Source organism: Trachurus japonicus, chromosome 15, assembly GCF_045865225.1.
Source record: "Trachurus japonicus isolate A0001 chromosome 15, Traja_1.0".
Taxonomy (NCBI): Eukaryota; Metazoa; Chordata; class Actinopteri; order Carangiformes; family Carangidae; genus Trachurus; species Trachurus japonicus.
Window position 1 is genome coordinate 14,055,267 of NC_140921.1, and position 245,006 is coordinate 14,300,272.

At 41.8% G+C, this 245,006-nt stretch overlaps 9 protein-coding genes across 18 annotated transcripts; 2 read left to right on the forward strand and 7 right to left on the reverse strand.

The window, feature by feature from the left end:
* Nucleotides 1-2,140: 2,140 nt before the first annotated feature.
* On the forward strand, nucleotides 2,141-22,306 carry zranb1b (zinc finger, RAN-binding domain containing 1b). Of its 2 annotated transcripts, none has more exons than XM_085799806.1 (10): nucleotides 2,141-2,699; nucleotides 4,587-5,644; nucleotides 12,049-12,236; nucleotides 13,276-13,429; nucleotides 14,298-14,369; nucleotides 15,989-16,187; nucleotides 16,955-17,075; nucleotides 17,490-17,619; nucleotides 19,387-19,616; nucleotides 20,378-22,306. In XM_085799806.1, exons 2-10 carry the CDS (start codon nucleotides 4,681-4,683, stop codon nucleotides 20,594-20,596), a joined length of 2,277 nt encoding a protein of 758 aa, XP_085655932.1. In that variant the 5' UTR covers nucleotides 2,141-2,699; nucleotides 4,587-4,680; the 3' UTR covers nucleotides 20,597-22,306. The 2 variants fall into 2 exon arrangements, with proteins under 2 accessions (XP_085655932.1, XP_085655933.1); XM_085799807.1 differs by having other exon boundaries at nucleotides 2,154-2,176.
* A 2,196-nt stretch (nucleotides 22,307-24,502) lies between these two features.
* LOC146973343 (C-terminal-binding protein 2) lies at nucleotides 24,503-92,476 on the reverse strand. 8 transcript variants are annotated; one of them, XR_015037750.1, is made up of 11 exons: nucleotides 90,647-90,983; nucleotides 67,203-67,368; nucleotides 36,667-36,821; nucleotides 32,737-32,881; nucleotides 31,846-32,052; nucleotides 30,486-30,700; nucleotides 28,516-28,646; nucleotides 28,284-28,411; nucleotides 28,045-28,168; nucleotides 27,678-27,778; nucleotides 24,503-26,347 (listed from the first exon to the last, which is right to left on the reverse strand). XR_015037750.1 is itself a non-coding variant. In XM_085799811.1 (11 exons), exons 3-11 carry the CDS (start codon nucleotides 67,258-67,260, stop codon nucleotides 26,164-26,166), a joined length of 1,347 nt encoding a protein of 448 aa, XP_085655937.1. In that variant the 5' UTR covers nucleotides 67,261-67,368; nucleotides 90,647-90,760; nucleotides 92,375-92,392; the 3' UTR covers nucleotides 24,503-26,163. The 8 variants fall into 8 exon arrangements, 7 of the variants coding, with proteins under 7 accessions (XP_085655937.1, XP_085655941.1, XP_085655936.1 ...); XM_085799811.1 differs by lacking the exon at nucleotides 27,678-27,778 and adding an exon at nucleotides 92,375-92,392 and having other exon boundaries at nucleotides 90,647-90,760; XM_085799815.1 differs by having other exon boundaries at nucleotides 27,678-27,755; nucleotides 90,647-91,028.
* LOC146973344 (uncharacterized) lies at nucleotides 55,948-59,340 on the reverse strand. The gene has a single exon (XM_085799809.1). It carries the CDS (start codon nucleotides 58,605-58,607, stop codon nucleotides 56,244-56,246), a length of 2,364 nt encoding a protein of 787 aa, XP_085655935.1. The 5' UTR covers nucleotides 58,608-59,340; the 3' UTR covers nucleotides 55,948-56,243.
* Nucleotides 92,477-101,508: 9,032 nt separating the features above from the next.
* tex36 (testis expressed 36) lies at nucleotides 101,509-102,691 on the reverse strand. The gene is made up of 4 exons (XM_085798998.1): nucleotides 102,511-102,691; nucleotides 102,266-102,406; nucleotides 102,062-102,136; nucleotides 101,509-101,950 (listed from the first exon to the last, which is right to left on the reverse strand). The coding sequence occupies exons 1-4, from the start codon at nucleotides 102,559-102,561 to the stop codon at nucleotides 101,630-101,632; spliced, it is 588 nt and encodes a 195-aa protein (XP_085655124.1). The 5' UTR covers nucleotides 102,562-102,691; the 3' UTR covers nucleotides 101,509-101,629.
* Nucleotides 102,692-102,917: 226 nt separating this feature from the next.
* On the reverse strand, nucleotides 102,918-106,512 carry LOC146973346 (autophagy-related protein 16-1). Its single transcript, XM_085798999.1, has 7 exons — nucleotides 106,249-106,512; nucleotides 106,103-106,166; nucleotides 105,908-105,992; nucleotides 105,511-105,584; nucleotides 104,691-104,942; nucleotides 104,517-104,599; nucleotides 102,918-103,512 (listed from the first exon to the last, which is right to left on the reverse strand). The coding sequence occupies exons 1-7, from the start codon at nucleotides 106,334-106,336 to the stop codon at nucleotides 103,439-103,441; spliced, it is 720 nt and encodes a 239-aa protein (XP_085655125.1). The 5' UTR covers nucleotides 106,337-106,512; the 3' UTR covers nucleotides 102,918-103,438.
* A 586-nt stretch (nucleotides 106,513-107,098) lies between these two features.
* edrf1 (erythroid differentiation regulatory factor 1) lies at nucleotides 107,099-118,154 on the forward strand. Of its 2 annotated transcripts, XM_085799818.1 has the most exons (26): nucleotides 107,307-107,437; nucleotides 107,687-107,786; nucleotides 108,585-108,793; nucleotides 109,564-109,630; nucleotides 109,727-109,852; nucleotides 110,024-110,148; nucleotides 110,241-110,388; nucleotides 110,956-111,051; nucleotides 111,133-111,254; nucleotides 111,344-111,455; nucleotides 111,630-111,777; nucleotides 111,864-111,975; nucleotides 112,260-112,371; nucleotides 112,733-113,023; nucleotides 113,136-113,207; nucleotides 113,307-113,454; nucleotides 113,569-113,760; nucleotides 114,006-114,206; nucleotides 114,377-114,595; nucleotides 115,142-115,368; nucleotides 115,460-115,618; nucleotides 115,794-115,943; nucleotides 116,192-116,345; nucleotides 116,760-116,875; nucleotides 116,998-117,170; nucleotides 117,253-118,154. In XM_085799818.1, exons 2-26 carry the CDS (start codon nucleotides 107,688-107,690, stop codon nucleotides 117,413-117,415), a joined length of 3,741 nt encoding a protein of 1,246 aa, XP_085655944.1. In that variant the 5' UTR covers nucleotides 107,307-107,437; nucleotide 107,687; the 3' UTR covers nucleotides 117,416-118,154. The 2 variants fall into 2 exon arrangements, with proteins under 2 accessions (XP_085655943.1, XP_085655944.1); XM_085799817.1 differs by having other exon boundaries at nucleotides 107,099-107,786.
* On the reverse strand, nucleotides 118,147-126,713 carry dhx32b (DEAH (Asp-Glu-Ala-His) box polypeptide 32b). The gene is made up of 11 exons (XM_085799819.1): nucleotides 126,284-126,713; nucleotides 125,965-126,158; nucleotides 124,965-125,340; nucleotides 124,020-124,259; nucleotides 123,143-123,239; nucleotides 122,908-123,057; nucleotides 121,966-122,157; nucleotides 121,399-121,539; nucleotides 121,097-121,287; nucleotides 119,781-119,971; nucleotides 118,147-119,122 (listed from the first exon to the last, which is right to left on the reverse strand). The coding sequence occupies exons 1-11, from the start codon at nucleotides 126,563-126,565 to the stop codon at nucleotides 118,948-118,950; spliced, it is 2,229 nt and encodes a 742-aa protein (XP_085655945.1). The 5' UTR covers nucleotides 126,566-126,713; the 3' UTR covers nucleotides 118,147-118,947.
* Nucleotides 126,714-128,509: 1,796 nt separating this feature from the next.
* adam12b (ADAM metallopeptidase domain 12b) lies at nucleotides 128,510-204,384 on the reverse strand. Its single transcript, XM_085799820.1, has 23 exons — nucleotides 203,733-204,384; nucleotides 189,154-189,275; nucleotides 186,636-186,709; nucleotides 168,593-168,671; nucleotides 166,243-166,319; nucleotides 165,312-165,501; nucleotides 163,446-163,511; nucleotides 162,556-162,627; nucleotides 161,990-162,159; nucleotides 161,141-161,225; nucleotides 158,311-158,459; nucleotides 148,944-149,121; nucleotides 146,258-146,347; nucleotides 144,289-144,484; nucleotides 144,049-144,157; nucleotides 143,376-143,574; nucleotides 141,588-141,665; nucleotides 139,688-139,796; nucleotides 139,148-139,286; nucleotides 138,232-138,340; nucleotides 136,419-136,670; nucleotides 131,393-131,568; nucleotides 128,510-130,489 (listed from the first exon to the last, which is right to left on the reverse strand). Exons 1-23 carry the CDS (start codon nucleotides 203,845-203,847, stop codon nucleotides 130,438-130,440), a joined length of 2,886 nt encoding a protein of 961 aa, XP_085655946.1. The 5' UTR covers nucleotides 203,848-204,384; the 3' UTR covers nucleotides 128,510-130,437.
* A 3,009-nt stretch (nucleotides 204,385-207,393) lies between these two features.
* On the reverse strand, nucleotides 207,394-222,159 carry LOC146973350 (uncharacterized). The gene is made up of 8 exons (XM_085799822.1): nucleotides 221,962-222,159; nucleotides 221,618-221,862; nucleotides 216,491-217,552; nucleotides 214,313-214,485; nucleotides 213,011-213,191; nucleotides 211,079-211,142; nucleotides 210,407-210,506; nucleotides 207,394-208,416 (listed from the first exon to the last, which is right to left on the reverse strand). Exons 3-8 carry the CDS (start codon nucleotides 217,278-217,280, stop codon nucleotides 208,387-208,389), a joined length of 1,338 nt encoding a protein of 445 aa, XP_085655948.1. The 5' UTR covers nucleotides 217,281-217,552; nucleotides 221,618-221,862; nucleotides 221,962-222,159; the 3' UTR covers nucleotides 207,394-208,386.
* Nucleotides 222,160-245,006: the final 22,847 nt, after the last annotated feature.

A 245,006-nucleotide genomic window follows, 5' to 3' on the forward strand; every position in this document is an offset into this window, starting at 1 on the left:
ATCTCTCTTGAGGGGTGAAATTATAACTAACTGTGTTTTGTTTGCAATAATCGACTTCCAGCTTTTTCCTTTTTTTTTTTTTTTAATCAATCCTTATTGTATATGCCTTCCTCCCTTTCCCTTTGAATGATGTGTTTTGTCTACCTGAAACAATCATCACTGCTTCCAAAGCTGTTTCCCCTTTTTAATTTTCATGATGCTTCAAATTGGACCTGTATCTCCTGGTTGCAGCTTTGATTTTTTGCTCGCGTCATCATTTAAAACTGGAATTATAACTGTCAAGTCAGGAGGAATCTGTTTGGTGACTGAACACCCTGCTGGGCAAAGTTGTATGACGAGCATAACTGACATGCAGATGATTTGTTTTTTTTTTGAAGTCCAACTGAGGTGTGGATTGATTGGGTGCTGGATGAAGAACACCCTCCCTGCATGAACTGGTTAGTTCTAGGCACCATTATTATATTCAGCATGGACAGACGTTTGCACTGCACATGGAGGGCGTCCAACATCGTGATCAGCAGGTTGCACCCAGTTTGGAAATTAAGACGTTTTTGTGGTGGGAGAGGCTTTGCCTTGTGAACAAGCTCTGCTTTATTTACACAGCCTGTTTGTACATCATGTTTTTTGCCTTAGGGTCATTCATTTGCTCTGGTGTGCAATGCTAATGCATCACTGATCGGGAACTGGCACTCAAAATCTTACTTATTAATCACCCAGATCAACACAATCACACAATGTTTAAAAAAACGATAAAATCAATTTGTTAGGAGTGTGGTTTCCTTTGAGTACTGGAATATAATAAGGAAATAAATAATGAATGTATAGTAGACAAGGGAGGGTAGGGGGGTAGCATTTCAACAGCACTTACTGTATAAGCTTGTTTCAGTTGAGTGTTGTGGTATAGAGCAGCAATTTTCAGTGTTGGTCCTCACTCTAAATCCTGGTCCTCTGGCCCTAGATGTTTGCTTTTTAAGTCTTACTTTCTGGCATCTGCAGGTGTAACCCTGACCTCAGGGCCAGAATACAACCCAGCAGGGCTCTGGGGCTGAGGACCGCGTTGTGTAACGTGTGAGAGGACTACCATTGTTAGGATCCTGTACCTATCAAGTTCCAACATAATACAAATATACACTCATGTACTCTTACTGTATGGAGTGACCCTTCCCTTCCTTCCCTGTGTGGGCCGTTGCAACATCAACACCTCCCTGAAGCACAAAGTCCAGTGCACAGCTTAGATCTTCTCAGCTTTTATCTGGATTTGTGTACTTGACGAAAGTAGACAAAGGACTTGGTTGGACGAGCACAGAGTATGGTTCTTAAACTGGGGGATAATAAATAAGACATGCATATGTGATATGATGCGTCTTGATTTTCTTATTACCTGTAATTTTAGCACTATTTTCAGTGAGAAAATGATTTCTGCATGCTCCAAAAAACACATGATCACAATAATGCTGTTATTTATTTATTTTTTCAAAAATATTATTATTTAGCATTTTCCTAGATTTGTTCCATTCACTGGTAAGTACTTGCAAAAACCACATTCATTTTGGTCGTGTGTATCTATGCGCAAGACCTACTGGTGCTTGTGTCGATGACATCACACTGAAATGGGACGGCCCTTCCGTAAACAAGAGATGCATACATCCATAAATTGTCGCTCCTGAAGAAATTGCTTCGTAAAACATTAATTTTCCGTGCAAATAAAATTTAAGCGTCGGAGTGTATGGAGTCTCCCGTCAACAAGGACGATAATAACGTGCATAACAATTCATCGCTGAGCAGTGTTGCTCCAGCTGTCATGCATTACTGCAGATTGCTTGCTGCAGTATTTTAACGATGACATCATCCCCTTATTCCCTTTGAGGGTAGAATACCACGTGGTTTCTTGAGAGACATGTAACACTGCGATGCTCGAATCAAAAACAAACATGTTTTTATTGTAACTAAAGTGGCCGCATCGACTTAAAAAAAAAGAAAAAGTATCTTCAAACGAAAAACGCTGGTTACTAATGTTGACAGTCGAGCCTGTTTTGATTCCACGGAGCCTTTTAACGGCTTGGAATGGATGAGAGACGTGGAATCTGATTGGTCAACGTGAAGGGGGATACACAAAAATCAGCCAATCAGCGTGGCTGGCAGATTCAGGTGGTAAATCCTGATCCTGCCTCCCTCTGTGAGTGAAACACGGCCCCGAGAGCTCCCTACTCTCTCTACTCTCTCTCGTAGTGTATTTTTTTCAGCCTTTTCCTCGGCTACTCACTTCTCTTCCCCTTGTGCCGCCGCCATTAAAGCCCCCTCGGCTTTGGTGTTTGGTTTGGAAGTCGGGGAAAAAAAGGATTTTTAAAAAATGAGTTAAAGCGCGGACGGACGGACCAGACCGAGGGATGGGACTAGGGGTTGTTGGTGTTGTTGGTGGTGATGATGGTGGCGGCGGAGGGGGGGAGGGTTTTTCCAGCTCCGAGGTTACGTATGGAAGTAAACGGCGAAGTAAATATGCGGCGGGCGACGGTCAAGTGAGTGAAGCCTGAGCTCGGATTGGAGTGGGTTTATCTGGGGGAAGGAGACGGAGAGGAGCAGCAGCAGGACTCAGGAGGAGAAGGAGGAGGAGAAGGGGGGCTCCGGTGGTGGAAGCTCCATTTGTTTTGGGTGCAGTGTGTGAAAACTACGGAGTGTAAACACGGCGAAGCAAAGCAAAGGTAAGGCGGCTAAAAAAAACAGAGTTGACGAGCGACCGAGGGGCCTCTCCAACGGTTACATTAACGGTCACCGTGACATTAACGTTATCCCCCCTAACGTTAACGTTAGCGAACCGCCAGCTAGCTTGGCTTGGCTAACAGATAACTTACAGCTAGCTCGCTACATGGCTCTGTTTACACGCGATAATGGGGTTAGTAGCTAGTTTAGTTTGTGAGTTAAGTAATGATAACGGCCAGTGCACACGTGACATTAAAAGTTAGCTTGTTGCTTTTTTCTTTTTAGCTGAATTCTGCATAGTGTACGAAGCTGTTGTTGTTGTTTGTTTTTTCACAAGTATAAATTGATTGAATGTGACTGTCGTAGCTGTCAAAAGCATGGGTTAGGTTAGATCATAATGTGCCATTGGCTTTGACTGCACAACCTGCATCTCTCTCTATCTCTCTCTCGCACCCTCGCAAATGTGTTGAATTTCTCACGGTGTGTGTGTTCAGGGCTCCCAGACTGCCCCTAAATGGGAGCATTTTGCCCCTACAATTTGAGACAGTGCAAGTATTTTTTTTTCATCTACTTGCGCATGTGCAACCAGTAAATTTAAAAACCCTAAAACCGATTTTTCTTTTCTTTTAACACTGGTGAAACATAGAAGGGACGGCTCAGAGTATCTGGTATCGGTCATTACAGGTGGCAGGCCAAGGTGTATGAGGATCATGAATGAAAAGGAAATGTGAATATTTGCTTTGCAAGTCGATTTATGGTGTGACCCCCTGAAATGTTCTGCTTGCGCTCCTAAAATTTGAAGTTGGTGCTCCTGGTTAAAAAAAAAAAGTTAGTCTGGAGCCCTGCATACATAGTGTACGAAGCTTTTTTCCACAAGTATAAATTGATTGAATGTGACTGTCGTAGCTGTCAAGCATGGGTTAGGTTAAATCAAAGTGTGTCATTGACTTTGACTACACAACCTGCAGCTCTCTCGCAAATGTGTTGAATTTCTCACGGTGTACGTGTGTGTGTGTGTGTGTGTGTGTTGGTAAACTTGGAGGCGTGGTGATGTAAACCCACAGCACAACCGACTCCTCTCTGAGCTGCTTTACCGGGCTGTAACAATGACTTTGTCTCATTATCTCTCATCTCACTAATAATAATAATAATAGTGTTCAGAATGCAACTGGGGCACATGACATGTGGTTTGGATTATTCAGTTTCATATGCAGGTAATAATAGGCTTTGGGGCGAATTCAATTTCAGTGCATCAGTAAGTGTCTTAACCAGTCACGCGCCTCCTTGCTGGGTGTCTGGTTTCATCTGCCCTTGTCTCTTGTTACCCAGCTCGGCTGTAGGGCACAGTCGCCTGGTGTATGTAACTTGCTGTGTGTGTGTGTGTGTGTGTGTGTGTGTGTGTTTTTTTAAAGCCAGTGTCAGGTTTTAACAGTACTGTAGAAGTTCAGTGTTGCACTCCTCTGACCTAGCACTTTTAGTACTTTTGTGTGTCTCTAAACATTGCTGCCACAGATCGCTGCTAGATCAAGAGCAGACAGCACTGTAAACATTGTGAAGTGTCTGGCAGTGTGGGACCAAATGGCAGAGTGGCACAGATGGCTGTGTTAAAGAATGCTTTGCTTGAGTTTTGTGTAATTGTGCATTATTGGAGAGATGTGCCACTAAGACATTGCCATTTTGAGCACCATATTTTGCCTTTTTGAGTGCACATGCATTCCTCTGAAATGTCTTATTAATCTTTTCACCTTTCCAAAATGTTTGCCTGCAAGTTCGGGGATACTTTGGCTTGTCTTCTTAAATCATGCAGTGTAGTCAAGTTCAAAATGCTTGCATTTACATAAAATGCTTTTGCTAAAATGCCCTGTGTTTTTCCCCCCTTTGTAACCCAGTGTACTGCTTGCTGTGTGATCTCCGCAAGAGTGGGTCTGCCGAACTGAGAGCCCCTCTGTACGGCAGGAAGTCTCCCTCAGCGGCGGTGCGACGATGACCGAGCTGGTTGCCAAGTGGGCCTGTGAATACTGCACATACGAGAACTGGCCGTCAGCCATCAAGTGCACCATGTGCCGCGCTCAGAGGCCCAGTGGGGGTGCCATCATTACTGAGGAGCCCTTCAAGAGCAGCCCCGCTCTGGATGCCAGTCTGCACCAGTGGGACCCTGCAGGCCTGAGCAACAGCCCACCCCAAGGAGGCTCCAGTTTACTTATCTGTCCAGATTCCAGTGCCCGACCGCGTGTCCGCATTGCTGATGTACCTGAGACTAGCAGCAAGTGGTCATGCCACATGTGCACCTACCTGAACTGGCCGCGGGCCATCCGCTGCACTCAGTGTCTGTGCCAGAGGCAGCATGCTCAACAACAACAACAGCATGGGCAGCATGCAACCCATCAAGGACTTCATACCCAGCAGCCACGCAGCCCCACAGAGTCACCTCAGACCTCAGGCTCTGGGTGCCGTCCGTCTCCCTTGGCCACCACTACAGACCCCTGTGAGGAATATAACGACCGAAACAGGCTCAACACTCATGCACAGCACTGGACTTGCACTGCCTGCACTTACGAGAACTGGGCCAAGGCACAAAAGTGTGTGGTATGTGACCACCCTAGGCCAAACAGTCTACTAACTGAACCCATTGAACTGGCTTCGGAGCCCGAGAGCCAACAACCTTCCTCCAAACTTAACGAACAGGACAGGGACAACAGGAGGGGTGTTGTTGGACAGGGAATGGGGGGTGTGGTGGGTGGGGTGGGGGGTTGCAGCACCAGCCAAAGAAGGTCTCCCCCAACATCAAAGCGGGAGTCAGACGTGAACATGGACTTTCAGAGGATTGAATTGGCGTCAGGGGCTGGTATCGGGAGCAAAGAGGAGCTGGAGGTGGATTTCAAAAAACTGAAGCAGATCAAGAACAGGATGAGAAGGACTGATTGGCTGTTCCTCAATGCCTGTGTTGGTGAGTTTCAAGTATAGGATTTACTCTAGCATATTTCACTTGCTTTCCTTGTATATTGTTGTGCTGTTAGTTGGGCGATGAGTCAACTAAATGATGTAAGGCAGGCCAACACAGTGAAATGGGATTTCCCAGAACTCTCGGGAATGAGTAATATAGTTTTACCATCAACATGTTGCAATGCAGTTTTTACAGAGTATCCCGGTCATTTTCTAAGTAACGCTCTACAGCTCTAGGTCCCCGAGTGCGACCATAGGAAAAAATCTGAAAAAACTATGTGCAAACCGGACCTAGCTCTCCTGCTAGCTGCGCTGCACTGCAGTTAAACAGCGAAGTAATGGGGGCAGTTCTTCTAACCATGACTTTGGCCCCTGTATAATGCTCAAAATATCACTACAAATGCTTTGCAACATTCACCAGTTCCTTACCAGGAAGGAGGGAAAAAAGATTTTGGATGGGGGAAAAAACAGTTACATTCATATTGATAATTTTTTCCCCATCCAAAATCATTTTTTTCCTCCTAAATCCATGTTTTCCTCGCGTTTTTGTCTTTGTTGATATGGAAACAGTCCTGAGCTTGACAGTCGACTAGTAAGGTCTACCCAGGAAGCTAGACTAAACAGAGGTATGTGATAAAACACACGTTAACACTGCTCTCTCATATTAATGGAGTTATGCACACTGTAGTGATATTTTGAGCATTACATAGAGGCCAAAGTCACGGTTAGAAGAACTGCCCCCATTACTTCGCTGTTTAACTGCAGTGTAGCGCAGCTAGCAGGAGGAGAGCTAGGTCCCGGCTGCACATATTTTTGACGGATTTTTTCCCATGGTCGCACTTGGGGACCTAGAGCTGTAGAGCGTTACTTAGAAAATGACTGGAGTTCTCCTTTAAGATGACCCCAATTGGTTTCCTACTAAAGTTGGTGTTCAATATATACAGAGAAATCCTATGAGCTAGTGTAAAACTTCTCTGCACAAGCAGCAAGTGTCCGGCCACCCACACTGTAGACTGGTGAATGTGAAGTGGGAGGGAGGATGAACATTTTAAGAACAACTGCCTTTTTTTTCCCTCACTCACACCGCTATCTCACTGTTTCTCCTACGTTCGCCATGCCTATGTAGGGTTTGTTCTGTGCACCCACTCAACAGTCAGTCCTTTTTCCCTATCTATCTCCATGACAGTTGATTTTTCAGTATCACGCTGACAGCACAAATGTGACGGCCACACGTGCATTTGATCCCAGTGACACCTTTGTCGTGATTAATAAGTTTTATGGGTTTTCATGCTCCTACCGTCTTCAGAGCAAAGGAGTCACTCGATACGAAAGTCAAAGAAATATCACTGCAGTTAGTTTTCTTCTGGTCCTACACAGGCTGTCTTACTGCATGTGACATGGTGAATTCACTTATGTCTGCGCTGCTTGTCCCTTCGAGGCCATGTCTCATCTGCTCAGAGTGCCTGATGTGAGTGGCTGTGATTTCTTTTAGCGTATTTAAGTGTCCACCCTCCTTATCTGATTGGAAGTGCCCCTTTTATTTCTCTGCTGTCCCTTGAAGGAAATTAAATCCAAACCACGTCTGAAATCACTCTCTCTTTGCCACCAAGTTCATTACATCTGCTTTGGAAGATTTGAGATCTTCAGCTATCATTATTTTCACGATCATTATCTGGCATTTATTTGCTGAATTAATCACTTGGGAACAGTGGCTCTTATAATTTCCCAAAGCCCAAGTAGACATACTGTATGACTCAAGTATTTTTTTTGTCGGATAAACAGTCCAAACCTCAGAAATATTCAATTTACTGTCTTGGAAAAGAAAAGGCATAAAATATTCACATTGGAGGAGCATGTTTGGTTCATCAATGACTGGAATGATTGAATGATAATTACAACGGTTGCCTGGTGATTAGCAGATGGGTTGTCTGATTGTCTCAGCTCCAGATATTGTGAGTGGCTGATATTTTGTCCTCAAATGTTTCCTCGATGGAAAGAAAACTGTAGTGTCCATATTTTACACACTTGAAATTTGCCAATAAACCCACAATGCAAAGTTTCGCCTTCACTCCAGACATCATGACAGACATGCAACTTACTAATGTTGCACTACATCTGTCAGCAGTGACACAAGATGACTCACAATTGACAGCTCGGTTTTATACTAAACTTAGAGTAAATTAAATTACCAAGTGTTATTTACGTAGGGAATATTGAGAGAGTGGAAGAGGTTTGACCCAGCTGCGGTCTTACAGGACATAGAGGGAGTTCATAGCTCAGTTGTGATGAGGACAGGCTTCTGGATGGGTTCCCTGTCACTGACGTATAGACCTCAGTGTTTGTAAACAGTGGCCAAAAAAGTTCTGACAGAGTAGACACCCTAGTTTTCCGGAGGGGCCTGCTACGCCAAAAATAGCACAAACCCATGAAACAGACGTCCAAAATAAAGAAGTCTGGGGCAATAGCGATGACCTTCGCCCCTCTGCTGTGTGGATGACCGTAAGCCAGCTCAACTGATGTCGCTTACACATGTGGTGTCTGTGTGGGCACTTCTCGTTTCCACCCAGTCACAGAGCATTACACGCTTATCCTGTTTATGATGCTATAAACAGGATTGTGATTGTTCATCTGTTTTCAGACGAGTGACTTTCATGATGTTGCTTTTCGAGGTCAAATGCTGACATTGCAGGCTGGCTGCCTCAGCTGCTCTGCAAAGATTTCCTTCAGACGTGGGGAATGGCATTGACAGTGGGCAGTTTGATGCTGATGCATTATGCCTGGGACTTTTCCGATGAATTTGATGAGCTACAAGTAGCTTTCTTTTACATATCACTTGGATCACTCTAAGTTTGTGTAGTGTTACTTGTGTAGTGTTACTGGCCAACTATAAACTATTACTAAAATATAATAGAACAACAAACAAGTATACTCAAAAATAGGTTAGATTAGGCCCTTGTTTACAGTGTAAACTTCGATCATGTGTTCTTCTCTGTGTGCACAGGGGTCTGGGGCCTCACTTATCATATGAGGGTGATGAATTGGGAAATATCCCAGATAGGGTGTCAGTCCGTTACAGTGATAACATGATGGACTCACCGTCACAGACTCATGAATACCTTCATGCAGTTCAAAGTCTCCAGTGCTCCTGGCCTGAGAGTGTGAAAGGAAACAGGAGCACCGTCAAAGGAAGCCAAAGTGAACACAGGGGGAATGTGCAAACACTAAACAAACGCGTGTCCTACTTTCAGTGAGGTGACAGTAGTAACAAGGGGAGAGTGATACGGGACAAAACTCGTACCTCAGGACTTTAGGCTTTGTGTAGCCTGGTACACATTCTCTGTGAAGAAAGTCTGTGTATCAGGTGTGCACAGGGAACAAAAACAAAATTGGTTAATGACTGATTTACCACCGTTCACTGGTAAAATACAAAAAATACCATCAACTGTGTGCATGAAAAAGACATTAATCAAAAGTTCTTTCCATAAAATAGATAAAACATGAATACAATAGAAATTCTTTTATCCCACAAGAATGAAATGTTCGCATTCGAGACTGATATATTATAGACATTTGACAATACATGACATGTTCTTTAATGTCTGATTTCCCAAAATAGAAAGCAATGTGGATTTCTAGCAAATCTCATCATATTGAAAAACTAAGAAAATGTATTTGTGAATGACCCCTTTTCTTCTCTAGTTTAATACCCAGCCCAGCATAATCTCTGGCTACTTTGAAGACAGACATTTTTACATGTTATTGCAAGAAAAGCATGGGTGTAACTAATGGTATTAATAATGGCTCCAATCTGTTTGGGTGTCTCAGTAAGATATGTCTGTGAGCCAACACACACAATACCAAGAAACTTGCATGTCAATGTGGTGTTACAGCTGTTAACTGTGAACTGAAAAAGTCTATATATTGAGAGAGATGTGAGGGTTGTTTGTCTTGTGAGAGCTCATGTAAAAGCCATCATACTGGGACTGGGTTTACAATAAACAACACCCATCATCTATCTTCACAGCTAATAATGTGTCAGACTCGGCACTCAGCACTTACCGTTCTGCCACTGGGCTGAGATTGTTGAAATGCAACAAAAGGAGGCAGACTGCTGCGTTATGATGAATAATGTTATCTTGCAAAACATTCAATCATTCATGGAAACTCGTGAAATGAACTGCACTTTATTTGCTTGTTTTAAGAAATTCAAGAAAATTCAGGCAAAGATGGTGGACATGCTTAGTTTTTCTTTTTAGGGCTGCAACTGGACTATTTATCATTATTGACTTCCCAATTCCCCAATTCATGGTTTGTCTCCAATTGCCAGAAAATGAGGAAAAATGAATGTGCAGGTCACAACTTGTCCACAAGAGTGTTTTGGAGTTGTTGGATTGTGTATTTGATGAGTTTGATGAGGGGAAACCAAGAAATCCCATAAGCCTCCGTAGCGTAGCTCTGAGCAGCTCGCGGCTCTGCTTCGCTGTTCTAAAAATAGCTTGCACCGACAATTAAAGGTAACGAACCAACTGCTAAAACTATAGGGATTATGGCAATGGGCCAGTTTGCCAAAATGTTGAACTATCCCTTTAACTTGGTAGTCAGTTACCCTCTGAAGTGGCTGGTTGAGCAGGTTGTTGCTCGTATCGCCATGATACAGGTGACCACTCTCCACATAACGGAAAGGAAAAGAACATTTACGGTGTGGAGGGAAAAGACCAGCACCACTTAGCCTCGTCCGTTCTCTTTCATCAGTCTTGTCTTAAAGTGAACGCCTGTTTGCATATTTTGTGCCTTTTGTGTTGTCTAAAGGATCTGAGAGTACTGAGAGCACAGTACTGACTGCGGGGCTGCAGACACGCCCACACTAATGGAGTGTTTTGTGCAAAGTGGTTGTGATCCCTCTCTCTCTATCGCACTGCGCTGCCATTGTGTACTTTCTCTCTTCATCTCTCACACTGCTGGCCGGCTCCACATGGCACAGCGTGTCCTTCCACCCACTCCACATGTCTCTCTCGCTCTCTGTCTCACTCTCGCGCAGATATGCAGCTGAGCATTGTGTGTGGTCCTTTGACATGAGAACAAAAGCTCAACAGTGTTTCATGCTGTCAAATGTGCGAGAGAATGCTACATGGGCATTTACTGTATATGCTGGAAATGCAGAGAGAAATTTTGCGTTGCTGTGTCGCATTGAAGTTTGTGCACACTCAAAGGTTTTGCTTTATTTTATTCTAATTCTTGTCAAACTGTTCATTCTCTTTCAAAAGCGAAATAAGTTTGGCTTCATCTCACTGTGGTGCTGGATTGATCACAGTAACAAAGGCTTGAAACAGACATTTTTCTGATCATACAACCATCCACATTTGATGAGTTGACTATTATCATTGTAGCTTTACTATTGCACACTCACCCAGAGACACCCTTTTCTTCACTTCATTGAAATACAAAATACAAAAAAAATGCTGACATTTTTTGAGCGCCAAATGTGTAACAGATGACAGATGGAAAAAGTTCACATCCAAACATCAGTGTGTTTTTAAGCAAATGGTTTTAGTGCTGGATTACTGTAATAACTTATTTAGCATAATAACCTCAAGGCAAGAGGGTGTACACTGTAGTAACCCTCCTTCTGCAGACAGTTACGTAAATAATTTTCAATAGTTTGGCTGCCATGGTGAGTTGGTCAGAGAGTCATTTTGTACTCTACGTAGTGTTTGACACCTGTCTGTATGTAGTTTTTCAGTATTTGATGTTTGCACCAGCACAGAAAGGACACCTGCACGTATCTGATCCAGCACCTCCTTCCACCCACACGCTAAGATCTAAGCCTGCAGATTAAGAGTGCAAAAAATAACTGGCAGATCACAAAGTGGCCCCCCATTGTCTTTTCCCCTTGACTTCAAAGTCGGTGAAGCTGTTTCAGCTGTGACGGAGATAAAGCACATTTTGATCTCCAATATTTCATACTTTTTTGGCCGAGCACAAAATGTCCTCTGCACAAGGTTGTTCTGAAGATAAGTCAATTTTTTATCCATCATGCCAGCTCATTCTAGCCTCACTGATCAACTGATGTTTGTTCGGTGTCCTCTTTGATTTGTCTGCAAAGCACAATCATAAAGCTACATGATGCAAACAAAAAAGTAAACTGATGAACACCTTTTGATTTATTTATCAGGTTGTTTGATTCAAAGTCGTTCTGAAGTTGTTAAATCAATCGCTGAAGGTCTTTGTAACACACTCTAAAATGCGAACTTGTGTTGGAGCAAAAAAATATTTTTGGTCACTTTGTACACCACATAATTTGGTTCTTTTATGTTAAATGATTTAAAAGTACCAAAAGAAAATAGTTTCCAGTTTGAACTGTTGTTTATTAATGTGACCTTTTCCTCTTTCTCTCTCTTTCTCCGACAGGTGTGGTGGAAGGCGACCTGGCGGCTGTGGAGGCCTACAAGTCATCAGGAGGCGACATAGCGCGACAGCTGACGTCAGACGAGGTGCGCCTATTAAATCGCCCCTCGGCGTTCGATGACGGCTTCACGCTGGTTCACCTGGCCATCCGCTTCCAGAGACAGGACATGCTGGCTGTGTTACTCACAGAGGTCAGTGGAGACAACCTGCTACTGCTGCACAGGGATCCACTATGGATTAGTTGTGTGCAGCAGATACAGATTTTAAGCCTTTTCCCAGTCATTAGTCATATTACATAACTCACATTTGTTTCTCCTACTCCCTCTCCACTTGTATTCAAAATAAGGTTCAACCAAAACCAAAAACTATTGGGCTCTATCCATAAAAAAGGTAAAGTCTCATCTAGTAGCAACAGACTTGAATCATAGTCATTTTTATCACTGGTGGGAAATAGACCCTTTTATTATGGGATGTTGTTTATGAGTCAGAGTTGACGCAGCTTTTTCCTGTGAAGTCTGTTAATCTCAACATCCAATGAGATCAGGCAAGAGAAATTACAAGGGCAATGGGTTTGCAGAGAGGAATGAGGCTGGAAGTCGGCTCTACACTCGCCTCCTCGTCCATCTCAGCTCAGCACAGAACCAGACTGGGATGTGATGGTCTTATCCCCAGTAGTTATTCTATGTTGTCAGTGACGTTTACATCCAGTCCTCTGTTAGAAAAACATTAGTTCCCTTTTGTGCCGATGAGAACTGAAGCCTCGTTGAGTGAACAGTGTGAACAGTGTGTACCAAGGTTGATAGCAGCTTGCTTGCTGTCAGCACTGTGATCCTGGATTGCCTCTCCTCCCACACTCAGTCAGACTTTTTTTTTTTCTAAGAGGAGGAGGAGGAGGGGGGGGTCAGTGAGCAACCGCTGGATCATGCTCGGAAAATGCTTCAAAGCTGACAACGGCTCGAACACCGAACACAGAGACATCTCTTTTCATCCTCTTGTCCTAGAGGCGACTTGGATTAGATTAGAGAAAGTAAAATTAGCTCACATCACTGTCACCTACCCAAACACACGAAACAGTAATGGCTTTTGTTAAGTATTCAGGCTTGTAGACAACAACATCACTTTAGCATGATAAATTCTCACTTTTGAATCATCCAAAACTTGTTGTAGATTTGCTGCGAGATGTTCTTCATCTCTGCATACTCCTCACACATCCTTGTGTCCTTTCTGCAGGTGTCTCAACAGGCAGCCAAGTGTATTCCAGCGATGGTTTGTCCTGAGTTAACGGAGCAGATCCGTCGTGAGGTGGCGGCCTCCCTCCACCAGCGCAAGGGAGACTTCACCTGCTATTTCCTCACAGACTTGGTGACCTTTACCCTGCCTGCAGGTCAGCACCTCATCAGCAGACAAATAAACAAATATGACCACGACGACGACAACAACACAGCGCTCTCTCACACAAATTGACAGAAGTCATGACATGATTTCCAGAAGCTGTCAAAGTGTATTTTCACTAGTTTTTGTGGAAAGGGGAATTTAAAACTCTGTAGCTGAAGAAACCCAGTCCAGTCGTCCCCTCTGGCCTTCCAAGTGTGTGATAGAGTTCTTGTTTGTTTACTTGTGCCGTATGAAATTGCCTGTTGTTCAGATGCTGAAGGGACATAATGCCACAGTTGTCTGTTTCCAACTGCCAGAAGACGGAGGCCACTTCTGGCTCACTGTCTGTGCATTGTTCTTGAATACCGAGTACACCGACTGCCAACGGTGCATATCTCTCGTCTCTATAACAAAGCTATATTTAGCATTTTTGCCAATGTCTCTGTGTAAAATTGCATGTATTCAGTGCCATTTCTGTTGAATTTCATTGTTAGGGAATAGCTATTATGGTCCTGCCTGTTGCTGGTAGCTAAGCTAAGGATTTTTGTTAGGCCGAGTGTTCAGGACAATGCAGAACTTGGCTTCTGGCCACTATAGAAAGCCATTCTGTTCAGTTCCACACAAGTCAATGCATTCATTTATTTTAGTGAAAGAATGAGCCACTGTGTTAACGAGAGCTTGGAGCACACAGTGAAAGCCAGTGGCTATTGTGGAAAGAACAAAACATGGTGGCTTGAGTTGAAATGAGCCACAGCAGAAAACATTTCTAGTTGGGCCTTTTCACTCGTTTCAGTTAAGTGGTGAAGTTAGTTTAGATAGAGATGAATGTGTTCTTCACAATAACCTGGGTGTCTGATACCACGCTTCTTTTGTTTCAGACATTGAGGACTTGCCCCAAGCAGTTCAGGAAAAGCTGTTTGATGAGGTGCTGGACCGAGACGTACAAAAAGGTGAAATGTTTTCTCTATCAGCCTAGCAGTAACACCTCTCACACGCTGTGCTTACATATTCATGCAATTGCTTTGAAAGAGAGGGAGAGAGAAACCAGATCCAAGTTGACAACGGTGCTGTGGCAGCTTGGCAAACACAGGAGCCCCCTCGCAAACTGTATACTATAACGGGAAGGCTGCCGAGCACTGGCAGTGTTTTATTACTTGTATCCTCTCTCTTGCCAACGCAGTGTTTTGCCCGCCTGTTTGTCAGCCCTGCCAGGAGGTCTGCCTTTATCGTGTGTACCAGTTGCGTCGACCCTAATCAGCCTAATTGAGTTTTAGGGATTTCTCTGATCCCCGCTGAATGATTGTACTTCCTCTCGGCCCACACACACACACACACACACACATGCACACATATAAACACACTTTTAAAGGGCACAATATTCCAGCAACTGTTTTCTTTCTGTAGTGCATCTTTGTGTGTGTAATCAGCCCAGTGTGTCAAACCAAACATCGGGGACTGCAGGTAAAGAGTAAAAGGGAGACACAAATCCTTCTTTCACCTTCAAGATCCTCTACACGCGTTTGTACTTAAGAGTTTTGGCAGAAACATGAAATGCCCGAGTCAACAGAAAAACCTTGTATCCTTGTTAAGGGATTAAGACAAGACCAGCTAACACTACTTTAAACCTGATTACTGGGACATGTAAACCCTTCCACCTTTCTTAAGCGTGCACGATGTGAATGTATTTGCTGTGAAAAACAGCAGTGAGATCATTACGAGAGGTTTTGTGTCCAGAATGATTCAGGACTTCATGGTCTGATTTGAATTGAACTTAACCGTATTGACCTTGTTTTGTTGTTGCTCTTACAAACTAAAAAGCTAAACTGCTAAATAAATCACGTTCTACAGCGAAACAGAAGGTCATTTGTAAATTTCAAACACATGGTCACAGTAGGAAAAGAGTGTGTGCTCTTCCACTACACAGCTCATTTGTCTCAGCGCTCTGCCAATTCAAAAGCTGCACCCTCCCAAAAGAGTCTGTTAAAACGGCTGAGTAAGATCCTTCTATGGAGTAAAATACGTTAAATGCACCAGCACTGGTAGTAAATATCGTGGAAGGTTTGGTCAGAAATCTGAGTACTGACAACGCACGCTCACTGAAACTCAGAGCATTCAACCATCACTGACTTCACTTTGCATTTTAAAAGACAATGTGCCGTTTTGTGTTGAGCCAGTTGCGTCGCAATAACACGAAACAGAAGAAGAGATCACAGTGTTCTGTCTGCTCGGCTGCGAGCAGAGACCAGTCGTCACAGGGCAACAGATGACGCTTTTCCCTGGCTCTCTCTCCTATAAATATTAGCATGTTGTACGGTCTATATACTCTGAGTTGTGGCAGTCAGCGGGTTTTGTGGTGTGGATGCAGATCTATTTAGACACTGTTATGTCACTTCTATTTTGACAGGTGTTAGAAGCCATTAACACACTTCACTCTTTCGCCATCATGTGTCTTGCTGCCTTGAAAAAAACAAAAACACTTTGGCTTCTATGTAAACCTAGACCGCTCTAATTGCCCCAGAGGTTTTTGCAGAGATACACCACTCACCTTTTCCTCACCTCTTGTGTTTAGAGCTTGAAGAGGAGTCTCCCATCATCAACTGGTCCCTGGAGCTCGGGACCAGGTTGGACAGTCGACTGTACGCCCTGTGGAACCGCACGGCCGGCGACTGCCTGCTCGACTCGGTGCTGCAGGCCACGTGGGGCATCTACGACAAGGACTCTGTGCTCCGCAAGACGCTCCACGACAGCCTGCACGACTGCTCTCACTGGTGAGGCCTGCAGACCACGTTACGGCGTGTTCAAGACTTCCATCTAGTCTCAGTTCTGTGTTTAGTGATGCACCGCACATCAATAATAGAAAAGTGTTGACTCAGTGAGTGCTGGTGAGTTGGTGTTTGCTGCTTTTCCGGCACAAAGGTGGATGCACTGCTTCTTTAATATATATATAAATGTACATGTACTGCAGACTGAGTAAATGTGTATTTCTCTACTGAATCTCCAGCTTCTGAACCATCAGGTTTCAATAACAACACAGCCAGGTCTCCTCCATGTTTACCCTTACACTCTAAGCACTTAGCTGAGCTTTTCTCAGAGAAATGTTTAGAAGAAGTGAGCAGGTTGCGTTGTCGTGTCTCCCTCGAGGACACCAAAACTGCGGAAACATGATATTCAACATTCTCAGGTTACATTTGTTTTTCTTGTGCTTCGCGTGACTCTGTCACATATTGGGACATTTCTGGTTTCTCCAAAGTTTTGACTGGCAGCTTGTTCAGCGAGGTCTAAAGTCTCATGTGAGACTCGCTCCACATGAACAAAACAGCCCAGTGTGACTCATGTCTAAGCAGCTGTGGGTTTTTTTGTTTTGTTTTTTTACTGAGAAAATTACGGCTTTGTTATGATGAGTAATTGCCATCCAACCTCACCTGCAACAAAGTTGGGTGGGATTTAGTGAAGAGTTGTAGCACACCTTTGCACAGAGAGCTCAAATATCATAAACGTAACAGTATTTGTCTGTGTGTGTGTGTGTGGTCTGTAGGTTTTACACGCGTTGGAAGGAGTGGGAGTCGTGGTATTCCCAGAGCTTCGGCCTCCACTTTTCACTCCGGGAGGAGCAGTGGCAGGAAGACTGGGCTTTTATTCTTTCTTTGGCCAGTCAGGTATGTGCACATGAGAGCAAACACATTAACATGGAGGACAGGAGCTCGATGTGCTTAAAAATGTGACACACTAATGATGTATGAATTATGCAAAAGGCTTTACTGCTCCCACCACACTGTAGTTAATCTGCAATGCCTTCTGAAAGTGCATCCTGGCTGTCATCAGCACTTCTCTGCTTCTCTCCGCTCTGTGTGACCTCACAGACCAAGTATTTGGGCGGGTTGTTATTATATCTGGGCGTGAAAGAGTAGTAATTGTGTGCTTTTTGTGTTTTAACATTTGGGAGCGTGCTGCCGAGGGAACTTGGCAGAGGCGACGTGCAGAAATCAACAGTCGTCGTAGCTGTAATTTCACCAAACATGGCCTTTTAACTGTTACTCCCTTTCTTGTGTTGTGTTTTCTCCTCCTCACAGCCAGGATCCAGCTTGGAGCAGACCCACATTTTCGTTCTTGCACACATACTTCGCAGGCCCATTATCGTCTACGGAGTGAAGTATTATAAAAGTTTCCGTGGCGAAACGCTCGGGTACACCCGTTTTCAAGGTGAGCGGCTGGTCGACGGCGTGGGCCGATGTTGTTTTGGTCAAATATCGTCAGATGTGAACGCAGCTCTGCTCTGGTGGGAGTAGGACTAGACTTCCTTTGTGAAATAGCTCCAGCCTACATGTGTCTGCATAGCTGACATAGCTGACATAACTGCCCCTCTGATCTGTCAGTAATTGCTATTTACAACATGCATCAGTCCAGTGTCGTTCATTTAAGGGGTTATTTTAGTAGCGTGGGACTCGAAATAACATAAACAACAAAACAAACACCCCCTCCGTCATCACCAGAGCACATTTAGAAGCGTGTTGCAGGGAAATGTTCCACACACACACGTCCAAACACATGCGAACATATGTGAATCATCAGGACCCCGAGTCGAACAGTCCTATGGTCCACCTTTACTGCCAGCAGTAAAAACAGTCTGGATTCAATTTGAGTGACGCTGCAGCGGGGATGATGAAAGCGCTCGGTAAAGGGCCAAGTGTTTGTGGTAAAGCCTGTGATTTACTGTTGCCATGAGCCGATGTTGAACACACAGCGCCTATAGGCTGCAGAGGGAGCTCCGTTAAAGTGGCGACCGAGAGAACCCAGTAAAAACACAGTTGTTACTGGGAGAGGAGAGGAGCGTTACACAGGCTTCTCAGTTTCACAGGTATCCATGAAAGAATCAAAAGTTCATTATGCCGCCTTCAAAATAAGTATTGTACTGTAGTGAACTGAGAGCAAATATTTTTGTTCTGCTTTTAATTTGTTGTACAACACCTGCATATAAATCACAGAGGGTCCTTGACTCTTTTTCAAATCCTGATTAACACTTAACTTGTTTTAATCATGACTCTTCAAGATGAATGAACCAAGCCAAATGAATTATTAATTATTCGGAAACATTCATGCTCTCCTCCAGCACTACAATAAGTCTATTTGTCAGAAAACTGTGAGTAAAATTATGTTCCTGAACCAACACAGTGGCGTGTCTCTCTGAAGTGTGTCTATGGAGCTACAGTTTCCTCCTCCGTCTGGATCCTGTTGTATCCTGTATCCACTGACTCCTGGACCCTGGTTCACAGCTCCACCTGTGTAACACGTTTTAGGTCCAAGTTTTGAGTCAGTTGCTCTGTGAGATTAAGCCGTCAGTTCCCCACAGTCACAAGTCGTCTCAAAGTAACATCGGACACCTGCGGATACTTCTCCAGATCCTTTATCAGCAAAATTGACACCGTAGCTGTCGGACATCACCACACCCTACCTACCCAAATGTCCCTTTAGAGATTGATAGTTCCCTCTCCTCCACTTTAGAAAATGCTGCACACTGTTGGGCTCAGTATTTGGTCAATAATTAATAGCTCCTTGGTCAGTGGCTCTGTCATTCACCCTCTGATTAAAACAAAAAGAAAAACAAAAGAAATTTGAGATCTGTCTGTTCCTAGTAACTGTTGACCAACCTCAAAGCTCATTGTTTTAACACTTCATCAAATTGTTCAAGAATGTTGATTTTTTTTTCTCAAATTATGTTTTATTCAGACCAATTCAATGCACTGAACAAATGTTTCATTTGTCAACATGAAGACATAACTCATCACATTTTGGCTTTTTATTTGTTTGTATTTAATCTTTTCTCTGTGCAGTGCTTGTTATATCATTTTGTTTTGGACACGTTCTCTGTAGCGAAACTGGCTCAGCCTGACTGTGTAATAACGCCTGTAAAACTGGTTTCAGAAAACAATTAAAACACTCGTCTCACTCTCCATCCTCCTTCTCCTCCAGGTGTGTACTTGCCCCTTTTATGGGAGCAGAGTTTCTGCTGGAAGAGCCCCATCGCTCTGGGCTACACGCGGGGTCACTTCTCAGCACTGGTGGCCATGGAGAACGACGGATTCGACAATCGCGGCGCGGGCGCCAACCTCAACACGGACGATGACGTGACGGTCACGTTCCTGCCGCTGGTGGACAGCGAGAGGAAGCTGCTCCACATTCACTTCCTCTCAGCGCAGGAGGTATTAAAGCACCTCGCACTTTGTCTTCGGAAAAGTTATGTTTTTTGGGGTTTTTTTTGATCAAATTTTTATTTTCTTTTAATTCAGACACAGTTTTTTGAAGAAGCTCCCGCACACTGTCTCACTCTCAATTATTTTATTATTTTTACCTTCATCATTATGCCTGATGATTGAGAGTGAGACAGTGTGCGGGAGCTTCTTCAAAAAACTTTGCATTTTGGGTTATGCCCCCCTGCTACGCACCTGCATCTTCAGGTGTGCTGAGACCTTCTTCTCTTTTAATTCAGACACAAAACAAATGATCATGTACATCCACTGAACATACAGTTACATCAACCACCCCACCCTCCCCCCAAATACTAAAAAAAACAAAAAAAATACATATGAAAATATCCTGAAAGAAGGAAAGGGGGAAAAAAGAAAAAAAAAGGAGAGAATTAAGACAACGCGGCTAAAACAAACAACAATAATCAAAAGAGAAAGACTTGTGGAATTGTGGGATAGCTAATACAGATGTGCAGATTAATACAAGATGTCAAGTGAGGTAAGCCGTAATGAACCACATATTGACATTCACCACTTTAGCCCCATTTATTCGGGCTGTCCACAACTCCATATAAATAACATCAAGAAAATGTATGTTTTTTTGTTGCAAGTGTGAAATTTGTTGACTTGAAAACTCCTCGGTGTCAACCCCGAGTACGATGTTCTGTCGCATCACTCACTCTGATTGTTCCATGTCTCTCCATCGTGTGTCTCAGATGGGAAACGAGGAGCAGCAGGAGAAGCTGCTGCGGGAGTGGCTGGACTGCTGCGTGACCGAGGGCGGGGTCCTGGTGGCGCTTCAGAAAAGCTCCCGCCGCCGCAACCACCCGCTCGTCACCCAGATGGTGGAGAAGTGGCTGGACGGCTACCGACAGATCCGACCCTGCGCCTCTCTGTCCGACGGCGAGGAGGAGGAAGACGACGAGGACGAGTGACAAAACTGAAGTGGAGGGACCGGGGAGGGGGGGACGGGGCAGGACTCCTCCCCCCTCCTCTCTCTTACAATTTTACTTTATAATTTTTTTTTTCCTTCTTTTATTTTCTTTTCCTCTTTTCCTGACACGGACAAACTGTGAAGCCTTCAGGAGAAGACAGGGAACTACACGCCCCCCGCCCACCTCCCACCTGACAGAGAAAGAAACACTGCGACTACTACACACAGGCACCGGGACATGAAACACGTTCAACACTTTAACCCAGACCAACCTGAGACTGACAAACGCCTCTGTGCTGCAACACACAGATGTGGAGAGAGAATAAAGGTTTACGAATTCAGATGACCTTTTGATTTGTGTTGAGTTTAACAATGTAAAGGAAAAAAGGAATCTTTATCTATAGATGTAAAATGCATGTGGTTGTTTAAAAAAAAGAGTAAGGAAATATACCAGCATTGATTCAAAACAAAACTTTATATCCGATCAGTATGGGCACTGACAAAAGCACACTTCCAAATTGATTTTATGACGTTTTTTCCAGTTGTAACACAGTTGGCTTGTTTAGCATTTTGTTTTTGAACAGGCAGGGACAAAGCCAATAATAAATATCATTATCTTTAGAGAACCAGAGATTGTGTAATAATTAAATGACTTTAATCCTTATTACTAAGCACTGCACATTTATTAAGACATTTATATATAAATACAGTATCATGGCTTGAATTAAGGTCATTATATGAAGCTCTTGAAAAGGGAGATTTTTCCTTTACAAGTCAAATCTACACTCACTAAGGTTTAGCACACGAACATTCATGTTGGATCTTTGGTTTACTACTTTTTTCTTTTTTTTTTTCAGACTGAACTGAAAAGTTGTGCATGTGTGTGTGAGCGCGTATGTGTGTGCGTGGGTGTGTGGTTTTTCTTCTATGAACTATGAACTACATATTTATTGTTTGGAAACTTATTTGAGCTAATAAGAGCTTTCTGTATATTTTTTCTCGTTTTTGTGGTTTTTGTTAATTATTTTCAATCTTGATGAAGACATGTTGCACAGAAACACTGTTGCTGTGAGGAAAGAACCAACCATGACCATCGGTGAAAAGTTTACTTATATTGTTGCGTGCGATTTAGTACCTCATTTGGATGCCTAAAATCTGGTGCTTTTGATTTTCCTCTTTTTAGGGAGGGGGGGGCAGGCAAGTGAGGGATCGAGACACATTCAACGTCTTGTCTCATCGTTCAGTCTCCGACTTCCTTCTTTGTCCCTCTTTCCTTACAGCATCCGTTGTCACAGTCACCCTCACAGTACACGTCAGTTCACCTCCTCTGTAACTTACGCCTGTTTGTTGTCATTATGTGAAGACATCTTTAAGTTTTTGATTAAGGTTGTTGTGAAAGACTGCAACATATAAAACCAAAGCTGACAAAAAAGAAAAAAAAAAACACGAGTTTTCGTTACCTTTTTTTGCTGTGAATGTTTGCATTTTGTTTTTCCTTGCCATTGCGTACTGTAACCTCTTTCGTGTTTCATTCGAGTCATACACGTTTTGAGCATCACCTGTATGTTGCTTTGTATTTATGCAATAGTTGCAGTTGTGACTATGATGGTTTGTGGATTTAGGCCTGACTTCACTATACAGAGTGTAACGCAAAGAACAAGTAAAATAAGGAAAAAAAAAATAAAGGAAAACCGTTTTGAATGTCCAACTACACTGTTTCCTGTCTGATCTTCTTGGGTCCATGTTTTCAGTTCAGAAACACAACACAAGCTGCTCTATGTGGGTTAAGGTTCATAGCCCCCTCTAGTGGAGGGAAACCTCTCACTTGACAACTAAAGATCAATAACAAACACTTAACCCCCCAATTAGTATTTTTAAAAAAATTAATAAATGGTTTACACCATACACACTGTAATATAGTTGTATACTGTATACTATATAAGAACATTTATTACAAATTATTAATTTATTATTATTAATTATTTTATAAAAAAAATACATCTGTTACTGTTGTATAAGCAGTTAATGAATTTTAAATAATGATTTTGTGATTTTGCACATGGAAAAAAATAGATTACAGTCTGTCAAGTATTCACAGATTTCATAAAGAGATGATGACCTTGAAAGTCCATTCCTGACCTTGGAAATGGGCGTAAGGTTTATAGGAGTTGCAGCTGACAGTTGTTGTCTGATTAATCTGTGGGTGGTATTTATTTTCAATGATCTGATCCATAAAATGTGAAAAAAAAAACTGGAGGAAAAAAACCAAAAACATTCAGTTCATTATCATAATGGATGAAGGAAACCGACAAATAATTACATTGGACGGTCTGGCAGCAGTGACCTTTTGACAGTTCTTGATTAAAAATGACAGAAATTATCAGTTACCGAGCTAATTGCTTATTAATTTCTAATTAATCAACTCATCATTTCAGCTCAAGTAGTTAGAAAAAAATAAATAAATTCAAGGCCAACATGCTCAATTTATTTTCTCCTCGAGGTCTCCCCACTAGTCTAGTATAAACATATTAACTTATTGAGTAAGACGGATATTATTACAAAAACAAATGCTTCATATTTCATGGTAAGTATGAAGTTATATTTTCTATAACCATGTTGGATTGTCAGTCATTAACTATACATCAGGCACAGATGCATCACAGCAGAGCTTGAAACACATTAACAATTTAATTGGTTTTATATCTGTTACAATATTATAGAAGTGCACTGTATTCATAAAATAGGAGTCTCATAGTTGTGACTTACTATATTATTTAATTCAGTTTAATAAGTATTCAGAATGTAAACAAATGAAGGCAAAAAAAACAAGACACTTAATTATTTATTTCTAATCATCTTTATTTGTAATTATGAGATGCTATTCTAATTAATTATGAAATATGAAATCATAACTGTGAGATAAAGAAGTTATGAGATAAGGTCTCAAAAAGGTTTTTTTTTGTGTCTGAATGCATTGTGATTATGTTGAGTACGTCAGCTGCCTGCAATGAATGATTTTTATTTGGCAGCAGCAGAAACAAGATGTAAACAAAACATCTGAAACGTGATCTTTTATAATGTAGGTTATGCTTGGGAATGAATGTTGGAAAACTGCTTCTCGTATGCACACATTTAGCGATGACATCTGACTTCCTGTCTGTGGCTACTTGTTGAATATAAAGTCTCGTTTTGGCTCAGTTTTGGTCTCCTCCACTAATCCTTGAGGGAAATATCTCTTCTCATGAAAACAACACAATGAACCAAGGCAGCAAAAGAAACTGTAAAGATCTGTGGTCGATGATGATAGGACGTGATCATTAAAAATGTTGAAATACTGGTAGCCAGTTGATCGACTATTAATCATTAGATCACTTTTATACTTTTTATTGTTCCTAAATGCTAAGCGTATAAGAGTTGATAACTTCAGATCATGATGATCTAACGTTATGCTGATGATACACACATTTCTAGATTCTGTGACTTGCACTTTCCCAGGATATCAATGTTTCTGAAGTCCAGCTTGAATAACTGGCCATAAATCTGCCTGTAGATCTTAAATTTGCCCGAGAAGCCCTTTTTTTTAAAGCATAAATGTAATCCGGTGACAGTCGTCTGTGCGTCCATGGAGACCCTGCAAACAGGAACCAATGATAGCTAATTTGGCATTGTTTTAATGAGGTCAAAATGTAAACAAATATCAGCTAGAGATCACATCAAGGTTCATGTAGCTCACAGAATAACTCAAGGAATCCATCAAACAGAAATAATGGAAACTGTATTTCCTAACTCTTGGAACATGGAGCGTGACTATCAAATTTCTTTCTTCATGGGATAAAAACAAGTTTCTTTTAAATAACCGTAAACACAGAAGAGCAAAAATCCCACAAACGCTCCACGGAGCCGATCATCAATCAGAACAGCAAGTTTTATTTATTGTTTCCAGCTGCACTGTATACTATATGTTCACCTTGTACAAGAAACAAATACAAATACTCACACTAAAAACCAAACAATCTGCTAGCAGCTGTCTCTTGCTATTATCATGGAGCTAAAGGGATGGATGTGGCTGCTGCTGTTCTCTGAGGGCACGGTGCCTCCGGGAGCCACAGCTGGCTTTCATTAGAGCAGAAAAACAAAAAAAGAAGAAGAAACTATAAGGAGGAGGAGAAAGGGAGGGAGGGAGGAGTCGGTCACATAAGACTATGATTATAATAACATTTAACAAGGCAATACAAATCTAACAGGACTGAAAACCTTGAACATCAAAAAACATACATTTGATATATAAAAAAAAATACCACAATGGAGAATAGAGGTGGAGACATGAAAAGCCATAATCCAGACTTGTTTTTCTTTTCAGTTCAGATTTGGACAGATTTGAAGGTTAATTATTTGTTTTTTTTTTGTTTTTCCTGAGTCAGAAAGAAATGTACTGTTTTTTTTCCTACCTGGTCCGAGCTGGTGCTGCGACGTACTGCAGGTCCTTTGGATGACAACAGATCATATCTGGGACACAATAACCAAATATCGTAGGTACCTCAGTTCAGCAGAGTTGGAAATGTTACAACAGCACAATTTTTAACCAAGGTGACACACTTTGACGTATAATATCTAACCCCGACTGGAAGTCTGTTTTCTCCTTTTTCTTTCCTTCTTTTTAATTCATTTTTTTGGTTTTTTATCTCATAAGCCAAAATGTCCTTCCTGGGACTGCCCCGCGTCCCGTCTCTACATTCAGGGGCCACAAGCCACAACAATCAGGAAAGAGCAAAGATGCCAAGAGTCCAGATTATAACTGATGCTGCTGTTGTCGTGAGCTGACTTTTCTTGTCTTGCTATAACATATGTGTAGCTGTAAATCCATTCATTTTCACACATTGAAGAACAGAACAACAGATATTCATTTGCAACAGAAACACAATATAGGATAAACAGAAGTAAAAAAACAAAACAAAACGAACAAAACAAAAAAACAAAATAACACAAGACATGTTTGCGCTGAAATGGGTGAAACTGTGGAGGGAGGAGGGGAAATGAAGGAGGCTCGACCAAGTCACTGTCCTGTCATGCTCTTCCTTGAAAGCAGGGAGGTCAGATTTCCGTCCTGTACGCTGCAGCGTCAACGTGTCCCAGGCGTCAGGAGGAATCTCCCTGGAATATACTCGAAAGTAAAGATAAAAACAAAAGGACGACTTAAATCGATGGGAGGAACAAGAACAAGATATGAAGGGAGGAGAAGTTTCAGATCTTCGGCGCATGAGTTCGATGGTCAGTCCCATCTTAGTGTGGCAGCACTGTCTGTCTGTGTGTGTGTGTGTGTGTGTTAACGTCCACTGACTGTCCTCCACTTGGGCCTAGTGGTTTCATTACAAAAAAGAAAAAGAGTGAAACGTTTGCCCGGCAGGCAGTCTGCTGGTAGGTTCAGATGGCTGAAGTCAAGCGTACAGTTGGATGGTTGAATTGGTAGGTCGCTGAGGTTTTTCTTTTTTTTTTTAAAGCCCCCTCCCCTGCTCAGTCGCAGCAGCAGCGGCGGCGGCGGCGGCGGCAGCAGCAGCAGCAGCAGCAGTCCTACGGCTCAGTCATGTGCTCTCTCATGGGGTCGCCATGTTTGGAGGGTTGGTTGGGGGAGGTGGCCTGTGACGGATGGGTACCAGGGGGCAAGGTGTGGGTGATGGGAACACCCCCGGGCACCAACCCCTCCATAGGTCCAGGAATCCCACCGGGGGCGACGCCCACCACACCAGGAGGGAATCTGGAAAACGGACAGGAGGTGATCAACGGACATGACGAAGAAGAAGAGCAGAGCAGCAGCAAGGGAAAACTGTTCAACTGAAAGTAACGTTATCTATGAACGACAAGTCCAGCTGCTCGGAGCAGGATCACCACTATAAACCTTCAACTAACATTTGTTAAACTGAGCTTAAGATAGAAAGACTGAACACATGAAATCAGAACAAATGTGTATTAAACTGATCTCATATATCGATACACTGTTGGAGTATACACTCAAACATTAAAGGGCATTTCCAGTCGTAATCAATGTTTACCTCAGATATCAGGTCACCTATAATCAGTTAATTTCATACCATCCATACTCCTAACTGCAGCGTGTGGACGTTTATATTTGTTTTTGTTCAAGAAGAAGCCGCGGTAAGTCCGAATTTTGATTTAATTTAATTGTAAAGCGAATTTTAAAATATAAATGATGGTCAAAAGGACGTTACTTGCAATCACAGAACAATTTTAAAATTAGTCCTGAGCCCATTAATGAACATTGAAAAATGAAATAGATTCTTAAACAAAAATGAATATAAACATCCACACGCTGCAGTTGGGAGTATGAATGGTATGAAATGAACTGGTGACCTGATATCTGTATGAAATGAACTGGTGACCTGATATCTGAGGTAAACACTGATTACGACTGGAAATGCCCTTTTACAGTCAACAGATCTAAGCAACGTTACCTCTGTGAAACACAAATATACAGTACTGTAGGTACAAGGTTAAAGTGCATGGAGGCAATCAATGAGAATGTTAGGGCTCCTAATGTGGTGTAAATCAGGATCTAAAGGCTCATTCACCCAGATTATATGTACAGTATATATTGATTATTTGCTCAAATTGCCAATTTTTGGTTGTTTCATGGTGTCAAGAAATACAATTAAACAGCAACATCTTGTGTTCAGTAATCTGGGTGAACTGATCCTTTACTACAGGGAGCTACGGTGAAAGTGTGGAGGGAAACTCTCATTGTAAATGAAACAACTGATAATCTCCCAGGTTTGTTGACAGGGGGTTTTACAACAACAACAAAAAAAAAAACAGTCATTGCACCATTTATATCTTTACACAATCTGTAAAACTGTAGTCAGGTTTCTTCTGCAGCTCTGTTTCAGGGTGGCTGTGGGGCAGGGGAGCTGGGGGCATTGATGGGATGCTGGGTAGTGTGGGTACAGTTACAGGACATGAGTGTGAAGTAGGAAGAGGCTACAGATTTGAATGGGATTTGTTTGTTTTTTTATTAATGATGTTTTTCGTTAGCCCTGGCCTGTGGGCCAGCTGTGGGAGGATTCATTTACCTGGTTGAGAATTAGGTATATAATTTGTCCTGCATTCCCCCCGTTGCTATGGCCTGTACCATGGTTTGGTTCACTCGGCTGTGTGAGAGAAGCAGTTCAGTCTGGTTGAGACACTATAGAGACTGAGAAACCAAGGGATAAATTCATTTGGGGCCACGTTCTGTGTATAAATACGCCACAAAAACTAGGACCCGTCCTAATAATATTCAGGAAAAGAAAGTCAGAATTGTGACAAACATACACATGAACATCTAGACTAGACTAGACCCCCCCCCCCCTCTGTGTGAAGCCTCAGGTGTTGATCTGTCACAGGTGGTCTCTGCGTGATGTGAGTTGCCTGCTGGATTCACATAAACCCGCCTCCTACCTGTAGGCAGCGCCGTTGATCTCAGGGTGAACTTGAGGCTGCTGCTGCTCCATCATCCCCCAGGGCGCCGAGGTGACAAAGAACTCTTTGTTGACGCAGTTTCGGAGGCTGTCGGGGATCCGGCCTGTGTCGCGCGGGGTGGGGGGTGGGGTGGGGGGGCAAGACGGAAGATCAGTGAGAACAGGGGGGTAAACGTTAATAAAAAACAACAAAGCGTGCGTTCAAAGACGTCACCATACCAGTGATTGCTCTGCGTATTTCCGTGGCGGCGGCCTCTCTCATCTCCAGTGACGCCTGCTCGCTGTACCAGGCGGTGTGGGGCGTGCAGATCAGGTTGGGGGCGTCTTTCAGAGGACCTTGTGAAAAACTACAACAGCAAAAGACGGAAACAAAGTGAGACATGTACATATAGAAGGGAAAGAGCATTTTTAAAACAGTGAACTGAGTCCATGAATGCATCATCATAAACACCTGAAAGGCTCTGACTCGTGGACGTCCAAGGCGGCCCCCCGTATCCTGCCTTCTTTCAGGGCCTGAGCCAAAGCTTTCTCATCCACCAGACCTCCCCGTGCAGAGTTGACCAGGAAAGCACCTTGACGCATCTATACACACACACACACACACACACATATATATATATAGCAGATACATTTTTATCCTCTCAATGAAAAAAAATCTGCAATAAACACATAATTGCTCTGGGATGGGTTCACCCAGAGGTGCTGTCACTAGCTCGGTGCTGCATGGGGGATATTTTGTAAAAAACCCAATACAAGGAAAGACAAAATGCTTTTAAATAAAGAACGACAAGATAACAATTAACTCTTAACCTTTCATCTTCACACAAACTCTTATTTGGGGTCTAATAGAAACTAACACAAGATGAACGTGGCAGATTGAAGAGTGATGAAAACACTCGGGTCTGTCAGTTTCAGCTGCTGTGCATTAGGGTTAATCGGCACCCAGAGGTGTCAGTGTGAGTGCGTGGGGTTGTTTGTCTCTGTGATGGACTGACAGCCTGACAGCCCCCCCCCCCCCTCGCCTGATGTCATCTAAGGTATAGCTAATGGACGGATGAAGTTATAAAAACACCGTCTGCACTTCAGTCGACCTCCTCCAGGTGGCAGCAGTGATCAGAAGAGGAGAATGTGCAGTTAGATTTTGCACAAAGTGTCTCTTGCATTTATCAAATCTGCTCATATAGATTTATCATTGACCCACCTCCAATCCAGAAACAAACAAAAAAACACCTTAATAGTTAAAGGTATGCTGTTAACTGTTAACTTAGCTGCTGATTCACTACAGGCCTGGTTAACTTGTTTGCCTGGACATGCAGCTCGTTCATCTGCCAACTGTGACTTGGCCCGGCGGTGGCATTCTTTGGTTTGTCGCTTTCCTGGCAGCTCACAATAGGTGTGGTGTGCACAAGTATGTCAAAATACAGATTGTATTGCAGGATAAATGTCCTGACTCCATGTGGAGGAAATGTTCAAAGGTTTATTGTGTAAGAATGTCAAATTACTGTGCACAATTTGAGTTTTGTTTTTACTTAAACCCTGAGATCATCAAGTAAAGGTCTACTAGCTATCCCAAGAATACATTCAAAGTCAGCTCATGGTGCTTTCAGCCATTATGGTCCTACTCTCTGAAATTCCCTACCACACAAAATCAGGTTTGCTACAACAGTATCTTGTTTTAAAAGCAGACTAAAAACATTTGTTTTCTCACAAGCTTTTAGTTTTTAATTGTTTTTAATTTGCAACCTTTTTGTCTTTTTGTGCTTTTATATGTATTTTACGTGTATTCCTTGTTGTGTTGGTTTTGTTTCTGTGAAGCACATTGAGCGCTTGTCACATGAAATGTGCTATATAAATACAATTTTTGTTGTTGTTGTTAAACATAAAAATATATGTACTGCTCTAACACACACACACAAACACGTTGGCATTGTTTTGGGTAACATTAACAGAAACATAAGATGTATCGACAACAATATGAAAAGATGCACCTCCCCCAAATCTCTACATCTCTCTTATTCTGGATCCTTTTTTTTCTTTGTATTTCCTTGCATGGACTTACTCCGAGTGTCTCACCACTCATTAAAAGATTGTTTAAACAGCCTATAATTGGAAGTTGCTAACAAAGGAGCGCTGGCAGCCAAAGAATGCCGTTGGCCGGCCAAGTCAGCTGGCAGTTTGCTGGGTTAAAGCCGCTCTACCAACTTCGGAGAACCATTAGCTTGGTAAGGAGAGTGTACAGGCTGCTCTGGAGGATAATGAGGGAGAGCCTCTGACAAATCAAGGCTTATTGGTGTTTGATAAGCTGCAGACTCTGTCAGCCTCTCACACCGTGTCATGTGTTTAATGTAAATTCAGTTTCCTTTACTCTCCATCACCTGAGGCTTATCTAAGAATAAAGATAAACTATTCATTTTCCCCGACCTGTTTGATGGTGAAGTCGTTGATGAGGTGGTGGTTGTGTTCGTTCAGGTTGCAGTGCAGGGAGACGCAGTCGCTCTGGTAGAGCAGGTCCTGGAGCGTGTAGACCCGCTGAACGCCCAGCGAACGCTCCAAGCCGTCCTGGAGGTAGGGGTCGTAGAAGATCACGTTGAAGCCGAACGCCTTGGCCCGCATTGCCACCGCCTGGCCTGAGCGACCTGAGGAGCAAGAAAGAAAGAAAGAAAGAGAGAAAGAGATGATTCAAACTCCAGTTGAATAGCTTGGCCTTTGGAAAATACATTCATCACTTTCACACTGAAAAGATTGACTCTTATAACTTGTTTGACAGATAATTAATCACAACAGTTGTGACCAGTGATTGATCAGGATGTTTTTACTTACTGTATTCTATAAAAGATCTCAGCTTCTGGAAAACGCTCTTGTTTTCCAGACAATGTATCCGAATGATTTTGCTGAACTCTGACTTTTCCTTCGGCCCACCATGAGGCTGACATTTTTATTTTTGAGTGAAAAGTTTCCACAATTATCGACTGGATTTCCATGAAATTCAGTTTTTAAGGTTGTGTCCCCTTCGGGATGAATAATATTCCCTGAGCTGATCCCATAGCATCACCATCATCATTAAAATTGTAATGTATCTAATCCTCTAGTTTACAGCCACAGCTATAATTTTTGTCTACTGCTAATGAGGCTAACTTTTCAACAAGTCCATGTTGTCATTGCTGTGCTAGCCTCACAGTATGGTGATAGACTCTTTGTCTTGCTCACACCTTTTTGACATTTAACAATTATGAAAATTACACAGACGGATTAGTCAATAACTGAAATAATATTTTTTACAGCCTTAATGAGTAGCAACAAACATGTTAAGCAATAAAAACACAACAAAGGGATTAGCACATTAGCACTTCTGTCTGAAAAAAAAAACCCAAAACATTTTAATGATCCAACCTCAAATAAAACAGCTGCCTTGAAAAAATGAAACAGGGAAAAACAGTCGCTCTCACAATATGAAAATGGGCAGATAAAATAAAATACATTTCAATATCTGACGTCTGAGGATTTTTCTAGTGTCTGAGTAAGACCCTGCTGGACACAGTCGTAGTCATAAAGTTACTGACCACACAGGTCCTGTCAAAGGAAAAAAAAGAAGAACAATCCTCTGCTTGAGGATGGCCGCACACTCACCCACGCTCCTCTGAGAGCAAATGGTTCTGAAGATCTGCTGCGAGCGCAAACACTCCCACATACGTTGTCACAAGAGCATCACCGAGTCGACCTGTTGTAACTTTACATGGTGTCACGTCGGTGCAGTAAAACCTCCAAGGGGGGACACACTCACCAAAGCCGATGAGGCCGAGCGTCTCTCCTCGGATCCTGGCTGCCCCCGACGCCACCTCCCGGATCTGCTCCACGCTCTGGACCCGCGTGCCCTCCCGGAGGGCCTGGTACAACCAGGTGTTTCGTCGATACAGGTTGAGGACGTGACAGAGCGTAGAGTCTGCTGTTTCTTCTACAGCCGCTGAGGGAATATTACACACCGCGATGCCTGGGAAAGACAATGGCAATGACCCACACCTCAAATTAGTACTTACTTAAATACCTGTCAGATCTAATAGTTATAATTACTGCAGGTGTTTTGAGGAGAGATTTGTCTGTAGGTTTTTATTTCACAAAATAATTGGCAGGAAATTTCTCTCTTTTTTTTGACCTTGTACAATATAAAAAAATAAAACTGAAACTAAACTGAGACGGATAAGAGCATAACAGCTAATTATGTTCATGAAAAGAACTCAAAAACAAAAACTGAAATGTATTAGCAGCACAAATGACAATAATTAGGATATCACAGTGAATCCTGCTCTCATACAAACATATGCCGAAGGGGCCAAATGGGAATCTGGGGGAGAGTTTCATACCAGTTGGAGCATCTGCTCTGAATATGCAATCAGTAGCATTACATATTCTGTTTACAGTATGTAATAATTCTTGTTACATATGTTGTTTATATTAAGTCGGTAATACAACCACAGTTTGGTTTGGCCCTGGTCCAGAGGTGTACTATCCTTATTCATAATGCATCATTTCTCTTTTTGTTGATGTTTTCTTTAGTTCGTCTCATGTGCTACTGAATAAATGAGCCATATGTGCAGACAGGACTCTCCTCGTTCTTTATTCTCAGCACGCGACGACCTCACTTATTTATATCTATCTCCCTCCTCCGTTGTCTCACCGAGCTCCCCGGCCGCCTTGATGTCAATGTTGTCGTAGCCACTGCCGATGCGGATGATGATGCGCAGCGCCTTGAACTTCTCCAGGTCCTCTCTGGTCAGGGTGATGGTGTGGTACATCATGGCTCCTACTGCCTCATTCAGCACCTGCGGGGGGGTTTACAGCTGGTCATCACTGTCATATTGCAATCAGTATTTCCTAAACAATCATTTCCTGTGTTGGAGACGGGAAGGAAAACGGAGCATTTCCATCTGCATGTTTATTACGATCACAATGTCATTATTGTTCGTAATCATTATCATCCCCACATTGATATTCAGATGGTTTTCCCACAACGGTGTATGTATGAGCAACTTGTTGCGACTAACATGAATAAGAGTGCTTTCACCACCTCCCATTTTCCTGGACCTAAGTTTATGTCTGCTATTCTTCATCTAAATGCAAATGGATTGTTTATGTGCGCTCTAAAATATGAGTGGTTGTCTGTGTGTTTATTATGAGTGCTTGCCAAAGCTGGTTTTTGTCACAATCCATTCATTCAGCCTGTATGCAAACAAGCTTAGAGTGGATGCAGGCAGCCCCATAAAGTAAACTGACAGCTGCTGAGGAACCCAGAAAGCATAAGCAAGTAGCTGCTGCTGCTGTTGCTGCTGCTGCTGCTGCTGCTGCTGCTGCTCCACGGCTGCTAAATAACAGGTTTAAATTCACAACCCACTAACTGAATTAACCTAACCAAGCCGGATTACCATAGCCATGAATTTTCATACAGCATTTTTATTGAAGCTAGCCTTAGCAGGAACTGGATGCTAAAGTCAAGGTTAAAGCTGCCCTCGTGCATTAATCCTATTACTTTTAGAGAAGAAGGCCGTTATAGCAGGCTTGGCTGGAGGCGATGCTGGAAAATGACGAAGGAGAAGAATCACAGCGGTATCTTCAGCAACAGGAATTTAAGCTGAGAGGGAGTTGACATGAAGTGGAAAAAATGAGCAAATGGGTTTTGTATTGTGCTAATTAGTTGAAGGAGGAATCATGAATTTTACAAAGAAAGCCCATGCATCAATTAACAATGGCAACTCTCTACAGCAGGCCTGAAATATTAACATATTTACAGCCTGTGAGAAATAACTGAGTATGGATATTCAGTTTTTAATAGGAAGTTAATAGAACTGTAACTTTATAGATATATTTTTGAGTTTAGGAGTGAGTCTATGCTATGCTATGCTAATCGCTGAGGTTTAGCTTTCAAAGTTAGTCATCTCAGTTAATAATTTTTGCTTAATTTGCCTGGTCAGCCTCTTTGTTTCAAAGTTGGCCAGGTTAACTCATTCTGAGCTTTAAAATTAGCCAGATCACACATTTCCCCACTATGTTCCTTACGCTACGCTAATCACCACCTGGCTCTGGCTTCCCTATTAGCATGCAGACATATACTGTCCTCTCATCAATGGCTGTGCTCCAATTTTGACCCACATAACTACTTGAATAAATCATTTGATTTTTTTTTTTCTCTCCAAAACCTTTGTTAGCACCGTCTCTTCATCTGTGTATTTTGAACCTTCCTTTGTGATCGTAGGCTAATGGGCTTCAGTGAAAGGAAAGAGTCTGACAGAAGGTTTTGGTGATTCACCAGAGGACAACAATGCAGGAAGCTAAGATATGCCAAGTCCTGATCCTTCGTTTTTATACATGAATATTTTCTATTACTCAAAAATGTGAGATTATTCAAAACACAGAGCGTCTAAGTATTGTGAAGGCGCTTACTAAATAACCGCAACGTCCCTGATCGCTACAAGGTCAAGTATCAAATAAATGACTAGAAAAAAAACACAAAATAAATCAATTCAGAGCGCAGTCATTCTTGTATTCATGACATGCTTCATCTCTCTTCAAATGTTCTTTTTGTCCTGACTTCTGTGGCGTTTTCTGCACGAACAAGATACATAAAAGAAATGTTCTGAGTTAGTCCACGTCCTCAGCTGTGGTTCAAGTGTTGAGTGGTTTCACTTTGCACTAAAACAGCAGCAATTCATTACTTCAGCTGTGATTACAGTCACAGTGATACCAAAGACACTTGAAAAACAGGCCGTTTCAAGGGCAGCACTGTATCACAGTAGTTAACGGGCCGTGATTGCTTTCCAATAAATTGATTTTTAACGTGGCCACTAAATTTCCACAGCTCAGCACTAGCTACAGTTTCCACAGATTCCCTGAGTGACAGACTCCTTAATCGATGCATCTGTTCGCTCTCAGGCAGCACCTGCAAAAAAGACAGCAGCGTCCTGTTGTTTGCTCACTTGCTGTGTGAGTTTGTTTATGTAGTTGTGTGTGAACAGTACTTCACTACTGAGACTGGCACTGAGGTTATTAGTCAGTGTGTGTTTGTGTGTGTGTGTGTATGAGTGTGTGTGTGTGTGTGTGAGTGCCCCATCTGTACCCTCTGCTGTGCAGTTATAGTCGTGGGACTGCTGCCAACAACTATACTCCCAGATGGGTCCTCTGTGTGTATAATGTATTCACTATGAGAACATCTTACTGGGCAGAGATTGCTTGTTTGTGTGCATGTGTGTGTGTGTGTGTGTGTGTGTGTGTGTGTGAGACGGTGTGTGAGCTAAGAAAATACCCAAGTAATGTGAAGGAAAAGACAAAAAATCCAGTTTCTATTTTGCATTTCTTTCATTGCACCTTTTAAATTCCTGTTATTAAGTTGGCACTAAAATAAAACTGACTCCTTTTTCATGGTGAGAAACACTGGAGCTTTCGATAATTTAGTGCGCTGATTTACCATCAAGTGAAACTCTGCCTATTCTCTTTCTGAGTGTAAAGACACAAATCCTCCAGCTTGGATTGTAAAATTGCTCCAGTGCTTTGACAGTAAAATAAGACAAATGTTTCACCCACTCTGGCTCAGAACAATTATACTGCATTTCTATTACCGGCCTCCTCCTCCTCCTCCTCCTCCTTATTTAACAAAGCAGCACTTCAGCACCCAGTGGGATTAGAGTCAGTGATGAAACCATTATGGCTGAACTGGGAGAGTGGAACAAGCCAGTGGGCTGAAATATTATTAAAACATTACAGAGGAGGGGACACGGAGAGAGAGGAAAGGGATGATTCTTCTGAGCTCATCTGACGGCAAATTATTCAAGAATCCCATTCAAAGTTCATATGTGAGAATCACAGCATGTGCCTGCCTCTGCCTCTGAGTTGCGACAGATATCACCACCACTAATGGTGTTACAGAGAACAGCACAGTTTGATGGTTTCAGATTTTTTTCATAGATATAATGCGTGTTACTGTGTGTGAAACTATGCATCTTCTACATGTAAAGACAGTGGAAGAAACAAAAAATAAGTCTTGTATATAATTCATATTGGCAAATAACAATATTTTGACATTGCATCTTATTTTCTAATTTTGTCTGTTTTACTTCGTTTTTGATTATTTTCTCTACAGTTTTTTGTGACATTTGTTTTTGATATCTAACTGAAATGTAAAAAATAAACCACTAGAAGCACCAGAAACAGACCTGCAAATAAACTTTGAGTGCAAAAGATTTGTTTCATAGAATTTCAACATGGAGACAAAAATGACAAGAATATGATCTGAAGAAAAACAGTAAAATAATTAAATTTTTAGGGCTGTCCAAGTATAACAATGGCTTATTGCAAAGTCCTTTTTAATGCTAAAACAAAAAAAAACAAAAACAAAAAAAACAAAACAACAGGCAGAAATTAAAATAAGCAAAAAGCTTCTAAAATTAGAGTATAAATAAGGAGCCTTCATAACAAACCCTCAAGGTTTTGGATAAGCGACCATCTTACAGGTTAGTGCTACAGGTTTGTGCTCATGCAAATGACAACTGGACTAATCCAAGCCTATAGAATAAAATGAGACTGATGATGATGATGACTGTGCTGATGACTTTTGTACCTTTTCATGTATCTCCTGTGTGGACTGGGCGTCGCAGAAAGCCACAGTGGCCAGGTCTTTGAGGATGGGCATCTCCACGGTGCAGTCGCGGCCATCCAGCAGCGCCACCAGAGGGCGCGGGTGCATAGGCCCATTCATAATCTGGGGCCGAATACCTGCAGAGAGCCAGGGAGACAGAGGAGCGAGGGAGTTAATTATTTATGTCTGGCACACACAGGGAGCTGCAGAAAGAATCAGTAAAATGCAGAAAATGCATCCCACAGCAGAAAGTGTTTATACGGGCGAGGACTGTGTGTTTTGCTTGTGTGATGGACTGAATCAGTGGCACACACACACACACACACACAGATACAAACACTCACTCACACATACACACACACACACACACACACACACACACACACACACACACACACACACACACACACACACACACACAAACACACACACCAAAGTGGGATCGATACTTTTGAACCGGACTCAGCTGCTCTCTACTTTAAACCACTATCATCATCTCCCTTACCTGGCAACACACACTCACGCACACACACACGCACACACACACACACACAATGCTGGTGATATGACTACCCCTCTCTTTTGCTGTTAACAACACTGTTACCAGGCAACAGGTCCTTTCACCCCATGAGGTCATCACCTCCATTATCCTATCACCGTACAGAAGCCGGCAGGCCTACAGTGTGTCCTCTGTGTGTGTGTGTGCAAGTGTGTGTGTGTGTGTGGGTCTACACCCATCGCACACATAACACTTTAAACTAGCCTCGTTCCGACACTGAAGAATATCAGCTGATCCCCAGTAATTAAATCTAAACTCAGGGTGTTCTCAGCAGCCGAATGATAAGATGTAGATTATAAACTCAAATGATGAAGATGATTTGTCTTCTCTGAGAGAGTTTGTGGTGAGTTGTGTGGCTCTACAGAACAAGAACTGTAAATGTGAGTATCTGACATGACTGACTAAAAGATGGAGTGATGCAGCCGGCTGTGACACTGTGCGCCGCTTTCCTCTTCCTCTCCCTAAAATCACTGTGACGTTTACTTTAGGAAAACAGAGCAACGCTGGAGAAGAAATCTGACAGCATGGACCCACATTCTGCTAAAAAAAAAGAGGGAAAAAGGAGGGGAAAGAAAAAGGAGAAAAAGAGGAGGAAGGAAGGAAGGGAGGGGAGGGAGGGAGGGGGTCCATACATCACCACACTCTGGCTCCCTGCTGCCTGTTGTCATGGTGATTAGAGGATTTGGGCAGGATTATGAAATATTTTATTTAGTGGCATCTGCGCTGCTGGAGAGGACGTCCAGGCCTGCCTGCTCCCTCCCTGTCTGTCGCCCTAACTCCTCTGGTTTTTTTTGGGGAAGCGAGGACGCTGTTTTGTGACCTACACAGCTGCAGCACGCCAACATGCGCCGCTTTCAACACGCCAGATGCATGTAACGTAAAGGCAAGAGGTGATTTTGGGAACAGCTTTGGCTATTTGACATGAGAGATGCGGTGTTTTTTTGGGTGTTTTTTTTTTTTTGAGGGTGCTTCTCCCTGCTGTGAAATGGGTGGAGTTCATTTGTGAAAGAAAAAAAAAAGATGTTGTAAATTTCCATGCATCCGACAGAATTTAGCAGCAGCTGAGTCTAAATTTGACAGTGGGTTTTTTGGGCAGTTGGCTGATGTTAGCAGGCTGCTGTCAAAAAAAAAAAAAATCTCATCACACAAACACACTATGAGGGAGATTAGTGGAGATTTGCAGCGTTAAACTCTTTATAATAATAACCAATTATGTTCGTTTTCCACACATCGACTGTGATTGTTGCTTATTTAGTCCAAAATATAGAGAATCCGCATCAGAGAAAGTTTGGCTTAATTCAGTAAAACACACTGTTACACATTTTATTAGTGTGTTTATTAAAAATAATCATATCACACACCCCTGTAGTGTCATATCCTCTGAAGGTTTGCAGTGCTACAGTGATACTGAAAACCAAAGGCTGTAAATTATGCAGTTTGATGCGTTTGCACACAAACACACACACGTACACGCACACACACGTACACAGACAACACAGAGAATAACAGACTACCTGCACTACAGAGAAATGGAAATGGGAATAATTTAAAAAAGAGCTTAGCAGTGTGTCATTAATCCCAGCTTTGATAAACTGACACACAGCCTGCATTTTTTCTCCTTTACTGTTAATTCATCTCAGCGCTGCTTGTTTTCTCTCTGTCTGTTTCTCTCCCTGTTTCTATCAAACCACAGGGGAAGGTGCAACACGCTCAGACGTCTCTGGGCCGAGAAAACCAAACCGAGGTGTGTAGAGGCGCAAAATCCCGACAAGCAGAGAAGACGAGCCGGAGAGGAGTTCACCAGTCAGGGAATTAAAGATGAAGAACCGGGAGAGGGAGAGCAGCAGGGAAGGAGGAAAGTCTGGTGATGGCTCGAAAGAAAAAAAAAAAAAAAACATGAGAAGGAAAACTAGAGTGTGATCCTATCATCGTTATCTCCTAAACTTCACATTTCCAGCTGGCTGCATGATCGCTTATAAAAATATGGACGGGCCTTTTAAAAAGGGCTGTGCCACCCATTTCTTCAACACAAAATCTGAGTTACAAACCGAAGTTGTGGGTCATTTAGGAGGCGGAGAGGGTCTGAGAAACGGAGCCACAGAGCTGCTTTGTGTGAAACAGATGGGAGAAAGATGTCGGTGCCTCTGCTGCTTTGATTTGGATCATTATTTCACGTATAAACATGTTTCTTCACAGTGCAACAGTGAATTACACATTCACACTTTTGGATAAAATCCTCCTTTTGAGGAAATTGAAACTCTCTTTTATGGGCTTCTTTTTTTATTTTTACTAAATGATATTCTGTTGGTTATTACTGACCTTGTTCTGCAGTTGATTTTATATTATTGCTTTGCTTTTATGTTTTATGTCTTGCTTACATCGCTCTAGATTTTATGAGCTGAAGGCTTTTATAACTGCTGTGTGAGCCACTTTATAACTGCGCTTTATAAAATGCTTTGGAGACGAAGAAAATTATTATTTCTTTTATTATATTCTATTATACTGCAGCCATTAACAATGTTATTATTGTGCAGTGCTCCTAATGAAAGCAGGACTTCATAAAAGCTTAAATGGCAAATCAAAGGAGAAGAATGATGAGAGAAGAAGAAAGAAAAGGTTAAACACAATAACGTGGACGAGCCGAAGCGACCTCAATCTCACTAGGAGCTGAAAGCATGTTTTATTCTCACCAGAGGGACCCATATAGCGTGTGTGTGTGTGTGTGTGTGTGTCCGTATGTGTATGTGTGTGTGGTTAGTGTGTGTTACAGCGAGGCAGAAGCCTGTTCGCCAAACACACCTGTGGCTCCACAGCTCTCCCTGCGCCTCCTCATCACACTCCCGCCGAGTTCATTATCACAGCTCCGACCGGCTGAGGAATCAGATGCCTCTGTCATCCAACAGTCGCACAACGAGGAAACGCACCGCTACTCACAACACACACACAGACAGACAGACAGACACACACTGTAGGGACTAAAACTGCGAACACAGACCGAGTTGCACAAAAAGCAGCTGGTGGAAAGAAATTTTAAAAAAAAAATCTAAAAAAGCAGCGTCACTTGCAGGAAGTAGGTCAGAAACGTTGTTGATTAATTATTTCCTGGTGGCTAAGAGCTTTTCTCCAGCCTAATAAGGCAGAACGTGGCACCGCATTTAACATATTATGAATCTGTGGATAATTAACAGCTAACAAGTCCGTTAATGAGGGTCTTAATGACTGGGATACCTGGCCGGTGATTTGAAGCTCACAGAGAGAAAGAACACGAGACACTGTGTGTTTTGGAGACTTCATTGTAAAAAAGAACGAAGATACAGAAACCAAAAGAAAAATGAAAAAAAAATCCTCCCTGCTCAGACACCTGTGTGTTCACAAAGGAATAAACAGACTCTCAGTTGAAAAGGTGTTGTTGACTGTTGACTCAGGAGCAGCCTCTTGTCACTCATCCCTCTGGGGATCGTCTGTCACGTCACAGTTAATGAGTTTTGGTCTCTTGTCTCACGCTGAAGAACAGAGGTACACTATATAGACTCTACACCACATGGCATTTTCCCCCAGAATCCATCATCAGTGACACACTTCAACTGCACTACAAGCATCAGGGAAGGTGGGGGGGGGTTGTTGTTCAGAAATAGGACCGCGCTGACGACACGGAGGGTGACATTCATTTTAAATTAGCCCCAAACAGCTCACATCTCTATAGTGTTTTTTTTCTCACCCCTCCAAAATCAACTGCAGTTGTCATTAAACGTGAGCGAAGCCAAAACTAAACACAAGCAGACAAGCAGAGCTGCTGAGATGAAAGGAAGCTGCCTCACTAGCAGATTTTCTTTAGCATGAGAAGGAAACATCTCACCTTCAATATAAGAAAATGTGCCACACTGTGTGAGGTTAAAAGGTCAGACGAGTGAGTTTTTCTGCCGTCCTCACAGAGCTTTTGTGTTTATTTACTTAGTTTTTATTATTACAACACAAACACATTTTAATTACAATTAAATGACTGTTCTGGTTTATTCAGTTTGTTAGCAGGAGGAAAGAACATTTGTTTTTTAGTGTGCGGGACCAGAAGAAGAGGAGGGTCCGGATGTATTGTTGGTTTGTGTTGAAGAACAGAACATGGCCTGCCATCTTGAGGACATCAAAACTGTGGTTTTAATCCCGGGTCGGAAACCAACACAGAGATTGTTAAAAAGAAAAGGAGAGGCATGGTTGAAATTAGGGCTGCGAGATATGTAAAAACATCATATAGCAGCAATATGGGAAGATATATTGATGTGTGACATGCCTTTTCATTTTCATTTTCACATCCCGAAAATGTCCCTTTACATCTTGAGAACAAGCTTCGCTGTAGAAACACAACACTTACGGTGCTACAATGTACATCTCCTGCAATTTACATACTGCCATATAGCAATTTCGATTATAGTGCTATTTCTTGTGCAGCTCTAGTTGAAAGTATTATCACGATATATAAAATGCAGGTTGCACAAGATACATCTTTTCCTTATATAAATATGCAAAACAAAACTTTAAATTATTCATTTTGTTATTTTCTAATTGCAAAAATGTGTGGAGCAGTTCATCTGGACAGAAAAATTATCTCATTACAATAATATTGAAAAAATACTGTTAATTCCCAGTTCTAACACATTTTGTACATGTACGAGCAGCCACAGGCCAAAACACCTCTTTTGTATGTTACACCATTAAGGCCACTGGTTTAATATTATAGGAATATTATACGCTGCCTTACTGTATGACCTTTTTGGTCACTGCAGGCTTCTGTAAACTCAACGCTCATTACCATAGGGGCATTATTGGTCCTTGTGGAGTATTACAGAGGTTTACAGAATTAGCTTGCAGCTGCAGACGGCTGTAATAACAGTCATCTGTTGATGTTAAACTCGAGCGGTAAAATAACTGGGAATGGTTACCGTATGTCTGTTGATTTTAGATGATTAATGTGAGAATAGACGGTTATGAGAAGACAATCTGAGTTAGAGTTGAGATGATGGATTACTTATTTGCAATCATGACAAAACACAGCCTGTTGTGTTGAGAGATCACATAGTCATTTATTTCCCAATCACAGAAACTCACAAACCATCTCAGCCTACACCTTCCTCTCCCTCGGACGGCGACTTTGAAGTCGACTTATTCAAAGGGGAGACTGTGAGTGAGTTTTATTCCAATAATTTACATTTGTTGTGTCACCCTTGTTTGGCTCGTACCCCCCTCCACCCTCCCCACTGACCACACAGGAGCTGGTCTCAAGCCAGAACTCACAGCCCAGAGGCCCAGCTATTAATGAAGGAAAAACTAAACTTCATTAAACTCCTGTTCTACCTCTTTCTCTCTCTCCCCTGGGCCTGTACCCAGCCTGCATGGGGAGTGTGGAGGCAGCTCTCCAGCCGTGCCCCACCCGGCAGCCAGACCCAGAACCTGGACTCTTTGGGAAAACTAAAAGGAAAGCCAGACCTCTCCCTGTCCAACACAGAGTCCCACCCAACATCACACAGAACACCACACTCACATTAAAGCCGGACCAAAAAAAAAAAAGCAAAAAAAAAAAAGCTGCACCACAGAGAGGTTTTTCAAGAGCCCTATTTGCTATTACGTAAACTTGTGTGAGTGGCAGAAACAACACGACTGAAAGATGGTTTACATTAAGCGGTAGGATATCTTGGCTGGATAAAAATGCAAATTGCCTGTGCCAATTTCCTGTTATTGTACCCAAAGTATTTATCATAGCACAACAGCCAGCATTGTCTGTAGGCCAGCAAGTAATAAAGAAACAAAGCCAACAGCTTGACTAAGTAAATCTAAACCGTGTTCGGTGTGACAGCCGATAGCCTCGCTCAGTGGAGGTCATGTGCCGTTACATCCCTCAAGGGAAGCTGTTATGTACTGAGGTTGATATCATCCTTTAGCCAAAGCTAATCACAAACTGGATGATTCTTCCAGGCTCTGTGAAAACTTTCTGGCAGAGCTGGCAAGAGCGTACTCTCAACCACAAATGGATTGCAGATGTTCCACACTAAAAAGCCTTTTTGGATTATGACAACAGAAATAGAAGTCATCTTTTCAAACATTAGAGAGAGAGAGAGAAAAAAATAAAAAAAAATCATCAGAACTCGTAGAAATATGTCTCTCCTCAGTGAATACGATCTGGTGTCTAATTCTCTCATTTGGACGGGCTGATCTTGGAAAAGCAGCTCAGAAAAAGCTCTGCTGCCAGACGCTGTGAGTCAGAGTTTTCAGAGGGAGAAGGATCATTTCTTAAATAGAGCGCAAACAATCAATGAAAGAAAATAAACCGTCGCTCAACCCCGGTGCTTCTCTTCCCCCACTCCACCCCACCCCCCCTCGGGTTTTGGAAACCAATCTTGAAATTGGCATTTAATAACAGTGAACAACATCGGTTATCTTTACTTCTCAAGCTCTATTTTCTGACAGATCATGCGCTCTGGTTTTTGTGGTTTCATGGATCTCAAACACGCCTCGCTTGGTTTACAAAGACGATTCCATTTGCAAGTTAATGCGCTCCCCTCAGATTTACTTGCGGCTTGTTTGCGAGGTATACACACACACACACACACACACACTCACTCACTCACTCACACTGAAAGGTAAATGGTCCACTTTGGGACTGCAGAGTGGTATTATCTTACCTGCACTATTGTGATTTCCTGAATAAATTACACTGTGTACTCTACCATCTCAAATCTCTGTTAATAGTGTTCAGAGACTGTTCAGTATCTTCTCCTACAAAGGAGTGACACACTTTAGAGACTCTCTTTTATACCTGGATGTCATTTTCAACTGACTCTAAATTACATGTGACTTCTTCTGGCAACCCCCTCCCCCTCGCCCTCCCCCTCGCCACCCACCAGCCTGGGGTTTTTCACTCTCCTCCTGCCCCCTCCTGCCCCCTCTTCACTGTGTGTGTGATGAAAGGTGATGAAATGCTCCTAAATTACTCAGACTGGTGTGATACGCGCCGTGGACGCTCTCACATCGGCGGAACAATAAAAACTGGAAAAACAAAAGGAAGCCAGGCAAGATTTTTTTTTTAACTTTCTTTCCATGGCACGATGATGTCAGGGCCACAGCGGCGGTCACCGAGTTCACAGCGAGCTTTAGGAGAAAAATACTCGGTGGTTGACGCCGAGCCAAGACGGGCTCAAACGGGGCTTAGGACCAACAGCTGGTTCTGGTTACCTAGCAACTCCCAAGCTGAGGAGGGAGGAAGAGGGTGGGTGGGTGGGTGGGGGCTTCAGTGATGGGATAGTCCAAGAGGGAAGGAGGGGGTTGTGTGTGTGTGTGAGGGGTGGGGGGACAAGCTGATAACCCAGCAGGCTTTCTTGTTCTTTGTGGCAAGTGCAGCAACATCAGAGAGGAAAAAGCTGGATGCCATGATATGAAAAATCACCCAACCTGGCAACCCAAATTTGTAGGAGGTTTGCAGAGCAGCATCCGAGCAAACACACGAGTGTTTCTCTACTGCATTTCCCAACAGACATCGGGAGGCTAACAACATGCTTCAGCGCTGCACACAAGCACCGACAATGCACACAGAGAGACACACACACAGAGAGTTTGGCTGCACTTATCTTCGCACACACCCACAGATGATAGCCGTTAATGACCGGCGATTATCAGCGGTGTCACGGATTTTGTTAAATAAAATGTTCAAGGGCATTCACAGCTCTCGGTGCCAATTCTCCCAGCGACTCTGCTGCTTCCTGTTGGTTTGGTGTCCACCTGCACTCTTACAGTACTTACTATAAAGCAGCAATGTTACACTCCACAACTGTGCATACATGTTGACAAGAATCCGGCGCCTGTGTTCTTGGGGAGTGTCTGCTTTCTCGAGTGTGTTTACGATCCCCTGGCATCTGTAGAAAGGAGGGGAGGTGAAATCCTTTTTTTTTTCTTTAATTTTGGCAGACTTGCCTCCTCCAGGCCCCCACATCGGACCCTATCAGCGCCCGGCTGCAACGTCGCCACCCCAGCCTGTCTCTTGTTCCACTATGTGCACACACAAAGACCTTGTTTGTCCTCCCTCTGCCTGCCCTCCTCCAAAACTTATCACCACCCGAACACCCAGCCAAGAGGGGGCGAAGGGAGGAGGAGGGGGAGGAGGAGGAGGAGGAGGATGACAGGAAGCCGGTGTGAAACTACGAAGAAAAAAAATGTACAACGCAGGGGAAGAAGAAAGGAGGAAAACACACGCTGACATTAAGATATCACAGGTGATGTCAGTGTGATACTGACAACACAAAGAGAGAAGACGAGCACCATCCATCCATCACCATCTCTTTAAATGTTGTCTTTTGTGCTTCGCGGACAAGGCCTACAAACAATCGTGGGCCCTGAGACAAAAGCAGCTGTCAGAGCAAATGAATGGTGGACAGTGCACGTCGAGCCTTCTTGGCACACACGCACGCACACACACACACACACACAAGTGGGTGTGTGCAGGTCAGGAACGTGCAGTAGAAGTTGTGTTTAGCGCTGCCTGAGGACGCGACTCTGAGTTTACTGTAAATAAGGCTTCTCAGGGACGTGTCTGCTTCTGCTAATTGAAAGTAAAGACAAACAGAAAGTGTTAATTTAGCTGCTGATTATGCGCCGCAGTCCCAATACAATTAAAGCTGTTTGTTTTGCGCTTCAAATCCTATCTTTGCTCAGTTTTCACCCCCATATTGTTGATTGTTTTCATTTTATAAAGCAGCACTGAGAAATCCACAGAGTATTTTTTTTTTTAATCCAAAATAACGAGCCCCAAATCCGTCTTTACTTCCACAGTTCATGCCTGAATTCACACTCTGAGACAGACGGCGTTCACACGCAGGAAACCGCCGTTAACGCGCTCACACAGGCGACGACTCGTATGCCCATTCTTCTGTGACCTTTGACCCCCCAAATGGCAACCAACCAGTCTAATCACACGCTGCTCTCGCTGCTGCGCCGAGCTCTGCAGTTACAAACCAAGGAAACACTGACACACTCATATGGGTCCTTGCCCTCACACACACACACACACACACACACACACACACAGTTTTCATGACACACTTCATTGCAAAAACATAAGAGGCTCATTAGCCTTAAAGCCAAACCCGACCCCTCCCACCCCCTCACCTCTCGCCATCACACACACACCACAGCTTTTTATTATTACCCTTCACACACTACACACACATGCATGCACACACACACACACACATTACACACTACACACACACTAACACATGTACAAGAGAACGTGAAACATGCTCCTTGCCTGGGAAATGCTGTCTCCACATTCTTCAAATCAGGAGCTGCACATGGCAGAGGAAATGTAGTGGAGAGGGACAAAAAATAAAAAATAAAAAAAAAGACAAGAAGAAGTGGGTGTTGGGGGGATTCTCACACAGTATGCCCCGGGGTTATCCTCTTGTCTCCTCTCAACCTCCTCCTCCAGCCTCCCCCCCTCCCTCTCTCTCTCTCTCTCTCTGTCTTCCTTCCTTCCTTCGCTGTCTTCACTTGTTCTCCCGCTGCTTGTTTCCAAATCCGTCCTCCTTCGTCACCTCACCCCCAGAAGCTCCATTTCTTTTTCTCAGACGACTGGTACTCTTCAGAGTTGGGGGGTGGGGGTGGAGGGGTGTGGGAAGGTGGCACACAGGAGGGCAGCAGCGGGAGGGAGGAGAAGGAAGAGGAAGAGGAGGAGGAGGAGGGGAAGGGGGGGGAAGAGAGAAGAACTACGATCGTCACCAGCCTGTGCGGTTTAAAGCGGTGCCTCCAACTCCTTTAATCTCCACGAGAAGGGGAGGAAAAAAGAAGAAAAAAAAAAAAGATGGGATCTCTATTTGTCTTTAGCCAGCAATCACCACTTCTCTGCGCTCTCCTCTTTTCCGCCTCTTCAGCCAGATCACTTGTATCTTTTCTCTCGTCAGCCTCCCCCCCTTTTTTTTTCCTGCTCCGTCTCCCTCTTCTGTCCCTTCACGGCAGGTTTGGGCTATTCATTCAGACGTCAGGCTCACTCCGTCAGCCTTTTGTTGCAAGTCACAGAAAGACAGAGAGAGGGAGAGGGAGAGAGAGAGGGAGAGAGAGAGAGAGAGAGAGAGAGAGAGAGAGAGAGAGGGGAAGGGGTGGTTTTGCGGGGGGGAGGAATGGAAAAGAGGAAAAAAGACAGAGAAAACAAGCCGGTGCCACAGCTATGCAGGAGAAAATAACAGAGGGAGGTAAATAAAAGAGACGAAAGGGAGGAGGAGGACGAGGAAGAGGAGGAGGGGGATAAAATCCTTGAAGAGCACTAGTCACAGCGAGAGGTGCAGCGCTCCTGGCACACGAACGACTCCCTCTTCCATTCTCTCCGACCTTCCCCTCCGCTCAACATATTTTCCTTCGCTCTTTTTTTTCTCCCTCTCCTCCCCTCCCTCCTTTCCTACCCCCCTCCCTCGCTCCCTCCCTCCCTCCCCGTCTTTCTGTTTTATTATTTGTGATCTGGCCTTCACGGTCCTTTAAGAGTGCCAGCCCCTTCCCCCCACCCGCTCTCTCAGTCTCACTCCCACTTGCTTCACAAAACTCCTGCTTTACACAATCCCACTCTGCTGCTCTTTAACACGAGCACAGGCAGAAGCCGATCGGTTTGGCCGCTCAACGAGCCATCAAGTGGATCGTTTTCCGAGGCTCCGGTGCGAGAACGTTACTCAATGTTCGCGTCAATACTTGTCACGCCCGCACAAAGGGCTCAGACGTGCACACAAACACAAGACACACAGGTGATGGTGGTGACGGCTGAGGCGAGACGGACATGTACGGTGCAACCACCCGAGAAGACTGGAAATCCTTCACTTGCTAAATTGTTTCCCATATGTAAAAAAAAAAAAAATCTACAAATCACTCACACTTCAGGGTGGTGTGTGTGTGTGTGTGTGTGTGTGTGTGTGCAGCCGTTTCCTACATGTGAACTTGTGGCTCCTCTTAGGGGAAAATCCTTCCAAGGAGTCGAGTTGATTTGGAGATTTAAACACCAGCACGGTGACAGATTAGCGTGTTCACAGCCACGCTACAGCGCCGAGCAGCACCAACGCTTTGCAGGGATTTCAATAATGAAGGTTAAGAAGTGTTTGCCCCCAGGTCAACATACGCAGACACAACACGGCTCGTGCTGAGGGAAAACACACCTCTGAGGCGACGGTGAGCCATCTGAGACTGAGCCATCTCGTTTTATTTGTCAGAGCTATTAGAGCAAATTAGCAGATCAACAAAGTTATAAGATAATCAACTAATTGTCAAGTGTAAAAGCTGTAAAAGCAAAAAGAGCTCATTCTTATTTTTCCTCGATTTGCATGGAAGTAATGAAAATATTTGTTTTCAGGAACATTTTTCACAAGTTTTAGATTTTAAAAACCAAATTAATCAATCAAATCAGCTTAACATGATACATGTACTGACAGATACTGTAAGTTTAAGTGTTCAGGTGCATTTTTTTATAGACAGAGTCAAGTGTCATTTTTCTCCTTTCAGCTTTAAAGATCCCCTCCAGACGTGCACTAAAACTTCTGAGAATACTTATAATAATATTAATATGAAGAGTTATAACACTGAACAGTGGCCAGATGAGTTTTTGCAGAACATTATGATGTCACAGCAGGATGATGTCACTATTAGCTGAGCGATAATATTAAACAAAGCTAAGCAGTTGCATAAGTGCAAGTGGCTGGGGCTCAGTGTGCAGACCATAAACCAGCCTATCATCTCCAGTCAATATGTGTCAGCTGATTCTGAATCATCTAAATCAAGACTGTTGATGTTGCTAAAAAATGACTATGATATAAACATCAGCAGCATGCACCTGGAAATCCAGCATCAGTTCGGCTGCAACTTAATGAGATCATCAACAGGAATTAATCAACTACTATTTTGATCACCTGTCAAAAGCAGAAATGTCAAAAACGTCTCAGATGTGACGTCATGATCATAAGTTCCACTTTTTTTTTTTTTTAACATTTTATAGACTCTGTGTTAGTTGAAGTGAATGAATGAATGAGTTTCTGAGCAAAAAATAAACACACTCCATCTATTGTAGTGCGCTGTTCAATTGTGTTAAAAGTACTGTGTGTACTCAATAGCGGTGTAGTGAGTTTAAAGAGCTCCATTGAAGAGGTTTGGTTACAACATGTAACCAGAGCACACGACACAAACCAGGGCCTGGAGTTAAAAAAGAAAAGAAAAAAAAAGCCTCATTCATGGAAGGAGTGCGCTGGAGGGAGAAAGGCCTACTGTATAATTTGACCTCTAAAATTCACCATCCCATCTGCCTCCTGTGATCTACATGTCGCATCGCTGCCAAATGATTGAAGCACAAACGAGATCCAGGGTGAGAGGAGAAGCGGGGAGGAGGAGAAAAAAAAAAAAGAGGGAGAAGGAGGGATGGCACAGCTGCAGGTGGACAACAGATGTTTGGTTTTTTATTTCTTTATTTTAGGTAGGCGGCGGTTTCTCTCATTCAAATAGAGGGAAAGAGATGTAAAGAGGATGTGAGTGTGTGTGAGAAAGACGATCAGGAATGAATGGGCGAAGGCGTTGCTTGTTTCATGGCTCCTGTGCTGCCGGTTTAGACAAACAGAGTGTGAACAGACAGCCACGAAACATGGCTGACATGCCTACTGAGAAATGTATAATGTTTTCCTAGGGTGCAAATGAAATTCATCTGCACCTCTAAACATATCTACCCGTCGCATAAGTTAACGCGACGCCTCGCCACACACGCACGCACATACAGACACTGTATACAGAGAACATGGTCAGCCCTGCCTCTTCTTCGCTCTGGTTTAACACCCGTGAAGATTTCATTTTCTCAAAATGAATAATTCAGGGTGACTCCCTGGTTGGCACTGAGAGAAGAGGAAATGAGAAGAGAGGGGGAAAGCGAAAGGGAGGAAAAGAAGAAGAGGAGACAAGAGGAGAGGAGAGGAGTTAGAAGGTAGTATGACTTTTGATGAGAAAAAATAGGAGTCAGGGGGCTTTCAGCTTCTCATTCCATTGCTTTCTTCTTTCTTCTTTGCTTTTTCGTTACCTTTTGAGCTGCAAATGTTTGAGTGTGTGACCTCCTCTGTCCTTCCTTCGCCTCTGCTCCCACCAGCAGCAGTTAATCACTTCAAGTCTCTGTGAAAGGTGCAGCAAACTAGCCAGAAAGAGCTTTTTGCCTCTCTATAAGACTTTGCCTCTCAAGGTCCAACTTCCTTTCATGACACCTGTACTGTATATTATCTATAGCCTCCGTGTACTAGTGTGTCTACACACATACACACGGGGATGCAAATAGATCCAGTGTCTCTGTGGTATCCACTCTCAGAGGTTATTGGTGTGGATGTGTGTTTCTTTTTAAATTACTGGTACATTTCTAAAGGAAAAGGCAGAGCAGCAGGTTGAGACTTGATTGAACTGAAACAAGACTCAATAGTTACAGAAAATAAACAATTTGCTGATTTATTGAATACGTATGTCATTGATACTAAACATCTTCTGATATGTGAGAATCTGCTGCTTTTCTCGTCACTGAAAATTTTTGTTTTCTGACTGTTGCTTGGACAAAATAACTTTCGTACATTTTTATATTAAACATATCTAAAAAAGTGAAAAGGATCAGATGACGACAGGTTTTTTTTTTTTTTTTTTACTCATTCACATTTCATCTGTAATTTGCAAGAAAACCATAATGTTCAATCTTCTTCTTCTTCTGTCAATGAATCAACACGTCTCTCCCATTCGACCAATATGAGAATGTCATGAAATACTGCACCTACAGCGCCACAGGTAATGGACCTCAGTTATCATTGTTATGATAATAACCACAACGACTGTACCAGTGTACTGATTGTCACCATGGTTACTAAAATAACGGTTGTGGCTTCATTAGGTTTAGGCAATAAAAGTATTTGGTTCGGGTAAGAAAAATATCATGATTTCTGTTTACACACACACACACACACACACACACACACACACACACACACACACCGCATTAACAGGAGATTCAAACCCCCAATCTCTTAGTTGAAATTCTTATGTTTGATCCTTTGATCTATCCATCCATCCATCCATCATACCTTTGGCTCTTTATACTACATCGCTTCCTCTGCTCCTGTCATACTTACAGCCACTAGATGTTGCTTTACAAAGAATGGTAACTATGGCTCATAATTAGCCGCTGAACAAACGACCTCTGGGCTCATGTTTAACTGAAGGACAGTCTCGTATAAGTATCTGTACAGATCACTGCGCAGTGTGGAGGTGTCCTCGCACTGCTCTCCTCCCCTCCCTCACTCGCTCCATGTTGGCATGACAGAGTTTCCATTTAGATAATCTCCCATTTTCTCCTCCACCCATTTTTTAAACTCACTGGCCCTAAAGCTGCCGATCCTTCGCTATCTAATCTAAAGCAGTCCTCTATACGCAACAAACTCCTCTTCCCTGTGTTTTTCACTCAGTCTCTGTGATGTCTCTCTGGTCGGGTTCAATCACCTCTCATCTTCATTTCCCTCCTTCCCCCTCATTTTCCCGCAGACGGGCTCTTTAACCCACAACCCACAGTCATGAATGAATCTGCTGAGCTGGGTATGACGTTTGTTTAGAAACATATTTCTTCTATTACCTCTAACTTCTTTCCCCTCCCCAGCTCACTCAGTCGAGTTCGGGGAATGTCATTTCCTACAAAGATTCATTTTCTGCAACGAGACAGTGACAGAGGAAAGACAGACCAGGAGGGAAACGAAGAGACAATGGCAGAGGAAAAGAGAAACTGGGGTCAATTTGAACAGAGAAAAAAAATTAAGGGAGTAAATGATGAATAGAAAATGAGCAGTGAAGATGATTTATATGAATGTAACTCCTGGCAGGGTGACAGAAACCAGAGACTTTATTTACTCATAAAGGAAAAGGAAATCACTGATATTAGGAGGAACATCTGGCAGGGAGAGCAGCCCTGCACTGTGCCTTAACAGACATCACCACTGACACCTGCTGCACATGCATCATCCACACAAGCTATGTGCTATTTTCTAACTTTTCTGTTAATGTTATCCCAAAACACTGAACAATCACAAAATGATAATGTTATGCTCATCAACTTCAGTTATTTTTGCTTCATTTTTAAGAAAATCACTTGTTTACCACTAAATTGGTTTTGGCAGATGGTGCTGAATACTTTGATGCCCATGAAACTCAGCTGGAAATGCAAACAAGTAGGAGCCAGTCAAGCTCAAATATGAACAATAAAACAAATGCTTCATTGTTGCAACTATGAACAAAGTCCCACCTCATAGTTTCTAAATCCATCTAAATTTAACCTAGAATCGGAAAATGGGTTGATTTAAAGTCCTGAATTCACCATTGCATTTCTAAAACAAAAATCCCTCAGATGAAGGGTCAAATGTTTCTACACAAAATTACTATACTGTACTATTAATTTATATGCACACAACCTTATATTACAAATACGCCAGAGTATAGGTGAATAAGTCAGCAGCAGAGGCTTTAGATGTTTAAAGCCATAATCATGATAATGTGTGGATATAATATATCCCTAGCTGCAATTTCATCCAGTGGTTACACTATTCAAGGTCGTGTGCGAGCGACCAGCAGCATGACGACCCTTTGACTGTCAGCCAAGATTGAGGCCAAAGTTTGACCCTCACTGAAGTCTAGATGCAACATTTGACAGCTAACCTCATCTCCACAGAGCGTCCGCAGTTGACTGACAGCTGTCAGCGCCCTCCCCCCACCCTGCGCTCGGCAATAATCATCTATCAGTAGCAGTATGTGTACGTCTCCCTTCCTCTCTCCCTTCCCCCGTTTCCTTAATCCCTCACTCAGTGTAACAACTGTCTGTAGCTTTGACCTGGACCCCGTTAATACATAATCTGCCATCTCCAGAACTAATATGCCACAACCCTCCCCCATCATCACGCTAGGCCCGAGCGAGGACAAGAATCGCGGCTAGTGTGTCATCCAGAGCAGAAGTGACCGCTGGCCGGTCCACGCAGCGCACGCACGGTGGGCCGACCGACACACTCCGCAGGATGGAAGTAAAGAACTGGAAGTGTCAAATGCAGTGATTACGCTGGTGTGGGGGATGGGGAGTGAGTCCCAGTTAGTCATATAAAAGGCGGGGTCTTGCTCAAGGGTATTCTGCAAAGCATTGCACGCTGAGGTGGGCGGTGGCGTGCCATCTGTATTTACACAGGGGCTATTGGTTCAGAGGGAATTTCTTTCTGGTTGTGGGTGACAATTGAGTGCTGTAACGAATGAATTGTGTGAGGTTGTCAGAATATGAGGCGGTATCATAAACTCAGAGCTAATTGGATTTTGAGGAATACAAATTATGTTATTGCTGCCATTACAATGTAATTTGTCTACCTGACAAATTATTAATATGAAATTTTGTTGTGTCTAAAATGCATATAATATCTCCCAAGCCAAGCCTCCTAATTTATCCCACTTGAGAAGAAGTGAGCGAACATGATTTATTAATACCTTCTTCTTGATGCATTAGCTCAGCCAGTCATTTTGTAAAAGAAAAAAAAGAAAAAAGAAAAAGTAACGAGTAAATTTGCAGTGTTTTCTGACAATGGGCCGACCCTTTAACCAGAAGCAAATCTGCCACCAAAACCCATGTTGCCTAGCAACATACAATTTAGGAATATGCTTTCAGAGCAGCTTTGTGGCCGCGTCCATTAACAGATGAAATTACCAAAGCAACAAATGTCAGCCACATGCAAATGAGGTCTACTCCGCTGACTGTGTGTGTACTAACAATGTGATTTACGTGTATGTGGCAGACTTGAAGAAATCCTTTCCCAAGCTACAACAGCCTGTTTTTGACAGACAATCAATGGGGATTATTTAATATGTGTTCTCCTGGGCCTAAAGATCACAACAACTCCAACAAAACCACCTCAGTTAAATCACTCACTCTCGCTCTGCTCCAGCCTCCATTAATGTCCATTTCAGTCCACAGGCTGTGTGTACAGTAGTTCTCACAGGAAGCCTGAAGGCTGCTCTGAACCGAATTAGAGAATGTGTGGATTAGTGCAGCAGTGGAAATGGAGGATCTGAAGGATTAACACCCCCTCACCCCCCTTCTCATTACAACTTGCACAGAGAAAATGACACAATCACACACCGGCCATCAGCACCGTAATTCGATTTTATCTGTCCAGTGATGCTGCTATTCAGCCTCTGGTGAGCAGGTGCTGACGGAGGAAATCAGCCCTCACTGCCCAAAATTTACTTTTATCATCAGGTCAGATAATCAGATAATAATTTCATGGAGCATCTTTTATGCTGCTGAACCAAAGCTGGATGTATCCACATTCAGTTGGTTACACAGTACGGATATACTGAATGTATTTAACAGCTTTGTACACGTATGTGCATTATATGTATTGAAGAAGAAGTAGATGAAGCTAATTACTATTCCATGCAGGTCAGTGGACTACCTTGACAGCAGCAGGACAGAGGGAAGGCTGTGTAGTCCAAGTGGCTATAAAGCCTTCCCAGGCTACATTGATGCACCCTGATTATCATAATGCACTAAGACATCCGTGTTTACAACACCAGGGGCTTGGGGGGCTGTTGGGAGATGGTGTGTGGCAAAGCAGAAAGGGCTCCATCAAAAACAGTGGCTGTTACAACTATACCAACGTTACAGAGCTGTTATCGCCTTTATGCAACTTTCTGAATGTTGTGTGGTGGGAGATTATGTGATTTTAACAAGTGGCTTGCTCTTTTGCTTTTGCTCCAATTACTCACCAAGGACATTACATCCAGCTGATAAAAGCACTGAAAGAAATGAAGAAATCAGAAGAACAAAAAAAAAACCTCTGCAAGGAGACTGTGTGCAAAACACAATCACACATATTGTGCAAAGATGCACACCACTGCAAGCCACTGCACATGCCTGCCTGGACAACTCATTTTCCAAGACAGCTAACACCATACTGCACACAATATCTGTTTTTTTTCTGGTCAGAGGAGTCTTAATGTGAACTGCTCACACATGAATGCAATGACTGATAGACTGTAACATGAGGACCGTGCACAGTTGTTAAAATTTAAAAGGTATCAGAAAGGGCGCTGACAGCTGTTCCTCCCAAATCCTCTGTATTGCGCCTCGTCAGTGCCATTTTGTGTTGTATTTAATGGGCTGATATGTCATCCTGACAAAGAAACTGCATGCGATTACTGAAATAATAAAGGTCTTCACACAAAGTATGAGGAATTCTGACAAATCTGGCTCTCACGGAGATAAGCAGACAAGAAACGAGATGTAAGTATCAGTTTAGGATCATGGCAAAGTAGGACAGGGGATGGATTGTTGGAATGGCAAAAGTTATCCTTTTACGGTATTAATTCATAATCCTGACAACAGTTTTGGAAAAGAGATAAGCAGCAACATTTAGATTTCGCCCCGCTGGCCTAGATAAGAAAAGACCCACGATTTATCTATTGTTGATGTAATGAGAACAAACACAGAACAGCAAACAAATGACAGCATTGACCATGATGATAAAATGATTCAAAAATGTTCAGTAAACATTCTCTTTGTGCTTGAACTTTCTTAAGTTCAAGCCCCAAGCATCACACACCACAAACTGCATTCTGAGAGGCAATGTCACAAACAGAATACAAAAAAACAAACAAAACAGAAACTTAATTGACAGCGATTCATCACAACACTGAAATGCCTGGAACCTAATGCTGAGGTTGTTGCTGTCAATCCACTGAGTGGCTCTTACAAATATCAACCAAATTGTGAAAACATGATATGATTCTCAACAATGCAGCAGCTCTGCTTCATGGAGCTATTCAAAACAATCAGAGGAATGGAATATGCTGTCATAACATAAACCATGCAAAAAAAAAAGAAGAGCAGCTCTAGCATGAATAGATTTTCTTATCTTTTAAAAACATGGGAAACAGCCAAGAGAAAACAAGACCAAATGTATCAAGAAATCAGACAAAAAACAGAAGCAAAGGATGAAAGGCAGAAAAAAAAAATTAAAATGTATTTACTTGTATCTGGAGACGCCATAGTGGACACGATGACTGGTGGACCTGTGCGTCGACTTAGCTTTTGGTTCGCAGCCAGGGCACCCTGGCCTTGAACGGGTGCTCCCACAGGGACGAGGACATTGTCTGATGCCGACCCCCCACCCTTACGCATCATCTGAGGACTAGGGTGAGGGCTGTGCATGGGTGACAACGGCAGTATGTTCCTATCCCTCTTCATCAGTTCCATGGGCACTGTGTAATTGGTGTTGTATGCTTTTGGTACTTGCTGCGGTGGCTGCGGTAAAGCCGGCATTGACACGGGCATCTGCTGTGGCATGCCCTGCATAGAGTGCATAGACCCTGGTATGGCAGGCATTGACCCAGTCAGATGCTGTGGCATCATCTGCATACCGTGCATGGACATCCCCGGCACTGACACGCCAGAAGAGTAGGCGGACATGGGTCTCGACTGAACGGGCATTAGGGCTCCAGAATACGGCCCCGGCGAGCGAGGTGGTTGGCCTGGGTAGCCTCCGGAGGCTTCCAGCAGGTGCTGAGAGGGGGCACTGTTGGGCCTCCTTCCCATTACTTCTCCCATTCTTGGGGAGATGGTGTGCATGCCCCCAGGAGTCGGTGGGGGCATCATCTGGGGGTCCACAGTTAAAGTCTGCGGAGGGTGCTGTGGGTGGTGGTGCTGTTGCGGATGGTAGACATCTGAGCGATGGCTGAAGCTATTGGAGCGGCCTCGCATGGGTGTTTGAGGTTGGGAGGGGGCTGGAGGAGCCTCAGCGGGACGCTTACAGTTGTGGAGCAGGCGAGAAAGTACACGAGCCTGGCCCAGGTTGGGGGCGACAGTGCGGACATCGTTCTCCTCCATCACAGCCAGCATGCTGGTGGAGTCGAAGCCCTGCTGGATGAGGGAGGAGATGGTGCTCTCTGAGATGCCCTCGTTTCGCAACAGGGCGAGGAATTCAGGATCGACTGATTTCTTGGGGTCCATGGGCAAAGGTGTTTGAGGGGCAGTGGGTGGAAGAGCAGGAAGAGGGGCAGGAAGTGGTGTTACAGGGGGAGGTGGGAGTGCTGCTTGGACAGCCTCCACGGGAGCAGGTGCAACTGGGACAACTGCAGTGGTCTGCACTGGGGCAGGTGGAGCAGCAAGTGGAGCAGTCATAGAAAGGCTCGGGTCGGAGATGGGCATGGCAGGTGGAGGTGGCAGGGCTTGTTGCTGCTGTTGCAGATGTTGCTGCAGCTGCTCTTGCTGAAGCTGCTGCTGCTGCAACTGTTGCTGCTGAAGCTGCTGCTGTTGCATTTGCTGTTGCTGTAACTGCTGCTGTTGGAGTTGCTGCTGTTGTAGTTGTTGCTGCTGAAGTTGCTGTTGTTGTAACTGTTGCTGCTGAAGTTGCTGCTGCTGGATTTGTTGTTGCTGTTGTAACTGCTGCTGTTGTTGGATGGTGTAGGGAGAGGCCGTCTCTTGCCTCATAATCATACCTTGACTGGCAGGATCCACAACTAGACAGGTGGCACCCTGCTGCTGTGGATCCACTGGGCGCCCATTGACATCAGTATAAACCGACTGACCGGCCAGAGGTGGAGGCTCACTGGCATACCGAGGAGACATGTGCTCCAAACCATAGTGAGCAGGAGATGGTTCTCGGGAGGGAATGCGCTGTTGCGCATCTGGCAACATCTTGGCAGCTGTTATAGCACCAGGTTCCCTGTAACCCCGATTCAACTCATGAGCAGTTGGAGGCGGGGGAGGAGGAGGTAGAGGCGATGCAGGGGCTTGTGGTCCTGCTCTCCCTCCCTGACCTTGATCCCATGCAGCACGAGCCACAGGAGATATCCCAAAATGAGAGCTCGACCTACTGAGTGGATGAGGGTGAGGCGGCGGAGGCTGGTGCTCTGGCCGGTAGAAACCCTCGGGAGGTCGAGGAGTCATGGCCGGGTCATGTGAGTAGTAATCCTGATGTGGGATGGATCCTCGATGAGCCATGGGCGGTCGTTCGTAGTGGTTTAGATCCGGCACAGAGCCCTTTCTCAGCCCCCGCGGGTCGTGCCGATCGGCGTAACCCTGTCCGTAGAGAGAGTCTTGGTAGGAATACGGGTCACGTTTCAAATCCAGGTCAGGGGGACGCACCCCTGGTGGAGGCTCGTACCAGCCCCCTCCCTCTCCGTAGGACAGAGAGCTCCGTCGGCCTGCTACTCTTGCCTGATGCTCGTAGACGCTGTCAGCTCTGTCCCACTGACCCTCATTCCCCCCTAATGTGTCCCAACTGTGGGAGCGACCAAGGCTCAACTGTTTGTTAGGGACAAGCATTGGCAAAAAACAAAAAAAGAGAAAGCTGAGAAAGTCTTAACGGAGAAAAAATAAACAAGACAAAACTGAAAAAAAAAAAGTTTAGTTTGAAGCAGCGTTCAAGAAAAGTTATCTTTCAAACCGTCAAGCACCGCAGCATCATGACAAGGAACGGAGAGTGACAGGATGAGCGAGTGGATGCCGTAAAAGAAAACGAAGCAGGATCTACCTCTTCACCTGATATCAGGTTGTAATATTGTAAGTCCGTGCTATCAGGTTACTCTCCCTTTGGCTTGCAGTCCTTGAATAATTAATCTCTGGTCATGCCGGCTTGTTGTGCACAAGGAAAGAGGACACCACGCACAAACACATCCCACCAAATCATACAAACACCAGCACACTGCAGAGGTACAACAGCTACTCCATGGAAAACACTGTAATGGGATGCGTGGGTGAGATGGCCACCAAACGCTCATAAAAAAAGAGAGAAAAAAAGAGAGACACGAAAAGAGGGGATAGGTTGGGTTATAGGTTGGGGTGGGCAGGGGCTTGTACTAATCCAGTGGGGTTTATCTCTCTCTTCTCCTGGACATTTTACTCGCTCTGCCGATTGCTCTGAGGGATTACATCTAAATAAAGCCTGTTTAATTCCACTTCCCACTGTGACGTCATGTGAACCAGATACAAGCATATCTGGTGATAGTGGTGGTGATGATGATGATGATGGTTATGATGATGCCCAGTGATTCAGAGTCTACCCACACCTCCCACCCCCATCATTCCTCCTCCCCTCCTCCTGCAGAGTCACCTACCTGAGGTTGTTGTTGATGCGCTGTCCTCAACAGGTCCCTGGTTTTTGGTTTGTAACAGTGCAGGGAGGGGAGGCCGGGCAGGGCACACAGCTTCATTGAATACAAATGAAATACAGTTCTCTCAGCTAAGTCCCATGTGCTGTCAGTAAACATCAAATCCACTCTGATTGGACACTAATCCTCCGGGCCCTATGCTTGCGGCAGAGGCACCACGCAACTGCTGTCCAACTCACTCTGAAATGTCCTTGATGCCTCTGTGGTCGCTCGCTGTCACTGCCCAACTCTCACTCAGACCTGCAACTCTGGATGTCAACTGGAGGACACTGAAAATTACATCACACCGGACCGAACAGCACGACAAACCCCACCTGCAGTGTTTGTCCAAAAGGCACTGATTCCCGCACGATCTGCTTGATAATCAATACTGCTGCTACTTTTGTTTGGGGAAATAAAATGCTGGATGTAAATGTTGGATTTCAACACTGTGTAATTTGTCAGTTTATGTAACCACACAAACTCAAACCACATCATCTTACTGTTATAGCAAAACACAGCACCTGCCCCCTCTTTCCCAAAGCTCCTCTGATCTCCTTCACTGAGAGAGACTCCGTAATCTGGATTTGCCCCTTTGCACAGAAAAGTAAAACACTGGGGGAGTGCGGTGTGTGTCTCTGTGTGTGTGTGTGTGTGTGTGTGTGTGTGTGTGTGTGTGTGTGTGTGTGCGTGCGTGTATTATGAGTGTGAAAGGGGGAAGGGTTCTTTTTGTAACAGCAGTTAATCCAAAGCACCTACAACCTTTGCTATGCAAAAACACGATGCTTGAGCTGCCACACAACAGGAGCTCATTCCACTCCATTCAAATATGCCATAGTGGAAAAAAAAAAAAACTACTTGCTATAAAGCTAAAGATTTGGCCATGAGCCACACATGAAGATGTAATTAATGGAATACATTCATCGTTTTATTCAACCAAGGTGATGTTGAGTTATGTAGTGTAATACTCCAAGGGACACAGTCTACCAACCTACATAGCTGCCTGCACACACTTCATGTCATTGTGGCTGAAACCTGATCCTTTCTGCAGATGATCCCTGTTTATTAATGCATGAAAACAGATGTAAGGTGAGGAAGTGTCTATTCGCATCCAAATCTAATCTTAGATCTAACCGTAGTGCGGCAGGAAAACATATTTCAGAGCGCAAGGAGCACCTCCGTTAAAATCAGCACGTTGAGAAAAGTTCCTGAATATCTCACAGAGGGCACGTGGAAACTGTGCAGGCATGTCTGTCATCAGCGCTAATATCTTGTTTAATCACGGCTGTGTAATTAAGGAGGAAGAGATCAGAGAGGGAGCGGAGAAGTCTGCTGTTTGCTCAAGATGACAGGAAAACGCTGATGACAGTGGCTCCAAAACCAATTGTGCAGATGACTGAGAACGTTTTTTTTTTTTTTTGTAAGGTCAGAGGAAGGAACATTAGTCAGCTTGATGTAAAAAGGAAATTAAAAAGGGAAGGAGTGGAGATCTAAAACCAACTTTAAAGATGAATTATTAAATCAAAGCTGAGGGTTGGAGGGGGGGAAAGATCACTTTTGAGGACCATTTTGATTTTATTTAACAATCAAGAGTTTTGATTTTTCTTTTCTTTTTCTTTATACATGTAGTCAATCAAGTTTTATAGTCATTCAATTTCAATAGTGTCCATTCATCACCTAAAGGCTCAAAGTCACTCCTGTGCTTTTATTCAGAGCTTATGTTCACACAGATTAGGGTCAGAAAGATTTTGAGGTTATAAAACGATGTTTGGAAATAATTTCAAAAAGTTTGTAGTTATAAATCTGCCTTTATGAAATATAAAACAGGGGTCATAGAAGCCAACATACATCCCTACTTCCATAGATGTCAAAAAGCATCATTGCTTATTTCAAGCCAACTGTCTCTTTTTGTGATTTGAAGGACGATTTCTACCTTTCTGCAAATTCAAGAGCAACAGCCTATGCAGTATGATCCCTTGGCTTCTCTCTCCAGCCTCATCCACTCCTCTCATTACTCACTCTCAGGAGACTCTGGCGCTCAGCAGCGCCGAGTAGATCACACATCCCCATAAAGTCAACCTCAAACAGAGGGACGGGGGCAGAGGTGTGTACTCAGGGTTTGCAGATCTAATCCTGACAGGAAAGTAAATCACAGTGTTCTGTTTGTCTCAAACTAAACAATGTTTGACTTTCAAATTCTAATGTTCCTCCATTTGCCATACTTGCCAGACTGTGCACACAACGCCAGATTCACTGTAACAGAGGGATTTAGGAATTAAGCTGGGGATTTTAGAACAAATATAATACCACCCCAGCAGAAGCTTATAAAGACCTTACATTGAATAAGACTTGACGGAGGAAAAATTTGAAACGACTAAAACATACAGAAACCTCGGGTAAATGAACCTTGTGTAAGAATGTAGTTATATAGTTCAGAGTTCTTCGCTGCTAATAGATTTCAGAAAACCTTTGACTGCAGCCTTGTATAGAGTGTTTACATTGTGTTCTCTGATAGGACCACACTTCTCCCAGTGTTTGAGACATCTGCATTAAGCAGCAAGGACGTGATGCAACACAACAGTCAGATTCGTAGTTAAACACAAGACATTTGCATTTGTTTGATGAAGATTCAGCATCTCGGTGTCTCTCTCAGTGCTCATTAACGCTGCAGGAGAAACAGAGGTGGACTTACTTTCCTGTGCATGTGCTGCTGAGCATTTTGACCATGTAAAATGTTTGCATGCTTTACCAAATGTTGGAATGACAGAGTTCACATGCAACAGGCCCATTCACCCCTCCACCTTTTCATCCTCTCGCACACACGTATGGCTTGCACAATCCTGTAACCCCCCCTCCTCCCCTCCCACTCTCTTTCTCATCCTATTGAGCCCGTTCTGCTCGTTTTCTGACGTGCAGCAGAGACAGCAGCGGCCACGGCGCTTCGTTAATGTCCCTTTTCATTCACGCACGCAAGCCGCCGCTAAAGCCTTGGCCTTGGCCTGACGTGCATACATGAATAAGAATCACACGCTAACTCAAAGTGAATGCTGCGCTGCAACAGAAATAAAAACAACTGTCTCCTATGGTGTGACACGTCACATACTCGTGGCATGATGTGAATGTTAAACGCACATTGACTTATGCATGAGCATGGGGCAGGAGGCACTAACTGGAAATGGGATTACAATGCCAGTACGGCTGCAAAGAATAATGCTGTCAGATAAATTGCAATGCACACTTGACATACATTATATACATGGCTGCCTTGTATGTGATTCCAGTGGGATTATTTGTCTCTGAAAGCATCTCCATAGGGACCGCTAGATGGACTGTTAAATGGATGTTGATGGCAGTGAAGCTAGCACTTATCTAAATGACAATCGTATACTTGCTTTGTGTAACATTTTCAAAAAAGCACACTGTTTTTTTTCCCATTCTGATACTATACATGCACTGCACACACACACAGCCCACAAACTCTCCAGAATTTCCTCTATATCAGCGATGTTATGGAGAGATCTCTCGATCCATAATCCATCTCCTTAGGGTGCATCCCGTCATCCATCTCTCCCTCCCTCCCTCCCTCGCTCATCATTCTTCCACTCTCCAGGCGGATCCAGAAAAGCCACAGGTCATTATAATGCTTAGTGTTGTAGCTGGAGAGTTCATTTTGAAATTAAGATATTTTCCAGGAACTCATTTCCAACTTTCAACAACCGCTAAGATACACGCCAGCTCTACAAAGACGAGTGCAGACAGTTGACTTCAATAAAAAAAAGAAAGAAAACACTTATAAGTCAGTCACACCATTAATAATAACACAATCACACGTGCCACTTTCCTATAAGTGATTATAACACCCCTCCCCTAAAAGAAAAACAGCACTTTTTTTCATCCACTCTTTTCCTCCTCCTCCTCCCTCCCCAGCGCTCCATGCCCCTCCCCGCCTCTCCACAAAGCCTATAAAGGGGTCGCGGGTTTTGGTGAGGAGCCTGGAACGAGCCCGAAGGGGGGGTCAAACCCAGACACCGCACCGATGACTTCATACCAGAGCTGGATGCCAGTGAAGGGGGCGAGGGAGGGTGTTGAAAGCAAAGAGGTGGATGCACTAGAGTGAGTCCTGAGTCTGAATCTCCCCCTCCTCCCCGACATCAGGACACCCCATTTCGTTTTCCTCCCTAGTCTCCCTGGTTGTTCTTTCTATTTGATATGAGGCATTTTGTTAAATATATAAAAATATAACTTGAATGAATAATTCACAGGCTAAATTTTAAAGTATTTTATCCTGACTGACCACATTATTTACTACTCACTGTTTAAACACTTCCTCCTGCTGTACACATGACAAAACAAGACGCATTATCAAGCATTAACATGTTTATTTAACTGCCAACTACAACACTTGGACCCAGCACCATGACAAATTCCACTACCCCACCTTGTGGTGTTTGCATCCAAGCACAGATTCACAACTTGTAAATCAACATTCAGGAACATGCTGTCGCGGCGACCTAGTTCACGTCGCCGGCGCCGCTCACATCCCCGTCCCTGCCCAGATCAGTCAGCCCGCTCTGGCTAAACGGCGATGGCAACGACTTGCACTGCTTGCCCAAGCCAATGCATGCTGGGTACGCAGATGGAGCGGACAGAAGGAGACGTAGAGAGAGTTAGGAAGTGAGAGAGAGAGAGAGGGAGAGAGAGAGAGAGAGAGAGAAAAGGGGGAGAATGAGAGAGAGGGAGTATGGGAACTGATGCTCACAACAGATGTTTGCCACAGTTCCCTTATTGCAGTTACACTCCTCTTGGCTTTTTATCAAACCCACAACAGAAGGAGCAGTTGCACAATATACATCTTGAAAACTGACATCTAAACTAAACAATGCTGGGAGGCTTAATAGAGAAATAGATTGAGCAATTTGTATCATCTATTAAAAGTGACTTTACTGATACTAACTAAACAAAGTCTTGTAGTGTTCGTTGATAGGAAATAAGCCTTTTTTTATTGGATTTCTATGGAGAACAAGAGAGAGAGAGAGAGAGAGACGGCCCTGGTTTTGACCTTGCGTGTCCAATTTGAAAACCACAAAAATCAAACATGAAAGCAAAGGACAGTGAATCAAATTAGAAATCCTCAACGGTGAAACATCCACTGTTCCGGTAAAAAAAAAAACGCATCACATTCCTGCGACTGTGACTACTTCTGATGGGAGTAAACAGCCACACTTGATCAGCCATTTCGAATTCGATTTAGGGCCACAGGCTCGGCTCAGTTAGCCACTCATCACAATGAGTAAAGATGTAATCAATGCGCTCCGCTGTGAGACAAGTATTGGATTGACACAGTTACCCTCCCGAGATAAATGGAGATTAGGAAGGCTTCTCTTGGCCGTCTCGCCAGGCGCAAACCCACGGCGGCGACGCAATCACAATCACTCCGTAACGTTCTTGTTTTTGTCAATACACATAATATGAACTTTGATTTCTATTTCACGCCTCAGTCCCGACACTCTGTTTATAGATAATAGTGGGTGGCTTTGACATTATGGTGCAGAAAAAGCCCCATGCCTCTGGTTTCGAAATGCCCTTTTTTTTATATGGCTGAACAGATTTAACGCTACTGTGAGAACAGCGTGATTCACCAACCTCTGATCTTTTAACTTCCTCGATGTGAATCACCCTCTTCTACACATTTTTTTAAGAGCAGCTGTGGTGACTAACTGCTCCAGACGCACACAAAAAAAAGAAAGAAAGAAAGAAAGAGAAAAGCAAAGAAAAATCCCCCGTCTTCTTTGGCAGAATGATTTCATTGTTGATAAGGAGAGGAGACGCAGCTTAAGATGTCTGCGGGACAAATGGTGCACATCAGAAAATACTGGTATGTGATGTTCCCCACATTGCCCCCTGAGAGAGTACAGAGTCATTCTTCTCGGGTAAAAAAAAAAAAAAAAAAAGGAGGGAAAAAGTGTTTCCAAGCGAGCCAGGGTCGGTGGTTTGGAGAGGTTGGAGATGCCAACATGTGGCTCTCATTCTGAGGGTGGAAACAGAGAGCATCACTGCTTCATTTAGGAATCTATTATATTTTGTTTCCCAATCTCAATGGAACAAATAGGAGGCTTTTAATGTGAAGTCGACGGTGGCAGCGAACAGAAACCTATGGTTTCACTTCTACAGACATGCAGCGTCTGTGTTCTTTTTACATGACTGAGAAGAAATCACACTGACATTTGAGATAATGCAAATGACTAAACATACAGCCATGTAACATAACCTTTCTCTCGCTCACTCCATTAGGAATGTGAAAGTGAATTTCTTTTGAATGTCATTTCATAGTTTTGCAGTCGCAGTCGGACTGAGACAGCGATTGGAAAAGTTTGCATTAGAAGAGAGTCTGGCTATTGATATTACGGACACAGAGGAAACAGTTACGGGACAGGGAATGCTTGAAGCGAACTACTTTATACAACATGTCATCCAGCAACGTCCAAAAAGCTGTCTGCTGTGTTTATGGCAGCTCCGAGCAGTGGTGAAAAGGCAGCAGCCGGAGAGAAGGGTAAGATGCTATAATGGAGAATAATGGCGCACACTTTTGAACAGTGTGTCCTTGAAGGACTCAGTGTGTTGCACTCATTTGTACAAGGAAAAAACTGACAGAAGGGGTTGTGTGTACACCTACATCCCTCTTGATACAGAAAATGAACGTACAAGGTTTCAAACACTGTCTGACCATCAGGTGAGTGAGTTTAAGGAGCAAGAACTAACCCTTTATATAAAAAAACATTATGGCAGGTTATAACCTTCTGAAAGCCAACAGATTAATCGATGTTGAGTCTCACTTATCTTGAAACATACAACAAACAGAAGGAAAACACTTGACTATTCCACCTAGACAGATGAAAGAAACCCTCAGCGAGAGGCTGCAGTGAGGTAGCTGCTTTATCTCATTACAGAAAGGAGACAATACTATCTATAGTGTCTGTATCACTAGAGCATGAACATGAGCTCAGTGTGTGTGGACACATACACACACACACACACGCCAAGGGAACATTCGGAAATTTAGAGGCTCCGGTTGGTGGTTAAGTAAAGAATAAGTAATCCAAAACGAAAGGAAAATCTTTTTCTCAAAGCATGAACACACACACACACACACACACAGATATAAAATGCACATCTGCACGCAAATCAATCCCACTACCCCCTACCCAGGGCTCTGAGGAGCGCTTCAATTTATTACAAACTCACTACTTCATCTCGCTAGCAATCTGGAAACATCGAACTCAAGTCTCATTCAGCCATCAACCGAACCTCCTCTCAACCACACACACACACAAACACACACACACACACACACACATACTCGCTCTCTCTTCTCGACAGGCTTCAAAGCTGAAGTTTGGAGCCTCGGCTGGTCCCAGGGCTCCCTTTTGACACACACAAACACACTTATGCAAACGATCCCTCTGGCTTTTCACTGAATTTGTAGCAGCAGGCTTGAAGAAGCTTGAATGCTGCTGGAAACTTGTTTTCCATACAACAGAGGAGGGCAAATCTTTTTTTTCATGGCTACAACATCAACCTGTGGAGTCAATACATTCAAGCATGTACACACACACACACACACACACACACACACACACACATACAGACAAAGAAACGTATTCCACAATCTATAATAACCAACTTCTGATGACCAACGAATGTGAAGCCAGCACCTCAGAAGAACAGAGAGTGAGAGAGAGGGGGAGTAAAAGGGTAAAAGAGTTCATCTTACCCTCGCAGATCCTGTCCAGCCGCTGGCGTTTGACTTTATGTTTGTCGACCAGTGCCATCCTGTCACAGCTTGAACCGCTCCCTCGTCTCTTGGTTTTCTATCCAGCTCCCCTCCAGTCCTCCGAAGTCTCAGATCCTCCAGATGTTAATGACCTGATGATTTATACCTGAAAAGGACAAATGATCATATCAGAATAGACAAGTGGACATTTCACAACTTAATTTTGATGGTTTTCATTCCCATTCTAATCTAATTATCTTTTTTTTTTAACCGACTGATTAGTTGAATGGTTCAAGAGGGGCCAGGGAAAATATCTAACACAGTTGTGTCATATCTGAGATGTCTTGAAATTTAGAAGTACAGTCACATTGCAGGTCACACATAAAACACACTGTATACACATCCATTATAAATGCAGTGTCAGAGAGAAAGAGAGAGTTGTGGCTTTAACAGCTCTTTGACCGCGTTGCATGACTTTAAATCATCATAATCTGATATAACCGGACAAATAAATAGGAGGCATCACAACATGTTGAGGATTCATCATGTGACAGTCAGAGGTCCTGCACGGTTGTTGCCGTCTCACAGTCTTGGGCAGAATCACTGAATTTGCTAAAATCTGAGATTTGCCCTGCGGGGTCCACTCTCCACTAGAGGGAGCTTCATCTCACAGAGCCGCCACCACCACCATTCATTTAACGTAATGATGAAATGTCACCTCTGCAATCAGGAGCCCCATCACCGATGAATGCAGAGCGAGTGATTAAATGAGGCGTTTTACCAAACATTTATGTTCAGTCACTGAGGGTCCTGTAAAGAGCAGCAGCCTCCCCCTCACTGATTCATTCCTGAAGCCTGAGGGACACGGCACAGTTTTTTTTTGGTTTTTTTTTGGAGACAGACACAGACAGGGGTAGGTACAAGAACATGTGCACATGGGTAACTATGTGCACATACGCACAAAAAGACAGGGAAGATGACACGCAGAAATGTAGTCTCACACACACAGACACAGTCTAAGGGCAGCGAGTCACACGGAGGAATGTGGGTCAGTTAGTCAGCAGACGGGAGGAGGTTGTATCAGCAGAATAAAGACATGAAAAGGGGGTTGGTGGGAGGGAGAGGAAAGTACTAGAAAAACATCATCTAACGGGATGAGTACAGTGTGACGCCATCCTCCTCCTACATTTTCACTGTATCTCTTTCACTGCTTTTGCATTCGCCTCCGTTTCTTTCCATACTGGCCTCTGGGTCCAATCCTAGAGCGCTACATTTTGAGAATGGCTCTCACTTGACTATTTATGTGATGATGTATTGATATTTGCGCTACGACTGCAATTATAGCTGTTACGTTCTGCTGGGGTGGAGGGCAGAATAAGCAATATGGCTGAATGATGAATTGATGCATAGCCTTTTTATTTGGCCAGCTGTTGGGGGCATTTTCCCAGCTGTGGGAGACTACAGGAGGGGGAGAGGAGGAGGAGGAGGAGGAGCGGGAGGAGGCTGTGTGCACTGCAGTTAAGTAAATTTAAAAGACACGTTACTGTAGGTGCTGTATTTCTGCTGCATTCAACACACTCTGAGCTACTATATTTCTGCCTGCTTTTCACAAGTCAGCTGCGGCTGCCGCTTCCCTCCTCCACAAGGTAAGCCTCCCTGCCAAAGAGCCCAAGACCCACATGTGGGAGTCAGAAGAGAAGTAATTGAGCAAGAGGGAAAGCAGGAAACAGTCAGTCAGAGGCGGGGGAGTCACGCCGCCTTGTCTATGAATAGACCGGAGGAGACATGCACGGGCATCAGACTCTGTGCTGCAGAGCACCAACACTATAGGTCATGAGAGCATCTGGCCATTTAGACACTATAAACTCTCCTGATGTAGACTTTTCACAGCCAACTGCCTCAGTGGACAAACTCATATGATAACATATGGGAATGAAATGCATCACAATATGATACAAGATTTTTTTTATTTCATCTTTATTTTACGTTGAAACTGCAACTTAGAGTTAATATTCTGAAGTAGTTTCAACATGGAGCAATACTTTGAATTAGATTATAAACTGAGCCAATGTTATAATATTCAGATTTGGTTTTATGATGATAGGATCATAACATGCCATCTGTTGTCTACTTTTAAGTTTTTAGTCTTCATTGTGTGATAATTAACACAATTAATTCCACTGCCCATTAATTGGATCACTTATTGATATACCTATCACATTTGTTTTAGGACTGTGATCACCGAGTCCTGAAATGAGGTGTTGTCCACTTCATATAGTTTAGACTCCACATTTATTATCAATAGATTCACTGAATATTTGAAAAATAAAATCCCCTCAATGCATTATTTAAAAAAAGGCATCCTGCTTTTCAATAAACAGAACCTGAGCTGTTGTATTATTTATCACATCTATGTTATGTAACTTGGGGCATGTAGCCTAACCCCCACACCCCCTCTCCTAGTCACTCAGAATAATAACTATCATCTACACCTGGAATCATTTCAAACACGGCACATTTCAATACTTCTCACCGGTGGTCTCTCCACTGATGGGATGGCAAAGTCCCGCCAGCTCAGAGGAACGGCCTCCTCAGTCAGCACTTTGAGAGCTACATTTTACCAAAAGCCCAAAGCTGTGGTATCTATGACTTCATTTCCATAAATTAATTCCAGAGATTTGACTCATGTAAGAAGGAGATTCACTCCACTTCCAGAGGAAAAGGGAAAAAAAAGAAATAAATAAAAGTCGACTCCACTAAGCGGGTTGAAAAGTCAACAACAACTTTGAGCAGAGCTCTTCGCCAGATGAGTGCCAGAGAGGAAGTACAGTTATCCTGCAGCCCTTAGCCCCATCGCTGCTGGATTGTTACTTGACTAAGTGCTGTTATGTAACTTAACAATAAGGGGATTGACCTGAGAGAAAATACGTGCTCCGTGCCGGAGAAGAGGAAGAGAAACACAGGAGAAAGTCACACACACACACACACACACACATGAGAACGACAGAAATACACAACTCCAGGGATTGTCTGGCTCACACACACACACACACACACACACACACACACACACACACACACACACACTCACGCGTCATTGTGTTACTTGTGGCTTGTAGTCGTGTTCACAGGTTCTCTGACAACTCTGCGAATGTTACCAAGTCAGATCGTGAGCAATGTAACTGTTGTCAGATCTGACGAGTGATGCAAACCTCACAATATTCTTGGTAATACAAGATTTTTTTTTATTTTTTTTTTTCCATGCCAGGATTTTTACTAAGAAAAAAAACAAACAAAATATGGATTTTATAACAATACATAAAATTCTGTCATTTATGAGGCAGAGTTATGACTTGATCCCAACGCACCGTTTCTGCAGTGTGGCCAATCTGCAGATGTGATTTTTGTAATCACATTTTGCCTTTCTACTCGGATGCATTTTACGCACTGTTGGACTCACCACTGTGACTGTGACCTGCAGTACGCCATAATGCCTGATGTAAACCATTTTCAAGGTATGTACATTATATACATACTATACCATGTACTGTATCTGCTAGAGTACTGTCAGTTTCTCCTGCAGTGAATCCTGTTGATGTCTGTATCTTTAACCTGAGATTTCTTATGCATCGGCGTCACTTAAAGGAATTCCTTTTCCTGAGAGTAAACGTTTTAATATACTAGCCTATACGTTTTATATTATCAGCTTGAGCACCACCTGAGGGAGATCCTCCTGTACACTTAGTCGATACTGTTTGCTCAAATTGATCTCTAGTGTTTATAGCTGAAAGAATTTGTTGATTAATCTTTTATTCATGCTACCTGCAACTATTTTGATACTTAATTAATTTTCACTGACTTATGTCAAATATATATCGACTGAAGCTTCAGTGATCTGAGGATTGCGAAGCTTGTCTCAATTTCATATAATTGCAAACTGAACATCAGTGATATTTTGACATTTAACAGACTAAAATGAATCAATCCACTGATTAAATTAAACTAATCATTGCTGTTGATGCAGTACAACTTATGTCATTTCGTATATTTCCATGGCATGCAGATGCAAAAATAAAATGTGTCTTCACTAGCAGTGAAAAGACAAAGCTCAACTCCCCAGTGATGGTTAAAACCGCCACCAAAACATTTTCCCTACTACTAACACGGCAAGCCACTACAGAGAAAATCATTCACATCCGATGACTGTGACAGTTTCTCATGTCATACGAAGCCCTTTACACTGCACAGAAAGGCTGTTACATGTTTGGGCTGCAGAAGTGTGAAGTCACCCTGAGAAGCATCGACATAGGTGATAATTTCTACAAATAATTTAAATGCCACACACGGGATGGACGTCACAAATAAATCTCTCTTAACAGTGGATAAATTAATGGCACAGAGCTGAGTGGTGTTCAAAGATAAGAGCTCTGTAACACTTGAATGAAATGTGGCAGATGTAGACCACAGATGCCACCACAGCCTCTCTGTCTCACAGAAGAAACAAACAGAAGTAAAAAAAAAAAAGAAAAAAACTTCTGAAAAGAAAAAGAAAATCAAGCGCACCAGGCATTACACTACATTGTTGCAGCTGTTGCATCACTCAGAGAGGTTATGATTTCACACAGTGCTTTTCCATCTGACGCCCTGTACATCGGGAAATTTCACAAGCATAAAGAGAGACAGTTTTACACTTCAGAAACACATCTCTGTTTTCAGCTCTGTACGTTAGGCTACATCTTTTTACCTCGCACTCATTCTTTTCTGCTCCTTTTGTGCAGAAAAATACATAAAAAGCCAGGGCGCCTTGTTTAGCTTGGTACAGTAATAGCACTGAAGACAGAGTGAGAGGGAAGAGAAAGAGAAAGGTCTTTTTCTCACTAAAGCCATATCTCAGAGGAGCCCTCACATCAGATTAAGAAACCTGTGGCTTTGGCTGAAGGTGAAAAGGCACACGATGAAGAAAATCTCCGGCTTTGACTTTCTCATAACGCCCGTTTGACTGAAATATCTGTGCAGGTGTTTACTAAAAGGGGGCTTTCAGAAAAGAACATCTTACTCTTTCTCTTACTCTTTTTTTTAGATCATCAACCGAGCATCCAGCCCTCGACCTCAGTGAACTTTTTTTTTTGAATGCAATGACCACCAGCCTATAAACACACAAAAAGCTTTGAGCTACAAGAGTGTGGATTTGTAGGTGAAGGATCGAGCAGAGAGAAAACCTGGTGCCCTTCAGATAAACTGAAAATATCTTTCTTTATTTGTTACTTGTGCAGTGATCAGAAAAAAAAGTCAATTTGCTGTCTTTTTTAAAAAAATCTTTTTTGTTCTCTTTATGTGACAGCCTTCAAAACATGACACACCTTTATGCTTTTTCATGTCATTATCGTTAAGGTCGGATAATAACCACCTAAAATCAGCAGCAAGTTAGCTTAGCTCAGCATGAAGACGGTCAAGCAGTGGGCTAAAGTGTTCAAAAGTAACAATATTGGTCTTAATTTATGTAGACTGACTAAATAAATCAGATATAATATGTTCAGTGGGTTTTAAAAGTTTTAATTAACACATTTAAAAAACTTTTTCTTTTTTTTTTACTTGGAACAGAGTTGTATTCCCATTTCCAGTTTTAATGCAAACCTAGGCTAACTAGGCTAACTAGCTACTTGCCTGAGCTTTGTAGTCACTATAGAGACGTGACAGTGATATTTATATCCTCATTTAACTCTTGGCAAGAAAGTAAATTAATCAGATTTCACATAATACTGACTTATACTCTAACAACTGGAGTGAACGTGGTTTAGAAACCAGGGGATGCCGTTTTTGATGGTCACTAGCTGCAGTGAAATCTCATTAGCGCAGCACATAATCGGACAGGGATATTTTAGTCAACATTTTGAGGAAGAGTTGTGTAGCAGCTACCTAAAGTGACTGCTTAAGAGTCTGTGATTTATGTTCCTGAAAGTGCAAGATAGCAGAAAAGGAAGCGGCGGAGAAGAGAAGGTGGTTAAGGTTTCTCTTCTCTCATTAATCTGATAGTTGGGGCTCCAAGGGGCACGTAAAGCTGTCGCTCAGACCGTTGATTTACACTTCCCTTCTCCTTGCCAGCCTCTTTCTTCCTCCAGCCCTCCTTGTCTAAATACACCAGTTACTGATAATTACAGCTCTCCTCTTTCTACCTCTCCATCATCATCACGATCCCACAAGTCTGTCGGTCCATCTGTGCCTCTCCGTGTATCCTTTAACCTTCTTTTGAATGTCCTGTCAGCCTCTAGCAGATAGCGTCCTCTTCACTCCCTGTTTCTCCTTTACATCGCCTTTTTCTCTGAACCATTTCCCTGTCCCTCTCCCTCCCTCCCTGCTGCCACACTCTCTCCATCTTTCTCTCCTCTCAACTCTAAACGAAATGAGACTGCAGCAGTACTAACTGCTGACTTGGGCTAATGCACAATTTTGTAATAATGCCTATTCGTTTAAGTCACCCAGGAAACGCATAATGGTGACATTATTGTGCACGGCAGCCTGTTAGCCTAACCCGTCGAGGCTTTCGGCGTGGCCTGCATTCCTCCTCTCTTCAGCTCCTTACATCTAATGAACTAAAACAAAGTCTGGCATAAAATCTCCACTGGTATAATTGGCAATTTATTTTTCCACAACACCACTACACAACGCAGACCACTGAAGTCTCTGAGCGATACAGACTCCACGTTTGAATTAAATTTAAAAAAGGACCGTAAACTTGTCTCTAAATATTCTCTTGGTATTTTTTTTTCTGCCTTTTACCTGACAGGCCAGATACTGAAAACATACAGTATTTACTAATCTCAACACACAGAGCACACAAACAAGCAATCACAGCAAAACCAGTAGCACTTAAGCTGACAGGTAAAATGCTGTGTCTAAGATGCTTTTATTGTGGTAATAAATCTGTCTTTTCCACTTTCCTGTTGACATTCAACATCAGATCTTTTTCTCTGAGGAACAAAGACCAACACTGAGAACTCAACTGCGCACACACATACTAACCTTCATATATGGACAATACACTTGAGAGAACTGGATCAACTTCTTTTCAAGGTTTCTCTGGGACTCTGAGACCAATCTCACTGGTGATAGTTACATCAAGATAATTAATGCAAATAAGGGACGACTAATGATGCTTGATACTGTGTGTACATGAAGTGGGATACACACAAACCTTACTGACACAAGGTCACACACGAGTCTGCTTTTCCCCTGAGCTGATGAACTGTGGGGCCAGTTTGATTTTAGATTTTTTTGTTTTTAAATTAAGACAGATGTTTGTACATTTGCCTTCACTTGTAGGTTGTTTGGTTCCATTTAAACAAACTACACTTTTGATATTTTAGTGAAAATTCAAAAGCTTAATGATATTTTAACTGATTTTAATCTGTTTTTAGAAAATTTATGTCAACTATTTGAATATTAATACACACAAACGTACTGTTTTTAAAAGGGGCTATATAAACATAAGTTGTCTCAAACTTGGTTCTGAATGAATGGTGGTGATTATTGCTTGAAAAAGGCTGCAGACATCATTGAGACAAGAGGATACCCCCTCAGAGCAGAAGGCGGAAGGTGCCGGAGGAGATATCGCTATCGGAAAGTGATGAGATGGGGCAGTGCTAGCAAATTAGCATGCTAATTTCAGTAGAGAAAATTTGGATAAAAACGAGTTAACAGTGGTGCTCTGCTTTCCACCACTTGCCAAAAGCTCCTGGCAAGTAAAGAAATGAAGTTTGATGCTGAACTTGCAACATTTCTTTGGACTGGTAGGTAAACAGCTGCTCATGCAAACGCAATAATGTAGCCCACATAGAGACCAGACCCTTAAAGCAGAAAATGCCAAATATTTTGCATTCTCTATTTTCACTGTTCAATAAAATTCGAAGCCGAATACCACCGGACAAAATGAGACATTTTACACTCTAAACAATTCAACTTGTCAACAATTAATAATTAAAATCAATTTTGTGGCCATGAGCTGTCTGGAAAGCAATTTCATTAAGTGAACTGTAGGAACAAATGTATACAAATATATCACATTAAAACTGCAGTAATAAAAAACGGATCACAATTAAAAAGAGAGTGGGCACTATTTGCGTCTCTTGCGGCAGCTCCTTATTCATTTGTCATTCATTTGTCATTATTCATGAATTGAAGCCGAGCTGCAGTTGCAACAGAAAATCTTAACCAGTTATTTCTTGTTAAACACACTGTGACACAGGCGAAGATAAATAAACACATAGGGCGCAGTTAAGTGCTGCATGACTTCATGCGTACAGCAAGGTTCATTTGTAAAAACCAGTGTGAACATGAAACTGATTAAAACAAGGGCAACAAGATGTTTCTTGTACTTCGCTACAGTCGCCTTTATCTCTCTAAACTTGAAAGGAGCTGAAATATGCAGGTGCAACTGACCTAGTGAGCAACACCTGGTAACTGTGACTTCAACCGAAGGGTAAACAACATCACAGGCTGCACAAACCAAAGATCTGGCATGTCCCGTCTTTTGTTCATCCTGTAAGATAAGGAAAGGAGTCTTGCCATTGCTCCAGTGTCTTCAGACTGTGTGAAACTGCAATTGGATGCTGTCTTCGCCATCTCACCTTGACTTTCTCAGCTCTTTAGTACCTTTCCATTCCTCAGCTAACAGCTCATTAACACAAGGCCAGAGCAAAAACACAGGCACAATGTCTGTTATCGTTTAGCTCAAGTCTAAACAATTTAGCTCCATTTACTCAAAATATCTAACCTCATGCTCACTGATTTCTTACACCTCTCCAGAGTAAAATATTTAAAACCATTTAACTGTAACGTGATAGAAACCCAGAGGAAAGAGCAAAGATGAGCGACAAAAAAGCAATTATATTTTAGGGCTGTGAAATAATTATGCATCAGGGAGATGGCCCTTGAAATTCTTACCCAAAAAAAAATTAAATGAAAAACGAATGCATTGGAAAAGAGCCAATCTTTTAAAAACCTGGAAATATGTGATTGCAGGATGAAGATGCCACAATCCCACACTGTTAGCCTTTTTCCTGCTGTTTTACAATAACATACTGGCAGCACCGTTGCCTGCTTATTATTGTAAACGACTGTTACAGTAGTTACTGTAAACGGCTAATACAGTATAAAGCAGGCAACGGTGCTGCCAGTATGTTACTGTAAACAAAAACTACAGTATGAAGCAGGCAACGGTGCTGCCAATATGTTACTGTAAATAAAAACTACAGTATGAAGCAGGCAACGGTGCTGCCAATATGTTACTGTAAATAAAAACTACAGTATGAAGCAGGCAACGGTGCTGCCAATATGTTACTGTAAATAAAAACTACAGTATGAAGCAGGCAACGGTGCTGCCAATATGTTACTGTAAATAAAAACTACAGTATGAAGCAGGCAACGGTGCTGCCAATATGTTACTGTAAATGAAAACTACAGTATGAAGCAGGCAACGGTGCTGCCAATATGTTACTGTAAATGAAAACTACAGTATAAAGCAGGCAACAGTGCTGCCAGTAAATTATCCTTACTGTTATACCGTTTTACAGTAAGAAATGTATTACTGAAAATATTGATGTATATTATTGAACTGCAGTGGCCTGTAGATTACTGTAAAATAAAAAATATTTACAGTGATATGCAGTAAATTCAAATTCTTTATTTAAAAACATACATCACACAAAAACAGTACAAATTTTGCAATACATAAACTTTTTTAAAAATCAAAACAGTATCAAATTCAAGTATGAAATTCATAGTTTCACTAACAACAGTTGTAGTATTTCAGTACAATTAATTCAATATAACAATACAATTCATACAATATATGAAAGTACAAAGTGCTTACAAATGTTTGAAACATAAACACTTTTCAAAGAGTTAAAGACTGAATCAAATTTTATGCCATGTACTAACTTAAAGGGACAATTAGGAGTTTTGGAAAGCAAAGTGTTTTCAGACTACATTTCCCATGAGCTTACGCGCGCACGGTGAAATTCTTGAACCGGCACAAGATGGAAAAAAGCGAAAACATTTGCTAAGAATGTTTTAATTGATCAAGAATAAAATTCGGAGGTTCAAAGACGATCAGATACCGTCGTAGTTTCGACCATAAGCGGTGATTCGACAGCGTTATTCCCATGACCCAGCAGGCAGTGTTTGCGAAACCGAAAGTAGGAAATGCTGGGCGAGCCGACCACTAAATAATATCAAAATTACTATAAAGACAAAACAACATATTTATTGAAAATTGACCCATTAACAAGTGGTAACGTAGATCCATCCACATTAATATGAGACTCCTCGTTGTCCCTTTAAAAAAAAAAAAAAAAATTCCCAGGAAAGGTTGAACAATACCTCTAACGATGGGGCAAGGGGCCAGGGGAGGCCACAGACCACAGAGCTTCGTTTGGTGATGGGTGTGTCGATCAGTGGGATGTTGGAAGGACTTCAGTGGAGAGTATCTTTCTGAAGTAAATGAAGGAGATAGTTAGATGGAGAAGATGTGTTTAAAGATCACCTGCCAAGGGCTGGTAAAGTACACCACACTAAACACACAAATGCCACACTATCTATGTCTGAACATTTCAGGCTAACTAACATCATGCTAAGCAAATGTTAATTCAGGTCAAGTTTAATCAAGATGTTTAATTTGTACAATACAACTTACCAGAATCTGACGCTCTGATTAGACAGCCCAGTGCCAGAGGCCCCTGGCCAGTCTAAAGGTTCCTCTCTCCTGTCTGGATTTTTCTGGAGCCTGGTATTCACCTGCTTCTCTGGAAGGTCACTTCCTGCCTCCTGATGATACAACCAACACAAACAAACAGACACACACATTAAGCACATACACAATTGGCTGCGCCACTTATCAATAGCATTTCCAATTTATATTTTTCCTTACATAAAAACTTACAAATCTCTGGTTAGACAGCCCAGCACTGGAGTTGCATGGCCAGCCTCAAGGTTCCTCTCTCTTGCCTGGACTCTCTTGGAGCCTGGTACACACCCCCTTCCTTGGAATGTCGCTTCCTAATGCTACAAACAACAAATTAAACAGATGTATAAAGCAATGTATAGATTCAGCTGCACCACTTAATTTATATTCACAAACTACCATACAAAAATTCGATCACTTTCCCATATCTTTATATTTAAAAAAAAAAAAAAAAAAAAAACTTTCAATACTTTGATACTTTTGCCACAAATTCTATCAAACTTTTAAGAATTTCAAAGACCTGAGGGAACCCTGGGAGTGTAGTGATCTTTTAGCTTTTAGGTGCTTTGTCCCACCTAATCCAAACTACGGTACATTACTAGAAAATACACAAACTGTTGTTTACTGTAAATTATCTATAACAACTGTTATCAACAACGGTACCTTACTTGAAAAATGTATTAGTGTAGTTAACTGTAAATAATCCAGTAGGTAACCATTTTTGCTTTGTGGGCCCATGATGCATTGTATAAGAGACCAGTATCATACCGTATTTTTGAAATTATACAGTTTTGTACTGTTTTCAATGTTTCTAAGATTTTTACTGGGCATTTTAGTTGACATATAACTTAGTCAAGGCTATCACAATGGTACTGAATCAAATTAATATTACAGACGCACACACAAGATTATAAATCATAATCTTCTCGACAAGAAACGTGACTGGGCTGGCTGCCTTGGCTCCTCTCTGAACAGAATGAGCGCAAGGGACGACAATAGCAAGCAGGCTAAGGCTATCCTAGCATGCTATAAAGCTAGGACATTAGGGACAAAAATAAAAATAAATATTTTAACGGACTCAAGTCTGCAGGACTCACACAGGAGGGCTTGGGTGTTACACCGAGCAGCATACAGCAGTTTGGCCGCATTCAAATGATCATATTGTATGAACATTTATCACCAGAGAGCACATAGCCTAACTAGCTACTTAACGTTACCTCCTGCCATGAAACACAGGCACGCACGCACTCACACACGCACGCACATAGACCCAGGCGAATTAATAATGTTTTGGTGAAATTCACAAGTGGTGTCTATCTAGATATTAATCTTCTACATGACTTTTAGCAGTTAGACATAATGTTAGCTAACCTTGGTCGGTAAGTAGCTATGTGTTTGTGACTGTCTGAACATCTCAGGCTAATAACATAATTCAGAGTAATGTTAGCATTATGCTAAGCAAAGGCTAAATCAGGTCAGGTTTAATCAAGACGTTTAATTTCTACATTTAAACTTACCGCAACGGAGTAGCCTCTCTCCACCAAGGTTGATGAATGGACTTTACTTGTCCACCGTCTTCTTCGTCCTCTTCTTTTGTTTAACGTATCTGGCAACTGGTGAATGGCTTTTAGATGCATTCCCGCCTAATCCAAACTACAGTACCTTACTAGAAAATACAAAAGTGTAGTTTACTGTAAGTAATCTAGTAAATAACTGTTTTTGTTTTGTGGACCCATGCTACAACAGTATACTACTGCATTTTTGAAATTATACAGTAATATACTCTAGTTCATAATAAAACTCCCATGATGCAATGCATGTTACAGTTTTATACTGATCAATGTTTTTAAGTTATTTTACTGGACATTTTAAAGTAATTAACTGTAGGTTTTACAGCAAAGGCTAACAGTGCATTTCAGGAGTAAATTTAAGATTTTCAGAGAAACACAGAGCATGACTAATGAAGAGTGACTCTCAAAACAACTGCTTCTGGGTCTTAAGAGCAAAGTGAGCGTTTGTGAAAGCACACATACCGTAAATACCATCTTCTCCATGTCAGAAAATATAGTCTCTACATAATACCCAATTGTAAACCATTTCTGCGAAATCCCCTCGGAATAGTTTTAGTCAAATTAGATACACTTTCATGTGCTGAGGTTGGCAAGTGCCTGTTTTAATTGTTGAACCTGATGATCTGTCTCTTCCTACCAATTAACGACTGAGCACCTGATGCATATGCAACAACTGTAAAAGCAATTAGACTGCAAATTAACTGTAGAGATGAGTTCACGACGTGAGTGCAAATGCTCATATTTTCAATGAGCTTTGGTTCACAGTTTCACACTTCCAAAGGAGCTAAATCTTGATACGAAAATGTCACAATGAGAGAGCTTCCTGAACCCGTGTCTGCATTGCATAGCCCTGAATGCACAAATTGTCAAGAAATGGATCTGCATGAGAAATTCAAGGTTGTAAATTGAATTGTATTTGTAAAACTATATACAAGGTTACACAAAAACAGACCAGACTGGACAATTCATGTCCAATCACAAAGCACAGTCCAGTCATTTTAGACAGTTTTATGCTTTCTATCTGTGCACACACACATTCAAAATCTTTTTCCACGCAAATCTTTTTCCACACATACACAAACTTGAATGATTTCCTAACATCACATTATGAGCCTAAAATCTTTTTGACCTTAATTTGAGCAGATACTGTAGACACGCAGCCAAAGAAAGCTGATTCAATATCAACAAAATTTATGATTCTCATCAGAAAATATCTTGCTCAAAGACTAAGTAAACAGAACAAAAACAATCTTGAAGAGCATTTCATGCGAACCCTAATGACATGACAGCTGTTAGTACTCAGGATTTTGAGGTTGTACTCCCATCCCTACTGGCGCTGTGTTACCTAAAGCCATGCTAGTCACGTTAACCCGGCTCAGCAAAGCTTTTCACTCACTAGGCTGTGAGCTGAACATCTTGGAGTGCATTATCAAAGGTCCAGGGGCCTCAATGGTACAAGCCATCTGGAGTTGCAAGGAAAAGCCACTGTGCTTTGATTTGCAAAAGGACTTAGTTAAGCCAGGTACAGTAGGAATCTGCCAGCCATCGCACAACATCGTGTTACAGTAGGTTCTTTAACAGCAAACTAAGTACAAGGTGAGCAGAATGTAAGGTAGCTGAGTAAATGGGGTTAAGTAAAGGCCAAGTTTGCCCCAGAGGCCGACTCGCTGTGAGCTGAACGCCACTGACCTAGATTAATACCAACCACAGCAGCGCCAGGACTATTAAAAACACCCAGGTTTCCTGTATCCTGCCTTTCTGTCGGTGTGTGAAATGATTCCATCTGTCAGTCTCAGCTGGGTTGTGAGAACACCACTGAATGCTGCTGCCCACACACACACACACACACACACGCACACACACATATATAAGAAGGACACCCAAAAACACAGACGTGTTTGCTGGGAACTGGGGCCAAGGTGGGTGTCTGGCTGCATCCAGCCTCCAGGGAGGGGGCTCTGAGAAAGTCTGCCCAGCATGAAAGGCTGGAGGAAAGGGGAGCGAGACATTAGATAGCGACTGTAGTCATGATGGCGCACTGCGAACCATCACAGGAAGCAGGGTTCGTTTACAGGGGTTTATAATTTCAGCTATGAACAGTGCAACCTGACAAGACTTCTTTTCAATGACAGTCGGTTTTGTCTCTTCAGCCCACCTCTGATGAGCGCTGTGCTTGTGGTAGTCTCTTTTCAGCCTCCTTGTTGAATTAATAGCCTGCTTATAATAAAGCTCATTTATCACCGTGTGTATGTGCGTGTGTGTTTCTGTCGTTGTGCGCAAGTATGTGCGTCTTTTCCTGCTTTTATGTATATCATGTACAAGTGTAGCAGGCAGGTTTATTACAGTGGCATGCTTCCCTGATCAAGGACAGCAGCTGGTATTTAATAGATAGCAAACAGAAGAAACACAGGCAGCCAGCAAAGAGGAGCCAGCACATCCCTCAGCCACCTGTGAGCAAGAGCACACACTGATGAAGCTAAGAAAAAAAAAATAAAGACAAGACAAGGGCACAGATGGATTAGGAGGAACAACTGATATTCAGAGGAAAATCAGAGAAGGACAGCTTAGTGGTAGAGAGGAGAAAAAAAAAGGTCAGGGATGAGGTTTATCCATAGGAGGAGAGACTTGACCAAGCGGGTGAAAAAAGTGGAACAAAAAGCTATGTGCTGTTAAGTTGAAATATTTCAGCAGTTCAAACTTCCCCTGAGGCTGAAAAGACCAAAACACATATAACCTCTCTTCAAGTTCATCATCATTTCAGTTTGCTGGGTACATTGAAATGAAAACTACTTTTCTAGTGGTACATTGTGGACAAGATTGCACAAAACACAAACCCCATAACAAGAGAAGAAATGGTTTAAAAACTAATAAAAATGCACAGTATTAATAATATCGGCATAAAGTGACTGGTGCGTGGAATTTAAACTGTATTTTCCCTGGTACATTACTACTGCACAGGACTTCTCACTTTCCTCATATTCACGTTCAGTGTGCTTAGTTTGGCTGTAGGTAAATCATGGGCCTCATGCATCAGAAAAATCCCTGACGTGACAGTACCTATGAACTGTAGCTCTGTTATCATACTAATGCACTCCCCTATCTCCTGATGGCACAAAACTTCATACTGCAAAAATGTTCACCTTAGGTCAAAAGATGTTGGAAGACAGATAAATAAATAAAAAGCAGCATGCACTTTCAGTGTGGGAACAAAATGCTGCTCAGCAAATGTGATATATTATATAGAGACTGTCTGTTGCTTGATATGTCAGATGTGTCGTATAAAGAATAAAACGATGGTGAAATATTGCAACACATGTATGCCTTAAAATAGATGTCTGAAAACCCCAGGGATACCTTCTTCTAACCTCACACAGAGTCCCGAGGGTAGTATTCACAGAAGAGTGAGTAGGAGGGACTGTGAGTCTGTGGCTTCTCTGTAGCTCAATGAAACATTAACCCACAGTAAATCCTTTTTGTTCAGGATCAGGAATCAAACATCTCCATACGGGTGAAAATCAAACATGTCTTTGTGCGAACAAGCTGACGAGTTAAAAAGCCAACCATCCCACTGAGCTTCTCAGCAGCCCAGAATCAAAGAATTAGCCCCGGGCTCGCCAAACATTGGTAATATCCATATTCATAATGGAGATAGCTAAGGTGATAAGACTCCCCCTCTCCCCCACTCACTTTTTCAACACTTCCATGACTGTTAGCAACAAGTAGATAATATGCCACTTTTCGTCACAGATGAGTGATGAGAAGCACAGTGACAGTTCACCCTGTTTAGCTCTCATACTGCAACAAGTAGATAACTGCTTTCGTGTTACATTGCGTAGGCGTGAGGTGTGTGTGTGTGTGTGTGTGAGCACTGATGCTCTGTAACAGCAACCATACTGATGTCCACTGCTCATTTAAATCAAAGAGAAGTGCAGCCTCTCCCTTAACAGTGTGGTTTAGGAGTCAAATGGCTTCATGGATCTCCGCCAGATCTCCCTCTTTGGACTCCTGCCAGTATTTATGCAAGCAAAGAGGCGGCTAGATGCATGAAAGCCAGGAATGTAGACAGTTTTAACTTGTAAGGCCAGGATAAACTGACAGCACTCAAAAAATAAAAGCTGGGTTATCCTCTTGGTCTTAAGGGGCATTGCCAACCCAGATATAGAAATAGTGACATTAAACTAATATTGATATCGCTGTAGCCACTGGCTACGTCCAAATGTGCATTTGACAATAGCAAGTTACAACTACGCTTATCAGGTCGGCTCTTACTCCCCTTTAAATTAGGTATTTGTACGTTTTGCTATTCCCACATTCCCAGCATTAGCAATACCAGCTGTTTAGTTAGAAATGTTGGTGGTTCAACATAAAATATCATTGATTTGTTTATGCACCAAGACCGGTCTCCAGCTGTGGAGAGCAACAACAATGGTAGCTGTTGTCTCTATCTTTTATTTTCATCTGCTAAAATTAGCATGCTAACCAGTTAGCCCTGGCTAGTTTATAAATAGCCTTTTTAAAGAGCTTAACCCTAACCCTTTGATGAATGAAACTACATACTGTACATAGTAGCTACTGAGAACAAAATTGTAAGTGAGAGTAAACAGCCTAAAGGAAATTAGAAAGAAGTTCAAAGAGCTATTCTAAACGCGGTTAGTTTGCCAAAACCTGTTTCCAAACTAGCATGTCAAGTTGCCACAATGTCACTGCGTCTTCGTAAGTATTAGGAATCAACAAGGGACGTTGACAGATGTCAAACCCATGATTCCTTTATCAATCAAGAGTTGAACTGGCGTAAATAAGAATAGTTTTCCACAAACGTAAGTCACAAATAGTTTTAAAAAGTCTTAGCGAATGGCATCATCAGTTTCCCAAAGAGTAAGCAGGACTATGCCACCAAAGACTCCATGAGCAGGTCAAAGTCCAGGGAGATAGATGGCACCTGCTGTCTCCTGTTAACAAAACAGCTCATAATAAACCAAGGGCCCGACGCCTCACTACAGGGCTGCCCATCCAGAAGCCCTGGGGCCCGGTCTAAGACTAGCAGTCCTACACAGCCACACAGAATCAGCAAGCTTGTAAAACAAGCTGTTAAACTTTATCTGCATCATAACCATTGCAATAATACACCACAGATGCCAGAATTTCAAAAACAGATTTCCCACAGGGTTTTTTTTTTCTGGATATAAGCCCATTCTTCATGCTTATGTGTTTAGATAATCTGTCTGCTGCCATAAAGAAAGAATGTGATCATTTATAAAGAAAAAAACATCAGACTGCACACAATCAGTTAATAAAATGAGCTGATGTACCTTCCACAGTTATTAGAAGTAGCACTCAGACAGTGTGCCTGCATCGTGAAAGTGTACATACTGCACTACATCCTATTAGCCCGCACATTCACAGAGCCATTAGCATTTAAATATGCAGGAGCTGTGCTCCTTTCAAAATGCCATTTTTACTCTGCTGCAAGGAGAGTTCTCCAGTTGTCATAAACAACTTTTTTTTTTTTAATTCAAGGACCTTTTCAAATGTCAGGGCCAATCAAACACAACACGACAGGTCTCTGGGTGGAAAAAAAAAATACAGCTCAGGGGGCAGAGAAGAAAAGCGGACTTATCATGCATATTCATGTGGTTGGAAGGTTCAATGACTGCTGTCGCTGAGAATTGTGAGCAGTGGCAAAACAATTTGTGTGGTAAGAGACAGCTGAAAAAAAAGTACGCTTTTAACTCTTTTCTCTCCCTCACCATGTCCAAATGTCAATGTCACAGACCCACAATGGCCAAAGCTCTGTGTGCCCACGAGTGACTCCCAAAACCCCAACTCCGACTGTTTTTCTCCCCCCTTCTCTCCGTCAGCAGATTTGGGCAGAAAAGTTTTCTCTGCGAAGTGGTGCTCAGCAGAATGGCAAACAAACAGAGCCATCTCTCCACTGGCAAGGGCTCACTTCAGCACTTTAGACATCTCTTTCAGTTTACAACTTGCCTAACATCAGCAGGATGGATCCTCCTGACACAAGTCTATGTCAGCTGGACTGGAATAGGGGGCTCTGCCGAGACACAATGGAAACCTTCCTCCTCCTCCTCCTCCTTATGCCACCTCCCTCCCGAGACACCGAGACAGGAGAGAGGGTAGGAAGGAAGGAACAAAAAAAAAAGAGAGGAAATAAAACACAATACATGTGCCTGTACTTTCTGTGTGTATGTGTGTGTGTGTGTGTGTGTGTGTGTGTGTGTGTGTGTGTGTGTGTGTGTGTGTGTGTGTGTGTGCATAATCCTCTCCAGGAAACTTCACCAGCTTGGACAGAGAGAGCTGCACGCCTCACTGCTATCTCCCTCTCTATCTGTTTCTGTCTTTCTCATTGCTTCACTTCCTGCCTCTCTTCATTAGTCTCTGTCTCTTCTCTCTGGCTCCAGCAAGGCACAGTCATCTACGAGGACATTATTAGCTGTCAGCATTAACAACCAGCGTAGCAGCAGCGGCGGCGGCAGCGGCAGCAGCAGCAGCAGTCGGTTTCATAACAATGCTCACAGAAAGCCTCTTCTCTGCCCCAGCGAGAGGAACAGGCAGTCAGGACAGCCTGCTGCGTGCAGATGGTGCTTTGTCTCTGCTAGTTCCTGCAAAAGTGATACGCAGACACAAACGCCAGCACACATGTACATGCACACATAGTTGGAAGACGTTGCCACTATTCATTCCTAATCCTCTGTGGTTTGCTTGAAAGTTAATGGCAGGTGTTTAAAGCTGTGGCTATGCCAAGTGAAGGAGGGGAGGTGAGTGGGAGAAGATCAACTCTCTTTTTTTTTCTTTTTTTTTTTTACTGCTGGCAAACACACACATACTTTTCCATGTTGGAAAGACAGTGTATTACATCGGTATTAGATCTCCAAACTACACCCTTTCATCCATCCTCATCCCCCTCCTCACTCTATCTATCTATGGCATAATGTCCGTGCATGCAGTTGAGAGCAATTAGGACTTCTTTGGGGGAAAATGGCCAGTCATTAAGGAGGAGCAGGGACTCCACAGTGTGATGGTTTACACCAGGTGGGAGGCTATTAGACAGTCAAGTGATGTGAGCAAACTCTCATGCTCATAAATACAGGGAACAGTAAACATCCTCCACTGTCCCCCCCCTGCTGCCGCCGAGAGCTTTGCTCCAATCATATAATGAATTAATTATTAAGAGAAAATGCTCATTTATGCATCCTCAACATAACATATGCACACTCCCTAAAGAGTCATTTTAATGGCCTTTTTCACACCAGACATCTTAGCACATGTGTTAGTACTAACATTAAAAGTGGCTCTGTCTATTATTAGTATGACCATGAGGATGAGACAGGCAGAGCAAGCCAACATCAGGACCCTGAAACTGAAGCAGCCAAATGACATTCAGCCGCCATTCATTTCATTATTTAAACCTTTGCTTCTCCAACTGTGACATGTTCAAATGTCCTCAGTGAAAAAAAACGTGCAGTCCCATTAAATATTAATAAACCAAATAACTTTTACTGTATTTTTTTGTCTATCATGATGAGGATTTTTGACTGTTTTCTGTCAAAAGACTAAGTGATCACCAGATCAGTTATGAAAATAATCAGCGTTTCCATGTTTTGAAATACATGTCACAAAAATGTAAGCTCTGGCGCAAAGAGAAAAATCTGCAAAGCCCCTGAAGAATAAAGTTGCAAGGCTATCAGCAAGTCTCCCAGCAATTTAACATTTAACTTGTAAACACTCAGAGAAACAATGAGCAGGGAAATGAAGCAACAGTGGTGATAAACAATACACAGAAGAATGAAAATCTAATGCGAGCAATAGTGCAATTTGTTCAGTTAATCACTTTGGATTTGATATGTAAGATTTGGCAACAATGAGTGAATATGATTCGGCAATTTTATGTTTGATTGTCTCAATTAAGAACCTTAATGCTTTCAAATACAGCAGTGGACTGTAATTTGCTTGTTTTCTAGCCACATGCGCCAGCTGAACTGGGAGTGACTATTAAACACATTATTTTGAATTGGCAAAGCCTATGAACAAGCTTGTAAGATGCCAATGTGGCAGGAGCAAAGCAGCTGTGAGAGCATGAAATATGACTTTGGCTGCACTTGAGAGCAAACAACTGATGTATCCGTTTCCCCATATACAGATACTGTATATATAAATATATAAGTGGCAGACAAGTGTGCATGCACCCTGACACACAAACACAGGGCAAACATTATCTTTAAAACAGGCCTTATCAGTGAAGAGAATCAGACACCTGCTTCTGTCTGGTGCAGACCACTCTCCCAAAACTATCCTTTACAACCACAAACACAAACCACAGAGACACAACAGAGCGTGTTACAACAAACAAGAAACAGGTGCTGAAAAACTGGGAGAGTGCACCACCAGTTACCCTACACACACACACGCAGCAGATTTTAAAAACGGCTGTTCTCTGAGACTAAACTGTTACCAGCCAGCATGTGACACGCTACAGCAGTTGCTCAAGGAATAATTGAAGTACACCTGTTCCTTAATCAGCGTAAATGCCTCTGAGGTGCACAGGTCTCAATTTGCAAAGTGCAAAGTCTTTGCTTTCAAAATTTCTATCATGAAATCCTTAGCTTCACCCGCTAATTAGTGATTGTTGAATGAATGCCTTCTTTTTTTTCTTTTTCTTTGTAAACAAATGTCTCAAAGAAAAGCAAAGAAAAAAACTGAATCTTTCAACAAGAGAAAATTGCCACTGTGTCAAAAGACCTGCAGTATAAATCTCTAATCCTCCATGCTGTGTGATTCTGCATGAGGGTGACTGACATGAGGCTGTACATTTTAGGCCTCTTGCAGATGGCACAGTGTAATTTCACACCCATTACCTCCTCTCCACAATGCATAGCACAATCACATGACAGTAAAATCCTCTCAAACCAACTCCTATGGGAACTTTTAGAAGCCGTTAGTGGCCCGGCCATTATGGGAATTCTCAGAAGACTTCACAAGAGCTATTTCAGCAGCGTCCAAATTACTGTGTTAAATGGAGTATTAGGCTCTGAGAATATGATTAACCAATTGTAATTTCTTTGCTTCTGTGACTTCATAACAGGCAGTCAATGCATGATTCGGATTTGTTTTCCCGTCGCCGTGCTTCTAGCTCTTTCCTTTTTTTATGAAGCAATCGTGTCAACAACAATAACAACAACAACAAAAAAATGCAAGAAAAGTCATCTCATAGAATAAAACATAACATGCATCCTCTGTCCAAGCAAAATCATGTGCCAAATAAGCAGGTGGTGATGAGCAAAGTGAGAGACAGCACCTGTGCTTTCAAAAACCATCATCTCTGCACTGCTTCAGTGCACGTGTGCTCCCCGGCTTTGCCTCTCCGCTATCCGGAGGTATAATACAGCAGAAACACACAAATGAGTCCCTACACAAGCATGTTGTACAGCAGATCAGCCGTGTACATCAGTGCTCACTACAAGCACAAATCATGTTCGTAATCACAGCACACCGACTCCACCAGTCACCAGGGAATATCTGTTGAGGCAAATGAGACTCCTGATTTCCAATACAAACACATGCCCCCACACACACACACTCACACACACATATACACATCAACAACACTGATAGTCACCATCAAGCGCAGGCAGAATGCATGATATCATAAATATTAAAGCGTTGGTTTCGCATTTTCTTGGCATTTTCCTCCTCAGTGATAAATCAAAAGGCCTGATAGGAGCTGCCATGTGCATTGTGATGCTGCCTGTGATGTGTTTGCCTTGGGAGGCCAGCTTTCATATCTGAACACATGCAGGCCACAAAGACGTGAGAGGAAGTTCAACCCCCAGCAGAGTTGAAGGCGGCAGATGAGGGGAGGGATATGGAGAGGTGAACAGGGAGGGTGTTGTAGCAGGTGCGACTGAAGGAGCTGGGGAAAAAAAGGAAATCCCAGTAAGCAGAGATAAACTAAGAAGTGCTGTATCTGTTGCACCACCAGTAACTGATATATTGTTTTGGAGGGACGGGAGGGGGTATACACTCCCCCAATGATTTCTGATTAAAAGCAGATCAGATGCTCTAATAAACGAGGTGTTTCAGATGCAAACGTTCGCCTCTGGAAGGGTGCGGGCTATACGGCCTGCATGTCATTAACAAAGGCCTTTTTCTCTGCGCCCAGGCTCCACTCTAAGTTCCCCTGCCTGTTGTGACAATGCCCAGGGTGTGTGTGTGTGTGTAAGAGAGGGTGAGTGTGTGTGAGGGGGGTGAGAGCAGATGTCCGTTGCCAGCAGCACATCTGCATACAGCCTCAATCCCCACCCCTTCACTGGCCAGACAATGGAGCCACCCTCCTCCTCCTCCCCCTCCTCCTCCTCCTCCACTTGAAGCTTTCTTCCACTGGAGCCTCCAAATGCAGTAAAAACACACACACACACACACACACACACACACACACACACACACACAGAGCGAGAGAGAGAGAGAGAGAAGAGGGAGAGTGGAGAGAGTTGCCTTTCAAGAACCAGTGCCCACTTTGCCTGTCAAAACTCTGAAACGGAGGGATTATCCCAGTGTTTCAAAAATGTGCAGGTGCTCATATGGATGCCTGATTGGTTCACTAATTAAGATCTCATTAATTAGTGGGCTTTACTGATGACAAGTTCAAACTGGATTTGTTTGCTTGGTTATTCATGTGCCAACAAGAGAGGCTGCAACTGCACAAAACACACACACACATACACATACACACTTGCACCAAACTTTTCATCCAACTCTTGTCACCATCCTTTTATGATTACAAGTGTATATATCATATTTTAATTAAATATATTTACAAAAACATCACTCATAATTAATCTTAATTGGATCTCTACTATGCTCTCCATTGCTTCATAACTAGCCAGCTCATTAGGAACTTAATAACGCCTATTCCCACATCTCTATGAAGTGGAGTATCGGATAATAATGTCTACTCCCACCCTCCCTTGGCTTGTCCCTCCTTGCTGATGATGGCGCAGGGACACATGGACAGCGATGCGAGTATAGCTTTTCAAAAAAAAAAAAAAACTACACCCCCGGTGGCGGACACACAACTGAAACATTTTTTACACCACCTTTACAATAATCGTGAATCCTCCTACCTCGACTGGATGTTTACTGAGAGTTCAAACGTCGGCTTTGGGGGCTCCAGGAATAGCATCGCAGGCTACGCATTTCAAATTCGCTTGTTATCTCGGATTTAGATAATGATCCACCTTTGGATGACATAAAAAAAATAAAAAAAAACTTAATCCTGAACGCAACGGGACAATCTCCGGCGCTGTGTAAACGGCTTGGTGTCGTGTGTTTTAGTGGGGAAGTAGCCTCGGCTCTCGGTGTGCCTGGTTATCCTGCTGTTTACTTATACGCTTCATAAACACTCCTATTCTTTTCCTCCTGCCAGAATTGAGAGGTGTGTATCAGTTTGCTTTTCCTTTTTTTCTCTCGCTTTTTGAGTGAGGCGGAGCCTTTGCCCACTTCTCCCTCACTCACACACAGGCACACACACACACACACACACACGCACTAGTGCTGTGGTACTCGTTTTGAGACCACATTTTCAAGGTCTTGGTCTTGTCTCGGAATCGACTACATTTTTTACTCGGTCCCGTCTTGGTCTCGGTCGCGCTGGACTCGGGATTTTTTCTCGAGACTAGTTAAGACCACAGCTGCAAGGACATCGTTTTTTTTTTTAAATCGCAGATGTCTCTCTCTGTGTGTCACTCGCTCACTTTGGTTTATGTAATGTAAATCAATAACTTTAGGATAATCTACAAAAGTAGGCTATAGCCTATATGCTTGTGTGTAACCATCAGAAAAACTTGGTTGCACCAATGTCATCTTCAGCAGGTTCTGCTGTGTTCTTCTGTTCAATCCAAACTTTGTTTCAATTGAAAATATAGCCTATACATTTTATACAAAATCATCTTTTCTTTTTAGCTGAGGAATAATGTAAGTCATATGATTATTCTGAGTACTGGCACTGAATACAGTCGCCTAATGGTCTCGCATTGGTTTGGTCTTGACTCGGTCTCGGGTTAGGTAGTCTACAACGTTAAAGTCTATGGGGCTTGACCATAGGTCTTGACCACCACAACACTAAAAACACACACAGACGAGAGACACTTCTAGCAGTTGATGATGTTGATGGAGATGGGAGTGTGAATTAATTTTCCAGAAACACTATCAGTTAAAAAAAAAAAAAAAAATGTGATACCTGTCTTTTGTGTTGCGTCGTTCCCCTCTGTGATCAAAACTCAAGTCTTGTCCAATAAGTGTCAGCAAAACAATAAAAGGATCAATCTAGGTTTTACGATTTTACGTCTGGTTTACAATGCCAAAACACATGCGAACTGAATCTTGTTAACGTTAGTTTCTTGTATCGTAAACTGAATTCATGTCTTGTGTGTTTTGTTATTTATTTTAAGGAGACGGGTTTGTGTAAAAGTGTTTTAACGTTAACGTTACTGAATTAAAACGTGTGGACTGTTTCTTGCTAGTTTGGATTTTGGCTAATTTGCTCATTTTGTGTAGCAAATCAGTCAAAAAAAAAACATAGCCTATTAAACTTATGATAAACTCCTCACATTTGAGCTGTTGGCTTTTCTTCAGTAAAAAGTAACGTTAATGTTACAAGCAATTTATCAACCAGGATCAAAATGGTTTTGGATTAATTTTCTGTTGGATGACCAAATTGATTAACTGAAAATAGCCTAAATTAGCATCTTCTTTCCAAATAAAAGCAGACAACTAACTTAGCTAGACAGTTTCAGGGGACAAACATATCAAGTATTTATATTAATATTCAATAATAGTAACATTGAACTCACCATCAATGCTTCGTGCCTTTGGCAGACAGTGATGAGGCTTTGGTTGTGCCCCACAGCTAGAAATGTTGCTAGGTAACACTTATGTTAGCTAAATTAAGCTAACAGTCAGTTGGCTGCTAATGCTATTAGCATGACATTTTGTAATGTAGGATAAAGTGTGAGGATATGTTATCATTAAAGTGTAATTTAAAAAGTAAACTTATGAAACAATAATTGGATTTCAATCTTATCACTTCTCCATAGCTTTGGCCCAGAGAAGCTAACATGTGTCATTTAGCTATTATCCAGCAGCTATGGGTACAAATGTCTCTATGTGAAAACTGGTTTGTGTGTAGTCACCCACTGAAATGATTTCCTCTCAAAAACTAGATTTTTTTTTTTTTTTTGGGGGGGGGGGTTAACCTTTAACCAGGCTGCAGCCATGACATCTCAGTCTCTGTTTAGCTGCGGTAACTTGATGCAATCTTTTATTCATTTTGCTTCATCAGTCTTTCTGAGGAAATGAAACATCTGTTCAGGGTCTCGCTTTCCGTATCTCATGACTGATATGCACCCACCACGTCAGTCTTCAGAGACCGAAACTTTCATGACTTGATGAACACAAAGTTAAGATTACTCATTGAAGAAAACTACACCTCCCAAAAATACTGTCAGGAGGAGTGGCAGTGCAGGTACTTTCCTCATTGTGACTTGGTTTCAACCATATCCACAAAAGCTTTTAGCTGTAATAACAGCTGTCCCCTTTCCCAGCATTTGCTTCCCTCTGTCTAGACACGTCAGATTCAACCACAATTCTTTGATTTCAACTATGGACTTGTCTTTTACTAAGCCCTTGTGCAGGACTAGGTTAAAGGCTGTTAAAACATAGGCTGAATAATGAATAATGAATTAGGCCTACTTCAGTAATTTAAAAAAAACAATAGGCTACTGTCCATTGCTGGACATAAGTGAAAGACATAAAACACTCAAGAAAGGTGGTGTTGCACAGCTGGAATTTGGTCACAAGCATCATTAAAAATGTCAATGGGATTTTAAATGAGTTTTTCTTACTTGCAGCAGGACGGTTTCACTTAATGGTTCTCTACTTGAACCTGTACACATGGTGCAACCATCTCAAGGGGGGATTTATAGGCTATGACTGAAAATTACATGTGCCGTCTATTTTACTGTATTTGTATAAGGCTAGCCTACTAATTAAATTAATAAATTGTTAAATAAATGATAGATTTAGTTCATTTCTCACTTATATTTTTTTTCTATATCCTTTGTTGAATTAGAATACATTATTAATAGGCCTACCTGTGGTAAATTGCTATGGAGCAATTGGTTGAATGAATGTCATATGAAAAATACTAACATATCTTTTTTTTGGGGGGGGGTTTTTTTTGGTTTTGTCTTTTTGGTGTCTTTGGGAGTTGACAACCGACTTCTGTGTGTGTTAAGTTCTGTCTACAGCTCGTAACACACTCAACATTGTGTCATCAGAGTTATTCCTCATGCTAGGCTACAGGTGCAGATAGAAACGACTGCAGCTGTGCATCGATGTCATACCTAAAACATGCAATCTACTGTACACTGTATACTGTATACTCTCCCTTGTTTTCAGTCCATGTCTCAGCAGCAGACTGATTGTGGACCGTCCATTCATTCATACAGTAGTGTCAGCCATATAACACAGCACAGATGGCAGCGCATCTTTGGATTTCCCATCATTTCACTCACTGCATAGTTTCTCAACACTTCCAGTGTTCCACTATTTGAATGGAGCTTTTCACAAAGACAAAGAAAATCAGCACATGCAATAGATAAATCATTTACATACCCTCTATTCTGTGTCTCACTGTAGCTTCTGTACCATCAATGCGGAGTGTGTGGTCCCAGGCCTGGGGGGCTCTTGGCCCTGTCCTGAGCCCATCTTTCCCTGTGGTCATTTTGTCTCCAGCACAATGTAGCTACTGGGCATGAACCCAAACACTCCAAAGACCAAGACCAACACCAGCCAACAGGGGACACCAACAGAAGCATATGTTTGCAATGGCAGGACAGCGGATGGATGACAGGCACAGGAAAAGACAGAGAGAGAAAAGAGTTATTGCTGTGAGATTGTATCTGCAAATCAAAACTTGTTTCAGATGAATGCTTTTGTTGTCTTCCAAATAAGTCAACAAATACAAAGGCATTTCAAGTACAACCGAACTAGCTGTCAAACTAATGATAACTGTATTCCATAATAAAGTATATGAAACGCATTATGTTGTGTCATATTTTCAATCACTGTATGTGGCAGCATTATCTCTTATTTCCCTCTTTGTCTTATTTTCAATATTAGGGTTATGTGGAATCTGCTTTATTGTTATAATCCAACAAAATGCTGTGTTTGCTAATTATGAGTTTACCTTCTGCTGTGTTTACTGTAGGTCACTTAGGAAACCACCTCTCTTTATTTGCCTCTGCACATTGTAAAAGCAAAACAGATTAGAGCAGAAATCACGCAGTATGATTTACACTGCGTCCCACTTTTTTTCATTACACTCTGCTGATGGTAGCACAAGAATCTGGTTCTACAAATCCAATACGGTGCTGCAGATTATTAAAATGTTCACAACGTTAGGGTTTGATATTATGATTTGCCTTTGTTTATACAGTAGTTGTTAAAGGATGACAGTCAACACACACATACACACCACACACATAAACACACACCTTTAATCTGTTCACTGTACAGTGGGTATTTGAGAGGATCAGTAGTGTGCAACTGCATATTTCTGCAGAGAGACATTATTTCTTCCCTCAATTCCTTCTGGCAGAGATCTGAGTGTTTGACCTTTTTAAAATGCAAAGCGATTCTTCTACTCCAGAGAGTGAACGGGAGGCTCATGATTGTGCTACTAAATTTGAGGGACTTAATGCAGTAACTCACAGAGAGGGAGAGCTGTTCTGCACCTGCTGAAGTCTTGACTTGGTTACGGGGATACAATAACACCTCCAAGGGTTATGTTAATCTTTAAAGACGGGTTATTCTTATGCTGCTCCACTCTTTACCTCATTTGAATGAATATTTCACTGCAACCTTGAATCAGTCTCTCATGCTTAAATCACTCCATTGCATATCATTTCCTTTTACTTGGTCTTACATGCGTACTATAACACACAGGTCTTTTGCTTTGCTCTCTCTAATATGAAAATAAACTGTGAAGATCTTTATTCATGCAGTCGATCCATTCATCCATCTTTTATTTCGTCAAATAATATGTTGCCATTCAGACAGACTTGTTTAAATCACCATGGATAACCAAGCGGCCCTTGTAGTGACCCAACCTGTGAGTTTCACTTCAGTTCACATCTTTCATCCTCCTTGTGAAAGAGAAGTGCGGACGATTTAACATCGACATTTCCACCAGAACACTTATCATTATCAACGGCTAAAAAGTAAAGATCATGTTAATTTAGAATAGAACAATTTACAGCGCTCTCATAGGCCTACATGTGGGATATTGTAATGAGCAGCTCATGGGAGTGTAATTTACATTCAGTAATAATGTCAGATTGTTAAGAGTGTGCCATTGTACAGTACCTCCTCCACTAAGTTAGCATACAGTTCAGCAGCACATTGCCTTTTCACATACATAGCTTTTTAGATGGCACAATATGATTCCAACAAAGCCACACAATAGCACTCTGACCGCACTCACATCTAATTATATTCCGCTACATTAAGGCTTCTGCCACAGTCATGGCAGCCTTTAAAAGACACTGGTATGCCTTCGGTGTTGTATATTTATGCCTCCAATAGAATGCAAATGAGACAGATTTACCCCCTTTGACTGTAGAATAAGTGTGAAAACAGTTAATTAGACTTGTTGTGAGGTCTCAGGATGTTTTTGCTTCCTCCTACAGCATGAAATAGAATAGTGTGAATGTTGATGTGAGAGGTTCAAGCAGTTTCCAAGGATGACTATATACGCTGGAGATATGGTATGTGGAGCAGAATTTAAGATAAATTGTCTGGAGCGTCTCTTTATTTCATTTGCACTTGTCTCTTCCAATTAGTGTAGCGCCTCAGAAGTGACTACCTTGACTTGTTGGCATACTTTTCATCAGGTTCCCGAAATAACAACCTCCTTTCGGTCAAGTATGAGAGACAGCATAAAGAAGCAGATCCTGAAGGGTGTGTGTGTGTGTGTGTGTGTGTGTGTGTGTGGTCCAGCTCCTGATCCGCAAATTGGAATAGATTTATCCATTTTGCCTAATGAGATTAAATTGCTGTGATGGCGAGGTTATGAAGGAGCAGGCCAGAAGAAACTAAGAGGTGGAGCTTCTAAAGTAGTGATGAAATACTTGGTAATCTTGTACAAATGTGGAAAGCCAACGTGAGCCACTGCTTGTGCTAAGACCTGTAGTTCTGAGTGGAGGATAGAAGTGTCCATGTTTGTCGTTTCAACGTTGCCTGTTTATTGTTACTCCTTAATCTTGAAATATAACAAAACACCAAGAGACTGATTCTACTAGAAAAACATGCCATTTTGGAAATATGAGAAAGGGCATAAGTGAATCCAATCAACTTTTGTTTTTTTTGTTTTCTACTCTTATTTAGTACAATAACACCTTTTCTCACAAACTGACACAGTGTGGAATACAGTTTTCTTCTTATAACGTATGCATGATAAATTCATCCAGCCTTCTATAAACTATTTTCTTGTATTCTCTCTCGGGAGGGATACTCGAACAGACGGCTGCTTGTAGGTCTTTGTTTACAACCAGCCTAATGTAATTATACTCACCACCTACACACAAATTAGCATGCAAACTGTGTCGGAGGTTTGAAGAATACATGGAGGAATGTGATTTAGTGCAAGGATAGGTCTGATCTTCTGAGGCAATGTTTCAGCGGTGCTGCTCAATGCCACAATGCCATGCTGGTGGACTGCACAACAGCGGCAATAGCAGCAACATGGGAGGCAGGCCAGAGCAGGACTGCAGCTAACAAGCTCCAAAGTACTCCATTTAAACACACACATGTGCAGTGCGAAAGCGCTTTAGCAGGGGAGCTCTTATCTGTGCTGAACAAACTCCTCGAGTGATGGGAATGTTCTCAGGATGTTATCATGTCCTCTGTGGAAATGAGATAGCCAGCCACCTTTATCGCCACCCTCAGACTCTGATGGGCCCCTGACCATTACAGGAACAAGGACCACTCGGCTGCCAGGGGACACTGACCAACTGGCTGCCGAAAAAAGAAAAAAAAGAGAGAGAGAGAGACTGCCAGGGAATTGGAAGTATTGCAAGTCGAATGTCTGACAGAAGATTGGATGGAGACTTACTGTCAGCTAGTTTAACCCAGCCAGGGGAGTTAACTCTATGTCTTGAAGGCTGTTTTGGACTTTGGCAGTTGTTATTTGGACAGAATACTGAACGTCTAGAAAAAAAAAAAATACTGAATGTCTAGAAAAAAAGAAAAAAAAGAAATGTTACACATGAGGAAAAGTCATACTGTGGACACTGACACCTTATTAAAAATGATATGAAAGATTTTTGTTTAAGAAATCAGGAATAGTAGATATATTGGATTATAATTGGCAAAGGGTTCAACAAAATAAAATAAAAAAATCTTTGTGATATGTGATTTAACCGCAGCATCTCCATGGCAACTCTCTTTTCAAGTCACGTCTTTAATGAATAGGTAATGGACAAAATGCACAACTTCATAACGTCAGAGCACATGCCAAAAATGACGTGAGACAAATAAAGGTAGATTTTGTTTGACATGAAGTGATTTTGCTGTGCACACAACGGAGTATGTCAAAACAGCACAACAGCCTTTTTAAAAGAGAACACACACACACACACACAATGTGCCATAGCAACACAAATCTTCTCTCTGTTGCTGTTATTTTGACTGTCTGGCAAATCCACCTCTTGTTTTCAAAGCTTTTTTTTCTCTAACAGGTGCAAAACCTCTCAACTCAACACATCAAAGAGACACGTGCACCTGCGAATAAATCACAGCAAATGGTAAGAATCCAGGCTAGGGCCTCCCAACACCAAAGAGGTAGGATTCAAAGTGTCTGATTTAATATTCATGAGGTGCAAGGCTTTGGTGGTTGAATGCTTGTTTACTGAGATGTGTCTTTTGTCCTTGGGAGAAGGTTTGATATTCCACCAAGAAACTGTATTTACATTTACTGGGTTTACCTCTACATGATATAACCAGAAACATCTCACCTAACGTGGCATATACGTATTGTATGCATTACCGCTGCCGCAACCACCACCACCACTCTCTGACTTATGATTGACGCACCGCTGCTCTATGCTCTCCTTAAGAGTTCTCACTCCCCTGTGATGCATTAAAAGCCTTCTTGCTACTCTGACAGGGCTAATGAGAGTTTCTGATTATGAAGTGTTGGTGGCTTCTGTGCGGAGGAGTTGTTCCAAGTTGTGGCAAGTCTGAAGTAACTTCAAGCCTGCAAACTGCACCCACAGGGAGAGAGAGGTGGCAGACAACCAGCCAACACCAGACAGAACTGTCAAACCCAGGGACAGGTGTTTTTCCCCATGCACTTCCCCCTTTCTCTTCAACACCACTGTCCATATTTAAAGTGTTTTACATTAATTCAGGTAAAGGCCATTAAACATGTGCAACAGCTGGTATTTGTTTCAGTGACACGGCAAGGAAAGGGTTAAATCAGAGCCTTCTTTTTTTCATATGCACACCTGTTCTGTCTGTTGTTTCAAAGATACGGTCATTGTAAAACCCATCGCTCTGTAGCTTGATGTCAGTGGTGCACCTGCATCCGAGGATCAGTTCTGTTTTTTTTTTTTTCGTTGTTGTTGTTTTTGGCAGTGATGTGTGAGATAATCTCAAAGTAAAATCACAAAGGGCGGCTGTTCCAGATGGATGTCTTGCAGCATTTCTCATCCTGCTTAATAAAAACCGTGAGATCTGCTTCACCTTTTTAAAGTGAAACAACACTGACAAGGTCGGCGCTGTATGTGGATTAGCTAATTACTACAGCTGAGAGAAAGCTTGTGAGAAAAAACCCTCATCTCCCCCATGAGTGCTTAAAGAAAGAAAGCAGCTGGTCAGAACACACTCTGGAGAAAACATCAGCTATTGGAGAGAGCGGTTGGGGATACTTTTCTCTTAAGTGCTTTTCTCTGAGCAGTCTTCTCCATCATTTGCTCCCACGCTTCCTCCTCTCTTGCATGGGTGGCACACACACATACACACACACATATCCATCCCTTTCATCCCCAAAGAGTGAAACAAACCCATGCATTATGACTCAAATCAAGCTTAATTTATTTCACATGCTCTAATTTAATGTCATCATGTTGATATGCATTGAATAAAAATAGCTGGATTCTTTTTTCCCTAATTATTTCCCCCCTCCACATTTTCTCTCTCCCAGAGCTTTACACAGGGGTTTTGGTTATTACATTTCTCACACAATTTGGCTGTTGAACAACAGTGGATGAAGAGGCCAACTGATTACTCATGCAGACCTGCTGCCCTCTGCTGGAGAAAACCATGAACTCCCAGCAGTCATCATATACTAGTGATGGGAATTCCGGCTCTTTTTGGAGAGCCAGTTCTTTTGGCTCGGCTCACTAAAAAGAGCCGTCTCTTTCGGCTCCCAAGTGGCTCCTCAGATTTTCTGTTGCTTAAAGTATATTTATTACCAAAATAATGCAAAACTATGTGTAAAATGAATTACTACTGTAAAAAACAAACACTAAATCAAATATTTATCATTTATATGGCTTTATTTACTGAACACACTCAACCTTGAACAGAGTGCTACAAAAATAAATTATAAAGTAGGCCTATAAAAAACAAAGACCCATCCAGGGCTCCAGACAAACTTTTCTTTTGCACTTGTGAAGTTCGCCTATGCAGGTTGTTTGTGGAGCCTGCTCCATATGAGATTTTCAGCTTGCACAATCTACACTCTGCCTTTGAACTGCTTATTTAAATCCCCCCCCCCCCCGTCGGACAGTCAGACTGTCAGATGGGGGGAGGATAGCATTTTGAACGCATTAGCGCGATTTAGCGCATTTGTTTATTACTGTCACTACCCTACCTGTCCATGTGCCTGCGTGAGTGCCGCACCAGCTAGAGAGAGAGAGAGAGAGAGAGAGAGAGGCGTGCTGCCACAGGCTCGTGCTGGATGCGCTGGTTGATTAGTTTCGTTTTTACCCCCTTCCCCCAGCGACCTGTGGCTTTCACTACAACAAGCAGAGGAAAAAAAAACCTGAAACGGCTCCCAATGAGGAGCCGGCTCCCGTCGTTCACTTCAAAGAGCCGGCTCTTAGAGCCGGATCGTTCGCGACCGACACATCACTATCATATACTGTGGCTTTTGATATAAAGAAAAATTATACAAAATGATTTGTGATGCAAGTAGGCCTACTTAATGTACAATTTTTACAGACTAATTTGAGAAACTGTACATACGATTATAAAAGCTTAACATTAACTTTGAAACATGAACTGCAACTTCAGAATTGAAGCCTATTCTTCATCTCCAGCATAACAAACCCAAACCCCTGATTATGCTGCCGCTATTCAAGTTGCATCGTGGGTAATGTAGGCATCAACTGAGTGATGAAGCAGTGGTTAAGTGTTTTGCTTTTTTGTGCTAATGCTAAACCTTTTAAATAATTTTTCCCAGGCTGGTACAACCAGGCCATCAGACAACTGAACAGTTGCACCCAAGGGACTGTTAGATCCTAAGGATTATTCCTTTTTTTTTTGATTGTTTATGAATTTATTAATTTTTTTTTTCAATTGTTAAATGCAAATTTAAATTGTATACTTTAAACGGTGAGTGACAGCCAGGGCAAAATTAGTTCCATTGCCTTGACTGTACACTCTATTATAATTAACATACAGAAACAAGCTTAATGTGAGTTTTAATTGTATATAGTATGCACATAAAAATATATATTTGAATTTAATTAAACTTAATGATGGCTCAAGTTGCAAATGTCAAGTGTGATAAGATTCACTATTAATATATGTACATTATGTGGCTTGTAATTAGTTCACTTTCCAGTCTAATTAAAGTTGGTGTGGAATAAAACCTTGTATGCAAAGTTCAGCTGTCAGCTCAACAGGAGACAATGTTACCTTATGTTTCTAATTCATTTCTTTATTTGACAGGTGGACTCACCAGAAGGTTCACCTGACTCTCTCTATAATGTGTCCTCTGAAAGATGCCATCTAGTTTCTTAAATGTAGGAGTAGCTATCTTAGGGCTTGGAAGGTTCAGAGGAGTGGGTAGCTGCCAGCACTTGCGGGGCCTGTGAGATGTCGGAGTCATGTCGTCCAAACCACATGAAATGCTCCCCTGCCTGCGCTGAAGCCGCCTCTTCAGACTTCTGCTTGTGGTTGCGGGGGAACCGTCTGTTGCTCGTTGGAACATTAACAGCCTGCTTCACCATAAAGTCGATCTGGTAGGCTGTGAGGTTCCCCCCAGCCTCTGCAGTGCCATCGTCAGCTCCATCATGGCACAGGCAGAAGTGGGAGTTGTGCTGTCTGCGATCATCAAGACATTTCCTGCGTCCCACACCCTGAAGTACAGTATACCAACACGGTGCTGTTGAAGACTTTATGGTTTCCTTTTTCGGAGCAGTGATCAATCTGAACATTTCATTTCACCCAGAAGTTTTCCTCATACTCACGTAACTGAAGACAGAGATGTCGTCTTTCAAGGCCTGCCTGTTGTCATGGTCCGAGACTGGATACTCTCTGGATTTCTGAGAGGAAACCAATGACAAAAGGAGTCAAACAACTGAAAGAAAATTAAAGCCTTGGTCTATAACAATACAATGAAAAAAAAAAAAGAACAGTTACGCCAAACACTATGATCTACTTCAGATACACACCTGCTGAATTTTCCATTTAGGATATCGCTCTGAGTTGAAAACCTGAGGCAGCGGCGACTTGACCTGACTCAACATGATCCCAGTGCTTGTACAAGTCCCACGATTCCTTGGCTGATCTTGAGGTAAAACTGGATGAGCAAACTGAGAAGACAGAAAACAAAAAGAAAAGTTAATTACATGTCCAGGTTTGAATGATGATGAGTTGTAATGATCTGTTCTAAGTATGTGATAAATTTAGTTCTCACCCATTTGCCATCATTGCTCATTGAAGAGTATCGCTTTCCACCTTTTACCATTTTAACACAATTTGAGATAATGTTGAGTCCACTGAGGGCTTTCACCAACACACCACCACACACACACACACACACGCTCAGTCCAACTTAACAACTAGGTTAACACAAACACTGGTGCCTATGGCAACGTGCTATAAACAAGTGACCTGAAATCTGAGCTCAATTTGCCATGGAGATGTGGAACTGGAATTGTGACAAAAACACATTTGAAATATTTGAGACACAAACAATCAAAAAAATAATAATAATCTCAAAAGCATGATTATTGAATATTAGATTATGGATTTCCTCAAATGTGGGGAAATTATTTATCCGGCAGCTCAGCAACTGAGAACAAAGCTACAGAGACAATTCAGTTAAAAACAAGACATAACTGACTTTATTTTTCATAACAATGTTCATGCAATAATACATAGGCTTAATAAAGAATACAGTTTGGTTTCTCCATTTTTAATAAGAGATTGTATTTAAAATATAAGACATAACATCAACTTTAAAATACCCAATGCTATTCAGTTATTTTCAAATACATTTTTTGATACAAGTAAAAATTATTCACATTGTTTTTTGTGTAGATCAACAGAGTTAAAAGTGGGAACACAACAGGTAGACTAATCTGTTAACTGTTAATCAGAACAGTCCTAACTTAACAAAATGGGGAACTTTAGTTAGGGTGAAGGTCAGTGTAAAAGGAACAATATCTTAGATCTTTAAAACAAGCTTTGGGAAAAAAAGGACACTAATAAGAAGTTGTGTCACCTCACACTTCTGGTTGCAAAGAGGTAGCCCCTGGTATCAGTTCACATCCTGTGTGGAAAATTTGTTTTTCCAACAACAAGCACTGAGGAAATCTTGTCTGCAGGATCCCATGGGAATTTCAGACATTTGCCACAGCAGAGATTTTGTTGTGGCCCGAGTGCCCCTGGTGTGTATCTGTTGTGCTATTGTTCCCTGAGGACAAGATGAGCATGAAAAAAAAAGCTGAATAACATGTTTCAGGCTGCATTCAGTACACAGATGAGATTAACATACAACCCTTCTGTGCACGATCCTGACAAGGGTCAACTGTTCCACTTTATTACTTTATTTCCCCAAGTTGAAGTTATAAATAACAAAGCCTTGTTGTAACTGGATTACTATTATGACTGAAATTGGTTATTGGGAATGATTATTAAATTCACTGGGTTATTATGGGGATTGGGTTTGAGCTGACTTCTAGTATTGTTCTGTTAATGTTGGAATATTTCTAAGTACATTACTAAAGTAATGTATTTAAGTATAAATTTGCAGTACTGTGCTTGAGGATTTTCTTTCTTTATATATGACACTTTGTTGTAATTTCAACTGCCTTACTACAACAATAACAACAACAAGCCGACAGAAAGCAGATTGTTAGATAACTGTTTTAAGCCACTTTGCACAAATAGATACTTGTTATTATTTTAACAACTGCAAATGTTTGACAGATCCAGATGTCTGTAGGTGTATTGTGCTCTGGAAGATGTGTCATGTGCTTTCCCTGTTATTTTCTTGAATTTTAAAAATCTGTCAGTCAATTGATTAATCAGGAATTAGCGTTTTAATCCATTATAAAAACTAGTCATTATTTGCAGCTTCATATAAAATAATTACAAACTCAACGAGCTGCAACAAGTAACAATGAGCCAAGGATGTACTCTTACTTTTGACATTTTCTCTTGTATGGTATGGTTATAGTAGAGGGATTTAATGAAAGCTTAATGGTTCTTCATCAGTGCTATTAGTGCTTTGTTGGTCATGTTATCAATTTACTGTTAAAAGGACATTTTTCTCTTGACCTCATCAACTACACCCTCTTTATCTAAAAAGGTTGATTGATGAAGGATCCATGTGAGGTGAAGTAATGTCATTAAATTAAAAGACAGCCATTTACTTGGATTAAGCATTAATATTTCAAAGAGAAAGTTGAGCCTTACTCCAGGAGTCCGTTATGTGAGCACACTGTTTTCCCGTCTCCCTATGAAGGTGCTTCTTCAGCTGTTTGGCCAGACGTTGCCACCTGATGAAAAGCAGTAACATCACAAACTCTTAAAATTGTGCTTATTTGGCGTTAAAAATGAGCAAGTTGTTATTCATCTCATTTTTCTTACCTTTCCTGTGCGTCGTTGTACTTATTTAACCTATCTGCCTCCTCCCTCTTCTCCTCCATCCATCGCTGCAGGAGTTCCTCCTTCTCTGTCCAGGCCTGTGCCAACGCTTCCTTCAGCTGCTTCTGCTCTGTTCGCAGGGCTCCCAGCTCTTTGGACTGACACTCTACGGTAAACTCAAACTCTGAAAGGGTCGTCTTTAGGGTTTTACTCCCTTTAGCCAGAGTGAGCGCCTCTTGACGGTACCGGGACACACTGAAATTGCCAAGTAATGAAATGGTAATTTAGTTTAGCTTGATCACCCTGTGGTATTGTCACTTCACAGTTTCCAGTGTTCATACAGCAAACTGATTTATTCCTGTCCATCAATGTGTTGCACTGGTACCATTGTACAACTTGTGCAGGAATGGACTTGAATGCAACACTAGATGGTAGTTTCATATGTTGTTTCTGAACATAATACCCAAAGTAACCATTTTAACAATCATATTTAGCCCACTTGATAACTTATAAAGTGATAATGGGAAGGTTTTCTTTCAAATTGGTCATTTAGATATATGTAAATTGGGCATTTCTTCAGCATGATTTGTGTCTAGAAGGTAAGGGACAGTATAAAAATGACTGGGTTAGAGAAGGAGGCTGAATATTATATTTCATTGTTCCCATATAGAGGACAAACCTAATTATACGATGACAGCTGCTTTTCTTACATTTGTTTCTGAGGAGGATCTTTGAGAATAGAAGACAATTTTTTACTTGGGATAATCAGGACCCACTTCTACTTGGTAAAAAGCAGAGAATACATCTGAAAACCTGAAATTACCGTGACTCCCAGTGCTGCAGTTCAGCCTCTTTCAGATACAGGACGGTGGTCAGGTCAGAAACAGTCTGAGAAAGCTGTGGGGACAAGAAATGGGGGGATTGCATAAAGGTCAAAGGTCGACACCTGTTCACAAATTAAAGAAGGATCAATCTAGGCCAGTTTGTTCCTGCTTGTGATCTAACTTCTTGACTTCCATAGTCTGATGATTATTTTACAAGGTTAAAGCACCCACAGCTATCTATTAATGCATTTTCTAATGAACAGATGTATGCCTGAGGTTTATATAAAATATATTTCCCAACATGGTGCTGCTTATATTTAAATAATGGTTGAAACTTATTTGCTATCGCTGGAGGCTGATGTTATGGTGTCTCATTATTATTCTCAATTAACCCACCTTTTCTGCCAGGTGTTCACTCTCTCTCAGCTGGAGTTGAATAAGTCTGGTGTTTTTTCCAAATTCAACCCCGCCTCTTTCCAAACTGACAATGAAAACCAGTGTAGGGATTTCAAATAAACAAGTCAGGCATTATAAATTCAGACAGACACAAAGGTCAAATGTGGGTTAAATTAAATCCAGTGTATTTCTGACCTCTTAGTCTGAACATCCTCCAAGAATTGTTTGCGAACTTCAAAACGTTCCTCCAGCTGAGACACTGAAAAGAAAACAGACAAAAGTCCTTAGAGTTGGAAAACATCATCACTCCAAAAGCTGAGACAGTAAAATAATCATCTTACAGCTTGTAAAGACGCCAACATAGGGAAGTTTCTCCGTTTGGTCTCTCTGCTGCAGTCCAGCACGCACGTGATTCTTCCAGCTTCCCATTGTAGTAAACACTAAACTTTTAGGGGTTTAGGGTCCTCAAAACGCAGCAGGTAGCAGCTTTTGTTGTTTTCAGCTCTCACTTCACAACAGATATCACACTGACGAGGTCAGAGGCGAATTGATTGTTTCCACGAAGCCATCAGCTGAGGAATGAGTGGCCTGCAGCGAAGTTTCACAGCCCCTCCTCCATGATTGGTCAGCAGGCAGCTGACAGACCCCTGCTACAACCTGTGCTTACCTCATGATCGTACTCCTGTCTCATTATGTAATAATTAAAATAAAATGTAGCCTATTGATTTACTTTTTACTTAAAACAGCAACACCACAGTGAAAGCCCAATATAAGTAGCTTAAACATAATAAATAACATAAAGTACTAACTTCAACTTCTAATTAAATATATCAGAACTTCTAATCGGACAATATTTCAAGATTGTAGCGATTATTGCATTCGACTTTTGTGTGTAACCATCCATTGCAATGAGGCTAACTTTAATTAGTTTCTATATGAATCTGCACAGTAATAAAGGTTGCCAAATAAGTGTAGTAGGGTTAAAAAAAAATCTTGAAAACAGAAAGTAATAGAAAAAAAGGGAGAACAACAGAAATATGAACCATTTATTATGATATTAACGCTAAACCGTCTATGCCTTTTTTTTTTTACAGTCTATGGTCTATGCGCTATATACATTTCAAAATAAAATACACCAGTGCAGAATGTGCTCAATTCTTCTAGAAAGAGCAGTTGACAGCTCTAAAAAGTACTTCCGGTTCATACTTATTTTCTCAATAAGTCGCTCTAACATAAAAACCTGCTTTCACAAACGCTAAGGAAATACGCTCATATCACCACTTTACCGATCAAAGTTTTTTAAGTAGTTTATAATTTTTTTTTTTCTGAAATACGGCGTTTTTACGATGGTTGAAATAAGAGAGAGCGGCTGGTTTTGGAGTGGGAACCGGAAGTTGTTGCTGTCTCATCGCTGGCACTAAACGTGTGCTCTGACAACACACTGATGGAAAGAGGAGCTACAGAGTTATTAACTGAGTAAACTAAAGGCTTAACATAACCGAAACTAACAGAGAAACGACGACTTCTTGTGTGAGTGTTTGGCGTTAATTTGACAGCGGTGTCGCGTCTCTAACACTTTAATTTGCAGCTCTGTTGTGAGTCAGCTGGAGGAGCTAGCCTTTAAAGCTAACGCAGCTAACCAGAGACATCTCAAACTTTACCGATCTAACAGACATATCTCGGGCTGTTATCTGGCTAATGTCTATACGTTGTCCAGGCCCAATGGCTGGGTGGTTTAGTCGTTGAGACGTCGCCAATATTTGCTGGTCCTGTGTCCAGTATGAGCGCATCAGCTGGGGACAGAGAGCCTGGGAACCCCTTGGACAATGTGAAGGAAGAGATCAGTGGCCCTACCTGCACAGGTGACAACAGCAAGCATGTAAGTAACGAGGCCGAGCAGATGTAAAAAGGATGTAAACATTGGTTTTGTTTTATTATCTAAACAGGAATAACTAAACTAAACTAAACTGCCTCTCTGTAGACACCAGTAAACTACAGTGGTGGATGTTGTCATACCTATATTTACATGATAGCAGTCACGTCACTGCCACCTGCAGTAACTTATCTGTTTATCAAGTGAAGGCTTAATACAGAAATAGAGCTGCATTCACTTTTTGACCACTCTATATGTGACAGTTTCATTATGAAAGATTTCTATAGAGATATCTAACTATCCACTAAGTAAACTATTCAGATTTATCATTGAAGTGATTTTTTATTGGAAAAAATGTCAGAATTTTATTGGTACTTTCATCTCAATACGTGAATGCACATATTAGTTTCTGTGATAAACAGTTTAGGGTTTTTGTATTTACTTTTTAAATAAACAATCAGTTATCATACAATCCTATACATCTTATATTACTTTACTGGGACAGGTGCTACACCTCAGTCAGTGTCCTCTGGTCTAGGGGTAATAGTGTGGGATGTTATTTACCTGGATGTTATATTTTGTACATCTGAAAATGAATAAATAAAGTAAAAAAAAAGATAGTTTATATTTCCTTACAAGGGCAGTGCCATGTTTTTAAAAAATGTCTTTCTCATGTTTTGTAGACAGGAGATTGGACGTGGCTAAAAGAGTTTTACCACTGGCTAATTTACACCTCAGTCATTGTCCTCTGATCATCCTCACTAACTTATGAAGTAATCAATGCTTTTGTTTGTTATTTTGTAGGACTCAACCGTATGCTCGGGCAACACTGAAATTAAGAGCCGTGCTGTGGTCAAGTATTCGGCCGCCCCGCCTCCTCCCAGCTATGCCTTACTGCAGGAGAAGACGGACCTGAAGCTGCCTCCTGCTAACTGGCTGAGAGAAAACTCCCAGCTGGGCAGTGCAGGCACCACAATCTTAGGGTCCAGCAGCAAGAGCAAACCTTTCTCCAGGTATAATGTCATGAGCAATAGTATTACTACAGCCACACATTAGACATTGAGTGCTGCAGCTACCAATAGATTTTATTTATTTACCAATCATATTCAATTTGGACTTTGAGAAAAACTACAGTATGTCTCCAGTGTTGCTGGCTTAATTGGTCTTTAATTTAACCACATTTCTCTACCTGTGTCCTGCAATCTAAGGTACTTTGATTCAAAGCACTGTCATTGTTGACAGCTTATTAGATACACCCAACTAAAACTGTTGCAGTCTAATGCACCAGCCACACAATATACCAAAATATAATGATTCTTATTTAGTTTTTAGTGAAACAGTTTGAGAGATGAGCAGAGAGAGATTCAACCGTATGGTAATTTTCGATCGTGACATTTTGTCCATCCCATTTATTTCAATAAGCATTAAATTAAATATTTGGTTAGATTTTTTTCAAATGTGATTTACTGTTGACGCCTGTTGAGTACAAGTCACAGTTTGTATTGGAGGCTGAAAGCGTCACGCACTGTGCTCTGCTTAATTGTGGAAACCTGCTGGCAGATGGCCCCTGTTGGTCGGAATGTACTCAACATAATAATGCGGTGTAGACACTGACGAGACGCACTGGATAACTTCTGGCTGCATAAAGTGTTGATAATCCTCAATTGAGTGGATTAATATTGTGCTTATCAGTGGGTAAATAATGAATACGGACACTACTAAATCTTTAATCAGCCTGACACTAATCCACCGATGTGATTAACTTCCTGTCCGTCTTTTGTAGTTTTGGGATGGCCTATGACTTCATTGATTGCATCGGGGATGATGTTGACGTGGTGTCAGACTCAGAGGTTTGTGGAGCTGTTGCAACAAGGCAAACATTTCTTTCTTTGGTGCCCAAACAAGCTCACACAGCTGAACTTAATATTGTTTTCTGTCCAATTCAGAACATCAAGAAGCTTTTGAAAATTCCCTACAGCAAGTCCCACGTCAGTATGGCTGTTCACCGCGTAGGGAGGACCTTACTTCTGGATGAGCTGGATATTCAAGAGCTCTTCATGAGGTCTTCTCAGGTATTTTTACTTTTAAAGTCAAAGACAGTTTCTAGGGGTAATAGTGCAGGGTGTTATTTACCTTGATGTTCTGTTTTGTACATCTGAAAATGAATAAATGAAGTATTTAAAAAGAAGACAGTTTCCTAACAAGCGCCATGTTTTTAAAAATGTCATTCTCATGTTTTGTAGACAGGAGATTGGACATGGCTGAAAGAGTTTTACCAGCGGCTAATTGATCAGAAATGGCAGAGGAAAAAGAAGAGTAAAGAGCACTGGTATCAGAAAGCAATCCTGTCAAAGTTCCTCTACTACAGGTGAGTTAACTGCTGTTAATTGAGTAGTGGAGAGGAACGAGTGGAGTTTACCATCTGTCACCACTTTAGCTCCATCTCTTTGTTTCCTGCAGTATAAATGGTGATGGGGCTGCAGAGCCTGTACCAGACAACCGTCCTGAAGGGGAGGAGGAGAACGGGGCAGAGGAGTTCAGTTCTTCATGGCCCACGACCTTCACCAGCACACCGTCTGACACCGAAGAATCAGATGCTCCCAAGCAGGTACAAAAACAACAATAATGATAAAATTAAAAAATGTCAGAAAAATGTCCCACACTTCAAACATTATTACTGTATCTACAGTATGTAGGTATAGTAATTATATTAATATGATGACTGAAATAGATGATTAAGAAAATCTCAGAAAACACATTTAAATGTCAGATGATCAATAAAATGTCAGATAAATATCAATAAACAGCAGAAAAATCTCCAAGAGAATAAGTAAAATGTCCAAAGTGTCCAGAAAATGTCAATAAAATGAGCAAAAAATAAAGAAACTTATAAAAAGGAAATGGGCCATATGTTTGCCCTAGGGCACTTATCTACTTTTTTTTATGAAACAGACCGATTTGCATTGAAATGGAGAGATGAGAGCTCATCCTTAGAAATTAGGTGATTGTAATCTTTATTAGGAACGATCCCTTCATATTCACAAAATGTTACAGTAACTTTATAACCAGCATTTCTAGATTGAAAGTATCTCTTCGTGGCTGCAGGACTTACAGTATGTAGAGGCCTTAGTTTGCACTGCTTACGCTGACTGTATTGCTCCTTAAAAATATATAGGAAAGTATGGACAGTACGTTTGCCCTGGGTCAGGTGACGTCCGTCCCCAAAGAGCAGAACCTCCCTACACTGTTCAACGAAGGGGAGAACAGCCAGGTAATGCAACTTTTTACTTTCTTCCAATGATAGGCCTATACTGTATATGACACCTGTTTCTAATATATACTTGCTCATCAGGGTTTAAGAAACGACTTTTTGCGAAACATCATGTGGACGTTCGAGGATATCCACATGCTGGTCGGGTCCAACATGCCTATTTTTGGAGGTGGTCGCTATCCTGCCGTCAGTCTGAGACTCAGGTTAGAAGAATCCATCTGCTCTCACCCCGGATCTTGAATTAATGCTGATTTACCGTCTCTTATACCTGCCCTTCCTCTGTGTTTTTCAGGGACAATAATAAACCAATCAACATTCTGACAGGTATCGACTACTGGCTCGACAATCTCATGTGCAATGTCCCAGAACTGGTCATGTGCTTTCACGTTAATGGCATAGTTCAGGTGAATTGCCTCTGGCTTTTGTCCAGTATCATTATCGTCCATGTGATTATCGCCATAGTTCATTTTCATAGTATAAAATGTCATTTATAATGGCAGTGAAAATGTTTTACTGTCACAGATTTTCAGCCTTCACCTTTTAAAATGAGGTGATACATTTTGTGGTTTTTCCTGCAGAAATATGAGATGATAAAGACAGAGGACATTCCTCATCTGGAGAACTCCACTTTCTCCACAAGGGTAGTGAAAGACATTGCCCAAAACATCCTTTCCTTCCTGAAGTCCAACTGCACCAAAGAGGGTCACACCTACTGGCTTTTCAAAGGTGGGAGATGGCTTATTCGTTCTTTGTGCTGTATGCTAATCTGAATGCCTGTCTCCATGGTTTCTAATTGTTTCTTGACCCTGCAGCGAGTGGGAGCGACATTGTGAAGCTTTATGATCTAACTACTCTGTGTGAGGAGGCTGAAGAAGAGAAATGTCAGAATCCCTTCACTCTTCCTGTAGCAGTATTACTCTACAAGTAAGTATCTGAAGATTTGTACTATCGTTTAGTCATTCATTTCAGGATGATCAACTTCTGACTTAATACACAGTATTATACTATAGTATGTATTTTTATGAACTTGCAGACTTTGATTAAGGCTCTTAAAGGGTTTGTAAAATCTGAACACCTAGCATTTTAAATAATTTAAATTTTGAAATATTAATATAAACATTTAAAGAGGTCGTTTCCAGCTCAGCACCTTCCTCAGTTTTTATAAAGTTTGCTTAAATTTGACAAGTGTTTTCTATTTTGTGATACAGAGTGGCCAGCAACCTGATGCTGAAGGCGAGGCAGAACAGAAAACACTACGGCACAATCAGAACTCTGCTCTTGAACTGTGTCAAACTTCTGGATCAGGAGAGACATCCGCAGGTAACGAGAAGTACTGAGCCAGTCTAGACTGGATTTAAACACAGACGCTGCTTCTAGGTAAAATGATAGATGCTAAAAAGGGGAGAGAATAGTTCTTTCCCGTACAAAATTTAACATCATAAACCACAATGAGTGTAGTCTAATTAAAATATGGTTCAATAATATAATATTACAGTAATATTATACGATTATACTCTTACTTTACAACTTATCGTAAAATAAGAGTGATATTTTTGATTTATGTTTGGACACCGGAGAAAGTACAAAAGTGATATCACTCTACTAAATCTGAGAAAGTTGCAGTTGAGATGTGATTGAACCCGACTGCGCTCCTGATCCCTTCTATCTCGTGTCTCTTCAGATCATCGCCTCGGCCCACTACATGCTGTCAGAGCTGTTCCAGCTCGACGAGCCCCCTGAAGAAGATGGAGGGGAGTCGCTCCGCGCCGGTGGCTCAGAGGACAGCTACAGCGACGAGGACCGGGTGGAGGATGAGGAGGAGGAGGAGGAGGAGCTGACGGAGGACAGCGACGACAGCAGCTCCTACAGTAACTGCTCCAGCCCGCAGGACGACAGCAAAGCCGTGGCCGTGATCCGCTCCGTAGGGGAGCTGTCGGTGCCAGAGAAATACAAATCCACTTACCAGATCAGAGTGAGTGCGTCTCCTCCACAGAGACCTAATAGGAGAGAGTGGAGTGTGTTAAACGATACAATAAAGACTATCTTCCCTTCTTCTTTCTTCTTTCTTTTTCAAATCTCTGCAGCCAAGTTGTGCTTTCCCTGTTTCTCAAGACAAAGAGGAGAGATGCAGACACGTCCTGTGCTACGCCCTGAAAGTGAGTCTCGACATGACGTCTGTGCTTAGCGTACATTCACTGCTAATGATGCGAAGTTTGTCACCTAACAGTTAATAATTGTAATTATACACAACACAGGGCCTGAAAGCGGTGGATGGCAGCGTAAAGAAGGAGAGTGATCTCCCGGCTGCAGACCCCAACACACCCATACCTCTCAAATATGAGGACAGAAGTGCTATCGGAGGCTGCACGGCCGAGAAAGGCCTCTCTCTTCTTCTGGAAAGAGGTCAGTCTGCAGTCCTTCTTACAAAGGATAACTGACATAACGAAGTGAGATCTGTTTTTCTAATGAGCAGGGACTTACATCATTTTACAACCATATATGTGCGTGTGTCACTAGCGGGCCCCTTGCAAGCCGACCAGAAGCACCCGACACGTTCAGGGATGATCCCCGGGTCGTGGCAGCACCATATGAAGCTGCAGCTCTTCCTCAAAGCCTCCAAGGCCTACTACGTCCTGTCTGATGCAGCCACTAACTTGCTGAAGTATGGGCGAGCCCTGCGCTACATCAAGCTGTCTCTGCAGTGCTACGGTAACATCGTCAATTAACTCTAAACTTTGCAAAAGTTATGTTATTGTAACACTTCATTTTGATATATTTCTTTATTCATTCACTTTTTATTATAATACTTATGAATGCTCTAAAAATCCTGTATTATATGGCTGCTACTATTATAACATTTAAACTTAATGCCCATTGCAGTTTTGTGAAGCACTATAATAACTTAACATTTGTTTGTCTTTCTCCTTCCCCTCCTTTCCTGCTGTTTCCTCCAGATGCCTATTGCTCAGTGAGCGGTACACTGCACCCACAGGTGTTGCACTTTCACAGCCAGTGCCTGTCTCTCTGTGGGGACATCCAGCTGATGTTGGCCCAGAATGCCAACAACAGAGCAGCTTACCTGGAGGAATACAGCTACCAGACCAAAGAGGACCAGGAGATCCTGCACAGCCTGCACAGAGAGAGCAGCTGCCAGGGTCAGTCACCGAACACACACAGTCATGCAAAATCTGAAGGCGCACGGTGGCCCAGTGGCGTTGGCCAACATTTTAAAGGCCTGGTCTGATATCTGATGTATTATTTTTTTTCTTTTCAAGTTGTATTCACTTATTGATCATTCACAATCCTTTTACTCTGCATCCACCAGCCTTTAATATGGCAACAGACCTGGCAATGGACCCAGAGTACCAGCTGTTTGTTAGCAGTAAGTGCTACGAGGCAGCGTTCGAGCTGCTCGAATCTGAGGCTTTGAAAGACCAGGCCTCGGATCAGCTGGCTCAGGTGCTCAAACGACTGGGAAACATCCGCAACGAGATGGGAGTGTACTACATGAACCAGGCCGCGGCCGTGCAGACTGAGAAGGAAGGTAATGATGGATAACAGCTGCAACTCTAACAGCTGTACTGACCAATATCATTTAAAGAGGAACTATGCAGGATTTTAAAACTTAACTATGCTACATTTTTACCTTAATTAAACGGCTTTGGAGTGTGGTTGGTTTACAGTACTAAATGACATGTAACTTGTTACAGGGAGAACGGAGGCTCTGTGCCGTCCACCTAGCGTCTTGTGGCTGAAAAACAACTGTGCAAGATCAGTGCCGCTGCCCCGGCGTCCCAGCTCTCGAACTGTGCACCACGACACAAATGCGCTCCGTAACCCATAATCTCTTGTTTATGACAGATAATACTCCACAAATATACACATGGTAACATCGTGTATGATATATAACATTATGTACCGCTCTATTCATTGATTTCTTGTCGGCTTTGTTGTAAACGAATGCACATGGCCAGGAGGAGGGTTAGCAAACAAGAGGAAAAGCGACCAGACTTGCATAGTTCCCTTTTTAAAAACTGGTTTGATCTCTCACCTGTGTCTCACTGAGCTTTTCCTCCTCCTCCTCCTGCAGTAAAGAAGTCCGTATCTGTAGCAGAGCAGGAGATGTGGAAAAAGAGTTTTGCCTTCTTTGAGAAGGGCATGAAGGACTTTGAAGCCATCGAGGACAGCACCAACACAGCTCTGCTGCTGTGCAACACCGGCAGGCTGATGAGAATCTGCGCTCAGGCCCACTGCGCCATCTCAGCCGACCACAGCAGAGGGGAGTTCTCACCTGAGGAAGCTCTCTACTACAACAAGGTGCCGTGTCAAAAACCTTTTACATCTTAAATCCACACTGATCTCTCTATAGTTAGATGCTCTTAATGATTTCCAACTAACTCCAACCCAGGCTATCGACTACTACCTGCGGGCGATGAAGTCACTGGCGAGCAGAGGGAGCCACCCAGCAGTGTGGGACAGTGTAAACTGGGAGCTGTCCACGACCTATTTCACCCTGGCTACACTCCTGCAGGACTACGCCCCGCTGTCCAGGAAGGCCCAGGAGCAGGTGCTTTAGTTCGACACATTTAAATGATGACAATGATCTTAACCTTTGCCCCTCTCCAAATGGCTCATTTCAAAGAGCTGTAAAAACATTTACATCTTCAAAAGGTCCCTGTTTCACAGATGAATATGACTCATGGTCAAACATATAATCATTGGTCTTGTGGGTGTTTTTTCAGATTGAGAGGGAGGTGACGGAGGCGATGATGAAGTCCCTGAAGTACTGTGACCTCACGACTGAGTCGGCTCGTCAGCCGCTCTACCAGTACAGAGCTGCCACCATCCACCACCGCCTGGCCTCCATGTATCACAGCTGCTTCCGCAACCAGGTGGGAAGTCATGTCAAATTCTCCATTAATAGAAAATCTTTCTTTTTTTCCTATAATTTTTGCTTTTAGAGCTAATAAGAGTTAATAGAGTTGTTGTTTTGTTTATGCTCAAAGAAAAATGTGTTACTTTCTGTGAGGAAAAGAAAGCACAGACTAACTGGAACAGGATCAGAGTCTGTGTTTTATACTTACCACAGTATAATACACACTGAATGATGTCTGTGCCTCTGGCTCTAATCGTGTGACAGGTGGGGGATGAACACTTGAGGAAGCAGCATCGGAGCCTGGCAGAGCTTCACTACAGCAAAGCTGTTTGTTTATTCCTCAGCCTCAAAGATGCGCCCTGTGAGCTGCTCCGCACGCTGCTGGAGAGGGTGGCCTTCGCTGAGTTCACTATGGCAGGTGAGAAACTTGTTTGTTTTTTTCTTTTTTTATTAACAAAACCAACACCAAACAAACACACAACATGAAGTATTTCATTCAGTCCAGCAACCTCAAAACGTAACAAAACATTTTAAGATATAAAGCAGGAAATCCTAGATTCTGTATACAAATAGTTTTAATTACAAAAAGCAAATATATTAAATCATGTTTCACACAATCCTCTTTCAGTCGGGTACAGACTTTTTTACAAATCTCAACCTTCAATAAACTTCAATAAACAGAAGCTTCAGCAATTTTTTTTTTTTTGTCTCTGTAGCATCACCAGTTCCACAGAGAAGAAAATATGAGCCTCCATCCTGTAGGCAGTCAGCAGTGTTTAGAGTTGGCACTAGAGAAAGACTGAATTTAATGTTTCCTCCTGTCTCTCCACAGGTCAGAGCAGCAGCGCAGCTAAGCTGAAGAGCCTGACCGGTGCTCTGGAGATCATGACAGAGACTCGCCACGCTTTCACGCTGATTCACAAGGAGCTGCAGGAGGAGCAGACAGAGGTCGGTTTCAGAGCAGCCGGTGGGAAATACTCTCCCTGGCTCGTTCATCTTCATAGAGCTTTTGTCCTCGATCACACACCATCACCTACAACATCGTCTCCTTTCATTTTCTCCTGCTATAGCCGAGTGAACCGAACCCTGCGGGACCTGCAGAGGCTCCTGATGTGACCGGCGGTCCCGCCTCAGGACCGAACCTCCAGGAAGTGATGAAGTTAATTGGCGTGTTTGAGCCAAGTTTCTCTTTCCTGCTGCTGCAGCTCATCAAACTGATGACGACCATGAAACGGAAACCAAGGTGAGCAAGAGTCTCTTAAACCTGCAGTGTTCATCTGATCGTGAATGTCTCTCTAATAGTTTTTTTTTTTTTTTTTTTGCAGCAATAAGGACGAGGAGCTGCTGAAAACCTACAAGAACGTCTACTCCAAGCTGCTGCGAGCCGAGAAGAACGCGCCGCTCCTCAGCCGCGTCACGCTCTACGTCGAGCTCCTGCAGCAGCTCACCCCGCAAACAGGAAGTGACGACACAGGTGCTCATTCATGATATTGACATTAAACACAACAAGACTTTTGACTCCGCTCTCTGCGCCTCCGCACGGACATCGAAGCTGCATCATTCTGGGGGAAGACTTGACAACTGTTTTCTCAAAGATGCCGTGACAGAAAACAGAGACTTTACAGACATCATTATTAACAGGCACATCCTCAGGCGACACTTGTCTCACTCTGAATTACAACGTCGAAGCTACTATTCACCTCCTGCGCCTTGAAAACAAACCCATCTTTTTCTAACATTTGCAACACAGGTTTTGAATTGTACATTTTTGTTGTAAATTCAAAAAGATTTTATTTAATTTTCTTATCGTTTGAGCACTTATGGGTCATAAGATAAAGCTCCTCTGTGTGGGATTTGTTGTTGTGCAAAAACACACCATAATAAGAACAATTTCACAATCACAATGAACGTCTACACAGAGGAAGGCTTGAAAAGTGATGAATCGTTTAGCACGGGCTCAGAAAACTTTAATATAATTGGTATTTTTGACTTTTGATTCACTAATACCAATGATGCTGTGAATAGAACAGATTTGAAGTGTGACTGAAGACGAGTTGAAATAAGCTCAAATGCGTTATTTGCTTTCCAAAACAACATTGTGCAATAGTTTGGCAACATTCAATGCAAACTCAAAGGCTAGTTTGTCCACATTGCTGTATCTATAAATGTGAGTTTCTATCAGCATGGTTTGCTGTGACATGAAAATAAAAGCTTTTTCAATTTTAAACACTGTTTCTGTAGATATTCTGTCTCATCACCATCACCTTGGGCTAATAGGACGCATCAGATTAACCTTTAGTGGAGGTTTGAGCTAAAATAGTGTATTTATCCACACCTTTTAATGATGCACTGTGCACAGCTGCTTCACCTTCAACAAGGTAATTCAGAGTGACTGATTTTTAGCGGCGCAGGCGACACCGTCCCCTCTGGCACTGACTCGAGCTGCACCGTTCAGCCCCAGTCGCTGAAGAGGCGACATGATGTTTTTAATGCAGTGTCAGTGAACTGGGTCACCCGGCTGTTACTGAGCTGTATCCACACCAGATGGAGCAGCAGGGGAGAGGGTGGGAGGGAGGGAAGGAGGGAGGAGGAGGGGGGGCAAACTGTCCCTGCACCTCATTAATCAGGCTGGACCCTCGGTGCTGAGCGTGACTGGCTGTCGGACAGTGACTGAGGTGAAAAGGAGGAGCAGGGAGGCGAAGCCGCAGAATTATTACATCGTAAATCTCACTGTAGTCGGATAAAGAATTTAATTAGACTCTTTAAAATCTGGGAAAAATTATTCTTAGCAATTAAGTTACCAGATTGTTCTGTTGAATAAGAGGATGAAGTACAAATATAAATAATACCACATTGAAAGTGTTGTGTAACTAACTATCAAAGAAAAAGCCAGAACTCGATGTGATAGAAATAAGGAACGACTATGCAACAACAACAACTACCCAAACAATATGATTCTGTACAATATAGTGCAATAACAAGTCCTTACTGGTTATACTGCTTATTTCACTGTCAATCAGTCACTGTATGACACAGCGGTCATTGGTCTGATCCTCTTGAGGTTCCACATGGGAGGCGGCAGGCGTCTCCTCTTGGTAATGAGACGCTCTGTGGTTCAAAATGTTTTGGAGGATGTCTTTGCTCTCACTTGGTGGTAGGTTGTAGAAGAAATACTGTGGCGCCATCTGAGTGAACCTGAACAAGAAAACAGTGTTAGGAAAACCACTGAAGTGATCAAGTGTTCATTCAGTCTCATTTTGGTTCAATTTCTGTTTAATATAACTGATGCACATTATATTACGATTCGCAAAAACTTGTCCTCAGTCAAAGTTAGTTGTGCATGGCACCCACTAATGCTGGAGAGGAGTCTCACAGTACATGTGGTCCTCACATAATTTGAGCTGCAATGAACTGATGCACACATTTGATTTCAGGATGTGAAGGCTAAGGGAGCATGACAAAGGCTGCAGGGTTTCTCTTTTCCTGTGCAGCTCCACATTCCCAGGCATCTGCTCAATCCATAATCCCCTCTGAAACCAGCAAATACTAGAGAACAGGATTATGATACCCCCCTCCCTCCTCCCTCACAACCAGCGCTGCTGCTAGTCTAATGCTGAACTGGAGCTTTACATCTGGTCCACAAGAGGAAGGGAATGTGTTTGATTAGTTTTAAGCCTCTCAGACACGAAGACATGAGGGTGGTCTACTTGGTGGTGGTTCTTCAACAAAAAAAAACAAGACAATGCAGCCTAGTTTATGATTAACAGATTTACGATTGACAGATTCAGTGATGTGGATGCAAGACAAGAGCACACATTGAAATGAATATAATGTTAACAAGGCTGAGACTCACTCCTCGGGCGTTACGTGGGTGACGGTGCGGAGACAGTTGTCCTCGGAGAAGGAGTGCTCATGGAACAGCACCCACTCTGGCAGGCCCAGCTTAGGGCTCTTGGCTCCGTAGCCAGACAGAGGATGGATCTGTGCCACATGCTTATGGGTCAAAATGAAGTAGTTCCCTGATCCATCCACATCCCGAGCCACCTGAGCCGAAAAACAGCCAGACACAGTCAGGTGGATTTCAACAAAGGAAAAGCAGTCACTGCCTAAGGAGACATTTTAAATGAACAGGAGCAGACATGACGAGCATCAAAAATGCATCTGTCAAGTCATACTTAAGATTTTTGCCTCAGGAAACAAAGGAGATTAAACAATAAAGGGCTGTGGAAATATAAATACTGAAGGAAGCTGAAGTGCTGAAAGATGTGCTGATTTAAAGTGTCGTGAACTTTAAGTGTCTGCTTAAGTGCTGTAAAGAGTGTCAGAGGATTCAGCAAAACATCAAGCAGTTGAAGTGTTAATTGAAATGTACAATTTACAAAACTGAACAGGAAGTTTCAGGTGAAATAAGAGAGGCCCTAAAAGGAATTAGAGGTGATTCATCTGTATTAACTAAAATGAGTGTTTGCCGAAATGTAAAAACAGAAAACTGTGAATTTTAACCGTGAAAGTTGTGAGAAAATCAGAAGACATTTTTGTTTATTTGTGTGCTGCTGTGTGAAGGTCTGACACAAGGGTCCTGATAGATAGTCAGTTGGTGTGCAAACATAAAAAGGAGCTGAAATCTCTGCTGTATAGAAAGAGGTTAATTGAGTTTAAGTGTTAGTTCAAGAACAACAGATAAAAGCAAGATGAAAAGTCTGCTAAAGAGTAAGATATGGAAGCAGCTGAACTGTGAGTTAAAGTGGAAGTGGAACAGGTGAAATGTCAGTTGCAGGATAAAAAAGCAAAAGGGAGTTCAAGTGTGTATTGTGAACAACTGAAATGTCATTTGTTTCCATAAGCACTGAAAAGAGTTGAACTGACAGAATAAGAGTAAATATCAGTATCAGTAAATATCACAATCATGGCTAAGTGATAAATCTAAGTATTAAGCTGTGTAACTTTCCCAATATTCATTATTAATATTAGTAATAACACAAACTGATTGTTGTTGATTCTACATATTTTAATCATCTCTAATACATTCATATTTAATCAAGATCATGGCTCATTTCTGCTGCGTGTGTTTGATGTAAACTGACGATGTTAAGCTGATAATCTCTCCTGCTGATCTAGTGTGTTTTTGTCGTGCGGTGTTTTGCTGCGTGTCAAGTCGTGTTATCCGACCTGCATGAAGAAACCTGCCAGCAGGGCTCTCCTGATGTTCAAGGTGTTGCTTCGGGACCCGAAGGCCGGCACCGAGACGGGAAGCTCGATCCTCTTCAGGGTGTCGGTGAGCTCCGTGTGAAGAGCGTCAGCCATCAGCAGAGAAGTGTGGTTCAGGTAGAAATCCTTACACCACTTCTCTACCACACAGTCTAATGTTGAAGACAGGTATTAGATTATAGATATTTCTATTAAAAGAAACTGTTTGCTATAAATACACATTTTAGGGTCAATAAGCCTGTTTTTATTCTCTCTGAACTCACATGGGTCCTGCTGACACTGTTTAAAAGCCTTGTAGATATTGATGAGGGTGAAGTGGTCTCCCTCTGGGTGCTGGAACTTCATGTAGCACTGGGTGGCCTCCAGCTTCAGGTCCACAGGGGGAACCACGAAGCACGTTGGTGCTGAAATAAATATTACACAGGACAAATGTAATGATAAGAATTTACCGTTTTCCTTTTTTTGGATAACGTGTTTATTTATTTATTTGATTAGGACATTGCATATTAACCAACATGTCAGCCAGAGCATCAATGTAAATATGCTGGAGTTAGCATAGTTGCTAATTCACATCCGTTGTCCTAAGGCAAGTCATAACATACAAACAATATACCAGTATACAAATAGATAAAACACAGTTTTACACAAAAGTAAGTCCCAATTCACATTAATTCACATTAAGAGTCCATATAGGAAAATAGAAAGACAAAAAGTTATGTATGAGAGCAGGTCTGGCTTGCTACTAACCACTGTTTGAGGGTCTTTTTGAAAGTGGTGTAAGTGGCTGTGGGTCTAAGTGTACGGTATGTTATGTTTCCAGTGTGTGTTACCTGTTAGCATGGCAGCGATGATGACCACCTCGCTGACACAGTCGAATTCACAGGAGGCGAGCAGAGTCTTGGCCATCTGCGGCTCCAAGGGGAACTCGGACATGATGATGCCCATCTCAGACAGGTTGCCGTCATTATCCAGAGCTGCCAAGTAGTCCAGCTCCTCCAACGCCTGCATCAGTCCTCCAGGGTCTGGGGTAGAGAGGGGTTTTTTGGATTATACACCAAAACAAACTGAGGTAAAAACCAGAAAACCAACATGTCCTTTTTGATTTCCCACTATCTAAACTGAGATTATTAATTACATCCAGAAACTGTTGTGGATTATTTGTGTGCTGTAATCCAAAGTGCTGATCCACTGGGACAATCCATATAGAGTATACTGGCACCCTGCTGGGCAGCGAAAAGACTCAGCAGATTAGGATGTTATAATCCTCACCAATATCTGCTGCCATGCATCACTATGCACCATGAAGTCTGTGGGAGCTGCACAGGAGATTTTGTGCTCCGTCTTTGCCACAAACATGTTTTTGATGAACATCACGGTGGATGAAAAGAGACACAGAGCAGGAGGAAATAATAGATGCTCTCTATTATCACACAGCAGCTACTAGTTTGTCTGCGCTCTAATCAACTAATGGGAGGCTCAGTGTGTTTGTGTGTTTGTTGTTGGAGTGGTGGTGAATAAATCCGGAGGAACAAAAGCCACACGGAAGCAGGTCAGCTCTGAAAGGATGCTCGCAGAACAGGAGCTGTCAGTTCAGCTGAGGCATGGATCACTGCCCCCCAATAAAAAAAAAAAAGTTCCTGTCTGCTGGAACAAAAGGGGAACGGGACTGAACCAGCTCAACCCAAAATTCATATTATCATCACCACAGAGGACGTGAGGCTCAGGGAACAAACGAGGCTCAACACCATTTCTCTCATTAATGTAAATCTCACCTGGCCTGTCGATGAAGTCGCAGTGTCCCAGCCCGGCGATCTCCATCCTCTTCAGGAAGAGCACAGTGGAAGTGATGTCAGACTCCACGATGTGCGGCCGCAACTCGGCAGGAAGCTGTCTGTCCTCCGGGTACAGACAGAAACACTTGCCTGCAGCAGAGAAAAAGCCTTTTTTATTTTATTTTTATTGTTCATTTTAGGACAAGATGGCAGCCAGAGATTCACAGCTTCTCACCTGTTGCACCTGTCGCCAGCCGTCGACGACTCTCCGCCTGAACTGAGCTGATTGGCTGAATGATGATGGAGTTAGTCCTGATCCTGGGGTTGTAAACCTGCAACACAATCACAGTGTGTTGACTATGAATAAACAACTGTTCAGAAGCTAAATGTAAACACATATCATTAATCACTTCATTATATTTCAGAGAATCAATAAAGGAAACAATAACTCTTCCTCCACTGGCTAAATGAAAACACACTTGCATATTACTTACAATACATAGCATTTTCTGCAGGATAAGTACTTTAACTTTCAGTAACTTTACATTGTTAAACTTCTTTTTACTTTTTTGTTCATTTTTATCATCATGTGGGACTTCCTGGTATTGGTACTGGCTCTTACTCAAGTTTCTCATTTAACTATCTGGCTACTTCTTCCATCATTGATCATCTACCATCTCAATATTATCTTTACTGAACGTATACACAAATCTACTCAGGGCCGTAATTTAACACATTTTCAAATTAGAAGGCACCTAAAACTTGATTTATACGTAGATGTTTAATGGTGTATGGCACAGAAACATTTCAGACTGTAGAGTGAAACTTTGAAGAACATTTTGGTTTCCAGGCAGCAGTTTATGAGGTAAGCTGAATTATTTACCCTTGACACTACACTGCTATGTGATTCTTGTTATAGACAACAAAATACATAAAACATAACCAATTCATACCATTGTGATGGTTAAAGTGACAACATATGAATCCTCTACATCCTCGAGGGATGCTAAAGGCACCTACTTCTGCTGCTATAGCAGTATGATATATAACCCTGGAGCCCTACTTTAAAAAGTTTATGAGGTCTTTAAGTAATTACTCGAAGTCTTACTCACATATCTCCTCTCAAGGCCGGCATCAATGACAAAGCTGATGGAGCGAACAGCCCAGAAGAAGTCCTCGTTGGGGCTGGATGTGAGGAATACTCTGCGGGTCCTGCTTGTCTCCTCTTCTCCTGGAGAGACGGGGAGATTCCCGGTCTGACCAGGGTGCACAGCAACAGGCAGGAGCTCACCCAGAGCAGCGGGCAAGCTGTGAGCCTCATGCTGCAGGATGTCATGGGCCAGATCTATCTCCTGGTGGAGAGAGGAGAAGAGGAAGAAGAAGAAGAATTGATTGATTGATTTGGATCCCCATTAGCTATAGAGAAAGAGAAAAAGATAGATGTTTTGTTTGTTTTCTTGTCACAACTATGTTTCATCTGTAATATTTTGAAATAGGGTATAATATTGGTGTTGAAGTAAGCCAATGTAATTAGAACAACAGAGAGGGGCAGGTACTATAAGTTTTCTTCATCCTGCTCCTTTTCATTCATGGTGACAATGTGTACATTATGTAATTTTGTGCAACCTTGTGAAGAATGTATACCATGAATGGAATAAACCAAAAAAAGAAAGAAAGAAATGCCAAAACTATTCTTCCTGGGGTCCATACAACATATTTACAATGTATCAATGCAATTTATGTCCCATACAATACAATCCATGTTCAAATACTACATAAAACACAAAGAAATACAAACAGATACACAACACAACAATATAAGACAGCTCCCTAGGTCAGCAGTGGTGCGTAGTATTTACATATCATGATGTCAACGTGTCACATATTATATATACTGGTCACACAATTAGAACTCAAGTTTCTATAGCCCATTGATGTTACATCCAGTGCCATCGAAACTCAGTTCCAAAAGCAGATTTGACAGTATCCGAAGAAGATTCACAGACTGTTATTTCCAGCAGTTGTGTGGTGTGTGTGTGTGTTGTGCTGCTTTATACCTGTGTCGTCACAAGGAACACAACCACATCTCCTTCCTCCTCGGAGTGGTGGATCTCCAGCACCAGACGGAGAGCCGAGCAGAAGTAGCCCTCTCCCGTGCTGCTGTGCACCGCCTCCCTGGCCCCGGGGCTCTCCAGGTGAATCAGAGGTAGGGGCGACCCGGTGAAGTGAGTCAGCTGCTTGGCGCCGGGCTGGGCCGAGCTGAGGAGAACCACGCGGAGCTCCGGCCTCTGCAGGGCGATGTCCTTCAGCAGGCCCTGCAGGACGTCGGTGGCCACGGTCCTCTGGTGGACCTGGTCCACCACCACCACGCTGTAGCGCTCCAGCAGAGGGTCCGACATCATCTCTCTCAGCAGCATGTCATCGGTGCAGTACCTGTGGCCAAGAGAGAAAAGCGATAGGAAGGAGCCTGCAGATTGTTTCCTGACAGACACTGCATTCAAATTCATAAAACCCTGAAATAAATCATCAGGTTTATTTAATTCTAAGCCTCTAGGCTGCAGCAGTGGATCCTGGAAATCCTTTCAGCATACCTCAGAATGGCATCTTAATGAAAGCCACTTTGTCTACACTTCAGCTTTGCCCCCATTAGTGTAATTTACTCTGGTAATTAGTCTGGGGAGTGGATGCTTTCCTACTCACCGGCTGCCTGTTTATCTTGTCCCCCTCCCCTCAATGTGCTGACTTTCTCTTTTTTTCCCCCAGCTGACTTACAAGGGACCCACATGAGGGAGTGTGACATATGGGCACATGGAGAAGCCAGGCAGCTGTGGAGCCCCTGAAAAGAGCCCCCCCCCCCCCCTCCCTCCCTCTCCTCTCCATCCCTCAGGTCTTTTGTTCACTGCTCTCTTGGGGGTGAGAAAAGGCGGGGTGATTTAGCGGTGCATGTCGTCATGTGCATTGTTGTAACTCAGCAAGAAGGGGGGAAAGTATCAGAAAGAAAGGGTACACTTTTATATTTGAAGGTATAGTCGTGGAGCTGTTGCTGCTCTAACGTACCGTAGGACTGTGTCTCCGGTGCAGCAGGTGTCCAGGGGGATGCTGTACCCAACCTCATGGCCGATGTTGACATCCATCTCATCTGCAACCCTCAGGGCGAGATCAACAGCCTGCTGGGCGTGGATCTGAGTACAAACCACCATGCCGTGCTGAAACTGGACTGACAGGCAGAACTCAGCACACCACTGAGGGATCTGTTTCAAAATAAGAGCAAGGGAAAGTGGGCAGTGAGAGAGAGGAGGCTTGGATATAAGTTCACTTTGCTGTTGCATGAATGAAAATGTGCAATCTCAGAGCATCAGATGGCCACAGTACTCACTTGAGAACTTCTCCCAGTTTTAGCAGAGCCACTGACTACAACAAACTGTCCTTTAGCCAAAGAGTCCATGAATTCACACTTAGCTTTCCACACTGGCAGCTCTTTTCTCTCCTTCAGCAGCTTGTAAAACCTGGAGGAATAAGGCAGTCCATCAAACTGATTAAGCTCCAGAATGTCATCATACTCTTTGTCCCCGTGACTCAAAGCTTCTGCGTCTGAACAAAGGGCAGATTTCCCCTCAAAACAGTCCTCTCCAGCTGAACTACTCATGTCCTGCGCCATTACAGCTGAGCTCCCGGTCTGTCCCGTTCAGACTTCATTTACAGATCCACAGGAATGAAGTTTGGAAACCTCCAGCTCTCAGCAAACTGTTGGACGGCACACAGACCGCCTCTGCAAGTGAAGCCAAATGAAAGGCTCACTAGGCGGCCAGCCCAGTGTTGTCATGTGGCCATTAATCCCATAGAAGAGCGGTCATCACCAGATGACACACACACACACACACACACACACACACACAATGGTGTGAGAACAAAGATGGATGGGCATGGACTCAGAGGAGTCTGGTGTTTACAAAGAGAACTGGCTCACATGCAAAGAACACAAGCTGTACATAGTGTAAAATGCATTTATTTATCAACTGTGGTTTAATTTAGTCATTTAGAAAATTAATTATCTCAGTGGTCGACAAAGAGGAGCAATTCATGTCCCCATCCAAAACAGGAGTGAGCCAGAAGCCCAGAACATGGAGACCTATAGAGGTTGGGGGTGGATGTAAAATCATATTAACTTTGGTAATCGTATTAAAACTATATTTGAAATGTGTGCCTGTGATCTGTTGTTATTCTTTCTTTTAATGGCTTATACTGTAGCTTCTATGTGTTTATACCTGACAAGAGCTGGACATTTGTGGCTTATAAATGCTAAATTCCTTTACATCATGAACTGAACAGAGGAATATACTTCCTCATATCTGATCTGAGCAGCTTTTTTTTTTTTTTTTTTACTCGACATGCTTACACGTTTACAATTTAAACTACAACTTCTTAATTTTTAGGGCCAATTAACAGATAATTAAGGGGCAGATAATTAATTTTTTTTAAAAAGTAAGTCGAACATTTCAAGTTTTCAGATTTTAATGAATTCTAAATAATCTTAAGCATTGTTTAAATAATGAATAAGATTGTGAAGGTGTCACTGGATAATTATGATGAGGGTATAAATCATTGCCCTTTTAATCCTTACAAACCAGGCAATCCATTGATTAAAGAAGAAAATTGCAAATTTATTCAATTAAAATTGTTGAACAATTAGTTCCACATTGGTCAGCTACAGCAGTAATGATATACTGACATAATAATGGAGTCACAGCCATTTTCCAGCTTCATACTTACACTTGATATACTATGATTACAATTACATACTGTACATTTACCGATGATTTTAACTTGAGGGCTTTTACTTTTTACAGTGTGGTATTACTACATGACTTAAAATATATTCTTCTTTCAGCTTGTTGAAATGTTTTCTTTACACACTTTAGTATTTTTTATTCATTTATTGATATAGACTTTTGGTTTGATTGTGTTCTTCAGTTTATAGGTCAGGGCCTTTTTTTTTCTGTTTTCACATTCCTTCACAGTAATAGTCTAAATTGGGGAGCTGATCCTTAATCAGGACTCTGGCTTGAGAAATCCATGAAGCAAACATAACAGTGAAACAGGAGGGAGGGGATTCAGTATTTTAGTGTTTGTAATGACCAGTGTTGTTTGGCAGGTGGCAGTGTTGAACAGCCAGGACTCTGCTCCGGCAGAGCAGACCTGCAGTGATGAGCGAGGCAGCAGACTGCTGGGACTCTGTCACACAGGAAGTCACTGAAGTGTTTTTTCTTGACACAGAGAACCACTGTTTATTGGCTGCTGCGTGTCAGAAGTCATTTTTCCAATTACCTTCATAAGTGTTGGGTTATTGCTCTTTGTTCCTCTGCAGGCTTGTGATACATGTTCATGTTACCGAAATGTTCAGACTCAGACAGGTTCATCACAGTTTCTTCTTGTTGGCTCTGTAATGAGGACGGCTGACTGACACTGACTGAGCTTTAAACAACAGTAAACTAGGTTATAAAGACATCTTTTCATTACTCACTTATCTGTCATTGTGTTATGTTATCTAACAGGTCAAAGCTTCGAAGCTCAGCAGAGTGAGAATAAAAATTAAAACAACATGTTATAAACAGTCATAAAGGCAGTTTTATTTGGCTCCAATTTCATCAACCAAACTTCTCAGTTTAAATCCTGAAACATTTGTCTCTGGCCTACGAGTTACAGGTTCAAATATTCAAAATCACGTTTTCATCACTGCGTGTTGAGTGGGGAACGGCCTCAAAGCAGTTCTTCAATTACTGTGCTTGTAAAAAAACAACATAAAAAGAGGAGAAATGATTACTGACGTACAATATTTACACTTTACAATGGTTTTTAAACATGTTACAGTTATGCAAATAAACACAGTACATTTAGGATTTACAAATGGCATAAACATTTAACGACTAACTGACACAACAGCACTAACAAATATTTCCCAACAGAGAGCAGAGCTGCTCTGACCGTTGAACAACGTGTGAACACTTCCAAAACAAAGAAGAAAGCATTACTTGCACACTTCTGTACACGAATGCATCAACGCAGGTACGCAGGGCTTCACTGACTTCAATTGCTCTGCAGTGGTGAGACGACCAGCACTGCCGAGTGGACACACTGCAAATTCAAAATGCATTATCCAAAGTGAACACTGTCACAGGGAAAAGAACAGAACTGCACTGTGAGGATTTTAACAGCTGAACAAACCTCCTCTTATACCAGCAAGTCAACAACAAATAACATCAAGGAAAGTGCCAAACTCAAAGTGCAACAGCATGCTCTGAATCTAATGAACGACGCATGAATAATCAGAGTTCAAGAATAACGCAGCCATACAAAATCAAAATGTAATGGGGTGGAACAAAAAAAAAAAAAAAAAAAACACGGGACAGATATGGTAAAACATCATGTTGGACACGGTGGGGGAGGAGCTTGGAAAGCTCACAGCGCTGAAGTCATCCAACTTGGCTCGCACACTCAAGGACAAAGTGAGCGTAAATGTTAAACACACAAACACCGGAGTTAATGTTGAGTTATTTGGTGTTGGTGTAATTCTCTGGAACACAATCAGTCTGTCAGATCTGTTGAGGCTGTGCAGCGTCTGCCAGTATCGAAGAGAACGCGCCGGAGCGTCCAACACATGCCGCGAGCAGTGTGTCAGAGCCTGTGTGAAATGTGTGAAAAGAGCGTTTCCTGTTTGCACTTCACCGTGAGAGTGAACTTATAAGGAAATGAAGGAGACTGACTGTGAGACTGTAAAATGAGCTGATCTGATTGATCCCTCAATAAAACCAGAGTCTGAGGCTTTAATATGAGTTCAACTAGCAATTAGATGATGCATCTAGAAAACTGCTGGAACTGCTGTTTTATTTTCATTGTGTTCAAGAAAACAAAGGGTTTTATTAATGTCTATTTTTAGCACCATGACCGCATGGATATAAAAGATGTATTTGATATTGAATACATCATAAAAATATGAAAAACTGAATAAATAACACTGCTCTATGGGCCACAAGCTACACTGACAACTTGCTGAGTTGTGCTCCATTTCCCTTTATCTGCATTTAAGTCCAAAAACCAACCTTTTTGCACTTCTATTATTCAAGCAACTTGACTGGTTATAAAAAACTTCATATATTTCAGCATTTTGTTTGAGAAAAAAGTATAAAAATCACCAAAGAATGCAAAAGAAATATCCTACATGACACCATGTTTCTTTCTTTTCTCAACATCTCCGTGGGGAAAGTCGCTCTTCATCAGAGCGCTCTGTGCACAAACTGGTGATACTGAAGTTAAATAGTTAAATAGATAAATAGTTCATTGGTACCTGAGCGAGGACAACAAAGCACCTTTTAGAGGCGTTAACACTGAGGTGTGATGTTAGCCCCCTTTCACTAGAAACTCTGCGACGCTTCCAACTGTCCGCAGCGTCTGACAGACGTCCCAGTGTTTAGTGCAAATTAATAAAGTATCTATCCGTTGACGGGAGATCAACTCGTCCACGACGTCAAGAGCTCAGCAGTCCTTAGGAGTCTTTGGTGGTCTGTAGGGCAACACCGGCACAGGTCTGAAACATGAGCAGAGGCACAAACAAACAACGTCATTACAACAGGACAGACACAATTTTAAAACTGAACTTTCAACAAACGTGTTCTTGTTCTTCAGGTTGTCTGAAGATGATACAACATGCTACAGTAAGCTTTTCACAATCTGAGTAAACATGTGGGTCTCCTGTCTAAACAAGCCTGAGGCATTTCTACTTGCCATCTACTTTTATATCTTTGTTACTTTTTCAGCACAGCACAAACCTAAACTGATTCATGTGACTGTTTTACCATAACTAGATTACATACGGTAAAGAGAGACATGAAAGGCAACAAATGTCTCATTCACCTTGTTAGGAGCAGTGTAATAACCCTAAAGGCATCACTAACACCAAAATAAAAAGTGGTTTCATAAACCAGGAATCACAGCAATGAGCCAATGTGGAGGTTTTTCTAAGATCAGCCTGACAGACGGTTTTTCATCTCTCCGTGCGGTCGGGCGCAGGAGGTTATAAGAAAAAAAGAAAAAATTACAACAACTCTTGTACAACTACAATAATAATCAGACCAGCATTGCACACATGCACAACAGCATGGGAGCAAATGGGAGTTTAACGAGTCACGAGAGTCTAAAAAAAGTGATGAAACTGATGAGAAAGTCTATTAGAGAGAGAGAGGGGCTCGATGGTCATTAGTGAGTTATTAGTTGTTGGAAAAAATAAGAACAGAGAGCAGTGCTTTTCTTCCTCGATATCACTGCTTCCCTGCAGAGCTGCTGTTTCTTCTGAAGCCAAACATCACGCAACGTTGTGCCTGATTCTACTCAGTCTGCACTAAACCACGGATGGAAGTCTAAAGGCGTCACTTTAACAGGCAGCGATGTAACTTGGACATGTGACATGTGATTGGAGTCATGTTGCTCTGACCTGCTGGGTAGAGGGATGGTGGGTGGAGGTCTGGGCACGGTGGGAATAGGTATGGGAAGAGGTCCAGAGACGGGGATGTGGACCCCCACTGCTGCGGCGCTGTGACCCAGCCGAGAGCCCCTCCCTAGCGGGTCCGCAGGAAGGGGTTTCTGTGGTGGACTGGGCTTATCGAAGTCCTGAAAACAACAGAAGTCAACTTAAGTTACAAAGCACATTAATCTTCTCTTTCGACAAACGCGTAGCGACCTGAATAAATAGCACGTCACCATCTATCTGCCTTCCTGTGTAAATCAGCTGCATGGACGTTTACGTGTAGACAGAAGCACGTTTCACTAGAGGGCACTGTGTTATCAGCATCTTCTCTGAACTCCCACCACTAACATGAGACGGATCCCAGTCCGCCGCCTCCTCCTCCTCCTCCTCCTCCTCCTCCTCCGTCTCCACCACGTCTGTGGCGGTGCTGTGTGAGTGCAGAAGGTTATCTGAATGAGGTGCCATCATGTGTTACTAATCTACAGCGAGGAGGCGAGGCAGTGATAAACATCTGCTACCAGGAATCTGGCTACCGTCAACACACAAAACCCCCACTCTGACCACGCCACAAAACACCCCACACACACACACACAGAGGAGTACGTGGACAAACTGAAAGTAATATGCACACACAGAGGAGGGGGAAAAAAAAAAAGTTTTCCACATCATGCATGGATAAGACTTAGAGATGTGGAAGGTTTAAAAGATTCATGAGTGCAGCCAAGATGGGACTGAGTTTGTCACATCAACATACAGAGTCATAAACCTGTGAGTGTTCGGTGCCGTGTGACCCAGAGGACGCAAACTCAGCCACGTTTGCACAGAGGTCATTTTTAACAGGAATGCCTGGGGAACCAAATAACCTGTGAAAAGATTGGCTGCTACAGCGAATGTGCTTTCCAGGTCTTCACTGAATGGGCAAAAGTATGTAGACACCCCGGAATAAACACTTGTTTCAATACAAGGCCTAAAAAAATGAAAGAAATGGTGTCAGAGTTTGATGTGGGGGAACTTTATTGATCGGCACAGGGCACAAACCAAAACCTGTGTGTGGGTCTTCACCTTATCTGTTCAGGTGTCCACATGCTTTTTGGTCATGGAGTGTATTTTTGTGTCTTGTTGCAGGTTATTAGGAGTTTAACCGACAATTTGTTTAATTAAATTCCCACAACACGCACGGCGACCACATTGTTGTGTTTGATTAACAGTCCAGAACCAAAGATATAAAATCAATTGGATGTAAAATTAATTACCATTAAGTGCTAAGAAAACCAGTTAATATTCACATTTGAACAGTCGGAACATGAGCATACGCCTTAAATATTTAATTGATCATCAAATTAGTTGCCTGTAGCAAATTAAGCAACCACACCGCCACAAGTCGCACTCTACAATCATCTTATATGCTGCCAAGAAATCACCAAAAAAAAAAGAAAAAAAAAAAAGGCAGCAATTCATTCATGTCATATAATATTTTTTTCTTTACATAGAAAAAGTTGTTTTTACAAACACAACATTTGCCCAAAGCTTTTCAGATGCAGTCAAAAACACAAGATACCCCCTCAGAGGTTGAAATGTTGTGCTGCTTTCATCAGACGCAGCTCCGTTAAAGCCACAGCAGGTTTGTTTCACTTAGAATCTGCTTCACAGTCCCATGTGGATGCTGCTCTGCCTCTTACTTGTTGAGATATTTTTTTTTTTTTTTGGGAGGGTTGGGTGGGGTGGGGGGTGATAAAACGTACACAGCGAGATCCCATTAGAGGGATCTGTGTGAATATTAATTGAAACTAGCACAGACTTCCACGCACAGTGTACCACACACTGGGATCATCAAGTACACATCACACCAGTCCTGTGGACCGTTCACAGTTTGTGTAGTTTGAGTGAAGAGCGACTCCCTCTCCAGAAATACACACTAAATCAGCCTGTTTTTTTGTGTGTTTTTTTTCTTTCAACTGAGGGGAGAAAACAAAGATGTAAATGGACAGATGCATCCACTCAAATGCAAGAATAATCCAGGACCCATGTGCATTCTAATGCTGCTCTTGGCAGAAAACCTCACACTGTAACTGGAGTCTTGGTGGTGTTCACATGTCTTAATTCAAAATGAAGGATTGCACTGTCCTCTGGCTTGAGAAAGATCTATGAGCCTGGGGCTTACAAGCACCTTTCAAAAACCCTCCGGAGGAGCTAAAAAATGCGCGGTCGTCTGGCCAAAAAACAAAGCTATTTTTCTAAGTTCCTGAAAAGATGACATTTTGGAAAGGCACGACTTTCACTCCTCGGCCGTGTGATGCCGCAGTCTGCTCTTGCGGTGCACCTGAACCTGGTTGCAGTTTATTTTGCCTCACATTTGTTTGACTCTACAGGTATCTGATATGTTTTTTCTTCCTTCAGCTGAACAAGATAATAACAATGTGGTTGTTTGTGACAAGTCCTTGCGCCCACACTGGCTCCTATTCATACACCGCCTCATTGGAATAAATGTAGGCTTCATTCTCCTGGAAACCCCTCCACATTAATGTGGTGCTGTCGGCATGCAGGCAGAAGACAGCCTCGTGGAAGAAGTCTTAAAATAAGACATATTGGCACAGACAGCAGGGGAGGTTGTGTCAAGTATTAGAATAAGCTCGTAATACACTTTCTCTTTAAGGATTGATGTCCTCTATGTCCTTGCTGGCCTGTTATTAAACCTCTACAGAATCCCTTCTTCTGTTTCTGACCTACATGCGTCGTCTCTACTCGCTCCATCTGTTTCATTACAGCGAAATGAGCTAGTAGATATTAGCAGGTAGCAGGGCTTCATTGTTTTGGCAGCCCAGTGAGCAGCCTATTTATGAAGCAAACAGCGGCCTTTCAGCTAAAGTGCATCTTTAGTTGGCACACATCCATAACAATCAAGGGTGATATGCTGGACACCACAAAACCATCTGAACCTGGGTGTGATGCCAGGTGTTTCTGCTGAGCAAATACTCACATCATTTAAAGTAAAAGTACCAACACAGTCATGGAAAAATACTCTATTACAAGCAAAAGCCCAGCACTAAAAACCCTACAGTACATTCATAAAGAAGCCAGTTCATATAGATTCACGAGTGTGTGCATTACATATTACTGCTCTTTCCCATCAGGGTGTACTGTAGGTCATTTTAAAGGCAGTTTAAACTGCTTTATATACAGTTGGAGGTTGCGCCCCTCCAGTGGGTCACCAGATCAATCTTTGGTGGTCATAAGATGATTATTGGGAAAGTTTATTTTGCTACAAATTGCTGCAGTTAAGTTTTGGGACTTCAGTATTTGCTTTCTGTAAAATATTTTACTGCGCTCACCTTCACATCACTAATTTACATGAAACTATTTCACGACCTTCAAGGGGAAATGTCTCTACACGCTACTTTCATGTAAAGGCTCATTGGCCAAAGCCTTTTGGGAAACACTCCTTCAATCTTTAATAATGAAGGGCCTATTTTATAAGCTCATGTTTTTTTAATGTTCAATATTATACTGAAAAGTAACTGGTAACTGTAGATGTAAAATTCATGCTTGCAAACTCTAGTAGAGTGTAAGTATAAAGTAGCAGAAAATGGAAATAGTGAAGCACCCACTCCCTGATCCACCTGTAGTTAGTTATGTTCCAGCACTGCTGCTAATCTGACGACTGACTGATTAATGTAATGAGGTATTAAAACGACACGCTCCCTCCTGAGTTGTTCATGCTCTGGGATTATGTTTTACTCTTTATCCAACAGACAAAGTGTCATATCACAAAGCCAATGTCTTTCTCTTTTTTCCCCCCTTTTAAAACAGCATGTATCTGCCAATTTCCCGTGCACCCCGCTGCAGCTCACAGAGAGCCAACATCCAGCACAACTCTCCTCGTTGTGCTGGTACACGAACGGATCAGGATTTGGATCCACCACCGGAGCAGACAGATGGATTTACTATCTCCACTGCATCCGATAGTGCTGGCTCAGCAGAAAGCTGTGCCTTACTCAGGAGCTGGGTCACAGCGAGGGAGGGAGATGGATTGAATTTTGCTGTCGATATGTGAGCGAGCGAGCCGCCCGCAGTGCAGAAGTGCAGCGAGTTGTGGTATCCAGCATCTTTGCTACAACCTTTAAAGATGAGCATACAGGTGGCCGTGCAAGTTTTAGACCATTAACTACAATTTGCATATATTTTACATTAGCACAGAACATTTTTTAAGAGTAGCAGAGTTCTCAGATGGATTTCCTTCCATCCCACTGCTTTCTGTTAATTCCTGTATGGCTATGAAAATCATAGACCTAAAATTAGTTTGACATAGGTAATCCATTACTGTCAGCACTATTTATTCTTAATATTAATACATTAATACATGATATGGCTCTGCAGCATGAGCATGGACCCATTTTAAAGCTCCTCATCTGAGTCCAAGACGGTGACATCAGAGAGACAAAATCCATGTATGTTTGTTGTCGACAAAATTACAACTTGTGTCCAAGATCATAAACGAACTTTGAGCTCACTTGTTAAGCCGACATGGAGAAGTACTAAATGGAAATTTGAACATCAACAATTCATTAATCACTGGGCAAACGTCATCTGCTGAGGAGGATTATGTGATATGACTGAAAGCTTCAGAACACCAAAATTGTTTTGGCAACAACATAGCCCGTGATTGCAATGCTTTTTCAGCAGCTGATTTAAATGTCTGATGTCAGAGCGTCCTTAAATGCACCACCAGGGATTCATCAAGATCTAGCTAGAGCGTAAAAAAGAAAAAATGCAAACGAAATGTTCAGTGTGACCTATTTTGAGCAAGTTTCAAGTCTCAGCTTTTGAACGAAAAATGAAATGAAATTGATATAGAGCAGAAAATCATTGTAGAAACCTACAGTATGGTTCACCAAATGGTCAGGAGTAATGCACTTTAAAATATTGATGGGCTTTGCCATACAGTATACATGGGCCGTTAAAGCTGTTAAAAAACAGTTTAAACAAGCGCACAAACCTGGTCTGTTCTGTATGCCGGCTGCTGGCGAGGCAGACTGAGAAAAGGTGGCACTCGAGGTGGCGAGAGAGACGTGTGGGCAGGCAGGACCCTGTGGTGGGCCGGGAGAGGAGGCAGGGTGGGCTGGCCCACGCTCAGAGACACCGGCATGGGCTGACTGATGTGCAGGGGCTGGTACAGGGGCAGTCGGCGCAGGCTGTGGGAGTGGAAGTTGTGTGGAGGCAGAAGAGGCTCCGCGCTCAGGAGAGACGGCTGGAGAGAGGATGAGAGGAAGTTATCTTCAGCAGTTTTCTGGTACGGCAGTAATGTGGCGGTTTTTGACTTGTCATAAAAAGGGAAGACATTAATGAGAGCTGTATCCTATTCAGGTGTCCCAGTAAGACAATAAACAGACAGTTAAGTGAGGCAGCTAAATGGAGTTCAGCCATCTTTGATATTATTATTCACACCAGAGCTTTTACTGCAACCTATCAAAATGTCTTTCTATGACTCTTCTCTTTCATCATATATACATGATGTATAGATGATACATATATGATGATATATACATAATGCATCATCATCATTCCTGGGAAATGATTTAATCATTAACAGAAAATTTATGGAAAACCATTATTTGTCATAATGTCAAGCCTGTGAAGGTTCTGGGAGATTATGAAGGTTATTTTTCACTCTCTCTTGACATCTTGTACACTAAATGGTAAGATAGATTACTTATAAAATAATCATCACTTTAAACGATCATAAAAACAATAATTAGCTGCAGCTCCAGTCTTGTGTAATGATTCCCGAGAAGCTTCAGCCCGAGACGCTGAGGTGTACCGCAGGCATGAAACGTAAAAATTCCACTTCAGTCATAAACCTCCTCCTTAGTGTGAACCTGCTGATGTCAGAGTCGGTCATAAAACTGCAAAACAACACTATTATTAATATGACGTGCTGAAAATGTAAAAGCCAGAGTCTGACCACATGGCCTGACCAGCTGTTAGCCCTCCACTGCAGGAGAAACCAATAACACCTAAAATGGCCAGAGAGGATTTGGCTGCTGGACAGGACGCATGCACACATGCACACGCACACACAATATACAGTTAATGTATTCAACGAGAGCCACTTTGATGCTCACTGACATGTGGACACCAGCGAGTGGCTCAAGTGGTCCTTGTCATGGACAGTGTGCTGCTAAAAATACAGATGAGAAGGATGTCAGCACCCAACCTTCATGTTAGACATAACTTTTATGCGTAGCTGCTGCAGATAGAGGTCAGTGCAAACAAAAGGCAGCTGCACACACACACTCATGTATATATGCATGTGTCTTTAGTTCGTCATACACATGCAAATGACAGGTAATCTCCCCGTGTGCTTATCATTTCCACCAAACAAATCAAAACCAATTTTCTTCCTCTGCCTGAATCAATCAACTCTGCTCCCTCCTCATAAAAAAAATCGTTTTATCATAAATATTAAAGAGGCTAAAAAAAACAAAACACAACAACATCCTGAGTCTCATTTAAAAGAGCAATCTCTCAATTAAAGTTTCTCTTCCTCCTGTCGACAAAAGCGACATAATTAATATTTCTTTGATGGAGATATAGTGAGGCTGAATCAATCACCCGGTTTTACCGTCATCTGGCTTTGTCAACAAGCCTGGAAGCGTGACAAGTTTAGCTAAAGTGTTATTACAAAAGAAATCAAATCAAATGGACTGTGACAGAAAAGAGCACACAAACACACAGGCTCATATACAGTTAATATACGATATGTACTGACTCACATATACACTGGTTAGAGGATGTACAGAGTTACTCACTTTGTAAATGTTGGCTGTGGAGGGTTTGGGTGGAGGTTTCCGCTGAGGTGTGGGTCTGTACATGGACTGAGTCCTGATGGGGCTGGTTGGTCTGCTGGCCTGCACAGACCTGTAAACACAACAACAGAGCTTAAAGCCTCTCAATCAGCTTCTTACCGTGAGTGATGTGGTTCGACATGATCGCAGACTTTTCTGCCAAAGTTTTGAGGATTTCACATGATCGACGTTGTGTGTTTGTGTTTTTGTCTTTGTTTTTCTCTCTGTTTTGGACCCGTGGGCTCTCTTGGAAAAAAAGGTGACATCACAGTGTTTCTCTGTGCCAATCGGCATCAGTTGAGCAACAAACGAGTCAAAATGTGACATGAATCAAGTGTAAGCAAACCAGAGCAACATGGTGCAGATAACAGCTCAAGTTTTAAGTCGTATCCTCTAATTCTTCTTTTGTTTATAAACATAGATACTACTCATATATACACAAGACCTCTCACTGGTTACATTCACGGTTCATTCAAAATTAATTAACCTGGTTTACCAGTCTCCATTTCCCCCAGCATTACTGTTCTCTCCAGGAAACGTCTTGGAAATTATTAGGGGGATATTTCAAGAAGTTATGGAGATAAAAAAAATGGAAATAAAAGTTTTACCAGCTCTAAAAATGTTTGTGTAATGACGATGCTGCCATTTACATAAATTACATCTTTAAAATAAGGGGCACAGTCTGATTGGCTGCTGTGAATTGATGGATTTAAACTACTTGGTTTAAACTTCACTCGATAAAAGTGACGTACAGCCACACAGTAGAACAACAAAGTCAGAAATTGATATAAAAAGTATTAATAGGGCAACTGTAAGGTGTTACTTCAGAATAATGAGTGAACAGTTAGCAGGAACAAGCTCATTGGTTTTCTTTGGTCACCTGAGTTTCTCCAAAGTGCTCTTCTTATTGGTGAAGAGCAGTCGCAGCAGAGTCTTCCTCTTCACAAAGATGATGACGGTGGCCACCAGAAGGCTGACCAGGGTAACCAGGATTGCCACAGTAATGACCACGCTGTCGGCTGATGCCATATATGACAACACGCACATTAATACACACACACGCACATCTACAGCACAGAACGATGACAGGACATGACGCAAAGACCGTTACCGCTAGGCCACCGTCAGTGGCACAGTTTCACAATCACACTTTCCTGTTCATTTATCTGTCTCACTTTAAAAATCCATTTTCTTTCACAGACTCTGAAGTATTATGAATTTCTGTGTGGTGGAGAAGTTGCAATGTTCTAGGAAAGTTATTCTCCAGTCCAAACAAACACATCAATCCAATCCTGACTGCACAATAAAGTGATGTACAAGGTGCAAGCGGTGCAGCTCTGTGTTATTGCTTATTTCTGAGATAGTGCTGTTGTCTTTCTGACTGGGTGAGTGAGGATAGAAATGAAATCGTCCTCAATACCTGCAAGTCTCATCGGTCCGCTGTCAATGCTGCCACCGAAACCGCCTTTCTCACAGAAGGGAGGGGCCCAGTGCGCTTCACAGTGGCAGTTCTTCTTGTTGTTGCACACCTGCAAACATTTCACAGTTCATTACATGCAACACTGATATTTCCCTTGCTCTGCATCAAACGCTATCAAAAGGCATTTGTATTCCTTCCAGCTCAACTCCACATATAAATGATGCACCGCCCTCTACAAAAGGCTCCATCCCCACAACTGAAATAGTTGATTTTTTTTCATAAATAACAACCGCTCTTATTTAGTTAGTCTAAGTGACTTTCAGAATAAAAAGGACACCGTGTAGTGTGTGCGTGTGTACAAGTGCGAGTGCGTGTCATAATAGATAAAACATGTGCAATGGGAGAGTCCATCCTGTAAAAGCCTCAGGTTTCCATTGCAAGGGTTTGATCCAGGAGGATTCCCTGGCGGGGTAACACAGTCCAGCTGTCAGTCGGAGGGAGGAGGGAGGTAGGGAGGTGTACAGCTGTGAGGGATTTACATTAAGTACAGACGTACAGTCAAGTGCCTTCCCTGCCTCCAGGCCATGGACACTATTTGACTGGGTTAAGAGGCACTCGGGGGCTCTGAGGGAGGTATGATTTGGGGGAGTTTTATGTGCATGAAGGGAAAAAGAATTTGTTTCTCGAACAGAAAATGGACAAACAGCGGTGCAGACACAGTCTGTTAATTTCATCAGAGGGAGAAGGTAACCTTATCTTCCTCATCTCTCTAGTAGAACAAGAATAAGATACACAAAATGTGAAATGTGACATGTAAGGCGGCACCTATTTGTTTAAAATATGGGCTGCTAACAAAGAAAAAGAACAAGAGAAATGATTTACTATACATAGAGACATCTCATATATCAACCAGTGAATGTTATAATGGGTGCACACCCACGCTTCAGCTCCTCACACCAATATGCTTGATATACCAGGGAAGCTATAGCTGTAAACACCTACTTTGTAAGCAACAAAAACAGACACCAATGTACCTGAATATAGTGGAAAGATGCTTCCAAAAAAAAAAAAGATGAAGTGAGTTAACTTGCAGGCAAACAGCGGTCTTTTAAGTCCCACAGTGAATTCAGTGAATCCCTCTTTACCAGTCAGGTCTCGTATTGTGTGAGGTGTTTGAGGAAATGTCAGACAAATTGATTTGGTAGATATTTGTGTAAAAGAGAGACTGCAACTCAGGTCCACCCTCTTAGTGACAAAGATTGCTCAAGTTTTCTTGTAGAGTCTTTTTTCTGTGATTGTTTTATCCACAACTCTTTCAGTTGTTTGTCTTTTTTTTTTTGATGGGCAAGGTGATTGGTCAGTCGCAGGTTTGAGGAATGTACAGTTTAAGTTGTTTAGCTTTGATTTCTCATCATATACCACCTCTATTCCGTGAATATCTGTAATTGACAGTGAAGATCAGAGGTTGCTGCAAACTAATGTAGCCTCAGGTGAGTGTTGTTAAACAAAGTAAATAAAACATAAACTCAGTGCCTGAATCATTGATAGGAGAGAAAGGTGAACATTTCTTGGCAGGAAGTGTTGATTTTACACTGCAATAGAGCTGCAGCTGTGGTCTGCCCCCCCTGCACTGTTGCACTGTATCTCCTTTCTCTGTGGAGTAAAAAGATGATGGACAACAAAGTAAGTAGACCCTAAATGATGCTGTTAAGCGGGATTGATTTAACCTCAGTTGGACAATGAAGATTGATCACACAGCAGAGGAGCAGCTGCCATAACTCACTGTGCTGCACTGTAAATACACTGTTGCTCTGCTTTTGTGTTCAATTATGGACAAATACACAATCCTCATAGGCTTGTGTATAAATGAACACTAAATATTGAGCTAATATGTACTCACCCCACGTCCGTTGCACTTCCCAGAGCACTCGTGCACACCAAACACACTGACGTTCTGGCACTGTCGGTTCTGACACACCTGTAAAAGAAACAGCATCACTGATGAACACAGGATAAAGAGCAAAACGAAGACAAGGCAAGAAGATGTTTGCACAGGTTTAGTAACTGAACCAGAAAATATCCTGCATGATTGATGCCAGCAGCATGTACAGGCAGAGCACAGTTGCAATATGCCTATTTAAATCTGAAGTAACCATTTCAATCGAAAATACATGAATTATTGAGATTTAATACAGAAATATTGACACAGAGTTTTAATATCCCCTGAGGTGATATTTGGTGGATATCTACAGCAAACTGGGCGGTGGCTGCACCTCACATCACAACCTGAGATGCAGTTCAGGAGGTGAAAATGCAGGAGGCAGGATATGCTGCGTGTTGTCCAGAACAAAGACAAACATCAGACTGGAAGAAGCCAGCTGTTGCTTTCATGTAGAAAATAAGGCCTGCATTAGGCAGAGCAGTTTGGAGCTCTCAACTTCCTCAAACTGCCACTATTATACAGGCTGCCAACTTAATGCCCCGATTGGCATGGAAAGCAGAAAACCTTTTTGAGAAGAACAAAAGCCCATGACAAAGACCCACCTTCAGGCCATCAACATTTCCAGATAATGTGTGGCTCTAACTCATAATTTAGGAGACTGTAGCCAGGAGACAAGCTTACATGGCAGACAGCCATTTTGTGCTCAAAGCTCAAAGGCCTTTTAAGCGCTGAGGGTAAGTCCTGTGGGGTGAGTGAAAGAGCTTCTGGGGACTTGTAGAACTGTGAGACATCACCGTGTTGTTTTCTAACATGTTCATCCAAATTTTCAACCACACAGGCAGAACTCTGGCCTTTGACAAGTCATAGCTGCAGCGCGTTTGGCAAATGCAACCATCCATACATCTACTGAGGAGCAAGCAAAACACTGTAAAACACTGTGACTTGGCCACATCTGGGCCATTTGTCAAACTCTATAATTAATCAACAGAATGGCAGTGAATGGTGTGAAAGTAGAGTGTGTGCCCACAAGTGGATATTTGTTTTTCATTTTCTCAGGGAGAACTAGAGGTTGAAAGGATCCCCGGGTACATGACGAAATATTAACCGCCTCATATGGTACTACACTATAAGCAGGGGCCAACACCCAAAGGTTTGCTAGTGCTACAGAGGTGCTTTAAAAATGAATTTTCACCCACTTGTTGATACAAAACAGGAGAGGTTGTTAGTGAAACTGCCCATATGCGCCCCAGGTCATCTTGCTCTCACAACCACTTTGCCATTAATGCAAGACTGAGTACAGGCCTGGTAACCTCACCCACAGAGACAGTTCAGGAGGGAAGTGCTCCAGAAACCAAAAACTAGAGGCCTCTAACTTTTGGCAGGAAGAGGCCCTGATGGCACCGTTGCGGTGAGAGGTTGTTAGGCAGGCATATAGGAGGAGAAAAGTTGAGAGGCACACCTAATAAAATAACTGGTTGCCATGAGGGTCTTTCCAGCCCTGCGCGTGATGTGTAGTGCACATCTGGATCACTGGATTCACTCAGGAGTTAATTTCATTAGTGCTGTTTCTTAAGGAGAGTCTGCCTTGGCTTCTCACTGCCAGTGCCCAGAGGAGCACTACTCTAGACTCATACACTTGTCAGTGTTTTGGTTCTTTAGAGAAGGGATAATATAACTGCAGGGAAATAAACAGCAAGCTAAGAGCTACAGTACTTTAAAACCAACAGAAACAACACCATCCCTCACCATGCCATCTCCACACTTTGTACCAGCCAAAACGAGTCCGGGGTCGGGCATGTCATCACCGAGGTAGACGTGTGTTCCTCGACACAGGATGCGCCCTCCTTCCTGCAGCGGGATGTTGGTTTCAATGGAAACTGCGTTGGTTCCGATCACTGGCCGGTTGGCTCCTCCCTGGCACTGGATTTTGCCACACTTTGCATCCCTGTATTCGACACACGCGCAAACACACATGAGCGTTCACAGGAAGATTATACAGATCATTAAAAAAAAAAGCCTAAAACATAAAGGCCTGTCCATGACAGACGGAGATAAGTAACTGTAGAAAAAGATGAAAGACCGCTGAAAAGAGCTGCAGCGCTTCAGTCCTCGGGTCATTAAAGCAATTACATCAATTAACAAAGGGCTTGATTACAGAATTCACCCAAAGGGAGATTCGTGGAACAATTAGCTGACAAGAATAGCATGAAATGATTCATGAATACTTTCTCAAACCGTAATTAGCTACTATCATACCCAAATTACATTTTTCATCCGTGTAAACTTTTGTTTGAAGACCACATGTCAGATTCCACAACTCAGTGATGATTGCTAATGACACCACTTAAGTTAATCAGTTATGTTTTGCACAGACGTTCCTCTGTACCTCTGCCGCACCGGTGCAGCTGCTGCGTCTTACCTCGCATCGCATTTGGCAAAAGAGCCTTTGGAATCTTTCCCACAATTCCCGTAAGGATCCCCCGCAGAGTTGACTCGCTCAAAGCAGATCCCCGGGGCGGGCTTGGCTCCTGCACGCACACACAACCGATAAAAATACAAAATTCAATTGTCAATATGAAGTAGAGGATGTCAAAATTAGGACATGAAGATTATATACTGTATGCATGGGTTGAATCACTAGTGGCTGTTGTTGATTTACCTGGCCCCCACAGGGTGATGCATTGTTGCTCGTGAGTCTGACAGATGCCGTTGTAACAGTAACCATCGACGCTGTGACACGCGTGCCCATCATGCAGATAAACGTTCGCTGGGCAGTGAGGGTTGGCGCCGGTGCAGAACTCTGGCAGGTCACAGGAGTTACTGGACTCTCGACACAAGGTGCCAGCTGGCTTGAGCTGTGAACACAAATATAGTAAAGTACAGTGAACCATGCAGCAGTGTCGTGGTACTCGAGACCGGTCTTGAGGCCACTGCCATGTTTTCAAGGTCATGGTCTCGTCTCAGAATCCACTACATTTTTACTCTGCCTCGGTCGAGCTGGACTCAGGATTTTTTCTCAAGACCTGCCAAGACCACAGCTGCAGGGACATCTTTTTTTTAAACCACAGATGTCTCTCACTGTCACTAGCTCACTTTGGTTTATGCAATGTAAATCAATAACTTTAAGATAATTAAAAATGTATCTGCTTGTGTAACCATGTGAAAAATATGGTTGCACCAGAGTCAAGAGTAGGAGACTTGACCAGTGCTAGAGCCATTTTGTATATTACACATAAGGTGATACATAATTTAGATTTGTTGGATTTATCCTTTATATACCGTATTTGAGGTTATAAGAATGCCTATTAGTTAATAACAACTGCTCTCTTCTTATTGGCTGAGACGTGCGTAACATGATGTGTGCGTAATTTGGTTCAGTTATGATTATGGAAGCGAGGAGAGCACACTAGTTTTTGACCGTGCTAATCGTGCTAATGATTATTGCCTGATTTTGGATTGCTACACAGTTTTATTTTTTGTTGTAACTTGAAGAAAGGTTTCAATAAACCCTCGTGAGAAAGAAGAACTGTGGAGTTTTGTGGCCAAAGACACGCGTCAACTACATGCTCGCTCCATAATTTTAGTGTGTGTTTAAAAAAGTAAAAAGAGACGGAGCCACACTTACAAGCAGGTTCTGTGCTGTGTTCCTCTGTTCAATCCAAACTTTGAATCCATTAAATATGGTCTAGATTTTTTAAAATAAAATTATCTTTTCTTTTTAGCTGAGGATTAATATAAATATCAAGTCAGATGATTATTATGAGTACTGGTTCTGGATACGGTAATGGTCTTGAAAATGGTCTCGCATTTCATCAACCATTCGTTTGGGCTTGGTCTTGACTTCGTCTTGACCCCCTGAAAGTCTTTTTCTTGTCTTTGTCTTGACTGCAATTACAATTGTGAAGACACACAAGAAGCCCATGTACAGTTTTCAGAGGTGATTTTCTTTTGTATCTTTGTATGTAAAGACGGGGACACCCACTTGTGAAGGCCGTCTTCCTACACTTTTGTTGTGCAGCACATGTTCTACCCTGCGAGAAATTGTACGGATGCTACATGCCACAAGGTCAAAGACACTTTTGTGTAACGTCAAGGGAGGAAGCTAAAGTCTTGCCTTGAAATGAAGAAGAAGAAGTATTTCTAAGGACACAATGGGTATATATAAGATGTATGATATATGAAATGACTCACATCTGAGAAAGAAAAAGATTTCCACGTCAAAGCAAAACCAACTGGTAACAAGCTGAAAGCAAACTTTATGCAATCCAACTGAAGAACTTCCCTTCAATTGAAACCTGTCTATTGAGATAACATATACTAAGTTGGAATGAACTGACCTGAGATATTAAATTATACAGGAAGACACACTATTGTGAATCTCTTAATAACCTGCCAGAGAGAATTAAGAGAGTTTTAGAAAGTTCCTGCCTTTGTACTTGAGTTTAGAAATGAAAAATGTCCATCTTTGCTGAATAAGGCTTTGAAAATACAGTTTTATAATAAAGGTTTCCGAAGGTTTTTCAGCTAATGGAAAATGTGTACGTGCATTTAAATTGGGTAAGACTGGAAGATCTTAAGTGGAAAGAGAAGGTAGGTGACTGACCCCTTGCCTGCATGAAAAGCCTTACCCTGCAGTCTTCACAGCACTGTCCATGGGCGCACACGGCGTCTCCCTTGAGGGTGCATGTGGTGGCGTTGCAGCATGGGTTCATACATTCCTGAGGACGAGGGAGAGAAAACAAAATAGTTAACAACATGTGGATCTGATCACTGCTCTGAAGTCAGTTTGCTCCTGTCAGATCAAGACTTCCAGGTCAAGGGAGCACACTTCCTGTCCAGGGAGTCTCGTTTTACATAACCTGACCTGGAGGACCTTTGGATGAAGACATAATAACTGAAGCTCATGTCATCTGGATTTTGGGAATTCTGGAGACCCCTGAGTTTAGTGCGCTGACCCATGAGGGGTGAAAAAAGGTGGGAGCTGTTAGGCAGAAGAGCAAACGATAGGAATCAGATGTAGCAGCTGGACGATTCTGCGTTAGGATCATCAACGGAGATTGGATGTGAAAAGGTGTGTGTGTATGTGTGATGTCTATCAGGGTGCCACAGAAAGGAGCGGGAGAGAGAACTCAAAGCCCTTATTAGGAGGCGAAGATTGGTGGCCACTTTGCCACAATGACAGGGATCAGTTGGCTGCTGGCAGAACACGACAAAAGGAGAAGAGGATACATGAGGAGAAGTTGAACTGCTATAAAAGACTTCAGGGAGGTGTTGAGGTGTTTATCCTTTATTGGATGCCAAAACACATCAGCTTTGTTTTCCAAGGAGTGCCATGCATTGTTCTACCACTAAAATAACTCTCTCTATCCTTTATCTTCGCTCACTGTGGCTGTTAACTTACGTGCAGGGCCCTTTGGTCATAGCGAGATGTGTTGTAGGGCGCGAACTGGAGACAGCTGGTTTGGTGGATGTCTAGTTTTGAGTTGACGTGAGGTTTTATATGAGGCTGGTTGTTTACCTCTTGGCCCTGACGACGTACACGTATTGTTTGGGGAGAAAAGAGAGGGTTGCTTTCATCTCTCAGTCTAAGAGGCCTGGCAGATCAAACAAGCAGACCCTTTGTGGCAACATTATGGAGGTTATGGAGGGGCAAGCTGGCAGAAAATACTAGCTGGAGCTACCACTAAAGTATGGAGAACACAGTCATAATAGCACTTAAGTAAATGATAAAAGATAGTGTTGAGCCAGTCAGGTTTAAAGAGTTACTGGGCCATAATTACACATTATAACACGAAAAAATACTTTGTTTTTCGAAACAAGTGAACAGACTTTCTGGTCTGGTAATAAAATGGGATTAGTTAAACCCTGATAACAAATAAATCTCTTACCAAAACTTCTTGCATTCAGTTTGATAAAGTTATCAGACTCATTCAAGACAAAGTAGTTCTATGTGCCTACCAATTTATTTCCACCTACTTTCCACCCACCTAAATTTGGAGGGGTTTTTTGACCAGGAGAATCATAACAAACGAGAATAAACAGCACGATTTCATTAGGGTCCTCGCACCCTCTGGGCTCTAATTAACAGTTCATATCTGGTGCTCGTCTCATTTTCAGGTTGAAGCTACAGGTTGTGAATATTAATTAAGCTGCCACTTAAATCTATAGTGTTCCTGCCTTCTCAGCCAGCAGAAGCTAATTACTAATATGAATCTTTAAGCTCTAGTTATCTGGAGTATAACTGAAGTTAGAAATGTCGAAAGCTAAATTGTGACATACAGCAAAAGGAAGAAAATCAAATGGGGCAAATGATAGAACTAAAAAAAGGTAGTTCAAGTATGATGATATATGACAACAACCAGCTGTTTTCAATGTATGAGTCATTGTTGTTCAAGCAAAAAACAAAAACTGATTTAACGGGTTTTGGATGTTGGTTGGTTGTGCACTTTTCACTTTTTTCTCCACCCTAACATTCTCCATGAACTCTATCTCCCTTGAGAGATTTACAATGATATATTCAACAGCAAATCTCTTTTGGTTTTAGTGTCCTTAAGACAAGCAGCTGCCCTGCCGGCATCCGAGTGATACCTGCTCCACACATGTGAGTCACGTTTTAAAGCACCCTGCAGTGAGAGTTTGTGTGTTTGTGAGAGTGAAAGACACAGGATTCTTTGCGTGAGTGGATGCGTGCACCAGAGAATACCCTGTTGTTTGGGTGGCAGAGCCAAAGAAAGCTTAGTTCAGCTTCAACCCGATTACACTTGTGTTTGTTTCCTTTGTCACAAAGTTGGACAGTGGTTTGATTAATGGGCTTTCAACGAGGATGACATCACCATGGCAGGCTGTCAGAGCGCTGCTCAGCACATGTGGAAGACAGAGAGAAGGTGTGATGCAAAAAAAAAGGACTTATATTGTGTCTCAGGTGGTTTTATGGGCTTTTAGGTTTTTTCCTTTTTCTTTTTGCACAGCAGGTCTTTGAAGCGGATAACAACATCGGTGTCAAGAGAAAGTTTAACGTAAAAGTTTCTCTGCTTTGTGTAGGGAGGGGAGTTCTGAGTGACCTGCTGATGCTTCATCACTGGGAATCGTCTCAGTTTCAGTAAATGTTGACTTAGAATTAATTTTCTTTTTCACATTTTGTTGCATTTTAACTTCTGTTTATCTGTCAAATCATTTTCTTTTTTTTTTTAGCCTTGTTTCAACTTCACATGGTTAATAATGAGCTGCTGAGTGCAACCACAATGTTGGATAGAGACTGATCCACTCCACTGGAGCAGGTGAGGATGACAGTCATGGCTCTAGTCTTGAATTTACCTCTGGCTCTCCGCAGTCGCACTCCTCTCCCTCCTCCACGTAGCCATTGCCGCACTTCTGTCCACCGTAGAGCACCTTGACCTCAGGCATGTTGTACAAACACATTCCCACACCTTTCTCCAGACTGGCGGCCAGGTCCTTCTTACTACACGTGCTGAACACGGTTGGGAATGGATACCTACGGGAAGAATAGGAGAAAAAGGGTTGACTAAAATGAAGGCGTGCAGATTATGATATGAAAAAAGTTTGCATGAGATTCCGAAAAGAAATTCTGCTTCATGTGTGCTTTTACTGTTTAAAAGCCAAAAATGAGTGGTCTCAACCATTCTGCTGAAGCAGAATGCAGACAGAGCTTTCACTCAAAATCTTTCAACAATCTGCTCATTCAAGAGGCCTTTTCACACACATTTAATGGTCTGCTGACACCGTATGAGCGCTGGTTCAAGAGATTTTCAGTGCTACTCAATACATGAACGGGCCATCGAATGTCCAGAGAAACATTTTCTCTGGCAACCACCTTTTCAAGAGGCATATCCTGGATGGAGCAGGACAATTTAAGCAACTGGCTGGAGGGAAGAGAATGAGGAGGTGTATGTTTGATGTGGATGACTCGTGTGTGTGTGTGTGTGTGTGTGTGTGTGTGAGCATGTGTGTATGTGAAACCTTGATAAAATAGCGAGCCCCAAACCACATAATTTCTACTGCATTAATTTCACTCCCTGGTATGACTTACCTGAAGTGCTGACTAATGTCTAATTTAGTGAGGAAAGAAATTGGATTTCGTATTGAAAACGAGGAAATGTTAAAGATGAAACTGTGCGATGTGCCAATAACAGCTGTGAAGCCCGAGGGAACAGTCGTCCTGCTCGAGCGAGTTTCTGTGAGTCGAAGAACCAAGGACCAGAAATAAATAGACAGAGAGGGAGACATGAAGAGTGAAAAACAAAAATAATGTTGAGACATGAAGAGAAGCGAGCGAGAGAAAACAGGATTATGCACAGTGGTGATAGAAACAAGACATGATGTGTAGACAAAGGGACATTTACGGAGAGTAACAGAAAGCATGAAAATTATGGAGGACAGAGAAAAATGACAGAAATCAAGCTATTTAACCACAGGCAGCGGTGGGGGGTGGGGGACGGTGGGGCAAAAATGATGACCCCATCAAGTTCCACTGCAAATAGGCACAAAACATCCATTAAGAGGTGCAAAATAACTATAAAGAGACACAAAACAACTACATAGAAGCACAGAATGACTACAAAGAGGCAAAAATGACTAAAAAGAGGAACAAAATGACTACGGACTGGAGATACGAAACACAACTTCAGGGATGCAAAAATGACAACGGAGATAAGATGAAAACAAAAACACACCAAGCGACAACAAAGAGATGCAAAATGACTTCAAATAGACAAAGATGACCACAACAAAGTCACAAAAACATTTACCACAAAATCACAGAGGGATGGACAGGGATAAGCGGCGCCACACAGACAAATGGCAGGAAGCTCGCTGCTCGACCAGCAGCAGGTCTAGAGGGATGGCACAGAGGAGGGTTGGGACACATAGTCTCATAATGTCCATCACTATGGGTTATTTACTTGGCATGTATCTACTATGCTGAATAAATAAAAAAGTTGCCATTAATGATGTTGCCATCATGTATTTTTAGTCATTTTACAGAGGTTCTGCAGTCTGGTCACTTCACTTCAAATGTTTCTCTATTGACCTCAGTGTTTCACCTCCTCTGTAAAACTTGTGTCCTGCCTCAACCTCTCTAAACACAGTGGCAGCATGAAACACGAGCCACAGGACAGAACTAAAACACAGCGTATGACAGCAACATAGCCAAGCCTCGACCCCGTGCTCCGTGCCAGCTAACAGACAAAAACAGAATCACAGAGGGACTGACACAGAAAAGCAGGCTTTGGGGCGTAAAATGAATATCTCACACACAGTCATGGTGGGACACAGTCTAGCTTCAAAAAGAGGATGTGGAAGGATATAGGGTAACAAGGAGCAACGGCGAGCAGAGAGGATTGGCAGACGTGGCATACAGAGAAGCAGCAGCTGGCATCGGGAGCTTGAAAAGCTTGACTTCAGACAGAAACATGTCATACACGTACTTATGCAGTGATAGACTGACTGGGGTCTTCAAATGCAACGGGGCGTGGAGACTGTCTGCAGAGCTCGGGGCTTGACAGGGCAGATTTGTGGAAATTCAACATTACACAGAATATGTTTGTGGAGCCTGGCGTTGGACAGAGGTGGAGGGGAAGGGAGGGGGAAGGGGGGGGAGGGGGTATGTGATGCTTTGCCTTTGCCTAAGGGGGATTTGGCTGCTGCAACTGCATGGATATTTCACTGCTGTTAGTTGACTATAGAGAAGCTCCTCCTGAGGGGATGAGAGATAACGGTGGAGGCATTCAATGGGAAAGAAATCTGTGTTTTTTTGTTGTTGTTTTTTTTCCCCTCTCTCCAAAAGAATACAGATTTCCCAAGAACATAGAACACTGAAAAACATTGTCTTCTAACAGGCGCCCATGGATGAAAGAGCTCCGTCCACTTCACAAACTGTCCACCTTTGAGTGTCGGGCGCTTTCATCTCTCACTGACCAAAAAGGCAATCGACCTGTCTCTGTCCGCCCTCGTCTGCCCCCATAATCCACTTGTTAGAGTCTTTTTAGTCAGAGAGAGAGAGCTTTTCTGCCCTGTCTATGGGGACCCTTCACCAAATCAAGGATAGAGAGACACTACGCAGATCACACAATGGCACGGAGCAGACCGGCCCCCTTGTAAATATACCATGGGCTGCCGCTGATAACAGAACGCAGGCATGTTTCGGGATCTGCATGAGTGGATGGAATGTGTATGAGTAAGTAAACAGTGTCTGTTCTTAATAAACCGGCCTTAATAGTAAATGTTGGGACGGTTGTCAGTTAGAGATTTTTTTTTTTTCACTGAGGGAAAATCAGGTTTCTTGAGACTAAATTGGACCCACATGGTAAGTATTAGAAGCATCTAGTAGATTCATGTAGGCTATACTAAAATCAAAATGAGTTCAGCAGAACGAACACAGCCAGAGCTCTGAGGCAGAAGCAGCAGAGCTCATATGTTTTGAAGAGTTAGCCTCCTTTTTCCAGACTATTGACTGATTTATCTACTAAAACAGTGACAGTCTGAACCAAAAACACATTTACTCATCTGGGCTAAGCTATCCAAGCATCTGTCCACTATGTCCACCGTTATATACTGTGCAACCCTGCCATTGGTCTTATGGTATATAACTACAGCTACAGTACTGTGAACTTTAACTGTTGTGGTGCTTTTCAAGTGTTTCCATACAGGCTGAATGTCAAACTGAACAGGGGTTTATTGGTGGACTGTAATATTTAAATAGTTTAAAATGCAAATGGTTTCTCATTTTACATTAAATATCCATGAAGAAATAAGTGAAAATCAGAGATGAAACGGGGGGAAAACATCCTCAGTTATTATCTGTTAAGAATTGAATGTGAACAGATGCTGCAAATTTCCCACATCAGGAGTGAGTGGTTGATCAAATTTGAGTCCGCCCATTGAAAACAAGTGAGAAGAATTCACTGAAAATACATGTGAATTAATTAAACTGTTGATTGAAACATGTGTTTCATGAATTATATATATATTATACATATTTTCATTCATTTTGCTTAATGCTTTCATTTCAACTACAGATATATCTTAGGAAATGCCATGTTTGAAGATAATTCAGACAGTCATAAGAAATGAGGAGGATGAAAGTCAACAAATATGTTCACAGCACCAGGAGTTTTCAATAAACCCATAAAAAAAGACATGCTATAAATCAGCATTAAATAACGTAGGAACAGCTCCAATGTACAGATCCCCGTCTGCACTAGACCCATGTTGAGGGTGTGTATTATCACAGCTGAGACCACATGGCTGCTCTGCTGTCCAGGAAATTAGCTGAGAAGCGCGTGTAGGTTTCCCTGGATAATATTAGCTTAAAGCCCTGCACCGTCTCCAGGTGTAGTCAGCTGGGGTGGAACTGTTATGGCTGCACACAAAAGTTACACAAAATCTAATTAGGCAGTCTATTTTTTTCAGTCCTGTTGTTACTGTCTGAAAGGCAAATATGTTATTCACCTTGAGAGAAACACATTGTTAAGACGCTACACTGCATCAGTGTCATCCAGCCTCATTCATTTGTGTAGTGACTGAAGAAAACGTGTGGCCCCATGCATCTCAGTTAGTGAAGCTGCCATGACAGAAGGGAAAAAAAATCTAATTATCTAATGTTGTCTGTTCGCTTTTGTTGTCTTTTCCTAACGTATGTGAAATCTGTCATGGAAATTGTAAAAATGGGAGAGAAGAACAGATATTTACCCCTCCCATATTGACTTTCTCTCTGAAAAGTCAACAGTGCATGCTTCACTAGGTTTCACCATCTGCTGTCTGAGCTGCCTATACGCCACAATGATGACTGGAGTCCTGCTTTCTCATACAATGGACAGTCAGTGTGCTTTGGCATCCGAGAACTTTAAAGGGGAAGTTGAATAAAGCAGAGCCGTGAGCAAAAATGCAAAAATAATAATTAAAAAAACAAAAAAAGCAACTTAAAAGGAAGCGAAGAAGGCTCTCTCAGCAGGATGCCACTGTCTCTCCTATATACCAGTGAGTTGCCTTTCACCTTCTGTTGAAACAAACCATCTGCTCAGGTATGAAGAGGAAGAGTAAGACTGAAACAAAGCTTTCCAAGAATACACAATATCAAACTAAGAAATACAAATTCTTCAGCTGCTCCTGACTGTAACGATTTATCTGTGAGCAAATGTGCAACATGAGTGAAACAATATCTATTTCAAAACAGTTTTCCCAAATTGACAGTTAGTCAGTGCATCTGAAAAAAACAGCCATGAGATCATAAAATTTAATAGCTTAAACACAGACTTCAAATAAATGATTTAAAGGTGCATTTCAGCAGCGCAGCGCTGCATCCGTACAGCTGGGGACACTCATCAAATTGAAGAATGTGAGATTTTATCCATTGTATGGCAAGAAAACACTGACTGACTGGGATCCACGGCTCTATAGCTTTATATAGTTGTTTTCACAGGTGGAGTAGTGGCTCCTTGTGACAAATAAGCTGAACTCTGTGTGCAAAAATTGGAGGAATCCACCTTAAGACTCACTGAAATAGCACGGCAGAGCCCGGTGAATGGAAGGGGAATAAAGCAGGCAGACTTTTTCGTAGTAACTTACAAAATGATCTTGTAGCATTCAGCTGAGCTCTTATTGACTGTGTAGTGAGATGCGAAGATACAGTCTCTTGTGCACCGAGCAGCTTTTCCTGGATCTGAAGCCATATGTGCAGCGCAGATGATTCCTGTCAGTTTAATCATCTCAGCATGTGAGGCCGGTGGGTTCAGAAAGAGGAGGAAACGTCAGTCTGGATGGGGAGTGAAATGGGTCTGTAAACAGTGGAGGCACCGGCCACACGAGGGGCTCTTCCTTTTTTTTGCCGGCTCTCGGATCGACATCGAGCTGTCTAGGGCGCTGTCTGTGCTGCACCACAGACTGACATGCATTTAGGTCGAGCTAAGCAGGAGCGACATGTCTGACCTTTCAGCAAATGTTAGGCTGCAACGCTGGCAGGAGCCTATGGTGATTAAATACCAAGAGGAAAAGCAAAACACGAGCTAAATTTACTGCAAACATTTACCCACTGGCAGCCTAACTAGCTTCCTCCCTCCTCTCCACAGCAGATAATGACATTTTGTACCTTCTCACCTCACTTGCACTCTTGTCACTTCGACGAGAAAACAACAAGAGTCACAGGCTCCCTCCTATTGTCTTGACAAAGTGTTCACCTCTTGGCCTCGCAGTCGAGCCACCACTCCCCGCTGGGCTTCACCTCTCTTCTCAGTCACACTTACAGACATGGGAAAGCACTTTTGAGCTTTCTCCCCACGTTCATGTGATGCAACTCTTAGCTCAACTTCTAAAAGACATCTCCACTTCAAAATGTCCATGTAAACTCTGTTCCCTTCCTCTATACTTCAAATTTCCACTCATTGTTATGACACAAATCTCCTGTGGCCAGTCTCATATGCCTGTCATAGTTGTCCATGTGTACCTAAATAATTCCTTCACTGTCATCTCTCTCCTGTTTGTCTCTCACTCTCACCTTTACCTCTCTTGTGTTTCCCCTCCCGCTTTACCACTGAGGGAGATAAAAGGCAAATAAAGCCGCTGCTTCCTCACTCTGCCTGTCTATCCAGGCATAAAGCACCTCTCTGCGGATCTCTCTTTGTGCCCTGGCCCTGATTGCAGCTGGCAGCGTCACTGATAATCATGTCATTTAGATGCAGCCTGTCCTCTCCTCCATTAGCAAGTCTAAGCTAAGAGTATCCCAAACACACAGTCAAATGAGCTGCACTGCTTTACAACGATGTGTTTGACATTCTGAAGGCATCTGGGCTGAGGGTCAAGGGAGGCTGCTAATATAAAAAGAAAAAAAAAGAAAAAATAGAATAAAATAAAACTTGGGTAAGGAGATAATTTTTCTCTTTTAACCTGCCTAGGAAACTCTGGAAAACACGTGACAAACTTCAGACTCTGTGGCTTAAAGTCTAACGCAGCTTCGGCTGATATCATCTAAATAACAACACTGTCTAGACAACACAGTTGGTCTCTTACCCTTAATATAAAAACATTTTTAAAAAAAAAAGCTATGTAAGAAGAACATAAGTATGAGTGTAAAGTTCTGTAGTCTGATTTGTTTGGCCTCTTGGAAGCAGCTGTAAATAAGCTGTTACCACACCATGATGGGGAACGTCTCAACAACAACACCAAAAAAATAAATAAAAAGCTTGTTCACAAATCCCGTAGACAGAGTGACATTAACATAAACCCAGAACCTTCTTGCTGTGAGGCGATAGTGCTAAGCTCTGCACCACAGTGGTGCCAGCGTATGAAAAAGTCAATGAACTCCACTAAATATGGTACTAGTCATCTTCACTAAACACAAACATACAGACTGCAATGACTGGTGGTCAATGCATGATTAAAATATGAATAATTAGACAGGGAAATATTGATAGTTGGAGTCATTGTATCAACACATAATTGGCAGACGACACATCAGCAGTGTATGGATTTAGCCTGCTCTCTTTACTTTGCAAACAGAGGAGCGAGTTTTAAATGAAAGGTCACTGATCACCTCTCTCAACTGTTAATGTGTCTAATCTCATAATTATGTAGCAGGCGGTGCTGAGTGGGAGCGGCTGTGCTTCATTAACCTATTCTGTTACCGAGAATTCGATAGTGCCGTGACCCGTTCTAACTCATTTAGATCAGATCGTCATTTTTTCTCAACTCCCTGCATGACAACATTAGATATCTTTGGCCGCTGACGCACTACAGCAAAGTCATCACATCAGTACACTGCGTGCATATCTAAGAGCCACGCTGCATGAATCCAGCGGTGCTCTGTGTGCATTATGCATTTTCTCTTTCTCTGGAATAAATGTTGGAGAATGAGAACAGCAGGATGAGCTCACCGTTACCAGTGGCTGTACAAACAAACACAGTTTCTGAGCCCCCACCACTCGCCCTCCCCCCACATGCCCTCCCCTCTTTTCTATTTGTACAGTAAAAGGTCATTCAAGTTTTTCTGGGACAGTTCTGGAGCATAGGAAAGTTATAGATTCATGTGTTTTTCAGCAGATTTTGTAGCATTTTGAAGGATGTGCTCAGAAAACCATCTGTGGTTTTCCGTCACTGCTTATTTTATCTGCCTTTAATGTGTGTTTTTTAATGACAGTAGCCACAACTAGGGCCTGGAAAATCCTTTCACAGGTGCTTCAGATCTGAGCACATCACTGTAGTTAATGTAATTTTAATTCAGGTGCTGTAGTGCAAACAGCTGCATTTACTCTTTTCAGCATTTCTCTGAACTCTTCTGTGTTTGTTTGTCCTTTTATCTCCCAGTTTTCTTCCTCTGTCTTTGACTAATGCAGCTGCTTCACACTGTCTTTGCAATTAGGAACTGGTCTGGTTCTGGCTTTACCCTGACTGATGTAATTACAGATGTTTGGATGTTTGAAAAAAATCTTTAACTCTTTATTGGCTGATAGTTCCATTTTACAAGGATGCATAACATACACTAAAAATATTTTTGTCCTGGCTGCCTCTCTGATCAAAACCTTCTCACAGCTGACCAAACTACACTTGCTACAGCTCTTTACACCGTTTCCTCCACTATCACCTTGGAAACACTGGGTGCACACGTCAAACTCCGACATACTACAAACATACAACTCTTGGCTCAGCCAGAAAATTTTACGAAAAGATTAGGAAAACATTCCTGTGGCATTATCAAAACTGCACAAATCCCCATTGACATGCATTGATATGTAGGACAGGCTTTGGCTACAGTTGTTGTTTGTATGGCAGTATGAACTGTTTTTTGTTGTTGTTGTTTGTATGTATTAAGGGAACTCAACATAATCTTTCAAGAACAATAGTATCTGTGTCTTTCAGCCTTTTTTCTCTGTCTTCTTCAGAACGCTGTGGAGTTTATCCATCAGACAAACCAGACTGGCACCAGACCAAGGGTGAAATCTGGTATTGCGCTCTGGGTTCGCCTTATCTGCTCGCTGTTTACTAACAGTCACAGAGTCCATCACTTGCAGCAGCGCCGTTATCTCAGCGACCCAGGCAACACGGGCAGAATGCTAGTGCAGCTGCTTTAGTCGCAGGCCAGTGTGTGCCTGTGTGCGTCTGTGTGTGTGTTTGAGCCCTCTCTCATGCATCAACGTATAAACAATGGAGCATCATGTTGAGATGGAATGATCCTACGTGTGTGCAACTAGTGCAGCTTCATTTATCTCATGCGACTGTTTAGGTGCTGAAGAAGTCGCTAATTTATTCAGAGAAGTTAAGCCGATAAACACTTTAAATCCTGTAGCTGTGTTTAACAAGGCTTTTAAAGGGTAATTGTTTAATGACTCTAAATGAACGCTCACAACAGAGAGAAAACAGCCTATAGTCACAATTTTAAGCTTCTGTGTGTGCTAATGTCAGGCCACTTTTACTAACTTTGTTCCCTGCTAGATTTTCCTGGAATAGACCAGAAATGGAAAAATGTAACTATGGAAAAACGTTTATCATGTTGTCCTATAATTCTAATCTAAATACAGATCATATAGTGATATAATGAAATGGCAATGTGGTGCAGAGGGCACTAAATTATTTTTTTTCTACCAGTCTTGCTTCTGAAACATGTGTCACACTCTTCTTGAGCTTCAATCATGAATCATAAAGTTGTTTCCTGGAGAGAAGAACAAATGAATCTCACCCTGTGGAAGGAGTCATGATGCAGCCTCCACGATCGACGGTCATCCTGCAGCCACAGCCGCGCTCTGGGGTGTCGTGGTTCATGCCAAAATTGTGTCCCAGTTCGTGCGCCAAAGTCACGGCTGCACCCAGTGGGTTCTCGGAGTGATCCTGCAACAGGGGGGAGAGGGAAGGGAAACCCACGAGACGACATGAGAACATGCTAACCGCGTGTAATCCTATATATTGTAAGTTCAATCACAGTTCCTGGAGCAAGCTTTGCGTAAGAACCTAACCAAAGTGAAGAGCACAGAAAAGGAGACAGAAAACGCAAAAGTTCAAAGACGACACTTCCAAAGGTGCAGATTCCTGAAACTGTTCGGTAACTGTCTGAACTGGCCCCCTCCTCATCCTTCTTCTATTACTCATTCTCCTCATGGAGGCCTGAATTCATCTGCTGTTCCATTACCCCCGCAGACCCAATCATACCCGCAGTCAGGGGAAACAGCCACTGCGGGAAGCTCCGTGAAGCTACCGCCGTATGACTCGCTAGCACATTGATAAGCGAGACAACTGCCCTGCAACAAGGCAACAGGGATGGAGAATGACGCGGAGAGGTGAAGTTTCAGTCTCACCTAGTTTTGCAGACAGACGTGCTGAGAGGGAGACAGACATGGGGAGGGAGTGGGTGACTGGGAAATTAAGTCAGTGTTGTTTATATGAAAGTGGAACTGGAAAAGAGACAGAGAGGGATGAATTACACGATGGCAGCAGTCTCTTATCTATTGTCATTTCCCATGTTAAGAAGGAAATATGGGAGACATTCACTTTCTAACCAAAACCGATTCTGTGTGTGTATTGTGCATATACACCAGCAGCTTAGTATTAGCATGAAGAACAGAAGAAAAGGAAGTTTGGTTCTGTCCATATATAACAACATTCACCTATCAGCAACTTCTCCAGCAGATTGCCATAACTACAGATAAATAAATTGTATTAATTCCACATTCACTGCACCTCTGAGTGGATGAGTTACTTATGCTGGAGTTATGGGTCTCTAAAGATGTGTGTTAACATCTCTGCATGTCTAAACTGAGAATAGAGTCACATGTAACCCATACAGTAGGTTGTAGAAGCACACAGAGGAGAATAAACATAACAAAAAAAGCAAAAGAAAACAGTCAGAGAAAACCTCTGCAAATAATCCCCAGAGAAGCATCTTGCAGCCTTGAGATAGATAAGTGCTGCAAAACTGGGGGCAGTTTGGGTACATGTTGGATAAGGTTGAAAAAAAAAGAAGAAGCTTGTCTGAAAAACCTTAATAATGTGCATGTTTTAGTATTTCAAATCTCACAACCCCCTGAGAAAGTGGCCCCCCACTTGGCTACTGTTTATCTTACTGTGGTCCTTGAATGCTCATGTACATGAGACAATGACATGCTTCCTTTGAGGGCGAGGTCATATGTCAAAGTTGGAGGCAAGTTGAGCCACTTTCTTCTCTGATTACAGAGCAGCATCATGGGTAACTGCACCCCGCCTTGTAAAGAGAAGGCTGGGAAAACTTTCATCTGCTTCTGTCATATTTTATCAGTGTGTGTGTCTCTGTCTGCGTGCGTGTTTGTGTGTGTGTGTGTGTGTGTGTGTCTGTGTGTGTGTGTGTAATTCATAGCCGAGTGCCTCCTCACAAAAAAGTGCAATATCAGAGTCAGCAGAAATGGATGAAACTCTAAGAAGCCACAGTCATTACTTTGAAGCCGCTATAAGCCATTGTTGTGATGGTGAGATTTTGATAGTGTTGGCTCCAACCAAGAAATGCTCTGATAGTCTCTCTGATATCACTTCCAGCCATGTGAGAAAATAACTCACAGACAAGAATGCCATATAAAAAAGTGGATATTGTCAGCCGTCACAGTTTAAAACCAAGCATTCACATGGAAAGACCAATAAGAGCTTAGCTGAGAAAATAAATAACATCATGATGTATAAACGCAAAGAACATACAGGCTTCGTGAAGGCTTTGAGGATGATTAACACATGGCAGTGTAGGGTCTGAGAAAAGGCTCATCTCATCTCATCTCATCTGGCTGCCCCTTTAACTGGTTAAATTTTCCTTTAATCTCGATCCAAATCTTCTGCCGTCCGTAAGTAATGGGGACAAACATCTGGAGAAGCCTCACCACAGCCACAGCCAGCAAAACATATCTATTAATGGGGGGATACACATCTGGGCTGGGATGTAATAGCAATGGGCAGATAACCACTTTCCAATTTGGCATGGATGTCAAGTGCTACAGCAGGCGGAGGAGCCCAACAGGCAGCTAATTTACTATGTGCAATAATTTAATGTACCAAGGGGCGATGCGCAGTTGTGTGTAAAAAATGCATTTTGATTCAAATGTGTGCTCTGTGAGAGCTTGCTTAAACAATTCATCACATCTCATAAAAATGTTTTGTTTAAACACTGCGGCCTTTTATTCAGCCCAACCCTTTTAGAGATGTCACCGGAAAGCCTGATTGAATGACTTCAAATGATCTTACAAGGGTGTGTGTATCTGCACTACAAACCAGCTGAGGGTATATTTTTACATAATACTTTGAGCACTTAGCTTCGGTACGACTGTTGAGGGAGCTCAAGTACAAATATCATTAACCTTAAAAGCATGACATCCTCCTGGACCTGTCTGAAATGCCCCTCCCGGTGAAAAAAACAAACACCTTTTTTCTGTGTAAATCGTGTCTGGATTGTGTTAGATTGTTGAATCTGAACAATGTCCACACTGATACAATCGGGATGCATGGAGGAAGAGGAGGGCGGAGGCGTGGTGGGAGCAGCAAAGGGGTTTTATACTCACCATGACAATGCCTCCAGATTGCTCTACCGTGCACATGCTCATGATGGGCGCCATGCCAATAGTGGTGCCCTGGAAGTAAACCCCGCTGCAGAGCACAGAGGACAGAAGGAGGGTGGAGAGGGGATTAAAATGTCATATTGAATTTTTTTTAGTCTGTTGGTTTTAGATTAAATCTTAGATGAATTTCCAACCATGTTATTATGTGGTATTGATTTGTTGGGAAATGTTTAAAAATACAGTTTTTAAAGTGTTTTTCAAAATTGTTCTTATCAGGAAGTATCCACTGCTGTTTACAAGGCGGGTGAGGAGAAGTCACCTCAACCAAGGAACAGCACGAGGAAGTACTTATCTAAATCCTATTTCTGAGGCAGGGCTACAACATAAATATAAGCAAAATAAGCTTAAACTTAATTTTCATTATGAATGTGATGTTTTATTGTTTTGATATAATGGAGAAATGGTGATAATGCAACTGTTTGTATCAATTATATGTGGCAAGTACCGGTAAAGATACTCTATACAGTATATAAGATCCCAGGAAAAGGAGTTGTTGCCAAGGTGACAAATAAATGGGATCCAAATAAATAAATAACCCAACAAAAGTATATTTGTAAGGTAATTTCAGTATCCTATGAAAATAAATTTACAGAAACAAGATGTTCAAATCTCTGTGGGCTTATTAATGGAAAATGAGAAAACAGTTTGCACAAATGTAAAGTATAAGCAAATGAGCTGAGACATGTCTAACAACTTCTACAGCCCTGCAAGGATCTGTTTTCTTGTACGGGTATGAACATTTCATTTTTCACTTCTGGGCTCCATTTATATTCTGTTAAATTAAATTTCCACCTTATGAGCTGAGCATTGTCGTGCGGCTTCTGAGGCAGCAGCTTGACTTTCCTCCAGTCGAGGAACTCGTGCAAAGTGGTGAAGGGATCCTGGGTGACGGGACATTTATCAGAGTCACTCCAAACCTCGAGACCCACCAGGGCCACCCGGATGTTCAGAGCCCTGTAGAACTGAAGGGAAGCACATTCGCAGGGTTTTATAAAGCTTAAACTACATGACATTTTTACCTTTGGTCACTCAATTCATTGAACTGCATTACGTTTTATTATGGCAGCCCTGAATCTTACCCTTTGATCAGTGACATTTTTTTTTGTCATGTTTTTCAAATGATCTGAACATATCTCCATGTCTCTATCCATGCTTCCTTCAAGTAAATCCATCTGCCTACTCTATCTTCTAGCTACAGATCCACAGCTCTGGCAGAGGTTTTAGACAGACTCAAAGCAGCTGTTTTAGTAGGACATTAATATATCACACAGTCATCCCATTAATCTCTGCTGCCAGCAATATTTCTATTTTAAAAATGTGATTTATCCCTTCTGTGCAAAGGGGAGAGAATGTTTTACCTTGTCCACATAATTGGCTATCTCTGCCAGTCTCTGTTTCACCTTGTCCACGTCCTTCCCCTGTTTCTGAAACTGCAAACAAAATGACATGTAATCAGTGGTAGAAATTGTAACATTTACACGCACAGCATTTGTTTTGCAAGACGACATAAATGACACAGTGTTGCTGTGTTTACAGTCATTTGCGGAGCTAAAAAGGCATGAAAACAACACAGAACACCCGCAAAGGCATTATTTCGTATGAATCAGACGCTCACAGTATTCACAGGCAATACGTTTTACTGTGTGCTAGGCAGGCTGTCAAGCTGTGACCATCTGGATGTAGAAAAATCTCCCAGTGTTGGAGAGACGAATGGCACGGCCACAGGGAGCAGGTATATTGGCAGATCTGACAGCCTGTGAAACCGTGGATCCAAATTGCAGCAAAGTCAGGCCTTCTATTTCCATCCAACAGAGCATTCACCTGCGCAGGTGCTGGACTTCAAAATCTGAGGGCTGACAAAACACTTGATCCCTTATTCCTTTCCTTTTGTTTTCATTTCCTTTCTCTCCATTCAGGTCAGTGGCATTAGTGGCCAGGAGGAAACCTCACAATGAGCTTGTCGTTGCTTACGGGAGAGACTCCTCTCTATCCACACGGCTTTTTCCTGTTTCCTGTCTGCGCCGCTGGGGAATCATTCAGCACTTCCCCTCAAAACGGAGCTGCTGCCACCAGACCACACTGCTTGCTGCACACTGACCTAATTCTGCAGCTCCTGTGGGACTTGCTCTACTGTTACTACGGCTTACCCTGCTTTTTGTGGTGTATGAAGAGGAGCTGTGTTTGCACTGTGTTGTTTTGGGTTGTTGAAAAACAGCCTTTGTGAATGGAAGCAAGGCTGGTGTATTACCTCTCTGTTGTCAGCAACAATGATCAGCTCGACGTATTTGGTTGTCTTCTGAGCGTGCCTTTTATGCTGAAATGAAAAACAGAGATGCTGCATGTTAGAAAATACACTGTGACTTATTTACTTGATGTTACTTGATGTCTACTCTAAATTTTAAACACCGGCAAATATGAACAAACAACTGATACACAATCGAAACATTAAAATGAAGCATTTTAATACACTAATACGTAACAGGAATAGATCAACATTTTAAGAACTACACTTATTCTCCTTTTTGCTGAACTGGATATATGAAAAAAAATTGGTTCCCACACTTTCTTATACATCAAATTCAAGGACTTAATGACTTTCCAGGCCCAATTCCCTCGAATTCAGAATACAACACGGCATAGTTTGAGCTATGGATCAAGGTTAATTACTGTTACGACCCAGAGATTTTCTATAATGAGAACTAGCAGGATTTACAGAAGCTCACAGACAATTAAATTAAAGAGAGAGAGGCTAAATGTTTTGAACACATCTCAGTTGTGCTACAATGTTGGAGTGGTGCAATGTATGTCACTGTCTTGCGTTCTCTAACACTGAAGAACAATGTGTTTGTGTTCACAAACAATATATATACAGTAAAGAACCAAAAAATTTACTTGGATTTCCATTTAAGCACTAAATATATAAATCCAAGCACTTTCAATAACCCATGTTAACTATGATCTATTTTCAAAACCTTTTAAAGCCTTGATTTTACTTCCATTCAACTTTAAAGGATTTCAAAGACCTGTGGAAAACGCAGAACACACGAAGCTACGCCCTGCAGCTGGTTAGCTTAACTTGGCACAGGGGGAAAAAAAAATCTAGCCTTGCTCTGCATAAAGATCCATCCAAGTCCATCTAACACGGTTGGGGTTAACCCTAACCACTAAAGGTAATTAGCATGTTGCATCCTCTTTATGTAATCCACACAAAACAACTTAGTTACTGGTCTATTTTACAGGTTGGGCATAATGACTTCCTTCAGCCACTGTGGCTTGCCATTTTTACACTTAGATTAAAAAGGATTTAACAGGCTAAATAGTGAGCTTTGAACCTAACTTTGTAATGAACCCAAGCTATCTTTTTTTTTCAGCCTTTTAAGCAAATATAACCAACTGGTAGGTAGCTGCAGCTTCATACTTGGCATACACATATGGAGGGTTGTCAATCATCCAATCTGACTACTGAAGAAAGAGTACAGTAAACAAGCAAGTTTCCAAAAATGTCAAAACTTTTTTTTTCTGAAATCTGCACCTACATAAACCACCAGATATTTTCTTTCATGCTACTTGGTGTATTGAATTCATTAGAAAAGCCAGGGCCCCACACAAAATCACACAAAGATATTCAGTGATCTTTTTAATGAATTTGTCCCTTCTGTTAAGGTAGAACTGCTCTTGTAAAATCCCAAAGGCTTTTTATTGCTCAGGGGTCATTAAGTACTGTATGTCGGTAAGTTTCACATCCTCACTCTAATGGAGTTTTTAATGCTTGGGAATCGGGGCAGATGGATCCTGCACCTGCTCCGCGCAAATAAGCAGCCAACTCTTCTGCATGGACCCTCAACGTTGGGCTCTGAGTGCAGATAAAATGAGTGTCAAGCCCAAGGCAACACCCTCAGGGAACTTATCCAAACTGGTCTGGCTGCCAGTTTGCTGATCTTTGGTCAAAAGCCCATTCATCTTTCACTAAAGTGAATGTTAGTCTTACCCTTTGGAAACAATTAAATGCAACAAAAAAATGCTCGCCTCGATGATAATGTAGACAACCAGCAGCCCTAATACAAGCTTTGCCATAAAAACATAATACATGATAATAACATAATACTAATCTCACCCTCGTGTGGAAGGATTGGAAGGGGCTTTTGATGTGGTTTTCAGGAGCAACAGAAGACATGTTGAAGCCATGCCCGCAGGCTCCTGGGGTCAGAGTGAGTTCTTCCACTCTGTAGATGAAGTGGGAACCGGTGTCTTGGCCGGGCACCGGTTCAATGATGAATGTCTTGTTTTCAAGTGCGATGAAGCCTCTGCAGAGACAGAAGTGCACGTTTGAAAACAACGCTTCAAAGTACAACCGATCCCTCAGATGCAGAGTTTGAGTGAATGTGGCTTTCTCTCATGGAATATGTGAGAGCTGAGGTATAGCAACACTTTTACTGAAGCCGGTTAAAACTTGAAAAACTTTTTGCTCTGTCTTTGATGGCAGAGGGGTTAAATGACACAGGTCATCTCAACAGCAGGCTTGTTAGGGTTGAAACTCCTAACAGCTTTGTACACACACGCTCTCCAATTTCAGATCAAGAATATTTAGCAAATTATTAATTATTTAATACGCTTTGTCATTAGTTTTATTGCATTGATAAAAAGGTCATCATGGTAGAAAACATTTTCTCTTTCCAAAAATGTTTCCCTGCTGTGTAATTAAGCAGAAGATGACACTGTGCGACTGAAGACTTGACTGTTGCCCATTTCTCAAATCTTCCAGTTGTGCTCGGTCGTTAGCAGCAGCGAGGTGCCCGGCCTGCTACTGCCAGACGGAGGGCAGATATTCACTAGATGCCTCTGAAGACAAAGACAATGAGGTGTGACATTTTCTATTCCTGCGAGTCACACCAACCAACTTACTGACAGCGCGCTTAAGGGGCTTAAGAGCGATGGGCTGCTGTGCAGAATGACTTAAGTAAATATAAACATTGCTGTGGCAAATAGCACTTAAAGGGCACCACTGAGATGCTGCTTGAATACAAAACGCTGGTCGTGTTTCTTACCGAAGGCCTGAGCAGGCGCTGAGGGTGACATCAGAGTTTGGATGTGCCTGCACTTCCCCGTGATAGTAGCAGTTATTCTAAAAAGAGATTATTTGAATTAAAAAAAAAGCCTGAACATACTGAAGATCAAAACACTGCACGCAAAGAAAAGCAAAGCAGGTTTTACCACTGGATAATCCAATTAATTTATCATTAGCTATTTCTTCTTGTCACATTTCTTGTGGCAGTAGTTCTTACCTGACATCAAAAGAGCAGAATTGGACAAGGTACAGTTGAAGTGTGCTGATGCTGTGCTAAGATGTGTTGATTTAAATCAGCATGCTCTGTGGAGCAGTATTTCCTCCACACTGTCTCCATGCAAACAGGCCTTTTTAAATTAATACAACCTACATAGTTTAAGTGAGAAGCTGGGGAAACTGACATGGATGGAGGGTGACAGTAATATGGTAATTGTTTTTCCTTCATTATTCCACCAGGGTGGTCTAGTAAAAGGGGGGAGAGGACGTTTAAGGCTCCTCAGACACAGTGAAAAGCACCGCTGTCTGATCGTAAGAAGAGCAGAGGAAATGATTCTTGTTAAAAATGGAATAGAGATCTCCATTTACTGTCGCGCAGCACTCCAGTCCTCTTAAATCAACTGTCATTTGTCACTATGCTGAACATTGCTCATCCCCAATATTGAACAGGAGGAGGAAATACTTAGGGGCGATATTTTTTGCAGGAAAGGAAAAGAAAAAGAAAAAAAACATCCACTGAAAGGACTTCTGTTTGACAAGAAGAATACACATTACTGAGCCGGATGGTGATAGATTCCAGATTCATTAAATTAAGTGTAAAAATAGAGCAGCTACAAAGACTGTGAGCTTAGGCTATGGTTGACCTAGATTAGTTCACCTTTCATAGAAGAAAACATCGCAGGCAATGATAGTGATTGTCTATCACAGTTAGCCTCAGTGTGTCTGTGACTTTTACAGTAGCTAATGCTCTTTTTTAAAAGATTTCCTGAAGCTTCAAAAAGCAGAACAGAGGAGGAATAAATCGTGGTTAAAGCCCATTAACATCTCATCTCCCCATTTTATTTCCATTTAAGTATCTATAGGTTTGGGAAAATCACCTTATTTTACACAATGTGACAATTTTATATGGAATTGGTTCTGCACCAGCTTGTTCTGAGTCTTTTGAGTATGATGTTTAATTTCAGTGACTTATTTAAACCCAATCCCCCAATTTTTATTTCCCCAAAATTCAACCAGAAAAGTTTTTTTTTAACTTCCACTAAGAAATAAAGTTCTGTTCTTTGAACATTGTCTAGACAAGAGTTTGACAGCTGCTGCTTCTGTTTGTTTCAAACTTGCACACATTATTTGTATGTTAGAGAGTTTATTTACAGTACAGTTCATGTCTCTCCACTGATCACTGATACACACTGTAATGATTTATATGTTCAGCAACAACGGGTATTGAAAGAGTGCAGCTGTGCAAGGCTCATTGAAGACAATACAGTATTTCTATTTGACAGCCTGATGCAATACTTGGAACATCCTCCCACTCAAAATTAAAAAGGTGAGAGAGTGGAAAACACTATTTGCACAACTTTGCAGGAAACAGACTTGTCAGCTGTTGCCAAATTACGAACACTGAGAGACAGAATGCTTTTCAAAGTCACAAATCACAGGTTCCTGCAACCCCACAGAAATGCTGCTTCTCCTCTACAGTACACGGGCTGCTGAAAAGTGCCAAACTGTTGTCACGCTGTAAAAACCATATTTCTACCTAACTTGAACTAAAAATACCTTCAACATAGAATGAAAAATCAATTTTCTTTTATGAGCCACATAAACTGATTCCAACCATTGAAGTACCACAGTGAGTGACCTTGATAAGTACAAGAAATTCAATGTGAACATCAATCTTTTCCTCCGTTTTCAAAAGCATAGCAGGCACTTTCCTTTAACAGACTGCTGCTAGAATATAGATGGAGGAAAATAACAAGCAGTCAGGAATAGATCAGCTGCTAAAAGGGGATTCCATAATGAAATCCTGATGGCAATGTTGGCTTAAAAACAGCCAGCATAAAACACGGCTTATCACCAAGTAGGCCACGGGCTAGTCGTCCTGCTCAGCAAGAGCTGGGGGCTTTCAGATACACACTGGGTCACAATGTAGTGAGCAAAAATATCACCACAATTAATTACTAATTTCAAGTCCTACATTTTATTTCTGACACTGATTGTCGATAAGAAAAAAACAAAACAAAACATGTGTGGGTCAGTTTTTATAGTGTGGCTGCAGAGCACCACTGCACATCAACTTGACCATAAATGTCAAAAGCACTCTATTGCCACCGTACCGTGAAGTTGTGAGCACCGGTGACTGCACTTCCATCCTCTCGGTAATGTGTCTCGGTGTAATGGCTTGCAAAAAGTCCCCTAAGAAGAGAACAAAAAAAAAAGGAAACAGGTTACATCAAACACACACAGATTTTTTCATTGCTTCAAAAAAAAAGTTGGTCTTTTTGGACGATACTGAGAAAGCTTGACACTTTTTATTCCCTGTGTGGATTTAGTTTTGCTTGTAAAGACTTGGAGGATAATAGTCGTTGATAGTCCAAGTTCTTAGCATTCTGCGGCGTGAAGAGACTTTTTGTGAATTTATTAGATGATTTGTACGGTCCTTGAATCCCCTGGCATTCAGCAGGACTGAGTAGAATCCCTGCTGAGGTAATTATTTTGTGCACGTGGGTTTCTGTGCAAATTGTGTGTGCATCTGTGGACATATTTTAAACTGTGTGTCAGTGTGAGTGTGTGTGTGTGCACATGTATGCATGTGTGTGTTTTCCTCCTTGGGCCACGAACAGATGGACAGAGTGAGCTCCACCCCGAGCATTGGCAAAGGAGCAGTAGGAACACCCATCTTTTACAGCTGCATAATCACACTGACATCAGGCAGGACGATCTCAGAGTGTGTGTGTGGGTGCACGCGTGTGTGTGTGTGGGTGTGTGGGTGACGGAGAAGTCAAGAGAGTGCAAGAGAGGGAGGGAGCCAAGTGAGAAGGTGACAGCAAGTGGGAAAAGAAGAAAGGTGATAATTACTAAAAGATCAGCGTCTAAAATCCACTTTATACACTTGTGTGTTTTAAAAGTTAAATGTCAAGCAAAATAATAATCTAAGCAGCATGCAAAGTGCACAACTGCTGTGACTTTTTGTTTTCATGCGAGGGAAGCGAGGGATGCACAAAGACAGAAGAAGAGGAGGACAGGATTTAGAAACTGGAACGCTGCGGTTGCCCGAATCACAGTGGGAATCACTCATATCCCACAATGCTGTGCCATCCCACACAGCATGCATGTACCAAAAACCAGAATTAGATGAGAGTAGATTAAGCCAATAATGTACTTTTTTTTCATTTAGCATCTTATCCGAACATTTAAGGTTCATTTTTTATGACCTGTTTAAAAAAGGATCAATCCTCTGTAGCCCAGGCCTCACCACATTTAACTTCATTAAATACTTATTATCTCTTTAATGTGCCTTATCATGCCATTAGCACGCTCTAAACCAAATCTGATAAGCCAGCAGCCAGTAATCACTTTAAAGAGGCCGGTATGTCTCATTAAAAATGGATGACACATGAGAGGGGAGTGTGTGCTTAATAGACAATTTTCAAAATATATATCCTTATCCTGTATTCTTATACTATCCATACGCTGAATGCCGTGTTTACAGTGAGAAGTGGCAGTGATGAACACCCAATTCCCGAAAAACAACACAACGCACTATGATGTTTTGGTTGCATTAAAAGGCAAATTCAAAAAGCTCAGATAAAAGGTTGTGTTTGCAGTAAAGATGGGATTTGTGTCGTGTCAGTCGTTAATTCCAAGCAAATACTCCCGAGCTACATTTTGGTGGCCTGTCTGGGGAAAGCCAGCTTAGGGCAGCACGACTCCTGATACTACGACACACACACACACACACATTGCATTAAAGCTGTGGGTTTTACATGAGAGAGTTTGCCTGTAATCAACTCCTTGGCAAGAGTACACAGAGTTTATGAGGCCATGAATGTTAACTGAGTGTCTGAGGAGGTGAGCTTCCTCTGCCCTCGCTGGTTACCTTTTCGCTCAACTGTGCATCTGATGCATCTGAAATCGACCCCACTGAGGATCAGATGGCCAGCACGGAGAAATAAATCTAAAAATGCAGCTGTGAAGGAGCGCAAAGGTGCAGTTTTCTCTCTGGATGCCGCAATACTTACACATGTGATTACACCTCTTTTCTTAGCAACCTTCATCCATGGTTTTGTCAAGAGGAACACGCAGCCCCTGAAATGAGTTTACCGTGGGAGGTGGCAGATGAGAATTGGTCTGAAAATCACCGCAGTTCACAGCTAAAACGCAGCGTGAACTCTTCGAGCGCTGCTTTGAATTTTCCTCAAGTACGTTAGTATAAGAAACAGGTGTTAAAATCTATGAACGGAACAGAAAGGCGGAGCGGCTGATGAATGTGCGAAAATGACTTTTTTTTTTTTAAACAAATGCCTTTGCTCCACATGAGGTAGATGATGGTCTCAACCTCATACTGCCAACTTGTTCTACAACTCCAACTGCAGAATAACTTGGAGCACGTTTCGGGAAGCGCCCTGTGAACCGACAGTGTGCGTCTTTGTTAAAGTGCTTTTCTCTTACATTTTTCTTTATCAAAAGATGTTGTATAAATCTGCTATAATTGCTCCAGTCAATAATCATTGATTCGGTGCTCTTAAGTGTGTGTTGCGATTCATTAAACACAGTCTAACATCTAATTAACAATTCACTAAGAGTCTCACAGGTTAATTGTGATGAATGAGGAGCCTTTTAATAGCACCCCAGTGAGGCAGAAAATACTGTTATTTGTCTTAAAAGGTAATCTACCATCTCTTATATTCAGCATCACACAAACTGCCCAGAATTCAGAATTAATCAAATTTCTCTCAAAATTAATTTACTGCATGAATAACTGATTGTTTTTAAAAGCCAGAGGAGCAGTTTTTGACACTTTTACTAAGAGGCCAGTATGTTGTCCATGCTTACACTTACTGCGTAAGTAGAGTATGATTTAGTGTTTGGAAAAGGCATTCAAGCTGAACACACATTGTGTCGTTGCAAAAGCTGGTCATTTTGATTTTTGCTGAACTTTCAACCTCTGATGCTCGATGTCTCAGGTGAACATACGCTGCCCACATCCTTTCATCCATCACTCTGCATGTGGAGTGATGGCGTATAGTACATAGCACACAACAATCAATTCATGTCAAACAGAGAAATGGTTCTCACAATACAGAAACAAAATGGAAAAAGACACAGCTGAATAACATTAGTTTTTTTGTTTTTTTTTAATCCCTCGACTTTTATCAGATATGACTTTCTGCCATGTTGTTGTTGCTGAACCAAACATGTTTTGATGAGTTTTATATGAAAAGAATAAATCAAACCCATCAGCCACAGACTCCCTACAAGAGTGTAATCAATGTAGCCGAAACTCGATGAATCTGAGTTTTTAATATCATCTTTTTTCTCAGCCATCCACAGAGTACAATGTTCGGTGCAAATTTAAAGGGTTGAGCCTCATTTACATATATGTGACTCCATGCCTCATGTAATAATTCACCATTACACAAAGCCCCTTGAGCATGAAACCATTTGAGAGAAATGTGGCTCCTCTTGCAGTCTCTCTGCTTCCTTTGAAGACTGCTAACTTCAGTGATTTCTTTTAATCCCCTCTCCCCCACAAGCCTAACCCTAAGCCTTCCTATAGCTGCTACTTATGGCACTGTATACTTAACTCGCAAAAGAGGGGACTACTACAGAGGGGAAGAGAGAGATGAAGAAGAGAGGAGGAACTAAAGAGGTGTGGTTGACAAGTCTAATTCTATTTCCACATGCGGCTGCGTTCCAAATTGATTTACATACAGCTCAGTGTCCCTTCAGCTTAGGCTTGGCTGTGGCAAGAGCATTGGTATGTACAAAGCCAGAGAAAAACCAGGGAGAGACAGATGAGGGTGGGAGGAGAGCAGGGAGCAGAAAAGAAAAATCCTCTGAACTGCAGAATTAAAGGAGTGTCTTCATTCACTCTGCTCCCCTGGCTTTGTAAAAGATTACTCATGTACACTTGCGGTTCTCCTGGTAGTGAGCACATGTCTGTGGCTCAGTAGGCACAGTAAGACCTAACATGAACTCTTCCTAACAGGTGTTATGTCACTTACACTTTATTATCAGTTTGGTAGCAGCCAGGCGGTCTGTATATGTGTCTGTCCTTCATATGTTTTCCACTGGTTTGTCTTACTGACATTCAAGTTAGCTACTGTAGCAGCTTTGGGAGTTGTAATTTAGCATAGCAGTTATTTGGGCTTCATGCCAACATCATAATGTTAACATGCTTACAGTACAATGATGCCAAAATGCATATGTTCAGCAGGCAGCCACATGCTAATACATTGTAGCAGCTTAGATGATTAGTTATCGTTGCGTATAGATTGTGAAATAATTCTGAATGTTTACAACTATTCCAGCCTCTCAAATGAGAGCATTTCTTGCTTTTCATCTAGGGATATCATGTTCAGCTCAGCAAAGTTGTGATGAGCATTTTTGGACCGTTTTTGTTATCTTTCATCAACTTATCGGTGAATTAAAAAACTAAACACAAAAAACAAGCACATGAATGAGTTGTAAGGGAGTGAAATTATTTTTCCGTGTAGATTTGTTTGTAGTAATGCTGGGTTTTAAAAGTGCTGCTCATTTCTCATTACCTCCTCCTATTGACCGCTGAAAATGTCTGACCCAGCTTAAGGTCTCGGTTTTAAAATCTGGCGCAACTGAACTTGTAATTGAATAGCTCTGGTATAGAGAGACAGGAAATGGGGAGGCAGAGAGAGGGGGAATGACATGCAGTTATGCGGGATTCGAACCGGGGCCGACTGCAGCGAGGACTGTAGCCTCAGCTTATGGGGCGACTGCTCTACCAACTGCGCCACACGACGACCATCAAACTCATCATTAAACATCTTCTGGGGCTCATTAATGTTTCTTCCTCAGTGTGGACTACATGGGTGCACTGACCAACTGAGACGTCTGAGTCCTGCTGCTAGCATGGCTCAAAAGTCACATTAATCGCAGAGCAGAGTAACACTTTCCAATATAAACGCTCCAGCAGGCAGCAGACCAATATCAAACAAGCAGGCTGATGGGCCAAGCCTATTTAAAATATTGACTGACTAAAGTAAAGATTGCTCCTTAATGAGTCAAGGTCTCACTTTGCAACAGCGAAAGCAGCCTGTTCACTTTGAAATCACTCTGCAGCCAGTCCACAAGGGTCCAGATTACGCCATTTTTCTTAAATAAATATTTGGATCCAAGGCAAAAGAAATAAATTAAAAAAATCCTGAGTCACTAAAAAGTCATTGTTTGTAGAGATTAAAGACACGCACAAGCCCTGTGGATTTTAATTTACGAATGACTCAGTCTGCAAGCATTCAAAATCCACCAGATACTCGCTACAGTGACGAGTGTTATGGCTCGCACCCCCCTTTATTGTTGACATTCAGTTCAGATCCAAATGAAAACCTTTGTCCATGCATTCACCAAGAGACTATACACTCATTCAAATCACATTCTCTGTCTGTGTCCCCTCACCTCAGGCTTTGTGGCTGTGTGTGTGTGATGTGGCGCCCAAGGCGAATGAAGTCATCACATCAGTAAAACAAACTACAAAAGGGAGAAACAAGGCTCCCTACACTAGTAAGAGGTGAATGATGAGTCATGGGATAGTGATACAGTTAGGAGAGGCTGTTTCTCTCTCTCCCACAGGCATTGATAGAGAAGGAAAGTATATATGCTTGATAATATACTGTATTCAAATGCCATCTCCCTCCATCACTGACCATCTGATTTCTTTTATGTCTGCTTCACTGGTCAGGAATATAACAATGTAGGTCCCAGTGAAAGATAATATATTGGTGGTGGCAGAAAGTAATAAGAGGCAGTGATAGTAAGTGGCAGTGACGGCGGTGAGATTTTTCTCCTTGGGAATAAGAGACTGGTTTTGGTCAAATAGAAAAAGCACCCATCTAAAAGAGGAGACATTTTGACGATGCTGATGCACTGCAGGTACCCATATTGGATCGTCCCACTCTCCTGATCACTTTACAACACTTGAACGAAAGGTGACTGCATTACCGTGTAAGATAAATGCCTCGAGATAAATGTAGGTATCCGTAGCATCATGGGATTGTGCATTCACTGTCAAACATTTTTCTTCTTGGCATGTGAGCGTGTCAAGAACTTGCAGGCGGTTTCTTTCCTCTGAATTCTTCCTCTAGCATATCTTCTTACATCTCCAAAGCCTATTATTTTCTTTTATAGTACAGCAACAGCAACCTTGTCTTTTACGCTTACAGATATTTCTTCTCCTTCTTTTTTTTTTACCACCCTTTGCTTTTTACTGGCACTGCCTTTTACTAGCACAGAGTCTTACAAAGTCTTAAGAATTAATAATGGAATTGGGGTAAAAATGCAAAGCTGCAGGTGCAAAACAAAGATTAAACGTGCCGTGGTGTCAAGCCGCAAACCTTTTTATGATTCTAATGAAAGCGGAAATCAGTTTGGGGGTGAAACATTGCAATTTGTACCATTTTTATTTCCCTCAGTTGTGAACTAAACGACAGCCACCACAGCTAACAGCAGTGAGGTGCAGCAGACTTGTTAAAGAATGAACTGCTTCATAGCTGCTGGCCTAAACGTCCGGAATATTTAACACCATAAAACGATTCCCACACTAAACATATTTTTCCTCATAACTATACAAAGAGCATGATGTCATATTCCCTCTGCACCCTTTAAAGGGAATAATTTGTCAAATCAGTGGGAGGGAAAAATGCGCTCATATGCAATACAGTCAGAGTCAAGTATAAACATGAATCCCGGCCAGTCATCCACCTTCTCTGTGGGTACAAGCTGCTGTAATGCCGACTTTAACCAGTCTATCTTGTGCAATATTAGCTGCTGGCATTTGTATCCTCTTCACATATTGCACCACTGAGGCTCTTTGTTTGTAATTAATGCTCCAAGCTTTCACAGCTCAACATTAGACTGTTGTGACTGTTTGCGTGGCTAAAGGATTGTATGAATTCTTTATTACCCTAACAACAGAGGGCAAAATATTTCTGGGCACTGGATGATGATGGTGCAAACTCAATAAAAAGGTCTGAAGGCAACATCGCACCACTAACAAGCAGTCAACCATAAACTGTATTTATATGGGAAGCTGTTAGAAAAATATCCTCTTGGTAGCAAAGCAAATGAATAAATGCCCGATCAATTTATTGTGGTACCTGATTCAAAGAATTAAAAATTTACAGAGAGATTTTATGCTGATGACCTTCAATCACTAATGACTAAAGAGCCAACATCCTTGTGGCTTCTTCTCTGCATTTATACATCAAAGAAAAGGACAAATTGAAAACTCCTATACTGTAAGAAAAGGTATACTCTGTAATTGATTATAGTTTAGTTACTCATCTATCGAGCAATTAAAAAATTTTAAGTGCATAGTTTAAAAAAATCATTGAATTAAACATTTTAATAATCTACAGTGAATGTGGGCCACCTACCTCTTATGGAAGGGATGGATTACTGTTTTAAATGCTCTGAAAGAAATCAATGCATTTTTCTACCATACAATAGTTTTATGTAAGAATTACATCTCAGATAGTGGAGTTATATGAAAAAAATCTGTAATCTCTGTGTTTTCATTGAACCTGTTGAAGAAATGTGTTCTATAGATAACAATGGTCTTCATTAAAAGTTTGGGAGAAAGAAGTATTCTAAACAACCTCTGGAAAGAAGTTTTTGTATGCCCGCCCAGGACTGAGATGAACAGTTTTCTTTTTTTGCTTTCTGTTGCTTCAATATTCCCATCCATAAAAGCTACACACCGGAACTAATGAGTGACTAGGGATCTTCAAGGGAGGTGGTCTATTATTATTCATTGAAAAAGAGTAAACAAATGCATAAATGTTAATGTCAGAGGGTTCCTATCTGTCCAATTAATCTATGGTGGCTCCCCTGGGCAGCCTCATTGTTCAGCCATACTTTTTTTGTCTTGGGGGGAAATATGCAATTAAGAAGTGAGCAGCCAAAAAAAAAATATTAAAGATGTTTTTGTCTTTCATTTTTCATTTCTGTCTTTTTTTTAATTTTTTGTCCTCTGCTTTTTCCTTTGCTTGAAGGAAGAATAAGAACGGGTGCATATCAATATGAATCATCCACTGCTCTCCCATATTTTTGCCGATCCATGCCGCCTAATCGATTCAAGTTCTTTTTGGAAATCCTTAACTTAAAAATTTCCAAGCTGTGTGGTGCAAACGCGCTGCACAGAACAACTGCTTGAATATAACACGTCATCGCTCCACTGACTGCACACATCCCAGACTATCAGCTCTCTGGTCCCAGGCCCCATGAAGCATACCCTCCCCACATCTTAAAAAACGTCTCACGTCATTAAACCCACTCTTTACACGTTCATGAACGCTGCGCTTATTCTTCAATAAGATAATAGCACACAATCTGTCATTCTCCACCCCATTACCTTGCAAACATGGTAGAGATGGAAACTTTCACTTGGCACTGATGTATCATTTTAACATAAGGATCAGGGTGAGCGATCTGTCACTGATGCTGATGCAGTGCTACGTGAAACATCGAGGCTTCTGGGTATCGAGCGGAAGACGTCAATTATTGAACAGGACAGGTGGTAAAACAACAAAGTGCTTATTTAAGTTAATCAAAGCTGAATCCTGCACATGCCAAATTTTGTAAACCTGCACCGAATTATGTTAAATCGTAACTTGTTAGATCATTTCCTTGCTTCTGGTGAAACTTAAAGGAGACATATTATGCCCCCTTTCCACAAATTAAAATAGTTCCCAGGTGTCTTAAAGACATGTCTGTGACATGCTTTGGTCAAAATGAATCAAACATCACAGCTCTTTTCATCCTCTCAAAACAGCCCTGTTCAGAATGGCTGGTTTCAGTGCCTGTCCCTTTAAATGCAAATGAACCATTGCTTGCCCCGCCCCACCCCTTCTATTGGTACCAGGTAGGGGTGGTGTTATGCAAATTTGAATCCTAGTGACATTACTGGAAGACAACTGAGGTAACAGCTCGTAAAACCACATGGATTTCAACTTAGTGAGCCTGCACATTACAGATTGTGTTGTCAATTCTCACATTTTGGGGGCCGGAAGGCAAGACAAACACCCAAATATATGTTAAAGAGCCATCAAAAAGTGATGTTTCCATAATATGTCCCCTTTAAAGTTCCTATAAGGCTCAGTTTAACTGCATAAAAATATTTTCTACTATTTTAAATAGCAACAATACATGTCTAATTCCTGTACATTTACAGTTTATTTTCCAAAAGAACATATTTATCTGTCAGATCTGTTTTAGAAACAAATCTGCAACATTATGTCACTGTATCTTTCTTTCCCCCTCAAAGTTCCCTCTGGCTTCAATATTTATAAACACAGACCATAGATTAATTGTGCTGCTGTCCCTGTGTTGTCACGTTCAACATGGACCCAGTACAGCAAAAACTTCCCCTCCATCAGTGATGTCATGTGATGTACTTCCTACCTACCTTGTTTTCCAAGGCACATCTGGATTTATTGTGAACACACACTTCCTCTTGGGTCAATGCGCTTGCAGAGCTACTTGTGTGTGTGCGTACGTGTGTTATGCATGTAAACACTCCTGACCTTTTGAACTGTATGCATCTAAGGCTGTTGTGTTGTAACGTCCCCAGCATAGCTCTGAAAGGCTGTTGTATATGCAGGGTGATACAGTATGTGTTAATTATATTAGTTTGAGATGAATAAGTGATTTTAGAGAGACAAGCAGCCATCTAAATTGATCTGGAAAATACATGATAACATTAATCAAACGTTCTGCCATCCGGTGACTTTAGTTCAGAAGCATGAGCTGCAATTTCAATAATCCCTATAATCTGTTTCTTATATCACCTGTATGGGTAGATGGCATGGTGAGTGATATTGCTGGAATCAACCACATCAGATAAACTCCAGTGAGAGAATGAAACAGCTACTGAGCTGTGCTGTCTCAGGCAGAATCGTTGTTATTTCTCATGGGTCCTCTACAAATGACCCATTCTCTGTACGGCGCCGTGTTACAGAGGAGGATGTGAATCACACACAAAGCAATTTCTACTTTGAAAAGGATTTCTCATTAAAGCTTTTATATTGAGCTTTTATGGCAAAAGGTTTTGGAAGGTGGTGTGTGAAACTTGATTATTCTACAGTGCAGGCTGATTCCCTGGCCTAGGAAGTATAATTTGGTGACAAATTGTACACTAATGGCTGTATTCTGTCATAGACAAATTCATGAAGGAGCATTATAATGCACAGCGCACACATACATTTTATTATCTTGTGAAATCCATCTATGTAAGGCGAGGTGATGTAATCACTCATGCACCGCAGTCTCCGGGATGTGGTTCCTGCTGATGCAGATAAATGATACCCAGGATAAATACGCATATTATGCATCATCAACATCTGTAGACCCATTACACCATATCAGAAACTCCAACGCAGATAATAAATTTCCTACTCACCTACATCTAGGTAATAGTTCTTTCCCCTGACACCATACTGAGAACATCAGCGTCTAATTTATAATCAACTTGCGTTACCTCCTTGCAGTTATATACCTCTGCCAAACAGTCAAGTTGCAGTTTAAAGCCATGTCTGTCCCAGCTCCTACAATATAACATATGTGCTGGAGACTTTAAAGAGTCTTCATATACAGTAAAAGGTATTAAGTGACAAATAAAATGTTTTGCAGAACAATGTGACATTGCAATGACGCTGAGCTTTAGCTGTTTAGACAGAATATCATGTCACCACAATGTCATGGTGACCCTTGACCTTTAAAGAGGAACTATGCAGGATCTTTAGTTTAACTATGCTGCATTTTTACCTTAATTAAACAGCTTCAGAATAATTTAATAAATGACATGTAACTTGTAACAAGGGAGAAGGCTCTTTGCCTTCAACGTAGCGTCTCGTGGCTGAAAAACAGCTTTGCAAGATCAGTGCCACCGGCCCGGTGTCCCAGCTCTCGTCTCTGCGCACCATGACACAAACATAACTCATAATGTCTTGTTTATGAAAGATAAGACGACACAAATATACATGTCATAACATCGTATGTGATATATAACGTTATGTACCGCTCTATCTATTGATGTCTCACCAGCTTCGTTGTAAATGCACATGGCCGAGAGGAGGGTTAATAGGTTAAACAGCGGAAAAGTGACCGGACTTGCATAGTTCTTTAATCTACAGCTGGCCAATTCCAATGTGTTCATCCTTGAGTTCAAGTGGACATCTGTGTCACTTTTGAGCAATGGAGAATGAGACAAAATTGGCATAAAATAATTGTACCCTTTTTAAAAGGGGTTATATTTATGCATACTACATGCATACTGTATCTGTAGTGCTCAGAAATGAAACAGGACACTGGCTTATGTTCATTGCATCCCAATTGTCCTGCTAGTGAGCACCGTTGATAGGCGACTCACTCTGTGTACAGTGCATGTCAGGTTAAAAGCAGTTAAAAATGGGAGATTTTCTACTCTGTCCCCCTGCATGAATAAGAAATGAACATATGCAGAGACAGAGAGACGCACAGAAACACAAAATGCAGCCTGACCATATTGGCTAAGTGCTGTGACAACACCCTCGCCATCATCTCTGCTGCTGCAGGCCCCTAAAAATAGGTTTGTAGCAGTGAACAAAATAGATGATGCCATATGCTGACACACTGCATAAGAACATTAATGCATTTAACTGCTTCACTGAAAGCAAAATTACAGCAATAACTGGAACACATTTTATTTTGGTTGAGTCTCATAATTGTTGACTCTATCTGATGGATTCAAACTTGTGTGTTAGGTGGTCCGACTGTAATAAACATATTCAAGTAATCAAGACAGTTCCACAATCACAGACTGTAAATGTGTGAATAACATCATGCTGACATTTCGTTACTGGTCGGAAGTACGTGATTTTCTTTACGCCAAATATCACTTTGTCAAAAACGCTATTTTAACACTGGTCTTCCCCTAGAGAGCTTTAAATCTGGAAAATCAATCACACTTTTAGGGAACAAGGGAGGCAAACAGAGAAAGTGAACTCAAGATAGGGAGAGAACTTAAGAGAGAAAAACAAAGAGTAAGACAAAGACCTAGAGCTAGCTTGGCTTCGACGCTTGGCTCTGATCCCACCGGTCAAAAAACTACCACTCTAATCTTTTCCCCAAGCAACACCTAACACTGCTCTCTCTCTCTTTCCCTTTTTTCCTTATTGTCCTTCAACATCAGGCCAACTCTCCCCAAGGGCACTCTGCATTATCCACAAACTCTTTAGCCAACTAATTAAAGATGGCAGGAAGCTAAATGTGATTACTGTGTGCTCTACACTTAACAAAACTACGACTATAATGCCATCAGGGGAAAAAGAGGTGAAATTCACAGATCAATACTTAACCAGATAAGACGAGTGTTCTGGGTTAGCTGCCACTACACATGCACACAGTATGAAAGGAGAGAGGTTGATCTGACTGCCAAAGTATTTTGTTTCTCAACCTGAAATGACAAATAGCCAGCAGCAGGTAAAGGACTTATAGACACTGCAGTTGACTGCTATGAAAATCTTGGATTGTGATGGTGACAGGGTTTTTTATTTCAGCTATACCACTGAGACAATCAAATATGATCCAGGAGGGATGATTTCAGTCATAGATCCATGAGATTATCAGACATGAAAGCTCGGTTTCTGGGAAGTTATCAGAGCGGCATTTTATCATCCAATGCAACAAGCCGCCAAGTTAACTGTGGAAACGTGCTGGTCATGTTACAAATGAATCTACCACAAATGTCGGCCTGTATTGAACATATTTGAATTGCCAAGATGGTGACTTGCCCAAAGATGTGCATTGCATTGCAGCATTTTTCTCTTGATTGTTTGTCTATTCTGGCAAAGTAATAGATAAGACGACTGTCTTAGTGTGGTTTACGTATATACAATAGCTTAGCACAAAGACCGTAAACAGATGGCAAACGCTAGTCTGGTGCTGTTCGGAGGGGACAAAAAACTAATAGAACCATTAAACTTCAGTAATTAATCTCGTTATATCTCAATTGTTTAACTTTAGTAAGTACAAGGACCAGTATAAAATGAAAAATGGCTATTCTATATTAGACAACGGATTATGCTCCAGACTGTTTGTGCTGTTGTCTGCCTGAACATGGTCTTAGCAGAAGATTTTCCCTGCACTGAATTCAGTGTACAATAAACAATATAGTACAGCTACAGTGCATCATAACAGGAAATCAGCTAATAACAACTATTAAATCCCCCCCTTGCTTGTGACTGGGGTTTAACCTTGTAGTAATGCGACAGGCGGAACATGTGGACAGTGTGGGAGGAAAGGACAGGAAGAGGCAGCAGGAGAATATGGGAGGACTTGATGTGGACAGAAGCTGAGACATGAGATGGGTAAAGAAAACTTGGACACAGATACACAGGAACAGTGAGGAAAGTGGGAGTGATGGAAGAGTTGCTGTGAGGTGCAGCGGAAGAAGAGGACTGCCAAAGTGTTGCTGCTGCAGCTCAGCTTCTTAGTACTTGACCTCATACAGGTCATTGGGTCAGCACAGGTTTATTCAGACTGCATGGAAACCCATCATTACCGGCTAGTTACATATAATAGGTCCTTTATCAAGCCTGATTAGGCATCTGAGCTGACAGCCAAACAATCTAGCAGCCATTTCTTTTCCGGATAAACAGTGCTGCAGAAAGACACAGCCACATACAGTTCAACTTATCTCATACTCTTGACAGATCCAATTAAAGTGCAAAGGAAACCTGGGATCTCTCTTTGTCTGGCCTGAGACTCTCCTCATTGAACAGACTGGTAATAATATACCTCCTACCACACACTGAGAGACATCTTGGCATTGGCAGCTGTGTTATTGAAATGGGGTGCATCTTCTGTCCCATAGAAAACACACTGAGGATGTTGCTATGGGGATTTCTCTTGTCAAAAACATAATGTTGTTTAGATGTGGCCATGTGTTTCAAGGGGCTCTTTCCTCCTTTCTTTCCTGTCACAGAAGAATGAAAGGAAATGTTCTCACTGGGAAACACATGGTCTTGTGCACAGAGCTAGTTAGAGTGTGCACACATCCAGCTCATTGTGTCTCAAGGAGAAAAGCTGAAAAAGGTATTTTAATCAAAATAGCAAACTTGAACAGGACTGAAGTGACTCACAATGGCAATACATCTTGTATGCCTTATAGAAAAATATAATCATCCCTATTAGCTGTGAATACTGTAAGTATAAATTAGACTATTAGAGTGGTGTGTCTTTATTTCATCATAAGCATTGCAAACAGTTCAGGTGCTTGCATGATGCAGAATTTTCATGTAAAAAATCAGTCCTTAACATATTTTTTGTACAGACCGGCATTCTTAAAACTGGCATCAAATGTCAGGCTGGATTTGTAAACTTTGTAATTCTTCTCTTCAATAAGAAATTCCTGATTACATGTGCTACAAAGTCAAGCAGAAAAATGTTATAACTTCTTTCTTTTACTCACCACGAGTTGCCTCCAGCAATGGAAAGCAATGGTAAAGTCAACTCTTGTTTTGGTCATGTCTTTTTTTTTCTACTTACAGTAAGTTAGCAGGCTAACCAGTTAGCCCCAGCCTGTCTCATCACTTCTCTTTAGTGGCTCACTCTGAAAAACTCACTCTGCTCAGACCATAGATCTTGCAAAGCTGTAAAAAACTGACAAATAGCCCCTTAGCTCATTTTGTTAAAGTAAAACTGCATAAATCAATTACCTAAAGTAATCAGCAATGATATACTCAGGCTATAACCAGTAGATAACGGTGGCTAGTGTACGCCAATGTTAGCAAATATCAGCTCAAAAATGTTGTGTAACTGAGAGGTCCCATTCTGCTTTCTGACTTCCTGACTCTCATCTGCTTGCTTGCAACATAAGTCTTTATCATAATGGTACAGTATAGTAGTTACTTGTGGTCAGAACAGCTGCTGTTCATCTAAAGAACAGTATCTCATTAAAATGAAAAAAGAGGTATTATATTACTGCTAGTATCAAAAAACTTCAAATACTGGGATCTATAAAGCAGAAATACTACACTAAATGTAGAAAACTTTTCTAAGTGGGCCCAGCTGTACATCTTTGCCACTCCTCTCTCTCTCACACACACACACAAGCACCTTGGTCCCCCAGACAGTGCTATTGAAGTCTTTAATCAAGACTAATGTGGAATGTCCCATACGACCACCATTAATCATTTGAAGCAGGCCAACTGTGCCATTGATCAATGCTACACATCAAAGCAGCTGCTGCTGGCACAAGTCTGCATGTCAGTCCAGCTCTGTTTGCACTGTACAACGCGTCAAGCTTTAAATATTGTATATGACACACGGCCATTCCCGTTGCTCTTATGGGAAAAAGAAAACATGACAGAGTAATGGGGAAACATTTTCCCCGTTTCGACCATGTAAAGGTGGCTATTTTGAACAGAACTGAAATGTGGAAAAATGTCATCAATATGTAACGGCGTATTAAGAGAGGTTGAGTGTGGCGCTGTGTGTGGGAAATTCAGAGGCTGCCCACTCACTGGCTTGTACTCTATGATTTCTGTTCAGACCATTTGAACCCTGTGGTTGGCAAGGACACAACAGAGGTGACCTCCACCACCCAGGGAAATGTAATTCAGTCCACCCTGAGGTGCATCCGCAATGAATGCAAAATCTATAGTGTACAAAACAGACTGACTCTCTTAGGAACACACACACACACACTACTTCAACTAGACTTGCATTCACACATACACGCACCCAACAGTGAACCCCCACTGATTTCTCTCCCCAGTAGATCTGTACTTGTCTTGCTGTAGCCAAGTTTCTCTGGACCAGGGCCAGGCAGCTAACAAACAGCAGTTTATTAATTGGATATGGTTGTGTGTTTATATTGGTGACGAGCAAGATCATTTCACACTGGCCTCGGAGCAGGTGTGCCCTGCAGTGGTGCCAAATGAGCGAACTGCACGGGCTCAGCAGATTCAAGCAACAAAAAAGGATGAGCCTTCACATAAAACCTGCTATAACTCAGCAAATAATGCAGCTCTTGAGTTCAGATCTATTCACTTCTCCAACCTCAACTTAATGGTTGTTTGTTCTTTTTTCGCCTTGATTCAGCAATTTCCTTTTACCTCTAAACTTCAGGATCATCACATTTCTCCCTAAGTAGCATTAAAGTTAAATCACATCCACACTGTTGGGGTAACTTGTCTGTCTGAACCTCACCTGCAAAAATAATTCACAGCAAAACCAGGTTGATGACGTGAATATTCAAACATCAGACAGACACACTTTCACACATGTTCAGGATTGATTAACTCTTCAAAGGCTTGGCCATACAGTATGATTGTGCTGTTTCTGGAAGGGAGGTGTATATTATAGCAGGCATATCCTGCCCTAATAATCTAGCTCATTAGCAGAGCTCATGCATGAGAATCAGTAAAACCTGAACATTCCCGCTGAGCTCCATTAAAACACAAACTTACTCCTACTAACATGCAGCCTTGTGGCATTAAACATGGAGTGGTATGAAAAAATAAAATGCTGCTATGAAGAATACTCAATGAAGATCTCCATGCTGATGACGTGCATCGGTAAGTAAACCCAGAAGGACGGCATCTGAAATTTCTGAACCACACCTCTAATAAAGTCCAAGAGGAATCATAATCTTAACATTGAGCATTTTAACTAGCAAGAATATCTCAGCTACATTGGCCTTTCCTCAACTAATGTAAATGTACACAAGCTGGGGATGTTTAATGTAAGATTATGTACATACTGGAGCAAAACCCGTGTTGCCAGATATATTATATTACCATAAATTATTCAGAAAAATCTTAAGGCAACTTCACATCCTTTCATGCCCCCCTCATCTGTACTTCCTCTCCTGACAGAACGGTTGCAGCATTGATGACACAGACACACACTTGGAGGTCAGAGACCACCTGTTCTGAACTGGTGAAGCGATATCGGAGGACACATCTGGCCGGACAGGGAACAGGCCTCAGGCTGGTGATGAATGACTCACAGCTAATGCCGAGGTCAGTCAAGGTCACACAGAGGATGGGGAGTGGAGGGGTCAGTCGGGTCTGTCTGTGTCTGAGTGCGTAATTTCTGGAAAGTGACATTATAGGAAATCTTTCAGTTTGTTTGGCAGGAATTTGAATCGTGATTGAGGGAAAGAGTTGGCGGGGTTCTTTGAGTTATGGGCGAGGGGGAAATAGACAAGGGGAGGGGTGCTTGCTTAGTGAGTTCAAATTTTGTCCATCTGCTGACGTAACAGACAGTTTGTTAGAAGATGTAAAGGAGCCATTTCAACAGTCGTTTCAAATTTGCTGTTTTTCAGAGTCGTTGCCTTTTATATGTTTGAGAATATGTAAATTGATGGTTTCATTTGTAAATTTGGTGTTCTTTCATTTTCAAACTCCGACTGGGGTCAAAAGATTCAGTGGTCTGATTTGTGTCCTCCTGAGTTACCACTGATGGAGGTCTGACCAGATGTGAACCAAGTCCATAATTGCAGAGTCAATATCTGCATCCCAAAGCTGCAGGTAAAGTATTGCTTCTCCACTCCCTCAGTCTGAATACAAAACATTGGCAAACATGAGGCCTGAGTCAGCGAACCCATCATTCATGTGAGATTGTAAATTTCCCCTGGACATCCAATGTGGCCTTCACGCCCACTTTCTCCTGGCTTTACAGCACTCCTTCCTCTCTATATGAAACAATTTGAGCCTGAGACTGTAAGTGTATCTACATGTTTATGAACTCCGCATGATACCAACCCCCCCGTCTCACAGTTCATTTTCCGCAGTCTGGAAGGGAGCGGAGTGATGAGAAGAGAGAGAACAAGCATGTCCTCAGAGCTCTTTTTTGCCTTACTCTTTATCAGCTTTCATCTCTTGGTCCTTCAGAGAGTCTGAACCATAAAAGAGTCCAATCACTAGGGGACATATTATTTTCTTCCTCCTTGAATACACTATATCATATCCCAACCCATACAACTTCTCCTCCTCTTGCATATATAACTCCAGCCAGCAAAAGCGGGGTGCGTGGGTTTATCTATTGGCTCTGTGTGTGATTAACATAATGAATATCTCATTCCCTCTTCTCATGCTGCTCATCATGAGAATAGAAAGAGAATTTAAGAGGAAAACTCACTCATTTTTCTCCAGGAGCAAGATCAGCTGTTCACCTTCCACACGTACCAGCAGCTGGAGCGACGCAGGGTAACTCTGAAAACACAAAGAAAAGATGACAGGAGTGTTGAGGTGGTGCCCGGATCTCACCCATCCTGCCTTTGAATCAGCATATGTGCGTCGCTGCTGCACCTTACTTTGGCACACAGGCTGTATACTCGGCAGGATGTGGCAAGGCACAATAGTGTTAGAGGAACAGGAAGAAAACTTCCACATCCGACACTTCCCAAAGTCTCTGCATGACACAAAAGTAGGTGCACTGGACTAGTTTCACAGTTTTACCCAAGCAAGCATCCTGAAGATTTGCATTAAATTTAATTGTTTCATTTTTGCAATGATGTCATGGAAAAGAACGGGCAGCCGCTGTGCACCATCGGCGTGAGGACTTTTAGACGGCGGGTTGCACACCCCCATCTCCTGAGCAAGGTGACCGAATTTACAGTGTGCCCTGCAGGTGTGTGGGAAACAACTTACAACGTGCAGCAGTGGTCAGCACCTTATGGTTGCTGACCACTGCCTGAAATAATGTGTATTTGCTAGGACGCACTCTGAACAGATTCGCCCATTGTTCATGTGTTATATTTGAAAAAGCAACTGCTCTACAAGAGTATGTTTCAGTATTAAATACCATTTGCTGTCCCAACAGAAACCTGCCAAACCAGCCCAGATGAAGGATTACTATTTGAAATTACACTTTTTGTTACACATTTGTGGTAGAATAGATAATCTTATCTGCAAAAAACATTGGACATGGGACACAGCATTTTGTACCTTGCTTTGAAAAAGAGTTCAACACTGTGAAAGTTTCTAAAATGCATTTCTGTGATGATTATTCAATGTCATGATTTTGGTGCCACTGATTTATGGCGGTGAGAACTTTAGAAATGAATGTGATGGGGGAGATTTTGTTCACAATGCCAAATGTTATTTTGAGATTTAATCCGAAATCAAATCTCTGTTTTGAGACTTGATTTTGGAGATTTGATTTTTTTTTTTCGGCTAAAGAAATTGCTTTAAGACTTTTTAACAGAGTGAAGCGCTGCCCTTGTGGCAGGACACAATCAAAGTGTATTAATGCCTCAGGTCCATGTTATCAGACCATTCCTTTAACCACAAGAAAAAGACAAAGACAGACATGGAAAATTTTTAAAAAGGATTGGTGTATCCTGGCCAGCAGACCGACAGAAATTGTCAGATGTGCACAGTAAGGAATTTATGTATCAGTGGTTGATATTTCAGCCATACTTTGTCCTTTGCCCAGTGACATTTCTTATGTCTGCTGACCGATGCCCTTGGGCCAACACTTCCTCTTTGCCAGGCAGCCTTCTGCTTTATCTGAGAATCAGTGAGCCTGTGTTCGAGTTCAAGAGTATGTGTGCGCGCGTGTGTGTGTAGAGTTGATGTCACAGTCACATGCAGCAAAGACTGTAAGTAATGACTCTGCAGAGCTTTACGACTGTTTGATAACCTTCTATTGGCACTAGGAGCAGCAACATCAATCTGTTACCCAGGGAGGTAGGAGTCAATACAGTCTCTGATAAGACAATCAGCAGCTGCCCTCGTGGTCAGTTTCATTTGGGAAGGGTCAGTTTGTAGATAGTATACTGTAAATCCACTGTATCCCCTCAGAAGTTCCTGATGTCAGCAGTAGGTAAACATATCTGATGGAGCTGAAACTGCGTGCATAATTAACTCTATAAAAACTAAAAGTTTAATTTCCCTCATGCCCTCGTGACATATTGAGAGACGAGCACAAGACTGGAAAAAACGATACTCCCTCAGATGGTGACTTCCCTGCACCAGGAAAAAATGTTAGATTTCTCCAGGGGGGTTTCAACACCTACGCATTTCCCTGCTCTGGAAAAGTTTCTTTAAGTTGTGGTGGGGGATGCCGAATTTCAAACATTTTCTTTTCCAGCTGTGGTCAGTGGGACAGACTGGTTTTCCCTGCCGGAGAGGACGAGTCTGGAGAGTCCAGACAGGGCTGACACTGTATGACTGAACATATGTTCTGTATCTATGCATGTTTTAATCAAATATGTCTCATAGTACAGCAAATAAACGACACAATGTTCAAAGTGTTGTCGGGCTGCTTCAGGCAATGCCAAGTAAGAGCACTATTGACTTGTGAAGCTGTTGACAGGCTGAAGAGTTTCAGGACTATTTTCACATTATGTTTCGCCAGCGGGGCAGGCTCTTATTCAAACAAACAAAGGAGGACACACTCAAAACAAAGGAGGGGGAGAGGAACCACAACAGAGAGGATAAGCAGAGCGGGACTTTCTACAAAAGAAAATCAAAAAAACTGGGGAAACAGACAACAGGAAAAGGAGTCGTACACTGTGGTTATGTCGAACTAAGAGCCAGACATCTATACTTGGCTGAGCTCTCATAAGCACACGGGCCTCAGCCAGGCTGCCATCTGAGCCATCTCATTAGAAATTAAGCCAATGCCACTAAGTGACCTTGTGGGTCCTTACCCCGGGCGTGAGCTGGCTGAGAGGTCTGTGCTCCTCGCCCCTCAGCAGCAGAGGTACAGTGGTCCCACGGCGCTCTGGTCCGGTTCCTTCCCCTCGCCGTTTAGCCTCGTCTGGACTACTTCCTGTGAAAAGATCACCAGCGCAGATTAGTTAGACAAATTAGGTGAAGTTCGAACATCACACCAGAGAGCATCGTACTGTAGTGGTGCACTACAGTATATTTTGCTCAACTGGCACGCAGACAATGGGGTCAGTCAGTATGGTTCAAAAACCGCCCTATGAGGTCCTCAATAATTCAAACACAGCAATAATGTTTCAGACTGAAAAAAATAAAAAATAAACCACTGCAAGTGCAACAAAGGCGGAGAAGTCTCAGACACACGACACAGCACTATTAGAGATTGTGCACTGTGCTGCTGAGAAAGAGTAAAAGCTCACTCTTGTTCCTGTGAGAAGATGTGCTGTCCCCCAAAGGGCCTCTGCAATAGGGCCACAGCCACAGACACAGCATCAATAATAGATGCTCTCACACAATTTATAAGAAACTTAGACTTTACGATATCACCACCAGACAGGAATGGAGTTTTAAAAAAAAACAAGTGCCAGAATGAAATTGTCCTTTCCACTTCTTATTTTTGTTTCTATCTTTACCCACTTTCATTTACTGTGCAGCAGGTCAGAAGCTGGCACTGCAGTCTGCTGTTTTTCTTTCTCCTTCCAACTTTTTTCTCTTAAACATACCATTTTACTCCTCCTTTAAATGCACAGTGAAGTGAAATTGATCAAGTTTAAAGCCATTTTGCTAATTAGCCCTTAAAAGACTGCTCATTTGGGAGGCAAACAGCACAGGATGTATGTACAGTATAGCATCAAATGAAATATGATGAACCGCATCAGTGGCTTCCAGCAGGATGTGGGAATAGTCGTCACAATTCCCCCTGCGCTCCCAGTCTCTCTCGGCTCTTCTCCCACGGAAAACCCAGGCCATCCCCGGTGCTCCCACAGTCTTCCTGAGAATGAGTCTTTATAGCAGCAGGCCCATGTTAACCCAGAGAGGAGGCATGAAGATGGAGTGTAGCGTTGGGGGTGTTTGAGGGGAGAGGTTGTTTGAGGTTTCACACTGCTGCGATTCAGAGCGTATGCTGCGGCTAGCTCTGTTCTCCAACCCCCCACCCCCCACCCCCAAGATGAGCACGTAAAGCATCTGTGTCTGCATGTGCATGGGTAACGTCATGCAGGGTACAACAAGAGTTCAGTAGTTCACCGAGCAGCGATGTGACATGTTTTCCAGCCAATGTGTCTTCACTTTCAAGTGCTGCGTTTCTCTTACAAGTCCGATGTGTCTTTTCTTTGAAGACGAGATTCAGTGACGACTCCTGCGCCACCGCATCTGCATCGCTTACAACTTCAAACAGTCTGTGACGGCAGTTGCCCTGTGCTCTCGGTGCGGCCCAGACTCTCCATTTATCCACAGTGCATAATAAGCTAACAAGGGCATAAAAGGGACCTCCTATATTTAATGGGGTATTTGAGCATGTGCCGACAGTAGTTTGTTGGTTTTAGTGGCGCGTGAAAACCACGTTAGACAGACGGAGCAGCATGACTGAGACCACAGGCTGCGGCTGGAGTGCCATTAAAAAAGAGCAATAAAAGGAAAGTCAGGCAGACGTCTTGTTAATAAAAGACCCTTAACACTTCCACTGGTGTCCCTCGCAATTCATTTAATCTCTCGGATAGCGACTGAGATTGTGTTAATTAAACAATACCAATTCAGGGAGAAGAACGCGCTTGAAAACAAAACGGCTGAGAAGACGTGTTGTCCAACCACATCTGAGGACAAAGTGTTTATAGCAGTTCTGCCATAAAGCAACACTTGAAAGAAACGCGAAAAAGCCTGATGTCAACGAGGCGGCGAGACATAATGAATTCTAAACTCTTCAAGTTGTTCCTCAAAAGACGTTCATGGTGTTGCTACTTATTCGTTTGCAGGGATAAAAGAAGTGCTTGAGAGCTTGAGAGCAAAGTTCATATTCTGCCTTACTTTTTCTTACTTTTGCACACTTGCTGTGTGAAGTGCTTGTTAAATTACTGGTTTCTGAAAATTACAGAAATGTTTTTGGGTGTTACACACCGTTCAACAATCCAAAAAACACTCTGACACATATAGACCCTTTTCATGTGAACCATGTGGTGCGCAAGGGCACCGCATGCTCTAAGTGTGCTTTTCAAGGTTTTTTGTGTGCACCAGGCCTCAGTATTAAATTGGATAAAGATTAAAGTTTGTATGCAGCATTCGTCATTGCTCCCCCAAAAAAGAAGCATTGCCTTCAAACAGCAAAGAAATATGACATTCATGATCATTCTCATGGGCTTCTTCCTCTTTGGGAACCTTTGAAATTCAAACTGAAACTGGGTTAATCCCATATGTTTTCTGGAGAGTATCTTGATTGCTAAGCCAACCACAGTTGTATCCCCATATTGGACACAAGGGAGAATCGGCTGCGGGTCATACATCTAAAAAACACAAGTTCTATTTGGCAGCCAAAAACATCTTTCCTCCACTCTCTCTTTAAATAGCCCCACACAAACCAGATCTCTTTTAAACCCAACTCCATTTTGACGATCTCACAAGAGTGATTTTTTTCCTGCTGTTTTAGCATTCCAAACCCAGGCATGAGCTGTATTGCTAATTAACCGGTAGGCAACGTGCATCCAAACAGAACCCGAGGTCCATTTTACTCAGCAGGGAAGTGACACACAGGCAACAACATAAACAAACAAAATAAGCCGCAATTACTTCAGTCAAACGGAGGGCGCTGCTGGACCCGGGACAAAAATCAAACTCATTATGTTCACTTAGTATGTTACCTGCTGCATCAGTGAGATTTCCTGATGACTCCTACATTTCATCTCTTTTTGGAGGAGAGAGGTGTGCATATTATGGAGATGATTAAAGTGAGAAAAGTATACATGCATAAATAGCAATTGAGAAAATGCATTTGTGCAGCATAATAGGCATTTCTTTCAGTCTAGTACGGTAGAAACAGAACACACTGCTTTGCATTCACACCTGATAGTGGAGTCTGCTCAATCAGCAATGTTACCACAGAGTCCTTCTCTTGAGATGAACAAGGGAATAAACAAGGTAAGCAAGGTCAAAGCAGGCGGATGAAGGACACGTGGTAATCTATAGGAGAGGTGTTCAGAGACTACAAGAGAGAGTTAACGGTCACAGTGGTCCTTGAGAGATCCTTCTGTTAAGACTAAATAACGTTTACATACAAATTCTACATACTTTTATAGAGAGGACAAATTACACATAATACATGAAAAACATAATTTTTTTAAAATGCTCAAAGAATATGGAAATTTGACAGCCTATAATTCAATGACAACTGGGAAAACTTCATCTTCTAATTAATTTCATGTGACATGATCACGATACAGTAAAATAGATGCAGATTAAATCTCTTCTCATCAACTCTTACATAAATCAGCTCATCATTTCAGATCTAGTCTGAACATTTCCTAATTGTTATACTATACAATACTGTCAAAACATTCATCATTACCTTAAGTACAGTAAATCATCATTCAGTAAATCAACCTCAACAACAACCTCCTAACAACGAAGAAACAGAAGAATCCCAAAGTGAAAATAGTACAACTGCAACAGTGAAATACAGGGGAAATTGTCAAGGATGTTTGGTAGTGTTGTTACGGTGAAATACTTCTGTCAAATATACATTTTTTACTTGCAAACAGTGGGATTAACATCCATCTCTGTCTCAGTCTCACAAAGGCCTGGGTTCAACAGCTGTCGGATCAGGTAAAATATAAAAAGCGAGAAGACACGACTTTTCAATTTCAAGCAACTGACAACTTGAAGGTAAAACCAGCATCGTCTTGGTAAAGAAGTGAGCAGCCACGTGGCACTACGACTACTTCAGTGCAGTTTGCCATTGATTCTGCAACAACAAACTATGCCAGCAAAATCTCCCCCACAACATAACAGAGCCACCAGATTTGTTCTCCTGGTATGTGCCACACCAGCACTCACCCACAGAACGGTGGCCAGTGACTCATCTAACCATAACCCTTTTTTTTTTATACATCTCTGTCGAGCAGAGCCTCTGTTCTTTGCACCGCTGAACTCTCAAATGCGCATTCATCTTTATAATGAGGCCTTTACACACTGCAACCCCACTGTAACGTCTCATAACATCTCTCTCAGTGGTATTGACTGTCTGTTTTTGCCGATATATTCTGATCACTTGCTGCACCGACATTCTCAGTCACCTGAGGAGGAGCTGCTCATCTGTTTTTCCTTACACACAAGCATCACAGTCATCAAATACCAACCCGATGCACTGATGTCTTTCCATACATCTAAATGCAGCTGTCACTTCCTGCTGAATCACTGGCCAACGGAGTATAGTCTCCGTGCCTGAGACTGCTGCTGCCTGTCATCCTTACCCTAACAATGAACTCTCTCAAAGTCACTTCGATCTTTTCCTCTTGACACAAAATCAGCACCAACTAGGCCTGCTCAGCAGTCTTATACCTGCCACACTGCATGACTGTATGTCACTTGCTAAGCTGTGCTGTTCAATGCAGTTCACCTGTGTGGAAACATCTGCATTCATTATGTATCTGCCCATGTTTGTTCAGATGTTCAGGTTTTTACCTCCACTTTTTCACCTGTCTGTATTTTTTCCAACACCAGACAAGACAGACCTTTAATAACAATGAATCAGAGGACAAAAACTCTGATTACAGATTTGATGGCAAAGATTTAATATTCAACATCTGCATAGCAGGTGCAGCCTGCCCCCTAGCTCCCAATCAAACTTCTGATGCATCTGCGAACACCTTGAAAAAGGTTCATCTTTGCCAAGAGTGACTCACTGAAAAAGCTTCTGAGCTAAGAAAAGGAGGACGACGCAACAATGATTACACAAATGGACAAATATCTTTAAAAAAATAAAAACTTGTGTTTTGTGCCAGAACACTGACAAGCAGCAACACACAGCAGGGGTGAGTTCAACTGTTGCAATCAGATTTGATGGAAATCTGGATATAAACCAGAACCATTTCTGGGAGTGCCTAAGATATTGATTGTACATATTGATCACAAAATAGCAAGGTATTGAGCCAAGCTGAAACAACAGGATGGATGCTAGACGGGTGTTATTATCATTGTGGACAGGTGTGCACTTTGTTTAATGCTTTTTTCATTTACTGACTTTATGACATCAAATACAAAACATGGACACTTTAGAATACAATAGAAAACAACTTCTACTTTTGTGAAATTAAATGTATTTTCTGTTGACAGGTTTCAAGAGTGGTGCTTATTCAACTTTTGCAGATTTACATCAACAACAAAAAATTACAATACTCTTCACAAAAGTTTTACTTATTGTATGCTTTCTGATGTTTTTAAGGTGTCCCTGTATTTCTAACCACCCTCATATAATCACAGCAAGGATTTCCATTTTCATTACACTTTGCTCTCTTGCTTCGACTTGGAAGACAAGGTTGATACCACTCTTAATTAATTTGTGCTGTTAAAAATGAAGCTACATTAAGCAATGGTTAGTTTAGCATAATGACTATCAAAATTGCTAGCCTGGTTCTGAATATAATACAAATCCACCTACCAGAACCTCTAAACATTTGTGTGATAATGGAAGTGTCATTGGTGGAAACACTACACCAATATGGGTATGTTCATCTGCATTTGTGAACATGCTGTTCTTGAGGCAAGGAGCAGGGTTTAGTACATGGCCTAGTAGTTGCATGTGGGATGACAATCTGGAAAAGAAAGGAATAAGAAGAAAGGTAGAAGAAGAGTGGTGCATGAGCGCTCTGATTCAGTGAACACCTTACTGTGAGGTTTTCTTACTTCTGCCCCAGATGCCCTGGGTCCTACTTTCTCTCACCCATGAAGTCTGATGCTAAAATGTTTTCATCTTCCAGGTCCAAGTGGAACAAAGGCGCTGTGCAAACACCTTAGTGGAGACTTCTGTATACATCCAATTACTGATTCTGTATGAAAACACCACTGACCTAAATACGGCAACGGATGCTACACCTACATTGTGCCCTCGGAAATAAAGAGCCCATAACAAAGAGAATGGCAAATGAAGCTGCTTTGAAAACCTCGTACAGCTCATGACTATCTTAACAGAGCCGTTCCTGGAAATAAAAACTGTATCTAACTACTTCTGCAACATCAATTAGACAGTGATACCTTTGTGGTTGCCCTGACATTTATCGAATGATTAGAAGGAAGTGTGAGTCACTGAGAGAAATATCAACATCATCTTGACTGGCAACAGCATTTCATGTTGTCACTGTAAAACTCATCGCACTGTGAAACTGAGCACCATAATAAAGTCCAGGTGAAAAAACATGTATGGAGGCTTCTTTTCTGTGTAGAGGGTCAATGAACAAATCTATTTTTTCCATTTCATCTCTGCATTTCATCTTGAGCAACATGATGCACTGGGCTAGCTTTCACTACGTTGATTCATTCATGCTCCTCAGCAATAACATAAAATTTACAGTATATTCAACAACACAGGACACTGGTCAGATGTGTAATTTACCAGGTACTTGATCGTTCAAAGGCAAACTCTATATTGTTTTTACCTTATAAATGTGTGTGTATCATTAAAGCAAAATGTGGTTTTGGAGATGGCAAAGGTACTGTAGCAGGAAGCCAGGAACTACTATAGATGAGGCTGTAGGTCTGCGGACATGTTTGGAGCCACAACTTTGAAAAGATGGTCACAAAAGTGTAGTTGAGATCAAAATATAAGCAAACTTCAAGGATAGGTGTGGTGTGACCCAAGCCAGCTGTCTTGCCTGTGCCCGGGATGAGGCTGATGATGAAGCTAGAAGTATACCAGCTTCATCATCACCTTTTCTTAAAAAAATGTTCACAAAATCCCTCAAGCCTCTATTTCCCTCTTCTCTTCTTTGCACATCAGACTTTGCTGACTGGACTTTCTGACGTTTTACTACAGGAGCGGGCTAAATGAACTCTGAAATTTTGAGTCAAAAGTTGTATCAGTGGCCATTGGCCAAACCATTTTTGAGTTGGGAGTGGGGGTGCTCTTGACCACCATTTCAAGGACTAGTAGGAAGAAAAACATTAAAAGCTCTTATGTAATGTTATGTTAAATATTATGTAGTATTTCCACAAATAGTCGGGACGATACTTTAATGGTTGGAGGGCCTGGGACTTTGACCGGCTTGTCACCCTCTGTTGGCGGGCGTGGTGTGACTCAGGGTGACTTAGTGGTCATTTAACAATAACTCCAAACCCTGGACTTTTAGTCTTTTTTTTGTTTTGTTTACCTTTTTAATTTTTGTCGTTGTTTATTTTTATGGTTCTCTGTAATTCATTTTTCTCCACAAAATGTTTTTATTGTGAGGCTGGATTTCAGTATAGTAGCAATGGTAAATTTAAATGGAGACACGAGACATTGCAACATAGCTCTGCCAAAAATGAACAATACTGTTAACAAGGCTGAATTATGTGAGCAGCTCTGTACCATATATCATGGCACTAAAAACCAGAAATGTCAACTTGCTGGTGGCGGCACAGGAAAAGTCATGGGATCACTCAAGTAACGAGGATTCATTTTCTGGGCCCCATGGATATTGTACCAAATCTCATCAAAATGAATCAAACTGTTACTGTATGAAGACATTTCATCATATTAGTCCAGAAATGTCAACCTCATGGTGGTGTTAGAGGAAAAGTAAATATCAAAAGCAGCAGACTTTTTCCTCTGGCAACCATGATTACACCAATTTAATTATGATGCATGGATTTTAGATATTAAAGCAGAGCAATGCTGTTAATGTGGCAAAAAAAAAAAAAAAAGAAAGTTGCCCACCTGAGCAACTTCTTGTTTTGTTTTTTTCTTCTTTGTACATACAAGGCAGAATAAGGCTTCTTTGAGAAAGTTGTCAACAGCAGAATCACAGAAACAAAGAGGGGTGTATAAAATTGGACTTTCAATGAGGAAGAATATAATACGAATTTCCTATTCAGTGTGTGACCAGGGTGAAACATAGAAAACAGAGCTGAGAGGCCTCTGGAGAAACAGAGTCTCAAAGCCTTTTCGAAGGAGTTGAGAATGTAAGTTCCCTCATTTCAACAACCCCTCCCTTTATCAACCCCCTCATTGCTCACTTTTCTATGTGATGACACACTGGAGTAATTAGCGCTGAACTCGAGAAGGTGTTAATCCTGGATGTGAGACCCCCCAGATACATTCCAAACTGAACCGCCCATTATTGGCCTGTGAGAGCGAGCTACAAGGTCAGTGGCTCACAGTGAAGTCATGGTAACAGGAGACTTTTTCAGGGTGGGGTTCTGAGTTTTGATTGTGTGTCCTTTTCCTATCCTGTGGGAGCAACAGTGGAAAAGCCAATTCCCATCTTGTCCTGTGCAGATTTGGGCATTATGTCTCGCAGCTATGGGGATTTCATCTTGGAGGATTTGGGGATTAACAAGAACTTATCACACATGCTGGGTCACCAAACAGCCATTGGTGGGGGAGGCGGGGTTCAACAAATATGGACTTTTTTCTCTTTTTTTTAAGACCATGCTAATAGTATGATTCTGTGGATGGCAACGTCAGCCGAGTTAAGCGCTTAAGTCCAACACAACTATTGGACAACTATTTTTCCTCCATTGCCATAATAAATTGAAATTTGATATTTTAAGTGAAATGCCTCATTACTTGCCAATATAATTGTATTTAGTACTAATCGGTGCATCACTACTAGCATTTTAATGAACACACTTGACATGTACAACACAGTCAATATATTACACCTTTTTTAAATCTATGTTGTATAGTCAACTAACATTGGTATTGCAATACCTATCATATTCATTTACTATATGTTACATTTGCACAGAAACCAAAAGCAGTGGCACTGATTGTGTTTGTCACTGTTTTGCAGAACACGAAAGCAAGAAAATTCAAGTACGGTATGTCACGTCCATACAACACATACACACACACACACACACACACACACACTCATGAACACATAGGGATCAAGAGGTCCCAAATTGCTGTAGACAACCCACGACAAACCTCTGCCTCAGGCTTTTCTTTACAAAAAAAGGTGTTCACTTCACATAACGTTTTTTCAAAACTGCTTCTATTCCTCCATCAAAAGCCATAAAGGCTGATAATTCAAGAGCATCGCTGGGCTCCAATCAAAGATAGCTCACAGTAAATACACTGACAGAGGTGTGATGACCTTTCTGCTGTGAAATTATTGATGCAGGTTGACCTGGTGGTTCAGCCTGCCTGCTGTAGTATGGATGGATGGCAAAATGCAGTATTTAAAGACCATAAAGTAGTATTGATAAGCTCCAACATTATTGGCTCTGAAATTAAGATAAAACATTTTCTATTTACCGTTGCTACATAAAAATTCTCTCATGCATTTTATCTCTCCAACTCCATTTCTGATGACGCATTTTTCCCAAAGCACAAGTCTGTATTACATATCTTATACAGCACACACACAAACACACATAGAACCCACTGTTGGATGTGATTTCTTTTAAGTAAGGATGAAATCAAAATTGATCTTTTGAAACATCTACTGGAAGTCCATCATACAGGCAGAGGAATGTACAGTTTTCCGCCATCTAGCTCGTTGTTCACTTGTCCTTGATCTAGGTTTTTGTATGCCAAACAAAGAGTTGGCTACATTTCACACAGTTAACTGTCAACTGAAAGAAAAAGTCTTGTAGTAGATCAAAATGTTTTACATTTCCAACATTACAATAGGAATCTTCAAAGCAGTAATAGTGACTTGTTCAGTGGTGCTGAAGTTTTTCAAGATTGTTCAGTGAGAACCTGAGAAAATACAGCAGTTAACTCTGCTCTTCTCGGAAACCAACCTAAACAGCCAACCACTGCTTTACAGATTTCATATGTTTGCCAGCTCTTTTCCTTATTTCCTCTGCTACACCTCTATAGCTTTCTCATTCAATTTAAAAGTAAGAAGTGACGACTGCATGTGTGCACCTCTTGCAAATCCAATATCTGCCTCCATTCTGCATTCTAGCATAAATATCAACAGCTTACTGTTCACAGATAAGTTGTGACAGCAGAGACTCCCTGTTCCCGCCGTACTCTACATCTATTTATCATTCCATTCTTCCTCCCTTCGCGCCACACAAAAAAGTAATATTTTTTTCTTCATTTCGGAGAAAATTGTCTGTCCCACAAAAATATCTGCGCTTCACAGGAAGTATGACATATTCAATCACTGAGGTAAATGGATGAGAGAGGTGGGTGACTGCCTTTGCACCTGTCGCTGTGTCCCTTTTGGTTCTGTGAAGGATGAAGCAGGTGTGTGTGTGTGGGGGGGGGGGGCGCACTCATCTATCACATCCTTGACTGACTGCTGCCTGTCAGGGCTGTGCAAGTGGTGGTCTGCAGATTTCGCCACTCTTCTTTCACATACTTTCTATTCCATGTAGTTTCACAGCAGTATGGATCTCCAAGTTGTGCATGCAGCTGCTTTGTGTGTTGCGTGTTATGTTGCGCCTTCTCATAACATCAGCTTATCTATTACATCTGTGATCCCGTCATCCTCCTCGGGCACAGTGGCCCGTGGTGAGCGCGGGGTGGGGGGGGGGGCAAATCACACTGATGGCCCATAATGACCAATGATGCACAACAGAGGGAGACGTTTCTAACTGTGTCAGTCATTCCCTTTTTGCCAACAAATCAATGCCAGCCTGTCCTCAAAATGCCAACTGACAACCACCCCAAGGGTTTGAAAGACAGACCAGGGCGAGGTTGCTCCATAAAAGCAGGAAAAAGGGCTGTTATGAACGAGCCATACATCAGCGCTCCACCACAGATTAGAGGGTGGGTGTGAGTTACCTGTCAGGAAACTATGCTGAAAGGTGGGTGATGCTTCTCTGAGACCACAAGGACAGTGTGTGTGTGTATATGTGTGTGCAGGGTGTGCAGGGCAGGTTTTATCCGCCTCTCTGCTAGTTTGTTTAGACATCACAGACATCCTAATCTTTCTAATTAATTCTGTCTGATGCTGCGGTCTGACCGACTGATATCCTCAAATCTAATCCAGGTCATTTGCTTCTGTCTCTAATTATTTATTGTGTTTCCTCTGCCTAGGAAAAAAAAAAGGATCAGACCCCTAGAAAAGCAGTTGATATGCAGAGCAGAGACAAAGAGAGACGGGCAAAGACAGAGAGCCTCAGACAGACCGATTCATCAAAGATTTGTAAACACAGCCTGCTTGATTCTTGCTCTTGTGGGACTTTGGTTTTATTTTGCTGTAAGAGTTCAGAAGGCAATCAAGCCCTGAGGGGTGATAACACTCAGTTAAAGAATTCACAAATGTTTTTCTCAAATTCACTTAATAGTCCAGTCATAAATATAAACAACATTTTTGAACACTAATGAGCAAATGGCCAACCACTGATCGCCTCCTGACTTTAACTTTGTAGATTGGTTCGACTGTTTTTACTCTAATCTAATTTCACCAACATTTTTACGGAGCCGGTCATTTCACTTTAACCAGAAAATGTTTCTATTCAAACAGTCACTCAAAGCGCCATCAGTCAAATTTTGGATAATTTCAAATATTCTTTTTGAGTCTTAAATTAGGGGAATAAGAGATGTCAGGGACAAACCAACATTTCATTTCAAGTTTCAGGCAACAGGAGACAGAATGAATTACTGAATGATTGCGGCACTCCAATGGCACTTATTCTGTTAACGGTCTTCTCTGTGCTTTTACAGTAGGGATCACAGTAGGTCAGTTCAAAAGTCTATGAAGAATACTTCATTTCTTCAATGAAAATTATCTGCTAATTTTTTTTTACAGTTCTTTCACTTGTTGATTTTTTCTTGGAAATATACTCGGTAGTCAATATTACTGACTTCAAGGCCGGGATATACTCAACATGACACTTCTAAAAATCCCTCCAGAAAAAGTCCTAATTATCTGATGCATCACTTACTTCAGTAACCACTAACACAACACAAATTTTGAACTCTATCCAGGTAACCAATTGCAGTTGAGTGCTGGCACACTCAGAGGTATGCCGGCACTGGAGAGCCGTCAGTCGGCTCGGGTCCATATGTGGCTGCCAGACTTTGCGTTATTGAGGGTGCAGACTTGGGATGATTTGGGGGGTTAGAGTGTGTTTCAGTTAGCAGCACTCATGCTAACTTTGGACAAACGTCAGCTGATGGCGTCTGCCCAGGTTTGGCTGATTCTGGCGGGGCACTCGCCACAAATCTGGCTAAAGTCAAGCAACCTGTCGAGCCAGATTTAGGACACAGTTAAGCCAGGCACTCTTTGCCAAATGGACACCTACCATTTTTACACTCAACATATTCTCCAGGCTGACCGCTGCTCTCAGGAACTACCTGAGACTCTGTTCCGCTCATATGTGAATTCACCTTTCAGCTCTGTTTTTTGTTTCTTCAAAATCAGGCAACAAGTGAACGATAATCTTAACGCCTTGCGAGGCATTCAGAATGACTCAGATACAGCAAACGTTCTTGCATATCTGCAAATCGAAAACTTCTGACTTTAAATCTGTACCAAATCACTGTTTCCTGATCTGGCATCACTGAGGTAAAGGCGGCTTGGTTAGGTTCAGACACAAAATTACTTGGTTAGGGCTTAAAATAACTTATTGATTTAACTTAGTTCATGGTTGTTTATGGTTAACGTAAATCAACAGAAAAAGAAAACAACACTCTCCTGTCTCAAAGCTGAACATTTCGTTAACCCATCTGAATCATGCAGATCTCTACACCAGATCTGTACCAATGTCACACTACATGCAACAACAGAGAGACATAGAGACGTAACTCCTACAGCTGCAAGAGAATTTATCATGTGAATGTAAATAGTTGTTTTTGGATATTGTTGAAATTATTGATGATGACATTTTCATTGGGGGGGTGGTGAAAAGTCATGATCCCTGCATACATTAGGCTACTCTTTTCTGCATCATAATAATTGCTGTGTAGGTGCTACAGTTCGTGTGTGAGATTGATCAGAAATGTTTTAACAGTGAATTTAGGCAATTTTCTCTGTCTTACCATCACCTAACAAAATCACAACATCTTCAATCAAGGAACCTGAACACTAGCTCCCAAACCATACCATGATGAACACACTGTAGTGTGGTCTCCACCAAGGTGCAGGGAGGCTCTGACCAACATTTCAGAGAGAAGCTGAAGTCAATATCCTGCTGACATCAAAGCACTGGTACATACTGCCCTATTTCAATACTCACACTATGCCTTAAAATTATTTTTACTCTCCGCATTCATCTATCAGCTAACCCTCTGAGTAAGAGCTTTAATGACCACACATTTAGATGATGTGTGCTGTAAACATCTCCTGGACTGCATCTTTCCACCCTTCTGCCAGCATGGGTAATTTGCAGGGGAGCTTTGCTAAAATGTGTGTGGGACTATTAATGACGCACCCTCAGGCTTTGTATTTGTTAGCACCAAATCTGTAACAATAAACAGTATGTGCATTTAAAAAAAGTGTGGCGCTGCATCACATTTAACTTTTGATGGCTGGCAGAATTTAGACGTCTGACCTTTAAACTTAGCCTATGTGTTTAGATGTTTTTTTTTCCTAATCTTTTCCCATGACTTGTTAACAGTGTGTACCTATTGCACACTCCATATGTGATGACAGCATTCAGTGTTGTTTTAACAGTACTGATCACAGTATATACTGTATGTGTGTGAACCACCTGGGAATATGGTTTATTCTGAGGTTTTTTTGATCTGTGTAATAGAGTTTGCTAGACCCTGACTTCTGTGAATCTCTTAAGATGTATTTTGTTTCTTGTCTGTTTCGTTGTCAGTCTGACTACCCACACAGCCACACAAATTAACACACAAACAAACATTTGTACCCAGTGACACGTGCTCTGTCCCATACGCACAATACCTTCTTATCACTGGCTTATTCATTCAGTAGATTAAATTTAGCAGCTGAACCAAAATAACATCCTGTTTGGTTTCATGTTTACAACCTAAAGATAAAGCTGTATCCTGCTGGATGTTAACCTCATCTGTCCATCCAGACAACATCCAGACTTCCCTTTATTGTTCCATCTGAGCAGAAAGATGGATCTAAAAAAGCAAACTCAATTTCCCCTCTGGCTGCCTCAAGCGTGAATTGCACAGCATGACAATAAAAAGAGCATTAAGACAAGAGAAATGTCCAAAAAAAAAGTGTAACCATGAGTCCCATCTAATCAAAATGAAGGATATTAGTCATTTAACTCACTGACATGCCAATTAACTACAAGATAACCCTACTGTAAACAAAAATCTACTCGCACTGTATGTATCCTGATGAAACAAGGATTAAATCAAGCCAAAACCCTCATGTTCAGCTTTCAAAATTGTGCTTTAACATCTGCAGTATTAGCTACACGCCAATATGCCAAGTGATTGATTAAAGACAGATACAGTATGTTAGAGACAGTCATGTTTGCTGTGACTTACCGTCCTGGATGTTGTAAACCGTGTTGTCAGCATTTTCTGTCGCCGTGGACAGGCACCAGAAGCGGAGAGCGAAGATCAGAAAGAGAAAGTTCCTCCGCCGCCTCCAGGTTCTCATGATGGGGCTTCTCTCTCTCTCTCGGTGGGGTGAATCGCTCCGGTCAGACTGCGTTAGTAATGCAGCAGGACCAGACACTTCTCACAGGTGACGAGGCGGAGATACAGGTCAAAGCACTTCACAGTAGTGTGGTAGTGAGAGAGAACTAAAAAAATAAAATAAATAAAATAAAATAAAATAAAATAAAATAAAATAAAAAAAGGAAACGTTTCACCACAAGACCCCAACGAGATGCGGCAGGCTGTCACTCCAAGGGAGAAGCTGTCAAAAACTTTTCCTCACAACACCAGACCTTTGGCGGGCAGCAGCGGTCTGGGGGGAAAAAATCGTACACATGCATGTGTTAAGCAAAATGTTTGTTTGTGTGTGTGATGTGTTGCTCATGTGAGGAGGGGTATGGCAGGGAGCTGTAGGAAAGACAGAATGAGAGGGTGTTGGGGAGTAGTGAAGCGGACTTACCATCCCCTCTAGTACCGGAGCAGCCACACTTTGCCATGTGCGCTTCAGAGCGCGCAGGGTCCTAGAGCCGGACATGTAAAGGCGAACCCGAACCCAGTCCACTGAGTCCAGTTGTCTCTACTACTAGACCCTGTCAGCCGGTTTTTCAGCCCGTTTGCTGTGCTGGCATATTATACAGTAGGATTAAATGCAGCCGAATTCAAAATAAAAGAAGTTGCTCTCGTTTTCTGTTGTGAAAAGCCGACCATAGCTGTCCAATTAAGACTGCATTCACTTCCAAAGTATTTCCAAGTTGCCCCAAAATTTTGTAACTGCGACATTTGTCTGACAAACCATCTGTTGACATAATTTAAAGATAGAGACTATGTAGATTAGAGAGAAACTTAGAAGCTCATCGTCAGACAGAGCAATATGGCCACCGCCCTAGACAGTTTGTCCAAAAACTAACGTTAGTCCATGAGTTGTAGTAAAAAGCAACTGGACTTCTTTTCTTGCTTGAAAAGTTAGTTCCTCAGGTAATATGCGTCTCTGAGCTGGGTCCACAGGTCTCCGAAAGTTATCGAAAGCGAGGCTGCACACATAGCTTGCTTTTCTTTGTCCATTTGCTGGGAGTTTACCTGACAGGTGCGGGCAAGATGGCGACCGAGGACCGGAAACCCTTGGGTGACGTCACGGAGGCAACCGCCATCTTTGTTTACTTTCTGACAGGCTTAAAATAGAGGCAAGAGGATGTGGTCCAGAAACAAACACAAGACACAATTTATCCTTTTAATGAACCATGTTTATTTTAATGTTGTTGTTTTTTGTTAATAAAGCAAAAATGATCACATACTGTCTCTATGACATAATCTTTCATTATTGAATCTTCAGAGTGACAAACACCTTATCATGAGGACGGTTAATAAACATGTGGGAAAAGTTTAACCCCTAACCCAAACCCTTAGTGATCAGTCTCTCCTGTAACTCTAACCCTCTTTCTAAGAAATGGTGGATGGAAGCTGATACGAACCAAGTGAAGAAAAAAGATCAGGGCAGGGCTGAAGCACATGAGATTTGTGGAATTAAATCTGTGCATTTATGCTGATAGGATTACAAACTGACATTTAAAAGAAAGTTTCCACCTGTTGAACTTGTTGACGTTTTTGCAAAAGGTTTCTGATGAAAGATTTGAAATTAAGCTGTGTTTACTTGTATGCACAACATGCATTTGTTTTGAGTGATGTTGAGATAAAAATAAAAACACTTCATTATTCAATTTGAGTAGGCTATGCATATTTATTTATTTATTTATTTTGAAAAGGTACTTTTAGCAATCAAAATAGTGAGTCAGCCATCAATTTTGAAACACCCCTGGGTCTGATTTTTCTCTATATTTGTCTCTGGACACACACACTCACAAACACACACAGCCATACATGGATGAACTGTCATCACCCAGGCCCCATCTGTGCTTTGCACGCGGTACCTGGTCTGGTCTAGTCCAATCTTTTTTAGTGTGTGTACGCTGCAGGCAAAAGAGTCACAGATGTCTTTGCGCAGGCGTCAGTTCACTCGACATCTCTATTGAGGCTAGAAACAGCAAGAAAATGAAGGGAAAAAAAGAAGCAGTGCTTTTCCAGAGCTGACTTTGAGTAAGTTATGTCCTTTAAATCCCACAATGTCATAGTGTGCCTGTGTATATTCTTTTAGTCTCTGAGGAGTTTTACTAAAATTTACACCCTGTTGTTCACTTGTAACTGCTGGACTGATTCTGTTTTATCCATGCCTGTTGCTCACGAATTGATTCAGATTCACTTATTGTCCCAAGTGGGGAAACCCGATGTGCAGTCAAATAATAACCGATTCAGTAATGCCAAATTCAAGTCAAATACTGGATTTTAACTGTGAAGACTATTTGTATTAATGTTCCTGTCACAATCCTAAAACACAAGGCCACTGCTAGCCATGGGCCTAAATGTTCAGATGAAAGGGGTGACAGTAAAATGACTAATGGCTAAACACTTGTAACCAGTGACTCTGCCTGGGCTGGCACAATTAGCCCTGTGAGCTCAGCCACTTTCTGCTTTCTAGACAAGACAGACATATCACCCTCACCTTTAGGGCATTGAACTCAGTCAAGGCCATTGGGAGGCCAGTCAAGGGGCCTCAGAGCACATAACCCACATAATGCAGAAATGGCAATGTGACATACAGACACATGATGCCTCTGAGAGACAGAGGCTGACTGACAGGATCCCCTCTCCTCGAATACATCTGCCTGTCAGTCTGTGTTCATCGTGTGGAACCAGCCAGCATGGCAGGAGAACAGCTCTCCCATGTGGATTACACTTTTAAATGGCCTTCTTATAGTGACACAGGCATCAGGGAAGTCAGTATACAACATGCATACATATGTATTGTGCATACATGCACACACACATTGTGCTGTATTGTGTTGCGGCATGGTATGTTGCATTATGGACCATTACTGGATGGCACAGATTGAAGTGCATTATCATATTATCGATCACTATCATCCTAGTAGAAAATGAAATACAACAGCAGAAAAAAAAATCAGCCTTCATTCAACAGTTAATTCATCATTTCATTCAGGGTTTAACGCAGTGTCAGTGGTTAGTCCAGAGCAATCCACTCCCCAAATCTGCCACAACAGTATGTATTTATACAGTGTGATTTATACAAACCTGCGGCACATGCCCTTCTCCTGTTCTCTCCTCATCCCAGCAGGCTCCACTTAAATGCCACAGAGATGTCAGTCACCTTTACAGGCTATATGTGGACTGTGGTCCCAAGCTGTGCTCAGACGTCTGCTCTCTTATTACAATGTCATCTCTGGTTTGGAGCTGTGCGACAAAGGCCCCTTTCACAGGAGCTGTGTGTCTCCTGAGTTCGATTAGCTTGGAATTCCACTGTTCCGGATGGGAGGATCCAGAGGCCTCGAGGCAGATGAGGCCAATGACGAAACATGGTTCTCCCTTCTCTTGCCCCTCTCCTTTACGGTACTGTACCAATGACATAGTCAAGGTGCTTTGCACAAAGCGCAGAGGCTCAATATCCTCGAAAATGACACTGCGTCAACACCGAACGTCCTTGGAATTCCTTTATTTCACTCCCCGATACTTGAAATGCATTGAAGGAAAATGATATCACAGATAAGGAATCAAACCATTGGGAAAGAAATTATATGATAAATCTGTATTGCATTTAATCACTGGGTGTTAAGTGAGCAGGGAAGACAGATTACAATTTCATTGCTTTAATATTTCAGCTGTCAAACCCATCTCTTTAATTATAATTGTGTCATTTGTAGAAGAGGAGGCTGGTCTTTGTCAGCATCCGCACACAACATCAATTAACTCTATAGCATTTACATTTTCCTCTATAGAATAATTTCTTAGCATAATGTTGGTCAACAACATTGCTTGTTTTGCCATTATCTGCTGTTGTGACATGAGCAGAAATAGCAGCAATGTCAAATCAATTCATGTGACACAGCCACACAACAAAAACAAGCTTTCTCATGTGTTATAAAGGGCTTATTAGCTGTAACTAGCAGCTTTATTAAGGTTGAACACATCATTAGCAATGCTTCATCAGTCAACATTTGGGATACTGGATTGTGAAAAACTACATGAAAATTGATAATCCATTACTTGTGAGATTTCACATTTTAATCTGCATCATATATGCAGGGGGCACCTCTGATTAATTAAAACTCAATGGTAACTGATATATTAACAGCTGATAAAGCTGCTGGTTCGAACTCATAAACCCTTTATAGTCAGCGATTTATCAGCTAGTGGTAACATCTGACTCTTCACTTTATCAATGCTTTGCTGTTTGCAAAAGCTTGTTCAGCATTGTTTTTCTTTAATTGTTGTATCCTTTTCCAGTAGTGTGATCAAACTGCAAAGAATAAAGATAAAAGAAAGGGAGTCTTATCTAAATGAATACATATGTACAATCATTGCAAATATTTGCATAAGCCTTATGATTAAGAATATTATAGTAACTGCATTAAATACAAAGTCACTTTTGATGTACTGTGCTGTCCATTAAAGAAAGAGGGTTGTTTCTTGTTTATCTTTGAAGGATCTGGTCCAGAAGTCTCTGTGAAACAAAAGAAACAACAATGGCAGTGATAACTTGTCAGATCAAAAACCCATCTTTCTGCACTTCAATCTATTAAGTTCTGCATCACACAGGATTGACTAAACTGACTTTCATTTCCTCCAGCCTCACCCCTGAGGTGGCAGGGGTGAGGCTATCCAAGAACAGGACTACCCAAGAGCTGGAATCTCATTTCAGGCATCGTTCAAAACCCACACACCTTCTATCCTGCATTATTGCACCGTACTGTGAGTCTTCTCTGGGCTCCACCTCTCTATGTGTGTATGGACACTTTCTGACAAAAAATATGAGACCTCTAAAGCACACACAACTCAGTGTTTATCTGGGAGTGACACACTCCTTTTCTGCCCAATCTCACCGTGGTTGAGCCCGACTAATAGCTTCGTTTGAAAGGTCTCAAGGTCACACTGGCATCATAACAGTCCTGTCTGCTCCATTTCCCCAAGAAATAAAAATATTCTCCTACGGAGCCATTTGACGTAATATCATGGTCTGTAGCTGGATGTGTCAGTAAACTGCACAGCACTAATGTTCTGTAGAATCATTGTTTCAAAGCATTTTGCATAAGATACAATTATCAAGATGTCCCAGTTTACCTCAACACTGGCAAATGAGAGAGAAGCCAATCTTGGAAAAAATCTTTGTAAACACTCACACACACATGCACACATTATGTGATGCTCCCATGGTTGTATAATTATCCGTAAAAGACTGGAAACATCTCTCTTCATATTCGTCACATGTCACCTCACTGACAACGGATTCGTTGTTGTGATTTGACTACAATGTTAGAGTGAATGAAGGCTCATCCACAAGTGAAGCTGAATGGATCTGTCTGACACTGCATGTCCTAAATATATCATTCATTTTTCACTGCTGAAGGACGTAGATGCTGCCTGTTAAAGTGGTGTCTATGCATTATGGCAACGGGGGCCTAAATAACCTAAGTAATATGAGTCATTACTGTGTCTGCTTTGGTTTTCTGCAGTGCTGAAAGCTAAGAATTACACCCCGGTGTAAAGAGTGAAATGGGTCCAGTTGTGATGGAGTAAAATTTTTAGCTCTGATGTGAAGCTTCCTCACTTTTTCTAATCTGGTTTTGAAGAAAACACCGGAAACTGAAAAATAAGATTTTATATGAAAAATAAAATAAAAAATGAGGGAAGGGAATAGACCCAGAGGTGGGATACTCTTAATGATGGTCCAGTGTAATAAATGACAGAGGTTGCAGTTTTGGCAGTCAAACAGTGACCTCTGCTGGACAATGATCAAACCATGTTTCATTCCATCCTTATGAGTGATGCTTATATGACTTGAATGCTTCATTTGCTCATAGTAAGAATCACGTCTAAAAGTACTAGTACTAGTACCAACAAAATAATTAAAACATTACCTGAAAAGTATCGCTATCCTGTTCAGGTACACTTATGTGAATATATTTTTTCTGGTCTGATATTGGATGTGAGTATAAAACTCCATCCTGGACTGTGGGAGGGAGCAAGAAGCACAGAGATAACATGCAAACTCCATCCAGAAAAGCCCAAAGCCTGGAAATCTAACCCAGAACCTTCTTGCTGAGAGGCAACAGTGATAAACACTGGACTACTGTGCCACCGTATAAAAAAAACTACATTTTGTAACATTTCTAGATATACTATAATATACTGTTACTGTAGGCTTAGTTCAGTGTCATCTTACTGTCTGTGTACTGTCTAAAGTCTAATTATAACACTGTTTTTATGACAATGAGAAGTAGAAGAAAGAAGAAAATAAAATGCTGTTCCTTTAACACCACCTCCTGCATAACAAGTGAGTTCAACAAGGCCACAGTGACCGACATCTTCACCTCCAAAAACCCTCCTCATAAGCATTCTTTCGGTGGCACATCCGTCCGTGTGTGATATTCTATTTGAAGTTGATAGTTTTCATGTACAGTAAACAATGTTTTGAACTGAAAAAAAAACTCTACCTTTTTGAAGACTTCTGCTCGCAATCTGTTGGTTTGTGATACAGCCCTCTTTTTCTCCTCTTCCTTTTTCTTTGTCACCTCTGGCAGCTTGTTGTAAATCCTACAGGCACAAAAAAGGCAAATTCATACAGGGCAGGGGACTATGGTATCAGAAGTCTGAGGGTGGCTGAGCTATGCCAACGGATTGGCATACTAGAGACAAGGTATTATCTAGTGGGACCACAGCCGGCAAAAACCTGGATCCACTGATAAACAGGTCTCACACAGCCTCCTTTTTCACTCCCACAACTACAGCCAATTTGTTAAGAGATCCTCCAAGTCAGATAGTGTCGCTTTTGAAAAAAATTACAATGGGCAGCCATCGTCTGATCAGGTGTGCCTTTCCAGATAACGAAAGGGAAAAAAATAGAGAAAGAGATAAGGTATATACAGAGGGTAGCTCAAATCTCCCGTCGAGACGTTTGGGCATCAAACATCTATTGTATCCATACAGTATGTGGGTGTGTGTATGCTCATCGTGTTTGTGCACAAACCTGCATGCATGGCGGATATGACAGGCTTGATAGATTGTGCTGAATAAAACACACACACACACACACACACACACACACACAAAGAACGAGGAGAGACAGAGTGGCATCATCTGACGTGGGCTTGGTCTGGAGAACTCACCGTCTGGACCTCAGCTGCATCTCTCTGCCTGATATAGACCTCTCTCTAGGCTTGAAAAGGTTATCTAGGACACACACATGCACAGACACACACACATACAAAAACACATTGGAATAACAAATAAGAATTAATATGTAAATGAATCTTGAATATGCAAATGAACAAAGAGGCCTGCGTGTGATCTCTCTTTTTCCGACATTTACGCACTTGTTTATTAACAAATGTTATATTTATGAAAGACACATGATATGTATGAAAGCACATGGACACATCTCAAGCGCACACATATAGCACAGACAGCCATATCCAGTGCCAGTAAATCTGACGACTTTGTCTCCTGCAGACTGAAGTGAATGGCCTGACCGCCACTGCTTAGGTCAACAGCACCAGGACTTTCTGTTCATAATTAGACTTCAGATGTCAGTCAGAGACCAGCATGAGCTTTTCAAGGCTCCTAATTTCACAACTTCTCTGTGACCTTCCAAGGTTTATTTGGAGTGCTTTGATTACCTGAGGTATTAGACTGCCCTTGTGTATTCATATTTTAAAAAGAGGGCTGAGCAGTCAGGTTTCCAGGACATTTGGATGAAGATAAATTGCTGTAAACACTCTGCTATGATGAATGTGTACAGAACAGATGCCCACTGTATAACCTGAATGCATTTCAAGAAATTCTTACATGACCCCATAGAGAATCCATCACATTCCCTGTGTAGCTTTTTTTTTAAAAAAATGTCATATTACCCTAAATATGCACAGTGGAGGAGTTAAAGCTGATGAGAGAAATGCTGGAAGTGGTGTGTGCTCACTTCAGTTGAACAAAGCCTTGTCATAGTTTGTAAGTCTGGCAGTTTCACTATGAGACAAAGATAAACAAGACTCTGACTGAGCATATATCAGCACTTTCTGCACACAAATCATCATCTACATCTTTATGAATATCAAACAATGTCACAACATTTCTGAAAAACTCTAAGCTAGACACCCGGTGTTACTTGGTTGTTTACTACATTTTTTTTTACTGACAGCCACAGAAAGCTTTTTTGTGCATTTTTGATAAATACTGGTTTAAAGAAGACATTTTGCATTTAAATATGTTTTCATGATCAGTATGCTGCACTTTACATAATTTCTGTGTCCCTGTGTTCTTTTCATTTAGGCAGGCTACTGTTTTATACCTGATCTAATCTTATGAATTCATATTCATGATATTTTCTCTTTTTTCCTCACTATGACATCATGTATAAATGTATTCAGTTGCATCTTGCTTTTGACATTGCATTGCTGAAGGAGGGAAGAAAACTTTTAAAGGGTCATTTTATTCCAAATACACTGGTCTCAGCATGTGTGTGTGCATCCTGCATGACGAGCTAAAGAGACAAACATGCTTTAACAGATCTGCAATACTCGATAATGGCCAGCAGAGAGCAAAGTTGGATAAAAACCACTCCACAATATAGGGTATTATATCTAAAATCACCCTCCGCCCCCCACTCCCCAGACTGGTGAGGTTTCTGAGGTTACAGAGAATTATTTGAGATACAGTTGATGAGTTCCTCTATTCCCTTATTTTCCAATGTATATGAATGACTGCTCGTCTTCAGGAAGCTACTCCTACTTGATGAGCCTCCACAGTTAAGCGACTGTGTTGGTTTCTACAGGAGGTGACGTAACACCAGATGGGAAACATAGTAAAAGATTGATGATGAGGAGGTAGCGGATGAGGGCCTGTTTTGGATCGACTCCTGTGAGACTCAGTGATCTAAAAGTGCCAGACTGTGATTCGCACACTGCTGTCACCACAGCTGATGACACGCTTCCTTCTATCATATGACCTACAGTTGTTGCTGTGTTGCTGGAACTACAGCCCTTATAACAGAGAGTTGACACATTTCACTTGGTGGTTTACTTCTATTATTCCGCTGCACGTACCGCTAAGTGGATCTGGTGTGGTGCAGTTCCTCTTCTGTTTGCCCTGATCCTCCCCGAGGCCCTGCACCAGGTCCGGATTCGAGTCCTGCAGCGCTCTCCTTCTCCTGGCCCTCTGCTCCACCCTCCTCACCCGACCCTGAGATCGGCTGATGAAGTCTGGCCTGAAGAGCTCCAAAGCCTCCTGGGGTGCGGAGAGGGATAAATACAGTAAGCTGCTAGTTGGTGGGAAGAATACAGTGTAACTCATATTCTCTAATCCAGTGAGAGAGAAAAAAAGGCACCGGGTTAGAATCTATTCTGAAAATATCCTTAATCTATTCCTTAACCTTGGAGAATCCTTTTCACAGCCTTGTAATAGCTAGGAGGTGTAGGCAACATGGTAATACCATGCTCAGCTTTAGTGGGGATAAAGGTAAGAGAGCTTTAACCACAAGGGGAATCTGAATCCCGCAGAAAGCCCTAGAAACCTCAATGGTTCTTTACCCCTCACACTGACAGAAAACTTGTTAAATTAACGGAATAGAAAAAAAAACTGGAGTAAAGAAAAAAGGAGACGGAAAGGAAAAAAAAGAGGAAATCCTGTAATTTTTAAAGACTTTGTTAAATTCCCCCTCTGATTGGCAGAAGCTGTGCCAGACACCAACTAGGGGGGGAAAAAAATCACCCCTCAAGAGATGCCACTGCTGTTGTGATCTTTATTCCAACAGTGAACACATTTAGATTTTCTGTGTGGGAGACCTTAATTGAAATAGTCTAACATCCCATCCCTAAGGTTTTAAAGGTTCCATATGGCACATATGCTGCTCTTTTCCGCATCTAATCATAAACCTTGTGTAGTTGCACTGGGTTTAAAACAGCTGTTTGTGGTATTTATTGACTGCATAAATGACCTTTATTCACGCTGCCAGCCTCGGAGTCACTATTTGGTCTATCTGATTATTTCATATTTTTTAAACTTTGACCGATTAGCAGCAGCTGATGAAGTAGAAATGGCAAAATCAAATGTTCTGTTATAATGTTAAATAGTGTTTTTTGTTTGTTTGTTTGTTTGCTTAGTTGTCATGAAGATTGTCTTTGAATGATCTCCATGGCAACTGAGCAGCCTCCAACTATTGATGAAGGCCATGAGATGTGCCCAAAAGCTACCTAAAATTTTCAATAAGTAGCAAACCTTGGCCAAGATTTATCTTTCTTTTTTGTCTGTTTTGGAGCACTCTTGACTATGTGTTCACATTGTGCAGTATATTTCTTAAAACACACTCAATTATTGTTTAAAAAGCTGTTCAGAAATGTGGTTCCTACTTTGAGGCTGAGAGTCTTGGGTGTTTCTTTCACAGAGTCAGCCTTCACTCTTGAATGATAGAAGCAGGTCTTATCCAAAGCAGTCTCTTTCTGAAGTTCTGTGCAACGGCCATGTTCCTGTTGTTCTTCTGTGTCGATGGGCGTTTTCTTCTTGCTCCATGTTCTGGAGTCCACTGATGAGACAGAGAGAGAGGAGAAATGACTGTGAAATTCAATTCAGTCCCATCAATCAAAAAGAAAAAAGAAAAAGAAAAAAACGGATTGGATTGCAAAAAGCTTTTTTAGTGGGATGAATAATTTAATGTCGATTTTACAGTTTATAGTTAAAATGTAGAAACAGGAAAATGAACTGGCCTCAAACTGACCTTAACTACACCCCACCCCCCTAACTGATAGAAAGAAAACAACCCAGAGGGAACATGAGTGTGGCCTATGAATAATGTAATAGATGACAGAGCATCCATCCCACACTCGTAACCCCATTCCTCTACCTTTTCTGGAGTATGCACCCGGTAATGAACATGTGGCATTGGGTCAGAGCATCATCACAGGCTCTGGGAGGCACAACGTAAAACTGCCAGTCAGGTTATTTCTACATGCTATATCTTGTATTAGTAAATGAACTGAAGAAGAAGAAAAAAAAAGATACGCCTAAATAAAAAAATAAAAACACATACACAAGAAAAAGCAATGGAATGGTGCAGAAAATACATGTTGTTATAACTAGAGAGAGATATTATAAATATTTAATAAGTGTTGTTTTTCTTGCGAGAGCCCAGGTAATACGTGAAGAAGGCAGGTAAGACTCTGAATTCGCTCCGGGCAGATTATGGTTTTAGAGTCCTCTTGGCTATGACATCCACCTACAGCACTGTACAGCTAGTGCATGTAAAGTACAGTAGCTGCGCTGTATATTATATATGCTAGTCCTATGGCTCATTGCAATATTCATATATATACATATCAGTTTGGCCTTAATATTAAAGAATAGTTTGACATTTCGGAAAATGTGCTCATTTGCATCCATTGGCTTATGTTAGCATAAAGACTGAAAGACACCTAGCCGGGCTGTTCCTTGGCTGTGCAGTGACAGTGAAATGAGATACAACCTGTTACATTGCGAGTTTTAAAGGTGCTAAGTAGAATTTTTTTTTAAGTAGAATTTTTTTTGCCTTTATTAGATACTACAGTAGAGAGAGACAGGAAATGGGGAGGCAGAGAGAGGGATGACATGCAGGAAACGGATGCCCAATGCAGGATTCAAACTGACTGTCCTTTTTTTTTTTTTTTTTTTTGCAAAAAGGCAAGCTGTTTTCTACTACATCTAGTCTCTAAAAAGAGTTAAGCTAAGACAAACTAAGGTAGCCTAAATTAAGATAAGACAATATAACCAGCTACTCTTTGTAGCATTATATGTACAGTATTATACAGTGGTATCTAATACGCACTATAAGAAAAGAAAAGAAAAATTTCCAAAATGTGAAACTATTCTTTTAAGATGGCTCATGTCAACAAAGTAGCTACATCTAGACCAAATATCCAAGGTTAGAGACAAAATCAATCACTCTTCAACTCCCCGAAGAGTCCGTCAACATCAATTACAGGAATCTCGGCAGTACATCATATTCCTTACTACAGCTATAACCTTGATCTTATTCTAACTTATGTACAGTGAAATCCTGGGAAGGATTCTTCGCAATCATGCAAATACAATCTATCTTTAGATTTGCAACCCATTGTTAATATATGCAGTCGCATTTGCTAACTTCAGATGTTATATAGAAGTGCTGGAAGTCAGGGGAGGATAAATGAAAGTGTTTGTTCTTTATTTAAATCTGCTGCTGAAATGAGAGTGTGCATGTACCAGTTGGGATTTAGTCTAAACATTGTGAATGTACAGTATGAGAAGTGTGGTGGGTGGGTGTGCGTCTCTTAGTTATGCATGAGGCATAAATCAAATGGTGGGAGGCAGAGTGGAAAAAAAAATAATAAAAAAAACGAGACTTTCCACCCTCTAAGACCACCCCAGCACCACATTCAGCTGGCTGTTATGGCTTGGAAACGTGATCTTATCTTCAATAACTTTAGAATATACGAGCCACTGAAAAGGAATATACACATCAATTGGTGTGGGTACTTTAGATTTTCACTTCTGAAGGAAGGTGATGAAATTCATACCTGGGCCAATATTGAAAGTGTTCTGCCTGTGCCTGAAATTGCTCTCGGAAGGGAAGGCTGCCTCATCTGCATTCCCCTTCTGCCTGCCAGCCTTTGTGTTTGAGGGGCTTGGCCCTCTGAATGACAATAATCCCAAAGCAGGGCCGTGGTGCTGTGTGTCTAAATCATGGGTCTTGTTGTTATTACCATAAGCCGGTGCTATTTGTTCGACCTCACGGCCCCGCTGCTTTGATAGAGAGCTTCTGCAGTGACCCAAACCGCTCTCCCGGCCATTGCGTTTGTTTCTGCCCAACATGGCCGCTCTGTGTCTCCCGTAACCCTCATTTGTTTTGGCTGGTTTGTTATCTATAGGGGATCTACGGCAGTTTGGGACACCGAGGTGAACAGACAAGGTGGACCTGTACAAAGCAGGCTGACCCACTGTTCCTCCCTCCAGCTCCATGAGGGAAATGGAAAGTGACTTGTCCAAAAAGACAACAGAGCTCGTGGACCTCAGCGGCACCTCACGATGGATACAAGACTGGTAGGACAGGTTAATCAGCGATCCACCTATCACGTCTCGCTTTCTCTCGCCCTCTGTGTAGCTCAGTCTGCATTGTGCATCTTGTACTTTCCTATTCCCTGGATCTCCTGCTGCCAGTCCATCAGCTGCCTGTCTGAGCTGATTTGGTGTCACACTAGTAGGATTTTGTTTGCACAGGTCCAGATGGGAGTTTGAGACTCTCATTGTGCTTGTGGAGACCCTCCTTTCTGGTGGCAAAGGAGCAGTTGTCACCTTCACGCGTCGCATTGGAAACACAGACTCCACAGGTGATGGCAAAACCTTCCAGGCTGTGATGGTGATGGATGAAGAAAACGCTGTCTTTGGACTCCTTCCCAACGCATCTGGGTCACTTGCAGTCCTGAACAGATTGGAAAGTCCACTATCTGCAGTCTGAGCTGAGAGTAGGCGGTCTGTGTTACTGGACTAAGAGACACATTCTCCTTCTCCTCTGGCCCCTGCCACACACCCCATGACAGGACATTCCTGTGCAGTGAAGCAGCAACATCCTCTCTTGAAGCCTACAGACAGAGAAAAGAAAAATCTTCATCATATCAGTGTGCAGCCGACTCCTCTGCAAACTGAACTAAAATGAAACAACAAATGCAAAGATATAACCCACTGTGATCTGACTGGGAGGATGTATTATCCGCTCCCTTGCTCGACTTGTTTCCTCATCTGTTGCTGTTGCCATGACAATGTGTAACTTGATGGGCAGCACTTGGGGACAAATTATCCATGACATTTAAAATGAACAATCCAGATTCATCTCTTGGAAGCTACCAGTCTCTGCTCTGCTCCATTTTTGGGGGGATAGTTTTAAAGATAGATTAGATACTTAAAATATATTTACTCTCCAGCTTCCCTTATACACAGGACACCTTGCTGCATTTTTCTTTCCTCCCTGTTTGAAGGGCAAACAATAAAAAATCTTCCCCAAACGCAAAAGAGCTTGTGTTCACTCACTTTCCAGAGACCCAAATATCAGGAGAGTTTTACACAAATATAAATTGGCTTAATGAGTAATTTTGTCTCTTGTTTAAATGTTATTGTAAACTAGAATAAAGGACATGTGCTCACATTACCCAATTAATTCTGAGATCTGATACTACTGTATACAATTATGGAAAAAACTGTATTTGGTTACATTTTCAGACTGGAGTTTATTCATTTCAATTATTTACAGAAGAGATATTGTTTTTGTTGATGGCAGTGAATTTTGTTCAATGCACATTTTGAGAAAACATGTTTCATTTTAAAGCTTCATCTTTCTGGCAAAACTATTTAGACTTTCAAGCACAAAATAGCAGAAGTAACAGTAACTGTATACACAGTACAGGAGTATGTTCACACAACCATTTTCAGTTTAGTGACTCTCCAGGTCATGCGACCTTGGGAAAACACATAGGTGTGCCCAGAGCTGTTTACCTCGTTGATGTTAGGTGTTGATATGCTTGAGATTCCCAAGCAACTCTCCAAACCCACTGACAACAACCAGCCGTCTTCTACTTTTTTATATGTCTGTTCCCAAAAGAAAAAGTAATGCAGTAATAAAGTAACAGCAGCTTCTGATTTTAACTAGGCTGCACATACGTGACATAAAAAGGAAGTCCACTTCAAAGGCACACTCCTCAACTTGAAACACAATTATCAAACTTACCTACTCATCACAAAAGTAAAGCCTTCTTTCTTGTCAGTGAAAATAGTCTTTCTGCTAACACTTCAATATCGCATTATTCTCTCCACTTTATCATCCCATCGTTTGTTCCATGCTTAGAGCCATGTTCGTTTCCACCTATCAGCTCCCAAAGGAAGAAATTCTCTCTCTCCGGCTTTCTACTCTTCAGCTCAGCTGATGATGACTCTCCTAACGTGGTTATCTGCATTGCTTGCCTGGCACATTTTGGATAATTCCTTAACACCAAACAATGGCTTAAACGTTTATGCCTATTGTTTCAGAAAGGCAGAGGATGGGGCTTATCGATTCGTTTTTATTCACCACTCAGCATAATTCAGTTTTTTTAATCACAATACACCAAATGCACTGCTCTCAATTTAGCTGGTAAAAAGCCCCATGTAGCTATTACAGTCAATAAAACAGAGATTATAACAAATGGTGTCATAATTTGCTTTTTAAATAAACTTGTCAAGCAGAGCTTTCACTGTATGTCACAGTGAGGCCCTGCAAATTGAAATCATGCTGTTGGCCTGTTAAGATGTTTGCGTGAATGGTACAGTGCATATAATACAAGAGAAGTAATTATGTTTACCCCGTGTGTTCCACTTTGAGGTGAGTCACATGGGACAGGGAATGCAGGCTTGAATAACAACACTGAAATAGAAATTTACACATTCATAGTTTCACCCCATTTTTGCTTTGATTTATTTTTGCCAACGCACCGAGTGTAATTGGAGGAACAACAGCATTTTTTATTATGCTGCACTCCACAAAAGAGTTTGTTTGTGCCAGAGAAAGGGGACTACGACCAGAGACCCTGAAGGATATGGCTTAAAAAGGGGGTTAAACAAAATTGAACTTGAATGAGTTCAGAAACAATGGAAACTGAGGGTGACAAGAGTCTTTCAGCTAAAGGCAGATTGCAGTGCCTGCGTTTATTATGATGAACTTGGGCACTGTGGTTTCTTCAGTTGGGCCCTGGGAGTGAGAGCTTGATGAATCTTGGACTTCTGAATTTGTAAGACATTTGTTTGTGTTTTCTTATGCACCTTTCTGCTACTAGAAATACTTGCTAGCCTGCTAACCCACCTGCTAGAAAATACTCTACTTACTAGTATTTGGGCAGCATTTACCAAAACATTACAAGTAGGTGTTTTGGAAATTACTTAACCCTCCCCCAAATGAATCTTTGCATTTGAGGCTGTTTGTTTAAAGACTTACGTGTTTGCAGCTGAGATCCACAGTGTTTAGAGACATAGGCTACATATCGCTAGTGTTTATATTATAATTGGAGTGGTGAAAAACAAACAAACTATGAAATATGCAGCTTTATCCTTTAAAACTAAACCTTGTGCACCTCCAGCCCACAGGACTGTGAGATACAGAGACAGATATGCAAGGCGTACGTGTGAGAAGAATAGAAACAGGAAGTGTGTTTGTGAGAGACAGACAGCATGACAGCACACAGAGAGTGAGCGAGCGGGGTTTGTACTTGGCTGATGCGACCGTATGCTTATTGTTTGTTTCATGCATGGGAGCCAGTGAGTAAGTAAACCTTTGTGGTCCTGACAGTGCCAGAAAACAGAGAGGGAGGCCACAGGACCCACAGCTGGTTAGGAAGCAGACAGGCTGTGCAGAGCTGTAGGTATATAGAGATAAACCCATCAGCACAGCCAGTGTTGAAATGAGGTTCAGTGAGGGAGCTCTCGGACAAAATACTGGTATTCAGATGTGTCATATACTTGCAGGTGTTAGCAGGGGTTATTTTCTGCCATGGACAGCTTATTATCCTGGCCCTTTACTTCATGCATGCCTGACATTTCTCTGCACACAGGCCTTTGTACCACCTCACCACCCCCACCATTCAACCAGTTTTTTTGTGAAAAGAAAAAGCCCCCTAATGATCTTAAAATTACCTCCTGTATGAGAAACATTTACCTATCGATGTTTCATTTTCAAATATGCTCTTGCTTAAGGTTAAATTACTTAACTTTAATTATTTAAATTACACATGCGTTATTGGATTATGAGGATGTCGTATGCGCTCCTTAGAGTGCACGCTCCCCGTAATGAGCTGCAGCAGTTACCTACTGGTTCCTGTATTAAAGCAGTTTGTCAGACTGAGTCAAGTATGCTCTAATGGTCCTGACTGAGGGTCACTGGAATGTGGTCACATGCGGTGTAATCTTTTTGAATTCACAGGAGGAAAACATACCAGTAGCCTTAAGAGTTATTCATAGATATTCAACATTTTCCTTCACCCTAAACAAGCTATATCCACTAAAGCAACATCTGCCAACATAATGTTCCTAACTAGGATTTTTTTTGCATATCCTGGTATAAATGTTGCAGTTTTTGTTTTGGTTTAATTCTGAAATCTGCCATGTTATGGACTTTGCCTCACCTGGAATAGCAGTGTCCAGCCCGAGACATCAGCTGCTGCACTCCTCTGTAGAGAAGATGTATCCACTTGTTTCAGCAGAGGCAACAGCGTTTAGCTCCCCAGCACTCAGCACAGGAGCAGAGCAGATCCATGCAGTCACCAGGTAGGTGAGAGTGTGGTCTTTTCTCAAGCCACCAGCCCCTACCCCACCCCCCCACCCACTAGGGGAAACCTCCTCTCAGCTCTAGGTGGGGGTGGGGGGGGTGGATCAAGGAGCAAAGGAGCATCAACTGAGTCAATATGTTTATACAAATGAGCCTCTGAGCTTACATTTGCCGCCTGAGAGCTACGACCCAAATGCACTCGGCAAATGAAAGGGAGGGCGAGACTGTGTCCTTTAACTTCCACGCTCTGCTGGACACACTTCAGTGGATCTTGATTTTCTCTCACTTACAGTAAAATCATTCTCAGCACGTGCCTCTGGTTTAGTTGTAGGGGTTAAGAAAAAAAAAAAAAAACATCCACCAGGGAGCTTTGGAGCTTCCAGCAGAAACTTAGGCCCCGTCCATATGAGTTGAGTGCCCCTGGCTAGACGGCTCAGTGAGGCTGTCTACCCTTCTTCTTCTCCTCTACTCCTTCGTCCCCAAGGCCCGAGCTCAGGTAGCAGAACAGGTGACTGGCTCTCAGGTTTCAGGACTTGCATAATAGGTCCCCACTGCACAAGTTATTAATGGACTCAGAGGCTCACAGCAGCTCCTGCAGTTCTCTAACTGACACGGCAAAGAAAAAAAAAAATATATATAGAGAGAGATAAAATAAAAATACAGCTGTTTGAACCCACTTTTATTCCTTTCAGGGCTTACTCAAACCAATACTTTCCAAAGATGCCCCCCAAAACTACATCTTCTCGGTATATGCAGACCTGGATATAGACAAGAGAACACTCTCTCTTATAGGCAAAACTATAAATAAACGTCTAGATGCGGTACAGCAACTGAAGGTGCTGAATATTCAACTTATTGTTTCTGGCCTTTGTGAAAACCAGCCAAAGTAGGGTAGCTTTAAAAAAACACAGTAGAGTACAGTAAGTTTACACTTTCCCCAATGATAAATTACCCAGTTACTCAACTAAAACAGTAATAACATTGAGGTATATTTCACTCTTGTCACCACAAATGACCAAGTGGTTATGCCGATATGAATGCTGAATGAAACACGGTGATGATCAATGACTTACACTTCCAGCGATTTATCTCTAGAACATGCTGTTACACTATTAAGTGCTTGTAAATATAAGTATACAGTACATGCTGATCATTTTACAGTCAAACAGTGCAGATGGGATATTTCTGCTATTTTTCATAAAATGCTAGGAGTTTTCTTTAATGACCCTTTTTGTTTACAACCTATAGTATGTTAAGGTTTCCCTCTGGATATGTCTCCATATACTGTACAGTAGCCTGAATAATACATGTTTTTAATAAAAATGGTTATACAGTAATGTTATATTGGCCAAGTTCAGTATTTGATTTACATGACTTAACTTATCACCAGATACAGTAGATATCTCATAGTTTGATGTGTAATGATCTAAGGATTCCTCAGTTCACGTAAATATTAAGTGATTAACTTTGTGTCATTTATGCATTTGAGCATTTAATGTGATGTAACTGTTATGAGACAGTTTATTTGGACTCATTCAGGTCAGTGTTGACTAATTTTTTAAAGATATATTTCACTCTAGCAACAATGGACTAAATCTTTTACCTGTTTTATAGGTTCTGTTATGTTTGTTCTTTGAAGAAAAAGTGCACGACTATTGATGCTGCTGTGTCCAGCCTCACTGCATCAAGCTGAGCCTGTACCTCTTTCCACCTCAACCTTTTTTAAAAAATTATTATTATTCCTGTTCCCGGAAATTTTGCTACGGATCGACGCACCCAACAAGAGCTCTTGAAATAAACACAGACATTTGCTGTTCTACTTTAATATTCCAGGCTGAGAGCTCTGAAAATGTAGCTGTGAAATAGTGTTTCTCTCAGCAGGCCTAAAGATATATGTAGGGGAGTCTATTCCAAGCTGATCCTATTAAAGTTCTCATGCTGTATAATATGTCCACCTTAAGTCTTCCAGCGATGTCACTTTTCATTTGATTGCCCCTGTTTTGAGTTTCAAGGGGTTTTGTGCAATTAATAGTGCGCTCCAAAGCTAATATGTTCATTAGACAAAATCTTCTCTCTCTTTCCCTAAAGCATCCTAGAGACACCATGAGTATCACAGCTCCTCTCCTGGCCTGGTATGTTGTGTTTTTCACACTGACATAGTTGGATTAATCATTCATTACCAGTCTCTACTTAAAGTCCACTGCTTGGAAGAATTTGAATAATGCAAATCTGGATCATAAGGTAAAAGAAAGTCAAGCTTTGTCCAATCACAGAGGGTCAGTTTCTAATCACTGGAATGTGGCCTATTTTCATCTTCACTTCTTCAGTTAAAAGTATGTGCAGTGTTCAGATGATACAAACTGGACTGGAATAGCAAGTAAATTAGATTAAAAGTCTGTGACTTTTAAAATACTTAAACTTGCAATAAAGGTTTTCCACAAACTGGATTTACTATTTGAAGCTAACATCTGTGTTGTATTTTAAAGTAGAACTTTTGCCTAAAAATGTGTCCAAGCCAAATAAAAATACAAATTGAATTTACCCATAACAGGAAGCTAGTTCTATTTGTCATAAAAAAGACAACAACTTGTTTTATTGGGGAAAACTGCACAGCTCCAACGACCCATTTTACATCTGAAATTATTAGCATTTGAATTTGAGAAAAAACGGATGAAAATTTGTTAAATTTGTTATTTTCACATGACTGATTAGAAGTCTTGTGTATTCAAATAAGCAATTCCCCAAAAGCAGTGAGACGACAGTAGAAACATTGCAGTCGGAGGGCACTGGTCCATCTCACTGGTTTCCAGTTAACAAAGGTAAACGTACCGTTGGCTTGGCTTGTTTTGTTCTTTGGCAGTTGTTTCTCTAGGTGTCATCATCATAATCATGACTTAGGTAGTTTGCATTTTCATTTGTCAAATGTAGGTAGCACATTATCTGCTAATATGAAAACAAAAATGCAAATTTCTTTTTCGTTTGGCTCACTGTGCACAGTATGTTCTCCTTCAGTGATTCTCAAACTATTTTCCTGAAGCAGAGGGCTCCAGGGTGAGCAGATCATAACATAACATAACCTTTACATAAATCTAGTTCTTCACTTAATCACGTATAAAAGAATTTACCTCTCCAAGCATTCCTGACAGATGCATGGGGGATTTAGTAATATATAAACCAGACTTGAGGACAAACATGTCTCACTGTTTGACTGTTAACCCAGAGGTCCACATTGTGACAGTTCTCTAAATTAATTAGGGAGTATTAGACTAGCACGAAATCTGTCTCAATCTTATATACAGTAGTTGCTGACACACACAAAATAACAAGAAATGAGTAGGTCTACTGTCTGGCTTCTCAGTGACACTTCTGGGATGATTTTCTGATGAAACTTGGGGAGGAAGCAGCTGGATTTTTGATAAACTTGATTTCACAATAGTTTCCCTGATATTGCAATTATGTGGGAATAGATGCAGAGGCAGCATAACGGTGTGTCATGTGGAGAGCTTGGATCAGGATGATGTTGGTAGGCACCTGCTGCACTGTCAGTGTCCACGAAGAAGACAATCTATTTTGCATCTCTATCTCCCATTTTGACAGGTAAAAGGCTGCTCATTGGTTTTGCTGAATTTATTAAAGATGTAAATGTTTTAATAAAGCCTTGAAGAAATGGATCCCAGAAATTTGCTCACCCTGGCAACTGTGACTTTTTAAAGTCGTGAAACACAATCAGCGGAGTAGCTAATATGAATAGTTTGTTCACTTTGCATATTCTGTTCATAATTAATATGTAATTGCCAGTGTACTGACAAAATATTGGAGGTCATTAAAATTTTGGTTTTCATCACCCTTCATTCATTAGATTCACATAATCATACACAAACACAACTTATGAAGAACAGGTGACTGGCTCATATGTAACTACACTTTGACATGAAAACTGCACATTCCTCTGCCATTGTTGCACATTATGCTGTAATGAAACAGGCACTGGAAATGGTTGGCAATATGACATGATTTCTCCTATTGCTTATTTTTCTAACTAGCCTATAATCATCAACATTTACTGGTCTTTAAAGCTGGTATACCTCGAACCACCATGACTGAGAGGACCAGCATCCAGTCTGTAAAAACAGCAGCATTTACCAGAAATGACTCATTACAGTGTTGACGTAAAGTTGCAGCATATCCCACTGTACGTTGTTGCTAGTTAGCCAGTGTATGGTGAGTACACTGGAGACTTACCAAACTCCCACGGCCACTCCGATGTCACCATCTTGTCAGGGCTTGGCACCGTCAAACTACCTGCTGACAAAACTGGGTAAACAGGACGGTGGCGCATGCGGACATAAAGACTTTGTAAAATATAAATGAGTGAGTTATATAAAACTGAACACCCCACATTTGTCTTGAAATTAAAGAAACTAAAACCAGTGTAAACCCAGATTTTCTGAAATTTGGTCATTTTTATGGTCATAGAGGTCTATGAGGCGGTGACACGCCTTCTGAGCATAAAGGTGCAGTTTTTGGTACCTTCCATGACAGCTTAAAGCAGAAGTAAGCGATCCGGTCGTTTTGGCTAACTTCTTGTCAGCCGATGGAGTTAGCAGTCCCCGCCCTCGTCCCTACGTCACCACATCCCTTGGCTGCACACAGAGAGGACCGCCCCTTTATGCTGTTCTCTTTCCTCATTGGATAAAGGTTGTAGGATACAAGGACAGTTTTCTCCTCGGCTTACAGCAGAGCAGAGTGACTGACAGACCCGTGTTTTGGACCAAACACTCTATATAAGTGATTGCTGTCGGAAGATATAACTATTTAAGACTTACAGTATATTAACACAAAAATTCCACTTACTTCTGCTTTAATTTTTCAACCTTGGAGGTTGGCAATTGCTACCAACCATCCATACATCCATGCGTTGGACTTGGGCTGGAGCCTGTCCCAGCTGACAAAGGGCGAGGGCAGGGTACACCCGTTTATCACATGGCCGACATATTGAGACAAAGAAAGCACACACACTGACACTCACACCTACAGGAACGATTGACCTACAGTACTGTGCATGTCTTCGGGTAATGACATAAATATAAATATCAGAATCAGAATAACTTTTTTGATCCCCAGAAGGATATTATTTGGTTACAAACAAACTCTCGATGGAAAAATAGAAAAAAATTAAACTTTGATAAAGGTGTATAAAATTTAGAATAATATAAATAAATAACATTGAATAAAATATACAAATACTACAATAGCCACCTCAATACATGTTCACATATACGTAAGTATGCACAGAAGATGGTTTTGGTGATTCAGAGTTGTATAGTTGTATCGACAGGCAGGAATGATTTCCTGTGTCTCTCTGTTGTACGTACATGATGTGAGGGTGTGGATGAAAAATGTATACCACAGGATAATGTGCAACCCACCAAGAAAAGTTGCCGTCCCCATTTGACAAGATTCAGCCTTTGTCAATGGGACTAATCATAAAAATGACAAAGGGAGTCAAGCTAGCTTTTAGACAACCATGCTGCCACAACGTGCGCACTGTGCAGCGCACCATGATGAATGCAAACAAGCATCAGATCCTTTATGGGAAAGAATGCTGTTGTGAGGTCATATATCACTTCCACAAACTAGATAACAGTGACAAACAAGAACACAAACCATGAGCTCATCACAAATAGAGCTGATGAATAATTGCGCCTCCCTGTGTTGGGTCAAGTTCTTACTCCTTCAGAAACTTGGGTAAAATTTAAAAAAGTATAGGTAGAAACCATTGTCAGAGACTTCAGTTGTTTCGTCATTGGGTGATAAAATGGTGTGAAAAAGGCCTAACACTGTAGATGTGAATCTATGACTGCTTTGAACCATATTAGAAGATTTTCAGTTAATGATAGAAGCAGCCTTTGTGCAGGTGTCCTTTTCTTTTCAACGGCAGGCTTGGAAAAGGATCTGTTGCAGACGCACCATCAGATATACTGCACCACAGTGTAGAAAGAAACAGATGATTTGTTGGATTAGTTAATTTATTTCCCTCAGATTTTATATGTGACCAGTGGCACACAAGATAAGATAAATTTAATGAATCAGGAAACTTCACACTCTCACGTCAAAGGACAGATGTGTGGTAGAGCACTTGTGAAGCCTGTGCATCACGTGAGACACCTGTAATATTTGTAATATTTTAAGCCTTGATATTGCAACGGTATCTAAGACAAACATTCTCAAACTGTACGAGCCATTGATCTTTAGTCTTGTTTTAAAAAGTGCTTTATTATACGTTTTTTTTAACGTTTTTAATCCTCTGGCAGTAACAAGCCCAAGGCGATCAGATGGCTGGAGCATTCATTAGAAATGTAATTTAGTCCCAAACCATTGAGTGCTTTGTAAACAAGTAATTAAAAAAAAAAAAAATCAATCCATTGACACTCAAATAGCCAGTGTAGTGATCTGAGAACTGAGGTAAGGTTGTGCTTCTTTGTACAAATTCTACAAATTGTACAAATGTCTGAGAATAAAGAATAAATCCTTGGGGTAGTCCCTTGTGTCATTTTGCTCTGAAATCTGTAGTGACAGATTGCCAACAACCAATACTTGTTCTGGGAATTGGCACTGTTTAGTGTTGTTGTCATGTCTGTTTGATGGCAATGGTACACATCATTGATTGAAAATAAGATTTTATCACATTCAGTTTTCAACAGAATGTCATTTTAAATGGTGACAAGAGCATTTTCAGTGCCAAGCTGTTGAAATTCAAAATAAACAATTCCTGATTTTTGACATGTATAACAAAACTGAACCAGAAAGCACTTTGTAATGCTGGCAATATTCACAGACTACAGTATATAATGTACGAAAATGGTCAAAAATGTTCCATATTTCCATAAAACTTCCATAAAACCTTTTCCCAAGATATTTTTTGTATTTTTCCATGTATTAATGTAAATTTCACTTTATCAAAGGTGAACAAAAGTCTTGCAAAACTGTGATCATTGCTAATGGAGAGAGAGAGAAAGAGAGAAAGAGTGAGGGAGATTTTTTTTTTTTTTTTTTTTACCAATAGTGAGAGACAACACTTTGCTTTAGTGGTGGTTCAGCATTACACATCGCTGGAATCCTCCACGACTTAAGAGCCCATCTGTGTATGGATTGATTATTTTAGCCCCAGATAATGAGCATGAATTGGGAACCGTATGGCAACACAGTTGCTTTCTTAAAATCAACACTGTTTGGCTCTCTGTCTCCCTCTAAAAATATCGATCAGAGCAATTGAGTCTTTGTATTTTGTATCCCCTGATCCTACCATTTGTCAACATCCAGGAAGTGTGTTTGTGTGTATTTGTGTGCATATATGCTCATGAAGGTTGTCCTGGACTCACTTTCTTTCTCTGCAGCCTGTGCCTGTGGGCAGTGGAGGCTTGCTGCTCTGCATTAGTATATCTGAAAGCATTTCAACAGAATGAATCAACAGCATGAAACAATGATGACATATTTCAAAGCAGCAGTTCATTCATAATCTTGGCGCATATACTACATTGTGATGTGACAGGATACAAACGAGTTTTGAACGCATTGTGATTAGACTTGCAAAGTCAAGTGGAATGAAAAGGGGTGACAGTTCAGAAATGATAATGCTGCTTGAATGCAAGGAATTGCTGCTTTCTTTTTATATTTTAATGTTTGGTTGTTGCAGCATAGTCAGTGTTAGAATTTACAGCCAAGATCTCCAGCTATAGTTGCATTTACAAGACAAAGGTCATGACAGACCCTGTGAGCAGTGCTACTGAATGCTACAGTGGTTTGGTATAAGGACGTGACAAAATGGAACAACTGGGCTAAGGTTAACATGCAAACTTTGTGATAGACATACACACACAGACGAGTAGGTGAAGGAATGTTTGATGTTGAATTTGCATAGTTTCTTCTAGACTGTTGAGTAAAAAAGTTGTTTTAACATTAGCTACATAGCAATAGCAAAAAGCTCCTTTAAAGTGGCAACAAAACACATAATTCAAAGGGCTCCAGAAAGTTTGGAAGCCATTGTTTCACAGGAACAGAGTGGAGTAATTTATTTTACTGAGAAGTCAATAAAAAACCCACCAACTGTCTCAAAAGGTAAAATGAATCATCATCTGTATTTGATTAACCATCCAAATCTGCATATTCATCAACTATAACTCACACTCCAAGCCCTCCCTGTCTTGTCCTCAGTCTCCCTTGTTGTTGAGATTGTTTTTCTCCGTGTGTTTGTGTCCAGCTGAGCTCTGTTATCCACTTCCTTGTCCTGCCAATGTACTTGAACATCTGCATCTAATCAACTCTACGAGCAGCTGGAGTATTTAAATCATCCCTCCAGTCTTTGCCACCTCCTCAGTACGAATGCCACGGCCAAGTTTCCATTCACTATATTTCCTCGCGCTCACCTGCATGATCCTGACTCTGTGTTTGCCTCTGCCTCAGGTTGGTTGCTCCTGCCTGCTTCAATTACTTGTTTCAACGTCTGTTGCTCTGACACAAGCTCCATTGCCTGCTCAGCTTCAACTTCTACCTGTTCAGCTAACCCGCTCTGCTTTGCCAGTCATGACCTCATCAACGTGCTATACTCCAAGTAGACACTCTAGTTGCATCAGCTCAACATGTTCACTTAACAATAAATCCTCTGTGAAACTTTGAGCTATCTAAAGTGTGTGTTCTGTATTTTGGCCAAAATTGGACTGATAGAAAAACGGTAGGAAGATTTCAAGGGTGTGTTGCTGCCGCTTAGCAACGTGCCTCAGTCTTGCCATTTTGTCCTCCTTGATTGCTTCCTTCTGCTACACCTGATGACGGCTAGCAGTCAAAACTCAAGAGAGAAGGAGTAGTAAGGATACAGCTGTACTGTGTTGATCTGGGGAAAATATATTTGGTAAATATCTGGAGGGTTTCTAAGGCTAAGGCTTGACTATTAGAACAACAGTCACAACATGTTTAGTTTATGCACAAAAATCACTTGGTTATGTTTATAAAGAGATCATGATTTCTCAACAATTGACATTGTTACTATAATGATGATGATATGGTTAACTTTGTTTAACACACCCATATATAAAAACAAACAAACAGTTGCTTTCATGTGTCACATATGTTTGATGATGACCCATTTACCCAAATTGTCTCCTCACATGGAGTCTGGCACAGCCTCTGTTCCTGACATAATCAATATGGCCACTATGTCACTTATGTAACAAGAGAAAACTACTTGCTGCACAACTTTTTTTTTCAGTAGGACAATCAGTGATTTTCAGTCAGTAATGCAGATTACAACAGTGAACCATTTCTAAGAGCACATCTTTAGGAAAGCTTTAAATCATGGAAAGCGTGGAGGTACTGTTTAAATGAAATTTGGCAGTATACTGTATTGCTGAAGAGAAAAGCAAAAAATGATTTGTCCTGCTGCAGTGGGTCTACAGTGTCTGAGAGGAGTTTACAAGATGTCTTGGATACCTGCTATCAGGAAGATAATGCAAGTGTTATACATTGCTATACACTGCTACAATCCAGTGTTGGCATACACTGGTGTAAATGTCATTCATTTGCTCTCCATTGTACAACATTCTTGAAAAAAACAGCTGGCACAGTGCAAGGCAGGGCACAAAGACGTTTTTTCTCTTTGACTGGCAGGAAGCAGGTGTCACCGACCTCACAACTCTGGCAAAGATGAACTTATGAACTTCACAGACAGAAACAAACATGGAGGAAAATACACTTGACAGTTAAAAAAAAAGAAAAAAGAATCATTTATTGTATCGGGTTTTTTACATCTCAGGGAAACCAGCAGGGAAACTAATAGCTCCCCAGTCAGAATCAATACAGCTATATTCCAGACATCATATTGATTCAAATCAGTAACTCATTACACATGTACAAGCTGCTGTAGGAAATCCAGCTGAAGTTATTGACTGTATTGTTATTTTGTTTGCAGTCATCCCTTATCTGCACCGTCCATGTCATTTATAACAGCGTGGTTGCTTGCATGGTTTTGTAATGATGTTTGACCTTCTTAATCATATTCAGTGTTCCTATTCAGATCAGTTCAATTCAGTTAAATTCAGTACAATTCAAACATCTCATTAACGACAGTAATTGCTTTAACTCGGCAGATTAGATATGGCACACCTCCTTGATTCCACGCCGAGGCTGAGTGGCTGTTGTTAACACAGATAAGAAGCATGACATGGCGAGCTCCTAGGATTGGCTGTCATGCCAACTCAAATCACAGGGCATATAAGAGTGTTAAAATTGGCTCGGTGGAGGCTGCTTGTTACACTCCTCACCTTGTGACAGTCATGTCTCCAGAATGATGTGGGAAGGAGGCTGTGGGAGGGATCTACACACGCACATACATGGACACACACACACACACAATAACGCTATTGGTATCTTTGAAATGTTGTGCCAGGAAACAACGACAGTAACTGCTGGTGTCATGCACAGAAGGCTCCCTCATATGTGCTCCGACAAACTGGGAAGAGCCATGAAAAGTGAAATATTACATGCAACAGTTGGAAGTACAGTGATATTCTTACATTATGTTCAGCAGTCAATGCCAGGCCCTGCAGCTCTTCCAAAACCATCTCAATACCAGAAAGTAGCAAATGAGTTGGTACCCCTGCCAAAGCTATGCAGTCCTTTAAATTTGTTGTTGTAATAACAGAAAATGTGCAGGAAGTGAAATATAAGAGGAAAGTAGAAAGCAGCCAAAGAGGTTTGTTTGTTTTATTCTTTTACTGTTATTTTTTTTGCATTTATAAGAAATATATATATAACATTAATAATATTAATCTTAAATGTATGTTTGTAATCTTTGCCTATCTTGTTGTTCAAAGCTCTGACGGACAGGCAAACAAAGTTAAAGCCGTTCAGTCAACACTTGGGGACTCTGGAGCATTTGCCTGAGAAGGGGAAAGCTGGAACTCATTTCATCAACATTTCTGAGAAACCCTGCTAACTAGTGAAATGACAAACAAATGGGACTGAAAACATAATCTCAGTGGCAGAAGTAATTACACTGAAGGTATAAGAGAGGCAGGAGAGCACATAATCAGTTTGTCAGCCTTAATAAGACCTCGCTCCTGCTGAGAAGGAGTAATCTACTGGAAACTGATTTGACTGATGAACCTCTAAATAAACCGCCAAGCCAGTGAATCCATCACATTATACAGTACATTATCCTGGTGTTATTATAGTGATCACAGAGGTTACAGTACAGACACTGTCTGCCATTATTCTGGCACTTTAATGAAGATATTACACTATATATTATTTATGATATGGCACCAGGAAGAGCTGAAATCTAGTTGCTTAGAATTAAATTTGTACGTTTTTTGTTAAAAACAAAATCCAAAATGAATTCAACATTTGTGGGACACAATTTGAAACAGAACCTAACCTAGTTTTACAACATAATGTATTCCTGTGGCTTACTACACAGCACTTTAGCAACAGGCACTGCAGCACACTGATGCTTGACCTCAATGAGATAAAAGACAGACTTGAAGTAGTTTGGATTGGAGTCGAGGGCCAGGTGACATGTTCAGAATAGCATCACAGTAATTGCTCTTCCCCCTCTCCCCTTTATTGCTCAGAAAAAAGTCATATTGTTTATTGTGTCTATGATGGGAATCTGCTAATCATGATCGCTTAAACCCCTTAATGTAGGGCGCACTGACAGAGGTTTCACAAATTAAAAAAGAAGCTGAATGTGCAGTGTAACATGATAAACATGCAGTAAAGGGACCATCTGCCCATATGGCTGGCAATTACATTACAGCTCCAACTCTACAGCGGTGATTTAGTGAGTGAAAGAGCAATAGAAAGATACAGTGTGCATGACAGGTTAATGTCCCTGTGGTCAATAGGTTTTTACAGCAGGGCCCACTGGAGGAAGAGCTGTTCTCTCACATGTAAAACTTTAAATTGTTTTAGTTATTTTTCTTGACGTAAGACATCGGCTGGAAACCCCCACATTGATTCCTTACAAGACTCTACTGCTGCTGTGCACTGAGAGTTTGGGTGTTTTCTGTGAAGGAGTGGAGAAAGGCCTTTCTGTTGTGAGAATGTGTACTGTATGTGTGTGTGACAAGGAGATTCTAATGAATAAGACTCATTATAACCAGAGTGTCATGTGGCAAATCGTGACAATTGCTTTGCACAGGGAACAGTTGCCCCTGTCCTGGCAGTGTTACACAGGACGGCCATCTGCAGCCCACATGTCAGAGAGCGGCAGCCAACACGGTGGCAGATAATTGGTGAGGGACGAGAGCTGGAGCAGGGACCTGGATCTAAACCTACTGAAATCAATTTGCAAGACTTGAACTAACAAAACAGTCGTAAACACACTGGCATATACAGTACGTGTGTGCACACACCCACACCTAGAATTTACATATCCTCCATATATTCCTCAGTACATGGGAGAACCCTGTGGATGGATTCACTGACTGTGAAGGTCTCTGAGTTATTCATGGCCTGAGGGGGCCCATCATTCTTATACATTTCACTGCACCATTTGCTTCCATTTAACATCACTCATGTGAGGTAATGACAAAAGTCAATATGTAAAAGACGTGAGGAAGCACTGCTGTGGCACTGTTGACTCAATCTTCATGCACATTTGCGGTTAGGTGCTGTGTACGATTCTCTTTGCATTTAAGTAGGCATTTGCATGATGCATTTATTTTGCGCTTGGTTAGAATAACAAACCATAAAGATAAACAACTGGTTTCTCATGACTCGTTGAGATGGATTCATGTCTCGTCCGAGGTGATACCTCTGGATGCTGGCGGTCAATTTGTCAGTTGACATTTTCCAAACACTACACATTTGTTTTTGAGGGAATGTTTTCCAGCGTTGTATTGTGAAGTGACAACATTGTCCTAGAATATCCAGACACACACACACACACTCAGATAAACACACACACACAGACAAGGGCGCAGGCACCAAGAGCTATCACATGCTGAATGACAGACAATCTGTCAAAACTTGCGTACGTCTCATTTGTCTGGGAATTAAAACAGGGAGACAGCTGAGGAATCTCAGACAGCAATCTATTCCTCAGACAATATGCTTGCACCACTTGTATGAGCCAAATGATTATTTACAGCCTGCTGTCAGCACAGAACGTATGAATAAATTCATGTGAGTGCTTTCATTGGACTGCGCAAAAATCAACTCGCTCGTCCTCCATGCATGAATTTAAGGTTATTGATTCTCAGATGAAAATCATGTTCAGTGTTCTCATCTAAAACTGATCCAATTACAAGTGAAAACGCATTCATACGATTTAATAAGTTTGGTTGTCTTTCTTTTCTGTTTTAATTTCATTCAGCAAATGATCTGTTTTCACAAAATCTTTGATTACACGTCTTGCATCTTCCTAGATTACATTCTCTAGCTGTTAGTGTTGATTAATGTTACCTGTTTGGCAGCAGTGCAATTCTGATGTTGAGGAGACAGGCTACACTGTCTGGTCCAGTGCATCTCCAGGAGGCCTTGTGTCAAAGTTGTCAGAGCTGGCTTCTGGGGAGCGACGCTGATAGGCAAAACAGTGATCCCAGACAATAACCTTTCATCATCCAACAGCTCAAGGCTGTTGTTTCTTCAAAAGACAAACTAAGGATCAGCTTGCCCATTAAATGATACCTGCAGGCACCAAGCACAGGCTGTGCAGCTGTAGGTTAAAGGACGGAGAAAATGAAAAAAATAAAATAACATTAAATTTATCCTTCATCTTTAATCTTGATTATTCTTATTTCTTGTTCTGGGTTATTTTCTTTCCTCTTGCTAATCATAAATGCATTAAAAGGAGGGAAGAGACACTTCACCTGAAGACCCTCCCCCACACATGAACATTAACGCTTAATTTTTGTTATGGACTTCTTCTTGTAGCTGCATGTTACAGTGTAGTTTGGAGGGAAACAAAACCTGTTAACCTGTATGGGGATTATCGTGTTTGACGGCGTCACTAAATTTGGAACAACGATGTAATCTTTTGCGAGGCTGATTACACTGGGTGAATCTTAATGAGGAGATACAACAATACAGCATATTTCCAAATTTAGGCAAATAAAATTAAAATTATCTGCATGAAGAGATAACACTCAAGGAGAGACTAAAGATAAACCTGAATGTGTTTTAATTTTTATTTTTTTTAATTTTTTTTTTTACATTTTCCTTCAAGGTTATTCAGAGATGTTTCACTGTAATAGTTCCTTTAGTATTATTTTCTGTTCATGCTGCAGCAGCTACTGTATGTACACTTTTTGAAAGTCAGCCAAAAGTCTCTTTGTGTGATGTTTACTTTATCACAGCCAGCAGCCATTAGATAGAATACTTTAAAAGCACACAGAGAAAAGAAACGTATTTTTCACACAGTGGATTAAAATTAATGCTCTGCCGTGACTTGTGGATGCATTAATCATACACTGGTAGCACATCTGAGTTTATTCAAGGGCAGCTATTAAGTCTGCATTTATCAGCCGTTACAGGATCTCTGACTGTCCAGATACATTTGTTAAAGTCCAGGTCCAGCACCCAAACAGACTTTCAAAGAGAAAGTCTGCATGTATCATTTTACTTATCATTTATTTTGAGCTCAGCAACAAATGGTTGTTTTAATTCTAACAATGTTTTCAATAATCATCTTTAGTTATCTCTATAAAGATCTTTGGGCACCACTGGATCTCTGGCCCAGGTAAGGAACTCTTTTTCTATGTTTTCTACATCGAGTAGATACAACACAAAATATGGCATGGGGTTATTAGTCATAGTATATAAGTCTCAGCTGGGCTAATTTCCAGTTAGAGTTGAATAAGAGCAGTGATGGGAATAACATAACGGCATTACTAATGGCGCTACTTTTTTCAGTAACCAAAAATCTATTTTCCTTAATTTGACCCACACTGGTAGATATAATAATAATATCCATCTCAACAGATATGGGTCAAATTTGACCTGAAACAGCCTCAAGGCACAAAAGTTTGTAGCATGTTCAAAAGTATAGGATTTTAAAATATTTTCATTCTTGTGTATTTTGGGTCACTTTAAGAAGAAAGTCATCAAATTTCAGCCTAAATGATGCATAGGGTTAGCCTGACAAGCCAGACTATACATTTTAATGTATAGTCTGGTAGACCTTGGCTCAATCCAGGGGGCGGGATGAAGGCTGTCTTTCAAACTGCCTCTGCATGCAATAGGGTAGCGCTACGACTAATCAGAGCAAAGAGCAGGATGTCGTTAGCCTGACAAGCCAATTAAAATGTATGTCGTCATCGCGTTAAGCCCGCCCAACGACTCTCCAAACTCTCCAAACAGATAGAACGGTGTTTGAGACTCAAAAAGTTCCTATGGCTCGTTTCTAGACCCACCTACGGAGCAAATATATTTGCTGCCGCTAGGGTGCGTCTAGATTTCTAGACGCACCCTCTTCTAAATTTGACCCGGACAGTTTGTAAGGGTTAAGCAATAAAGAATGAGAGTTGAGCAATGAAGAATTTGGCAGTGACAAAGTCAGGCTTACAAGGGAGTTTATTAGAAAATAGTTCATAAATCCCATTGAAGAAAAGCAAGAAGCAAAAAGAAAGAAGTGAAACTCAAGAATTTGAGATGAATCAGTTCAGATTAAAAACATAACCCAGCAAAAATTGTCTTACTGGCACCAAGGCGTCGGGACTGCTTAGGGTCACGGCTGTCGTTTATTGTGACATTAGCTGCTGTATGATGTGAGATGGAACTGCCAAACCTCTGATTATTGGAAGACCCGCTCTACCTCCTGCGCCACTGCCACCCCAGGCTACGGTACACAACGCTACGCTGCACGACACACAACGTAATAACACTGCTCTCATACCACAACCACAGGTAGAGAGAGTTTAACAATGAATAAGACAATTAAATAGGTCAAATTATAACATTTGTGTCGTTTTTTAATATGCTTTATATTTCTGGTCAGCAGTCTCTAGTTTACTATTATGAGAGATTCTAAATAATACCGTCTATTGATTGGCTTATTGTTGCCGAAGTTGAATTCTATTTGAAAAGTACGTTGGCCCGCTATGAACGGCTGTAGAAAAAACTGTACCCCCCGAAAGCAACGCAATGCCCCTCTGCGAATCTGTGCCTGGCTCCGGGTCTGAGTGATAGTGCTGACCCAGTGTGGAACAAGCTGCCTATGTCACAGCCAAGTGGTAAAGTGAGAAATGTTCCAGACTGATAATACAAAGGTCAACAGCTTCATGCTGCACGAGAAAGCTAATGCCTATGTCAATAATATATAAAGAGTATATAAACAAATGCACTTAACCTTTTCACCAGCACTTGCTTCTGTGCCATCCTGTTTAATGTTATGCTGATAATCAATTTAGAAATATGTCATAGTTCTGAACTTCTTGGCCTGACCCTCAAAGTCTAAGGTAAAGGGAGAGTGCAGCATAACCCTGTGCTGTTTTGCTGATTTTAAAGGTTATAATTATAATGTTAAGGGATTTGTTTTTTACTGCTGAGCCTGAGAAACTGACTCTGAAATAAGATCATGCAACCTAGCTTCTTCTTCTAAAAAAAAAAGCAGTTTTAGACTTGATTTCACCTGCCTGCTTTTGTTGTATTCTGACATTTTACTCATTGACGGACTTATAACGCCTCCTGGGGCTAAATGTTGTCCTAGGTTATGAGAAAACACAGAGCACAGTGTGTGCAGAGTGAGAGACAACTGCATCCAGCACAAACAAAATACTTGTACACTCACTGATGAATGAGCAGTGAACCTGATCTGAGTTGTTCTCATCCAACCTTAAATCATTAGTCATCTACTTAGATCAAAGAATCACAGAACCAAATTCACAGTATGTTATTTCCTCATTAAAACCATATTTAAAAATGATGAAAGCCACAGAAACACTATCAATCTGTTAACTCCATCAAATATCCTATTAAACTACTCCAATGTCCATCAGTGGTTATTGCAGACTCTCTTGTCACAGAAGCAGCAGCAGCGGTGCCAAACTTCATATGGTGACTGACTGAGTGCATGCAGCAGTGCCCTCAGGTCTGGGCTCCCTGACAGGTTAGTTGAAATATGGACATAGTTCAAGAGGGACTGTCCCGGCATCAGTTGTGTGATAATACAGGCAGAGACAGAAGGACACCCTGCTGTAGCTCAGAATTGATACCACACAGCCCCACAGACCCATCCTCCAGGTTTGACTAATGACCCACCCTTGGCTGTGTCTGTCCGGGAAAGGCTGCAGCAAGTGGATGTTGAAGGGGATGAAGAGGGTAGGTTAGTGGCGGTTGTGTGTGTGTGTATGTGTGGTGAAGTGTGGAAACTTAAATTACAAGGACACATGACGAGAAGTACAAATAGCTGTGTTCTTTATCCCGAGCGTTTAGTCTTTGTTTTCTTTCTCTGCTGACGTGTCCCATATGTTAGAGGCATGACCAGCAGCGGGAGGATTTCTGTACTTGTCTTGTACGACATCTTCAGGAGATTACTCCAGAGTCTGATAAATTGGCTGTCATGGTTCGTCATAGTTCTCATTGTTCAGCACAGTCACAGTTTTCTCAACTCAGATAGTGAGATACTAATAAATGCGAAATAATAACATTTCAAAAGGTCCAACAACAAAATAATCTGAATCTTAATGATTGGCTATTGAATAATGCAATACTGTTTTAATATTTAATAAAGGCTTGGCCTGGAGTCTACAATTATTTTGGAAAGAGTATTTAAAAAGTATATATAATTCATACTGTACATAACTGAAAACAACAAGAACTAGAAATGCTCTTGCTTGTTATGCAGCCACAGTCATCTTCACCCGAGATAGCATGAAGCACATTGGTTAGTCCTTTTAAAAGCTATATTCCGTTGAAATTCCAGTTGAAAGGCACAAATATACTGTTGAAAACATGAACAAGTTGTTGTTCTGCAAGTTAAGACAGTATACAAGGTTATTATTCTTTTCATATTTAAAATACTTGGAATAATAAGATATTTGTGTGGGTGTCTGGTCTTGTTTATGGGGCGAATGGCAGCAGGGAAAGATCTAGAGATATACACTATGCTATCAGAGTCATTTAACCAAACTGTTGTGCTGAAATGAAATTCCCTGAAAACATAACAAACCCCCCCCAAAAAACCCAAGTGACCCTGTGAAATACGTAATTTTCTATGTGGTAACAATTTTGTCATGCTGGAACTAATTTTTGACAAGTGTATCGACCCGAAATAACCTATACTTTGGTTTTGACTAGAGTTTATACTCTCTGAGTAACCAATATAAAATTACATTTATTCATTCATTCATTCAGTCAATCATATGATAGACTTGGTTCATTATTAGAGCGTACATTACCCACAGAGAATTTTTTTAACATCATAATTATATTACTTTATTTGAATGAGTCAAATCGTACTGTGAACCTGCTACAGTGTTCGAGCTCTGCACCTCAGGTTGTGATAGTTCTCATAGACTATCTCCAAAGAAAAGTTGACCTATTATTACAGCAGCTTTTGAGCTTGACGGGTCAAGAGAAAACTTGTGCATGGTCAAACAGCATATTAAGGGCTTTTGTTAATGAGTACAGCAACAGCAGCTTTAAAACTACACACTTTGACAAAACATATTTAAAGTGTGTGGGAATGAATTGCTGTGAAATTGACTTTGTTATTAGTCCAACTGCGAGTAAATAAATAGCTACTGTAATAAGGCGACATTTGACAAAGTTCCCCTGGGGACAGGACTGTCAGACTAACACGGGCTTACAGTATACTTGATTCTTAAATGGTGCATGATTTGAAAACATTAAGAAAACATTAAGACAAGTCCCTAACCTTAGTTTCATTCATTAGCTTGCCTGAGGCCAGGGCAACTGCATGACAAATTATTTTTGAATGAATTTCAAAAAAGGCATTTGGAAAACTTGCCAGATGATATGACAAAGCCAACGACCTTTTAGACTTATTTGTTATTTAAAAACAATAATTTAGTTTAAATACATTTAATTGGTATATTTAACACAATTTTACAGAGAAAAAAATCCATTATAGCAAGACAAATTATCATGTTTAAGAGAGAAAGAAAGAAAACTGTAAAAATACATTAATGGAATGACAGGATGCTTCTGGTGTCTATGTATTTTGCTTGTAAATGGGGAGAAAGATTTAGATCAGTAACACTATGCTTTACTGGATTTTCTAAAAATTCTAACCATGGAAGATATTAAATGCTCTCCAGATTATTTCATTCTTATACATACGGTAATACAATTATCACTCAAAGGAGTGCAGAGAAGGAGAATGTTTCTCTGAGCGGTTCTCTTTCCATCAGTAGATGTGCCAGTTGGAAACCGTTCTTTTGCCTCGAGACAATGTGGATGTGGTAGAGAGAGGAAAACAAAGTAGAGAGTGTCAGACAGTGAGCAGAAAAAACAGAGAAAGGAATGAGGGATGAGAGATTTGTGACTGAAAGAGTGGACAAATCTGGAAGATGAACCTCCGCTCCAAACACACCCCCACCCCCCACGCAACCATCTTCTATTCCCACCTTGAAAGATTACACTGCACAGATTCTGTCCTGATTTCAAGTCCTTTTTACCAATTTATCCACTTCTCCCCTTGCAGAGTAAATTTACTGTCCCTTTGCGCCCCCTGTGTCTGATGACTTGGTAAGTGGTCTTGAAATTAATTTGAGCACCACAGTTTTCATGGCTCCCGCTCCTCTCTCCTTCCTGCTGGCTTCTCCCACCGCTTTGGAGGGTTAAATGGTTTGAGAGATTGCTGGCAGCGGCAGTAAAGCATGCTGACAATGGGAGGATGAGACTGTGGGCTCACAGGATAGGTGGGGGAGGCGACTGCACCGCTAATGTTCCTGGGATGCAGGCGTCTGACAAAAAGCAGCTCAGATATGCTCCTAAACTCATGACATGATCAAATCCCAGAGAAATAACCCGGCACCTCCTGCTGACAGAAGACAAAATAAAAGCCTCTATAAAAGCAGTGACATGTTACATGTATAAAACCTGTTTACTTATTGGAAATACATCCTGCACTACTTTTGTATTCATGATAAGATAATACATACATGAAGCGTAATGGATTGTAATATCATTTTAAGAAGGATTTACAGCTTATGCATGGGTCTGATCTTGTGTTTCAGAGGTATTATCTTTTTTGGAAAGCCATCAAACTTTGGACACTGATTTAAATACTGGGAGTAGAAGAGGTATTTTCCATAGCATCTTGATGTGTTCTACACAAACATACAATCAAACACTTTCTTATACATAAAGGTATACAGTATACATACATATTCATGACCTGGTTGAAAGCACATCAAGTCTTTTTCTGTCACAGTAAAAGAGACTAATACGTTGAATGAGCCCTTTTCTGTGATGTTTCTCACTGTTTGGACTGAGCTTGGACTGATGTGTAATGAAGAAGGAAATGGGCCCGCACTCCTCACAGTTGGTGCACAGCCTTGGTCAAACATTTCAAATTTCACTTGGCAATCTACATGTCCCCCACTGGGCCTGGGCTGATGCATTTGAGCCTACAGTATATAATACACACATTACAAACAGAGATGGCACAAAAATGTGTTAGAGAGGAAGCGAAATGGGGCTGCTGTGTTGATTTCATAAGACAGTACCAAACAAATGTTACTTTAGATTAAAACTCTCATATGTTTAACTCATTGCTGTAGTAAATTTAGGATGGTACATAAAAATGTTAAGAGATACGTTTTTCACATGAGTTACAGTACAGCACAAAAGGCATCAAATTAAGATGTTGTAATGGAGAAAAAAAACAAAAAACTACTTGGAGGTTACGTGTAAACAAGAGTGTCTCAGTCTGATGAAGCAGGATGTAGGGTGATGTTTCGATGAGAAACTGCATGGGCTCAAAAATGCAGACTCACTCAGGAAAACCAGTATGGTAAGAACAAAAAAATGATTTATTTCACCTATGAAAAAAAAACCAACATGGAAAATGGCAAAACACTGAGGTTAAATACACAAGAGAGAGATGAGACACAGGAGGGTAATCAACACAGGTGAGACACATGATCACAAGGAGAGCACAGGAAGACAAGACACAGGGAATTTCACAATAAGACAGGACAAACAGCAAACCAGAGCCAAACCATGACATAACATGTAGAGGATGTATCACACAGGGATCAGGTGCTGTTTACCCAAGGGGGCAGTTGTCGGTCTGAGAAGTGAAGCTCACTTCCGCGTTCAAAAAACTGCAATCCCCTCGGCTGTCGCTGGGGGCTGGCTCCAGAAGGGAGCAACTCTAATTGTTTCACAAGGTTACAGTGTGTATCTCAACACGGCAGCGACATGCAGTCCTCCATCCTCAGTCCTGCTTTTGGGACATCCACAGCTGCTTTTCAGTGCCAGTTCGTCCCTGCTGTGTTAATTCAGGTGGAGTTTGTGCCGACAGCCTTTGATCTCTGCTTTGATCTGACGTCAGATGTGACGGGACAATCTATATAGATATAAATTCACGTGTTGATTCCATTAGTTGCATTAAATAGTGGTTATATTGTGGATATTTATTGCATTGAAATGTGCCTGGAACTGTGGAAATCTGCCTGTGAGGTCTTGGTGACGTGTGTGCACTGCAGGTCAGTCAGCCAAACTTCCACTGCACCTGCTGCGCTCCGCCCTGCGCTGAGAGTAGACCTGGTTTGAGGTGGCGAGCTTTCAGCGCAACCTCGGCGGGACATTTTCGCACGAAACTTCCACTGCACCAAGCTGAATCTGTGACACCTCCCCCTGCTGCGCGGCCACGCCTATCTCAGCGCAGCGCGATCTACCAATCTGCCAATCTGACTTTGCGCTAGGCTGCGCTGGTCGAAACTTGCATTAGACCGGCTGCGTTACTTTGCGCCACCTGCGCTGCGCCACCAAACTAGGGCCCTATGTGTTTACCCAAAGCTGACATACAAATTAGACTGTAGCCTACTGCTAAAATTTCTCACTACACTACAGTACAATGATTAACTTACAACTGAGAAAATCCACTATCATGACAACTTCTCCTTTAAAAAGTAACAATAATTGCCATTTAAATAATAGGCTACACTTTGGTAACTGTAGGCCTATAGGCAAAAGGTTCTGAGTTTGGGGGGCACTGTAGACAACACTGTAGTTTACTTACTGCATGTAGAGGCTTACTCAAAAAATAATCCAGTCTGACTAAAAAGAAAAAAAAAACAATCATTCATGATCCAAATGACAAAAATATTTCTTGATGTTGTTTCACTGGTAAAATTCTCTCTTTCTGCTCACAGAAGCGAAAGAGAAATATAAACTGTTTTCATGCAGACAGGAAAACATACCAATTTGTGCACAATCTTAAACTGTTCCATTGTGCCACTTATATTACAGTAGCTATACCATCTATTTGCATTTGCAGTTTTGAGAATTTTGCTGTGGATGAAACTTGACACTGTCTATGACATCTTTCCCAGACAAACAACCTTCAATGTAGCTATCAGTTGCAACCATCAGAGAGACACCAACAAAAAAAAGAAGAAGAATACATTAAGATTTGATTTATTTGGAGGCACTCCATCCTCAGTTAATGAGCCGGTGGGGGTTTCTGATCCTTTGAGGTATTTGGGCTAAGTTTGCAAAATTTAGTCTCAATCTGTTCCACAGCTCTCTGTGTTGTTGTGTATGTTTAGAGGCCAGATGTAGATAGATAGATAGATAGATAGATAGATAGATAGATAGATAGATAGATAGATAGATAGATAGATAGATAGATAGATAGATAGATAGATAGATAGATAGATAGATAGATAGATAGATGTAGCCTACTGTAGGCTATATAGGCTATAATAAAATGTATAAGAAGTCAAACAAACATGACTTTTCCCAGAAAGAGCCACCTCCAATCGAGATATTTTCTTTGACTGAGCAGAAGCTAGGCCATATGTTTTAGTTTCTCTCATCAAAAGTGGGAAGATCGATTTTATTCTACATAAAATAGCAAACAGAGAACAGTTGAATAACCTGGTGACAGAAAACAAAAAAGTGTGACTTTTGGAGTCTATTTTCTAATTTACATAAAAAATTACACATTGCCTATTATGCATTTTTTTAGGGTGTTGAGTAACTTAATCGTATGAGCTGTGAAATAGATTTTAAATAAGACAAACATTATAGGCACATGTTGCACATAAATGCATATTGAAGAGGATTTAGCATTTCTGCGGAACAGTTGTGTATAAACTGAGCATTTCAAGCTTATGCTTGAAATTTATTTTGCAGAAAACAACAACAGTGTTTGTTGCCCCCTTTCATCACTCCTTTTAGGGAAAGGATTTGAAAGACCAGTAGACATATGGACAGGAAGGTTGACAACCTGAAAACCTGTTCCATTGTGCAGGCCTACATATATTCAGCTGCTGTGTCCGCTGTCCATAGTGTTTAGTAGTCAAATGATTATGGCACACAAAGGGTTAACAGTCGGTCTCTGCTAGAAGTCCCGCCTCTAATCTGAATATCGCTCTCCGATTGGCTCTGCCGTTTCTCGCTAACGTACATGTGATTGGCTGTCCCCGCTGTCACTCCGTCTGCTTGTAAAAGTTGCTCGTTGGTCGGCGGGACAGGATGTCACGGTGCTTGAATCTGCAACCGCCAATGTAAGTTGTGAACATGTTCGGCAATTTGTTCTGCCTGGGTCACGTCAG

What these genes read in the sequence shown, in the direction of transcription:
- zranb1b (XM_085799806.1), top strand. Translation starts at nt 4,681, where the DNA reads ATGACCGAGCTGGTTGCCAAGTGGGCCTGTGAATACTGCACATACGAG. An exon ending in TTCTTTCTTTGGCCAGTCAG is followed by an intron (nt 17,076 to 17,489) that starts GTATGTGCACAT and finishes TCCTCCTCACAG; the next exon opens with CCAGGATCCAGCTTGGAGCA. An exon ending in ACTTCCTCTCAGCGCAGGAG is followed by an intron (nt 19,617 to 20,377) that starts GTATTAAAGCAC and finishes CGTGTGTCTCAG; the next exon opens with ATGGGAAACGAGGAGCAGCA.
- LOC146973344 (XM_085799809.1), bottom strand. Translation starts at nt 58,607, where the DNA reads ATGCTTGTCCCTAACAAACAGTTGAGCCTTGGTCGCTCCCACAGTTGG.
- LOC146973343 (XM_085799812.1), bottom strand. Translation starts at nt 67,260, where the DNA reads ATGGCACTGGTCGACAAACATAAAGTCAAACGCCAGCGGCTGGACAGG. An exon ending in CAAGGCGGCCGGGGAGCTCG is followed by an intron (nt 32,053 to 32,736) that starts GTGAGACAACGG and finishes TGTCTTTCCCAG; the next exon opens with GCATCGCGGTGTGTAATATT. An exon ending in CACGAGTCAGAGCCTTTCAG is followed by an intron (nt 28,412 to 28,515) that starts GTGTTTATGATG and finishes TTGCTGTTGTAG; the next exon opens with TTTTTCACAAGGTCCTCTGA.
- tex36 (XM_085798998.1), bottom strand. Translation starts at nt 102,561, where the DNA reads ATGGTAAAAGGTGGAAAGCGATACTCTTCAATGAGCAATGATGGCAAA. An exon ending in CTAAATGGAAAATTCAGCAG is followed by an intron (nt 102,137 to 102,265) that starts GTGTGTATCTGA and finishes GTTTCCTCTCAG; the next exon opens with AAATCCAGAGAGTATCCAGT. An exon ending in ACATCTCTGTCTTCAGTTAC is followed by an intron (nt 101,951 to 102,061) that starts GTGAGTATGAGG and finishes ACTGTACTTCAG; the next exon opens with GGTGTGGGACGCAGGAAATG.
- LOC146973346 (XM_085798999.1), bottom strand. Translation starts at nt 106,336, where the DNA reads ATGGGAAGCTGGAAGAATCACGTGCGTGCTGGACTGCAGCAGAGAGAC. An exon ending in GAGGATGTTCAGACTAAGAG is followed by an intron (nt 105,993 to 106,102) that starts GTCAGAAATACA and finishes TTTCATTGTCAG; the next exon opens with TTTGGAAAGAGGCGGGGTTG. An exon ending in TACAACGACGCACAGGAAAG is followed by an intron (nt 104,600 to 104,690) that starts GTAAGAAAAATG and finishes GCTTTTCATCAG; the next exon opens with GTGGCAACGTCTGGCCAAAC.
- edrf1 (XM_085799817.1), top strand. Translation starts at nt 107,688, where the DNA reads ATGAGCGCATCAGCTGGGGACAGAGAGCCTGGGAACCCCTTGGACAAT. An exon ending in AATCCACTTACCAGATCAGA is followed by an intron (nt 113,024 to 113,135) that starts GTGAGTGCGTCT and finishes AAATCTCTGCAG; the next exon opens with CCAAGTTGTGCTTTCCCTGT. An exon ending in AAGCTCTCTACTACAACAAG is followed by an intron (nt 115,369 to 115,459) that starts GTGCCGTGTCAA and finishes ACTCCAACCCAG; the next exon opens with GCTATCGACTACTACCTGCG.
- dhx32b (XM_085799819.1), bottom strand. Translation starts at nt 126,565, where the DNA reads ATGGCGCAGGACATGAGTAGTTCAGCTGGAGAGGACTGTTTTGAGGGG. An exon ending in CCGGCCTTGAGAGGAGATAT is followed by an intron (nt 123,240 to 124,019) that starts GTGAGTAAGACT and finishes ATTGTGTTGCAG; the next exon opens with GTTTACAACCCCAGGATCAG. An exon ending in TGGCAGGTTTCTTCATGCAG is followed by an intron (nt 119,972 to 121,096) that starts GTCGGATAACAC and finishes TTTTCGGCTCAG; the next exon opens with GTGGCTCGGGATGTGGATGG.
- adam12b (XM_085799820.1), bottom strand. Translation starts at nt 203,847, where the DNA reads ATGAGAACCTGGAGGCGGCGGAGGAACTTTCTCTTTCTGATCTTCGCT. An exon ending in TCAGCCAGCTCACGCCCGGG is followed by an intron (nt 186,710 to 189,153) that starts GTAAGGACCCAC and finishes TTGTGTTTTCAG; the next exon opens with AGTTACCCTGCGTCGCTCCA. An exon ending in AGTGCTGTGAAGACTGCAGG is followed by an intron (nt 144,485 to 146,257) that starts GTAAGGCTTTTC and finishes TTGTGTTCACAG; the next exon opens with CTCAAGCCAGCTGGCACCTT.
- LOC146973350 (XM_085799822.1), bottom strand. Translation starts at nt 217,280, where the DNA reads ATGCGACGCGTGAAGGTGACAACTGCTCCTTTGCCACCAGAAAGGAGG. An exon ending in ATGCAGCTGAGGTCCAGACG is followed by an intron (nt 210,507 to 211,078) that starts GTGAGTTCTCCA and finishes TTGTGCCTGTAG; the next exon opens with GATTTACAACAAGCTGCCAG. An exon ending in GAGCAGAAGTCTTCAAAAAG is followed by an intron (nt 208,417 to 210,406) that starts GTAGAGTTTTTT and finishes TTTGTTTCACAG; the next exon opens with AGACTTCTGGACCAGATCCT.